Source organism: Eschscholzia californica, unplaced genomic scaffold, assembly GCF_041429995.1.
Source record: "Eschscholzia californica isolate CP2 unplaced genomic scaffold, dmEscCali1.0.p SCAF_1, whole genome shotgun sequence".
In the NCBI taxonomy this organism is placed as follows: Eukaryota; Viridiplantae; Streptophyta; class Magnoliopsida; order Ranunculales; family Papaveraceae; genus Eschscholzia; species Eschscholzia californica.
The window spans coordinates 8,191,798-8,475,619 of NW_028238198.1; the positions used below are offsets into that span (position 1 = coordinate 8,191,798).

At 37.3% G+C, this 283,822-nt stretch overlaps 27 protein-coding genes, 3 long non-coding RNA genes and 1 other non-coding gene across 43 annotated transcripts in view; 18 read left to right on the forward strand and 13 right to left on the reverse strand.

Moving 5' to 3' along the window:
• LOC147563806 (Stu1, putative (DUF789)) overlaps positions 1-824 on the forward strand; it is a 4,631-nt gene extending 3,807 nt beyond the window's left edge. Inside the window, exon 6 of the mRNA XM_086640809.1 lies at positions 92-824. Coding sequence (XP_086496935.1) covers positions 92-357 — 266 coding nt within the window. The 3' untranslated portion in view covers positions 358-824. The remainder of the gene's footprint in view (positions 1-91) is intronic.
• A 3,476-nt stretch (positions 825-4,300) lies between these two features.
• On the forward strand, positions 4,301-12,574 carry LOC147563807 (uncharacterized). The gene is made up of 7 exons (XM_086640820.1): positions 4,301-5,169; positions 6,808-7,031; positions 7,703-8,369; positions 8,877-9,243; positions 9,792-9,886; positions 10,568-10,762; positions 11,785-12,574. The coding sequence occupies exons 1-7, from the start codon at positions 4,993-4,995 to the stop codon at positions 12,400-12,402; spliced, it is 2,343 nt and encodes a 780-aa protein (XP_086496946.1). The 5' UTR covers positions 4,301-4,992; the 3' UTR covers positions 12,403-12,574.
• Positions 12,575-18,053: 5,479 nt separating this feature from the next.
• LOC147563808 (MADS-box transcription factor 23-like) lies at positions 18,054-18,718 on the forward strand. The gene has a single exon (XM_086665109.1). The coding sequence runs from the start codon at positions 18,081-18,083 to the stop codon at positions 18,642-18,644; it is 564 nt and encodes a 187-aa protein (XP_086521235.1). The 5' UTR covers positions 18,054-18,080; the 3' UTR covers positions 18,645-18,718.
• Positions 18,719-30,087: 11,369 nt separating this feature from the next.
• Positions 30,088-82,105, reverse strand: LOC147563809 (structural maintenance of chromosomes-like protein, putative (DUF3531)). Of its 2 annotated transcripts, none has more exons than XM_086640860.1 (6): positions 80,971-82,105; positions 80,783-80,861; positions 80,605-80,664; positions 31,058-31,179; positions 30,880-30,951; positions 30,088-30,272 (listed from the first exon to the last, which is right to left on the reverse strand). In XM_086640860.1, exons 1-6 carry the CDS (start codon positions 81,585-81,587, stop codon positions 30,170-30,172), a joined length of 1,053 nt encoding a protein of 350 aa, XP_086496986.1. In that variant the 5' UTR covers positions 81,588-82,105; the 3' UTR covers positions 30,088-30,169. The 2 variants fall into 2 exon arrangements, with proteins under 2 accessions (XP_086496986.1, XP_086496978.1); XM_086640852.1 differs by lacking the exons at positions 30,088-30,272; positions 30,880-30,951; positions 31,058-31,179 and adding exons at positions 78,859-79,305; positions 79,914-79,985; positions 80,093-80,214.
• LOC147563810 (F-box protein At1g20360-like) lies at positions 71,577-73,369 on the forward strand. Its single transcript, XM_086640842.1, has 2 exons — positions 71,577-71,745; positions 72,125-73,369. The coding sequence occupies exons 1-2, from the start codon at positions 71,658-71,660 to the stop codon at positions 73,264-73,266; spliced, it is 1,230 nt and encodes a 409-aa protein (XP_086496968.1). The 5' UTR covers positions 71,577-71,657; the 3' UTR covers positions 73,267-73,369.
• Positions 75,601-78,917, forward strand: LOC147563811 (MADS-box transcription factor 23-like). Its single transcript, XM_086640872.1, has 2 exons — positions 75,601-75,827; positions 78,180-78,917. The coding sequence occupies exon 2, from the start codon at positions 78,213-78,215 to the stop codon at positions 78,774-78,776; it is 564 nt and encodes a 187-aa protein (XP_086496998.1). The 5' UTR covers positions 75,601-75,827; positions 78,180-78,212; the 3' UTR covers positions 78,777-78,917.
• A 2-nt stretch (positions 82,106-82,107) lies between the features above and the next one.
• On the reverse strand, positions 82,108-85,764 carry LOC147563812 (nodulin MtN21 /EamA-like transporter family protein). The gene is made up of 7 exons (XM_086640834.1): positions 84,954-85,764; positions 84,769-84,816; positions 83,997-84,119; positions 83,698-83,847; positions 83,170-83,341; positions 82,641-82,701; positions 82,108-82,448 (listed from the first exon to the last, which is right to left on the reverse strand). Exons 1-7 carry the CDS (start codon positions 85,572-85,574, stop codon positions 82,340-82,342), a joined length of 1,284 nt encoding a protein of 427 aa, XP_086496960.1. The 5' UTR covers positions 85,575-85,764; the 3' UTR covers positions 82,108-82,339.
• A 1,990-nt stretch (positions 85,765-87,754) lies between these two features.
• AGAL2 (alpha-galactosidase 2) lies at positions 87,755-91,599 on the reverse strand. Its single transcript, XM_086640917.1, has 14 exons — positions 91,211-91,599; positions 90,840-90,898; positions 90,709-90,765; positions 90,383-90,417; positions 90,136-90,239; positions 89,960-90,035; positions 89,613-89,737; positions 89,430-89,513; positions 89,266-89,330; positions 89,061-89,143; positions 88,887-88,977; positions 88,450-88,499; positions 88,162-88,302; positions 87,755-88,047 (listed from the first exon to the last, which is right to left on the reverse strand). The coding sequence occupies exons 1-14, from the start codon at positions 91,432-91,434 to the stop codon at positions 87,961-87,963; spliced, it is 1,281 nt and encodes a 426-aa protein (XP_086497043.1). The 5' UTR covers positions 91,435-91,599; the 3' UTR covers positions 87,755-87,960.
• Positions 91,600-93,452: 1,853 nt separating this feature from the next.
• On the reverse strand, positions 93,453-97,778 carry LOC147563814 (Tetratricopeptide repeat (TPR)-like superfamily protein). The gene is made up of 2 exons (XM_086640880.1): positions 97,272-97,778; positions 93,453-97,182 (listed from the first exon to the last, which is right to left on the reverse strand). Exon 2 carries the CDS (start codon positions 96,935-96,937, stop codon positions 94,391-94,393), a length of 2,547 nt encoding a protein of 848 aa, XP_086497006.1. The 5' UTR covers positions 96,938-97,182; positions 97,272-97,778; the 3' UTR covers positions 93,453-94,390.
• A 463-nt stretch (positions 97,779-98,241) lies between these two features.
• On the forward strand, positions 98,242-103,203 carry RHL1 (root hair initiation protein root hairless 1 (RHL1)). Of its 2 annotated transcripts, none has more exons than XM_086640901.1 (12): positions 98,242-98,739; positions 98,848-98,958; positions 99,736-99,822; positions 99,901-100,130; positions 100,384-100,511; positions 100,689-100,873; positions 101,417-101,456; positions 101,550-101,605; positions 101,777-101,822; positions 101,902-101,936; positions 102,399-102,443; positions 102,744-103,203. In XM_086640901.1, the coding sequence occupies exons 1-12, from the start codon at positions 98,413-98,415 to the stop codon at positions 102,771-102,773; spliced, it is 1,320 nt and encodes a 439-aa protein (XP_086497027.1). In that variant the 5' UTR covers positions 98,242-98,412; the 3' UTR covers positions 102,774-103,203. The 2 variants fall into 2 exon arrangements, with proteins under 2 accessions (XP_086497027.1, XP_086497033.1); XM_086640907.1 differs by having other exon boundaries at positions 101,556-101,605.
• A 333-nt stretch (positions 103,204-103,536) lies between these two features.
• Positions 103,537-107,806, reverse strand: LOC147563816 (pentatricopeptide repeat-containing protein At5g66520-like). Of its 2 annotated transcripts, XR_015225347.1 has the most exons (4): positions 106,547-107,806; positions 105,382-105,924; positions 103,988-104,879; positions 103,537-103,886 (listed from the first exon to the last, which is right to left on the reverse strand). XR_015225347.1 is itself a non-coding variant. In XM_086640888.1 (3 exons), the coding sequence occupies exons 1-3, from the start codon at positions 107,554-107,556 to the stop codon at positions 104,372-104,374; spliced, it is 2,061 nt and encodes a 686-aa protein (XP_086497014.1). In that variant the 5' UTR covers positions 107,557-107,806; the 3' UTR covers positions 103,537-104,371. The 2 variants fall into 2 exon arrangements, 1 of the variants encoding a protein (XP_086497014.1); XM_086640888.1 differs by having other exon boundaries at positions 103,537-104,879.
• Positions 107,807-114,268: 6,462 nt separating this feature from the next.
• On the forward strand, positions 114,269-118,552 carry LOC147563817 (pentatricopeptide repeat-containing protein At1g50270-like). 2 transcript variants are annotated; one of them, XM_086640937.1, is made up of 4 exons: positions 114,382-114,783; positions 115,133-116,265; positions 116,321-116,798; positions 118,505-118,552. In XM_086640937.1, exons 1-2 carry the CDS (start codon positions 114,701-114,703, stop codon positions 116,214-116,216), a joined length of 1,167 nt encoding a protein of 388 aa, XP_086497063.1. In that variant the 5' UTR covers positions 114,382-114,700; the 3' UTR covers positions 116,217-116,265; positions 116,321-116,798; positions 118,505-118,552. The 2 variants fall into 2 exon arrangements, with proteins under 2 accessions (XP_086497055.1, XP_086497063.1); XM_086640929.1 differs by having other exon boundaries at positions 114,269-116,265.
• A 1,769-nt stretch (positions 118,553-120,321) lies between these two features.
• On the reverse strand, positions 120,322-125,361 carry LOC147563818 (thioredoxin X, chloroplastic-like). Its single transcript, XM_086640949.1, has 2 exons — positions 124,850-125,361; positions 120,322-120,713 (listed from the first exon to the last, which is right to left on the reverse strand). Exons 1-2 carry the CDS (start codon positions 125,201-125,203, stop codon positions 120,507-120,509), a joined length of 561 nt encoding a protein of 186 aa, XP_086497075.1. The 5' UTR covers positions 125,204-125,361; the 3' UTR covers positions 120,322-120,506.
• A 1,441-nt stretch (positions 125,362-126,802) lies between these two features.
• On the forward strand, positions 126,803-127,727 carry LOC147563819 (E3 ubiquitin-protein ligase RING1-like). Its single transcript, XM_086659030.1, has one exon. It carries the CDS (start codon positions 126,858-126,860, stop codon positions 127,725-127,727), a length of 870 nt encoding a protein of 289 aa, XP_086515156.1. The 5' UTR covers positions 126,803-126,857.
• A 5,783-nt stretch (positions 127,728-133,510) lies between these two features.
• On the forward strand, positions 133,511-142,930 carry LOC147563820 (E3 ubiquitin-protein ligase RING1-like). Of its 2 annotated transcripts, XM_086640964.1 has the most exons (3): positions 133,511-134,394; positions 140,047-141,401; positions 142,693-142,930. In XM_086640964.1, exon 2 carries the CDS (start codon positions 140,262-140,264, stop codon positions 141,387-141,389), a length of 1,128 nt encoding a protein of 375 aa, XP_086497090.1. In that variant the 5' UTR covers positions 133,511-134,394; positions 140,047-140,261; the 3' UTR covers positions 141,390-141,401; positions 142,693-142,930. The 2 variants fall into 2 exon arrangements, with proteins under 2 accessions (XP_086497090.1, XP_086497101.1); XM_086640975.1 differs by lacking the exon at positions 133,511-134,394 and having other exon boundaries at positions 140,151-141,390.
• Positions 142,931-147,230: 4,300 nt separating this feature from the next.
• Positions 147,231-157,457, reverse strand: LOC147563821 (RNA polymerase III subunit RPC82 family protein). Its single transcript, XM_086641028.1, has 15 exons — positions 157,046-157,457; positions 156,233-156,351; positions 155,983-156,130; positions 155,774-155,892; positions 155,593-155,689; positions 154,933-155,084; positions 153,922-154,074; positions 152,807-152,917; positions 151,101-151,212; positions 150,142-150,285; positions 149,810-149,851; positions 149,623-149,711; positions 148,606-148,689; positions 148,230-148,376; positions 147,231-147,606 (listed from the first exon to the last, which is right to left on the reverse strand). The coding sequence occupies exons 2-15, from the start codon at positions 156,299-156,301 to the stop codon at positions 147,472-147,474; spliced, it is 1,602 nt and encodes a 533-aa protein (XP_086497154.1). The 5' UTR covers positions 156,302-156,351; positions 157,046-157,457; the 3' UTR covers positions 147,231-147,471.
• Positions 157,458-158,205: 748 nt separating this feature from the next.
• LOC147563822 (F-box protein At5g07610-like) lies at positions 158,206-160,905 on the reverse strand. 4 transcript variants are annotated; one of them, XM_086641058.1, is made up of 3 exons: positions 160,636-160,855; positions 158,840-159,668; positions 158,206-158,759 (listed from the first exon to the last, which is right to left on the reverse strand). In XM_086641058.1, exons 1-3 carry the CDS (start codon positions 160,645-160,647, stop codon positions 158,734-158,736), a joined length of 867 nt encoding a protein of 288 aa, XP_086497184.1. In that variant the 5' UTR covers positions 160,648-160,855; the 3' UTR covers positions 158,206-158,733. The 4 variants fall into 4 exon arrangements, with proteins under 4 accessions (XP_086497184.1, XP_086497172.1, XP_086497165.1 ...); XM_086641046.1 differs by having other exon boundaries at positions 158,206-159,668; positions 160,205-160,905; XM_086641039.1 differs by having other exon boundaries at positions 158,206-159,668.
• A 773-nt stretch (positions 160,906-161,678) lies between these two features.
• On the forward strand, positions 161,679-162,642 carry LOC147563823 (BEL1-like homeodomain protein 1). Its single transcript, XM_086659091.1, has one exon. It carries the CDS (start codon positions 161,842-161,844, stop codon positions 162,640-162,642), a length of 801 nt encoding a protein of 266 aa, XP_086515217.1. The 5' UTR covers positions 161,679-161,841.
• A 1,288-nt stretch (positions 162,643-163,930) lies between these two features.
• Positions 163,931-164,003, forward strand: TRNAF-GAA (transfer RNA phenylalanine (anticodon GAA)). The gene has a single exon. It is a non-coding gene; the product is annotated as a tRNA-Phe (tRNA).
• On the forward strand, positions 163,944-165,321 carry LOC147563825 (uncharacterized). The gene is made up of 2 exons (XR_015225353.1): positions 163,944-164,115; positions 164,787-165,321. It is a non-coding gene; the product is annotated as an uncharacterized LOC147563825 (long non-coding RNA).
• An 8,765-nt stretch (positions 165,322-174,086) lies between these two features.
• On the reverse strand, positions 174,087-176,649 carry LOC147563826 (uncharacterized). 3 transcript variants are annotated; one of them, XR_015225357.1, is made up of 5 exons: positions 176,460-176,649; positions 175,440-175,621; positions 175,084-175,355; positions 174,549-174,705; positions 174,087-174,346 (listed from the first exon to the last, which is right to left on the reverse strand). XR_015225357.1 is itself a non-coding variant. In XM_086640993.1 (3 exons), the coding sequence occupies exons 1-3, from the start codon at positions 175,788-175,790 to the stop codon at positions 174,252-174,254; spliced, it is 603 nt and encodes a 200-aa protein (XP_086497119.1). In that variant the 5' UTR covers positions 175,791-175,824; the 3' UTR covers positions 174,087-174,251. The 3 variants fall into 3 exon arrangements, 1 of the variants encoding a protein (XP_086497119.1); XR_015225355.1 differs by having other exon boundaries at positions 176,274-176,618; XM_086640993.1 differs by lacking the exons at positions 175,084-175,355; positions 176,460-176,649 and having other exon boundaries at positions 175,440-175,824.
• A 412-nt stretch (positions 176,650-177,061) lies between these two features.
• Positions 177,062-183,441, forward strand: LOC147563827 (uncharacterized). Its single transcript, XR_015225361.1, has 3 exons — positions 177,062-182,302; positions 182,802-183,020; positions 183,100-183,441. It is a non-coding gene; the product is annotated as an uncharacterized LOC147563827 (long non-coding RNA).
• Positions 183,442-188,034: 4,593 nt separating this feature from the next.
• LOC147563828 (uncharacterized) lies at positions 188,035-188,862 on the forward strand. The gene has a single exon (XM_086659185.1). It carries the CDS (start codon positions 188,035-188,037, stop codon positions 188,860-188,862), a length of 828 nt encoding a protein of 275 aa, XP_086515311.1.
• An 18,518-nt stretch (positions 188,863-207,380) lies between these two features.
• LOC147563829 (uncharacterized) lies at positions 207,381-209,630 on the forward strand. The gene is made up of 2 exons (XR_015225362.1): positions 207,381-209,226; positions 209,357-209,630. It is a non-coding gene; the product is annotated as an uncharacterized LOC147563829 (long non-coding RNA).
• A 1,138-nt stretch (positions 209,631-210,768) lies between these two features.
• LOC147563830 (dihydroorotate dehydrogenase (quinone), mitochondrial-like) lies at positions 210,769-217,843 on the forward strand. Its single transcript, XM_086641069.1, has 11 exons — positions 210,769-211,598; positions 212,377-212,459; positions 213,222-213,545; positions 213,840-214,095; positions 215,478-215,558; positions 215,666-215,773; positions 215,868-215,897; positions 216,072-216,209; positions 216,635-216,672; positions 216,779-216,878; positions 217,430-217,843. The coding sequence occupies exons 1-11, from the start codon at positions 211,473-211,475 to the stop codon at positions 217,502-217,504; spliced, it is 1,359 nt and encodes a 452-aa protein (XP_086497195.1). The 5' UTR covers positions 210,769-211,472; the 3' UTR covers positions 217,505-217,843.
• A 69-nt stretch (positions 217,844-217,912) lies between these two features.
• LOC147563831 (subtilisin-like protease SBT3.3) lies at positions 217,913-218,863 on the reverse strand. Its single transcript, XM_086641081.1, has 4 exons — positions 218,734-218,863; positions 218,470-218,567; positions 218,260-218,357; positions 217,913-218,177 (listed from the first exon to the last, which is right to left on the reverse strand). The coding sequence occupies exons 1-4, from the start codon at positions 218,860-218,862 to the stop codon at positions 218,104-218,106; spliced, it is 399 nt and encodes a 132-aa protein (XP_086497207.1). The 5' UTR covers position 218,863; the 3' UTR covers positions 217,913-218,103.
• A 2,453-nt stretch (positions 218,864-221,316) lies between these two features.
• On the reverse strand, positions 221,317-232,069 carry LOC147563832 (transducin family protein / WD-40 repeat family protein). 2 transcript variants are annotated; one of them, XR_015225392.1, is made up of 19 exons: positions 231,651-231,943; positions 231,398-231,425; positions 230,182-230,282; positions 229,808-230,011; positions 229,455-229,698; positions 228,544-228,719; positions 227,703-227,785; positions 226,968-227,040; positions 226,612-226,677; positions 226,052-226,094; positions 225,234-225,373; positions 224,866-225,078; positions 224,287-224,371; positions 223,900-224,194; positions 223,465-223,723; positions 222,953-223,172; positions 222,356-222,570; positions 221,507-221,772; positions 221,317-221,458 (listed from the first exon to the last, which is right to left on the reverse strand). XR_015225392.1 is itself a non-coding variant. In XM_086641090.1 (19 exons), exons 1-18 carry the CDS (start codon positions 231,774-231,776, stop codon positions 221,623-221,625), a joined length of 2,721 nt encoding a protein of 906 aa, XP_086497216.1. In that variant the 5' UTR covers positions 231,777-232,069; the 3' UTR covers positions 221,317-221,506; positions 221,612-221,622. The 2 variants fall into 2 exon arrangements, 1 of the variants encoding a protein (XP_086497216.1); XM_086641090.1 differs by having other exon boundaries at positions 221,317-221,506; positions 221,612-221,772; positions 231,651-232,069.
• An 11,015-nt stretch (positions 232,070-243,084) lies between these two features.
• Positions 243,085-245,190, forward strand: LOC147563833 (uncharacterized). The gene has a single exon (XM_086641106.1). The coding sequence runs from the start codon at positions 243,771-243,773 to the stop codon at positions 244,794-244,796; it is 1,026 nt and encodes a 341-aa protein (XP_086497232.1). The 5' UTR covers positions 243,085-243,770; the 3' UTR covers positions 244,797-245,190.
• Positions 245,191-254,453: 9,263 nt separating this feature from the next.
• LOC147563834 (myosin-1-like) lies at positions 254,454-268,811 on the forward strand. Of its 2 annotated transcripts, XM_086641130.1 has the most exons (23): positions 255,007-256,502; positions 257,462-257,563; positions 257,665-257,808; positions 257,906-258,056; positions 258,172-258,199; positions 258,361-258,526; positions 258,670-258,733; positions 258,843-258,856; positions 258,937-259,021; positions 259,709-259,812; positions 259,942-260,080; positions 260,933-261,051; positions 261,431-261,583; positions 261,661-261,750; positions 262,101-262,178; positions 264,557-264,715; positions 265,348-265,554; positions 265,705-265,910; positions 266,036-266,171; positions 266,403-266,532; positions 266,641-266,787; positions 266,935-267,014; positions 267,864-268,811. In XM_086641130.1, exons 1-23 carry the CDS (start codon positions 256,101-256,103, stop codon positions 268,548-268,550), a joined length of 3,591 nt encoding a protein of 1,196 aa, XP_086497256.1. In that variant the 5' UTR covers positions 255,007-256,100; the 3' UTR covers positions 268,551-268,811. The 2 variants fall into 2 exon arrangements, with proteins under 2 accessions (XP_086497247.1, XP_086497256.1); XM_086641121.1 differs by lacking the exon at positions 258,843-258,856 and having other exon boundaries at positions 254,454-256,502; positions 258,920-259,021.
• Positions 268,812-269,526: 715 nt separating this feature from the next.
• Positions 269,527-271,223, reverse strand: NRPB12 (DNA directed RNA polymerase, 7 kDa subunit). Its single transcript, XM_086641112.1, has 4 exons — positions 271,146-271,223; positions 270,949-271,015; positions 270,773-270,865; positions 269,527-269,736 (listed from the first exon to the last, which is right to left on the reverse strand). The coding sequence occupies exons 2-4, from the start codon at positions 270,986-270,988 to the stop codon at positions 269,714-269,716; spliced, it is 156 nt and encodes a 51-aa protein (XP_086497238.1). The 5' UTR covers positions 270,989-271,015; positions 271,146-271,223; the 3' UTR covers positions 269,527-269,713.
• A 2,943-nt stretch (positions 271,224-274,166) lies between these two features.
• LOC147563836 (uncharacterized) lies at positions 274,167-279,362 on the reverse strand. The gene is made up of 8 exons (XM_086641142.1): positions 278,499-279,362; positions 276,588-276,818; positions 275,811-276,250; positions 275,620-275,709; positions 275,411-275,511; positions 274,939-274,985; positions 274,755-274,831; positions 274,167-274,657 (listed from the first exon to the last, which is right to left on the reverse strand). Exons 1-8 carry the CDS (start codon positions 278,884-278,886, stop codon positions 274,421-274,423), a joined length of 1,611 nt encoding a protein of 536 aa, XP_086497268.1. The 5' UTR covers positions 278,887-279,362; the 3' UTR covers positions 274,167-274,420.
• Between the last annotated feature and the right edge of the window lie 4,460 nt (positions 279,363-283,822).

Here is a 283,822-nt window from a genome sequence, read left to right on the forward strand (position 1 = left end):
TTCCCGGTTGTCAGTATTCTTTCAGTACACATTTATCTGTGTACCCATGTTTCTGAGTTACCATCTTTGGTGTTATTGTGTAATCTCACAGATGATGTACTTCTGGAGGACAAAGAAGTACATTCCGTAGATGGGTTAGAAGGAAAAACCCCGAAATCTGGTGTCCCTCTTCCTCCGTTCGGGCTATCTACTTACAAGATGGATGGAGAAGTGTGGGCCGATCCAAAGACGGAAGATTTGGGCAGTATCAGCATTCTCAAGAGTGCAGCAGATTCCTGGTTGAAGCAGCTAGGAGTAAATCAGTTTCATGACTTCACCTATTTTCTCCGTCACCCTTCTACTACTAATTTCATGTAGATAGTGTCCGAGTCGTTTTAGAGCCTCTGCAACCGCCACCACAGCCTGAAATGGTACATCATATCGTCAGCCCAGTTTAAAATTGGAAAAAAGAAAAAAAAAATGGAAAAAAATTTGAAAAACAAAGAAAGCTTAAAACTTCCATGCAACCAGAGTTAGTACTGATCTGAGATGCCTCCATGAAGCAGCAGATTTGTAGGAAAGGTTGGATCTTGAAGGAGACTTGTGGGGAGTTTTTCTTTTTGTGGATAGAGTTGTCTGTTTGTCTACCTTGATGTAGGAAGAGAGATGAAGAGAGAAAGAGAACTTGTTGATAGGTGCTTTTGGATAATTGAATGATGTTGTTTTTGTGTTTATGAATAGTTTCTCTGATGATAACCTTCTTGTGAAGGGGAAGAGTAGACTGTAGAGAGAAAAACTTTTAGGGTACTGGGCGTATATATAAGGGTGGTTTTACTTTTGTCTAATCTGTCTATCCTTTCGTGTATAACTTGCTTTTTTGTTGTTTGTATTCTGCTTGTGGGAGATGATTTTCAGGTGAAGGTAAATTGGACCTTTGGGTTTACATTTCAATGGTAAGTTACGGAGTCGATGGAAAATCTGCATGTACAAGTGCAAGTGTGGACGATGAGCTAGACTTGTTCTACCTCTCACATGAGAGTACTGCCTATGGTCTGACCTTTCGCAAGAGGGTGTTGTCTGCAGGTTGAACTCGTGGGCATCTTGCTGACCTTTTAGCAAGAGGGTGTCGTCTGCAGGTTGAACTCGTGGGCATCTTTCTGCCAGTGTAATGTTGTGAAGGTGGAGAAGAAGCTTCTCTTGTTCCTAAACATGGTCAATGTAGTTGTGATGAGTTTACTCTGATAGGCCATCTTCACTTGGAATTGGTTCTTCTGTTGAGCTCGTTGGCGCAGCCTGTTACGACCTGTATATTGGACATGGGCTAGCCTGGGACAATGATATGATGTCAAGATGTTTGTAACTCAGTAATCGATGAGGGAAACATAACTTTATATATCACCCAATGGTGTTTCTAAGATGATTGGATGTCAGGATGTTTGTAACTCATCACCAGATCGCGTTTCTAAGATGATTGGATGTTAAGATGTTTCTAACAAAGAAATCGGCAGGGAAACATAACGTTATATGTCGATCATCAACCCAACCGGGTCGACATAGTGGATACCAATTACAAACTTTGGATTGTAGCATCATACAATTGGAGCAAATGTTATTCAAATGTTTATTAGTTCCCAATAATGGAAGTAAGAGGTTTTTGGGGATGGTTAGTTGCTTCATTTCACCTATATTGTTTTATTTTATTTCTTTCTACGTTTTTTTTGTCTATTTGACGTGTTAATTTGAACTTGATTGCTCTTTAAATTTGGAATGGTCAACTTAGACGAATAGAATGAGTGAATCCGCTTTCTCTGCAAAACAAAACCGCCTTCTCCAGAGAGTAGAAGAAAAAAAATCAAAGAAAATGTTGGCATGGCTACAAGTTTCTTCTCTCATTAAAAATCATCTCGATCTTCATGAACAAATGAGACTATCTTCAAGTAGTGTTGGATTTCCTGTATCTCTTCTAGGGTTACTAAATCTGACAGAAGACAAGTAGTTTGTTCAAATTATCAACCCTTTCTAAGGTTCACTTCACAATAATCATCACTTCAGATTTCAACATCGAGAAGAAAATACTACATGAAGAAGAAAATTCGACGTCAAGTAAAGATGAACAAATGATTCTGCAACAAACTATGAAGAGAAGACATCAAGAAGACAAAATTTTATTCGATCAACAACCTTCTTCCACAAACTCATCAAATCTCAAAATTTTCCACTAATTGTTGTGTTAGATGTATAATAACGTTCACGACCTTTAAGGTCTCTTTCGTGATCTTTAGGATCTTTAATGGGTTATTTCTCAAATGACCCCCAACTTTGTGACCAGCTTCCTGCCTAGCCCCCTAGATTAGCAAAAATACCCGCATGACCTCCTTTTTCAGATTCCGTTATAACACCGTTAACTAGTCATATTTTCTCTCTCCTCCATCTCATCTCTTCTCTCTGCCACCTCATCTTCTTGTCACTTCATCATCTTCAACGGCAAATCATCTCCTCTCTCTAAACTCCGGCGAAGGGGGTTTCCCTTCACCAGAGGTCGGCAGACCTTGAAGGTCTGCTCGGACAGACCTTGAAGGTCTGCTCGAGCAGATACAGAAGGTCTGTTTCGGCAGATCTGGAAGGTCTGCCTCTGTTCCAGCAGACCTTCAAGGTCTGCCGACCTCCGGCGAAGGGAAACCCCCTTCGTCGGAGTTTAGAGAGAGGAGATGAAAAAAATAATAATTTTTTTAGAGAGAGAGAGGAGAGATTAAATAAAAATAAAAACTTCTTTTTTATTTTTTTATGTTTGTAGGTCGCCGGTGAAGATGATGAAGTGGCAAGAAGATGAGGTGACAGAAAGAAGAGATGAGATGGAGGAGAGAGAGAATATGACTAGTTAACGCTGTTATAACGGAATCTGAAAAAGGAGGTCATGCGGGTATTTTTGCTAATCTAGGGAGCTAGGCAGGAAGCTGGTCACAAAGTTGGGGGCCATTTGGGAAATAACCCATCTTTAATTTATGACTTTTAGTGTCTTTTTATTTTGTTTTTGCAATATTTGATTCATTTCTCTTCATGTTGTCTTTACTTATGTAAGTTTCATGTTTGTTATTTACTTTACTTAATCCATGTTGTATTCAAAGGAGTCAAAAGACTCAAAACCATGTAATGTGTTAGATTGTAATCTTTCGTATGAATGAAATTCTGGTTTAACTCAAAAAAAACTTAGATGAATAGATATTAATTAAAATTGTGCAATTGATGGTTTAGAAGAAAATAAAGAACTTTGAAATTTAAATACGAAATTTTAATTATTTTGTTAATACGATAGAGACAAATACTATTTGTCTGTTAAAAATGTTACTATTCTACTCAACTCATAGGCCGACAAAATGCCAATTGACTTAGATAGACGAGCAAAATTTAAAGAAAAGTGAAATATAGACCTCTCTTTAAATCATATCCGCCCATCTAAACTAATTGAGATTCTTGTACAGAGTGGTAGTTGGAGAGTGGTTGTTGGAGTATGGCAGATGCATATGTATACTCAATCAAATGGACTTTTCTAGTCTCTTGTCAACTGTGGGGACGCACTTCACATGGTTCTGCAATTCCATATATGGAGCCTGCCAAAATCCTGAACGTGCCATAAGTATTTGGGTTGTGCTTCTAAATTTTTTATTGACTCCACATGGGTTCTTTTATAGGCTTTAACTCAAGAACCCTGTCTCTATTGCAAATGAGATTGAGATGAAGGTGTTTTTATCTCAGCCCTAAGCAAATGTGGCCTATATTTAAGCACAGATATCTATATGTGAATGAGAAATATATTTTTGTCACATGAAAGTCATTTAATTTCGATAATAGGTTACATATTCTTACTTAGAGCATCTCCAATGGGACACTCAATCTCTAACACTTAGAGTGCCACATATGACTTTTTGAAATTTTTGTTAAAAAATCATCTCCAATGGAACACTTTGTTAGACACTCTATTATGAGTGGACACATTTATTATAGAGTGTCTAGAGAGAGAAACTCTAAAATGAGAGTGTCTACTTGAGACTCTCTAAGTGTTACTTTATAATTCTAACCAATAGAAAACTTTGCTTTTCAACTACTTTTTATCTATTGAATTGAAAAAAGACATGTGTATTAAGTAAGAGATTTTAGAGATTTTAGAGATCTCCATTGGAGACCAAACAAATGTAGAGTGTCTCTATATTGACACTAGGAAAGAGAATCTTTATTTGACACTTGACAACTAGATTTTTAGAGTGTTTACTAGAGTGTCCCATTGGAGATGCTCTTATATGTACTTTTAAAATGCATCGCTCTTGTATACAAGTTTTTATTTTTGACAGTTTTGTCCTATCGACATAGGTTATGCATTTTGACGTAACTTTGTAATATGATAACTTCATACAAATATTTGACAAAAGTGTATTGTTTTACATGGTTATAACTTATACCTAGTAATTCACATGAAATCACATCCCTTGAGATAAAGCATCAAAATAGTATAAATAATTGGAACTATGTGAATAAGATAGAGACACATTTTTTGTTTCAGGCGTCCGACTTGAATCATCTGACTTCAGTCATTTTAATTTGACTAATTATAAATGGAAGAAGAAGAAGTCAAGGGGTGCTCATTTTCAAAATAAACCCCTAGAGAATGGGGGGGATGTGGAGTAAGAATACGGGGCGCTTATAGAATCTTACCATTTCCATACCATTCACGTGTCAGAACTCAAATTAAATACCGTTAGATTTTTACTAACAAACAAAATCAAGATTTACATCGAGATACGCGCGAATAATCACTGAACCTTCTTAACCACACTCTATATATGAGGGTGCGAATCTCTCTCTCTCTCTCTCTCTAAAACTTTCTCTCTCTAAAAACTTTCATTTACTCAATTCCCTAAAATTGATCGATCATCGGTTTCATGATCTTACCAGAACAAAAACACACACGCACTTTCTCTCTCTATAATTCCTTCTTTGAACTCTTATAATCAAAACCCAATGTTATCTCTTATTCTGGGGTTTCTTTTCGGAGCTTTGACGATCATCGTCGCCGAAGTTTTATTACTTCGTCACTTCCTTAATCGATTAACCAAAAACCCTAAAAAGAGTTCGAAGGATTCTTCTCATCACGACCTCGATCCCCAACAATCTCTTTCTTTTTCTTACAACAAGCAGGCAAGCTTCTTTTTTTGGTTCTATTTTTCTGTAATTATGTTAATTTTTTTGGTTTGAAATTAGGAATTTGAGTTAAATTTGATTATTCTTCTTGATTTTTTTTAATTGATTACTAGCTAAATAGTAGAATTGCTTAAGAACTACTCCGACTATTGAGATGCTTTCGGTGGGTAAAGAACTAGGAAGAACATTTATTTATGATGGTGAATTGATTATTGTTAGTTAATGTTGATTTCCGTACAGATATATCTAGACTATTAGTGACTTTTTACAATTGAATTCTGTCGAAATTCGATAAGGCCATGTGCCCCCTTAATAGTTGGAACTGGAACAATTTAGGGTATGCATAATTTTAGGCATGTTACTGTATAGTTTAAAATAAAGAACACTGGGTTGCTTCATTTTGTATCAAAATGGTTGAAACTCTTTGTTTGTTATTAAACTCACTAAGATGTTTGAAGTTGTGGGTAATTTAAACTGTCTTTTGTGGTAGTTAATGATATAACACGTGATTTTCATATGGAATGGAAGGCGATTTCGGTAGGTAGTATAATTGGAAAAAGGGATTTCTTTGTAGTTGTTTTAGTTGTATTCATCGACATAAGGACAAGGATGTAGTTGAGTCAATGAGACAATGAGACAATGAGTAATTGAAACAACTTCTTAGTCATATCTTGATAATAGAAATAGGAAGGGAGCGATGGGAGCGATTCAACCGAAAGTTTCAAATAAAAGTAGAGCTGCTCATCACCTCAGACTCAACCTTTGGAATTTCCCTTATGTACATGTGAAACTTTATAATGTGTATATGTTATACTTTAAACTACCAGCTACTTCATTTTTTCTCCACCCTAAATTAAACTTCCTACTTGCATGGATGTGATTGACTACAAGATGCCATCGTTGTGGTCCTTGAGAAGCACTTACCGACCTTCGTACATTTTCAATCCTTACTTATAATACATGTTCTATGGCCATAAGATAATATGTTTGTGTGAAAACTACGGTGCTTGGAAGACCTTTATATGAAATTCCCTGTGTAATAGGCCCCGGATAAAACTTAAGGTCCTTTTAAATAATGTTTTACGAGTCAATTCCTTCACTTTTTAATCAAAATGATTACTTGAAACGTGTGCTGTCAAGGACACGATAAAGCAATCTTCAACACCCAAGGCCATCGATTTGGGATGGTCCAACCTCACCTGTCTGAACACCCTAGGTTTCCATGGTCCTTCCTTCTTCGCACCTAATCGAGATCCTCAGATCCCCCAAATTAGGTGCTAGCCAACCAACTGAAAAAGGCATCAGTTGGCTGTAAAGCTTAACATACAAAAGCCTTATAAGACAATAGTAGCCCAACCCGTGAGCTTGTAAACATGCCTTTTTGACTTTCTATATTATTTTTTCTGGAAGACGGAAAGAAGCAACATGCTTAGTTTTTTAAAGGAGGTCCACCCCCCTCGCCGGACCTGGTACTCCCAGCAACATAGCTTGAAACTTAACTGAGGATGACTTGATTACCTCTTTTTGCAGCAAATTGAAAGATGTGTTTTATGTTTTAAATTGATCAGAGTTTGTCATCGTCACCTTCACCCGAGCCTATCAACGTTGATTTGTTAATGATATTTTCAACTGTAGGGGGCGATATGGATAATGGAAGTGGAAAAGGTTCCAAAGGACATATTACCGAAGGAGCAGAAGACCAAAAAGGAAATCACAGAGGTTTCTCCTGTCAAAAAGTATGGAAAGATTAAAGATCAGTTGCTTATTCTAACAGACTCAGATGGTTCTCAGGCGACGATTAGTCTTGCAGATTGCACTATAGTATCTGTTTCAGCATCAAATCTTTCTACAAGAAAGTGGTAAGTTACCTGAGAATTTATATGCCTATATACTGTTTTCTTTTTTCCTTTTTTCCTTGTGCTGTTATTGTGTCTGCTAGATCTTACTCTTTGAGATGACGCAAGAAATATTCACATGATTTTAATTCGTAACTGAATTGGATTTTATTTATATACAAGATAGCAACATATAGATACCTAGTAGAGGATGGTCTTCCTGTGATGAACATTGGAAAATACTTGTGTGTTTCCTTCCACTTTTGCGGTCCTCATGAAGTTGGCACTTGACTTAGTCGGGTTATTATTTGTGGCCCAAAATATATAAAATCAGGTTGAAATTAAAGATGTTTAATCACTATGCTTTTTTCTATTGATAAATTAAGGTGTTAGCCTGTTAGGAACATCCGAACAAGTCAAGTCCAAGGGTCCCCTTTGCTAGTGCTTATTTATGGTAGATGCCTATGCGTTAGATTACTTGATTTTATCATGTCAGACTGCACAAGTGTAACTACTGTGTGGAATTGACACGATTCAGTGTTAATCAAGGTCTCAATATTGGGTTTCTTGTATTGTATGGTATAGACGTCATTTACCCACGTAATTATATAGTTCTTTCAGTCTCCTCATTTTTCTTGTGTAGTTCGTGTCTTCGTGAATTACAAAAAATAATATTGCTTTGTATGGGGATGCAGGGCAAAAAGATATCCAGTTAAGCTGGAAGGTAGAAACACAACTGTGTATAATGGAAGTAAGATTCTCTACATATATCTGGACACTTCCTGGGAGAAGGAATCATGGTGCAAGGCCCTTCGTTTAGCTTCAGGCGATGACAAGGAAAGAGTAAACTGGTATGCCAAATTAAACAAGGAGTTCCAGACTTACCTTACATCTTTAAATGCAGGGTACCCTTCACTTAAGAAAACTTCTGTTGCGGTTTCTGGTGAGCCTACAGATAGAACTAGTAAGTTTGATGGTTCATCTTCAAAGGTTCGTGTCTTTCTGAAAAAGCTTGCAAAAAAAGCTTCTAAGAGTGGATATGAACATAAAGGACTAGAATCTTCAGCATCAGTTCGTGAAGACAGAAAGATGGGCGATAAATCACGTTCCATCCACGATCTGTTGTCAGCTACTAGCTCTGGAAAGTTTCCTTATATAGAAAATGTTTCTAACAGATTATCAGACGAAGACAGTGTATCTTCGCAGGCAAGAGACCATAGTCATGTCAACCTAGATACAAATTTTGATGAGAAGTTTGGTGTTGATGAGGGAACACTTTGCTGCAATTTGCTAATTTCGCGTTTATTTTTTGATGCCAAAAGGAATATAAATTTGAAGAGTGCCATACAAGAACGCAGTCAGGTACCCTACTCATTTCTGTGGGCAAACACAGAGGCACATGCAAACACAAACACAGTAAAAGAAAAACTGAAGCACTTATATTTCCCATGAGTTTATAATATTCTTATGAGGATCCATTTTTTTGCAAAAAAAAGGTATCTGGGTACTATGATGACATTTTTGTTGTGTGCGAGCACACAATAAAATTATGTTGGTACACAAGTCTCACTCTCTTATTGTCATCAGTATGAAGGATCAATCTTTTCAAAATTTTCAGATCTTCCATCTTTTTAGAAGCATCCTCTATGGTCCATCACTTTGTAATATCTGAGATTTTCGTTGTCTTTCACGAAACAGTATCAGTTATGTTCAATATGTATTACCTAAGGCTTCCTATAATTTCCTAAAAGCTACAATTTTGTTTTCTCTTAGTTTTACTACTAATAAATCTAAAAAGTGTTGATGTTTAATGTTTAGTACTATTTTGTTGCTGTTGCTGATAGTTGCTTTTATTTTGTACGGGGACAGAGAACATTGGCCAATATGAGGACTCCTAGTTACATTGGTGCAGTAACTTGTACAGGCTTAGATCTTGGGAGTCTGCCGCCCAACATCCATGCCATGAGGGTTCTTCCCATGGACATGAATGAGGTTTGGGCCATTGAAATGGACTTCGAATATTCTGGAGGTGCAATATTAGATGTTGAAACAAGACTTGAAGTTCGTGAACCAGACTTCCAGAAAGATATCGTCGATAGAGGGTTGGAGTCAAGTTCGGCTGGGGAAGCCACCTCAGATCTTCTAGAAGGTTTTGGGTACTTGGAAAACCAATTGAGCGTTTCTGCAGAAATTGTTGATGGGGCAGAGAAGAGGCATGAAGAGGATAATAAGCTTGGTAAGCATGAACGTGAACTTCGTACCTTTTATAGACAACCTTTTAATTATATCAGGTCCACTGCTCTTTTGTTCTCTGGAGTTAAACCCATTATAAGAGCAACCTCTGCTAATTGGGATTATGGTTCTTCTTTGGAAAAGGGTTTTTTTATTCTGAATTTTAACTGGGTAATACTTTGCCTTTACTCTATCTTTTTGATTTGTCACTTTTAGTTTGGAAAGGAAACTGTGGAATTCCATGTGATTGAAAGTCTAGAATACTGACATTAAAGATAATCATCTAAAAATTCGAGTGACGAAAAGAGATAATCTTGATGATGTATAGAACAAATGTATGAACTTAGACCAACTGCAGCATGTGAAACAACCGTCTGGCACGTTTATACATAAATGACTAGGAAACAAGTAACCTTGATAACCTTGAGGATAGCTTGTCCAAAAATCCATTTCCTTCAATGAAGATGAAAGTGTTTGAAGATCATATATTAAAAGATACATCAAATAATGAGATTGGTTTAGTTTCATTTGATGTTTATTGTTTTTTTGTAGACGGGTCAAAACTTTCGAAAAGCACGAGTTGGAAGTCAGCTTCCATATCGAGGTGGAAGGCAATTGTAAATTCTGTTGCAAACCAAGTTTCGCAGGTTATGAAATCTACTCTTCCTATTACATATGTTTATGTTTAGTCTAATTGAAGAAGTTGTAAATAGGGTTTGAGTTAGAGTTATTAGGCTCAGAGCTGAGTAATCAGGCGCACTAATTCTTGCAGGCCTCCGTTTGTGTTATCGGATTTCTCAATGTGATCTTTAGGCCAATGGAACACTTGAAACTTATTGAGACCACAATATTTTTTACATAATGAGATATTTAGGATGAATCTCGTGTTTGGTTAGAGAGTTTTAGACAGCTGGCTTTTTATGACCTATGCCTTTATCCTATTCACATAATCTCCTTGCCTTGCTTGGCGTCAAACTTTCTTTTTCTTTTACACCAAAGTCCGACCCGTAAGCGCATGAACATTAAGTATATAGTTTCTACCATATAACTTGTTACTGACTTGCTGCATAAGTAAAATGTGTTGGATTATTGTGATATCTTATTTGTGCTTCCTTTTTCTTGAAAGAAGAAATCAGTACAATTCTGCTTCGTACATACATGATACATTGTATGATTGTTAGTCAAATTTCTTGTTGATGACTAAGTTCCTCTTTTATAAATACTGACTATTCAGATCTTGTGACTTGTGAGTTTCCTTTTTGTTATTCGATTTGTCAACACTTCTACAAGTTGTAACTATCCACTTTGCTGAATCCTTTGAGTTGCAGGTGCCCATCTCCCTGGGTATAAGGATAGCATCAGTTCGAGGAACTTTGAGATTGCATATAAAACCACCTCCTTCTGATCAGCTATGGTTTGCATTTACATCAATGCCTGACATTGATTTCCACCTTGAGTCTTCTTTTGGAGACCACAAAATTACTAGTGGACATGTTGCTAGTCTCCTGGCGAATAGGTTTAAGGTCAGCTAATCGTTCTTACAGTTTTGCAATTTTAGAGCTATTATCTCATTATACATGTTTGTCTTGATCAAGATAAAGTTGTAAGTCATTTCCATGAAAAATCGTACCTTTGACGTTCCCAAAAAGTAAAACGTAAGAATCTCTCGGCAAAATTCAGTAAGAGGTCAGGAGGCCCTGAAGACCGCTATCCGACCCGTTCGATCGAGATAAAAAGTGTTCATGGACACCCGACGGTCATAACGGTCAGTGTCTGACCGACCCGAAAGAATTGGCGGACGGTCACGGTCAAAATTCTATGTCGAAGGACCGACCGCTAACCGACCGACCAATATAGACCGTCCAAATAACCGACAGGTACGAGTGACCGACCGAATAGGTTGACCGACTAAACTATCCTCATTTTTAGAAGTTGACCGTTGAATTTTATAGACATATGAATATATGATGGTTGTTGGGTATAGTCATATAGTCCTCTAGAAGACCAAACATGAGTACATGGCTTAATTATATCTTGTCAAATGATGATCAACTGTTTTTTTTTTTTTTTTTTTTTTTTTTTTTTTTTATATTTACTTTTGATTTCTTGGTTAAACATCTTTATTTGTAAGTAATTTTGTTTGTGGTAATAAAAATAAAGTTCTGACTTTAAGTAAATTTTATTGGAAAGTCCAGACCGAGACAGTCCGGTGTCCGACTGGCCCGGTAAAATAAACGGTCTTGGGCGGTCAATGGACAAAGAATTCTTGAGAGCGACCGTCCGAGTCCGCCCGAGTAAATAGGTGGTCACCAACAGTTTATGTCCGAGTCGACCGGTTCGATGAAGTTAGAGTCCGGTACCGACCGGTCCGGACCGATTAGGTCAGGGTGTTCAAACATTCGGATTGCGAAAAAAAAACGAAATCGAGTCTTATGTCTTCTTTCCCTATTCCAGTTCTTTTGTGGTGTTTTGGAGTTGGTATTTGCACGTCTTATAGGTCAGATGGTTGAAAATGTTAGGTTGACAACTGCATCTCTTTTTGCAGGCATCAATCCGTGATACTTTAGTACTTCCAAATTGTGAAAGTGTATGCGTTCCATGGATGTTAGCGGAAAAGAATGACTGGGTACCCCGAAAAACTGCACCATTTATATGGGTTAAACAAGAAGTGGCTAGTGATTCTTCAGCTCTTGATGTGCCAAACTCTCAAAGGGAGGAAGCTCCACCAAGGGGTGAAGTTAGTAACACTTTAGAAAATATTCAAGAAAGAACGAACATTCAAGAGCCAAGAAACGAACAGATCGAAAATTTGGAATCTTCATCAAAACGTAGGCTATCCGAAGCAAATTCATTCAGTAGCCAGTCGACAAGCAACAGTTCGACACATGATTTGAGGACTCCTCTGCTGAAGAAAGACGAATCACTCGACACTGACAGTGCTAGCAGCAGATTGGACAGCCCAGAAGGGAATCAGTCATTATCAGAGTCAATGACTAGGGAAAGACAATTTGGTTCTTTTGCAGAAGACGTAAATCATAAGAAAACAGGGAGAAGAGCAAGGATGATGGATTTGGGGAAGAAGATGAGTGAGAAACTTGAAGAAAAGAGACGGCATATTGAAGAAAAGAGCAGAAATATTGTTGAAAAGATGCGAGGACCGTGATACTATTCTTTTTTTCTTTTGCTTAGCAAATTGGGTTTTGCCTAGATATGGTACCCAGGATTGTAATGCTCCAGAAATAATAGATTAGGTTTTCAATACAACATTCGCCTGACAGTGGCATTGTGTAAAAACCTGCAAAATTTATACTAAATGAAACAGTGATATTTTTTTACATTCTTAACGTAAGTCCACCATAACATTACTATAATCTCTTCTCCAAAAAACAATAAAATTCATCTTTTCCCTCTCTTCTATCGATCTACCATTGCAGCTGTCACCATCGTCTCCTTCTCTCTCACTTTCTCACCATCGACCAGAGTTAGAAACCCTTGCCGAGGGTTCTGGCATGGAACCCCCAAAAGAAAGGTGAAGTGAAAGAGGAGAGAGAGGAGAAGGTGGTGGTGAAGAAGATGGAGCAAGAAAAAAATGTGTTTAAAGATAAAAGGAGAGTTTTAATTTATAATGTGTCATAAATATTGTGTTTCCATAAAACATCAAAAAATTCGTCGTGTTCTTTTAAAAGATTTGCCATTACGACCATTTCCTGTGTTCCCAGAGCACCACCGTTATTCTTTTGTTCAAGAATAAAATTAACTCTGTTCAAAATTTTGTTAAATATATAGAAATACCACGGAAATGTCAAATTACGAAAAGACCTTTTCTTTTCGTAAAAGAAATCGTTTGAGATGTTTAATTAAATGAGTTTATTTGGATTATAATTCTACTCAACCCATCTCGACTCCTCTAATTATATAGACAACATGTTTCTCTGGTTGCTAACAAAATTTAAAATGTAAATCTCAAAATTATTTCGTTAAAAACCATGATTCTTAGTGGCGAAGTCAGGATTTTTTCGATGTGGGGAACATTGAAGTCAAAAGAAATAACAATTTTATATGCTATAAGAAAATGATTTTTATTGATTCATAATAATTTTACCTATTAACATATTTATAGTTGTCTTCGACGAGTTTTCATCTTCTGAAATCGTTGCATAATAATCGTTGCACAATAGCTTCATTACCAATAGTATGAAATACACCTTTCTCAATGTATGCAAGTAAATTATCATTCATCCATTCGCCTCCCATTCGATTCCGTAATCTGTTTTTCACAATACTCATACCAGAGAATACTCTTTCTACTGTAGCATTTGCAACTTGAAGTGTTAATGTCAATAGTAAGTAAACAAGCGGGTACACTTTATTTTTTCTTTTGTCTTCCATTTTTTTTTGCAAGATCCGATCTCTTTCAAACCTATGAACTCGTCTCTAGACTTGAAAAAAAGCGGGTAAGAAGACCTGAGTACCGGAATTTATAACTTCTATATCTTTGTTTGTTTCTTATTTGAATAGAATTAGAATTAGTATGTGATGGTATATTGGAAACTTAATTTTAATTAGAATAGAAAACAATCTAGGATTTAAGTAAAATAGAAATAGCTAACTCTAAAGAATTATAAGAATTTTTCCCAAAAAGAAAGAAACTAGGTCTTAAGAAAAACATTCTATTTGATATTTAATGGTTACGGAATAAGTGGGGTTATTAGTGCAAATACAACAGTACACGGTCACTGACTCAGTGGGGTTATAATGTATAAGTTCTTTTTAATTAACTTTTCATTCATCAAAGAATAGAGTCCACAAAATAGTTAAATTACATCAAGGACTACACAAATTAATTTGTACTTGAAAGAGGCAATAACATAAGTTGCCGATAATTTGGACTTAAAGTGAATGCATTAAGTCAAAACGCGTCACTGGTGCTTGCTCTTCTCGTGAATTGAATGTAGCTTGTAAGGCCTAAAGTCTCCCGCGTACGTCTGGTTTCATTCCCTAATCTCCGAGAGATTTTGTAAAAGTCGTCCGAGGAGGAAGATATCAATACTTTGGAATCAGTCTCTACTATGTAAGTTTTTTTTTTGTTAGAACCTCTACTATGTAAATTGCCACGTTAAAAAGTGGTGATTTTTTAATGGAAGTAAATGTTAGTGGTGGGCCATTGACTTTTTTACTAGAAGAAAATTGGGGGGTAGTGGATTGAGACTTTCATAGACAAAATGTCCCGTAGATATTTCAGATGACTTATTATAGACAACATGTCTTCATAGATATTTTTAAGACATTGAGTTTGTAGACAAAATGACTTTATAGACATTTCAAGACATTTGATCCACAGACAAAATGTCCTGGGGACATTGCAAGATCTTGAGTCCATTGACAAACTGTCCTGGGGACATGAAGTCTACCAAAGTCCGCGGACATTTTGTCTATAATTGAATGCCACAGACATTCGAAGATTTGTAAATGTCTAGATTTGAATGCCTCAGACTTTTTGGGACTTTCAAATGTCTGGATTTGAATGCCTCAGACGTTTCAGGATTCTTAAATGTCTGGATTTGAATGCCCAGACATTTGAGAATCCTCAAATGTCTACCAATGTCCCAATGTTTACTTTTTTTTGTTGAAGAGTAATCAATCTTTACTTGGTTGTAAATTGATAATAGAGGCACCTTTGTCCTATAACTATTACAGGAGGAGCTCACATTTGAGTGTTCCACCCATTGTGGTGAAACCAATAGTTTTACCCTAGTTTTTTTTAGGGAGATTTTGACACTGCCCCCCGCTATTATATTGATATTTGGATTACACCCCCGTTTTTTCAAAACTTTTGATTTACACCCCCAAGTGGACGGAAACCGTTAAAACACTGTTATATTTGGAGTGTGTGAATGACACATGCGAATCTGGACGAGATTACCCTTCTCTATAATAAAATTTCCAACTCAAGTACATCTTCCTCATCATCTTCTCCTTCATCATCAATCACCTCCATCACAAGCACAAAAAAAACCCACCATCGCCACTCCACCTTCACTTATCGCCATATCTTCATCGACCACCACATTCACCAATTACTACCACCATCATCACTAAGAGCTTAATCTTCTCCTTCACAAGCACCAACTTAGTGATTAAGAATGAAGAAATTGTAGTAAGATGAACTACTAAGCAGCTTATTCTTCCAATTCAATGATTTAAACATATAAACGACCAACTCCTAGTGATTACTCTAATGGTGAAATTCACCGAGTCTGGCGCCATTTTCTAATTTCTCACCTTCCACTTTCAACTGCCCCGACAACAACCAAAATTTTCCTTCCCAAAACTAAATTTCATAAACTATCCAGACCATCCAAGAAGAAGATGATTGGACATGATTATCATAAGTTAATTCTGTAATTGCACTAGAGAGATGTAAAAGTACCAATTTCATCAACACATACCTTTTGATAAGCTAAAACCCATGATTCTAATATTTGAAGATGTGTTATTAATTTCGTTAGGATTTTATCTCATAGCTGAGCACACTACAACTCCATCTTCTTTCATCGTGGTGGATGGATCATCTCGTCTTTGCATCGAGAAGGTTGATGAGAAATTAAACAAAATCAATTCCATATCATCTAGGATTTAGTTTGTTTGTAAGTTCAGAAAAAGCTGGTGATTTAGGTTCTGTGATTAAGTACAATTTCATGTCAAATTGAGAAGAATTCAGAAAAGGATACCGTGGAAATACATCACGTTCCGTTGATTTCCCAAAGTTGAAATTACACTAGAAGTAGATGAAGAAGATGGTGGATGAGTTCTTAAATTTTGTTTGAAACCCTAGAAATCTATATAAACTCTTGAAGAAGAGAAGAGGGTTCGGCAATTCCAAAAATTTGGTGAAAAGTTTTGATGCAACTATATTAAATATTAGGTTTTTTGTTTCAACCGTTAGATTTTAAGAGACGCAGAGATCCACCCGATTAGAAAGGGCAAAATTGTCCTGGTTCACGCCTGTGTATTGCACACGCTCAAGTTGACTTAGAGTTGACCGTTTCCGTCCAAGTGGGGGTGTAAATTAAAAATTTTAAAAAAACGGAGGTGTAGTCCAAATATTGATATAAAAAAAAAGCCATTGAGTTTAAGATGATCTTCCGCCATTATTCAAACCGTAACTTTCTAAATTTTAATCCTGCATTTTGAAACAACAGTAGAATTGGTTTATCTTGCCTATCTTAGAGCATCTCCAATGCAACACTCAATCTTAGAAACTCTGAGTGCCACCTAAGACTTTTAGAGTTTTTTCTTAAAAATCCTCTCTAATGCAACACTCTATTTGGATCTCTAAGACGACGTATCAAGGGTGGAAAAGAGATATCTCAAGAGGACATTCTAGTTTTAGAGTGTCCTCTTGAGATATCTCTAATTGTCCAACTCATCAATATTTGATTTTCAACCAATAGAAATCGAGTCTTTTATATTTTCTAGAATAACTAATTATTTATTGACAAAAATAACTATGTCACATAAGTAAATAAGATAAGTTTAGAGTTTTGCATTGGAGACAAAAAAATTGAGGATCTCTATTAAGGCCACCTAGGAGTGAGAATCTCAATTGGAACTTGACACATAGGATGAATAGAGATTTATGTGAGTTTTGCAAATGCAACACTCAATCTTAGAAACTTTGAGTGCCACCTAGGTTTTTTAGAATTTTTTTCTTAAAACTTCTCTCTAATGCGACACTCTATTTGGATCTCTAAGATGACGTGTCGAGGGTGGAATAAAGATATCTCAAGAGGACACTCTAGAAAGTGTCATCTTGAGATATCTCTAGTTGTCCAACTCATCAATATTTGATTTTCAACCAATAGAAATCGAGTCTTCTATATTTTTTAAAATAACTAATTATTTATTGACAAAAATAACTATGCCACATAAGTAAATAAGATAAGTTTAGAGTTTTACATTGGAGACAAAAAAAATTGAGGATCTCTATTAAGGCCACCTAGGAATGAGAATCTCAATTGAAACTTGACACATAGGATGAATAGAGATTTTTATGAATTTTGCATTGGAGATGCTCTTAAGATCTAGTTATTTCAATACTGGTATTAACCCAATCTTTCTTTTTTCCTGTTCTGATTTTTTATTTTTGTTTTAGGGTTTTAGTATTTCTTTATCATCTTCATGTTTTACATAGTTTCAAGGATCGGTGTATTTCTATGTGGAGTTTAGTTTAAAAATAGAATTAACCTGCATGGAGATGTTCAGAAGATATTACAATTATCTTGGATATCTGAAGATCTATTTATTTTTAGTAGTATAATATTTTTTTAGTAGAGAATTATTAATTTTAGCAGTTTTATATTTTTATGATACTCTATTCTAATATTTCATTTATTTAGAAGTTATTAGATTAGGTTTAGGAAACTAGTATTTTATTTGTTAGAAGTTCTTAATTAGAGTTTGTTTAGATTTAGGAAACTCTAATGCTATATAAAGGGGCTTTAGTAGTTGTTTAGTTCATTGAGTTTTAATCAATAAAGTTGAGTATTTTAGTTAATTCTTCTTAGTTTTGGTTCAACAAGTCTTAAGACGAAGATCTGAAGACTTTTTCTGAGTTTTAAAAGTTTTAGACGAAGATCTAATTCTTTTCAGAATTTTCGGCTGCATCATAACCATCGTTAGAGGAAACACTATTGGAAATATCTAATTCTTGAAAGTAGAAATTAACCATCTTTGGATGAAACATTATTAGAAATATCCAAATCTTGCTAACATCCTGTGTTTCTTGATTATATTTTGGTGCCGGAGTGAAACATTCAATCACAAACAAGAAACTAAAAGATGGGGAAGAAGAAGATAGAGATAAAAAAGATTGAAGATGAAACGAAGAGAAAAGTCACTTTTACAAAGAGACGTCAAGGTCTCTTCAAAAAAGCTGCAGATATTTGTATTGAATGCGATGCTAAAATCGCCGTGATTGCTTTCTCGGGTGTTGGTAATGTCTTCTCGTTCGGTCATCCATCTGCCGATTCTGTTATTGATCGTTACGTTAATGAAGTTGAAGAAGAAGAGAAAGAGATGAGAATTGAATATGATCACAAGAGGAGGAAGGTTAGTGATGGTGGGTTTTGGTGGGATAATATTGACATAAACAAACTCGATTCCTACGAGAAATTATCATACGTGCATAATGCAGTGATAGGTTTAAAGCAGAATGTCAGGAAGAGGATTGAGCACCTCACCTCGTCATCTTGGATCATAGCAGCAGAACCTATTACAAGTGTCCCCCCTCCTACTGTTGCTGCTGCTGCTTCTTCTGCAATTGCTGCTACTAGTTACGAAATTCATGTTGATTCTTCTCCTACAACTGCTATTAAACTGGAGGAAGATCATTTACAGTTTTAGCGAAAAGAAGATTGTTTCATTATTAGTGAATGAAGATGATTGAGACGAACCAACATTGTTCATTGCTATGTAATAAGGGATATTTTGATACATATATATATCTATTATATATAGCACAATGGTGTTTTTTGAGGTGAGCCGTAGATTTATGTCTTGGATATTCGTACCCGTCGGATTTTCATCTAAGGTTTTGTAATCTAACGACTCAAATTGAGTCTGAAAACCACTAAATCAGAGCCTCCTTAATTCTCTCCCACTTTTTTGATAACCAACCACAAAAAACCACGGTTTCTCACTGCTAAAAAAATAACCACTCACCCACTATTCTCTCCCTCCCACTTTTTCAGAAAATTAGTTACAAACCACCCACTAAATTCTTTTCCTCCCCACTTCCTACTTATTTTCACACGAAATTGTGCCGTGACGGAGACACGGGCTATACCCTAGTATATATATATATATACTGTGAAAATATAAATACCTCGATAATTGTCACTCTCGGATGAAGCCGAGAGAGAGACTTGATGGGTGTTCGGTTATAACCGAGTAGACACTCGAAGATGTCGAGTGGGAAGAAGATGATGATCACACTCGGTGAAGCCGAGTGGGAGAAGAAGAAGATGGATGTTCTTGGTTTGATCCAAGAGAGAGAGAGAAGTTATTAGTGGTTTTGGTAAAATACCTTTTATTATTCACAATAACTTAATTGTACAATTATGTATGGCTATGTATATATAGGATACAAAAGAGGAAATTGAAAAGAACTAAACTTCTATGATAGTTATCTAAATATAATCCTAACTACTAAGGAATCCTAGTTGTAATAGGATTCCTATGGGACCAAGTCCACTCGGTTTGGCCGAGTGGAGTGGACCTTCCAGCACTCCCCCTCAAGTTAGAGCGGGAATGGAAGTAACGCCTAACTTGCCAATTATGTTCTTGAACGGTTCTGCACCAAGTGGTTTTGTGAAGATATCCGCTAACTGATTTTCTGTACTGGTGAAGCGTGTGGCAATGACGTTGTCTTTGATCTTTTCACGAACGACGTGGCAATCTATCTCGATGTGTTTTGTTCGTTCGTGGAAGACGGGATTATCAGCAATGTGAAGAGCGGCCCGATTGTCACAGTAAACTGTCATCGGGTCGGAGTGGTCGATTCCAAAATCAAGTAGTAAATACTTGAGCCATTGTAGTTCGCATGTAAGAATGGCTAAAGCTCGATATTCTGCTTCAGCTGAAGATTTGGCAACTGTGGGTTGCTTCTTTGATTTCCAAGAGAGAGGGCTGGACCCTAACATTGTGAAGTATCCAGTAGTTGATCTACGGGTTGAAGGGCAGCCAGCCCAATCCGAATCATAGTATCCTATAATATGGAGGGAGCTGTCTGCAGATAAGAAAACTCCTTTATCAAGGGTACCTTTCAAGTATAGTAGTACGCGGTGAGCAGCGTCTAAGTGTACTTGGCTAGGTGTTTGCATGAATTGAATGAGGTTATTTACGGCATAGGTGATATCTGGCCGTGTAACCGTTAGGTAAAGTAATCAGCCGATTAGGCGGGGGTAAACCGACGGGTCTGGCAAAGGTGTGCCGTCGGTGGGACTGAGACGGAGTTTCTGTTCCATGGGAAACTCAGAAGGACGTGCAGCGGTGAGTCCAGAATCTTTTAAAATATCAAGGGCATATTTCCGTTGACATAGGAGGATGCCTTGTGATGAGCGAGATACTTCGATACCAAGGAAGTATTGTAAACGGCCTAGATCTTTCAGTGAGAAAGCAGTATTTAAGAATAATTTTAACTGGGAAATAGCTTTATCATTATTTCCTGTAATAATTATGTCGTCTACATAGACGAGAACGTAAATTTGAGTGGAGTGAGAACGAAAAGTAAAGAGAGAGTAGTCGCTTTTAGATTGCGAGAAACCCCGTTCGATGAGAACGGAGGAACATTTTGAGAACCATTGACGGGAGGCTTGTTTAAGGCCGTACAGAGATTTATGAAGCCGACAGACTTTAGACTCCCCCTGAGATGAAAAACCGGGGGGAAGTTTCATGTAAACTTCTTCATTCAGATCACCTTGAAGGAATGCGTTGTTAACGTCCAATTGGTGGAGTGTCCAGCCTTTAATGGCGGCAAGAGAGAGGAGAACACGAACAGTTACCAGTTTTGCAACTGGTGCAAAAGTGTCACTGTAATCTATTCCCTCGATTTGGGTGTAGCCCTTGGCCACTAAACGGGCTTTGTAACGTTCGATTGAACCGTCAGATTTGAACTTGACTTTGTACACCCATTTGCAACCAATAGGTCTTTTGCCGGGTGGTAGGCTGGTGATAGTCCAGGTTTGATTTTCTTCCAAGGCGGAGATTTCTTTAGCCATAGCGTCTCTCCAATGTGAAGATTTCATTGCTTGAGTGAAAGAGCTAGGTTCGGTAGTAGATAGTACCGATGACAAAAATTGTTGATGAGATGTAGAAAACGAGTTTATAGAAAAGTAGTTTTCAAGTGGATACTTGACTATATTCGTGTTAGAACACACGTAATCGTTAAGATAGGATGGTGGGCGTCGCGACCGGGAAGGACGGCCGGAATCCGAAGCCCCATCGTCTGTCGACGAAACGGTTTGAGAAGAACTGTCATGGTCGGTCGGGTCGGCAACAGCCGAAGAAGCCCCGGAATTAGGGCTGACAGGAGTGTCATCGGGGGTGTCTGAAGGCACCCCTGTATCGGTTAGTGGATCAGGGACTGATCGAGCAAAGGTGTCTGAAGGCACCTCTGCATCGGCATATCGGTCAGGAACCGATTCAACAGGGGTGTCTGAAGGCACCCCTGTATCGGTATCACTGACCGGGATTGCAGGAACAGCAGGCACTTCTGTGTCATCGTTGTTGTTAGACGGGGAATTAATTCTTGCCGGAAAGGCAATGTCGTCGTCGTCGATTGATAGGGATTGTGTCGGACGAGGAGAAGAGATTGTCGCCGAAGGTGAGGAGTCGGACATAGGGAATTGATTTTCAAAGAATGTGACGTCTCTAGAGACGAATATTCTTTTTGTCGAGATATCGTAAATACGATATCCTTTTTGTCCACTTGGATAGCCAAGGAAGATGCCGGCGGAAGAACGAGCATCCATCTTTGTTTTGACCAAAGGAATACGAGCAAAACAAAGGCATCCGAACACACGTAAGTGGGAAAGATTCGGAGGAGTACCCATGAGGACTTCATGTGGTGATTTCCCAAGAAGGATAGGTGTTGGTAATTTGTTTATGAGATAAACGGCGGTTAAAACGCATTCACCCCAAAAGGATAGAGGGAGGTGAGCTTGAAGACGCAAAGAACGAGCCACCTCAAGAATGTGGCGATGTTTGCGTTCGACAACCCCGTTTTGTTGGGGTGTGTGGGTGCAACTACGTTGGTGGGTAATCCCTTTTTCAAGAAACCAACTTTGTAGTGAATTATTCATGAATTCGGTTCCATTATCGGATCGAATTGTTTTTATTTTGCAATCGAATTGCGTATGAACGTAATTAAAAAAATTCTTAATTAACGTATTTGAGTCCGATTTGGAACTCATGAGAAATATCCAAGTACAACAAGAAAAATCGTCGACAAGGGTTAAGAAATAACGACACCCGGAGGTGGAGGGAACCGGAAAGGGACCCCATAAATCTACATGTACTAACTCAAATATATGAGAGGAGGAAGTAGTACTAGTAGGAAAAGGTAATCGACATTGTTTTGAAAGTGGACATACTTCGCATGATACTTTATTTGATAAAAAACTAAAATTCATACATGGAAGCTTAGAATTAAAGTATTGAAAACGTGAAAAAGAAGGATGGCCTAAACGTTTATGCCATAAAACAAAAGACTCATGACTAGAACTATCTCAAACTAAACTTGAAACCGAAAGGATGGGATGCTCCGTGCGAAGGAAGTAAAGGTCGTCATGAAGACTACCATGCCCAATCTTTGTCCTCGTTGTTCGGTCCTGAAAAAGACATAAGTCATTATCAAACAAGACGGTACAACCAAGAGATTTAGAAACTTGAGATATAGATATGAGATTAAATTGAAAAGATGGAATATGAAGCACATCTTGTAAATAAAATCTATTGGAAAAATAGACAGAACCAATATGGTGCACCTTAACCCGTGAACCGTCGGGTAACCGAACGTATAGGTCTGGAGGTGCAAGAGAATATGAAGAAAAACGAGAGAGAGCCGAACATATATGTTTAGCGGCTCCGGAATCAATAACCCAAGGAGGATGAAAAGATGAAGTATACTTACCGGTGAGGTTAACGAGTGGATCTTTGATGAGACGGAGAGAGGTTGTGGGCTGTTTGTGTTGATCTAATAATGCCAAAACCGATTGGTATTGTTCCGGGGTGAGAGATGTTGCTGTAGGCACCCCCGGTCCAGCTTGGTCCGTGACCGAAGCAGCCAACGGCTCTTGTCGAGCTCGGGTCCGGTTTCTTTGACCGTAATTAGGCGGGTATCCATGGATTTTGAAACATGTGGAAACGTCATGTCCATGGATCCTGCAGTTGTCACAATATGGTCGTGGTCGCTTGTTTCTTTGTTTATCCGATCCATCAACACGATTGTGATTATATGAGTTTGAACCAACGGCAAGGGCAGCAGTATTTGAGTCAATATTCATCGGAGTAACAAGGTTTTGTTGAACTTCTTCCTGTTTGATAAGTGAATGGATACGAAGAATAGATGGGAAGGGTTCGATCAACAAAATTTGACTCCGAATAGAGGAGAATCTATCGTTGAGACCTTGAAGAAATTCCATAGCTCTATCTTGGTTGGTTCTCTCAATCAAGGAACGAGCATGGCCACATATACAAGGTTCAGTTATTAACAAGGAATTGAGTTCATCTTGAAGAGCCTTGAGATTTGTGAAATATGTAGAAACATCCGAATTCTCTTGTTTGAGACAAGAAATAGCTCTCTTTAATTGAAAGATTTTAGGAGCATTGGTTTGATGGAATCGATCAAAAAGATTTTTCCAAATATCGAAGGCGGTTTCATCATATAAGATGGATGATCGAAGAGGTGGATCAACCGAATTGATTAGCCAACTAGAAACGAGATCGTTACATCGTCCCCATTGAACTAGTTCATTAGGATCGGTGGGTGGTTCGATACTTCCATCAACGAATCCTAATTTGCCTTTAGCTCGTAAGGCTTTTGTCATTCCTCGTGACCATGAGGAGTAGTTATCACCGGTTAGAAGTGGTGTGATGACAATGGTGGTTGGAGAATCCGAATGATGAACATCAAACGGGCCACCATTAGAAGTATAATGAACTTGAGTAGTTTCCGAAGTTGTTTCGGGAGTAGTCATGGTTTTAAAAAAAAATTGGCTCTTATACCATGTGAAAATATAAATACCTCGATAATTGTCACTCTCGGATGAAGCCGAGAGAGAGACTTGATGGGTGTTCGGTTATAACCGAGTAGACACTCGAAGATGTCGAGTGGGAAGAAGATGATGATCACACTCGGTGAAGCCGAGTGGGAGAAGAAGAAGATGGATGTTCTCGGTTTGATCCAAGAGAGAGAGAGAAGTTATTAGTGGTTTTGGTAAAATACCTTTTGTGAGAGGCAGTTTCTAATTTCAAATTGGAGGCGGTTTTACAATTCAGTTTCCAAATTTGTTATAGGCGGTTTGCTTTGGTTGGCTATAGGCGGTTTGCTTTGGTTTCATGGATAGAGGCGGTTTTAGCTTGAGAATTGGTTTCTAAATTTTGGCTTATAATAATATATAAATAGGGGGTTGATCAACACAACCAATCACCAACACAAGCAACAACAACTCTTCTTTAGAGAGCTAGAGAGAGAGAGAGCAAGAGTGAGAGAAATTTTTCATAGTTTTTTAGCGGTGTTAAATTTCTCGGTCGTCGAAGATTTAGTATAGAAGTTAAATTCTATACGGTACCATCTTGGGACGAACTTGCGGGTTGTGTGAGTCGTCTTCATCTATCCTTCAATAAAGATTTCTTGTTCGCCCGAGGACGTAGGCTTTAGGCCGAACCTCGTTAATTTCTGTTCGCATATTTGATTTTGACTTAGCTTTTCGATTAATCTTCATAATCGGATCAATTTCTAGGATAGGTTCGATAGCTTCCGCGACTTTTAGTTATAACAATTGGTACCAGAGCCTTGTTGAGATTGAACGAAGAAGAAGATGGGATCGAGAAGTGGTACGGTCAAAGCAGGGAAATATGAGATAGAGAAGTTCAATGGGAAAAACGATTTTTCTTATTGGCGGATGCAGATGAAGAATCTGTTAATCTCGCAGAAATTACACAAGACGTTGACGGGAAAGAAACCAGGAGATATGTCAGATGAGGATTGGGAAGAGTTAGATCTCGAAGCACGAGCTACCATTATGTTGTGTCTTGAGAGGGACGTGGCGTTCCTAGTAGACGAAGAAACAACGGCGGCGGGTGTGTGGTTAAAGCTAGAAAGCAGTTTCATGACGAAAACTTTAACGAATCGGGTCTACTTAAAATCCAAATTATTCACATGTAGAATGGAAGAGGGTTCTTCTATTCAGGAATATGTGAATAGGTTTGACAGGATTATCTCAGATTTGAAGGATATTGATGTTAAGGTTGAGGATGAGGACCAAGCCCTCATATTGTTACTTTCATTACCTAAATCCTATGAGAACCTTGTTCAAACTTTGATGCTTGTTGGTGATAGTCTAAGCATGGAAGAGACGAGAAATTCGCTATTAGCAGATGACCTTCGTAAGGTTGCTACTAGCAGTATGGCGTCAGGTGGAGTAGACAAGGATCAAGCACAAGGGTTGTTTGTAACGAGGGGGAGGAGTAATGAAAGAGGAAAGGGAAAGGGCGGGAAATCTAGATCCAAATCTAGAGGCTCTTTCAAGAAAACGTGCTTTAGTTGTGGTGAGCTTGGCCACTTTAAAGCGGCTTGTCCAAAGAGAAAGTTGAAGCAAAAGAACGAAGGCTACAAGGAGAAACAAGAGATGCAAGAGGCGGGATATGTGTCAGAAGAGGCGGACGAATGTTTCTCGGTGACAGAGGTGTCTGAGAAGATCTTCGATAAGTGGATGCTTGATTCAGGGGCGTCACACCATATGTGCCCAAATAGGGAGTGGTTCACAACCTATAGGAGTATAGATGGTGGTACAGTTATACTGGGTGATGATAGTATATGTAAAACTGTGGGACTCGGAACAATACGGATCAAGATGCACGATGGAGTGGTGAGAACATTGACGAACGTAAGACACATACCCGATTTGCGGAAAAATCTAATTTCCCTTGGTGTGGTGGAGCGGAACGGCTGTAAGATAATTATAGAGAATGGCTCCATAAAAGTCGTTAAGGGTTCTTTGGTGGTAATGAGAGGTACTCGTTACGGAAATTTATACAAACTTTTGGGGACAACAATTACGGGAGATGTAGCAGTAGGAATCAGTGGAAGGGATCCAACGGCTAGTACGAGGCTTTGGCATATGCGCCTTGGGCATATGTCAGAAAAGGGTCTATCTTTGATGTGCGGGAAAGGCTTGTTGAAGGACATGAAGAAGCCTTGCATGGAGTTTTGTGAGCATTGTGTGTTCGGAAAGGCACACAGGGTGACGTTCTCTACAAGCAAGCACAGGAGCAAAGAGGTGTTAGACTACGTACACACCGATGTCTGGGGACCGGCAAAGTTACCTTCCAAGGGTGGTTCCAGGTATTTTGTTACATTCGTTGATGATCATTCGAGATTTGTCTGACTTTATTTTCTGAAGCATAAGAATGAGGTATTCAACACATTCCTGGTGTGGAAAGCAATGGTTGAGAACAAAACTGGTCGAAAGCTGAAGACGTTAAGATCGGATAATGGGACCGAGTACACGGATGGGGCATTCAAGGAGTTTTGTAATCAGGAAGGCATTGTGACGCACTGGACAGTAGTAAACACACCTCAGCAGAATGGAGTCGCAGAGAGATTGAACCGTACACTACTTGAGAAGGCTAGATGTATGCGCTCTAATTCGGGATTAGGCGTAGAATGGTGGGCAGAATCTGTTGCTACAGCTTGTTATATTGTGAACAGGTCTCCACATTCTTCTTTAGATGGCGGCATACCTTACGAGGTGTGGTCAGGTGAACATGCAGATTACGGGAGACTTAAGGTTTTCGGTTGTACGGCTTATTACCATGTTAAAGGTAACAAACTTGACAATAGAGCAAAGAAGACAATTTTCTTAGGATATGCTACAGGAGTCAAGGGTTATCGGTTATGGTGTACGGAAGACAAGAAGTTTGTAATCAGCAGAGATGTGGTGTTTGATGAGTCATCTATTGTAGCTATGGCGAAAGCTACGGTGCCTAGTTGTGGTGATGTTGGGTCTACTAAAGCTCAAGTAGTGGAAGTAGAAACCGAAGACCAACGGGTTTCTAGGAATCATGATCAGGTGGAGCATCAGGATAATACTCAGGATGAGGAAATTGATGAACCCGATCATGAGGAGGTTCAAGGGGAAGGTACACAAGTTTTACAACAACAGCAGTAGGATGTTTCGGTACACACTAGGCCGAAACGGTTATATAAGCCGGTACAGAGGTTAGGGTCAGACAAACCTCTTAGGCATTATGGGCAGGCAAATCTGGTTGAATATGCACTCTCGGTGGAAGACGACGAGCCGGTCACTTTCAAACAAGCTATTACCGCGGCGGAAAGAGAGAGTTGGTTGGTTGCTATGCAAGAAGAGATGGAGTCTCTTCACAAGAACCAGACATGGGAGGTTGTCCCATTGCCCGAAGGTAAGTCTGTTATTGGTTGTAAATGGGTGTACAAGAAGAAAGAGGATTCTTCCGAAATCAAGGGTACAAGGTATAAGGCAAGACTAGTGGCCAAGGGTTATGCACAGAAAGAAGGGGTCGACTACAATGAGATTTTCTCACCGGTCGTGAAACATACTTCTATTCGGGTGCTATTGAGTATTGTTGCTCACAGGGATCTTGAGCTGGAACAACTCGATGTTAAAACCGCCTTCTTGCACGGAGATTTGGAAGAAGAAATTTATATGGCTCAACCTGAGGGATACAAGGATGAGGGCAAAGAAAATCAAGTATGTCGTTTGAGGAAATCTCTTTACGGATTGAAACAATCCCCTCGCCAATGGTACAAACGATTTGATTTTTTCATGCTAAAGCATGGTTTTCGCAGAAGTGACTATGATTGTTGTGTATACATCAAGAAGCTTCGCGAAGGTGACTTTATTTATCTCCTTTTGTATGTGGATGACATGCTTATTGCTTCTCGAAGCATGGTGGAGATAAATAAGTTGAAATCTCAACTCACTCAAGAGTTTGAGATGAAAGACATGGGCGCTGCAAAGAAGATACTGGGAATGGAGATTAAGAGAGAGCGATCAAGTAAGAAACTGTACTTGAATCAGAAAGGTTACATCGAACGAGTAGTTTCTCGATTTGGGATGCAGAATGCGAAGGCGGTGTCAACACCTTTGGCACCACACTTCAGGCTCTCGGGAAAACAATCTCCCACTACTACGGTGGAGAAGGATCATATGGATCGTGTACCGTATGCTAGTGCAGTTGGCAGTTTGATGTACGCTATGGTGTGTACTCGTCCGGATATTTCACAGGCGGTCAGTGTGGTTAGTAGGTTTATGGCAAACCCGGGAAAGACACATTGGGAAGCTGTGAAGTGGGTCTTGAGGTACTTGAAGGGTACTGTTGATACGGGTTTGTGCTTTGGTGGAGACACATGTCAGGTAAGCGGTTATGTTGACTCGGATTATGCTGGCGATCTAGATAGAAGACGATCTACTACTGGTTATGTATTTAGGGTACATGGTGCTCCAGTTAGTTGGCGATCGATGTTACAATCTACAGTTGCGTTATCTACTACGGAGGCCGAGTATATGGCTATGGCCGAGGGTGTGAAGGAAGCATTGTGGTTGTGGGGTCTTCTGGACGATCTGGGGATTAAGCAGGAGTGCGTAGATGTATGGTGTGATAGTCAAAGTGCAATCCACTTGGCGAAGAATCAGGTTCATCATGCTCGCACTAAGCATATCGATGTCAGCTATCACTTTGTACGAGATGTCATAGAGGAAGGTGATGTTTCTCTCATGAAGGTACACACAGATGAGAATCCCGCGGACATGTTGACTAAAGTGGTGACATGTAGCAAGTTTCAGCATTGTCTGGAATTGCTACAAATCGGCTCGTGTTAAGTTGCCCGAAAGGGCGTAATGGCGACAAGGTTATCTTTATGTGAAGGGTTGGTAGAACTACGATAGACTTGATCCTGTAAAAGGGTACGTAGGCAGCCATGGTCATATGGCGCAGTCAGATGAAGTTACATGAAGCAAATATATCTTACAAGGAGTATCCTGGTGTTCGTCCAAAATTTGAAGTATATCAAATTGTGTACGAGGTGGAGAATTGTGAGAGGCAGTTTCTAATTTCAAATTGGAGGCGGTTTTACAATTCAGTTTCCAAATTTGTTATAGGCGGTTTGCTTTGGTTGGCTATAGGCGGTTTGCTTTGGTTTCATGGATAGAGGCGGTTTTGGCTTGAGAATTGGTTTCTAAATTTCGGCTTATAATAATATATAAATAGGGGGTTGATCAACACAACCAATCACCAACACAAGCAACAACAACTCTTCTTTAGAGAGCTAGAGAGAGAGAGCAAGAGTGAGAGAAATTTTTCATAGTTTTTTAGCGGTGTTAAATTTCTCGGTCGTCGAAGATTTAGTATAGAAGTTAAATTCTATACGGTACCATCTTGGGACGAACTTGCGGGTTGTGTGAGTCGTCTTCATCTATCCTTCAATAAAGATTTCTTGTTCGCCCGAGGACGTAGGCTTTAGGCCGAACCTCGTTAATTTCTGTTCGCATATTTGATTTTGACTTAGCTTTTCGATTAATCTTCATAATCGGATCAATTTCTAGGATAGGTTCGATAGCTTCCGCGACTTTTAGTTATAACACCTTTTATTATTCACAATAACTTAATTGTACAATTACGTATGGCTATGTATATATAAGATACAAAAGAGGAAATTGAAAAGAACTAAACTTCTATGATAGTTATCTAAATATAATCCTAACTACTAAGGAATCCTAGTTGTAATAGGATTCCTATGGGACCAAGTCCACTCGGTTTGGCCGAGTGGAGTGGACGTGGAGTGGACCTTCCAACATATACTAAATCAAACAGTGATATTTTTACATTCTTAATTTCAATTCCACTATAACATTACTGTATTCTATTCTCCAAAAACAACAAAACTGTTATTTTCTATGCTGTCTACACTAAGGCAATCAAACGAACTTAAGAAGATAATGTAAAAGAAAAACAGAGGATTCGCCTTTTGCCACATCTATCAGATTAGTCATGTCACGGTGTTCCATGTCAATTTTGCGAAAATTGCAGACTTCATCCATGTTTTATAGAAGGTTGTACTTTTCAGCTAAGTGGACATTGGAAAGAATAAACCCGTCTCTTATTTCACTTCATATTTTGAAGTACTTGTATCCATCTTCAGGACTTGTCATCCCTTCTTCCCAATCACCCATTCGACGTCCACCAAAAACTACCTGTTGAATGCCTAAATATCTGCCAGGAAATCAGACTATCAGTAGAGGTAATGATTTGACGACCCAAAGGAATCAGTAATTGCTTCCATTAAAGGTGAAAAGGTTATAGTTCCTCATAATGGTTTACTATAGCTTACTGCAACTGTCTTTAGCTTGAAGAGTTTCACAAGAAGGTGTGTTGGTCTATTTCCGGTCCATAACCTGTTTGATGGTCACGGTAGCTCGACATGTCAGGTTCCTAATGGGTCATGTCCAGACAGGCTGAGACCAGTTCGTGGCCGCACACGACCTATTTAATGGTCGGTGTAGCCCGATATGTCCGGTTCCTAAATTTGGCCATGTCCAGACAGGTGGCGCCATGACATTTTGTGTCTCGGCATAGGACATGACAGAGCACGATTTGTTTACAGGTTGTGCCTGGCGTGCTAGTGGTGCAGCCTACAAGCCACGGGTAACAGACCATGCTGCCATGCCACGGCCCTTTGTCAAACACTAGTGACATGTACTGATATAGTTCCAAGAATATGTTTATGCCAACCTTGTTTTCCTTTTTCTCCCACCAGATAATATGTTTGAAACAAATAAAAAAAGTAAAAGTGAAATAGTCTGGGAGGTTAGATTCGTACTCGGAGCTCAATACAGTTAAGCAGTTGAGGAGCACATCAATGGCAAAGATATCACTAGTTCCAATATCTACCCTGTTTGATGAATAGCAATAGTTAGCTAGTCTCATAAATGAATGGAAATTAGACTATAGCAATGACATAATTGCAGTAGTTCTAACTTAATAAAAGGAATTCATACCAAACTCGTCCCCAGTTATCCTGAAATTCGACATCACCGATATCATGGAATGACGAAGGCATAACATTAAAACCCTTGTCTGCATCGTAAAGGGGATCATGCTCCATGGATGAATTTGCCAACTGCAACCCATAAAGTATGCAAGTTCCGATTTCACTTTCTCTTTATATACAATTCTGAAACCAATTATGTGTTGATTATACTTTTTAACAAGCAGAGAGTAATGAACCGACCGAAATATTCAAACTAATTTACATCTTGTATCACATTTCATACTTTTTCTTTACTTCAAAATCCAATACGGTTTCATCAAAACAACATTTTCTTCGTTCGTCTAATAAAATCTTATATGCATTCTTAAGGTAGTATTAGATACTACCCAAATCCCAAAATGTAGATTACTATGAAACAAACAAGTTTTCTTTTCATGAAACCTAAAGTTAAGTCACTAATTCAATTGGAGGAAAAACATAAACTTCAAATTTAAGGGCCCGGGACCGCTCTCCATTGGAGCTGATTTTGAGGGTCCGAGCCCGGGCCCTTAAATTTGAATGAAAAGGTGAATTAAGGGTTCTGGGACCGCTCCCCATTGGACTTGCTCTAAGAGAAAGTCCAATGGGGACCGATCCCGGGCCCTTAATTCAAATTAAGGGCCCGGAACACCCCATCCTCCCCATTGGACTGCAACCGGTCCCGGGCGGAGGACTGAGCGAAATAAGGGGCGGCCCCTTGCTACCCAAGTGACCGTTGGGGCTCCCCAACGGTCACATTGGGGAGCAAATCTCTCCAACGGTCACGTTGGGGCTCCCAAGGGTCACGTTGGGGCTCCAACGGCCAGATTTTGGGTTCAACCCCTTTATAGGGGTTGAACCCAAATCATTCTTCATCTCTCTCTCATTTCACTCTATTTCAACTCTTTCTCATTCATTTTATCTCTCCAACTCTCTTACTAATTTCTTCAATCTTTTTCAATGGATTCCTTCAATGATAATGAGTTATTTATGAGTCTCCTTCAAAATCCCGGTTATCAATCTAGCCAATTTGAAAGTGATGAAATTTTTAATGATTCTTCACGCGTTCTCTCGGCGGTAGATGAAACTTTAGATGATTCTTGCGAGTTTGAAGGAACGACTTCAACCAAGAAATCTAATAAACGGCTTGCGTATACTACCAATGAAGATATAGTACTTACTAATTCTTATTTGAAATTCACATTTGATGCGGTTGTCGGAAATTGCCAAAAATCTACTATGTTTTTGGCAAAAAGTAACCGATGAATTTAAACTCTCAACGCACGAAAAAGGGTCGTAAATCTCGTTTCAGTGACATAAATACCGAGTGTCAAAGTTTCATCTCTACTTTGAGGATAGTAAATAAAGTTCCAAAAAGCGGAGAGAACGACTATGACCGGGTAATTTTTCTTACTTGTAATCTATATATTTTTATCTTTTGATTTCATAATATCCTTTTAAATCAATTTTTATCTTTTTCAGATTCAAAGAGCACTTGATATTTATAAAAACAATCACAAAGGAATAATGTTTAAATTCCAACATGTTTACAAAGTTTTGATGTCGCATAACAAGTGGATGCCAGACATGCCAGGAGAGTCAACATCCGGGAAAAGAGATTCTAATACCAATCCATTGGAGGAAAGACCAATAGGTCGTAAACAAGCCAAAGCAAATGCAAGAGTCGGAGAAAATTCGACAAATTCTACCGCTAAAGACAAAGTAGTAGCCGGTGATGCTCCGCCGGAATATTGGCAAAATAGAATGGAGGAAGGGAAAGAAAAAATGGTACACATGAAAGAATCTTTAGAAATTCAAAAAAGGTTCCTTGAAAGCGATAAAAAAGCAAAGGACCGACAATATGGAATAGACTTAATGAAGATTGATGTTAATTATCTTGACGAACATGGTGCACGGTTGCTTATGGAGGCGCGTAAAGCTTGGTTTGGCAGTAATCCACACCCCTTCTAGCTATTTTTAACTTTTTTTTTATTGTTGTTTAGTCGTATTGTCGTAGATTTAAATTTCTAATCAAATGTTAAGTCTGTAATCGATATTGTTGAATCGAATTATTTAAGTAAATTAAGAAATTAAAACTTCAAATTTAGGGGTTTCTCCCCATTGGAGTCGATTTTGAGGGTCTGAACCCGGACCCTTAAATTTGAATGAAAAGGTGAATTAAGGGCCCTGGGACCGGGACTCATTGGACTTGCTCTAAGGCCACCAACTCTTTGCGTCTTATATTGAGTATCTTTTGGGTCAAGATTATAGATGACAGTGGCTTTCCACCGTACGATTTGTTACACGAGTCAAGAAAGTATTTGGTGAACGGTCTTTGTTGACCTTATTGTAAACCATCTCTAAAGAGAAATCAAAGCTTATAACTCAGTTATTGTCTTTTAGTGATCAACAAAGCAATAGAAGACATTTCGGTTATGTAATTAAATAAATTAGTGATAGAATCTTACATATTTTTGTTTCTTACACAATTGTTTATACAACCCTAATTTCAAAATATTATTAAAAATTAAAATCCCCAATCAACTTCTTCACTTCTTAGGTTTCTACCCATCATTATTAGTCATAAGGAATAACATCTCATACTTAAGGATTTAGATGCACCAATTTGACGAACAATTTCTTTATATATGTTTGGACAAAAGAAGGTATATTAAAGGCTACCAAGATCCAAGACCCCTTTAATTTGCCAATGATTATACGGGCAGCCTCCTACCCCATAACACTCACATCATTATTAGTGAAGTTGTAGTAAAGACATGTGATTGTAATAATGTTCAATTTTTATTAAACATCTAAATGAAGTTAAGATTTGGGAAACAATATCTAAATAAAGTATTAAACTATTTCTAATTTAATAGTTTGCAATATGCTTCCAATATTTAATTGCACCTTCCTAATGTTCTCACTATTTCTAACTTATATCAAATATTGGTAAGAAAAAAAACAATAATGTTGTTTTTTTTTTTTTTTTGTTGTTGTTGGATAATTAGTATGGAAACTGTCTTTGTATAGCATTAGAAGTTTCTAATTCTATTATACAACTGTCTAAATCTTTTTTGGATAACTAAAAGGCCGTTAACTCATATGACACATACAAAATATGACGTATAAAATCAAGTCAATATTAACCATTGGATAAATAAAAGGCCGTTTGATTCTTGGTAGAATAATCTAGAAAGAGTAAAAAACCCTAAAAGAGATGACCTTATCCGTATTTCTTGGGGAGAAAGCAAATGGAATTGACCATTTCACCCTCAGTTTGTTTACTATAAACAGATTCATTTCTCTAACAACCCCACTCACAGTCTTCCTCAAAAAAAAACCCACCCGTAGTAGTTATGGCCGAGGCTCCTCCGCCTCCTCCTCCTCATCCTCCACAACAAGAACAACGAGCACACTACGATGTACCGTTTAGAGAAGTTGTCCGTGAAATTCTTTTCTTAGGCAACCATGGTCACGCCATTATTTTTGTTGCAAGACAAGTGATTCGAGTCAATCGAAATGAATTCAGTGTTGCATTTGCTCATCACCCATATCCACGGGTGAATACTTTCGAGTCTTTCTCCAAGTTCCTTACCAATATAGTAAGTAGAATGTAATAAATTCTTGTTTTAATTACTACTTTATAAACGATTTTTGTATTAATTTTTTTTTCTTCTTCTTCATCTTGCAGGGATTTACTCCAAATCCCGTCGATCCCAATCTCCGTTTTGTTAGGCGTGATACTTACTATTTCTATCATCCCTTCTTCAAAAGCGATGATATTCAGCAAGAGCATCTAATCAAGGTTAAGAGGACCTTCAAGGAAGATTTTCCTGAAAATCTTTTGCGACAACTTGGTGTGGACGGGTAGAAAGTCACACGGTTAGAGAGATCGTTAGGTGGGCACCAGCAACTAGGCTTCGGGCCTCCAAATAGACAGGTTGACGGGCAGAAGGTCGGGTCTGGTAGTCGGGTGGATGGGTAGACGAACGTCCGAGTAGAGAACGGCTACTGATAGACCAACGTCTGGGTAGGGAGCGGGTACTAGAGACCTGTTGACCTGCTCAAGAGAAACAAAACCGTGAAGTCCAAGGGGGCACCGGAGATGGTGTCGGCCAAGGACCCTCCGGCGGTCAAGTCAGCAACTTAGTTCGATAATGTAAATGAATAAATCGAAAGTAGTTACTAATGATATTGGAATCGTTGTAGTATCGGAGGTGGCGCGACTCGTAGAGTGGCCGGAGCTCGGTTCTACGGAAAGATGAGTCGGATAGCTTCTGGTCTACTCGGGCGGTAGAGTAGACTTTTGGTTAGGCAGAGTAGACTTCTGATCACGGCAGAGTAGGCTTCTGATGATGGTAGAACAGACTTCTGGTGATGGAAGAGTAGACTTCTAATCACGGCAGAGTAGACTTCTGAGGACGGTAGAGTAGACTATAAAGGTAGAAGAGGAATAGAGAGTCTCCAATAAGATCTGGTGAAGTATCGTAGACACTTTTGGGCGGAACCTCCTTCTTTGTATAGCATTAGAAGTTTCTAATTCTATTATACAACTGTCTAAATCTTTTTTGGATAACTAAAAGGCCGTTAACTCATATGACACATACAAAGAAAGGCTTTTTTTTTGGACTGACAAAATATGGCGTATAAAATCAAGTCAATATTAACCGTTGGATAAATAAAAGGCCGTTTGATTCTTGGTAGAATAATCTAGAAAGAGTAAAAAACCCTAAAAGAGATGACCTTATCCGTATTTCTTGGGGAGAAAGAAAATGGAATTGACCATTTCACCCTCAGTTTGTTTACTATAAACAGATTCATTTCTCTAACAACCCCACTCACTGTCTTCTGATGGGTCATGAAAATGTCCCATCAGAGTCGTTTAATTTAGTCGAGTTAGTTCGTTTCGAGTCTTTATTATAATAAAATGGTTGGTTTTCTTGATTAGGTGTCTTTTGGAGAGTTAGGTGTGAAAAACGGTAAAAAACGAGGAAAAGATGCATGAAGGGTATTTTGGTCATTTGGAGTCAAGGACAATCTGGTAATTTGGCCAAGGTTAGTGCGTGGTTGAAAAGTAGAGGTCGAGACGAGTCCGTAGGAGAAAACGGAAGTCAAATCGGAGTCCGGACGAAGGAATAAACCAAGGTCAAAGTCAGGTCAACATTTGGTCAGCATTCGGTACAAGTTCGGGCAAGTTTTTGGCCCGCGGTATGCTTAGGGACACGTGTCGATAGGCCGAGATTGCTAGATGCGGTTCCCGTGTTAGCGCTCAGCAGCGAAGTGGCCCTTATGAGCTTGATCCAGTGTATCCGAAGCAACTTAATACCATATACCCGGAAGCAGCGTTATAATCTGGACCGTAGCCTTCCGCGTGTCCTAGATCGTGCGGCTGCTGTGCGTCCCTTCTTTATCATTATCCCGTGCAACCGAAGTCATTTAGCTCCCATGATCCTGAGCCCACATTTTAATCTTGGTCGTCCGCTACCGCGTTCTTCAGATCGTGCGGCTCCTGTGCATCCCGTGTTTATACTTATTCCGTGCAGCCGAAGCAGCTTAACCTCTATGCTCCCGGACGCGTGTATTGCTCCTGTCCGTCCAGATCCCGCGTCCTTTAATCCGACGGATTCTGGGTAACCCGCAACTTATGCTCCATGGATCCTGTCACACAGCAGCTGCCGAGTTTCCAGCAGGTTCAGACGCCGACACGTGTCCACCCGCTTCTCAAACCCTAACCGGCCAGATCCTTCACCTTCCCTCCTTGCGACAAGTGTCCATCATTTCAAAACCCAGCCGCCGACAACATGTGGTTGTGATTTAGGGTTTTATATTTTAAGCCCTTATAAATTCCAAATGTGACCCTATCTTTTCATTCTTTTTACCATTTAACCCAAACAAAACCCTAACCCTATAAATAAATTCCTTTCTCCTCCATTAGAACCTAGACTTGCAAACCCTCTCAATATCCCTCTTCTCTATATCCCTCTTCTCTAGATCCCTCTTCTCTAGATCCCTCTTCTCTATTCCCCTATCCCTCTTCTCACCTATTTCTTTCTCTCTTTTCTACTACTAAATCTATCTTCTCCATTATTTTTCCATCTTTCTCTACTACTACTTCTTCTATACCACTATTCTTTCTTCCATTAATAGTCTTCTCCTTCTTTATTCCATATTTTTCTATCATCTTTATCCCCTTTCATCTCTTCTTTCCAACTTCTTTCTACATCTAATTTCTTCCTTTTCTTTCTTTTTCTTATTTGGGTTGCAATAAAATAGCTATTACTTGGATTTCTTGGAGTACAATTCTTGAACACAAATGGAGCAAATCTTGGATAAAATGGAGATACATGGGAATATGGATTTTGAACATTCTTGGTGATTTCTTTCCATTAATTTCTTAGTATTTTCATTTATTTTACAATGTCATTGAATGTCACTCTAGATTCCATGTATAGTTAATTTAGCAATCTAAGGATGTGAATGAAACCCATTTTGGATCTTTTTAACACTTGTTCTTGATTAATTAAATCCCTTGATGTGCTTTAATGTCTATTGATTGTTTATCTATATGGATTGGATTTTCTTTCCATTACTCATGCATCATAATTAGATATTTCATACTTTCGTTAAGTTCTTAGATGAAGTATGCTTTTTAGATGATGAACAATAGTTAAGTGATCCGAATCTTTATAAGGAAGACAATTAAAATTAGTGATTATAAAATTGTTTCATCTAGAATATCATCCGGAATCCAAATAGTTCATTATATTGGATCCCGAGTAAATACAAAAGAGATTTAAGTAATTAAGTGCTTGTTTTATAAAGTAAAATTATGTGGTGGATTTTATAACCTTAGATATCTTCTCCTCTCTCTTAGATAGTTTAGTTAGTTTCATTTATTTTCTTATTTCTTATATATCAATCATCAATTTTATGAGGGGTGTGTGTGTGTTTTAGTCTAAGTTAGATATTGACATTTTGATTATTGGGTTAAACCCGCATTCAATATCCGAAGTTACCTACCTATCTCTTGGGACGATACTCGATCTTATTTTCAATACTATAACTTGACCCCGCATACTTGCGGGAATAGACCTATTTTGGGCCTATCAAGTTTTTGGATTATTATAATATCTAATAGTATTTATAATATTTTATTAGATATTTATAACTATTTATAATATTTATAAATAGTATTTATAAATATTATAACTATTTAGATATTTTTAACTATTTATAACTATTTATAATATTTATAAATAGTATTTATAAATACTATTTATAAATATTTTATTATAATATTTATAACTATTTATAATATTTATAATATTATAAAATATTTATAAATATTTTATTATAATATTTATAATAGTTATAAATAATATTTATAACTATTTATGATATTTTATTATAATAGTATTCATAATAGTATTTTATAAATACTATTATAAAATTGTTTATCATCATCTTCCTCAAAAAAAAAACCCACCCGTAGTAGTTATGGCCGAGGCTCCTCCGCCTCCTCCTCCTCCACAACAACAACAACGAGCACACTACGATGTACCGTTTAGAGAAGTTGTCCGTGAAATTCTTTTCTTAGGCAACCATGGCCACGCCATTAGTTTTGTTGCAAGACAAGTGATTCGAGTCAATCGAAATGAATTCAGTGTTGCATTTGCTCATCACCCATATCCACGGGTGAATACTTTCGAGTCTTTCTCCAAGTTCCTTACCAATATAGTAAGTAGAATGTAATAAATTCTTGTTTTAATTACTACTTTATAAACGATTTTTGTATTAATTTTTTTTTCTTCTTCTTCATCTTGTAGGGATTTACTCCAAATCCCGTCGATCCCAATCTCCGTTTTGTTAGGCATGATACTTACTATTTCTATCATCCCTTCTTCAAAAGCGATGATATTCAGCAAGAGCATCTAATCAAGGTTAAGAGGACCTTCAAGGAAGATTTTCCTGAAAATCTTTTGCGACAACTTGGTGTGGACGGGTAGAAAGTCACACGGTTAGAGAGATCGTTAGGTGGGCACCAGCACCTAGGCTTCGGGCCTCCAAATAGACAGGTTGACGGGCAGAAGGTCGGGTCTGGTAGTCGGGTGGATGGGTAGACGAACGTCCGAGTAGAGAACGGCTACTGATAGACCAACGTCTGGGTAGGGAGCGGGTACTAGAGACCTGTTGACCTGCACAAGAAAAACAAAACCGTGAAGTCCAAGGGGGCACCGGAGATGGTGTCGGCCAAGGACCCTCCGGCGGTCAAGTCAGCAACTTAGTTCGATAATGTAAATGAATAAATCGAAAGTAGTTACTAATGATATTGGAATCGTTGTAGTATCGGAGGTGGCGCGACTCGTAGAGTGGCCGGAGCTCGGTTCTACGGAAAGATGAGTCGGATAGCTTCTGGTCTACTCGGGCGGTAGAGTAGACTTCTGGTTAGGCAGAGTAGACTTCTGATCACGGCAGAGTAGGCTTCTGATGATGGTAGAGCAGACTTCTGGTGATGGCAGAGTAGACTTCTGATCACGGCAGAGTAGACTTTTGAGGACGGTAGAGTAGACTAGAAAGGTAGAAGAGGAATAGAGAGTCTCCAATAAGATCTGGTGAAGTATCGTAGACACTTTTGGGCGGAACCTCCTTCTTTGTATAGCATTAGAAGTTTCTAATTCTATTATACAACTGTCTAAATCTTTTTTGGATAACTAAAAGGCCGTTAACTCATATGACATATATAAAGAAAGGCTTTTTTTTTTGGATTGACAAAATATGGCGTATAAAATGAAGTCAATATTAACCGTTGGATAAATAAAAGGCCGTTTGATTCTTGGTAGAATAATCTAGAAAGAGTAAAAAACCCTAAAAGAGATGACCTTATCCGTATTTCTTGGGGAGAAAGCAAATGGAATTGACCGTTTCACCCTCAGTTTATTTACTATAAACAGATTCATTTCTCTAACAACCCCACTCACTGTCTTCCCAAAAAAAAAACCCACCCGTAGTAGTTATGGCCGAGGCTCCTCCGCCTCCTCCTTCTCCTCCTCCACAACAACAACAACGAGCACACTACGATGTACCGTTTAGAGAAGTTGTCCGTGAAATTCTTTTCTTAGGCAACCATGGCCACACCATTAGCTTTGTTGCAAGAAAAGTGATTCGAGTCAATCGAAATGAATTCAGTGTTGCATTTGCTCATCACCCATATCCACGGGTGAATACTTTCGAGTCTTTCTCCAAGTTCCTTACCAATATAGTAAGTAGAATGTAATAAATTCTTGTTTTAATTACTACTTTATAAACGATTTTTGTATTAATTTTTTTTTCTTCTTCTTCATCTTGCAGGGATTTACTCCAAATCCCGTCGATCCCAATCACCGTTTTGTTAGGCGTGATACTTACTATTTCTATCATTCCTTCTTCAAAAGCGATGATATTCAGCAAGAGCATCTAATCAAGGTTAAGAGGACCTTCAAGGAAGATTTTCCTGAAAATCTTTTGCGACAACTTGGTGTGGACGGGTAGAAAGTCACACGGTTAGAGAGATCGTTAGGTGGGCACCAGCAACTAGGCTTCGGGCCTCCAAATAGACAGGTTGACGGGCAGAAGGTCGGGTCTGGTAGTCGGGTTGATGGGTAGACGAACGTCCGAGTAGAGAACGACTACTGATAGACCAACGTCTGGGTAGGGAGCGGGTACTAGAGACCTGTTGACCTGCACAAGAGAAACAAAACCGTGAAGTCCAAGGGGCACCGGAGATGGTGTCGGCCAAGGATCCTCCGGCGGTCAAGTCAGCAACTTAGTTCGATAATGTAAATGAATAAATCGAAAGTAGTTACTAATGATATTGGAATCGTTGTAGTATCGGAGGTGGCGCGACTCGTAGAGTGGCCGGAGCTCGGTTCTACGGAAAGATGAGTCGGATAGCTTCTGGTCTACTCGGGCGGTAGAGTAGACTTCTAGTTAGGCAGAGTAGACTTCTGATCACGGCAGAGTAGGCTTCTGATGATGGTAGAGCAGACTTCTGGTGATGGCAGAGTAGACTTCTGATCACGGCAGAGTAGACTTTTGAGGACGGTAGAGTAGACTAGAAAGGTAGAAGAGGAATAGAGAGTCTCCAATAAGATCTGGTGAAGTATCCTAGACACTTCTGGGCGAAACCTCCTTCTTTGACTAACTTAGATAAGATGTCACCGGAGTAGACGGAATCTAGTTGGAGCTTTAGTGGTGATTGATGTGATCGGAACAAAAGGGTTTCTGGAACGCCAAGTTGAGAGTAAGTAATTTCGAGTGAGAGCGAGATGATCCCCTCTGAGAATGAGGCCTCCTCTATTTATAGAACTTAGAGAAGGATAACCGCCCATGGACGCGGGTTAGTTAGATCCGGAATAGTGGGATCTCATTAGAGTGTCTTCGTAGCCGTTGATCTCTGGATGGGGCGTCGTAGCCCTACGATGCCTGTTGTCTTAGTCCGCTTGTTACCGGTAGAAGAGGTCTACTACTCCCTTAAAGTAGCGCAAGACTCGGTCTTCTACCATGACCCCAATGTATAGCGAAATGTTAGGGATTGAGGTGACTTGTTCTTTAACTGCTAGCCACGTGGTGGCGTGACCCTACGAAGTCATAGTGAGTTGACAAGTCAGACTAGGGTTGTCACGCTAGAAGAGTGGGCTAGGGCGAGCATGCCAGAATGATTGGGCCTACTAAGCGTGTTGGCCTTGCTAGTGAGGAACTCTCGACGGGCTTCCATGCCAGGCTCGTTGGGTTGCTAGAGGCGCACGCTCCATGTTGCATGAAGGCGGGCGCATGAGGGAGGCCCAACACGAATTCCGTCTCCTTTGAGCCCAGATGCCGTTTTTGGCCAATACACTTGGTCTCTACATTCCACCCCCACCACCACAAAAACCACCCCCACCACCACCACAAAAACCACCCCCACCACCACCACAACAACCACCACCACCACCACTGGATTTACAAATTGGACCAGAAAACCCCACTCCTGAAGTTCAACCAGTAAAGCCGAATGAATCTAAAATCTTGTCAAAGGGGGGGGGGGGGGGGTTCACTCGATCTGGACCTTAATAAGGTCTCTAGACGGTTGTGTCTTGATAAGCTGACTAGGGTTACAGAGATACTTCAGGCAATTAACGTTCCTATAAAAATGAGGCAGGAAATTGAGGAAGCAGATAAGCGAGTCAAAGAAGTGCAAGAAGAAATGGAGAATTTCTGGGTCTGAATTTGTTTTGAATACGATTGATTCAGTGATTAGTAGGTAATTAGAAGTGTTGGGAAAGGTCGGCTCGGGAGCTCGCCCAGATGCCGTTTTTGGCCAATACAGTTTGTCCCCCATTCTCTGAGTTAGCATGTTGCTTGCTTAGAGAGTAGTGATTCGAGGTGGAAAAGGTCGGCTCGGGAGCTCGCCCTGTCGCCTTGGGCGGTATGTCGATATTGAAATTCGAACGACCACGAGAGGTTCTTTATTTCCATGCCTTGTACGTACGTCGCAGGGACGTCTGATCGGTGTTTTACCCCGTTGAGCGAGGGTTGCCCTCTGATGGGTCATGAAACATATCTCATCTGAGTCGTTTAATTTGGTCGAGTTAGTCTGTTTTGAGTCTTTATTATAATAAAATGGTTGGTTTTCTTGATTAGGTGTGTTTTGCAGAGTTAGGTGCGAAAATGGTTAAAAATGAGAAAAAAGATGCATGAAGGGTATTTTAGTCATTGGGAGTCAAGGATATTCTGGTAAATTTGGCCAAGTTCAGTTTATGGGTGAAAAGTAGAGTCCGAGACGAACCCGTAGGAGAAAACGGAAGTTAAATCGGAGTCCGGACGAAGGAATTATGCGGAGTCAAAGTTGGGGTCAAATTCGGGACAAAGTCGGTACACTGTTGGGCACAAGGGACATCTTTAGACACGTGGCGACATCTGAGACGGGCTGCATTTAATATCTTGCTCCCTGGTACATCATAGTAATATTTTACAGCCACTTTTAGTACCCCTCTCATAGGCCGACACGTGGCATCTTTATCAACTCCCTTATTTACCCAGCCGCCAGAGAACATTATTAGTTTAGGGTTTTTTGTATTTTAACCCTTTAATTCCTAAAATGACCCTTCCTTTACTTTTTTCTACCATTTAACCCTACACAAACCCTAACCCTATAAATAAATCCCTTTCTCCTCCATTAGAACCTTGACTTGCAAACCCTCTCAAAGGCTTCCTTATCTAATTTCTAAGCCACTTCTTATCCTCTCTTAGCCTCCTTTTCTCTCTACCTCTTCTCAACTAAAAACCCTAGCCACCATTCTTTTCTTCTATTTTCTCTACCACCTTCATCTTTTCTCTAGATTTACTTTCTCCTTCTAATTTCTACTTCTAACCTTCTAATTTCTCCATACCTTCTTCTCTAAAATCTCTTCTTCTTCTATCTCTCTTCTAAATTTCTCTTCTTTTATCTTCTAATAAGCTATTATTTGGAGTTTTGGGCAATATTCTTTGAATACTTGGAGCTTAAATTGGACATCAAAATGGAGATACATGGGAATATGGATTGGGAACATTCTTGGTGATTTCTTTCCATTAATCTTTTGTAATTCCATTTATTTTATGAATTCAATGAATATTATTCTAGATTCCATGAGTAGCTAAATTTTGTATCTAGGGTGTAGAGGAAACCCATATTTGGGCTTATTTTGAGATATGTTATAAATCAATGAATCCTTATTTTGAGCTTCAATGCCTATTGATTGTCATTTCATGTTGATTCTATAACCTTATTATCATTCATGTATTATAATTAGATATTTCATGCTTTTATTGATTTATTAGATGAGATATGCCTTTTAGATCTTGAATGATAGTGTAGGAAATTAGTTTTATATGGTAGTCAATCATACATTCTTGATTTTGAATTGTGCTATTAAAGAATATTATCCGAAACCTAATTAGTTCATTAAGCTAGGTTTTGAGTTATAAACAAATAGTGATTTGTTGATTGAATGCTTGTCTTAAGTAGTCCATTTATGTGGTGAAATCGAAAACCCTAGATTCTTTCTCATCTTGATTTCATTCTTATTAGTCTTTTAGTATTGCTTTCTTTTTAAAATAGTTTCTTAAAAACAAATCAAAATTAATGAAAGGGGGTTTTAATTCGAGATTTAGATAAAATAGCTTATCCTTGGGACGATACTCGATCTTATTTTCAATACTATAACTTGACCCCGTATACTTGCGGGAATAGACCCTATTTTTGGGCCCATCAAGTTTTTGGCGCCGCTGCCGGGGATAAGTTTAATTTTATTTTCAATCTTGAATTGGTTTTTATTTTTAGTTTTGTCTATTTTGATTACTTTGACTTGTTTTTCCTTTCTTTTTGTAGATTCATAAAGGAGGGAGCATCAAGGAAGAGGACATCAAGAAGACCCTTTTTAGTTATTTTTACTTTATTTTTATTTTGGTGAGAGAGTGTTATAATCTTTTTTTGTATTTCTTTATTTTTGTTGTTTTGTAATAAGGCCTTTATTGTTTTGACCCTAAATTAGAGGGCATTTAATTTGTAACTGAAACTAAGAAGCCTCGGGTTCGCGCACTTGCGGGAAGAGTGGCCCGGGTCGTCTACAAAGGTCATCGCCCGTCTTGAACGGGAGGTAACTTCTAGATCACCCACGAATCTCCTGTAAGTGGGTACTTGTGATGTTTTTGCTTGCATAATTGATTGTCGAACTGTTAGTTTAATTATCATATTAGTAAGGGCATTAACCCATTACAAGATAGGAGTCGGATTTCATCACCGGTCTCTTGCCCATCTAGGTAACAACATCGCCGATCCCAAGCCTCACCTAAAATTAAAAATCGATTTAGACATTGGCCAAAGGGTAACGAGCTTATAGGGCATTCTTGACAAATCTCGAACTTGATTAGTATTTGGAGTTTTCCCAGGAAGAGGGAACGATCCAAGAACACAATTCTTGATCGTTGTACTGTGACGGAGTAACTCCTCATAAGAATCATAGTTCAAGTTTTGGTAAGAAGTAGAAGCTGTCTAGATCAATTTTTAGGTGAAAAAGACTACCCAGTCGTCTAGATTGTGTCTAGGTTGCTTGGTTGAGTCAGCTTGCTTGTGTGTGTGTTTTCCTTAGGATCTTCGTAGTTTCGTTACTCTTTTAAAAAAAAAAAACCAAAAAAATGGAAGGATTCTTCTATGAGGACGAATTGGAAGAGAGACGGAAGGAACAATCATTGTTAAGAACACAAGAGATACTTTTACGGAGCATGTTTAGACTTGAGGCGACTAACGCTACTCTAGATAATTTTGACCAGTCCCGTAATGATGGTGATAACGTCGATAACTATTGGAATCATCATCAACCTCAACAAGGTTGTGTCCCTCAGTTACAAAATACCAATAATTATCAACGTTTTAACTATCAAAATTATTTTGAAAATCCGAGGGCTAATGTCTATGGTGATAATTATAGGGAGTATTGTCAACCTCAAGGAGGTTATGAGTCACACTATGCACATGTCAATAGTTCATCCTACAGTCAATATAATGAAGAGTTTTATGATCCAAACATGTCCCAACCACCTCAATGGGATAACATTCAAACTAATGACTCTTCATCATCTTCATTAGACGAACTTTATAGTCGTCTTGTAAGGTTAAATATAGAGCTTGAGCAGAAAGGTCAAGAGCTACGAGCTGAAAGATTAGCTCTAAATGAAAGAATTGATAGAAATCTAGAGTTGCCCCTTAATAAGAAACCCAACATCATAGAAGATGAGTCCTTTGATAAGATGGTTTACAATACACAATATCATGAGTCTTATGATGATGAGGATGGTAGTATAAATGAGGCGAATACTTTGTTTGATCCTAATCCATTTTTAGTTTCTGAGCGTAGTATTTTGCCAACTATTGAGTCGCCGCTATCATCATATGAGTCCATTGCTGAGGAAACTCTTGAACCACCTTCAGAGAAACCAAAAGCTGAGTCTGTTTTGTCTCCCGAGTCTAAACCTTCTACTCATCTTAATGATAATCTTTTGGATCAAACTAGATGTCTTACTAAAGATGAAGCTGATGAACTTTGGCTAGTTGAAATGTCCAAAGAGAGTGATGACTCACTCGACTTAGGTGAAGTTCTAAACACTAATGAGATCATAATGAAAGATAGTTTGTCTGAGTCTTTACCGAAGGAGATTAGACCTAACTTGGAGGTAATTTCAATACAACGAGCCAATGAGGCTATTTTAGAACCTCCGAGTTTGAGTGTTGATCTAGGTGAGTCAAACCTCTTAAATAGTCATGCACCATGTCCCTCGGAAGTCCAAGTAACCTCGTGTCAATCACTTGTGTATTCTTCCACAGTCTCTCAATCAATTTGTCATGTTTATGAGGATCCATTTTATCCAATGTCTTTCAACTTTACTTTATCGCCAAACTTAATGATTGTTGCTTCATCTAAGTTTGGGGATAAATCATTCACATTGGAAGTCTCACTTAAACTGCCATATCATTCCATGGACGTGAGACTGAACCTTCCTGGATACTTCATCTTTTGGGTTGACCCTCAAATCTTCCGATTACTATTGTATGGGGAGTCATCAACCCTTAATCCAGTAGGTTTACAGTAACTTTTCTTTCCTTTTTCTTTCATCATCGTCTGGCTGAAGACGATAAACTTAGCGCTTCTTGGGAGACAACCCATGCTTCTGATATAGGACAGTGGAGTATGGTAATATCTTCCCTCTCATCTTTTTATTTTTGGCATAGTCTTCAGAACATTGAGGACAATGTTCGGTTTAAGTTTGGGGATAGGGAAGTACTTTTGCTAAGTCCTTCATTTCGAAAATTCAAGAGGGTTCAAAAATTTTTCAATTTTGGACCGAAAATGTGAGTCTAATGGTTGTTTTTGGCTTGTTAATAGTTATAGAGTCGAGTTGACCGTACTATCCGGTTGCTAAAGGTTTCTTCATGAATTTCGAGTCTTGAGGTCGTCTGTGTGCTAGCCATGTGAGTATTATGGAAGTGAAGGGTAGACGGTTCTGAGAGAACTAGATTAATCATTAGTGGAGATTTAACCCTTGTGAGATTTCTGAGCCTTTCTATTACCTTTGAGTGTACTCTTCTGCGCTGATTCCGAGTAGAGTGAAGAGCTACTCAACCTCGTAAATTTGTAAAAAGAGCTCATTTGATCTCGTGTGCTCAACTTCCATAGCCACTAGGAGTGACATCAGGATAGCGAATAAACCTTACTCTTGTAGTCCATGAAACCCGATAATAGTGTCAACTTTAGGAAGACGGATACTCCACCATCCATTCATCATATGACTCCCGAGAATGAAGGCATGAAAAGTAAAGAAAGAAGAATGTGAAAGCAAAGTGCGAAAAATAGAAAAGTTGATTGTTGAGAATACTAGTGTTGGTATTGCATTGTTTGTATTGTTTATAATTTTAGATTCTAAAAAAAAAAAAAAAAAAAAAAAAAAAAAAAAAAAAAAAAAAAAAAAAAAAAAAAAAAAAAAAATCCTTGAAAAACAGAAAGTGTGTGTAAAAGTTCATGTGAACTTTAGTTTGTTATGTAAAATAAGTGTTCGAAGCAAAAAAGCTAAGTATGGAAGTTGCTTGAAGTTCTCTAGCATTGAAGGCGTCGACATTCTCGGGATCTCATCACCATCCATCTCATCACTTGTATTCGTTGACCTTTAGGAAGCATTATTAGAGGGTAGAGTGGGTGAGAAGGGTAAGTGAGCTTCCCCATTCCATTTAGTGGTTATATTTCTTTTCGTAGATCATTCGTTCTAAAATATTGTCCTCACCCCTTTTTATGTGTTGAGTCTATAGTCGTGATCACACTCACACATACGAGCGAACCATTTCTGAGTGATTTCATCTTTTAGAGCGTATGTCTGTGAGGCCAAAGTCGAGGCGAAATGTATTAAGATAGGGATCAAGGGTCTGCCTGCTTGGAACTGAAATGATTCTCATTGTGGCTAGTCACGTACACTTTGAGTCTAGATTACTAGTGAAGAGATCTTTAACGTCTGTATAGTGTTGTTAACTTTGACTGATTCCTATTAGCTTGCTAAAATTTTCTAGGAGATAAACATTTTTTGTCTATCTTAGTTGACTTTGAGTGTTTTTGGACCCTATTGTATTTTAGAAATGTTTTTGAATTTTGTGGGTACATTCTCTGGAAACCCTCACGAGACAAAACTCGTCCACTAGGGCAACCTAGGGGTTTAACGGCTTGTTGCATATGCTAAATGCAACCGGGATTCCTCCGAAAGTGAGTTAGGTTTTTCTTTTATTTTGTTTTGCTCGGGGACTAGCAAAATCTAAGTTTGGGGATGTTTGATGGGTCATGAAACATATCTCATCTGAGTCGTTTAATTTGGTCGAGTTAGTCTGTTTTGAGTCTTTATTATAATAAAATGGTTGGTTTTCTTGATTAGGTGTGTTTTGCAGAGTTAGGTGCGAAAATGGTTAAAAATGAGAAAAAAGATGCATGAAGGGTATTTTAGTCATTGGGAGTCAAGGATATTCTGGTAAATTTGGCCAAGTTCAGTTTATGGGTGAAAAGTAGAGTCCGAGACGAACCCGTAGGAGAAAACGGAAGTTAAATCGGAGTCCGGACGAAGGAATTATGCGGAGTCAAAGTTGGGGTCAAATTCGGGACAAAGTCGGTACACTGTTGGGCACAAGGGACATCTTTAGACACGTGGCGACATCTGAGACGGGCTGCATTTAATATCTTGCTCCCTGGTACATCATAGTAATATTTTACAGCCACTTTTAGTACCCCTCTCATAGGCCGACACGTGGCATCTTTATCAACTCCCTTATTTACCCAGCCGCCAGAGAACATTATTAGTTTAGGGTTTTTTGTATTTTAACCCTTTAATTCCTAAAATGACCCTTCCTTTACTTTTTTCTACCATTTAACCCTACACAAACCCTAACCCTATAAATAAATCCCTTTCTCCTCCATTAGAACCTTGACTTGCAAACCCTCTCAAAGGCTTCTTTATCTAATTTCTAAGCCACTTCTTATCCTCTCTTAGCCTCCTTTTCTCTCTACCTCTTCTCAACTAAAAACCCTAGCCACCATTCTTTTCTTCTATTTTCTCTACCACCTTCATCTTTTCTCTAGATTTACTTTCTCCTTCTAATTTCTACTTCTAACCTTCTAATTTCTCCATACCTTCTTCTCTAAAATCTCTTCTTCTTCTATCTCTCTTCTAAATTTCTCTTCTTTTATCTTCTAATAAGCTATTATTTGGAGTTTTGGGCAATATTCTTTGAATACTTGGAGCTTAAATTGGACATCAAAATGGAGATACATGGGAATATGGATTGGGAACATTCTTGGTGATTTCTTTCCATTAATCTTTTGTAATTCCATTTATTTTATGAATTCAATGAATATTATTCTAGATTCCATGAGTAGCTAAATTTTGTATCTAGGGTGTAGAGGAAACCCATATTTGGGCTTATTTTGAGATATGTTATAAATCAATGAATCCTTATTTTGAGCTTCAATGCCTATTGATTGTCATTTCATGTTGATTCTATAACCTTATTATCATTCATGTATTATAATTAGATATTTCATGCTTTTATTGATTTATTAGATGAGATATGCCTTTTAGATCTTGAATGATAGTGTAGGAAATTAGTTTTATATGGTAGTCAATCATACATTCTTGATTTTGAATTGTGCTATTAAAGAATATTATCCGAAACCTAATTAGTTCATTAAGCTAGGTTTTGAGTTATAAACAAATAGTGATTTGTTGATTGAATGCTTGTCTTAAGTAGTCCATTTATGTGGTGAAATCGAAAACCCTAGATTCTTTCTCATCTTGATTTCATTCTTATTAGTCTTTTAGTATTGCTTTCTTTTTAAAATAGTTTCTTAAAAACAAATCAAAATTAATGAAAGGGGGTTTTAATTCGAGATTTAGATAAAATAGCTTATCCTTGGGACGATACTCGATCTTATTTTCAATACTATAACTTGACCCCGTATACTTGCGGGAATAGACCCTATTTTTGGGCCCATCACCCTCGAATCAAGGGGAAACGTACTTCAGAAGAAGCGACAGACATTAGGGTACCGAGGCGTGCACGTGGCTTGCCGCGAAAAGGGAGATGCTTCCGTTCGACCGAGGTGAGGGGGGACACGCGTAGGCGTGGATGTCTGCGCAGGGCGCGGCGTCCTCCCCTGCACAGGCAGGGCAGGGCAGAACGGTCTGCCCTGCCTAGGGCACGGTAGGGCAGAATGGTCTGCCCTGCCTAGGTAGCGGCAGGGCAGGAACGCTCTGCCTTGCCTGGGGCGCGGCAGGGCAGAACGTTCTGCCCTGCCTGGGACGCGGCAGGCAGAACGTTCTGCCCTGCCTGGGACGCGGCAGGGCAGAACGTTCTGCCCTGCCTGGGACGCGGCAGGGCAGAAACGTTCTGCCCTGCCTGGGACGTGGCAGGCAGAACGTTCTGCCCTGCCTGGGACGCGGCAGGGCAGAACGTTCTGCCCTGCCTGGGACGCGGTAGGGCAGGGCAGGAACGCTCTGCCCTGTCTTGGCGCGGCAGAGCAGAACTTTCTGCTCTACCATGCCGCAGCAGGGTAGGGGCGTTCTGCCTTGCCCAGACCCGATGGCGCCCTTTTTTTTTATTTTTTTTATTTTATATATATATATATATGTATGGATACGTTTTTGTACTAAAAATACATGTATATATATGTATGCGTTCGTATGTCCGTGTATGTAGTGATTTCCGAGGTTACCTTGGCGAAAGATCGATTCTTAGTTTCTTCTCCCGGATCGTTTGGATGAACGAACTCAAGTAGTGTTGTGAATTAAGTCCACCTTGATTTCCTCTGCAATAATCAACAATAAACCATTTTGTAGGGATGTGGACGCGCCACGTGGCGATGTGATGGGTCGGACGATGTGGTCCGTTCTTTCAGCTTCACTACCCCTGTATAAGGGGGTAAGGGGTCTTGGACCCTCATTACTTGGGAGTGGATTTTGGAGCACACATTGGAAGGAAGAGTTGGAGAGAGAAATTTAGAGCTTTCAAAAGGTAAGTTTCGAATTTTCTCATCTGTTTTTCGCGTTCTTCGTTCGTTCTTCGTAGTTTTCTTAAATTTCAATCTTTCATTGCAAGAATCGAAGTGAATTTATATGTTTCTGTGTTTTGATCTTGTTGTAGTAGTAGGGTTCCACCGAATTATGCCTGCCTTACTTGCCATGTCAGCGTAGTGAGCCTTATAATTGCTTCGTAGGATTTCTAGTTTGCCTGTTTTGCCATGTTAGCGTAGTGAACTTTTACACTTGCTTCGTAGAAATTCTAGTATGCCTTAGTTGTAGTGAACCTTAACATTTGCATCGTAGAAATTCTAGCATGCCCTAATTGTAACTAACCTTAGCATTTGCATCGTAGAAATTCTAGCATGCTTCAGTTGTAGCTAACTTTAGCGTTTGCATCGTAGAACTTCTAGCATGCTTCGGTTGTAGCTAACTTTAGAGGTTTGCATCGTAGAAACTCTAGCATGCCTTAGTTGTAGTGAACCTTGGCATTTGCATCGTAGAAATTCTAGCATGTCTTAGTCGTAGTGAACCTTGGCATTTGCATCGTAGAAATTCTAGCAATGCCTTAGTGGGCCGATAACCTCGTGTGGTTGCGCTTGATGTGCAAGCCTAGAGTGACCGAGCATGGTAGGATTTGGCGTCGTACCAGACTAAGGTTGGTCGTGTACGACAGGCTAGGTTCAGGTCCCTTCTAACCCGGGAATGTCAATTGTAGGATGAGTGACCAGATGTACCCGGTGGCCTTTGTTGATAGCGTCCCATCGGAGCGAAGCGACGGTAGTTCGAGTGTTCCCGGAGCGCGGCCAGAGTTACCTAAAAACCCTTCGTCCACTTTAAGCGATCATTATTTGAATGGAGTGTTTAGGGAGAAGTATGACATACCAGATGATGTAGAGCTTCGGGCGCCTGGTCCGTTAGAGTTCGTAGACAACGACGTGCCGGGTTGGGTGGCTTTTTACGAGCATCACTTTGAGAGCGGCCTAGAGTTCCCTATTCCGTTCACAGTCTACGATGTCCTTAAGGAGTTTGGGATAGTACCGTCGCAACTGACCCCCAATGCTTGGAGACTTCTACTTTGTGTTCAAAGGTTGGGGGATGATGGCCGAGTTAACCGAGTATTTCACTGCAATGACGTAGCTGCTCACTACTCTCTGAAGTTAGACAAGGGGCGCTACCAATACCGCCTTCGTAGGGATAAGACAGCTGTGGTTTTGGGTCTGCCCGTCTCCGAGAAGAAGTGGTAGCGTCGTTATTTCTTTGCTAGGGGCCCTAGTTTGTTTGGCCATCGCGATATCTCGTGGTTGCCTTCGGGTTGGAGGAACGCTAGTAAGTTGCCTTTCGGCTTGGCCTCGTCTCAGTTGTACAGTTTTGTTGTTGTATGTTCATTACCCCCTTTGTTTGTTTTTGCAGATTGTGCTTGCGGTAACCGTCGCAGCCTTTCTGAGCGCCAAGCCAATTTTCCGCTTGCTAGTTGTTTGTTGATTCCTAAAGAGAAGAGGACTTGGGAGAGTTTTCTTATCCCTAACAAACCTATTGGTAAGCCTTTTGACATTTTCCCCTTACGCCTCGGGTTGGTCTGACAGTTCCTACTGTGCTTTGTTGATCGGAAGTGTATGCATTGCAGAACCTACGGTTTCGGCGAAGAGGCAGAAGAGGGCTTTAGTCATACATCCACTCCCTCCGCGCGGAGCGGGGTCGGTACAGGGGGTTGGATCTTCTTCACGTCGAAGTTCGCCTGCTGCTACCGTTCTTCCTGACGCTCTTGTTACTCCTACTGTATCAGTGCCTGGGTCTGCGGCGCCTTCGACGGGTAGCACAAATGTTGTGCACTTTGAGATGCCTTCGTCGTCGTCAATATTCGGGGACGACTCATATGTGCCCCAAGTGCTCTCCCGCATAGCAGGGAGCGGGGACGACACTCGTGTTTTCGAGATGGGAGCTGTCCGGGCGTTGGATTGGGTCGAGGCTCGCGCATACCAGGTTGGCGTTTGTACTTTCGTTTTACATGGTACTACCCAATTTTTTTTTACACTAATGAATTGTACGAATGACAGGCGGCTATGTGTGCCAACCTCACCAAGGGCTTGATAACCGAGAAGGATAGACAACTTGCAGAGTGGGCGGAGAAACACGCGGCTCTGCAGTCTTCCTACGATGCAATGGCCGGGAAGATGGCGGAGTTGGATTTGGAACATAGTAAATGTCCCGCCGAAGCTGAATCGTATGCGGAGCGGTCGGCGACGTTGGCACGGGGCCAGGTCATCAACGAGGTAGCTCAAGGGAGGCACCACACATGGGATATGGCTGGAGAGCTTGCTCGTTGGGAGAAGTTCAAGAAGGATGAGGGGATAGTCGATGAAGAGGAACCTGGCGATGCCGCTTGAGTTTGCATAGGCTAGCTAAAGGAGTGTGAGTTGCCTAATTTTGTTCGCCTACCAGGCTTGGCGGGAACTCTCTTTGCATTTGACTCCTTAGTACTTGTTTAATTCTGGTTTATAAGACATATGTGTGCTTTGGTTGCCCTAGGGGCGTGTTAGACTTTTGGCGGAGTGAATCCCGCAGCACTTGAACTGCTTTGGTTTTGTTGAAACTGACAACTCAGTGATTGCTCTTTATTTGCTAATTTGGTATTTGTTAGTTCTTTGAGAACTTAGTACATAACATGCTCATATAAAATGTAATAAGTGCTTGGTAGATTAAACTGAGGAAAGGCGTGCCAGGGTAGCCCAGGGGTGCCAAAATTACAATATCATGTCTAGTGCCCCGTTGTTTTAGGGGCAAAGAGAGTGGTACGTCAGAATAACCCGAGTCGCTGGGACTGTCCTTGGTCTTCTTCGTAGCTTATCTTGTGTCTCGTTGAGTGGAGGGTGAGTAAAATGAGATTGCGCCGTCTGTTCGTCTTGGCTTGGGCAGAAGTGTGCCCCGTCTGTTCGTCTTGCTTGGGCAGAAGTGTGCCCCGTCTGTTCGTCTCGGCTTGGGCAGAGGTGTACGAGTTAGGAAGGAGGAAGCGTTTCCAAGGCGGAGGTGTCTCGTCGCCAGCTTGAGCTGTCTCTGCGGAGGCGTCGTCTGGGCAGAGGTGTCGATTTGCCAATGCTAGTTGTCCTTTGTCCCCCCAGCCAAAGTGCAGAGTTAGTTCACTCTGGACTTAGGTTGTTGTTTTGGTCGGCGTCGTAGGATGTGAGAAACGTGTCTTTCTCCAGCTTGTCCAAGTCCGCCATTAGGTGGTTGATCCTGCACACTGAGATGTAGGTGGTCGATGGCATCGCCATCGACCTTCCGATGCCCGAGTTTAGTGAGAGTTCAGAGATGACAATGAAGAACAGACGAAGGAGGTAATGGTATGCGTTACTCTCCCTTATTTGAAGAGTCGAACTAGGACTTATCTGCAATTAGGTGTTATTCTGGTTGACATCGTAGAATGGGAGAAGGGTGTCTTCTCTTCTGCTTGTCTGTGTCTGGCATTAGATAGCTGGTCCTGCACGCCAAAAAGATAGGTGGTCGATGGCATAGCCATCGACCCTCCGACGCCCAAGTCAGTAAGTCTTTTAGACAACAAAGAAGTTTCATGAAAGAGGTGAGATCATGTGTTACTCCTTTTCAGACTAAGTGCTGAGGTAGGTGATGAGACATGAAAATGTCCCATCTGAATCTCTTAATTTAGACGAGTTAGTCTCTCTAGAGCAGTTACTCTCACGAATTACTCTCTTTTATGTTCAGGTACCTTTTTACAGAGTTACGCGTGCAAAACGGATAAAGTCGGAAAGAATACAAACTAGGGGCATTTTGGTCATTTGTTGATTCTGGTATTTTGACCAACATTGATGATCAGATGAGAAGTGGGGTCCATAACGAGTCCGTGGGTGAAGACGGAAGTCGAATCGGAGTCCGGTTGTGCAAAATATTCAAGGTCAAAGTTTGGGTCAAAGACAGTTGACCAGATCAAATAGGACACGCGGCATTGATCTAGTTGGGTGGTGTGGTTCAATCTGACGGCAATGGTGAAATTTTCGGTACACTGTTGGGCCAAATAGGACTCCATCTAGTATTTTCCAGCTGCTGCCTCCATGTGACAAGATGCAGGATAAAACAGTAGGCCACATAGATCCAACGATCCTTTCTCGGACACGCGCCCGAACAGCTCCATCGAACGGCCATTCCACTTTGGACGCACACTAACCCGAGGCTCCATGTTTTACGGTATCGTCCCAACTCTTGACAACTAGCAGGTCACGTTCAAATCCTATCTTTCCACTTTTCTCTCACCCAATTTTATTCTAAATGTATCAGTAGTTAGAGAGAGATTAAAGGAAAGAAAGAGAGATTGTGGGAATGAGATAAAATCTCTTAAGAGATAGAGAGAGATAACCGAGAGATATAGAACCGGATAGAATGGGATAGCTGTAGAGAGAGAGGAATCATGGTGATGGAGAAGATATATTCAAAGATTATAGAGAGATAGCTGGAACCAGTTTCTCTTATAAATACAGATGCAGAGAACATCATAGGACATCTCGGCTGGAGCATCATCCTCCTCTTGAGCTCAACTACAAACAGAAATCAGAGAGAGAGTGAGAAGAAATCAGTTTTGAGAACAAAAAAAACAGAGAAGAAAATAGCTCACAGGTTAGAGAGAGAGAGAGATCATCATCTCGGTTTTATTATTTGATTCTTCTTTTCCTTTTTTATTTTCTATTTCTTAGTGAGAAAGAGGTTGAAAACAGAGAGAGATAGAGACAGAGATTGTAGAGAGAGAGAGAGAGAGAGATAGAACCTCCATTAATGAATATTGGAGTTTAAAGAAATTTGTTTTCGATTTGTTTCTTTTGATTCTTGTATTATCTTTCCTTGTGAGAGAGAAGGATTATACAGAGAGATTAAGAATAGAGAGAGAAAGAGAGTTAAGGAAGGTGAGAAAATAATTTTCTCAGAGAGGAAAATATTTTCGGGAAGACGAGAAAATCGTTTTCCCTAGGGGTGCGTTTGGCAGAATTCTCTGAAAATCAGAAGGAAATCACTTCCTTAGGCTCTGTTTGGTGGGAAAATCGCAGAAAAGTTAAGTTTCTTTCTTCTTTCTCTTATATTAATTCAAATGTTTATCATTTCTAGCATGAGTAGCTAAATCTTTTCTATCTAGGGTTTTAGATGAAGTCATAATAATTATTTTCTCGATAAGTTTATTAAAGTTTTTACTATTTTAACGATAATATCTTCCGGGTTTTTAGACCGTTCATGGACTAAAACCTGAGTTATATAAAGAACTATCTAATTAGATCAAAATTAAATTGTCGTTAGAATTGTTAGGAAGACGGATTCAAAAACCCTAGGTTCCCTTTTTCTGAACACCGACTTATTTCTTTATTTATTTTTGAGTTTTATATTTTATTTTTACTTTACCACCATCAAACCAACTTTAAATCTCAATAGTTTTAAGGTTAGAATTTAGTTTAACTTAGTCTCTGAGGAACGAACCGGTCTTACCGGAACTATCACTTGACGCCCGTATACTTGCGGGTGGAGACCTTTTAGAGTAACCTTTTAGGCCCATCAGTAGGCTTGTCCCAGCCTTAGATCGTTATCTTGGTTGACATCGTAGGACAGAAGATGGTGTCTTGTTCCCAGCTTGTCCGAGTCTACCGTCTGATAGCCCGCCTGTTTGCAAAAAAGGAGAGATGGTCAATGGCTTGGCCATCGACCCTCCGACCCCCAAGTTAGTAATGATCAAGGGAGAAAAAATTAAAATGGATAAAGGAGTTAAGAGTTCGTGATACTTCCTGTTTCCCTTCGAGGGGTCAGATTTTGGCATGTTGTGTGCTGCCAAGTGGCTCGGATGGCAGACTTTAGTATACTGAGGTTGTTTCTGCCCTTCTTCATTGGTTTGGGGCGTGTCTCATTTTATTTGTTAAGTGGCCTGTCAGAGAATGAATAAGAGGGCCAGTCGGTGGCCTAGCCACCGACTCTTCGATGCCTAAGTCAGTATAAGCGTTAGTGAGAAGAATAAGTAAAGTAAGAAGTAGGGTCTAGAAATGGTACAACTTTAGATGAGTGGCATTCCAACTGTTGTTGATGTTGAGCCCATCTTTTGCTTGGAGTTTGTATGCTCCCTGACCTACCACCTTGGTTATTAGGTAGGGACCTTCCCAGTTGGGTGCTAGCTTGCCTGCCCCAGCTTCTCTGATATTCTGAAAAACCTTGCGGAGCACCCAGTCACCTACTTTGAAGGCTCGAGCTCTGATGTTCCTGTTGTAGTGACGGGCTACCTTTTGTTGGTATGCCGCGTTTCTGATTACCGCCATGTCTCGGAGTTCGTCAACAGTATCGAGATTATGGTTGAGTTGCTCCCAGTTTGACTCTTCGGTTGTCCATTGACAGCGTACCGATGGTATCCCAGCTTCTGCCGGTAAGACCGCTTCAGAACCGTAGGCTAGGGAGAAAGGAGTCTCACCAGTTGGCGTTCTAGCAGTAGTGCGATATGACCAGAGAACTCCTGGTAGCTCGTCAGCCCAAGCCCCTTTAGCCTTTTTGAGCCTTTTCTTCATGGTTTTTATGATGGTTTTATTGGAAGATTCTGCTTGGCCGTTGGATTGGGGGTAGCGTGGGGTAGAAAAGCTAAGCTTGATCCTCCAATCCTTGTAGAAGTCCTGGAAATCGAAGCTAATGAACTGGGAACCGTTGTCGGTAACGATCTCCTTGGGTACTGATGGGTCATGAAACTGCCCCATCTGAGTCGTTTAATTTAGCCAAGTTAGTCGGTTTCGAGTCTTTATTATAATAAAATGGTTGGTTTTCTTGATTAGGCGTCTTTTGGAGAATTAGGTGTGAAAAACGGTTAAAAAATGAGAAAAAGATGCATAAAGGGTATTTTGGTCATTTGGAGTCAAGGACATTCTGGAAATTTGGCCAAAGTCAGTGCGTGGTTAAAAAGTAGAGGTCGAGACGAGTCCGTAGGAGAAAACGGAAGTCAATTCGGAGCCCGGACGAGTGAAAAATGCAAAGTCAAAGTCAGGTCAACATTTGGTGCACATTTGGTCACGTTTCGGGACACTGTCGGGAAGAATTATGTCGCCCGGTTTACCGACAGACACGTGTCTTGGTACGAAGATAGGAGCATCCAGTTACCGTATTCGCGCTGAGCAGCGAAGTTGGGCCATCGAGATCATCCAGTGTAGCGCGTTTCAGCGAGCTTCGGTAGTCCCGTGCCCACGTTCTAATCCTGTCCACACGCTTCCGCGTTTTCAAGATCTGACGGCTTCGGATCATCTGTCCTTTTTGTTGTAATCCTGTGTGGCCTGAAGCTTCGTATTAAGTTAGTCCCGGACGCGTGTCAACTTCCCGGCCGCCCAAGATCCGCGCGTCTTCTAATCCGACGGCTCCTGTGCGCGCCACAGATTAATTCCATACACCTGGGAGTATCTTAGCATCCGAAACCCAGTATAAACCCTAGCCGCCGACCAGATTGTGCTTTTAACCCCTAGAATTCCAATTTTGACCCTCAACTTTCCACTTTTTACCAATTTAACCCACCAAAAACCCTAACCCACCTATAAATAAGTCTCTTTCTCCTCCATTAAAACCTAGACTTGCAAACCCTCTCAATACCTCTTCTTACCTAATATCCCTCTTCTCTATATCCTTCTTCTCTATTCCCTTACCTTCTCTTCTCTACTTTTCTTTCTCTAACCTATAATCTATTTTCCCAACCTAATCCATCTTTTCCATTATTTTTCCATCTTTCTCTACTACTACTTCTTCTCTACCACTATTCTTTCTTCCATTAATAGTCTTCTTCTTCTTCCTTCCATATTCTTCTATCATCTTTACCCTCTTCATCTCTTCTTTCCAACTTCTTTCTAGATCTAATTTCTTCCTTCTCTTTCTTTTTCTTATTTGGGTGGCAATAAAATAACTATTACTTAGATTTCTTGGAGTAAAATTCTTGAGCACAAATGGAGCAAATCTTGGATAAAATGGAGATACATGGGAATATGGATTTTGAACATTCTTGGTGATTTCTTTCCATTAATTTCTTAGTATTTTCATTTACTTTATAAATTCAATGAATGTTACTCTAGATTTCATGTATAGTTAACTTAGCAATCTAAGGTTGTGAATGAAACCCATTTTGGATCTTTATAATACTTGTTCTTGATTAATTAAATCCTTTGATGTGCTTTAATGTCTATTGATTGTTTATCTATATGGATTGGATTTTCTTTCCATTACTCATGCCTCATAATTAGATATTTCATACTTTCGTTAAGTTGTTAGATGGAGTATGCCTTTTAGATGATGAATAATAGTTAAGCAATCCGAATCTCTATAAGGTAGATAATTAGAATTAGTAATTATAAAATTGTTTTATCTAGAACATCATCCGGAATCCAAATAGTTCATTATATTGGATCCCGAGTAAATACAAAAGAGATTTAAGTAATTGAGTGCTTGTTTATAAAGTGAAAATTATGCGGTGGATTTTATAACCTTAGATATCTTCTCACCTCTTTCTTAGATAGGTTTAGTTAGTTTTATTTATTTTCTTATTTCTTTACAAATCAATCATCAAGTTTATGAGTGGTGTGTGTGTGTGTTTTAGTCTAAGTAGTTATTGACATCTTGATTATTGGGTTAAACCCGCATTCAATATCTGAAGTTACCTACCTATCTCTTGGGACGATACTCGATCTTATTTTCAATACTATAACTTGACCCCGTATACTTGCGGGAATAGACCTGTTTTGGGCCTATCAGGTACTCCGAACCTGCAAATGAAATTTTTCCAAATAAATTTTTTTACCTCGCGATCTCTGATTTGGTGGAATGCCTCAGCCTCGATCCACTTGGTGAAGTAATCTGTTACGGCTAGCATATAGACTCGCTGCCCTGGAGCAGTGGGCAACTTTCCTACGATGTCCATACCCCACTTCATGAACGACCATGGTGAGAGTATGGAGTTGAGTTTCTCTGGAGGTAAATGAGAAGAGTTGGCGAACCTCTGGCAACTGTCGCAACTTCTGACATGACTTATGCAATCAGCTCGCATGGTAGGCCAGTAGTAGCCAGCTGTGAGGACTCGACTAGCCAGACTACGACCCCCTGAGTGATTTCCACACTCCCCTTCATGAGGCCCAGCTAACACGTATTTGGCTTCTTCTGGAGTGACACATTTGAGATACGGTCCAGAGTAGGACCTTTTGAGTAACTGACCTTCCAACATAGTGAACCTGGCTGCCTTTGCCCTTAGTCTGCGAGCCTCATTCTTGTCTTCTGGTAGTTGGTCGGTTGTCAGGTAGCTTATTATGGGTGTCATCCAGTTATCGGTGGAGTCAATAGTTGTTACTTCTAATGTGGAGTTCTTCCACGTAGCTGGCCATTGGAGGATGACAAGTGGAATTGTCTGCTCTGCCTTGGCCTAGATTGACGAGCCTAGGTTGGCCAAGGCGTCAACGTGCCCGTTCTCTAGTCTGGGTACCTGCGTTATATCAGCTTCTTCGAAGTCAGCTAGCATTTCCTTTACCTTGGTCAAATAAGCGGTCATCCTGGCACCTCTGGCTTGGTATGCTCCTTGCGTCTGGTTGACTATCAGTTGGGAGTCAGACTTTATTTCTATCTTTCAGACGCCCATGTCTTTGGCAAGAGCTAGTCCAGCGATTAGGGATTCGTATTCTGCTTCGTTATTCGTAGCTTTGAATTCACATCTGATGGCACGCTGGATTTTGTCTCCCTCGGGGGATTGGAGGACTATGCCTAGTCCAACTCCATTCATGTTACTGGACCCGTCAACCGACAACGTCCATTTCAACTTCTTCTGTTCTGCAAGGCACAACAACTCCTTCTCGGCTTGAATTAGAGTACCAGGTGTAAAATCGACTATGAAGTCAGCCAACACTTGAGACTTAATTGCAGTACGAGGTTGGTAGGATATATCATGCTCACTAAGTTCGACTGCCCACTTGGTTAGTCTACCTGATAGTTCTGGTTTGTGAAGTACATTCTTTAATGGAAATGTGGTAACTACAACCATCGGGTGGCACTAGAAGTAAGGTCTTAGCTTCCTGGCAGCCATTACTAAGGCCAGGGCAAGCTTTTCTAGTTGGCTATAATGTGTCTCTGCATCGAGTAGAGACTTGCTAACATAATAGACGGGTAGTTGCTTACCTTGTTCTTCCCGTACTAGTACTGCACTTACTGCCGTTTCAGAGACTGCTAGATAAACATACAAGTTTTCGCCTTCTTGAGGCTTAGACAGTAAGGGTGGAGAGGTTAGGTACTCTTTCAGCTGCTGGAGTGCCTCTTCACATGCTGGAGTCCACGCAAATTCTTTGGCCTTCCGCAGAGTAGAGAAGAAATGGTGGCACTTCTCATAGGAGCGTGAGATGAAACGGCTAAGGGCTGCTACCCGACCAGCTAACTTCTGCACATCTTTGATGCATGTGGGAGAAGGGATGTTTATCACTGATTGGATCTGGTCTGGGTTGGCTTCCACTCCTCTGTGAGTCACCATGTAGCCCAAGAACTTCCCTGAAGAGACACCGAAGGAACACTTAGTAGGATTGAGTTTCATATTGTACCTTTCTAGCACGTCAAATGCTTGTTCGAGATGTTTTAGATGCTCGTCGGCCACTAGAGACTTGACCAGCATGTCGTCGATGTAGACTTCCATGGTGTCTCCCAGCATACCAGCGAACATTTTGTTTACCAATCTCTGGTAAGTTGCTCCAGCGTTCTTCAGCCCGAACGACATAACCTTGTAGCAGAAGATGCCTCTTTCTGTGACGAAGGCAGTCTTCTCCTGGTCTGTCGGGTGCATTAGTATCTGGTTGTATCCAGAGAATGCGTCCATAAAACTGAGTAGTTGGTGGCCTGCAGTGGCATCGACTAGCATGTCGATGTGGGGCAGCGGGAATGAATCCTTGGGGCAAGCCTTATTCAGGTCGGTGAAGTCGATACAGACTCTCCATTTTCCGTTCTTCTTCTTCACCACGACAACGTTAGCTAACCAGTCGGGGTAGTTGACTTCTCGGACAGACCCTGCTTCAATCAGCTTCTGGACTTCCTCATTTATCACTCTGTTGCGTTCTGGAGCAAACTTTCTACGCTTCTGTCTTACTGGAGGATGGCTAGGATCTACCTGTAATTTGTGTACCATTACCTCGGGGTCGATTCCTGTCATGTCAGCATGGGACCAGGCGAAGCAATCATGATGGGCAGTAAGGAATTCGACCAATTTGCTCCGCAACATAGGACTAAGCTTAGAGCCAATCTGCACTTTATGATCTGGGAAGTTTGGGTGGATCTGTATTTCATCTAATTCTTCTATGCTTGGATGGTCTGGATCGGTGCTACCGAGCATTTCCTTCTGTAATTGCTATAAGGTTGACTTTGGCGCTTTCATCGCATTTTTGTAGCAATTTCTTGAGGAGCTCTGCTCCCCTCTGACCTCTCGTACGCCCCATGGAGTTGGAAATCTGAGCACTTGATGGAAAGTAGATGGTACTGCCCTCATGCTATGAATCCATGGCCTACCAAGTATGATATTATAGGCAGAAGGGCAGTCTAGCACAACGAACACAGTACTAAGGTTGACTCCTCCTGCGAAGACGGGAAGGGTAACTTCCCCTAATGTGTGCTTTTGCTCTCCACTGAACCCTACCAGGACAGTAGACCGTCGGCAGATGCAAGATTCGTCTAAACCCATACCTTGCAATGCATTCAAGAAAAGAACGTTAGTAGACGAACCATTATCGATTAAAATACGCTTAACTAAAACATTTGCGATATTAAGAGAGATGACAAGAGCGTCATGATGAGGGTTGACGAGCCCTGTTGCTTCATTGTCTAAATTGTCTGGTTGGTGTAAGCATGAGGAGTGGCTTCTGTAGAGTGGGCTAGAGGGTTTGCTGCAATTCTAGCACTCCTCTTGGCGGCAGAGTGGCTGACTCCACTCACTTCAGAACCTCCTGAGATTATTAGACATGTCTTCGTAGGAATCGGCTGCTCTGGTTCCTTGACTTGGGTGTCTTGACGTGCCAAGGTATTCTCCCCTTTGTCTGTCAACAAGTCAGTAAGGTGACCTCTTTTCAACAACTCTGCAACTTCTAGTCTAAGGGCTATGCAATCTGCAGTGTTGTGGCCGTGATCTCCATGGAACTCGCACCACTTGGTAGTGTCCCTCTTCTCGCTAGGAGTCTTCGTCTTTCCTGGCCATCTTACTGTGCTTCCCATGCCCTTCATAACTGCTACTAGTTCCACTGGTTCAATGCTTAGGTTGTAATCCGGAATTCTGGTGCGAATGGGTCCTTGAGGCTTCTCTGTTGGGCGACCCGATGGAGGGTCAAGTGGCCTTCTGTTCTCCCTAGGGGGGCCACGTCTGGAAGTTGGGTAGGTCTCCTGCCACAGTCTGCTCTAGAGGAATACCTGTAAGAGACAAGTTCAGAATGTCAGCTTGTGAATTAAGGGTTGTCCCCCCTGCCACAGTGTGGGAGGAGGGAATGGTAAACATTGAAGAGGAAAAAAGAGGAGCAGTAGTAGAATGTAGGGGAAGAGTAGAGTGTAGGGGCAGAGCAGAGCTCTGGAATGAAGGTAGAGTCGTTATGAAAGGTGTTGCAGAGACAGCTTGAGTAGCAGGTAGTGTCGTAGAACCGCTGACGGTGGTCGATTGCATGATAGGTTGGCAGGAAGAACTTCCTGGCTCCGGAGTTGAGAAAAGCTGCATTGAAGTAACTGGAGCTCGGAACCTTGTTCCTGTTGTTCTTGGTACAGAGAGCTCAGTGATCTTCTCTTGAAGCAGTTGGTTTTCTGCTCTCATCGGAGAATTCTCTTCTTCCAGAGCTTTGAACTTTTGGGCATTCTCTTATACTTGGGCTGTGAGAGCGGCTATCTGGGCTGAAATATCGATCGGAGTGGCTACCATGTCATCTGCCATTGCAAAGGTCGTCTTTGATAGTTGTTGCTGAGGCCCCACGGTGGGCGCCAAACTGTGGACGGGTAGAAAGTCACACGGTTAGAAAGATCGTTAGGTGGGCACCAGCAACTAGGCTTCGGGCCTCCAAATAGACAGGTTGACGGGCAGAAGGTCGGGTCTGGTAGTCGGGTGGATGGGTAGACGAACGTCCAAGTAGAGAACGGCTACTGATAGACCAACGTCTGGGTAGGGAGCGAGTACTAGAGACCTGTTGACCTGCACAAGAGAAACAAAACCGTGAAGTCCAAGGGGGCACCGGAGATGGTGTCGGCCAAGGACCCTCTGACGGTCAAGTCAGCAACTTAGTTCGATAATGTAAATGAAGAAATCGAAAGTAGTTACTAATGATATTGGAATCGTTGTAGTATCGGAGGTGGCGCGACTCGTAGAGTGGCCGGAGCTCGGTTCTACGGAAAGATGAGTCGGATAGCTTATGGTCTACTCGGGCGGTAGAGTAGACTTCTGGTTAGGCAGAGTAGACTTCTGGTTAGGCAGAGTAGACTTCTGATCACGGCAGAGTAGGCTTCTGATGATGGTAGAGCAGACTTCTGGTGATGGCAGAGTAGACTTCTGATCACGGCAGAGTAGACTTCTGAGGACGGTAGAGTAGACTAGAAAGGTAGAAGAGGAATAGAGAGCCTCCAATAAGATCTGGTGAAGTATCGTAGACACTTCTGGGCGGAACCTCCTTCTTTGACTAACTTAGATAAGATGTCACCGGAGTAGACGGAATCTAGTTGGAGCTTTAGTGATGATTGATGTGATCGGAGCAAAAGGGTTTCTGGAACGCCAAGTTGAGAGTAAGTAATTTCGAGTGAGAGCGAGATGATCCCCTCTGAGAATGAGGCCTCCTCTATTTATAGAACTTAGAGAAGGATAACCGCCCATGGACGCGGGTTAGTTAGATCCGGAATAGTGGGATCTCATTAGAGTGTCTTCGTAGCCGTTGATCTCTGGATGGGGCGTCGTAGCCCTACGATGCCTGTTGTCTTAGTCCGCTTGTTACCGGTAGAAGAGGTCTACTACTCCCTCAAAGTAGCGCAAGACTCGGTCTTCTACCATGGCCTCAATGTATAGCGAAATGTTAGGGATTGAGGTGACTTGTTCTTTAACTGCTAGCCACGTGGTGGCGTGACCCTACGAAGTCTGAGTGAGTTGACAAGTCAGACTAGGGTTGTCACGCTAGAAGAGTGGGCTAGGGCGAGCATGCCAGAATGATTGGGCCTACTAAGCGTGTTGGGCTTGCTAATGAGGAACTCTCGACGGGCTTCCATGCCAGGCTCGTTGGGTTGCTAGAGGCGCACGCTCCATGTTGCATGAAGGCGGGCGCATGAGGGAGGCCCAACACGAATTCCGTCTCCTTTGAGCCCAGATGCCGTTTTTGGCCAATACACTTGGTCTCTACATTCCACCCCCACCACCACAAAAACCACCCCCACCACCACCACAACAACCACCCCCACCACCACCACAACAACCACCACCACCACCACTGGATTTACAAATTGGACCAGAAAACCCCACTCCTGAAGTTCAACCAGTAAAGCCGAATGAATCTAAAATCTTGTCAAAGGGGGGGGGGGGGGGGGGGGGGGGGTTCACTCGATCTGGACCTTAATAAGGTCTCTAGACGGTTGTGTCTTGATAAGCTGACTAGGGTTACAGAGATACTTCAGGCAATTAACGTTCCTATAGAAATGAGGCAGGAAATTGAGGAAGCAGATAAGCTAGTCAAAGAAGTGCAAGAGGAAATGGAGAATTTCTGGGTCTGAATTTGTTTTGAATACGATTGATTCAGTGATTAGTAGGTAATTAGAAGTGTTGGATTTTATGGGTTTTGATGTTATTAATTCGGTGAACAGAAGTAACAGAAGAAATGGTGAACAGCTGGGTGGTTTAGTTGTGTTTTGGTTGGATGTGATTAATTCGGTGATTAGGTAATTCAGAAGTCTCAGTTTAGGATGTAATTATGGTTTTGTTTCTTTTTAATTCAGTGATTTAGGGTCAGTAATTTGAAGGGGTATGTTAACACGTGGGTGAAAACTCTGTTATGAAAGCTTGAAAACTTTATGTTCATTTGAGGTTACGTAATTCCTTTTTGTAATAGCAAATTTGAGCTTATGAACCGTGCTAATTTGTTGGAGATCCATGTGACAAACTTTAGACTCGTATAGAGTAGAAGTTCAATTGATCAAATGTTATGTTCATGTTCAAATTTCATATACATCTTGAAGTTCAATTTCTGACTATAACCCTTTGATTATTTGATATTCTCTACTTCTTCTTTTGTTGAAATCTTGATTCTCTACATAGAACTACTATCAATGAAAGATCAGAGCCCAATGTTATAAAGCTCAATATAAAATAATATCATATTCAGTGAACAACAAGATCTAAATTTGGACTTTTGTTTTTTTTTTTTTGCACTAAAAAGTATGTTCGTCTTTTTGCGAAGATGGAAACTAATTAATGCATTTGGGCAATTCCTCTTAAAGTCAGGTTCCTAAACTACTACTTCAATTTTCTCTTTTCTCTACTACATGTTTATAGTAGTATTGGATGCTATTAACTTTCGTGAGGTGAGTTGATGAAGCTAGTACAGAATGATTGAGTCTTCTTCTCTTTAATTATCTAAATTATTAGCATTTTGACCTTAACATAGTTCATCTATCTATTTCTTTTCCATTTTTAATTACTACCTCATTCTCTCTTTCTTCCCAATCACTTCTCTCATGGTTTTCCTTCTTCAATTCTAACCTATTCATGCCAACTGTTGATTGTATGTTCAGAAAGTGTTTGATGAATGTCAGCAAAGAGATTTAGTTTCTTGGACTACTTTGATTCAAGGTTAAGCTAAGATGGGATTTGAAAAGAAGCTATTTGTGTGTTTTAGCTTTGGCTGAAACCGTGTGAGAGAAGAGTGGAGCGGAGTTTCTTTAGGATTTTGGTGGCGCCACCCTTCACGGTGTCCCAAAAGTAGTTATGAGCAGTATCATAGCAGTTTTAGGTAGTTTTAGACATGTTCTCAGCAGTCTTATAGCAGTTTTAGGTAGGTTAGACATGTTCTCAGCAGTTAAGGTCAGTTCCGAGCGGTTCTAAGCTAGTTTTTTTCTATTTAATTAAGGTTTTTTTGTGAGATTTAGTCTCCTTTCATCTTAATCCTTCCCTTCTTTCTTCTCCTTCTCTCTGATAGCTATGGAGATACCATCCAACCAATTCATACAACGATTTGCAGCATTAACCACGGAAGAGAGACCCATTCAAACTGTCGAAGGGGACGATCTTCAGAATTTAGACGGAGGTATCAACAAATCTGGTGTGATTAAATTCATGAGTGTGAAACGTATTGAGATAGGGTTGGCCATGAACAGGCTCTCAAGGGTGCTACAGGGTCCTAATAAATTCACCCTGACCGAAATTAAGGAGAACTTATTCCTGATCAGATTCGCAACAGCAACTGAGTTAGGAATGGCTATGGACAGACAACCGTGGGTCGTAGTAGAAGAACTGATAATCCTCCAAGAATGTGACGGTCAAAGAGCTCCGGCAGATCACATATTCGATACATCATGGTTCTGGGTCCAATTTCACGGAATTCCTATCAATCATTTAACGTCTACTAATGTTAACCGTCTTGTAGGGTCATTAGGGAACTTCCAACAAACCACAAGGGAAGAAGCAGCAAAATGGTCTCTGTACGGACACGCCAAAATTGAGTTCAAGATATCTGACCCTTTCCCCCCTAGGGTCAATTTAAAATTGTCCTACACTCAATTAATCCCTGTTGAGTTAAGAGTAGAGCGTCTTCCCCGATTTTGTACCTCGTGTGGTCGTATAAGGCACTCCATTAACTTCTGTCCCATCATAATGCAGTTTGGAGATCTCCTAAAACTACCTTTGACGGAGGAACAGAAAACTCTCGTTAACATGGCCATAGAACCGAAATATCTTGAGCATTATAAGATCCCTTTTACTAACCGTAACGGTGGTAGAGAACTAGGTTCTTTTTCAGGCCTTGACTACAACAATCCTGCTAGTATTTTGGGTAACAATCCACACTTGGATGAAAACCCAGGAGAACAACACCCAGGCAAACAATCATTAAAAGATAACTTTGGTCTGATTTTGAACGATTTGCTACAGGTAAAACGAACCAGACTAACACAATCGCAGGCTTCACCAACCGAAGACCAGACATTCCTAACCATCTCAAGGAGTGGCGAGTCTACAATAGGACCAGATCAGGACCAGTTGGAACGACAAGAGACATCCCTAAAGGAAGTACAAGTGATGGGAGAGGATCGACTACGACGACAATTGAAGCGCTCGGCAAGGCAGATTACACACACCCCATCGAATGCATCGGTTTCGGCTACCGCAAAGCCGATGGAGGAATGAGTGTCTTAGCATGGAATTGTCGTGGGATTGGGAACGACACGACAAAAAATGCCTTGTATCAGTTCCTTAAGGCCACTAGGCCGAGTATTGTATTTATTTCTGAATCTAAACTTCTTAATATGTCTAATTTTCCTAAGTATGATAATGTAGATCTGCCTAATAGATATCAGGTCCCCTCTATCGGTAGAGGAGGTGGTATGATTCTCTTATGGTCGGATTCTTTAGATATTAATATTAATTTCTCGTCTATTAATCTCATTCACATTACTGTCTTAGGTTCCTCACTCCAACCATCGTGGGATTTATTTTGTGTGTATGGTCCCCCGAGGCTACAAGACAAAGCGGCTTTCTGGGACGACCTCTTAATCCGAATTGCAGGTATCAATGGTCCGTACTGTTGCATTGGGGACATGAACGCTTTGGGATCTCCAACAGATAAATGGGGGGGCTCTAACCGCATCCCGTTTCTAGAAAATTTTCAGGACTTCATGCAAAAAGGTAATCTTATTGACCTGGGTTTTAATGGCCCCGCTTATACATGGACAAACAACAAATCAAGAAACCATCTTACAAGGAAACGATTAGACAGAGCTTTATGCAACGCAGATTGGTTAGTGCAGTTCCCAGATTCGGGTCTATTCCATCTTCCACGTTATGCAAGTGATCGTGCACCTATTCTTATGAAAACTAAGGCTGAGACTCCAATAGTTAACAAGATCAATAGGTTCGAAGTATACTGGACCAAACACAGAGACTACAAAGAGAAATTTCAGCAAAATTGGGAGGCAAGTAGTGGTCCATTTTACGATCGAATCCTCCAGGTCAAGAAGCAAACGAAAAGATGGAGTAAAAGAGCTTTTAATCTCATGAAAGACAGGAAAGAATTACTGAAAAACAGACTCCTCCACATCCAAACGCTAACCCCAACGGAAGAAGTGTTAATCATAGAAAGTGGACTGCAAGAAGAAATTTTGTACTTAGAAGAGTTCGAAAGATCAAAACTTGAGCAAAATCAAATTGGGTGGTAAATGGAGATAGAAACACGAAAGCGTTCCACGTGGCAATATCCCAAAGGCGACAGAAAAATGGAATCCATCAGCTGAAGCTTCAATCAGGTACGGTTTCAAACAACGTCATAGAAATAGCAGATGATATAACAGATTATTTTCAGAATTTGTTTGCAGAGGAACAAGTTAATACCCCCCCCCCCCCAATAGAGATATTACAAGCATATAAGGTGTTATCGGACGAAGACCTGGAGCACATCTCAAGGATCCCGACGTCAGAGGAGATTAAAGCAGTCGTGAAGGAAATGGGTTCCCTCAAAAGCCCTGGACCAGACGGTCTACCGTGTATATTTTACCAACATAATTGGGACGTAATAGGGGAGGAACTCACTCGATATATACAGGCAACCTTCCGATCAGGTTCTATCAATCACACTCTTAACTTTACGACTATTGCTTTAATCCCTAAGGTCAGGAGTCCGAGTACGGCCTCAGACTTTCGACCAATATCCTTATGCAACTCTATTTACAAATTCATCACAAAACTAATTGCCAATAGGATTAGACCGTCTCTTGAAGACAACATCATGTGGACCCAAAACGCCTTTGTCCCAGATAGACAAATCCTGGACAATATTGTGGTGAGTCATGAACTTATTCACTCAATGCAAAGGTCAAAAGCCAAGAAAGGAGGTTTTTCCCTCAAAATGGATATGGGTAAAGCATATGATAGGGTTAACTGGAATTTCTTGACCCACGTTCTTAAAGCTATTGGTCTAAAAGGTCAGATGTTGGACCTCATTTTGTCATGTGTCACTACCACCCAATTCAATATATAGATTAACGGGGGTCTTTACGGAGCATTTAAACTGTCGAGAGGTCTTAGGCAAGGGTGCCCACTATTGTAACGACTAACGTAGATCCTAGCCAGTTTCTCAAAAAAAAAAAAACAAGAAGGCCCACTCAATGGCAGGTGCCTATAAAATTCTTGCCAAAGGATGGAAAAGCTGACTGGGAGGAAACCAGTTTCTTTCTTTTTCTTTTTTTGTGGCAAATTGAACCCTAAATTGCTATCAAACACAGCCTTAGTTGTTTTAGGGTTGGAAACAAATTGGGTTTAAATAGGGGCAGGGGATCACGGACTAAAAAAAAAATGGTTAATTTCGTTTTGGCCCCCGATTTGTGACCAACTGGCCGTTTTGGCCCCTAATTATGTCCGGCAGTTCGTTTTGGCCCCAAAAAATTCTTAGATGGCCCCAAATTTTTTCAACCTCCCAATTCTACCCCCATGGCATTTCTGTAATTATTATTTTTTTCTTTTTCTTTATCCACCTCACCTAACAATTGTCACATCACTCTGTCCACCTCACCCTTCTTCTCCGGCAAAAGATTGCCGGCCGGAATAAAAAATTCCGGCCGGCCACCTTTACCAAAATAATTTTTTTTTTCATTTCTCTCTCTTCTTCATCTCCTTCTTTCTCTCTCTTCTTCTTCTTTCTCTCTTCTTCTTTCTTTACCTCTCTATCTCTCTCTAACCCCTCTCTCTATAACTCCGGCGAAGGAGCTCCGCCCCTTCGCCGGAGAACCAGACCTTGAAGGTCTGGTTGGAAACCAGATTCGGTCTGGTTTCGCACCAGACCTTGAAGGTGTGGTTCTCCGGCGAAGGGGCAGAGAGAGGTAAAGAAAGAAGAAGAAGAGAGAGAAAGAAAAAGATGAAGAAGAGAGAGAAATGAAAAAAAAATATTTTGGTAAAGGTGGCCGGCCGGAATTTTTTATTCCGGCCGGCAACCTTTCGTCGGAGAAGAAGGGTGAGGTGGACAGAGTGATGTGACAATTGTTAGATGAGGTGGACAAAGAAAAAGAAAAAAAAATAATTACAGAAATGCCATGGGGGTAGAATTGGGAGGTTGAAAAAATTTGGGGCCATTTAGGAATTTTTTGTGGCCAAAACGAACTGCCGGACACAATTAGGGGCCAAAACAGCCAGTTGGTCACAAATCGGGGGCCAAAACGGAATTAACCCAAAAAAAATTATCACTACCACCGCCAGTTTCTTTCTCCGGTGGGTTGTTAATTGCAGAGATCTCCACCAGTCACCCACCACCTTGGTTAACGGCAGAATGACCTTGACGCGCCACAACAAGACTAGTACTAGTAGTAACCACATCTGGAGTAGGAACGTGAGAAGGAGGATAGTAGGAGGAACAGGTAACTTACTCATCATTCTCTCTTCTAGGTCTCTGTGATGCATGGGGTTCTAGGGAGGAGATTGATTCTCTTTCAATTGGATCCAATGGGTTATCTTTTCTTTCAATTAGGGTAGTTTTTTTTTTTATAAAATAGTGTTCCTGATTTTGTATAATAGACTTAGTAATTGATTTTGAATAAGATGGATTGGAGATGTGATTTATATTCAATTGGTGTTGAAGATTTGTGATTTCAATCCATTGTTTTACAGATGTTAAAAACGTAATCTTTTGAAACCCTAAAACTATAGAAATAGTGTTGATTAAACATTTAATGGTTCCAATTAACACCCATTACTTACTACTGAGATTGCTAAGTTGTTTCTTCTCTTTCTGTGCAGATGATGACTGTATTACGCCAACTACCCTCGACAACCTTGACAACAATCTTCTTGGTGATCTTCTAACACGAGTGCCTGCAAAAACCTTAGTTGGATTGAAGGTTATCAACACAAGATGGTATGGCATGATCTCTGATCCTTTCTTTATAAACAAACATACTACTAGTAGTCTCCAAACCACTCCATATGATACTTTTGATTTCTTTTCCGAATATTTACCATCTCCTGGAAGTCTCATTCAGCTGTCTTATGATCGCTCTTCACCCAATCTCCTTAGTGAAACCATCATTCCTATAGGCTTACCTGATGAGTTTCATTCAGCATTCATTGAAGCTAGTTGTAATGGCCTTCTTTTGCTTAGTCTCAAAATCTATACATCAAAAAGGTATGCGTGCGAAACATCATTGTGCATTTTCAACCCTGTAACCAAGAAAAGAAAAATTATTCCATCTCCTTACAAACGAACGATCTGCAATTTCGGGTTAGTCTTTGGAGTTCCAACTTCCTCCCCATATTACTATAGTCGCTACACTGTGGTTTGCTTGGTATTAGCAAATACAGGTTTTGAATTTAAGATTTTCGTGCCGGAGAAAGGGCGTTGGAGAGATTGCAACAAGTCTACGAGGATAAGCTGCGCTGGTGACTTCCTAGAGAAATACGCAGTTGGTAATCCTGTTTACTTTCGAGGGATTGTACATTGGTTAACAAAAAATGGATATATTATTTCGTACAACTTGGATAAAGAAGAGAGTAGGATGTTTCCAATACCAACGAGTATATTCCAAATGGTGGGAGGTGCAGCCAGGTTCTGGTGGTCTTGTACTTGGCTTGGACTCGTACAAGATGAAATTAGTCTTGTTGTGGTTACCCCAGAATATGAAATAGTAACTTGGGTACTCTATGATTATGATAACAACAAGTGGGAAATTAAGAGAAGGGATACGATAGTAACCGAGAGGAATCCTGACGTTTATATTCAACCTACCTTCTTTAATGGGGAGAGTTTTTTTCTAAATTTCCAAAGTCTTGATGTTAAAAGTATTTGGAAAGAACACAATGTTGTAACCGGTGTTACAAGATCTCTATGTTCTAGAGGTCCAAAATATTGCTTTCCTAACATAAGCACTCTCATTGAGGTTTAGAGCACCAACCAAAGTTTGATTAGAGTATTTATTTTTGGTTGTAAAATAATTATACTTACTTAATTCTGTTAACTTAGTAAATTGAACCTGTTTGTGTTTTTTATTTCCCTGAGTTGTATCGTTTTGACAATCCTTTGATGCAAGTATAGTAGAAACAGTTCATGCCCTGAATACACAGTTGATTTGGTTTGAAATGTGAAGTCCAAACTGTTCAAACTCTGTTGGGAGAATAATCGATATAACACTTTTATATAATCAACATAGATCTCTCACTCTTAATCTCTTTTTTCTCGATATATCTACTCGCATTCTGTCGCGCTTGCAAATGATGTATGCCAGAATATACAATAGTAGAGTAGTAGTAGAGGGTACAAAATCGATATTTACCTGATAAGTCCACAAACTCTCTTTTTCTCTTCTCTCTTGATTTCATTTATGTAATTAAGAGATGAGAGAACCCAAGTAATAAAAGGACTTCACTTCTTCAATCCCATCTCCTACTCATAAGGCTGCTTGTGGGAAGTTTTATAACAAATGAACCTTTTTTTTTTTTTTTTTGTGTTGAAAGCAATCCTGCCCACATGCCGTTTTGGTTAGAACCAATACAAGCATTAGAGATCAATCTCTCAGCTCAGTTTGACCCAACGACACAATTCACTTGGTTGGGTCAATGGTTAAGGCAAAACTTTGCCCGATCAAATGGGTGTTTCTAAAGGCACCTGGCCAAAAGGCTGTTAGCACCCGGAAATTTTATTGTCTCGGATCAATGGACCATGGTCATTGACCCGAGTTTTCTATAAGCACCAGTTTTTAATGGACATTGCATCATAATTAAGTCAATGGTAGTTATCGTCATGAATTGTGTGATCTAGTTTATGGGGTTTGAGTAATTTTACTTGTATCTTTAGATTTCATCTTCTTTTGAGTTGTTTTAGATTGAAATTTTTTATGTATAGATTTTGTTTCTGATAGAAATTTAGAATCTGTAGTTCATGTGTTTGATGAATTGACTCAGATAAAAAGTAAAAGATAAGTTTTGTAAGGATCCACAAGCTCTCTTTCTTAGCTCAATCAGATTAAAAGTCTTTTAGGAGTATATACTTTGTTTATGGTGTCTTGTTCATAAATTCTTGTTCCCTAGGATTTATTTAGATTCATTTTGATCATCTAGAACTCATGACCTTATGATGACCTTATGTGTAGTGATTCCTATTTCAATAAGATGGAACTTTTTCCATGATATGGGTGTTGATGTTTTTTTTCTTTGATCAATCCACACGTACAGTTAGCACCTCAATTTGAACTATTTCAATAAGATGACCTTATGTGTAGTGGTGCCTACATAGTTGGTTGGTGCCAATAGAAAAAAGAGCGGTTGGGTCTGGTGCTAACAGAAATGGATGCTAACAGCTTTTTGGTCCGGTGCCTTTAGAAGCACCCCGATCAAATTCGTTTCGGTCCTTGTGTCCATCAAAATGGTAAGACAAAAAAAATACTTAGACGTCCTAGATTTCGAGTCTATGTTTCTTTTTCCAAAATCTTGTACCCACGCTTGATTTTTCTGTTTGGAGAAGTCTAGGAAGTTAATTGAAGCCTTTCTACTGGCTTATTTAGTTCATCCAATATTAAAAAAGGGAAAAAATCTCAATTTCGTATATCTTAAAATCACTTTTACAATGTAGCAGTAGCTAGGGTATTTTACCGCCTCTCTAAGCACGACGTACCATTCAATATCGTATGAACTCTTCCAATTTCTTTTCTCCATTCAAACACACGATATATTGTTTCGAATGCTTTTTGTGTTTGAGATCATTTGTCGCGAGCTGATTCTTGAATCAGTACGCAACCAACGATTAATATGAATTAAAAGTCATATATTTCAAATATTTCATTTTATTTTTATCAACCAAAGAGTGATCTCGACAGACTTAATATACCAATAATGTATTATATATAACTTAAAGAGTTGTTCATTTGTAAATAATTACTGCTAGGGCAAAAAAAGAAATCAAGGAAAATACTCAAAATAGTCCTAATGTCCTGACTCCATATTTTAGCTTTTCTTAATATGACACCTTTTGGGCAATGTCTAATTAATGTATGGAAGAATGAGTCAAAGATCCATAAAACCATCCTTTAATTGGCCAACCATCCAAGCCAAGAAAAAAATAAGGCGTAGGTCCAAATTACCCAGATTTGTTGGGCCCAAGAAAAAAATGACAGTCCATTTTTCCTAATACCATAAACACTCTTTAAGCTTATTTATCTACCCTCTTCTCTCTTTTAATTTTTGTTTCTCTCTCTACGCTTTTATCTCTCATTAATTATATCTTTTTTATCTCTCTACTCTAACTTTACAAATTCGAGTAAACAAATCTTCAGATCTAGATTTTTGGGTGTTTGATTTTTCTTTAAGAACGCAGCTGCTCCCATCAAGATTTCACGGCATAAAGTTTAGATTACATTTTTTTTTTATGAAGATTGATAACCAACAAGTTTAATTTTTTTTCTCTGGGTGAAGATTAAAGAGGTTTGGATTTGGGGAAGAAACACATAGAATTGTAAGTATCCAGTTAGATCTTAAACATCTTCTTTTTGTTTTTCTTCATAAATGAAAAAAAAATTTGCTGATTAGTTGAAGAAACTTTTGAGATGGGGTTTTGAGTTTGTTAAAAATCGTTTTTCCTTCTCTCTCGTCAACATAACCTAAATCATAGTCTCAAGTAGACACTCTCATTTTAGAGTTTCTCTCTCTAGACACTATAATAAATGTGTCCACCTCATATTAGAGTGTCTAATAAAGTGTTTCATTGGAGATGATTTTTGAGTTAATTCCTATATGGCCCCCTACTTTGTGACCAGCTTCCTTTATGGCCCCCTTTTTTTCGTAAATTCAAATATGACCCCCTATTTTCAAGTAAATGTCATTACTACCCTTCTTAATTTTAAATTTAAAACATTTAAAAAACATTATTTCCACCTCACCCCTCTCTCTCTCTCTCCACCTCATCTCTCTCTACAACTCACCCATCTCTCTCTACAACTCACCCATCTCTCTCTCTCTAATTCACCTCTCTATCTTTCCAACTCACCTCTCTCTCTTCCAACTCACCTCTCTCTCTTCCAACTCACCTCTCTCTCTCTATCCAACTCACCTTCATCTTCCTCGAATAAGGTCGCCGGCCGGAAAATTTTCCGGCCGGCGACCTAAAAAAAAAAAAAAAAAAAAAATTCCTCTCATCTCTCTCTCTCTCTAAAAGCTCCGGCGAAGGGGGTTTCCCTTCGCCGGAGCTTTTAGAGAGATGAGAGGAATTTTTTTTTTTTTTTTTTTTTTTTTTAGGTCGCCGGCCGGAAAATTTTCCGGCCGGCGACCTTATTCGGGGAAGATGAAGGTGAGTTGGATAGAGAGAGAGAGGTGAGTTGGAAGAGAGAGAGGTGAGTTGGAAAGATAGAGAGGTGAATTGGAGAGAGAGATGGGTGAGTTGTAGAGAGAGATGAGGTGGAGAGAGAGAGAAGGGTGAGGTGGAAATAATGTTTTTTAAATGTTTTAAATTTAAAATTAAGAAGGGCAGTAATGACATTTACTTGAAAATAGGGGGCCATATTTGAATTTACGAAAAAAAGGGGGCCATAAAGGAAGCTGGTCACAAAGTAGAGGGCCATATAGGAATTAACTCATGATTTTTTAACAAAAACTCCAAAGAGTCTATGTGGCACTCTAAGTGTTAGAGATTGAGTGTCTCATTGAGCATCTCCAATGAGACACTCAATCTTAGAAACTCTGAGTGCCACCTAGGTTTTTTAGAATTTTTTCTTAAAACTTCTCTCCAATGCAACACTCTATCTGGATCTCTAAGATGACGTGTCGAGGGTGGAATAGAGATATCTCAAGAGGACACTCTATTTCTAGAGTGTCCTCTTGAGATATCTCTAGTTGTCCAACTCATTAATATTTGATTTTCAACCAATAGAAATCGAGTCTTCTATATTTTCTAAAATAACTAATTATTTATTGACAAAAATAACTATGCCACATAAGTAAATAAGATAAGTTTAGAGTTTTGCATTAGAGACAAAAAAATTGAGGATCTCTATTAAGGCCACCTAGGAGTGAGAATCTCAATTGAAACTTGACACATAGGATGAATAGAGATTTTTATGAGTTTTGCATTGGAGATGCTCTTAAGATCTAGTTATTTCAATACTGGTATTAACCCAATCTTTCTTTTTTTCCTATTGTGATTTTTTATTTTTGTTTTAGGGTTTTAGTATTTCTTTATCATCTTCATGTTTTACATAGTTTCAAGGATCGGTGTATTTCTTTGTGGAGTTTAGTTTAAAAATAGAATTAACCTGCATGGAGATGTTCAGAAGATATTCCAATTATCTTGGATATCTTAAGATCTATTTATTTTTAGTAGTATAATATTTTTTAGTAGAGAATTATTAATTTTAGCAGTTTTATATTTTTATGATACTTTATTCTAATATTTTATTTATTTAGAAGTTATTAGATTAGGTTTAGGAAACTAGTATTTTATTTGTTAGAAGTTCTTAATTAGAGTTTGTTTAGATTTAAGAAACTCTAATGCTATATAAAGGGGCTTTAGTAGTTGTTTAGTTCATTCAGTTTTAATCAATAAAGTTGAGTATTTTAGTTAATTCTTCTTAGTTTTGGTTCAACAAGTCTTAAGACGAAGATCTGAAGACTTTTTCTGAGTTTTAAAAGTTTTAGATGAAGATCTAATTCTTTTCAGAATTTTCGGCTGCATCATAACCATCGTTAGAGGAAACACTATTCGAAATATCTAATTCTTGAAAGTAGAAATTAACCATCTTTGGATGAAACATTATTAGAAATATCCAAATCTTGCTAACATCCTGTGTTTCTTGATTATATTTTGGTGCCGGAGTGAAACATTCAATCACAAACAAGAAACTAAAAGATGGGGAAGAAGAAGATAGAGATAAAAAAGATTGAAGATGAAACGAAGAGAAAAATCACTTTTACAAAGAGACGTCAAGGTCTCTTCAAAAAAGCTGCATATATTTGTATTGAATGCGATGCTAAAATCGCCGTGATTGCTTTCTCGGGTGTTGGTAATGTCTTCTCGTTCGGTCATCCATCTGTCGATTCTGTTATTGATCGTTACGTTAATGAAGTTGAAGAAGAAGAGAAAGAGATGAGAATTGAATATGATCACAAGAGGAGGAAGGTTAGTGATGGTGGGTTTTGGTGGGATAATATTGACATAAACAAACTCGATTCCTACGAGAAATTATCATACGTGCATAATGCAGTGATAGGTTTAAAGCAGAATGTCAGGAAGAGGATTGAGCACCTCACCTCGTCATCTTGGTTCATAGCAGCAGAACCTATTACAAGTGTCCCCCCTCCTACTGTTGCTGCTGCTGCTTCTTCTGCCATTGCTGCTACTAGTTACGAAATTCATGTTGATTCTTCTCCTACAACTGCTATTAAACTGGAGGAAGATCATTTACAGTTTTAGCCAAAAGAAGATTGTTTCATTATTAGTGAATGAAGATGATTGAGACGAACCAACATTGTTCATTGCTATGTAATAAGGGATATTTTGATACATATATATATATATATACTAAATCAAACAGTGATATTTTTACATTCTTAATTTCAATTCCACTATAACATTACTGTATTCTATTCTCCAAAAACAACAAAACTGTTATTTTCTAATGCTGTCTACACTAAGGCAATCAAACGAACTTAAGAAGATAATGTAAAAGAAAAACAGAGGATTCGCCTTTTGCCACATCTATCAGATTAGTCATGTCACGGTGCTCCATGTCAATTTTGCGAAAATTGCAGAATAGCAGACTTCATCCATGTTTTATAGAAGGTTGTACTTTTCAGCTAAGTGGACATTGGAAAGAATAAACCCGTCTCTTATTTCACTTCATATTTTGAAGTACTTGTATCCATCTTCAGGACTTGTCATCCCTTCTTCCCAATCACCCATTCGACGTCCACCAAAAACTACCTGTTGAATGCCTAAATATCTGCCAGGAAATCAGACTATCAGTAGAGGTAATGATTTGACGACCCAAAGGAATCAGTAATTGCTTCCATTATAAGGTGAAAAGGTTATAGTTCCTCATAATGGTTTACTATAGCTTACTGCAACTGTCTTTAGCTTGAAGAGTTTCACAAGAAGGTGTGTTGGTCTATTTCCGGTCCATAACCTGTTTGATGGTCACGGTAGCTCGACATGTCAGGTTCCTAATGGGTCATGTCCAGACAGGCTGAGACCAGTTCGTGGCCGCACACGACCTATTTAATGGTCGGTGTAGCCCGATATGTCCGGTTCCTAAATTTGGCCATGTCCAGACAGGTGGCGCCATGACATTTTGTGTCTCGGCATAGGACATGACAGAGCACGATTTGTTTACAGGTTGTGCCTGGCGTGCTAGTGGTGCAGCCTACAAGCCACGGGTAACAGACCATGCTGCCATGCCACGGCCCTTTGTCAAACACTAGTGACATGTACTGATATAGTTCCAAGAATATGTTTATGCCAACCTTGTTTTCCTTTTTCTCCCACCAGATAATATGTTTGAAACAAATAAAAAAAGTAAAAGTGAAATAGTCTGGGAGGTTAGATTCGTACTCGGAGCTCAATACAGTTAAGCAGTTGAGGAGCACATCAATGGCAAAGATATCACTAGTTCCAATATCTACCCTGTTTGATGAATAACAATTGTTAGCTATTCTCGTAAATGAATGGAAATTAGGTTATAGTGAATGACATAATTGCAGTAGTTCTAACTTAATAAAAGGAATTCATACCAAACTCGTCCCCAATTATCCTGAAATTCGACATCACCGATATCATGGAAGGACGAAGGCATAACATTAAAACCTTTGTCTGCATCGTAAAGGGGATCATGGTCCATGGATGAATTCGCCAACTGCAACCAATAAAGTATGCAAGTTCTGATTTCATTTTCTCTTTATATACAATTCTAAAACCAATTATGCGTTGATTATATATTTTAAGAAGCCAAGACTAATGAACCGACCGAAAAATTTATTCGAACTAATTTATGTCTAAACTAATCTACATCTTTTATCACATTTTGTACTTTTTCTTTGCTTCAAAATCCAATACGGTTTCGTCAAAACAACATTTTCTTTGTTCGTCTAATAAAATCTTATATGTATTCTCAAGATAGTATTAGATACTACCCAAATCCAAAAATGTATGTTACTATGAACCATACAAGTTTTCTTTTCATGAAACCTAAAGTTAAGACACTAATTCAATGGAGGAAGAACATAAAATTGTAATGAGAAAAAACCTGCAGATTTGAAGTGTTAAAAGCTCCCAAACGTCCCATCACATACCATGATTGAATAACCTGCAAAAATAAATTGAACACCATTGATAAAAAAAGTTGCTAACTTTAACAAATTTGACTAGAGTAGTGAGAGAAAACACAAAGAGTAGAGAGAGAGAGAGAAGGGAAGTTTACTTACACTACCAATTAGGTCAACATCTTTATCAGATGGAGAACCATATAATTCAAACCATATATGAGAATCCACAGGATTAAAGCTGCATAAATTCAGACACAAACAGAAAGGGTATTAGAAATTTCACTTCTTATGGAAAATCTTTCTCTCTCTCTCTCTAGGTTAATACAAGATGAATATACTATACTTACTCTCTGAAGCTAACTTTGAAGGCAAGAACAGAACCAGTTTTAGATTTACGAAAGTTAGGACCTTTTTGACGAACTCTCTGTTCAATCCTTTCCTTCATTAAATTAGGGTTTCCTATACTATCCCCAAGTACTGCCCTGAGTTCAGTATCATCTTTACAAGCATCTTCAAGAACTTTAGCCCAACTTGGGTAATTATGAATTCGATCATATTCTCTCTTTCTTTTCTCTTCTCTTACTTTGAGTAATCTTCTTCCCCTTGCTGTTGTTCCTGACCCTTTTGGTTCTACTACTGTTGTTGAATTTTCCCCATTAATACCAATTTCTCTTCCTCTTCCTGAATCATCATTATCTTCACCATTTATACTTGTTCTTCTTCTTGTTGTTGCTGTGACAAGAGATGGGTTTTTGTGTTTGTGAGGATTGAAGAGACATGGGTGAGAAGGAATATGGGTTGTGAAGAGATGGGTATTCTGAAAATGAAGGTGGTGAGATTGTTTGATTGAAGAATAATGAGTGGGTAGTGATGGTTTAAGATGGTTGATAAGAAGCCCTAATGATGTTGATGATGATGAAGATGGAGAAGATAATGAACAAGAGTTGATGAAGCAGCAATTCATTTTCTCCCACTGAGTGAGTGAGTGAGTGAGGGGGATGGATTGAAGAGCAAATGATGTTAATAGAAACCAAAATCAGACCTGAATCAGTCATCCAGACTTGTTACTAAATATCTATTAACTACCACCATTTCGCAAACAACTCGTGGTTAGAGTAGTAAGAGGTTTAATCTTCTACGGGGTCAAGGGTTTCGAGACACGCTGACCGCCTTTGTTTTTCTATTAGAGTCAGCTTGCTAGTACAAGAGGTTGGAGAGTTACGGATTACATGAGCATGAACAAATTGTACATAAGTCCTTTCTTACAAGGAAAAAGAAATACGATAATACTACAAATCAACCCGTCTGACTCAAATGAACTACAAATCAGTTCAAATCAGTCATTCAAGAGTGCAAGGAAAACAAATAAAATTGTAAAAAATTTAAATACAATCTTTGATACTACAAATTGCCAAGGAAAGAAAACATTCCTATTTCTGAGGAGAATTAAATGACCAAGAAGGAAGGGCTGAGAGACTAAAAACAAAATGAAGGGGGAGAGAGATACATTTCCATATCAGGTATTGTGTTTGGGACAAACATCCTCTCTAAGTAAATTTACATTTCTTTCTATATACTGTGAATGTGTGTATTGATGTATGTTACAAATAGTATATACAACTTCCCTACACCGAAAGCCTCAGCCGAACACTTTGGGCAGCGGAGAGGCACGAAATCCAGCAGTCTTCTTAAACTAGCTGCTCCGGTGTTTTCTCTCTATGCTGCATCAGTACTAGTTCGATAATTCACCATGTAAATAGCAACGACAGTTACCAACGCCCCAAAGAGTTGCACGTCCGAGAATGTTTCACCAAGATACAAAAACCTGGAATATAAATGTAATATACTACTTATAACGATTATAAAATCATCACAAAAACTTGTATAATACTTAATCGAGCCTTATTTAGATTATCATTTTTGTTGTATTCATGTATGTGTTTGATAGTTCCGAAATAAAAAGGGACAGGGAAGAAGAAAGTTATACAAAAACAAGAATAGCTTCTGACATCCTTACCCGAATATAGATGCGAACATTGGTGTTAGAAACGTGAGAGAGCTAAGCTTCGTCAAACTACCTGTAAATACATCACAATTCACAAATGTACAGTTAGTACTAAAATACGAGTTCGAATATTTAGCAAATTAAAAGGGAAAATTACATTGTGTTGGAAACGGTAAGGTCCGCCTCGATTTCCGACGGTTTAAGGAAACCAAGTTTGTTTAGAAGACCGAGCGTCTAGAGTATTAACAATGGGGTCAGAACGGAAGATGCAAAGAGGACAAGGTTTTAAACTCATTACTAGTTCGAAGACAACAGGGGGAAGAAAACCCACATTTACACACAAATGAACAGGGAACAAAAACTACATCTTCATAAAAACAAAATATAAACTCTACCTCTCTAAAAGTTCTATCTTTTGGATAACAACGTATTTCATTAACAAGAAAAATACGTATGTTAAAGACAGAGAGGGAGCTATTAACATCACTAAACAAGATAATGCAAATAGATCTATAGCATAGATAAGAGAGAAAAAACTGACCTTTTGTTGCATTGTAAAAGAACACACCATAGCTGATGGCACTTCCAAAGATCGATGTATAAAGGAGTGCCAAAATATCACTAGAAGTTAGCTCTTTCAGACTCCCACTGATGGCAGGATCATGATTGAGTACGGAAATCACCAAGAGTGGGATCCCACCAATAATCAAGTGCTGTTGGTAAATATGTAAACAAACTAGTTATTCCATATGTTGCCTCATAGGCATAAACATTTTCACTTTTCTAATAACCAACAAAATTACGATATGGAATTTGAACCTAACCCATCCTATCAATGACCTTAAACAAGAAATGATAGACAGAATGGTTACTTCATTACCATTAAAAGCCGAACATAAATTTTGAGATTGAAATACTACAACATTAATATCAAATACGGTTATCACAACAATGCAAATTAATGTGATGGAATCATCAAGAGCCTTTTGCATACACACAAACTAAAACATATCCCACGGAAGAAAGTGGGAGGAAATTATATATCAAAAAGGAAGCTGATATAACTTACCCATCCAGTTGCCATGACAGGGTCAGAGTATTTAGACACCCAACGGACCATAACTGTGCCAACTGCCATGCTTTGAGCAGCAAGAAGCATCCACCACTCTCCACTCCCCCAAAGTGAAGAATTGCTGCCTTCATTGGAAAGTGCAGGTACCTGGAAATTATTGCTTTCCTATTATTAATGCATGAGCGTAACCTAAAGATATATGACATATTTGGCGGAGGATACAAAGTGAACAGAAAAGAATAAGAAAAAAAGTCTTACGAAACAAAAGAGTGGTACTTGAATCATACAAAACTTACCTCAAGTAGTAGAAGACCTACGACACCAAGCACAAGTCCTGCAGCTCCAACCACCCCAATAGACTCACCAAACAGTAGAGATGCAAGTACAGCCACAGTTAAAGGCTGTGAATCTATTATCACCTGTAAATTTTAACAAAATAAATCAAAAAAGGCCTTGTACAAACTGAACTAGGAAAAACCACAAAAATGTAATATACCAGAAAGATAGATGAGTTAAATCTAGGAGCAAGAAGACATTTATAGACTCAAGTAAGGTCATTCTTGAAAACTTAAACAAAAAAAACTGAACACAACGATAGAAGACAATTAAGTTTAGATTATTATAATATGAACTAGAAGAGAAAAAACGGTAACAGGACAAGTGTACGTGACAACTAATCACCTTCTACTCTATTCTTTGATGGATTACATACAATTCCTTTTTACTAGCTCACGACATGGGGTAAGTGTTCGTGGGTAAGATCACAGGTAACTCTAACCCCGGGTTAACAAAATGGGTACAATCAAGGCACTACAGGGCAAGACCACTCACTAACTATACTGAGCATTATACTTCGATAAAAGTGTTGAAAAATAGAGGTGTTACTAACCTAAAAATATGCCCAAACATATGATAAAAACATACTAAAGAGAACAACAGAGTAAAAAGTAACAACATTGAGAATTGAAGTTTCCAGAAAGCCAGAGTTAAGCAAATTATACTGTATAAAGATTTTGATAGAGGTAACGATAAACCCTAGCTACCAGAATAATGAGGTATTGAACATACACTACCCAACCCAGCTGATGTTCTCTGCAAACCTTCAGCAAGAAATCCCTGCCAAAGTGTTAACACAAAAATGTCCCAATCAAATTCAAATAACTAATCAAGAACCAAAATTTTCAACTAGTAAAGAATGAATATCAGTAAGCTACTTAAAATACCAATTAAATGCAAATGTGAAAAGTTTTCACCTGAAAACAAGCAGCATCAACAAGTCCAAATAAAATGATTGAAACCCATGCCATTGTTCCAGAAGGTTGCTTTCTCCCTTTAGATAATGCAAACCCTACCAGCATCATTCCGGCAGGGATGAGCCTAAATGCTGAAACAAAGAAAGGTCCAGCCTTTGGAAAAACTTCCTTCATTGCCACCATTGCTGTACCCCAAAAGAAGAACGGAGAGATTAAAAGTGCCCATTCTAGAACCCCACCAGCAAAACCCATATCAAATTTCCCATTTTTATCCTCAATTTCAAAAGTTAACCCCTTTGTCTGGTTCAACAACTGATCAGTTTCAGATGTTTCCGATGAAGAAACAACGCATTCAACGTCGAGACCAGTTCCGACGCAATCAAGTGGAATTGAATCCTTTTCCATTTCGGAATTTGTCTTTCTGCAAGTAACAACGGTTCTTGGTATTCTAGTTGAAACCCTAGGTCTAACCCAGGAATTTGAGTTAGCTGAAAACGTAGAAAGTCTAGGGTTTTGGTAGGAAGGAACATTGTGAGTTCGTGGGTTGAATAATAGAGGATTTGGCGGGGGAAATAAGTAAGATTTGGGGTGAAAGAGGGAGGAAGTCGTTGTTATTGACATTTTTTTTTATTGAATAAAAAATAGAGAAAGAGAAGAATTTGGGTATGGTTGTTGGAGGATGGAGAAAGAGAGAGAGTTTTAGAGAGAGAAACTATTGTAATACTTCAAAGACCTGAGTAGAGCTACTCTGGCAGTTGGTTTGGGGGTTGATGCTTGGAAATTTGGGGGTTAACCAGCACCACATTTATTTAATTTTTGAGTTAATTCCAATTTGACCCCTAATTTGTTACCAACTAAAACATTTGGTCTGCATATTCGTATAGCATCCCAAAATGGTCTTCAAGATCATACTATTGTTAGTCAATTTTAACCGTTGAAATTTCTTTCCGGTTTTGCTCTTATGTCGAAAGTGTTTTCCCTCCCTTTTTTTTCTTCCCTGAATGGGAGTATAATAGTTGGGCGTTGACCTTCAAAATAACTTTTTTTCTCAATTTCACTTTTCTTCCGCTCAACACCACCACTTGTTTCGCATTCCCCTTTCCTCACCCTCCATCTCTCTCTAAAAGTATACACGGGATTCAACCCTCGTATGGGTTTTACAACCCACATACGAGATTTTGTCAACCCCGTTGTATGAGATTTTTCAACCATCGTTTAGGATTTCAACCTAGCAAATTCAATTTCATCTTGTGATTCTTCGTGATCAGAAACAATAAATTTGGTATCTGTAATGCAAGAGACAAACGAGTTTAAATAGATTTTGGATCAAAATGATCACGATTTTCAATGGTTGGATCTTCAATAATAATAAAAAAATTGCGTAGCTCTCTATAAATTTCAAATTAAATATAAAAAAAAAAAAACCGTCTAATTTTAGAGAAAGGGAGATAGAAAATTCAGTAATGGTGGGGGATGGTGAAGGCGAGAGGAAGAAAGAGATAGAGAGAGACTGGAATTTATTTTGAAGATCACCGGAAATGGTCGATCGGATGTTGTTGTTGATTTTTTTCAGTGACCTACTTTAGTGAAGAAATAGAGAAGACGGTGAGGAACATACTTTTGAATATAGATTATTAAGGAAAAATAATAATTGTTAAAGTTGATTAACGGTCTTGGAATGTTAAAAAGAAAAACAAAGGGTCACTTTGGAGTGCTAGAAAAGGATGGGGGGCTAAAATCCTCATTCGGGGGCCAAATTAGAATTAACCTATATTTTTCATTATTTCTAGTGTTTAATTGCAGGTTCTTCTTCCCCGGCGTTTAAATTTCCCTCCACAATTTCACAGCTTCAAAATTCTTGAAGATAGTCTCACCCATTAAATCATTAATCGCCCAACAGGCTTTATTCTAGAGAAATCGAGGATTGGAGCTTTAATTAATAATGGGTTCTTTTCGGAATCTCAAAAGATGTATTCCACCATTCTTAAACCTGGTATTCATGGCAAAAAATTCACCCTTCCTCTGGTTTTGAAGTGTTTTGCCAATCTGGGTTCTGTAAGGTCTGGAACATGGATTCACACCCATGTTTACTATGATCTTTCCAAGATCATCTCTTGTAATGAATCATGAATTTGTATACGTATTCTTGAATTTGTCCAAGTTCACACTTAACTTGTTTGATGAAATGCCTGAGAAAGCTTTTCTTGGAATGTAATTCAATATGAAACTTCATCAATGATAAATGGGTAGACTTATTTTGGGTATTCTAGATGAAGCATCAAGTCTAGTTAAAAAATTGTTAGACTTATTTCAGATTGTTCTGATCTGTGTTGGCTGAGTTTGGGATGAGAGTTTGAAAATTATAGGCTCAATGGGTTCAACTCAAATTTTCAGATTTCTGAAGTTAAAACCTCATTGCTGTACAAATGTGGAAGCATAAGAAGCGCGAAAAAAAGTTTTCAATCATTTCAGAACAGATTTTATCATGTGGAGTTCCACTATAAAGGCATAAATGTGTAGAAAACATCAAGATGTTGAATTAAGAGAATTTTCGGAGAAGAGGTTCCTCAACCTAGAGTCAAGCATAGTTGCCATAAGTGAAATGAAGCAGCAAGCTTGAGTAGTTGACATATCAATGTTCTTGGGTGAGGCCAGATAGGGGTCATGGTTGTTCTATCCATGTTTTTCTTGTTGGAGATTGATCTGGTGATCGATCACATTAGATCTTTTGATAGTTAGAAAACATAATGCTAAGTCCAAGAGAACCCCGAAATTTATCTCGAAGATAATCAACTTAAAGCTTTGAAGAAGCAAGTAAGTAGAAGTATTATTTCGAAGTATGGTTCAAATATAATGGCAAGAAAAATCTAATTATAATTTCATATGGACTTGATTATTGAAATGTTTTATATAGTCGAAACCTTTCCTTTATTTGCTTTCGAACAACAAATTTAACTTCCTTGATGACATGTTCATACTGACTTGTGATTCATCTTTTGGCACTGGGTTATTTTGGTATCAGGATGTACATTCTACAAGCATGAGACTCCAATAGACTTGAGATATGTCCCTTGACCGAAGCTTTTGTCGAATGCTGTGAATGTTTGGACAATTTAAACATACAACAATAAGTTATACTAGTCAATAGCAATTTAGCGTAGCAACGAAGTGAAGGGTTGTTTGGGTGCTGCTAGACTAGTAAGTGTACCTTCCATACATCTCGAACATCGACGACAGTTGATGGTTCAAGACCAATATCTGCCCAATGAGCAATAACACGGGATGTGGTAGAACCTCTGTTCCATAAAACCACAGCCACTCTTCCACCACTAAGTGGGCCGGCCCAAACCTGCACATTTGTTATCTTGAAAAATAAAATGTGTAGATAAAAATGTTGGTAGTTATACCTAGGATTTTAGTCTAAAATTAGAAATACTCGAGTTTACAAACTTGAATACAAATTTTACTTTCATTTGTTGATAGAGAGTAATAGTACCTCCAAGTCCCCATCTTTTTTAACCTTTTTCCCTTGAACTCCAAGTTTATCTGATCATAAAAACATAAACGAAGTTATACCTTAGAACTTATTGTAAATGTATGGGTAACGGGTAATCGGGTATTGGTATCTGACACTAGTTTATTTGTTTCTCGACTTTGCACTATATATTTCACCAAAAAAAAAAAGGGCGGCACTATATAAAACAGCATTAACAGAAGTAATAGTTTCAAGTCCAAACACGATTTGTGCTTGTATACCCAAGATGTACATATTAAAGCTCATATTTTACTCGTTGGAGTGACTTCAAGTATCCGTCTCTGACATGTCAAAAATACTAATCACTCAATCTTATTATGTGTTTTTCTCTTCTTTCATTAGTATATCTAAACTATGCAAATGCTTGACAATTTGAACTTGTTCATATAAATCCATACCTTGATTAACGGCAATTACCTCCTTGTTGCTAAGCAATTCAAAGGTCACATTGTTCATCGATCGAATATCACATCCGATCAATAATGGAGCCTGCACATGTATAAAGACACTTGTTTGTCACTATTGTAAGCACCAAAACCACAACAAAACTTATATAAAATCTTGAAGTAAACCTTCGCTAATGCCCATATACTGAAATGCGAGCGATATTCCTCTGTTGTCATGCCACCATTTCCGACTTCAAGCATATCCGGATCTAAGAGAAGTAAACCATGTATATTGAACATGTAAAGAAATATTTCTTATTTTGTTCATAATAGACTTGCACAATGTTCTACTCCTAATCAATTTATGTTCAATGCTTCAGTGAAATAATACCGTTCCATCCACCAGGTCCAGCATAAGAAGCCCATTTGTCATTTAAATCCGCACGAGATGTCATACTAGCATCAAGAGTAAGATCATTGAAAATCTTTCACAATGGGATATACTTACACTTGAATGGTGTTTTGATGTGTTTTGCAGCGGTTTAGGGTTTTTACCTGGCCCAAGTATCTTCAATATCTCCGGTTGTTCTCCAACTATTTCCTAAACCTGGAGCCCAAGTTGCTGGATCTTCAGCACCCCTGAAATTAGGTAAAACTTTTATGGAACTTTGAATTAAAAAAATTTGCAGATTACTTTTGTTCTTTGATATGAAAAAAGTTAAGAATAAACTAGCTTACCATTCACATAAAGAGAAAAAAATGTTTCTTCCAGAGTTCAATAAAGCTTTGCTCATTTTAGGGTATCTGTCCTTGGGGCTAGTTCCGTTGTCGTAACAGTTATCATACTTCAAATAATCAACCTCCTAAACAGAAAAATGGAACAAATATTAGTTATCGTTATAACCAGTGTTTAAATAACATTAGAACATGTAAATAACAATCACACGTGTTTACCGTTATAACGAAAACATGGTTGTTGTTACGGTTTTTTCATGCATATGATGTATAATAGAACGACGAAAAAAATGACTGTCAAAAAAGAGTTATAGGATTTGGCCCCTTTTTCGAAAATAAACAAAACATACCCATGAAGCGAATGTTTTTGCATCTTGTTCTTCATGACCTAGTGAACCAGGCATTCTCTTACTACAAGTGTATATCCTAAAATAAAAAACAAAGTCATCCCATTAACTCGAGTACTCTCTGACAGAAAAGAAAACGAAAAATAATCGTGAAGTTAAGTTATGAGCATCAAATATACCCAGCATCTGAATATATTCCAAGCTTCAGCCCCTTGCCATGAACATAATCTGCTAAATCCTTTATTCCAGATGGAAATGTTGTAGCTTTAGGAACCAAATTACCCTAATAAAACCGAAAAAGAACTTGAAGTTTAATCACATGGATTTCTAAAGAAGTCATTCATTTACAAGTACTAAGGCTTAAAGTTTATATATATATATATATATATATATATATATATATATATATATAGCTTAGGGACCTACCTGAGAGTCTCTATTTAGTTCAGCCCAACAATCATCTGATAGAAAGAAAACGAAAAAACGATTTAGAAAACCACTAGAACAGTAGAGAAAGGTAGGATATTACTTAGGTGGTGGTTTTGTTTCTTTTCCTCATTGTCATAATATCTGAATCGTCTGACTCACATGGACTCAAAATCAACCCAAAATGGTAATTTAGACAAGCCAGACATCACAAATATTACGAAATCCGACTGAGTCAATCAGATCTTGGGTCAGATTTAAGATCTGACGCAGGAAAAGAACGAACACTACCTTAATGTGGTGTAAGAATATTGGTAAATTCTTACCTAAATTTATGTATTCATATCCTACTGCTGCAAGACCAGTTGATACCATTGCATCAGCTGTAAAAACATTAATCTCAATTATATATATACACACGCGCGCACAGACGAATTAAAGCAAGAAAGAAGCTCACCTGTTTCTTTAATCAACTTCTCCTCAATATCACACTGAAAATGATTCCAACTATTCCATCTGATCAAATTAGCCACGAAAATTTTAGTACAACCATAAAAAATTATTTAGAGTATCAGAATAGTCCCACGTGGACCAAGTGAAGTCACATTGCCATAGTACAATATTAAGGGGTCTATAACCATGAGAAAGATTTACATGTTATAAGTATAAATATCTAATGTATCTTAATGATAGATTATCCTTTAAGATTATTTTTTCGATTAAAATATCCTTACGATTTTTTATTTTGTAAAAAAAAAAAACTAACTTGAAAAGTAGTCAATTAATTTAATAATGTACAGAGAAGTTAATGTGATCAAAATCAATTACCCCATCTGAGGGGTTCTACCAAGACCATTTTCTAACAAGTTCTTCCTCTTTACAATCCTATTCTCCTTCTTCAATCCTTCAAAGCTCCTTATTCTTGCAGAAGAAGCACCATTAATGGAGGTAATGAGAAAGAAAAGAAAGAAGAATAACAGGGAGAAGATGGGTTGTTTATGACTCTGTAAACTTTTACAACTCCAAGAAGAAGAAGATGAAGCAGAAGACATTCTTGTTTATTAGAACTGCTCAATCTTTGAATTGATGATAAAGAAATAAACTTGAATGTGCTTCTTTATTTATGTAAATGAGATGAACTACTTGAACCCTTTTTTTGACCCCCACACTTGGTTAAGTTGGTATATTATGTTTAGGTCTTTTAGGACCTATGGTTTAAAGAGATGTAGAGTACTTTTGGTGGGTGCATTAAATTGCAGCTAGAAGGCACTATCAAGTGGTCTTAACATGTGATTTTACTTGATTCATACCAATATTCTTATTTTCAAATTCAAGTGTCTGACTTCCTTAATTGATTTTACCGATTTTAGTATCTGTAACTCAAATATTAATGAATTTGAAATCGTAACAGATTACTTACCTTTTTAGTATATTTGGCTACAAAAAAAAAAACAAATTTTGGTTGTAATTATGTCAAATTAGAGGGAAATGCTCTTTATAAGGGATTATGATTCTTTTCTAGCTTCTGTGTTCTAGGGGCGTGAGATGTTAGAGTCAAAACAGACGGTATCACTGACAATTCAAAAAGTATCTTTCGAAAAACAAAATCCTAAAAATTGATTTGCACATACCTATAATAAATATTACAACTTCTAAGATTTTTTTGTTGATTATGATAATAAAAGATTAATAAAAATAATAATTAAATAACGAGTTTTGGTGGAGGTGGTCAGGTGGTATATTGGTGGTGTAGGTTTGACTACGGTGATGGTCGTAGTTCGATTTAGGGTTCAGGATATAGCGTCAGTACCAAGTAATGTCTCACGAGATTTGTTTCGACATAACATTATTAGTAGAAATATTGTGACAGACAGTTACAACCTTTAAAGAGAAATCAGATCACCCACACTTCACAGTGACAGAAATGTGTGAAACAAAAGTTGAAATATGTCTGTGTTTTGGGTGTGAGCACCTAAAAAGAACAAAAGGAAGAGTTAGAAAAAAAAATTGTGCATGATTTTTACTTGGCATAGAGTGACTGTCACCACGAAGATGAGCTCATTGCTCTGTACAATTTTAATATAATAATAATGGTTTAACAGAATACTGCCGTATATAGCCGAAAATAAAAATAATAACATTAACTTCGATTAGGTTTATGTCCAAGTATATTAATATGAAAATCGAAAAAAAAAAAATCATTTAACAACAAAAAGTAGTTCTGTAGAAAAGTACAACCATATGTATCAAAGAATATTAATGATAAGTGTCATTTACTAGAGAATCATTAATAGATGGATAAAATTTAAAGAAAATGCTATTTGATCGGACAAAAAAGGTCCGATTAACTTAAACAATGCAAATTGCTGACGTCGTATGCAGGATTTGCATTATCGGATCATTGGGGCTGTTTTTTGTTGGGCCAAGTAGCATTGTTGTAAATTTAAAGATACTAGATTAAGGGGTTAAATTTTGAGTGAATTAAGGAATATAAGGGTTCATCTTTCCTCCAAAGAATTAGTTAAAGATATGATGATGAAAATGTGGTGCCAATCTTGTCTAAAATGGAGTGAAAAGTGAAAAGTGGTATATTATTATCACATTACTTGGGAAGAAAGTGTTAATCCTCACTCGTATAGAAATATGTAGACACTATTAAGTGGGGCGGCTAAAGGCTGACATTGACATATAAGCGGTAATCATTCGACTTTTATCCATAGGTCATCTATGTCGCACTTATGTTGAAAGACTCTTATCAACACTAGTGCCCCACCTTATTGCTCTTGGCCAGCCCCCCTCTTGGCACTTCCTGTGGGTCTCGGATTGGATCTAATCCGTGTTGTTCAAACCCAACACAGATAGTGTCCTCGGACTGTCCCAATCCGTCGGGGCGCTAAGAGTGAGGGTGGGTCGAGAGTAAAATAAGAGGGACACCTATAGACGCTCCCTTCCAAGAATAACTCTCAGACTCTTATCCGAGACGAAGTCATTCAATTGGAGAATATCAAAAAGTACTCAAAGAATGCAAGAAAATTCATAAGGGAAGTCGTAAAGAGTACAATATCGAAGATGACCAATGAATGATCCAATATATTATACTATATCAAACAATTTCTGATATGAAAGGATGGGTTTTCAAATGTAGCTAGTGATATAGTTTACTCCGTACCGAAAAAGAAAAAGAAAACGAAAGAATGCCTTGAGTTTCTGCCAAAGAAACCATTTGAGGAGAAAGTTTTTGAGTTCATATCTGAAAAGAAATCGACTGAGTTCAAAGAACGGCAGGACCTTCTTCAGTGTTGGAGCTCTCTAGTGCACGTATTCGTGACGATGAGTGATTAGCTCGAACTCCAGCCTTGGATCTCAAACTGGAACGTTGCTGATTAACCGTTACCACAATTTCCAGCTTCTTGCCTTCTGATCAGATAGAACCTGCAGCTTCAAAATCTGCCAAAATGATGATTCTACCTTCTGATTGCACCAACCCAAAATCTTTTTATGAATCTTGAACTTGATTCAGAGAAAAAAACATAGGAATTCAAGTTGAAGTTCTGATTCTGAAGATTAACAGACAATCATTAAACATAAGGTGATGTTGTTATAATTGGAGTCTTTGAATTAGAAAATTGAGCTTATCGGAAACTTCACCGTTGAAGATAATCCTCCGAAAAATCAGTGCTTGGATCCATTACTCGGTTAATATGTATTTCTACCAAGTTAAGGTAACACCAACGAAACGGAGTACATCCAAAATCTAAACTTCCCCCAAGAAAGCATACCTTGTTTGTAGCACTAGACTCTCATACCGATGAAGATAAGTTGGTCAAGAACCTTCGAATACACTAAAAGGGTTCTCTCGCCACCCCATGATTCACGAACTCTGACAAATTTATGATATGATGTCCTAAAGCTCGAACCCATGATCTCGATGAGTTTGGGACACATAGAATGGTGACAACATTTACGAACTTTCATCTATTCTGTCATATTGTCTGTAACACGACACAATTATGGAATGAAGCTACTCGCAATGAGAAATTTTACTTCTAAAGAAGTATCGGTATTTTCAGACAACTTGTCTATCGCCTCTATCAGAACCGGATAGTTCTTATCTGATTTTCCAGGAAACATTTCCTTTTGAACCATCTCTTTCAAAATCTTTAAAGCCATGAGAAATTCGTTATTTGAAACTAACCCACTTATAAGTCCAATGTATACAAATACGTCCGGTGTCATTTCTTTATCTTCCATCTCACGGAAATAGACCAATGCAGTATCTGCCTTATTGCATTTGCACAAACCATTAATTAAAGCCATATAGGTAATCTTATTAGGAACACAGCCTTTCTTCTTCATTTCGCCCCAATGATGAAGAGCTTCATCGTGTTTTCCTGTATTGCACAAGCCATCTATTAAAGTTGTGTAGGTGATCACATTGGGTTCGATCTCATAATCCACCATTCCTTTAAGAAAAATTAGAGCTTCATCGATTTGGTTTGTTTTACACAACCCGTCTATCATCAAGTTGTAGGTAATAATAGAGGGCAAGAGACCCTTCTTTAAAAGGTCGTTTAGAAACTCTCTCGCCTCTGATACTCGTCCGGCCTTACAAAGTCCACGTATCATAATGTTATAAGCAATAACATCTGGTTGATAGCCACGTGAAGAAATGTTCGTGAATAGCTCCATAGCTCGATCAACTTTGTGGATCTTGAATAACCCATCAATGGCTGCAGAATATGCAATGATATCTGGAAGGAAATTTACTCGAACCATCTCATTTAAAAAATTACAAGCTTCGATTGCCTTCCCATTATTGCAGAGTTGCTTTACTAGTGTGGAAGAGTGTTTGATCCATGGCTCGTGCCCGAAAGAGCGCATTTCCCTCAACAAATCGGTAGCTTCCGAGACATTTTCTCTTCTACATAAGCACCCAAATATGCAATTGTGAGTGAATTGTGTAGGGTTAAAACCCGACTCTTTCATTTCTCTCAGAAGCTTCATTCCTTCTTCCAATCGATTTGAAATGCATAGCTCGTTGATTAAATTATTATAGAGAAGGATATCCTTTTTACAACCGACTCGAGCCATATCTTTAAAGAGTTCTAGGGCTAAATCTAATTTCTTATTCTTACATAAACCATCAATCACAATTTTGAAAGAACTAGTCGTCGGAATTACTTTTTCCTTAACGTTAAAAAGATTATCAGTGACAATTTCCCCGTCACATTCAACTCCAATCATAGTCTTGATTAAGGAAAAAGCTTTCTCTACCAAACTACAACGAATAAGCCCATCTAAAACCGCATTATAAAGTGAAACCCTAGATTGCAATTCCAACCCCTCCACACCTTCCTCGAGTAATTGATTTGCAGTAATTAAGTCACCTTCTGCACAAAACGAGAAAATTAACTTCGAAACTACGTCAACATCAGGAGTAATACCAGTATCCTTCATCTCTTTGTAAAAATCCAAAGCTTTCTTAAGCTCGTTCTTCTTGCACAACCCTTTAATTAATACACTATAAATTGCAAGGTCTGGACTAAAACCTAACTTACGCATTTTATCGAACAGTTGAAGGGCTTTATCAACTCTTGAGTTTTTCGTAAAATCATGAATCAACAATACCAGAGTTTTCTCATTCAAACTCTTATTCAATTCTTCCATTCTTTCAATCAATTCAAAAGCTTTATCAATCTCACCCCATTTACTAAATGAACCCACCAAAATCGTTAAAATATGTTCATCAACCCAATCTTTATCAAGAATTTGATTAAACACATTCAAAGCCTCTTCGAATTTTCCTGAATTACAATATGCTTGTAAAACTGGGGTTAGGGTAAATTTATCAGGAACCCAACCTAAATCAATCAACTCATTCAATCTCAATTCAACCAATTCAACTTTACTTGATTTAGCAAGAACTTCTAATAAACAATTATAACTATAAATATTCAAAACAGTAAGACCCAAAATCTTAGATTGATCAAATATGTAAACAGCTTCATCAACTAAACCCTGATTACCCAAACATCTAATCAAAAACCCTAAAGCACCTGCCGTCATTGAACATCTAGAATTCACTATATCTTTAACTAGAACTTTCATATGAGAAGTTTGTTTTGCTAAAGAGAGAATCGATACCATTGTGTTATATGTATAACAATTGTGATTATACCCATCTTGTTCATTTGCCCATTTGAAAAATTCATAAGCAATTTTCCAACTTTTGAAATTTTTCAAAACAATTTCAACTGTTTCAGGGTTTAATCTATCTCCATAAGTTCTTAATTCTTCACTATTTTGTATCAATTCTCTCTTTATAAAGATTGTAATCAGTCTATTTACAATCTCATTTCGATCTGAAGCAATGGGTATACTTGAATATGAATAATGGGTTTTAGTAGACTGTGGATTAGGGTTTGTATCAATAATTGGATTGAAGCAATGGGTATACTTGAAAAATGTGATTAGATGAGTATTTCTCTGGTTTATAGGTTTTGGTGGGAAGAAGAAGAAAGGAATGATTTTTGTTGGTTTTCGTAGTAAAGCCATTAACTTAGAAGTCTTGAAGTTAAGGGTACCTGTGTTTGAGGTTTCCCTGAGAGGGGTGTTGCTAATTTACGCCATTAATGGAGCGTTTGAAGCTTCTTCTTTTGTGAATACAGAAGTGCTGCCGGCGTTAATGGTGAAGTAAGTGGAGCTCCCAACTTTCTGCTACATCAATAATAACTGTGGCTAAACGAGTAGCTGTAATTGATTTTTGCACCCATTTTGGAACCGAGAATCAAAATTGTTGACTAACATAACAAGAAAACCAAGAGAGTGTCAACAAATGGTACCCCATCTGCTCCGTAATGCGAAGGTCTAAGGTTCGATTAGCGATTACTTGGAACTATGGAAGTGTAAATCTAGAAACATTGAATTTGGGTATAAATAAACTTTAGGCCATTCTATTTCGTCATATCGTATTTATCACATCGTATCGATATATCAACTTATTTGTAATGACTATTGTAATCAATATTCAAAAAAAAAAAAAATCTAAGAGAATTGATGTGAAAATAACGATACTTGTAGTTTTCCTATCATTACTTGTATGTATAGGGCAGCTTACCTTATAATTCATATATTTTCAAACTTAAATTTGAAAATATTCTCATATATTTTGCAAAAAAAAAAAATGAATTTATCCATTTTTTTTTATGGAGCGAGTCAAACCATTATCTTCATCTATAATCGTATTCTAACTATTTATGTTTTGCATCAATGTTTACTGGTGAAAAGATAAAAAATAAATAAATGAGAAAGTTCGAATTCTTATTTGATCGAAACATCCCATGACCCACCCTCCAAAATGACACACAAAATTAAAAACTTCCGCAAATTTTCGTTTTTAAGTATTTCTTCAAAGAAAATGGTGTTATTATTGAAAACTAAAACACTTTATGAGGGTAACTTATCAGAGATGAGAGATGTACAATAAGTTGCATTATAAGTTGTCACAAAGCTACCAATGTATAGGGGAACATAACGGTACGCACCACACCATTATAAGATGTTATTAGTCGGTAAAGATGTCCTTAAGACATTTGCTGAGGGCATATCAATGGCATCTTTTCAATAAGTAGAGTACACTATCGGTCTTATCGACCAAAAACTTTTCATAATTGCAAACAAATGATGTTCTTTGTTATCATCCAGTAAGACATTTACTAGAGGGCATATCTTTAGACATCGGTGATATCTATTCGAACCTAAATGTAATCGACCAAAACCTTTATTTATAGAGACATGTTTGGATGCCCTAAAGCTGCCTTCGTGACAAAAACAGTCAATCCCTAAGCTCCCGTTAGTCTGTTAACGTTTGAGAAACGTCAAGGGCTTAGACTTGAGTTTTCATTAACTTAAGGAGATTTCAGGAATTAGATACAAATGTAAGCCCTAACAACTGAGAGAGCGCCAAAACCCAAATACTCACATCTTAATACTCAAATTCGTCAAACATTTTCAAAGCTTGAGAAAAAATAATGGTTCGAGCTTCAAAGAAGAACGATAATGGCGAGAAATCAACAAATCAACCACCAAATCCAGAAGCAGAAGAACGCAAAAGACTTAAAAAACTCGCATTCACTCAAAATCTTCTTACTCAAACACCAGCAAAATCTTCTACTCATCTCAATCCATCAAAAATTGTAATCAAACATCACGGAACAGACATACTGAAGAAATCACAACGAAAGAATAGATTTCTCTTCTCATTTCCTGGTCTTATTGCTCCTATTAATGGTGGTAAGATTGGTGAATTAAAGAATTTAGGAACAAAGAATCCTATACTTTACCTTGATTTTCCTCAAGTAAGGGTTTAAACTCACTCATTTTAATTGTTTTTGTAAAAACCTAATAGATTATATGTTGTTAGTTTAGGGTTTTGATTTTGTTTGTTATATTGTGATGGTGTTTAGGGTCAAGTGAAGTTATTTGGTACAATTGTTTATCCGAAGAATAGGTATTTAACACTTCAGTTCTCTAAAGGAGGGAAGAGTGTGATCTGCGAGGATAACTTCGATAATATGGTTCGTTGTTTTTCTCTGCTTATGCTTTGATTCAAAGTTGAATTCTTGTAGAAATTTGATTGTCTTTGAATTTATTATAATGAAGAATTGGATTTACTTGAGTTTTGTGAGGATGGTAGTAATTAAGTGAATATGAAGGGAACTAAGCCTCATGATTAGTAAGAGGCAAATAGAAGACTCAGGGTACTTCAAATCCTCATTAATAATTTTGAGGTTGTGTACATCATGTCGCTTTTCGGTAAAGGAATTTGGTGCTATGATAAACTAAACCAACCAATTTGGACCTTCAGTCATGTTTTCGACACACATTGTACCATAGTGATTTTCTGTTGACTTGGGGAGACGTCTCTGTGGCACGATTCTAAGTAAATGTCCCGATGCCGTAAAATGTTGGTCCAATTCAACACCATCCACTAATGAATAAATGGGAAGCACCTTGTGTTTTCTTTGTTGTGATTTTTCTTATTGTCTTTCAGTACTTTTACTTTTCCGGCAGAACCTCACAGTCACATACCCACACACGACATGTATATGAGCAGTGGCATACTTTTTGTTAGTTTAAGAAACACAATTAGTTTCATCTGTCTATATATCGTAGTATGTGATCTTATGGTATGTGTCAAAGATATAGGTCTTTCGTTTTGATTTTTGCATCTTTTCATCTTTCTATCCTACTCTTTTATCATCAATAGCATCATTCATTTGTCACGAAAAAATATCTCATGGAATGTGCATCTACTTATTTAGTTCTCATCACCTGAAACCATTTTTTGATAGATTGTATTTTCTGAAGCATGGTGGATTGGGATAAAAGATGAGAATCCGGAAGAGCTCCGACTAGAGTTCCCTAAGGAACTTGTAGAGGTTAGCTTTTGTTCGAGTTAGCTTATTGAGTTGTAGCACTCGAAAATCTTCATAATTTTTTTTTTCTCTTTTTTCAAGGAAAAACATGCGAACTGTGATTTTAAAGGTGGTGCTGGTGCTAGTGCAATAGGTGAAGAAAAGTCAGTTAATAAACCTAGAGGGCAAAAGACTGAACCTCTGTCTTCCAGTGTTACCCCGGATGATGATATTTCGGAGGATTCTTGTCCTTCAATTGAAAAAAATGTGGTAAATTTGACGGAATTGACACCAGTTAGACAGTCGGCGAGAACAGCAGGGAGAAAATTCAAGTGAGAGCCTTGCCTAATCTTTCAATAATATTTATTATCTCTTTTGGTTTAGATGGAAAACAGACTTAAAGTTGGAGGGGCTCTGAAAATGCCAATATCTTTTACTATTGTAAATAATAACTCAGTCGATAGGCTGATTATTCATTGTGTATAAATTACCTGTCAATTGCCCCTGACTAAACTGTTTAAGTATTTTTCTTCTCCTATTATAATATTTAGATATTTGAAGTTGTTCCCTTTTTTCGTTGGTTAGTTTTGCAGATTCCTCATCTGGAGATGATTCTGACGGAAGCGACGAACGACGTTCTGAGGTACCCATAACTAAGGAAAAGGGAATTTGTGAGAAAACTGAAGAGGCTACGCCTAATGCTTGTCCTGAAAATATCCAATTTATAATACTAGTAGTTTCTTCTGATAGCTATGACTCTGTGCTCTCAGACATCTTAGCATATTTGAACTTATTTCTTTTCTAGAAATTGTTATTTTGAGTATTTTCATAGACAAGCATAGATGTCTGTTTTACATCCAAACAACTATTGATTCCTTAAGTAGCAGCACAGACTGAAGGTTCCGATTTGGTGGTTGATGCTACTTATAGTGTGAATAGTGCAGCAAAGAAAGATTTGTCAGGAAAAGATCAAAATTGCTTGTCATTGAACAAATCCAAAGAGATATCTTCAAGTAAGCGTGGTCCACTTGTTCAAGCTACTATTGCTACACTGTTTCAGAAGGTGGTTGTAAAGGTAAGTGCTTAAGCTTCAATTGATTACTTGATTTGTAATAGATGCAGTTTTCTTCATGTTTCATGTGTAAGAAAGCAGGTTTTAAAAGTTATACTTGTATATTAATGACCTATTCGCCACTGAGAAGCGAGAAGAAAAAGGAGCATGTGCGCTCTATAATGTTTTCTCATGTTATAAACTTATGTCTTATCTGATAAGTCATGCAAGTTTTGGCATAAAACGTGAAGCACAGAAAGATATCTGCCTGGTTGGCTGGTTGTTATGCTATCATAAGTTCATGTACCTTGGGGGTTGGGAAGATCATAGGGTATCTTAGATTAGAACTTTGCTTTTAAAGACAAGTAGGACAGAGGTGGTATGGATAATGCAACTGTATTTAGTGATGCCGTTCACAAAATTATCCGAGTTTTCCTGTGATCGCGTGGCCAACAAAGTAAAGAATTACTAAAATGGAATGCCAATCTCACATGCCTAAAAGTTTAAAAGTTAGTATTTTTGTTCTTGTAATGCCATCATCTTTCTCATACAGTTTTGGTATTTCAGAAATCAGCCGAAAGTGTGAAGAAATCTTCAACAACAAAAGGTTGCTACTTAAACTGATTGCTTGCGTTTGTAGTTGTATAGTCTTAATATGGGAAAATGTAATTTAAAGCAACGAGTTGTTGATTCTTTCTAGCTTCAGGGCAGAAGTTGAGCAATATTGGTTTGAAACGGAAGCTTGACCTAGCTGAAGTAAGTAGCTATCGTTTTCTTGTCCTTTGATTTCCTTGGGTATGAATTGATTTTCCTAGTAAAATATACTGACGAGTAGGTCAATTGTGAGAAAACCCACTCTCATTAACTATTTCTTATTAGTTTAGTTGCAATGTTTCATAGCTCAACGCTGAAGTGTTACTTTTACAGGATGAAGGGCCCAGCACGAAACGGACAGCAACAAAGAAGAAGGCTGGTCAGTGTTATCTTTCATGTTAGCATATGCTTTATGTATTGCTAGTTTTGTAACTGATTTGTTAGTTAACTGATTGCAGAAAAAAGAACTGTGACAAAGCAAAAGCAGTCTCAGGTACTTTTATGATGAACTTAAATGCGTCTTCATTTTTGGTTCCTTCCGGGTTTTAGTTTTAGTGATCGATTCCTGCTTTTGTTGCTTAGACGCTTTTTCAAATTTAAATATTTTCTGTCTGTGAAATGTAATAATAATAATATCCCGTTACTGCTCTTTTGTCACTAGTCTTCTATACTTTGCCACCGAGATATCTTGTAAACTTGTATAACTAATTAACTACACTGGAATCAAATTTTGTGCCGTCGTCGTGAATCACTAATGACAAGTGAGAGATTGAACATAAAAACAACTTTCACAAAAAAACTGTTAAAAGAAGTTCTGATATTGAAAACAACGGACTTCATGAAACTCATTTGCTTTTAAATTATGTCATTCATGACTATTCGGGAATAGGTTTGGACGCTCTCCTCTTTTTTCTCGTTTCTCGATTATCAACTGACACTATCATAATCATTGTAGGTTACAGATGATTCCATAGAAGACATCTCAAGTGAATCATCAGAGGTTTGTCTGTTTTTCCTCTCGTCCTCTTTTATGTCCATTTAGCCATGAAACGGTAGAACTTAAAATCCCAAATATAAGAACCTGTTATAGCAGAAGTATCAAAACTTCCAGTTCTTTAGGCATATCTTCATTTTAATCCGCTTTCAGATTGCTTTCACAATCTCATTGAATTTTATTTAAACATTTCCTACATAACCTTCAATCTGTTATCAATCTTATTTCACCTCTGAGTGAAATTGAGATACGCAATTAACATGTAAGATCGCGGAATTAATTTTTATTTTTTGATATACTTTTCAGGGTATCGGCGATGAGGATTGGGATGCTTGATACTATGTGTCTGTAATGGGTATGGCCCAAATTAATTTCTCGGGTAACCTGCGTGCTTTTATTACTGTTTAAAGCAATGCAATGTCATAGGAAATGAGATAAATTCCTTCTTAGTAAAATCCATATAGCGAAACATAAAATTTGTGGGCTTCTGACTCCAGATGGATCGACTATATTTCATTGGTGGTACTGTACTCTATTTTCCGGTTCTAAACAGGTCTTTGTGTAAAAGTGTGTACTTTTGGCGGCCGTGAATACGGTTTAGGTTGGGGGAATACAAAGATTTGGGTGGAAACAATGTGAGGGGACGTGTAAAGTCCCACATGGGAAAAGGGGTACTCATATAGTATCATTATATTCTTACACGTAATTTGGATTTTTACCTGTCCTTAATGCAATGTTCAATAATGGATGATTATATTATCTTTTATGTATTGTTTGAATTCGATTACTTGGTCCATAATGATAAGTAGTAAATCACTGGATTCTCAAAAACTATTACAATTCAAGTTTGTGAATTCTTAGTAGTTTCTACATTGTTTAAAAAATATTTTAAATCTGGTCTATCTCCAAATTTTTTCATAGTTTAGATTTATTCTATGAACATAAAAATGCTTCATCTTAAACACTTTAAAAGAGTTTGATTCAGAGGTTAATGTTGCATTTTTCTGGCCACATATTTTTGGTGTATATTTTTTTTGAAGATGTCAATGATTTAAAATCAGAGGTACAAACACGGTAGCATCAATACCTTGGGCATGGGTTTGAGTCGAACTCAACATAATTTCAGCATTTGCAAAAAAGAAAAGAAAAATATTCTAAAATCTGATTCTTGTCAATTCTAATATACACTCGTATTTAAATATCTATTGTTCAACCATTTTTGACATTCTCCAAAGCGAAAATACTAACTGCATTGAACTTATGAAGTCCTAGGATTTGAAAACCAGAACCTCTGCATCGATGGAATCCGTCGGGATGCCTAGGCTTTCCATAAAATAAGATTGCTACTCCATCTCGCCCTTCACCAAGTTAGTGATGTCTACGAAGTCCTTACTCAGTCCGAAGAAGGGAAATTTTGAAGGGCTCAAATTGTTCTCGGCATACTCATACCTGCACATATAACTCATGTGATAGAACGAAAAGAAAAAAGACGAAGTCGAAAGGATTACTTTCTTTTCTGACGACTTAGTCGTAGTGATTTAGACTCTCACCTCTTTTGAGTTCTCGTTTTCTCCTAACACTAGTCTAATGATTCTGGTTAGGTATCTCTGCAAACGTAAAGAAGATACGGCTAGGTCGAACAACAGTCTTGGTTTATTTCCGGTAAGCCGTAGAATCTGGTTTGAGCTCCATACCATCAACCAGTTCAGACTCGCAATGCTTGAGAATCTTGAATTGAAGTTGTCCACAAAAGAGCCAGAGTTGTTCTCAAAACTGTGATATTATTTCTCAAACTCGTATCTGATAGACTTTCTTCTTTTGTGCTCTTCTGGCTTCATGGCTGTTTCGAAAGCTGAATCTTCTCACTGTTCTACTCTGATCTTTCAGCTTCTGTGATTCTGCTGTTCTTTCTTCCTACAATATATTCCACATTTCTACCAATAGTCCAGACAAGAACATTTTCCTTCTTTAAAATGGTGGAATCGGTTTCGATCCCTCACTATTATCTCCCTCTGATAAACTTTTGAAATCAATTTAGTGGCATCGTGACAATCTGTGCAAAAACGAAGGTTCTTCACAACTCGGATAATATCATCTGGACCAGAATGTAACAAACCATAAGCTATTGCCAGTTTTTCACTGTGAATGGTCAAAGCATGTTCTTTTTCCTCTTCTTCAATATCGAACAAAACTTGGTTTGTATCAGCCAAGTACCCAACAACAGTTTTCAGACGTGAAGAAATCTCGGACAGTTTCTCATAAATGAAATCTGACTCGGGGTGTGTTCTGTCGCTTGACACAAACCGGTGTACAATTCCTTTTAACTCTATCGTGCTCACACCTGGAATTTTGGCAACCTTTTTGTTTTTCATCAGTTTTCTAACCTTTCTTGCGTCTTCCCATCTTTTTGCAGATGCATATATGTTGGATAGGAGCACATACCTAGTGAAGGCCCACAAAGAGAAAGAAAAGAAAGTAAAAAATACATCAAAAAGGGTATAAAAAGTTAAAAGTTACGGTTTCTTAACAATTTTGATTGTTTTGGGGCCAAACAGTTTATTGGTCAAAATATGAGGCTAAATGGGCGACTTAGTCAAATATTGGAGCCCAAATGGGACTCCACCCTAATTATTTTCTCAAAATTAAGGGTGTCACAATTAGTTTAAAAAGGACTGTGATGAAGTAATAATCAAAATCAATGACCTATTAGCGGAAGTTACAATTTCGTTAATTCTTACTGGTCAAGACTCTGTCCAGTGACTTGAATCTAGATATAACGTAGATTATGAACTAATAAGAAGGTAAAGAAATGATCAGAACTGAACAAATCGAACACAAATAAGGTAGTATGAAACTAGAAGGTCAGCTCCTGCATAGAGATTATAATGAGAGAGACCGCGAGACACATCAAGCCTTGTGAAAATTGGAAAATGGGGAAACTTACCGGCCACTGTGATGAGGCTGAAGATTGAGAAGTCGTTTCCCTACATTTTCACCCACTTCGATGTTACCATGAATCCTGCAACCACCAAGTAATGCCCCCCATGCATTTGAGTTAGGCTCCACAGGCATGTTTTCTATTAGTTCCGCCGCTTCCTCAAGAAAACCAGCTCGAGAAAGGAGATCAATAACACAACCATAATGCTCAACCTTTGGGTCAACTCCGTAAGTTTTACTCATACATGCCAGTAAATCCTTCCCTTCCTCAACCATACCGGCATGACTAAATGCACTAAGCATAGCTACAAAAGTTATATCGTCAGGATGAAAACCTCCTTCTTGCATCTCCTTAAAAAACCGATGAGCTTCCTTTGCATGCCCATGCATCGCCATCCCCGCTATTATGGTGTTCCAAGCAAGCACATCTCTATGTTCTATAGAATAAAATACTTGGGTAGCCATGGAAATGCTCCCACATTTTGCATACATGTCTACAAGTGCAGTCCCCAGGACAGTATTTATAGAGATCTTATGGTCATTGATGTACCTGTTGGGAAGTCATATATTAGCTTAATATGAAGTTGAAATGTTGTTGTTTATGACCAATATACTATTGTTTGTTATCGACGCTAAGGATACCTAAAAACTGTGAAAATGTGCTTTGCTTATCCAAGTAGTTGGGATTGACCGACCCACCCAACTTGTTGAACAAGATCAGGGTAGCCCGAGCCAATCGGGTACCGAACCCCTGATTAACTATTGTATATGAAACTTTGAGTTGTTGGAATTTATTTTGAGTCGTTATAGTAAAGTTTGTGGCTATGTAAAAAGAAAAATATGTCTATACAGTGAAAACTCAGCCGAGTTTCGGCGAAGTTATTCAGCTCGGGTCTGCGGGCATCGAGGATTGACCCTTGCCCGAACCCGCCGCAAACTGCTTAGGCTTATTAGTACTCTTCAGCTTCCATATGCAAAGCTGCTAGTATAACCTAGCCCAGAAACAAAATGAAGTATTCTTGATTTGGAAAAGGTTTGACACGATTTAATACCAAATCTTGTTCCAGGTACGGGGATTACTAAGATCCAGACTTGTTTCGTGGTACCAAATACTTGTTTCTGGACCATATATCATACGCGAATGTGGAAATAGAATGCATTCTAAATTATACCTGCGTAGGCGTTCCCCCTGATCCAAAGCCCCTAAATGAGCACAAGCCGACAACAGACTAACAACGGTAGCCTCTGTTGGTTTTATATCAAAACTCTGCATGTCATCAAATAGGACCAGAGCTTCATTTGATAACCCACTCTGTGCATAACAAGCTAACATTGCATTCCACGAAACTACATTTTTTCGAGGCATCTCACGAAAAATTCTCCGAGCTCCTTCAACATCTCCACATTTAACATACCCTGCCAACATAGAATTCCAAGAAATAATACTTCTTTGAGGCATTTCATCAAACAATTTTTTTGCCTCTTCAATATCCCCTAACATTGCATACCCATTGATCATTGTGTTCCAAGAAACCACATCTTTGCAGATCATTCGATCGAATACAGATTGAGCAAGCTCCATTGATCCAGATTTGACATACCCATCAATCATAGAGTTCCAAGAAACAACATCTTGCTCAGAACAATCATCAAACATCTGTTGTGCTGAATCCAAATCTTTCCCATTTGAGTACATATGAATCAATGAACTCTGAATATATGAATCAGATTCTAACCCGCATTTTATAACATGGGTATGAACTAAAATTCCAACCTGGGTCAATGAAGAATCAGTACAGGCTTTAATTACAAATGGGAAGGTAAAATTATTGGGTTGGAACCCTTTTTGTAACATAGTTTGGTACATTGAGATAGCTTCATGAGGGGTTTTACTTAGAGATAAACCTCTAATGAGTGAATTCCAAGTATAAATTGTTGGGTCATGGAGCTGATTGAAGAGGGTTTTGGCATAATTTAAGCATCCATTAGGTGATATTGCACAAAATGAAATTAACTTATTAAGTGAAAAGGAAGATTCATATTGAGATGGGTTTTCTTCAATAACAAGTTGGGCATGGATTTGTTTGAGTTCTCTCAAGCTCTTGCATGATTCCAAGAAGGAAATCACAGGATTTTGGAATACAATCTTTTTTGTTGTAGAACATAAAGTGCCATTGGTCATGGAACAGGAATTTGATGGGGGAAGGAAATCACACGACTTTATAAATTGCCCTAAATTTGAAATATTTTGGTGAACAGAGCTAAATAGACCGCATGGTGAATGGGGTGTGAAGTATTTTCTTTGGAAAAAGAGTAGATTTTTTAGGCAGCTAATATGTGGGGGGAGAAAATTGGCACAATGAGGACCGTCTAAATGGTAGATGGGAAGTTTTACAGAGAGCCTTCCATAATTTAATTTAAAATTTTCTTTTAGAGAAATCGACTACGTTGCAAGGCGTTGATATATAAAAAGGTACGGACAAATTTATTACATTATTTATACTAATAATAACCCAAGTTCAATATTCTTCAAATTTACACTTCTATTGGATCGAATGTGGAACATCTGCATTGCAGAATAATGCATTAACCAACTGAGCTACCAGTTGTTGGCTCCATAATTTAATTGTTAAAGGTGCATCTTTCTTTCACGAATAGAGGCTGCCTCTAATACTTAAAAGTGATATTTTTTTTTCTTCGTCTTAACCTTCACTTTCGCCGATGAGTGTCACCTTCGTCGGTCGTTGGCCACCACATACCGTCATCGTTTCTTTTGTCTTCTTTATAGGCCTTCTTCTCATCTTCACTATCACCAACCTTCAATTTTTATTTATCTTTGAGAAAGTTCTCCCCTTCTTTTCCTCTAGTGGGAGGAGGGGGGTTGGAGACTCTTCCATCAAAGAAAGGTTTTCCACCACCAAGAGAAGGGGACCCGTCTCTAATTGGAGGTTGTTTCTTCGTTTTTAGCTAAAGACTGAGGGTTGGTAGTATTGAGAAAAATAACCACTCCAGATTAGTTATAAGTCTAGTTAGAGTTTTTCTGTAATGCGAAAAACCAAGATCTTAAGATGCAATGGTGAATAAATAGACATAACCACAAAGTAAATAAAGAATAATGACATGTAAGATTTATAGAGGTTCGGAGCAAGTCCCTACGGCCTCTTTCAGTCACACCAAGCTAATTTACTATGAACTTGGAGATAAAAAATACTCTGGGTTAAGTCAACACTTGGTTGCCTAAGTGGTCGATATGTTGACATAAACTCCAAAATCTTGGAGGTCTCAGGTTCGATTTTTAGAGGAGGGGGGGGGGGGGGGGGGGGGTGTACATGATTATTGAATTTGGATTATCAAAGGTATAAAAAAAAGTTTGTCAGGCTTTAGGCCTCTTTAGTATGTCATTGGGCTTTAAGCCTCTTTCATCCGTAGTTTAACTTCGGTGGTTATCGTGCCTCTCACGACTTGATGAGGTATCAATGTCATGTAATGACTAACGTAGATCGTAATACATATTAAAAAAGAATGCACACTCGAGTTAAATAGAGTTTTGACAGAGAGTGTTGAAATATTGAGAAAGAGTAAGATGACATGTTTAGCAATAAAAACTGAAGTAATTAGATTTATTAAGAGATGAAGAGGGGGAGGTAATGAAGGAGGGTTAGATAGAAGGATGAATGATTCATTCATTGCTAATGATACACATGTGATCCTACTCATATCCTGGTCATCATATTTATGCATTAAATTTGTCTTACCTATATCGTTGTGTTTTATATAATAGGTTTATCCGTGAATGCAAGAAACTTAAATTCTATTTGTTTTGGAAAAGAAGATGAAGAGAGATGTAGATTAATAATTTATTTGTTGATGAAATAAGAGTCATTTTCCATCCAAATAGCCCCTAACCAGCTTCCTGCCTAGCCCCTAACTTTATGAAAATTGTCAGAGAAGACGATGAGGTGGCAAGAAGATGAGGTGGCACAGAGATGTTATGAGATGTAGGAGAGAGAATGATGACTGGTTAACAGTGTTTTAACGGTAACTGAAAAAAGGGGCCATCTTGAAATTTTTGATAAAGTTAAGGGCTGGGCAGGAAGCTGGTACAAAATTAGGGGCTATTTGACAAATAATTACAAAGATGAATAGCAAGAAATTAATTGGAGAAAGGATACGATGAAAAATTGAGCAATTAGATTTATTAAGAGATGAAGAGGTAGAGATAATGAAGGAGGGCTAGAGCATCCCCAAGACTCAATATGAAAAATTCTAAGTGTCACCTAAGAGTTTTTGAGTTTTTTGCGAAACTCAATTTGAATCTCAAAATGATTTGCTCATTTAATGTTGAGATGTCTCAAGAAGAAACTCGGTATTTGAGTTTTCTTTTGAGTATCTCAATTGTCTTAATCAGACCACGTTATATATTAAATCAGTATGAAACTTTTCTTTAAACGTACTTACATAAAAAGTTTACAGAAATTCAATTTAGCCACATAAGAAAAAAAATTCAATTGAAACTTGACATATAAGATCAGTTTAATTTTTTGTTTTTAGTTTCACACTGGAGATTACTTTGAGTTTTTAACAAAAAATATTCTCCAATGATGTGGCAACAATAAATGTTTATATACTTAAAAGAAAACTCAATTGACTTACATCATCATTTTATACATTAAAATAAAAATAAGAGTAAATTTAAAGTAAAAGTTGAGTTTTTTAAGTGTTGCAGTGGAGAAATATTTTGAATTGAGGATCTCAATAGGGTTGCCTAGGAAAGAGAATCTCAGTTCATACTTGACACAATTGATTAGTTGAGTTTTTGTTGAGTGTTGCATTAGAAATGCTTTTAGAGGGAAGAACGAATAATTCAGTCGTTGCTAATTGAAAACATGTGATCCTACTCATATCTTAGTCATCATATTTATACATTAAATTTGTCCTAGTCATATTCATGTGTTCTCTACAATAAATTGAAAAGAACCAAACCTCTACTTGTTTAGAAGTGGAAAACTTTTATGAAAATATCTGTTAACAAAAGCCTAAGTAACCGGCAAAGCCAGTGAATCAGTTCAGAAACCATTAGTGAAGAGATTAGGGCCATACCTATGTTATTCATGTCATCAACTATATAAAACATTAATTAGAAGAATAATAAGTTTACGGAAATATTTATCAAACGAAATCCTGAGACCCGACAAAGCCAGTATCTCAATTTAGGTGAAAAGATTAGGGTCATACTTATGTTATTCATGTCATCAAATATATATTCCACTAATTAGGCCATATTTATGTCATCATTTTTAAGATATATGAGAATTGGTACGGAACACAATTTAATACTTACTTGTTAAAAGTATAAAGAAACATTATGAAAATATTTGTTAAATGAAATCTTAAGTAACCAAAAAAAAAGCCCCTATATCAATTTAGGTACTATAAATGAAAAGATTAGGGCCATATTTATATCATCATTTTTTAGATATTGGGATTACTACAATCATTGAAGAGAATCCAACATTCAATTGTTAGAAGTATAAAGAATTTATAAAAACATTTGTCCGATCACAAAATCTTTTTTGACCGAAGAAGCCACGGAAGTCAATTTAGGTACCATCATTGAAAATATTTTGTGAAGGATATTCTTACACAAAGTATCTCTATAGATTTTTCTCAAAATCTTCTCACTTATCTTATTCTTCTTTCCACTACACCAAACCTTGTATTTTGTCCTATAAATAGCCCAAGTCTTAGGTTACATCTTACATAGTACTACTAGCTAGAGATCTAAACTTTGTAATTCCAAAAAAAAAAAAATTGCAATGGCTATGAATGTTGGTGTTGTCTCTTCAACAAGGTTCATTTTGAAGGTTATGGTTTTCTTGCTTTTGAGTGTGATGGCCATGGGAGGAGGAGGAGTTAGAGAAAACAGAATATATGGATGCCCTTGTCCTCTATCCCCACCATGCTGTCGACCAGCAGACCCAATGGAATTCATGGGTGCTTTGGAACCAAACCATCATGAAGCTGATCCACCTAAGCTCAACTAAATTGCTAACTTATCTTGCTCCTTTGAGTTTTCAATAATACATTATGTGTGATATGAGTTTGGTGTGAACTAAATCTATGTCTACAAATTATGAATAAAAAAATTTTATGGTTATGTTTGTTGATGTGTGAATGATAAATTTTCAAGTTGTTTACTTCAATAGTTGAACTATAACTACTTGCAACAAATATTTTTTTAATGTCATATTTATTTTTATTAAATTGATTTGTAGCATCGAAAAGCAAAGTAGATATCCTGTATTTGTCGTGATCATAGCCCGGTAGCAAGAGAAAAATCTATGAAACGATACAAATGCATAAACCACGTTTGACATTTCGATTAATACTCCTTAGAGAAAAAAAAAAAAACAAGATATACCCAAAAGGATAATGCTACTTCAGTTTTTTTTTTTTTTTTTTTTTTGTTGAACAATAATGCTACTTCAGTTTTAGATATCAACATCTGATATCTTCTTTCTTTCAGTATAATTTCAAAGGTGAACACTGTATTTACACGTTGGAGCGTTTGATTCTTAGAGCATCTCCATAAAATCTAATTAATAAAACATTAATGATGTTACATGTGAAGCTTTAATAGGGGATCTCTAAGTCAACAGTTGGTAGCTCAAGTGGTTCCAAGGTGTTGACATAAACTCCAGAAAGCCCTGGAGGTCCCAGGTTCGAATCACCAGAGAAGGTGGAATCTTTGGTTATTTGAATTGGGATTATTAGGGTGTAAATAATGTTGTTGGGCTTTAGGCCATGTCTAGTTGGGCTATAGGCCCGGTCTTGTGAGTGTTTGAGTGGGCGGTTATCGAGCTTATCACATCTATGATGTATCAAGTGCCAAATGTAACGACATACGTTGATCGTAGTCGACTTCCAAAAAAAAAAAAAAAAAAAATAGGGGATCTCTAATGATTTCATCTTAGGTTGCAAAACAAAGATTCACTACTTACTTTGCCTCTCCAGCAAAAATCTTTGAAGTTCTTTTGTTTCTTTATGTGACAAAAAAATATATTGTAATAGATTATAAACTAGCTTTTTTTTTTTTTTGATGAAGAAGATTATAAACTAGTTGATGAAAAAGTTATGAAAGAAAGATTTTTCTTCCTCTCTACTCAATATTTGATGACGGAGAGATATCATCCTCAAGGATGCACTATCTATTTTAGGAGGGGAAAATGTTCTAACCATCGAAAAATTAAAACTGATTTAGGAGAGAAATTCAAATCAAGGACTCACGATAAAAGGTCAAATTTCTTTGGATTTCACTCTCAAATGAAGAGAAAGTCGGATCCCTAGTTTAGATTTCCCTCTCAAATAGGCTTTCGGTGGCTCTAACATGATTGAATTTGAGATTACTAGGTCATAAATAATGTAAATGAACTTTAGCCATAGTTTAATTAGACTTTAGGCATGTTCTTGTTTAATCTGACAGTTTCTGTGCTTATCACATCTTTGATGTATCTCGCCATTGTATTGAGTATCGTGTATCGAAGTCAAATTCAAATTAAAAAAGGTCAGCGCTTTGGGGAAAGCAAAATAGTTTCCGGGGTGTGAAGACTTGGTCAAAAGTTAGTCAATTTGTTTGACAATTTTATTTTGTAAGTTGTTAGAGGGAAAAATAAAAAAGGCCAGCGCTTTGGGAAAGCTAAATAGTTTCCGGGGTGTGAAATTTTATAGGGAATATGTAAAATTTTAGAAATTTTCTAGGGAAATAAAAAAAAACACTCCACCTCACCTCACTCTCTCTCCACCTAACCTCTCTATCTGTCTTCTCCGACACGTTCGCCGGCCGAAAAAAATTTCCGGCCGGCGACCTTCAACGTAAAAAAAAAAAAAAAGATTTTTTTTTTAATCTCTCTCTGTAAATTTTCTTTTTAATATCTCTCTCCTCTCTCTCTCTAGATCTGGTTCGCCAGATCTGGTCTGCGAACAGACCTAGATCTGGTTCACCAGATCTAGAGAGAGAGAGAGGAGAGATTTTTGTTTTTTTTTTAGAGGGAGAGATAAAAAAAAATATTATGTTTGAAGGTCGCCGGCCGGAAAATTTTCCGGCCGCCGACCTTCGACGGAGAAAACGATGAGGTGGAGAGAGAGAAATGAGGTGGAGAGAGAGAGGTGAGGTGGAGAAGCTATTTTGCTTTCCCCCTAAATAAAATTGTCTAACAAATTTGACCAAGTCTTCACACCCCGGAAACTATTTAGCTTTCCCCAAAGCGCTAGCCATAAAAAACCCCCACCTCACCTCTCTCTCTCTCTCTCTTCACCTCATCTTCTCTCTCCACCTCATCTTCTCTCTCCACCTCATCTTCTCTCTCCACCTCATCTTCTCTCTCCTACCATTCTCTCTCTCTCTCCAATTAGGTCGCCGGCCGGAAAAATTTCCGGCCTGCGACCTAATCGGAGAAGAGAGAGAGAATGGTAGGGAGAGAGAAGATGAGGTGGAGAGAGAGAGAGAAGATGAGGTGGAGAGAGAGAGAGGTGAGGTGGAGGGAGGTGAGGTGGAGAGTTTTTTTTATTTTGAACTATATTCCCCATAAAATATGTTGTCCCGGAAACTTTTCAAATTTTTGCATATTCCCTTTAAAATTTCAAACCCTGGAAACTTTTTTGCTTTCCCCAAAGCGCTGGCCATAAAAGAATCGGGAGTGCTACATGTACAAAGTCCTTGACAAAATTCTTGACTTAATGACTCATTTTCACTAAAAGACAAAAGTAGATCAAAGTTTTTCAAAGTTTGACTTTGATCGGGACCGTTCACTTAGCATTTTGTCAAGAATCTTGTCAAAGATTCTTTGTACATTTAGCATTTCCCTAAAAGAATAACTATAAAATGAGGGGGCAATGTTAGAAAGGGGTGTCCCTCTACCAATTAGAGGTCCATGTACACCAAATAGGGGTCCCTTTACTAGGCACAATTCTTCTTGAAATAAAACACAGAGAGGGAGGTAAAATGATTGTTTCATGGAGGAAGAAGTAATATGATAGAAACGAAATTAGGTCAAAATAAAGTATGAACTCTACAAAGAAATGTTCCGTTCAATCTTTTTTCGAGAACCCAAATTCCTTTCTATTTGCAGAACATTTCAAACATTTGTTAAACCCTCAAAAATCTCAGAAAATTTGGCCATGGAAGAAGAGAAACTCTCACATTTCCTGAAGAAATGTGCTGAAACTTCAGATATAGATCATGGAAAAGCAATTCATGCTAAAATTATCAAAGAACCCTCAATTTCCTCACTTTTCCTTCACAACCATCTTCTTAATATGTATTCAAAATGTGGAGATGGAGTTTTAGCTTTCCAACTATTCGACGAAATGCCTCACAGAAATGTTGTTTCTTGGTCTGCCATTATTTCAGGTCTTGTTCAACATGGGTTTCATAATAAAGCTCTTTCACTTTTTGGGTTGATGAATAAAATGGGTTTTAAGCCTAATGAGTTTACTTTTGTTAGTGTACTTAATGCTTGTTCGTTTACCCATAATTCAATTCAAATGTATCAGATTTATGGTTTGATTATTAGGTTAGGTTTTGAATCGAATGTGTTCTTGACAAATGCATTTCTTACTGCTTTAATTCGGCATGGGAACTTACTTGAAGCAACTGAACTATTTGAGAAATGCCCACAGAGAGATATAGTTTCTTGGAATTCTATGATTTCTGGGTACTTACAATATGCTTATGTAGAAGTCCCTATATTTTGGTGCAGGATGAATAAAGAAGGGGTAATACCCGATAACTTCACATTTGCGACGATTCTTACAGGTTTGGCAGCACTTTCTGATCTTAAAATGGGTTTACAAGTTCATGCTCAACTTGTTAAGTATGGTCATTTAGATGAAATTTGTGTCGGGAATTCTTTAGTCGATATGTACTTAAAGAATCGGAGCTTTGTTGATGGTTTAAAAGCTTTCAGAGAAATGCCTGATAAAGATGTTATTACTTGGACAGAAATGGCTTCTGGGTGTTTAATGGGTGGAGAATCAAGTGAAGCATTGAATCTTATTGAAGAGATGAGGAAATCGGGTATTAAACCGAATAAATTCACACTAGCAACTGCATTTAATGTGTGCGCGAGTTTATCTTCATTAGAAGAAGGTAAGAAGGTTCATGGATTGAGGATTAAGCTTGGGGATGAAGCCGATGTTTGCGCGGATAATGCTCTTCTTGATATGTACGCAAAATGTGGGTTTATGGAAGGTGCATCTGGGGTATTTCGATCAATGAAAGATCGATCAGTAGTTTCTTGGACTACAATGATCATGGGTTTCGCCCAAAATGGTTTTGCTAGAGAAGCTCTTGAGATCTTCGAAAAAATGATAGAAGAGCAAGTCCGTCCCAATTATATAACCTTAATCTGTGTTCTATATGCATGTGGACAAGGAGGGTTTATCAATGAAGGTTGGAAATATTTTTCATTAATGGAAACCGATCACGGGGTTTCTCCTGGTGAAGATCATTACGCATGCATGGTGCTTCTTCTCGGAAGAGCAGGAATGATTAAAGAAGCTGAGGCTTTAATAGAAGGTATGCCATTTAGACCTGGTTTACTAGTTTGGCAGACATTGCTTGGTGCTTGTAGAGTTCATGGAGATCTTGAGACTGGAAAAAGAGCAGCAGATGCTGCTCTTGCATTGAACAAAGAAGATCCTTCAACTTATGTTTTGTTATCGAACATTTTTGCCGATTCAAGTAATTGGGATAGTGTTGGGAAATTGAGAAAAATGATGGAAACTACAGATGTGAAGAAGGTACCTGGATGTAGTTGGATTGAATTGACTGGGAATCTCTAATTTTCTCTGTACTCATAAGATCAGTTCAAGCCCTGTGATCAACCGATAAGCTCTCTAATAGGCTAATGCCTTTTTTTAGATTATCTGATAAAGCCACTTATTAGCTTCTTGGTTGGGGAAAAGTTTATGTGGTGACCTTGTCCTTAGGGTTGTTTCATTTTTCATGGAAACAGTAAGATTCGGACACTGGCATCTCCCAATACGAACGTACATGTTACCACTCGACCAAATTGCACTTCATTTATTGTTCGGACACGGGTATCTCCAGTAGAGACACACATGTTACCACTCAACCAAATTGAGCTTCATTTCTTGTCCGTTATCTTAAGCTTTTGCTCAATGATATTGTTCACAGGAGAAATTTCATATCCTTTTTGCTCATGGGACTTCATACAACCAACAGATTACTTGGGGAACCACCAAACTGAAAATTGTTGTTTCACATGTGATTAGAGGAGATGTCTTATTTCTTTCTAGGGGTATTTTTGGAATTTTGATGCCAGTGAGCGGCCCATCTCCGGGAGGACTTTTTTGGTGTAATTCTTCCCTGTATCATGTTAAATCTATGTCTTTGGGCTTTAGGCCCGTTTAATTATTGGTTTCTTCCCTGTATCGTGTTAAATCTAGGATTTTTGAGGGAGAGGCCCAAAAAATGGAGGGTAAATAAGCATTACCCCCAGCCCACAAAAAAAATTAGAACCCAGTCCAAATTGTCAGGACAGCTCACAGTTTCCTGGTTTTTATTTTATTTATCCCTCTTTTACCCCTCCACGGGAAATTTCTGTGTTTTCTGACAATCTGACGGACGACAGCGAATCAATTAATTCCCCGTACATGACGTCATGTCAGAGAAACATTCAGATTTTCTGAAAATTCAAAAATGGCGCCATTTTTTGACGAAATTTCAGCCAATTTTTTTGGATCCCTCCCATTATATTTTGTTTCAACTCCTTCTTTCTTCTTATTTATACATCCAAAAATCTTCTTTTCATCATTCTTATTTTGTTTTTCACATTTTATCTTCTTCATCTCTTTCAATCTCTAAAAACATAAATTTTCTTTTCTTTCTCTCTCTAAAAGTTTTATTTTCTTATTTTTGAATGTCCATCATTCTTTTTTCTTTCACATTTTATTTTCTTCATCTCTTTCAATCTCTAAAAACATCAATTTTCTGTTCTTACTCTCTCTAAAAGTTTTATGTTCTCATTTTTGGGTATTCATCATTCTTATTTTGTTTCACATTTTATCTTCTTCATCTCTTTCAATCTCTATAAACATCAAAGTTTTCTGTCTCTCTCTCTAAAAGTTTTATGTTCTTATTTTTCTTCTTCATCACTCTTATTTGTTTCACATTTTATCTTCTTCATCTCTAAAAACATCAAAGTACATAACCAAATGTCCAGTGCACAGAACCATTTCCGGTACAGGAGAAAATTCCCAGTTCAAAAGTGTCCAGTACTAAACCAAATGACCAGTACATAGAACAATTCCCGGTGCACAAGAAAATTCCCCAGTACAAAAATGTCTAGTGCATAACCAAATGACGAGTACACAGAACAATTCCCGGTACACAAGAAAATTCCCACTACAAAAATTTCTAGTACATAACCAAATGGCTTGTACACAGAACAATTCCCGGTACACAAGAAAATTCCCAGTACAAAAATGTGTAGTACATATCTAAAAAATGACCAGTACACTAAATAGTTCCCGGTACACAAGAAAATTTCTTTATACAAATCAATGAAATACTACCAAAAATGAAGAAATTTGTTGAGATTGGAAAGAGATCAGAAATAAATCTGGAAAAAAAGAACGAAATTTGTTGAGATTGGAGAGAGAAATATGTGTGGGAGAAAATAAAAAAGAAATAAGAAATAAATCTGGAAAAAAGAACGAAAATGGCAAGTTGGTAAATTTTGTAATGGCAATTCTGTAAATTCATGGAAAGTACAAGGTTTAATGTCAGGTGCGTCAGACTATTTTCCAAAAAAATTCGAATTTCCCGGGAATTTTTCGATGGCAATTTTGTGAATTTATGGCAAGTACACAGTCTGATGGGAGGCGTGTCAGATTACTTGTCAGAAATTTTCGAGTTTCCCGGGAATTTTTCGATGGTCGTTTCGTAAATTTCAAAAAGAAGAAGGGTGTTTCGGAAATTCCACCCCTAGCCTGACTTTTTTGGACCTGCCCCTCATTCTTTATCTGCAGTGGGCCTGATACATATTGTTGGGCTGATTTTGGGCCTTTTGCCCAACCCCTCTTAAATCTATGTCTTTGGGCTTTAGGCCCGTTTAATTATTGGTTTAATTTAGACGGTTGTCGTGCTTATCACATCTTGATGATGTATCAATGTCTTGTAACGACTAACGTTGATGATAGGCGATTTCTCAAAAAAATAACTTGTTTTGATTCTTAGTTTCCCCTCAAAAGGTCTCTATATGCTAAATTATCTCTTTTAAAAAGAAAAAGTGTTCTTAGGAACAAAAAATAATTCAACTGGATGCGTGGTATAAAAACGGAAGTTCATCATCTAAATCCTTCACAAATAAAAACTGTTTCATGTTGGATTTTACCCAAAGAGCAGTGAGAAAAAAATACTTATTTCTCTACTAAATTTTCACAAAGAGGAAATATTAGACTATGTAATTACATTGAATAACATACGATGATAAACCATACCCCTAAGGTATTTCTACGATCTCTTGGCTTTTGGAGGATATATACAACTATCGAAATACGAATCTAGATAAGACGATCCACATCAAAAAGGAAAGATGGAGAAAAAGATGAGTATGTTCTCTAACTACTTACAAAAACACAAAATTCTTCCCGAGGTGATGGTGGACCTATAACTCAAGTTTGCCAGCTGATGCAGGTGAAGAATCAGAATCCGGCAACTGGGTCTTACTAACACATACCTGTACAAAACCAACTGCACTCACACACACCTCGTACTTGTACCGCGGTGGTGGAGATTTAAGCTGCTCCCATCGTCGTGGGGATTGGGTGAGTGATGGTGATGATGGTGGCAGTGAGAGTGGTCGTGGTGGTGGCCGTGGCGGCGTTGATCTGTGCCTAGAGCGAGGTTGTCGTCGACGAAAAATACTAAAAGCATTAGTATTATCTGTTAACAAACTCACAGACAACATTACAACTAAAAATAAAACAACCAACTTAGCAGTCTTAGCCATCAAATAAAACTCAGATATCCTCCCTATTTCTGCTACCCAAGAACACAACGTTTAAGTATAAAGGATTAAAGGAATACATAGAAATATGGAAAGTTCGTCACGGACTGATTCTCGCCTATTTGACTTTGTTTTATTTCTTATGTTCAAACGCGGTAACTTCAACGAATGAATTTTATACATCAGCATCTAGATAAATCCCCCCACAAGGTACTATTTAACTCTGTTTTACGCTTACTATTGAAATAATTGTCTCAATAGTGATAAGAATTACGAGTAGATGTTTACAAATATCCAGCAAACAACCTATTCAAATATTATTTATTCTTTATCTTGTTTGGCATTGGATAGAATTATTTAATGGTTGATGAACCGATTAACTGGAATGTAGTTATGTGGTAATGGTATAAAATAATTTGATATAATTCTTTGTCATTATTATAGTAACACTTTATTATAATGAAATATATGCATTTGAATTGTTGATAAGTATAATATTATAAATATGTATGAGTTGTGGGGCAGTTTCAACTAGTTCTCGACTGGTCCCTCCTAGTTGCTAGTCCTTAGTCGACCTACAACTAATAGGGTCGGTTTTAAAGTGTCAAAGAACAAACAAGTATCATGTATTCTCTAAATTCGATTTCTAGTCCTTGGTTTTCGCTATCCTAATTCATGAATTTGTTCTTTAAGGTAAATGTTCTCGGAAGTTCAAAAACTGATAGATATAATGGTTTGGAATTACTGACCTGGGAAGTATCTCCTCTATTCTTCAATCGATTGGGCTTTAGATACACCTGACTGACCTGAAACACTGACTTTGGTCTGTGTTAGTTTTCACATCCCGTCAGAGAAGTGCCACTTCAAACAACAAGAACGAATCATATATGTGCAGTCTCGAACGTATCTTATGTTCATAAAACTTAGCTCTAATACTATAAGAACTTTCGATATAATATCCGAGGATAAACAAATTGGATAGTACAATCACAGATTTCATTGCCACGTTTACTCGAAAGAAGATTAGGTTAGAAGAGAATATGAAGAAACAACTTCCATCAATTTTTGAAACCTATTTTACATTATCTTACATACAAGATTAAATGACTGCCATTGACTCCAAGAAAGTATCGATGTACTCTTTAAGCTTTGCTTTTGTCATTGCACCTTCCCTTCGGCTTTCTGGGACTTCCTTCCCATTCTTGAAGAACATCAAAGCCGGCAATCCATAAACCTTGTATTCTTCAATCAGTTGGGGGTTTAAGTCATGATTAATCTTCACAATCTTTAATCTGTTTTCATACTCCTGAGAATACCAAATAATGGGCCATACTGTGAGAAACGTAAATCAGAAAAACTACCAAAACGTCTAGGCAACCTGTTTTGCAGAGAAGATCGTTATTAATTATAACTAATTTAACATGAATCCAGGTACTGATACTAATATCCGAACACTGGTACTAGTCCAAAACAGCCAGTGTAAAATGCTAGTACAGGAAGGCATTCATAGACACATATTTTCTGGTCGTAGGTATGAAGTTCATTTTACTAATCATTTCGTACTTTTGGGTCAATCATTTTCACATTATTCACAAAAGACCTAAACCTAGAATGGTACTTAATGGTGCTAACATGATAGGAAGCAAGTTCACACAAGACAAACATGCAAAATCTCATATGATACCTACTACTCCACTAATGTGCTAGAGTTTCCAATAGAAGTAATGGAATGACCAAATTGAGTACCCCAGTGTATTACTCGACACAGATATTAAAAGGAGCATTAATGTTAAATAGAGAACTGTACATGCTAAGTTTCTTTATAATTTACAAAAATGGATGTGTGATTAAATGTCAGACCACTTACACATTTGAATCCGACTGATACATCTAAAATGATCCTGACATAACAATTATTGAAGAATTAATTAATCAAGCAATGACCTTCTAACGTTGTAGTCATTATATATCTCTGTGACTTGAAAGTTCATGGAAATGAATTACTAGTTTTCGGTTTGTGATAATTAAGTTTAGAGGGTGAAGGTAACTAAAACTCATCTATAACATGAAAAACAACCCAACCCAACATCTTGTGATTTCGCCCAATCCCTAAGCTTGGACCTAGTGAGAACTAAAACTCTAAGCAAAACTAATTGCTCTAGGAATTTATTAAGATACGTGAATAATATTAGACGATCAAGAAGAGTCCAAGATATCTGAAGATCGGAAGATATAATTTCATATATTTAGGTTATCTCTTGTAATTAACTAATATTATTATTAGATAGATATATCTATTTTCCTAAATTAGGTAGGAAACTAGGAAATCCTAATTCACTATAACTATACGTTGGGTTGTAGGGACTAGGGTTTTGTTCATTATTTAGTGATTGTCAATAAATCCATTATTCGTTTCTCTGCGAAGGTAAGTCGAGATCTATGGGGGAAAATCTTCTACGGAACCACGTTAAGTATTGATGTTCATTATTTTCTGTTCATTTATCTGATTATCACATAATCGTGAACTTAACAAAATAGGTAGGTGACAATACGAAAAACATATTTCTATATTTTCTTCTGGCAAACTATTCTACTTCATTTACATTGTTTTTCCTACATATAGACCACAAACAAAGTACATAGTTTTGCAGGATGACCCAAATCTCAACAATGCAAGGAAGTTTTTAGAATCCCAGACCTCAACCAATGACTAAGATTTAGAGATGATTGTTTGATTCTAAGATGAACAAATCCACTTTGTCAAGATTGAATACTTGTATACATCATGTTTTCTACTTCACTAGGCGTAAAATCGATTTCACACTTAGAATAGAATCATAATAATCCCTTGGTTATACCAGTTCTAAAGACACATTGGTGACCATCTCAATATAATGATGAAAATTCCATATACCCAATCTTTAGAAAAAATTGCATTGGAAATTTGAAATTACTAAGAAGCATTATTTCTAACTAATGGAGTAATGGTTATTCTTATTGTACTTGAATGAATACCAGTAATGTGTTTTTCATAGTAATTAATGTTCATCTATATAATGTGAAATTTTGACAGGTGCACTCGAGTCAGTCTGTTGACTTCTTGACTGGTCAAAGTTGACCAATATTTGGCTTAGCAGAACCCATGAACCGTTTAAGAAAATTCGAAGTTATATAATCAACACCAGAGCATGGATAGTATGAGGCAACAATGATGCAACTCCATAAAACGTGGGATTACAATCATGTGATAAATGTATAATCAACACCTAAACGTGCATACTGAGAGGCAATACTAATGCCACTCCTTTAAAAGTGGGATTACAATCTTGTGAGAACGTACAATCAACACCAAAACGTGCAAAGTAAGAGGCAATACTAATGCAACTCCATAAAATGTAGGATTACAATCTTGTGAGAAATGTATAATCACCAAAATGTGCATACTGAGAGGAAATACTAATGTGACTCCAAAAAATGTGGGATTACAATCTTGTCAGAAATGTATAAGGTCAACTCTATAAAAGAAATTATGCCCACCTGAATTTAGCAAATGATAACAAAGTGAGGCTTATGTGATATCCTAAATAAATGTGGGATTACAATCTTGTGTGAATTTTATATTTTCCAACTTGTGCCTTTACGGTGTAGTTTTTCAACAGTCGTGCTAACTGCCATTCTTTTGATTCTTTTGGCTATTAATTTTTTATCTTTTCTCTTTTTTTATCTTCCTCTCTCATTTTCCTTTACTAGCATGTAATTTTAAGGGTTGAAATTCAAGCATGTTGAGTTTCGTATTTTTCACATCTTTCAATTAGGTCTTTTTAAATTTAATTTAGTTATCTTTTTCCTTTGGAACAAAAGGACTTGAGTAGGCTATTATTTATACTACCATAACAAAGCAGATGGTTCTGCTGGATTTCCAAATTTAACCAATGCAATGGAGTTTTAGGAGATCTAAACCTAATTCAATGGTCATGAGAGTTAAAGAATATTGTTCCACTTTTTCAAGCTATTAATACAATGATGCATTTTTTAGCTAAAAGCTCTAAAAGACTGATGGATGGCTGTGGGCGTCTCCTACCCCAAAAGGTAGCTCAAAAGATGAAGCTATCCCTCACACTTATGAACCAACCAACTTCCCTTTTCACAACCAATGTGGGATCATCCCAACAATCTCGTACACGTTGGCTTTAACTTCAATAGATTAATGGGTTGAGACTTGTTTTTTACCCGGGTGTTTGATATCAGTGTGGGTTGTCTGGGGTTTCAAGTTTTACCCTAAAAGCTAGCTCACACTTATGAACCTCGGATTACCCCTTCCACAACCAATGTGAGTTTATCCAACAAAGACCACTGCAGTAATGCACTTTGACCGACATCACGCTTCAACCGAAAAAACAAATTATTTACTGATTTGAAGATTTCAATACAGAAAGAGTCACAGAGAAAGGAATTCCCAGCACAAAGTGTCCAACTGAACCACGTTATATTTGTGTTCACTATTTTCTATTCATCTCTATGATCATAATCGTAAATTTAACCTTGACTATATCAAGATTCAAACAAAAACAAATACTTTCTCTAATAAAAAGTGTTTAGATTCTCAATTATGGTGTCAATCAAGGTACCCTGGTACGCGGATCGCTCCGATACGTGGTACGAGTACGCGGAACGCTACCATGTGAGTATCGGGTACGCTAAGGGTATACTTCTCCGATACGCCATTTTCGATTTCAGTACGTTTTGGACTATTTTCATAGACAACAATTACTCTTTATGATGCATTTATAATAGATACACCTACTCTTAGACGTCATTTCTCCATAAAACTTACAATCTAACAAGCCAATTCAAACAATTCTTGTAGTTTAACTACCGAACTAGTCGAATTTATAGTCTTCTACAAAGATTTTAGGTTAATTAAGACTAAAAGTTCTGGTAGACTAGTTGTGGGGTACTGGATCGCGAACCCACCAAAAAGGGTACGGTGAATCGGGCACGCGGTAAGCAGGGTGGAGGAGAGTATCTGGTTCAATGCAAGGAAGTTTTTAGAGTCCCAAACTTCAACCAATGACCATAAGAATTAGAGAAGATTGTTCAATTCCAATAATTAAAAATCCACTTTGTCAAGATTGAATACTTTATTCAATATACATCCTGTTTTCTATTTCACTAGGCGTAAAATCGGATATTACTTAGAATAGAAAATCATAATTAATCCCTTTGTCATACTAATTCTGAAGACACATTAGTGACCATCTCAATACAATGATGAAAATAGATCCAAGTTCAAAGCTTTATACTATAAAGACTACTGGAATTTCAACTAATTCAAGATTCAAACAAAAACAAGTAATTTCCTCAACAAAAGAGTTTAGAAAAGCACAAAATTTGCATTGAAATTACTAATAAAGAAAGAAAAGGGGGGAAAAGATTTGATACCTTAGAAGCCCAATCAATAGCAGGAGAGATCAATCGACATGGACCACACCAATCAGCAACGAACTCAACGAGAACAGGAAGTTCAGATTTCAAAACAGTATCAGTGAACAAAGTCTGATCAATCTCTGTAACACCGCAACTTACATCAAGTTTTCTAAATCGAATAAGCCCTAATTTTGACTGTTTCTTAGTCCGTAACAAAATCAACCTTGTAGAAGAAGAAGAAGAAGGGATAAAGGAAGCTTTAATGTTCAAGTTAGATGATGAAGAAGAAGAGATTGTGGAGGAGATAATAGTTGGGATTGACAGTCGAATAGAACTTGCTGTTGGAGTCGAGATTACCGTCACCATCATCAAACTACTATTCTGCAACAACAGAGTAAGATAATTTAGAGAGAGAAAGAATTACTCCTTATTACTACAGTGATACAGTCTAGAGAGAGAGAGAGAAACTATATTTATACTCTCGGAGGAGGCTCATATTAGAGTGAAGGAACAATATCTATGGCTATAATATGTGGCTTTCGTTTGAGCTCATATTAATTCTGTATACAATTATGTTTGAGAAATGATATGGCCAAAATGGGAGCGGATTTTAGCTTGAAAGTTGATGTGGTCGACTCCTATTGGTCAAGGCAATGCTTCAAACTAAAATTGACATTCGTGTTTGGGCCAAATAGCAATTTTGGTTTTGTTTCGTCCATTATTTTTCTCGCCTTATAGTGATGACACGTGTCATTATACTGTCACCCTCTATTCGTGCGAGTTATCTTGAAAAATAGACACGGATCACGTGGTCAAGTGAGAAGAAAAATGAGATTTTGATCGGCCTAGATGAATTTGGTCTCGAATATATAGTTGGAGACGATTTGCAGAGAAAAATATTGTTCTCTCTAAATTATGTCTGACCACATACTCCAACTAGAATTCAGTCGGATACTGATCGGACAGACTATTGCTTTGAAAACGAAAAATGAGTGAAATTTTGTTAGGTCGTCTTTGTTAGAGAGACAAATACAGGAGAAGAGAACAAAAAGAAAACTACGAGCTAAGGGGTCGAAAACAGAAGAATCTTGAAATCTTACTGAACAATAAAAGAGAAAAGAAAATATTATCGAGCTCATTCTAGTCTTACTTACAAATCACTCCAAAATCAACTTAAAACTAATGGTGAACATATTATAAGACTTCCACCATATCAAGAACCATTGAAACAATAGATTTAAAGACAAAATAATAAAAATACTTGGGTGTTTAGAACCAATCTTTAACAAAAAAAAAAGTGACCTCACCCTTGATGTCAAATGAGTTGCAACTGACTTTGACTCTACTAAACGCGTACATGTGGGATTCTGTTGCTACTCTTCTTCTTTTCACGAATGGTTGGACTGCTGCTAGATTTAAGACAGTTAGGCCGACGGCTTTTCATGTGGCCATGAGAGTTACAATTAGGAGGATTAATTTTATGTTGAGCTTTACGGTTTCTAGCTCCTTTGTTGTAACTTTAGTTTTCCATCTGTAAACTCCTGGTTTTATAAATAATACGATGTTTACGGCTGTCTCAAAAAAAAAAAAGTGAAGGTCTTTTGAAGTTTTCCTTCATTTGGTTTCTTCAAAAAGTGAGTAACATACAGTAGCCTTACTAAAACACGAAAAAACCCTAGGAGTTCGAAGAATATTTTAGAGAAGAATACGAACCAGAAACGAATGGATAAAAAAGTGAAGAGACCTAGGTCCTTGGACCACTGGCTTGCGCCGCTTTGCCAATGTGCTAATAGAGCCACCTGCTTATAATATTTCAGTTGGGTGCCCAGAAGAGCGCCTTAAATACTAGAGGTTATATAAATACCGAGGTTAGAATTGGTCACAAATGTAATTTTGAGTGGGGTACGGTTATTCTTTCCTTGCCTTTAGAAACATAAGTTGGAACGATTTCTCCGTCTCTCTGAATTCCAATCCTCTTCTCTACAAGCAGTCAATCCTTCGTCATCTTGTCTCCGATCTTGAAATGTCATTCTCCGGCCAAACTGGCGCCGCTAGTGGTGGCGCCGCCGATCCTCAATTCTTTTACTGCCATCAATGTAACCATACTGTATCCATAACACCTTCTCCTTCATCCGACCTTATTTGCCCTAACTGCAATGGCGAGTTCCTTGAAGAATGCGAAAGTCCAAACCCTAATCCCATTTCAAATCACGATCCATTCTTCGGTTTACCCGGTAATCCTCATCATGAACCTGGAATTCCTGCTTCTTTAGCATCTAGTTTGGCTGCGATGCCTCTTCTTTTTCTTTCAAGCTCAAATGATTTTCGAAACCCTAATCCAGAAAGCCAGAACCGATCTCTATTCTCAACTGGGTTTAATGATCCGCCTGAAGCTTTTAATCCTTTCATGTTTCTTCAAAATTATATCAATGATTTAAGAGCTGATGGTGCAAATATTCAGTTTGTGATTGAGAATGGTCCTTTAGGTACTGATAATACCGGTGGTGGTGGTGGTTTTGGACTTCCGGCGAATCTTGGTGATTATTTGATTGGTCCTGGACTTGAGCAATTGATTCAACAATTGACTGAGAATGATCCAAATAGGTATGGTCCACCACCGGCTTCAAAATCGGCGGTGGAATCGCTTCCTGATATTAAAATCTCTGATGAAATGTTATCTTCTGATTTAGGTCAATGTGCTGTTTGTAAAGATATGTTTGAATTAGGGAATATTGCTAAACAAATGCCTTGTAAACATATTTACCATCCTGATTGTATTCTTCCATGGCTTGAATTGCATAATTCTTGCCCTGTTTGTCGTTATGAATTGCCCACCGATGACCCTGATTACGAGAGGCGTAATCCAGGTGGAGTAGAAAACTGTACATGCTAAGTTTCTTTATAATTTTCAAAAATGGATGTGTGATTAAATGTCAGACCACTTACACATTTGAATCCGACTGATACATCTAAGATGATCCTGACATAACAAATATTGAAGAATCAATTCATCAAGCAATGACCTTCTAATGTTGTAGTCATTAAATATTTCTGTGACTTGAAAGTTCATGGAAATGAATTACTAGTTTTCGGTTTGTGATAATTAAGTTTAGAGGGTGAAGGTAACTAGAACTCATCTATAACACGAAAAACAACCCAACACAGCATCTTGTGATTTCGCCCAATCCCTAAGCTTGGACCTAGTGAGAACTAAAACTCTAAGCTTGGACCTAGTGGGATTACAATCTTGTGAGAATGTATAATCAACACCAAAACGTGCATAGTAAGAGGCAATACTAATGCAACTCCATAAAATGTAGGATTACAAAATGTGCATACTGGGAGGAAATAGGTCAACTCTATAAAAGAAAATTATGCCCACCTGAATTTAGCAAATAATAACAAAGTGAGGCTTATGCGATATCCTAAATAAATGTGGGATTACAATCTTGTGTGAATTTTATATTTTCCAACTTGTGCCTTTACGGTGCAGTTTTTCAACAGTCGTGCAAACTGCCATTCTTTTGATTCTTTTGGCTATTAATTATTTATCTTTTCTTTCTTTCTTTTTCTATCTTTCTCTCTCATTTTCTTTTACTAGCATGTAATTTTAAGGGTTGAAATTCAAGCATGTTGAGTTTTGTATTTTTCACATCTTTCAATTAGGTGTTTTTAAATTTAATTTAGATATCTTTTTTCTTTGGAACAAAAGGACTTGAGTAGGCTATTATTTATAGTACCATAACAAAGAAGATGGTTCTGCAGGATTTCCAAATTTAACCAATGCAATGGAGTTTTAGGAGATCTAAACCTAATTCAATGGTCATGAGAGTTAAAGAATATTGTTCCACTTTTTCAAGCTATTAATACAATGATGCATATTTTAGCTAAAAGCTCAAAGCTCAAGAGAGATACTAAAAGACTGATGGATGGCCGTGGGCGTCTCCTACCCCAAAAGGTAGCTCAAGAGATGAAGCTTTCCCTCACACTTATGAACCGACCATCTGCCCTTTTCACAACCAATATGGGATCATCCCAACAATCTCATACACGTTGGCTTTAACTTCAATAGATTAGTGGGTTGAGACTTGTTTTTACCCGGGTGTTTGATATCAGTGTGGGTTGTTTGGGGTTTCAAGTTTTACCCTAAAAGCTAGCTCACACTTATGAACCTCGGACTACCCCTTCCACAACCAATGTGAGTTTATCCAACAAAGACCACTGCAGTAATGCACTTTGACCGACATCGCGCTTCAACCGAAAAATGATGTAATTTTTGCATTCCCTATGACTGAAAAAACAAATTATTTACTGATTTGAAGATTTCAATACAGAAAGAGTCACAGAGAAAGGAATTCCCAGCACAAAGTGTCCAACTGAACCACGTTAAATATTGGTGTTCACTATTTTCTATTCATCTCTATGATCATAATCGTAAATTTAACCTTGACTATATCAAGATTCAAACAAAAACAAATACTTTCTCTAATAAAAAGTGTTTAGAAAGAATTCCCAATTATGGTTTCAATCAAGGTTACCTGGTACGCGGATCGCTCCGGTACGTGGTACGTGGTACGGGTACGCGGAACGCTACCATGTGAGTATCGGGTACGCTAAGGGTATACTTTTCCGCTACGCCATTTTCGATTTCAGTACGTTTTGGACTATTTTCATAGACAACAAATACTCTCTATGATGCATTTATAATAGATACACCTACTCTTAGACGTCATTTCTCCATAAAACTTACAATCTAACAAGCCAATTCAAACAATTCTTGTAGTTTAACTACCGAACTAGTCAAATTTATAGTTTTCTACAAAGATTTTAGGTTGATTAAGACTAAAAATTCTGGTACACTAATTGTGGGGTACTGGATCGCGAACCCACCCAAAAAGGGTACGGTGAATCGGGTACGGTGAATCGGGCACGCGGTAAGCAGGGTGGAGGAGAGTATGTGGTTCAATGCAAGGAAGTTTTTAGAGTCCCAAACTTCAACCGATGACCATGAGAATTAGAGAAGATTGTTCAATTCTAAGAATTAAAAATCCACTTTGTCAAGATTGAATACTTGTGTACATCCTGTTTTCTATTTCGCTAGGCGTAAAATCAATCCCACTTAGAGGAGTCAATCATAATTAATCCCTTTGTTATACCAATTCTAAAGACACATGTGACCATCTGAATACACTGATGAAAATAGATCCAAGTTTAAAGCTTTATACTTGAACTATATCTAATTTCAAACAAAAACAAGTAATTTCAACAACACAAAGTGTTTAGAAATAATTCCCAATTATGAATTCCAAATTACTTTTTTGAGCATATTTACAGATTCTTAATATTTAGAAAAGCACAAAATTTGCATTGAAATTACTAATAAAGAAAGAAAGTTGGGGAAAAGATTTGATACCTTAGAAGCCCATTCAATAGCTGGAGAGATCAATCATAATTAATCCCTTCTAATGTTGTAGTCATTAAATATTTCTGTGACTTGAAAGTTCATGGAAATGAATTACTAGTTTTCGGTTTGTGATAATTAAGTTTAGAGGGTGAAGGTAACTAAAACTCATCTATAACACGAAAAACAACCCAACACAGCATCTTGTGATTTCGCCCAATCCCTAAGCTTGGACCTAGTGAGAACTAAAACTCTAAGCTTGGACCTAGTGGGATTACAATCTTGTGAGAATGTATAATCAACACCAAAACGTGCATAGTAAGAGGCAATACTAATGCAACTCCATAAAATGTAGGATTACAAAATGTGCATACTGGGAGGAAATAGGTCAACTCTATAAAAGAAAATTATGCCCACCTCAATTTAGCAAATAATAACAAAGTGAGGCTTATGCGATATCCTAAATAAATGTGGGATTACAATCTTGTGTGAATTTTATATTTTCCAACTTGTGCCTTTACGGTGCAGTTTTTCAACAGTCGTGCTAACTGCCATTCTTTTGATTCTTTTGGCTATTAATTATTTATCTTTTCTTTCTTTCTTTTTCTATCTTTCTCTCTCATTTTCTTTTACTAGCATGTAATTTTAAGGGTTGAAATTCAAGCATGTTGAGTTTTGTATTTTTCACATCTTTCAATTAGGTGTTTTTAAATTTAATTTAGATATCTTTTTTCTTTGGAACAAAAGGACTTGAGTAGGCTACTATTTATAGTACCATAACAAAGAAGATGGTTCTGCAGGATTTCCAAATTTAACCAATGCAATGGAGTTTTAGGAGATCTAAACCTAATTCAATGGTCATGAGAGTTAAAGAATATTGTTCCACTTTTTCAAGCTATTAATACAATGATGCATATTTTAGCTAAAAGCTCAAAGCTCAAGAGAGATACTAAAAGACTGATGGATGGCCGTGGGCGTCTCCTACCCCAAAAGGTAGCTCAAGAGATGAAGCTTTCCCTCACACTTATGAACCGACCATCTGCCCTTTTCACAACCAATATGGGATCATCCCAACAATCTCATACACGTTGGCTTTAACTTCAATAGATTAGTGGGTTGAGACTTGTTTTTACCCGGGTGTTTGATATCAGTGTGGGTTGTCTGGGGTTTCAAGTTTTACCCTAAAAGCTAGCTCACACTTATGAACCTCGGACTACCCCTTCCACAACCAATGTGAGTTTATCCAACAAAGACCACTGCAGTAATGCACTTTGACCGATATCGCGCTTCAACCGAAAAATGATGTAATTTTTGCATTCCCTATGACTGAAAAAACAAATTATTTACTGATTTGAAGATTTCAATACAGAAAGAGTCACAGAGAAAGGAATTCCCAGCACAAAGTGTCCAACTGAACCACGTTAAATATTGGTGTTCACTATTTTCTATTCATCTCTATGATCATAATCGTAAATTTAACCTTGACTATATCAAGATTCAAACAAAAACAAATACTTTCTCTAATAAAAAGTGTTTAGAAAGAATTCCCAATTATGGTTTCAATCAAGGTTACCTGGTACGCGGATCGCTCCGGTACGTGGTACGTGGTACGGGTACGCGGAACGCTACCATGTGAGTATCGGGTACGCTAAGGGTATACTTTTCCGCTACGCCATTTTCGATTTCAGTACGTTTTGGACTATTTTCATAGACAACAAATACTCTCTATGATGCATTTATAATAGATACACCTACTCTTAGACGTCATTTCTCCATAAAACTTACAATCTAACAAGCCAATTCAAACAATTCTTGTAGTTTAACTACCGAACTAGTCAAATTTATAGTTTTCTACAAAGATTTTAGGTTGATTAAGACTAAAAATTCTGGTACACTAATTGTGGGGTACTGGATCGCGAACCCACCCAAAAAGGGTACGGTGAATCGGGTACGGTGAATCGGGCACGCGGTAAGCAGGGTGGAGGAGAGTATGTGGTTCAATGCAAGGAAGTTTTTAGAGTCCCAAACTTCAACCGATGACCATGAGAATTAGAGAAGATTGTTCAATTCTAAGAATTAAAAATCCACTTTGTCAAGATTGAATACTTGTGTACATCCTGTTATCTATTTCGCTAGGCGTAAAATCAATCCCACTTAGAGGAGTCAATCATAATTAATCCCTTTGTTATACCAATTCTAAAGACACATGTGACCATCTGAATACACTGATGAAAATAGATCCAAGTTTAAAGCTTTATACTTGAACTATATCTAATTTCAAACAAAAACAAGTAATTTCAACAACACAAAGTGTTTAGAAATAATTCCCAATTATGAATTCCAAATTACTTTTTTGAGCATAATTCCAGATTCTTAATATTTAGAAATGCACAAAATTTGCATTGAAATTACTAATAAAGAAAGAAAAGGGGGGAAAAGATTTGATACCTTAGAAGCCCAATCAATAGCAGGAGAGATCAATCGACATGGACCACACCAATCAGCAACGAACTCAACGAGAACAGGAAGTTCAGATTTCAAAACAGTATCAGTGAACAAAGTCTGATCAATCTCTGTAACACCACAACTTACATGAAGTTTTCTGAAACGAATAAGCCCTAATTTTGACTGTTTCTTAGACCGTAACAAAATCAGCCTTGTAGAAGAAGAAGGGATAAAGGAAGCTTTAATGTTCAAGTTAGATGATGAAGAAGAAGAGATTGTGGAGGAGATAATAGTTGGGATTGACAGTCGAATAGAACTTGCTGTTGGAGTCGAGATTACCGTCACCATCATCAAACTACTATTCTGCAACAACAGAGTAAGATAATTTAGAGAGAGAAAGAATTACTCCTTATTACTACAGTCTAGAGAGAGAGAGAGAGAAACTATATTTATACTCTCGGAGGAGGCTCATATTAGAGTGAAGGAACGATATCTATGGCTATAATATGTGGCTTTCGTTTGAGCTCATATTAATTCTGTATACAATTATGTTTGAGAAATGATATGGCCAAAATGGGAGTTGATTTTAGCGTGAAAGTTGATGTGGTCGACTCTTGTTGATCAGGGCAATGCTTCGAACTAAAATTGGCATTCTTGTTTGGGCCAAATAGCAATTTTGGTTTTGTTTCGTCTATTATTTTTCTCGCCTTGGCTTAAAGTGATGACACGTGTCATTATACTATCACCCTCTATTCGTGCGACTTATCTTGAAAAATGGACACATATCACGTGGTCAAATGTGAAGAAAAACGAGATTCTGATCGGTCCAGATGAATTCGGTCGCGAATATATAATTGGAGACGATTTGCAGAGAAAAAAAATATTGTTCTCTCTAAATTATGTCTGACCGCATACTCCAACTAGAATTCAGTCGGAATACTAGATCGAACAGACTATTGCTTTGAAAACGAAAAATGAGTGAAATTTTGTTAGGTCGTCTTTGTTAGAGAGAGAAATACAGGAGAAGAGAACAAAAAGAAAACTACGAGCTAAGGGGTCGAAAACAGAAGAATCTTGAAATCTTACTGAATATTAAAAGAGTACAGAAAATATTATCAGGGGTTCATTCTAGTCTTACTTACAAATCACTCCAAAATCAACTTAAAACTAATCGTGAACATATTATAAGACTTCCACCATATCAAGAACCATTGAAACAATAAATTTAAAGACAAAATATTAAAAATACTCGAGTGTTTAGAACCAATCTTTAACAAACAAAAAAGTGAAGGTCTTTTGAAGTTTTCCTTCATTTGGTTTCTTCAAAAAATGAGTTACATATAGCAGCCTTACTAAAACACGAAAAGACCTAGGAGTTCGAAGAATATTTTAGAGAAGAACACGAACCAGAAACAAAGGGATAAAAAAGTGAAGAGACACTAGGTCCTTGGACCACTGGCTTGCACCACTTTGTCAAGGTGCTAATAGAGCCGCCCGCTTATAATATTTTGGTTGAGTGCACAGAAGAGCGCCTTAAATAATAGGGGTTATATAAATACCAAAGTTAGAACTGTAATATTCGGTTGGGTGCTCAGAAGATCCACCCGCTTATAATATTTCCGACCGGGCGACCTTCGTCGGAGAAGAGGGGGGTGAGCTGGAGAGAGAGGTGAGGTGAGGAGATATGTGAGGTGGAGGTGGAAGTGGAAGTGAGGTAGAATTCATGTTCTCTATTTAATTTTAGAGTTAATTCCTATATGGCCCCCTACTTTGTGACCAGCTTCCTTTATGGCCCCCTTTTTTTTCGTAAATTCAAATATGGCCCCCTTTTTTTATGTAATTGTCCTAACTACCCTTCCTTAAAATCTTTTTTCAAAATTAAAAATAAAAATAAACTTATAATTCCACCTCATTTCCTCTCCACCACACATCTCTCTCCATGTCAACTCTCTCTCTCTCCACATCACCTCTCTTTCCAACTCACCTCTCTCTCTCTCTCTCTCTCTCCAACTCACCCCTCTCTCTCTCTCCAACTCACCTTCATCTTCTCCGATTGAAGTCGCCGGCCGGAGATTTTTTCGGCCGGCAAATTCCAAAAAAAAAAAAAATTTCTCTCATCTCTCTCTCTCTAAAAATCCGGCGAAGGGGGTTTCCCTTCGCCGGTCTGGCCGTGAACAGACCAGATAGAGAGAGAGAGGTGAGTTGGAGAGAGAGAGAGAGGTGAGTTGGAAGAGAGAGAGGTGAGTTGGAGTTGGAAGAGAGAGAGGTGAGTTGGAAAGATAGAGAGGTGAATTGGAGAGAGAGAGATGGGTGAGTTGTAGAGAGAGATGAGGTGGAGAGAGAGAGAGAGGGGTGAGGTGGAAATAATGTTGTTTAAATGTTTTAAATTTAAAATTAAGAAGGGTAATAATGACATTTACTTGAAAATAGGGGGTCATATTTGAATTTACGAAAAAAAGGGGGCCATAAAGGAAGCTGGTCACAAAGTAGGGGGCCATATAGGAATTAACTCAAATTTTTATAAGAGATATCCAACCAGGAATGGAGAGAGAACAAACAGTGAAGAGACAATAGGTCCTTGTGTCACGGCCTTTTTGTCCCGTTAGGTCGACCCGGCATATTATGCTCAAAGACACGGGTCGATAGTGCGGAATATCAAATCCTAACGTACCGTGCGGCGCTATGTGTTCCCTCCTAACACATAGCCAGCCTTCCCGAACATATTCGGAGCATCTCGACTATCAAGTCATCTTGGTTCCCAACCAATAATGCGGCATGACACCAACGTGTCCCAACCTACGAGCATAGCTCGAGCCGTCCCGTATAACGCTTCCTTGAGTCATAGACTCTCGCCCACTATAAAGGATACCAACATATATGCGGAGCACACCAAGCCGCATCGGCGGATCTTGCCATCTAGTCTCAAGCATCCGGCACCTTATCATCTCGGCTACCATCCGGACATTGGGCATAGGAGCATCCATCTCTACTAAGCTACCTCATGCCCAACATAGCACATCAAGGCTTGGCCCCTTGAATAGCTCAATCCTCCTTATGGAATATGCTAGCACGACGCACGCCTCGCCATGGCATGAGAACATGCAACACCTTTTCCAAAGGAACCCGCAGTAACCTATCTCCAGGTACTGTCCCGAGCCATTTCCTATGACAAGGGAACCCGTGCAATATGCTTCTCTCGCATACGCTAGGCCGGCCTCATGGGTTGCGCCACGAGGATGCTCACTTTCGTGCATACCATGCTAAGGATGGGCGAGCTCCCATCCACGAGGTCTTGACATATGCTGGATGCACATGAGGAAGGGAGACCACCCCCTCCTAAGGTGCAAACTTCTTGTTTTGCCTATTTCCACAAGGAAACATCAATCCTTTTAACCAGGCATACTCTCGTCCAAATGACCCTTCGTATCCTTAACAAAGTCTTGAATGCCACGGACGTCCCGTGCATGGCCTAAGGAAGCTTGCTGGCACTCTTGCCCTATCTCGACCTCGTATTCGGCCCTACGGCCTATATGCTCGTGCGTGCTCCTAGCACTCGTCACGTCATATGCATGCTCAACAATATGCACGTGACATACTCCCCCACTTGTAATGTCGACGTCCTCGTCGACTAAGTTTGGAGTACTTCAATCCTCTGCCCCACTCCGATGCTACCACTGCACCTTCATGTCTTCGGCATACCGCACCTCCGTGCGAACTCAACTACGCAGTCTCGTCGCGCAGGTTCCCCCTCCGGGTTAACTCAATCCTCTGCAATGCATCCTCCGATACGTTAGGATAATGGTATTCTCTACCATTCATCCATGCTCAATGTCGCTTCTCTGTTGCAGCCTCCGCCGCTCCTCGAACTCAAGTACCTCACCTCCTCGGCTTCACCTCGAGTTAGCATCTCGACGCCACTGCGTCTTGCCATGTGCTTGCAATGTTGCCATCGCAAAACAACTCGTCTTCAATGTCACTCACCTCTGGATCAGACCCAACGTACCCATGTACTCCACGTTCTGACTCCTTGGTTTGCTTGTTCATTAAGACCCTCATTACGCCCTCCGGCTTCTCACAGCAAGTGCATTCTAGTACCTACGTATCCACTACTTGTACCCTTGAGTGTATGTCACCTGAACTCTTCGCAATGTCGCCCCTCTCTCGACGACCCTTGCATCGATTGTGCCTCTGCACCTGCACCTCTGTGCAACTCAAACAAGCCTCTGCTTGTGCGCCTCCGCGCTTGCGCCTCGTGCGCTCGGCATCCTCCATGCCATCCCTTCCTCGGGAAATTGTCGTGTTGCCTTCGATGTCCACTAAACGAGCAAGGTAGCTTCTCTCCACGAGAACTACATGGTACCAAACCATCCACCATTGGCATACTCTTGGGAACGTCCTCTCTGACTACATCCAGACACACACTTGCCATTTAATCATTGGCGATGCTCCTTAACCCGAGCATCTTGGTAGGCTCGTGTCCCTCTTGAACACATCCGAACGTACCACCGCACAAGTTCCAACACATCTCATGCAGCACCATACGGCTTACTACACACTGTCACACTCGACGTTGTCATATATCTCTGACGATCTGAACTTGGTTCCAACTATCACCAGAATTGGACGATGCTTAATGTCACCACGACACACCATCCTGAAATCCCAAACGTGAGCTGATCTCTTCTCAGTCACCACGTACTCATTGCACACTGTAGGCTTGAACTCGGTTCCAACTTACCTCCAATGCATAACTCAAACATGGGCCGATCCACTTCAGATACAACGACCCTCATATTACTTGACGGCTTGAACTCGGTTCCAACTACCATCAGCACTCTACTTGGTCTCGTGAATCTGTCATCTAGACTTCACACCAATATGTCCATAAGCTTCAATGTTGGTTTCGGCTTATAGCACTCATGCGACATACCTCACACAACTGTGTTAGCATATCCATGTCTCATCTCAAGTGAGTCCATTCTCTTTGGAACTCAAATGTACTTATACCACATAAGCACAACTTGATCTAGCACCAACTTGCCCAACGATGTACTCTGTCCATCTATCTTACTCTTGACCCTGTCTTCTGTAAGTAGCTTGAACTCACAACATCACAAGTCACTCGATGCTACCTTCGGCTTAAGCATAAGAGAATATCCTTCAACACCTTGTTGCCATACCCTGCTCTAACGCTCAAGTATCACTTGGATCAACATAGCTCCACTCTTGGATGCCAATCCAACAAGCTTACTCAGACTAGCTTACCACAAGCTCTCAGCCTGACTCTACTTGCCCTCTTGGTACACTTCATACCAAGCTTGTTGTCCACTTCAAAGGACTTTAACATATGATGTACCCAATGCGCACCAAATCGTACTGAGCATTACTGCACTAAGCTCGCACATGACTCACCGTGCCATTCTCGGTTCATCTAATCTCTGCACTTGTCCTTACCTCCAAAGGACTCAAGTATATATGGTACCTTCTTGCCAACCAAGTCACACTGAACTCTTACAGCTTGCACATGACTCCTTGTGCCAATACGGTTCCATCTCATATCTAGCGTATGTCCTTCCTGCTCAAAGGAACATAGACCCAAGTATAGCTACCACCGTAGCATCCGTGCACACGGCCTATTCCTTCCGTCGGAACTCTCGTCGCCTTATGCACTATGCATCCCTTAACAAGGTCCCCTCTTAGCACCATAGCTTCAGAGACCATATCATCTTGAATGCATCTCACTCTGAAAGCTTTCTTTCGGAATCATGCTCTCAACGCAGCTCTTCATACACACTCCAGTATACCACATACCATAGTGGGAGAATCACTAAGCTCTTCGTCAACTCTTCGAGCATAGATACCATCTCTTTGAACCTGCCGTCCAGGCTCTGGAAGTATGCTTCCAAACATACCACATGTTCTTATGCATATCTTCGTGCTTGTATTCTCAAGCTCCCAAAACACATCCAGTTGCCACTATAACTAGGCTCTTGGAACATATCTCGTAAGCTATCGAGCTCTTAATCCACCTATCACTAGGACCAGAGCAATATACTCTTTTGCCTATCCACTAGGCTATACCAATTGTTAAATGGTTATCAGGATGCAATACATCTTCATCCTTTAGCTCAGGCTCTGACATCCATTTCTCATCTAGGATCAGAGCTCCATACTCTTAAGCTTGACCAATCAAGCTCTGATACCAATTGTCAAATAGGTATCAGAGGGTAATATATCTTTAGCCTTTCGTCTAGGCTCTGATACCAATTGTCAAATAGGTATCAGAGTGTAGTATATTTCTAGCCTGCGCGTCTTCAGGCTCTGATACCAATTGTCACGGCCTTTTTGTCCCGTTAGGTCGACCCGGCATATTATGCTCAAAGACACGGGTCGATAGTGCGGAATATCAAATCCTAACGTACCGTGCGGCGCTATGTGTTCCCTCCTAACACATAGCCAGCCTTCCCGAACATATTCGGAGCATCTCGACTATCAAGTCATCTTGGTTCCCAACCAATAATGCGGCATGACACCAACGTGTCCCAACCTACGAGCATAGCTCGAGCCGTCCCGTATAACGCTTCCTTGAGTCATAGACTCTCGCCCACTATAAAGGATACCAACATATATGCGGAGCACACCAAGCCGCATCGGCGGATCTTGCCATCTAGTCTCAAGCATCCGGCACCTTATCATCTCGGCTACCATCCGGACATTGGGCATAGGAGCATCCATCTCTAATAAGCTACCTCATGCCCAACATAGCACATCAAGGCTTGGCCCCTTGAATAGCTCAATCCTCCTTATGGAATATGCTAGCACGACGCACGCCTCGCCATGGCATGAGAACATGCAACACCTTTTCCAAAGGAACCCGCAGTACCTATCTCCAGGTACTGTCCCGAGCCATTTCCTATGACAAGGGAACCCGTGCAATATGCTTCTCTCGCATACGCTAGGCCGGCCTCATGGGTTGCGCCACGAGGATGCTCACTTTCGTGCATACCATGCTAAGGATGGGCGAGCTCCCATCCACGAGGTCTTGACACCAGCACATGAGGAAGGGAGACCACCCCCTCCTAAGGTGCAAACTTCTTGTTTTGCCTATTTCCACAAGGAAACATCAATCCTTTTAACCAGGCATACTCTCGTCCAAATGACCCTTCGTATCCTTAACAAAGTCTTGAATGCCACGGACGTCCCGTGCATGGCCTAAGGAAGCTTGCTGGCACTCTTGCCCTATCTCGACCTCGTATTCGGCCCTACGGCCTATATGCTCGTACGTGCTCCTAGCACTCGTCACGTCATATGCATGCTCAACAATATGCACGTGACACTTGGACCATCGGCTCGCAGATCTGGCTAGGTGCTAATAGTGCCGCCCGCTGTAATATCCTGGTAGAGTAGAGATAAGAGCGCCTTAAATACTAGAGGGGTAGAAGTGTAATTTTGGGTGGGGGTACGGTTATTCTTTCCTTGCCTTTAGAAACATAAGTTAGGAACGATTTCTTCATCTCTTCAAATTCCAATCCTCTTCTCTACAAGCAGTCAATCCTTCGTCATCTTGTCTCCGATCTTGAAATGTCATTCTCCGGCCAAACTGGCGCCGCTAGTGGTGGCGCCGCCGATCCTCAATTCTTTTACTGCCATCAATGTAACCATACTGTATCCATAACACCTTCTCCTTCATCCGACCTTATTTGCCCTAACTGCAATGGCGAGTTCCTTGAAGAATGCGAAAGTCCAAACCCTAATCCCATTTCAAATCACGATCCATTCTTCGGTTTACCCGGTAATCCTCATCATGAACCTGGAATTCCTGCTTCTTTAGCATCTAGTTTGGCTGCGATGCCTCTTCTTTTTCTTTCAAGCTCAAATGATTTTCGAAACCCTAATCCAGAAAGCCAGAACCGATCTCTATTCTCAACTGGGTTTAATGATCCGCCTGAAGCTTTTAATCCTTTCATGTTTCTTCAAAATTATATCAATGATTTAAGAGCTGATGGTGCAAATATTCAGTTTGTGATTGAGAATGGTCCTTTAGGTACTGATAATACCGGTGGTGGTGGTGGTTTTGGACTTCCGGCGAATCTTGGTGATTATTTGATTGGTCCTGGACTTGAGCAATTGATTCAACAATTGACTGAGAATGATCCAAATAGGTATGGTCCACCACCGGCTTCAAAATCGGCGGTGGAATCGCTTCCTGATATTAAAATCTCTGATGAAATGTTATCTTCTGATTTAGGTCAATGTGCTGTTTGTAAAGATATGTTTGAATTAGGGAATATTGCTAAACAAATGCCTTGTAAACATATTTACCATCCTGATTGTATTCTTCCATGGCTTGAATTGCATAATTCTTGCCCTGTTTGTCGTTATGAATTGCCCACCGATGACCCTGATTACGAGAGGCGTAATCCAGGTGGAGTAGAAAACCAGACTAGGGTTGGTGGTGGTTCTGGTAGTGGTGGGTCAACTCAGCCTGTTTCTCAGACACCAAGAGGAGGGGAGAGGAGGAGGTTTAGAGTCTCACTTGGTTGGCCATTCAGGGCATTTGGTTCATCTGCAGAAACAAGCGGTAGTGGGGCTGGTAACAACAACAACAACAACAACAACAACAACAACAACAACAACAACAGTGGTGAAGGATCAAACTCGAGGAATCGTGACTTTGGATCGGAACCCAGACAAGAAGATTTGGATTGAGGTATTATATAGGTATTACCCTCGGAATTACTTGTCTTTACTTCCTACTTGCCACCTTCTGTTATGCTTCCTGCTTTTGTAGTAAATAAAAAAAAGATATCGAATGGCGATGTTAGAATTGATCTACATTGAAGTTCTTTTAGTACTAGGCAAAACAAGTTTAGTGCGTCGAGTTTTACCGACTTTTATGGGACATATCATATGGATAAAGTATGATTCAATCTGAATACGTAATTATGTATTCGCATTTTATAGGAACCCCAGGTTATATAGGATCAGGTATGTCTGATTTTCTCTTCCTCAATTACCATACATTTGTGAGAGCCAAATTTTGTTGTATCAGAATTTAAACAAGTATGCAAACTTAGGGTTGATAGTGAGGATAATAGGTACCATCTAGATTTTGAAAAATTGAATCGAGTGATTTAAGGACTAATTACTAGGTCATAATCACTTGATAGGTTATGCATTTGAGTTTTGAGCTTTGACCAATAAGTACTCTGGTTTCAAAAAGCTTGGTCAACAATGATTCAAGATTTGTTTATACAGCAGCCTTCTTGCCATTGGGGGACTTGTTTTTTGCCAAAGTTTTAGCTCCTTAATCAATAGGCACATATTGGTTTATCGGATCTTCATAAGCTGCTGATGTTGTTCAACTGTTTCAGTATTTAGTCCAAGGATTGGATATGTATATACGACTTAGTTTGTACTGAATCAATAATTTGTTATCGAAATTGGCTCCTTATGATTGCATCCATTTTCCATCCTAACTTTTTATCAATTTAGAGTATTGCATTCAGTCTTCCTGTAAGTATCTACCACTGTTGTCCAGAGTTAGATTACGATTTAGCTTTTTAATGACGGTTGATTTACCACATCAAATTACTAATTTTGAGGACAGACTACGAAATAACATGTAATCATGCATCAAAATTATCGCATACTTTTGCATGTAACTTCTGTTTGTGTTGGTCATGAACACAAAACCTCATGGACAATACTGTGGCATGGTAAACTTTTGAGTGGTGCTGCTCACACATGCACTATATGTACACTTGTTTGAGTAGATCTTGAATCTTGTATATAAAATTCTTCCAGTAGTGAATTAGTTAGTCCTTGTTAGTTGAACAACAACCTTCATCTAAATTCCTTAGATACATGAAAAAACCTCAAACCTGTTTTTTTTTCCGCTTTCGTGTTAGCCGATTTCATCTGTTGCTTATATGATGAAATGTTTTCTCATGTATACAAAAAATTCTCAATCTTTTGTTCCTTAATCTAATTGCTTTTAATGTATTTGCAGGGGAAGCACAAAGTTTATGTGGTTGAAGTCAAATATGGCATGGTAGTCGCGACTTTTTGATGCAGTCAGTGTTTTTGAGGAAACATTCTTGTCATGGTACACACATTATATCTCCGTTTTTTTTAGTCAGGGCATCAAACATATGTTGTTACCCTGAATATAGACATATAAACAAAGTAAATACATATATCACAGAATGAGATTTTGAGGTTAGTTCATAATACCGGTTTTTGTTTTATTCTCCTTCGTTATATATGGTGCCCGCTTTTTTATTATTTATACGTTTATGTAAGTGGTTTTGCGATTTAAGCTGGTTAAATTGTGTCAAATTGAGGTCATTTCGGCCGTTCTAGCCCCTCAATATTAACAGAAATAGTGGCATCCGTAGTCCCTTGAGTTTTGGGTGTTCTTTTCTGTTCTGGCTCACCATCACTACTTCCCAATGTTTCATCTCTCTCGTTAACAAGCTTTTGATATCCTCATGTAGGAGAGCTTCACTTTTCCTCGGTTTCTAACTATACCTTCGTAGAAGAGAGGGGAGTCGGGTAGACCCCTTTGCCGAAAGAGGGAACCCGACCCTTCTCGAGTCTATCTCAAGTCTAGATTGTCATGGCAACTGCTCACAGAAAGTTGTAATTTGTGGTTTTGTTGAAAACAGAAGGGGAGAAAAAGCAATTAGATATGAGAGGTAGTAGATTTGAGGTTGTGACTTTGGTGAGTTTCACAAAATTATCTTTAATTTGTGGCTACTGATATCCAAACCAAATTTGAGAATACATCAGATTAAAATCATTCAGAAGGCTCTTCACTACTAGTTCAGTTTCGAATATCAAATTCAAAACAGAAAAAGACCTATTTTAACCACCTTCTACAGTTCTACTTGTCTGTAAACCCAGGCCAGGCATATTATCAGGCTTGGACATAATCGAGAAATTTTGTCTCTGGTTCAGAAGTTTGCATACTCATCTTAAGCTCTACAAGTAATAGGTCCAACTCTTGACAAGAAATGTTAGCTTTGGACAAGTAGCTTGCATAGGGACAAAAACTTCTAAAATTTTTTTTAAAAAAAACTTCCAAGGGTTTTTAAAGGTTTATATGATCTGGGTCAAAAAAGAAATTGTGTTTTTTCCAAGCATCTAGGAATTAGATATATTGGTTTTCCAATATTAACATTGCTAACTTTTTTAGTTAAAAAGATGACTTATAATTATTTTTTTTAACCAATCTTTTTTTTTTTTTGTTAGTAATCTAAATATTTGTAATTTGTTTAGTTAAAAACCTAATATGTTTTGTAAAGGTGTAGCAAGTTGTTATAATGTGTTGCAAGTTCTTGTTATGTGTTGCAAGGTGCTCCAAAACGAGTTGTAAATTTGTTGCAAGGCACTCTAAAACTGTGGCTTAGCGTTGCAAAGTTGTTGCAAGGCGTTGCAAAGTTGCCGCAAGGTGTTGCAAAGTTGCCGCAAGGTGTTGCAAAGCTGTCGCAAGGTGTTACAAATTAAAAAAGTACTCCAGAAGCTGAGAAAATTGATTGATCTTTTTTATCCAAATTCCAAATTTTTCAGAGAGTTTTGGTCAAATTTCCCATATATATATAAATAGTCTGTGCCTCCGACACGAAACTCTTTTAGAACATTTAATGCGTTTCAATATGTATAATCGGTGAAAATAAAAAAGGAAGTTTGGACTTACTTCATAGGAATGACTAAAATATGATAAGCTTTTTTTTTCCTCAGATGGAAAATATTTCTATCGATAAAGAAGATGACATTTGTTGTTCTTTTATTTATTTTCCATATATATAATACTCGACAGTGGGAGCGGAATCGGGTTCCCAAGGAACACATACCCTTAATCTTAATTCTTTGCTAATATAACATCGTTTATGACTTGAAGATGAACAGTGGATTGTTTTGAGAATAAAGAAGAAAGTGAGAAGAGGTTTGCGATTTTATGTGTTAAGTTTGTGGTCATCCGACTCAAAACTAATTGGAAATGAGTAGAGAGGACCTATACATTACATTCTTGGCTGCTAGTTCCCCTTCTCCTATGGGGGACTATTATCACACACCCCCTCACGTGCGTCGTGAATACGTGTTTTTTATTTGTTTCGGGTGACGTAGAGCGCATGTGGCTTTTAAGCCTATCACGTGTGGGCCTAACTCTGATATCATGTTAAGTTTGTGGTCATCCAACTCAAAACCAATTAACAATAAGCAGAAAAGACCAATGCATTATATTCTTCGTTGCTAGTTGTCATTTCTTCTACGTGGGACTATTCTCACATTATGATCATGGTGAATTGATGATAATGAATCAAAGGATCATATTGATTATGAGCATCCAAAACAGAGAAACAAACACTTGGTGCAAAAAGTATACTAATAACAAACGAAATGATAATCAAACTCAATGAACAAATATGAAACAGTTCAAAAAAATAATCCAAAGAAAGAGAAAGCAGTGATGCTAATAGTAGATTAGATTGTTAAAAAACATAAAACCTATAGACTTGAAGTCGATTAAATGTAGAAAAGCAAAGAATCTTATTCCTAAGTTTTACAATGGAGATTGATAGTAAAACACACATGTAATAGTAAAACCAGAAAATCCTAAACTTATCAATGGAGATTAAAATAAACAATTTCTGAAAACAAACTTAAAGAACCAGAAAATAAACAATGGAGATGCTCTACCGTAGAAGTAAAACCAGAAAACCTTAACCTTAACAGTGCAGCTCTATGTGCTTTAGCAGCTGAGTGGAAAAGAGAAGCCTCAATTGAAAGTAACGAAACAAATGGATGAACTGACGGACTATTAGTTATTGTTGTTGATCATTGTTTACGAAAGGAGAGCAAAACTGAGGCAATTTGTGTCCAAGATAGAATTTTAAAAATGGGTATCTTTCTTTGTGGTGACCAATACGCGGACAACCGTTTTTCTTATATGGACAACTATCTTATGTGGACCACGCAAAAAAATTAAATTTTTATATGGACATCAGTTTCTAAGGGGACAACTCTCTATTATTTTCACTCAAGTCCTCTTAGAATAAGATGTATTATTTGATGACCTCCCTCTTTCTCCATAAACCCTAGGTTAGTTAGTCTTCATCTCTTCTATTACTTGTTCTTCATCATCACCCAAATTTCTAGAGAGCGAAATTCTTTGGAGAAGCATTGGTGGTTATGGCATCAAACAAAGACAAGGGAGTTGTTGTAGAATCTTCCCAAAGACAAAGGTTAGAACCCTAAAACTCTAAAACCAACCATGAAGAAGAAGACGGTACTGATGGGAGAGAAAATCAGAGAAGATGTGGAAGACGAAGATGGATCTGTTGGTTCCGACTCTGAAAACGATGGTGAAGAGGAAGATGAATCTGGTAATTGGCGTTGTGCAAATATATGGCATAACAGAACATTACTTGCGACAAAAATCTGGCATAATCAGAAAACTTGCCAGATTTTCGTCGCAACTTAGCTTCTGTTATGCAATATTTTCGTTGATTTTCTACGAAAATATGGCATAACAGAAGCTAAGTTGCTACGAAAATCTGGAAAATTGTCCGATTTTGCCAGATTTTCGTCGCAATTATGTTCTGTTTTACCTCATCAATTTCATTAATGCCTATTATAGAAATGTCCGGAAAAACTTCTTCAGGTGCAGATTGAGGGATTTTGTCTTCTTCATCCATCTAGGGTTTGATAAAAAAAATGGTAGAAACTACGATTTACTTTTAGTAGAAGGGAAGAAAGAAGAATAAGACTAAGAAGAGATTTTGTCTTCTTCATCCATCTAGGGTTTGATAAAAAAAATGGTAGAAACTACAGTTTACTTTTAGTAGAAGTGAAGAAAGAAGAATAAGACTAAGACTAAGAAGAAGGAAGAAGATGAAGAAGAAGACAGTTTAGGTTTTCAATCTTTAACTATTATTTTGTTAGTAGTCCACAAGTTACTAATTATTAGTATTTAAGACTTTATGGAGTTGTCCCCTTATTAAATCAAAGTCAACTAAGTGAAGCATAGTTGACTCGCATCGAGTCCGAAAATAGTTGTCCATATAAGAAAAACAGTTGTCCGCGTATTGGCCACCTTCTTTATTTGGGACGTTTATATCTTGTTATGGAATTTCAGTTGAGATCAATTTAGTGAAATTGAATTCTATTTTTTATTTTTGAAAGGTGAAATTGAATTGATGGGTTTGGGTTTGTATAGGAATTAGATGTAAGATAGCCAATTGTGAGTGGTTGAATGGTAGGTCCAAACAGAGTCATCTTCAAGAAGCAGCTGGTGACATTTTTTTTTTTTTGTTGAAGAGCTGGTGACATTACTTTCAATTAGGGGCCTCTCTTTTCCATCACGGTCAATTGTTTCAAATTAATGAGCCGGTCGATTTCAGGAAAGATTAACCGGGCCTGGATTTGACGAAGGACTATATTGTGAAAGTCTAAGGATCTCTACACAATATCCTTTATTAAAAAAGGCTGTTTGTCCCCGTGATCATTTTTCCTTCTGTTTTATATAATAGATAGAGATAAGAGAGAGAGAGAAATTCCAATTTATAAATACAACCTATTCACAGAGAATTACTCATTACTGTCTTTTGGAACTCAACTGAAAACACTAGGAGGTGGGTTGAAAAATAGGTTACAAGATTCCAAGTTCAAAACTATACTAATCTAATATCAAATCACTCTAATCATCTCCAAAAACTCAGTAAGACCACAAGAAGGCTATTAAGGTAGGTAACCACTTTCACTAAGATAATCGGAATTACTTGATTCAAAAGTCATGGAAAAGCATTATAGCATCGTCTAGCTTCATCAGGGATGACTCCAAGAGTACCTTGACTTTTCTTATGCGTTCAAATCTCTTTCCTGCCACACCCACTCGTTTATGTGATGGTAACTGTATAATCTGCAAGGTCATCAACCACATTCTATTAAAAAAATTATACGAAGAAAATCGGATCTAAGAGACTAGATGAGAACAATTTCAGATAATAAGAGCAGGTAGAGGCATTTCAATAATTTTTCATCAAGAAAATAAGGCAGACTATAAGCTTCAAAAAGATAATGTGAAGCTTGATGATGAACTGATAGTGGTGGGAGTCGAGCTAGGCACCGCCACGGGTAGTTTCCACATTGGGCCGGCTAGGTTGGTAGTATTTTTCAGCTCCCATACAGGAACTAAATTATCAGGCATCTGACGGTAGTTGTAGTCAATATTCTATGTATGAGTCCATGTCTACTCAGTAGGTTGACGAAATCATCCGACTTCTAAAAATCCCTCCAATCTAAGAATTCTAAAATGAGATTCAAGATTATACTATATACCAATATTTAGAGTCAAAAGATACAGCACATCTTATGAGCAGAATTTTGCAAAGATACCGGATAGAACAATAAGTCGGTAACATTATTTAATCAATCCGATATGGTTGCGTAGATAATTGAGATCAGGCAAGAGACATCAGATACAAAAATTACTTCCGAAGTGAAGAAATACACAATGGAGGCAGGTAATTTAGAATTGCAAACCTCTTGTTCTTGTGTAAGCTCATGCGCCACTCGCTCGCTTAAATTTATAGCAGCATGGTGCATCTCATCTAAAACAAGCTTCCATAAAGTATCTCTGTTCACTTTCCACAACAAAAGTTGTGATTGTGCTCCTGCGAAAGTGAGTTTCTGGACATCAATGAAAACATAAACCCTCAGTTAATCACTTACGGATTTGTAACTTACAAATTTAATCAATTCATTACTTGCTGCATTAAAATGTCAAGATCAATGATTTATTTAGTCAACATAGAGAATTAAATATGTTCTTACAGGCAAATCACGGTTTCCTCTCACGAAAAGTTTGAGGTTATGAAATGCGTGTTAAATGTCACGTCAAGACAGGAAGATAATGTACCTCCATAAACACGTAATCGTCCTTCCACATAGTATAAAGGATTTTGAGTGCATCCTTCTTGTCAACAAATGTCGTACCTGAAATCTGAAGGAAAAGAAAACGTATACTTCAGGCGATGGATAGATCATGAGCTTGTTATTTTGGAGAATGTTGAAAAAGAAAAGAAAACCTTTGGCGCAGAAATACTTTCTGACATTTTCTGAAGGAAATATTCAGAAGTAGACAAAACAGAAGAATAGTTCTTAAGTTGAAATAAACAGAAGATTAGGGATAATATCCTTAGTCAACTGAGCAAATACTTGATTTGCTTCTTGACCATTACATGATGTAGGTAGCTGCCCATTCATCTAATTACAAGGCACTGCCATCTAGTGATCCTTGAACATTAGGTGGTACTCTGACTAATTATCCATGATCCAGATTTGGCAAGTGTATATGCGTCCTATATCAGGATATTACAAGTTGACGATAGGTCCAACTATGCTGCTGGTTAATAAGATATTCCCCACAATATCTGGGAAATGTTATGCATTCATTTACACTCAGAAGATAACTCAGGAACATGGAGTCCCAAAATACTTGAGAATTGATTGGCGGTGTTGGCGTTAAGCTGAGTCTTTCGGATCAACAAGCGAAAGCAAAAAAAAAAAAAAGATTGACCTATAAGCCAAACTAGGTTCTTCCATTACCAAAAGTATACAAGAGACAATGTTCTCTCCTAAATAATCAATTAAAAAAGATTCTAATATTTCAGTACTATGACCCCCTCCTATGGATAACTCCCCTCTAAGAAGCACCCGACCTATTGAAACTTCCTAATTTGATAGCCTTCAAATTTAGGGTAGCTTGTTGTGTAATCAAACGACTTGGTAAGATTACTTGCTTGGAAAACATACTAGTGATCTTTACCAGGTCCCATTTCCACGTAACAACATTAATAGATCCCATACAAATGACTATATCTGCATTTGCCTCCAGCAGGAAACTCCCAAAGTAAACCAGAAACAGAAAAATTACCTTATCTGTCTCAGTCAGGTTACCAGTCTTTGATAGCAACCTATATATCCTATATGCATCCATCCCATACCTCTTCAGCACAATAGATTCTACCTGCCAAAAAAAAGATGTTACTTGCATTTTGTGACTAAAAGGAACTTGGTAAAGAAATTCAAAACAAAGTACGATCAAACAGATGCAAAATTACCTACCTCATTACTTCGAGCTATGTCAATAATGTTCTTCAAATCTAAATTATAAAAATAAATTCACCAAATTAGTTGCAATGTATAATGGAATACAAGGAAAGGATTAACAGTTCGATCTTACAGGCAGCTATCTTTGTTTTAAGTTTAGTCCTATGCCAATAAAGTAGGAACAGAATGCTAGTCGGTCGAATGGGAAGTTGAGACTAGTACGGAGTAGCCAATTAGCCGAGGACCAGTTGGCACTAATTGAATTATATAAATTATAATAGACTATACCGATTAAGTTCTGATAACAGCCCATATACGATATTATAAGTAGGAAAAACATTACCAACACTATATGATTCGTCCAATTCTCTTGTGGTCGTATCACACCCCAATTGGGCAAGGGCAGCTCTAACATCTGGCAGCATCATACTACGACCTTCATTACTATTCATCACCTCTTCCGAAATAGCATCCAGCGACATAGGAACTGATTTACAAAATGATCTCAGAATTAAGGACACCCAGCAGAGAACAATTGCATAGGAATTGAGATAAAATTGTAAAGAACAAAGAAGGGATATGTGAATGAAATTTAAGCCTGGTGTGCCGATCGATACCTATTGCAATAGCCATCTTACATACAACACATACACTAACTTAACTAAAAGATCATTTGCCTGTTGCTGTTGTTTACTTGCTATGTGGTGACTGCTTATGTTTCTAGACCGATGATAGTAGTAAATCGGTTTCTGTATATGGTTTCCAGTCTCATGTTATTCAGAATCATTTAAATCAGGATCTGCTTTCACCAGCGCTCATGGTAGAGTCTTGTTATGCAGAGGTCTAACTCCCCCCAAGGCCTTGGCAAAATGAAAAGTCCAAGATGGACCAAAAAGACCAAACCTTTTGTCTCCTCCAGGAATGTCAGCTATTACTCTGAAGGATTAACCAGGAATTTCACGGAGGATCAACGATGCATGTGTTACCACTCAAAATGCGGATAAAAGCTTATGATTTGTACCAATTAGCATTAGTTGGTTCGAAAGGTTATAATGAGGTAACATTGTAATTCTCGAGTTCTGTATTTTGGCAAAACTTCTCATTAGTTTGAACAGAGTAAAAGGTTTTTTATACACTATCTCACTTTTGAACTTAATCATTAAGTTAGCACATCATAGAATGCTATAGACACTACATAGGTCTGCTCCATAACAAGCTTTGAATTTTATAATGTGAGCGTGTAAGCATTTGAACTAAGTCCTCCATTAAAAGTCGAAAACTTACAACATAATCAAGAATTACCTGATTTTTCTATTTTAACTTTTCTGTCTGCTCTTCTGGTTGCATCCAACATTGCCTTAAAAACGATTTCCGCCCCACCATCTAGTTGCGACCTCACGTTTGCTACACAGGCCTAGGATGAACATGGACAACGTCGTCGACAAAATTATTTCAAGTTGCACAAAGCAGAGAACTGTACTCGGAAAAAAATTGAATACCAAAATATAGGTTTAAGCTAGACAATTCAGAAGAACCTAAAATAACAGATAAATCATAGGACATATAGAATATATAGAGAGAGAGATATATAAAAAGACAAGCAAAGGTGACACTTAAAATTCAAATAGAAAACTACAAAGAAAAGAACAATGCCTTATTTCCATAAACTAAGCTCTCCAAAAATGAGTGATCACGAAACAATTCCCTGAAATAATAATACCCACTCAAGTCCTAATGTGTTATTTGCTCGTCATCAAGTCATACTCAAAGTCCAGAAACAATTAAGATTGGACAAAAGAAGAAGCAGATAATTAGTTGGATTAAGCACTCACTCCCAACTCGGCCAGAGGGGCACTACCGAAGACAGTCATTTCAACACTACTTGGGAGTCATTTCTTGAAGAACTCAGCTATAGTTTATAAATATTAAATATCTCTACAGTAAGACAAAACTAATGATGGAAGACTTATGCCTTGGCCAACCCACGCATTCTCGTGTAACAGCTCATATGAATGAATACAATAGAACAAGGTCATGTTTCGGCATAACTAGGTTATCCAAGGGTATGAATCGCATGATACAACTAGGTAATATTTCGTTCGAACCACGGCAGACTCATAATACGATAGCACACTGTCCTGTGCTTGACAGAGCCCCAAGCTCCGGCATGAAGCATTTATACCTAGTTCTTATACACGTTACCTTATTATTTTTCGAAATAAAAATATAAATTACGTAAGCATATGAATTTACAACATACACTGTCCGCATGATCTAATGACAGAACAGAACTCACAACACACGCTCTGACAAGAATAATGAGGTAATATTCCAAGCTTCAGACCTTATCAAAGACCACGTAAAGGTTCTCCTTACTTTGAAGATATATAGAACTATAAATACATATATAGTTTATTATTACAGGCTCATTTTGACCATAATAACACTGTAATCTTCTTCAAGTAAAGATGATCAGGTGACTACTTTTTTTGTGAGGAGTGAGTACTTTTCCTTCACATTATCCTCACGAAATTCTCATTGAGAAACTTCTAACGTCACCATGGTTGGTTGAATATGTACTACACCATTAGTTTCAATCATGTCTAGATACAATTAAATCACACAACAACCTAATTTTACGAGGAATAAGGATATGCATGGTAAAACAATTACATATTTACTTATTTTATGTCGCAGGTTATTGCATTCTGCAAATCTTGTTCTTGGTGATATAATGTACAACATATACCGTCTAACCCAATCCCAAAGGTTCTGAAGCTTGAAAGGGAAAATGAGAAAGATAAATATATAGAAGTTCAAATACCTCCTGAAACTGTGGTTTCCAAAGAATCAAAAGTACAAACACAAAAAAACGAAGTATAATGCAAGCATCTAGAGAAGGAGCAAATTAAATTTAGAATCCTGTGTTAGATAGGTGAAAAGAGACACAGACAAACATTTTACAGCACACAGAAACACAAGAAAGTTGCCATAAGATGAAACCAAACCTTGTACCTAAGACGACCAACAAACTCTTCAAAATTGGCACGCCAAAGAACTTCCTTCTCACAAACTGCAGCCATGTTTTCCCTATCCAGCTCCAACTCCTCAAGCTTGCGCTATTGCATCGAAGGAAAAAAATAATATAATTCTCCACACTTAGCATTATTAACTTAGGTAGTTTAGTTAAGGATATTTTCAATATATGTTAAATTGAAGCTTACCACACACACATTTGAAATTAGTTACCTCCATATTTCGATTTTTTCCCTTGAGGGTAACTGGTAAGCATCGCTCGGTTGCTTACCTTTTTGGCTCAACCGAAACGAAATGTTGAACTAATTCAAACTTTGGCTGATTAGACTCGGTCTAGTTCGGTTGGGCTCGGGTTGATCAGTCAAACCAACTTAATAATGAGTTTTAAAACACTCACCACCATCGCCAGAAACCATCATTTACTTTGATATTTTTGCATTTCACTCTCTACAATCACATGCAACACTAACACATCTACGGATTATGATCCAACATTTCCAATACATTAAACGATCAGAAGTTGTCTGAACCACATTGTGTTCCGTTTAAGTCTTGAATGTGGTGCTGAATACTGTTTTGTTGAGGTATAATTACAATCTACATATGAAAGTAAATATCATGCATATTTACGAGACATAGTATGTTGTTTCGTGAGAGACTCATTGCATCCCGGGGTCCCTCCAACAACATAGAACTGGATGAATATGAATACGACGCAAGAATTTAATTGACTTGTTTTACGTTAACTTGTTATTTAGATTCAAGTTCTAGCTTCTACTTTAACGAGTTACAGAGGGAAGAAAATGAGATTATGCAGGAGAATCCTTAGTTACAAGGGGAAAATATTCTCTCGAAAACACTTTGGAGTTTATTTATGTAAAGTAAAATACTTTTTAACGATTAATGTGTGCATGCGATAATAGGCAACTTTAACAAAGGAATGTTAAGCTTCAAATGTGCTCAAAGAGATTGAAATTGGCAAGTTAAATTTTGTAGTTTATAAGCGTGATTTTGGGAGGTGATTAATGTCGAATTAGTTTCGAAATGCCAGTACAAAAAAAATTGAATTGATAATGTCCAAAACTACCTTTTCCCCTACGCCCTTGGAAGGATTCTCCTTGGTTTGAGCTTCAACTGTAACATCAGTTCCAATATCTAACGGAATTGCAAATCTTTCCCCATCAGAACAAATTGCAGCAGCAATAGCTCGTTTTTCTATTGTCTGTACTGTAACGGCCAACTACAACAAATAACCCATACGAAATGAAATTATAAAACCGTAATGAAAATTTCAATTCATACTTTTACCTAAATAAAGTAAACATATAAAAAAAAAAGGACCAGGTTTAGGGTTTTGACTTGGTACACTGCAGCTAAGTAGCAAACTATGTCAAGTTTTCTTTTCTATATGGATGTTGTGTTGCTTTCTTTTCCAAATGGATGACCACCTTCAAGCAGAAAACTTTTTTGCGAACATTGTGAATGAAAACCTTACATGCTAAATTATAATTTTTATGTTTTTTATACATCATTTAACGACTTTGTTAGCTTTAGTTACTAGTTAATTTTAAGTTGTTTGCAAGTTCTACAGTATGTTGACATCCAAACGATTTCATACTTGGAAGTTGAAATTCTTCTAGAAATTCATGAGCATTCAAAAACCTTTTTATTCGAAAGGAATGAATATTTAGTTTCTATACTGCCAAACGACAAATGAAGAATGAAACCTGAAGAAATTCATATGATATAACAACATAAATGAGAATGAACCTACGCAATTATCACAAAACTGAAAACGGTGGATAACGTAATAGACATAAAGATGTTGTTCATCTAATGATTACATGTGCTACTTGGAGTTCCCATCCTAATCATTCGTAACTTTGTTTAACACAAATTGTATGGAAAGAAAAAAAAAAGACATCGGTAGTGACAACATCGGTATGGTACGACTCTCTACACTACTCACTTGAATAAAAGAGAAAAAAATTTAAAGAGTTAATCATGAATTTCCGTACATTATGAATGTATTGGTAAGTTAATGAAAATGTGCTGAAATAAATCAATTAGCAAACAAAAAGTTATCTCTTGAAATTACCTTAGCAGACTTCGGACCTCGCTTCGCAGTTGAGGGAGTTTCTTCTTCAGATGCTGCAAGGAAAGGCTCAGATGCTGGACAACGTTCCACAAAATGTGCACTAACAAGTTTAACAAAGCTTGCGCGTATATCATTCTCCGAAATAGACTTCCCTGAAGAAAGCAGAAAAGCCTTAATAATAATATAAAATTAGTTCCTGCAAACTGAAGTGAAGGTGAGTTGTCTTGATGTAAATATATTTGCAAAAGCCATGATTTTGTAATGATGAACAAGCTGCTTTCCTTGTTTCTGAATTGATATTAACGGGGTGGCTTAAGCCTTTCTTAACATATAACGTATAGATTATAAGCTAACTAATCCTACACCAATTAATTAAGCAAAAAGAAACGATTAGGGTTAGATTATTTTTATGGTGTATCTGAAAAATGATATATGCGAGTTACTTCATAACTAACGAGTTATGTTGCTCGGCCAAGTCGGCCTCCTATTAGGTGATCTACGCAATTCCATACCTTTTTGGGCGGGTTTACCGCATGCCCACGAGTGACTATCATTGAATCATCGCGACTAAATTCCGACTTCAATAGCTCAAGCAAGATACAGTGAAAAAAAAATACCATACATTTTCTTAAAACAAAGGTAAATAGAAAGAATTCAAACCCTCGCTTGACTTGGACGGCTTGGACTTGGCTCGTGATATAATTTGTTCCAAAGTAAGCCTGCCATGTTGAAGTAAACCTTCAAAAATTTCTTTACCCTGTTGAAAATGATACACTATCAACATGAACTACCAGATAACTCAATTTATACAAGTACATAAAATAATATATGAAAAAGTTACCTCATTGTTGTGCTCCTCAGAAACAATTGCTAAGAATTTGGAAAACCTAATGCGATGGATGATGTTTTCGAAGATTGTTGTGTATAAAGTGACAACTTTAGGCGCCACCCCGAACCCAACTAAAAGATCATACCATAAATTCTGTATGTAAATATTATTTAAGCGTATAGTTTTAGTGAAGAAGTGAAAGGGAACTAAGAATAGTGTACCGTCTTTCTCAGTAGTAAATGCTTGAACACAATTATGTTGAATTAAGACCAAAAGACAGTTCTTTACTTGCTTAGTTGGTAGTTCAGTATACCGAGACACCTCGGGCAGGGTTAGGCTTCCCTTACGCAATAGACAATCACATACTTTCTATGAACATAAGAAGTTTCAAATTAGTAAGAAGGAAACATTTAGTGATTTAGATCCAATAATACAAAATTAACAACGCCATGGGGAGAAGAAATGCATTACAGCGACAAGAACACCAAAGTGAGCGGAAATGAGATTGGAGGCAAGCTTTAATCCGTGTAGCATCACCATTTCTTTTTCTTTTAAATTGCTCTTCTTCAGTTTCTTTTCTAATCCAAAACCTGATAAAGGACGCCCCAAACCAAACAGAAATTTAGATGACAACTCAAAAGATTTTCTTTCTCTTACGTAGTTTCTCTAAATCACTCAAAAATGAGAAGTTGATACTAGAATTTGTGGGTTCATATCAATTCTACCAAATTTTAATCTTTAATAAGATATACGACCAAAGACATTCTCTATGTAATTCTTCAATGCGCGGGGTTATTCGATTCTTAGTTCAAATTCGGTTGGTAAAAATGTTTTATTTTGGACTAAAAATTTGAAAAGTTCTGTAATCCAAACGAACTTAGTCCAAACTCCAACTTCCTGTCAAGAATCAGAAACTCACAAACCGCCATCGCCAAAACCTCAAAACCCATGAAAAAATGCAGAAAGATCATAAATTTTCTACAAAATACTATTTGATTTACCATGAAAAGGGTTATAAACGCATATTATTCGTCACCGAGGGTAAAAATTAGAACTTGAAAAAAAAAACCTACATCTAGGACGATTGAAAACTAAAATACTTAATCAATTAGATGAAGCAAATATGTTTACACTAAAGTTATGTTAATGTCTTACTTGGAACTATAGACCGATAAACCCTAAACCAAAAGAAACGTTTCACCGTAACCCTAACTATTTATATATATATATAGAGAGAGAGAGAGAGAGAGAGAGAGAGAGGGAGAGAGAAACTGTGTGTGTTACCTGAAGAAGAAAGCAGAGAGAGAGAGAGAGTGGAAGTTGGGAGAGAAAACGAGGGAGAGGAGAGAGATAGGCGGGAGTTGATTTTCTGAGACGGGAGTGTCAGAAGAAAAACTCAAGAGATCTAATCTCAACCGTCAAAGACAAATTAGAGAGAGTTTGTTAATCTAGGCCATTGGATAACGGTTTCTATTAGGGTTACTTGCTTTCCATTCAGACCGAGAGAGCTGCCTAATGGTAAGACGGAGTTTTGTCTTCTAAGAGGTCACTAGTTCGAACCGCCGTTTAAACAATATCTGAACTAGTTTTTCCTATTTTACAACCACCACCTTATTCTTTTTGTTAATCTCTTATATATAACAAACGCCTCTCAAGTCTCAGGCTGCCTGAATTGCTCTTATGCCCGAGCTGACATGGGACTGCCTATGTAATAGCCCATACGATCTTGTCTCGCCTCGTGGGCCTATAGACCTGGCCACACGTAAAGGCTTAAGAAACCCTTCCCGTTTTCTATACCTACCGGGGATGGGGGAGGAGGAGATAGAGGGACTAGGAAGGAGAGAGAAAAATGATGATGGTGGTCGGAGATGATGGCCAGAGGTCAGAAGAAGATGGGGAACTTTTGTCGTCTCGAAAATTCGACAAAACCACAACTTCCGTTCAAAAAATTTTATTCAGAAAATTTTTCATGTATCCCGTAGCGTCAACCATATTCAGTTATGAATTGTCTTGGTTTGAATTCCTTCAAGCAAATCTGTTTACTCTAAAACACAAAATAATATGTTCGTACAAACGGGTAACCTATCACATGAATGGGTTGGCCACGGGTGCCAGTCGTTGACAAGACCCGCAACCCATGACTAATCAGCTTACAAGCGGAACATTGTTTGAATTTCAGTTTCTTGTCATAAAATGTAAATAGACAAAGATTAAACTGAAACAGCATTACATAGACAGATTTTCGAGTTAGATATAAATGACGATACTAATATGATAAAAAAAATCATGACAAGTTATTCTGGTTTCTCTCTCTGGCTCTCTGGAATCTGAATGATGGTATTTCTCATATGAATTGCAAGTATCAACAAATACTGAACTTGTAAGATCCACTCTAAAAATCGCGAACAGAAAACTTCTAAAGATTAAACATAACAGAAAGAAACTTCATAAACTGCTTATAATTAATCAACCACTATTCGTCAAGAACAACATATATCAAGCATTCGACTGTTAATAACCTCATAATATAAGGAAAACTACAACAGCAAAAAGTTCAGAATACTTTAGAGTACCATGTCGTTCAGTATAAGTAGTGTTTCATGTAGTATATATATAACATCTTTGTAAGTACTGTGACCATCAAAACCAGTGAAAACCCTAAAGTTTAAGTACATACCACATTCAAAAGGATAGATGTATAGCTCAAAATAACGGTAAAACCCGCGTGTAGCTGCTAAACAGTTGACGAGCTCTGGAAATGAACCAAGCTCAAATTGTAGGGGAGAACTATCGGATAATTGAGAGAGTTAGGTCCCAACATAGTAAGAGTGCAGAGTTCCTTAATCTGCATAGTCTCCAAAGGATACAAGTATATCTTCGAACATAACCTAAATAACAGAAGTCCTTCATAGAAAGCCAAAGGCTCCATCCATGGCATCATTCCTATTTGATTCCCCATTTTCCTCTCGATATTATAGAGAATTTGTGGGTTCTCTTTCTGCATTGATGTTAGAGGGATAAAATTTGTGAGCTCCCATCTCATTTCGTTATAGTTTTCCAAAACATAAACTTGGATACCTGCGCTAGAAAGATGAACGTAATGGAGCTGCCCACTCCACTCTCCTATGCACTTTGAAGCTAATCCTTCGAACGGAATCTGAGTAGCCGGGGTGCTGACTGATCGAGAGCTCTGAGCTTCTAGGTCAAATACAATGATTTCTTCACCATCAGTTAACCAGTGAATGACTCCGTTACAGTAAACTCCTACTGTCCTAAACAAGCTATGTTTGGAGTAGCAAATATCTTGTGATTTTGTCCATTTCCCGGTAATCGAATGGTAGGTTTCAAATGAGAAACAAAATAACCTAGATTCATCATCATCGCTATCATCATCTCCAAGTGTTTCGTTACATTCAGCTTCCGTATGATGTACATGAACTAGTTTAAAATCTCCTGAGATACCCATGGGAGCTATTGCAATGGTTTTTCCTATAGCATCAGGCCCTTCTAGCGAGATCCATTTCTTGTTAGAGGGATTACAAATATAGATGAGAGGGTGAGAAGACTTGTTGCAACTTCTACAACACACGAGCCCATTGGTTGATGCCATAAGGACAACTTTTTCAGGCAGAAAATCGAACACCGATTTATGCACAGTTATTTGTTCGCTATCAACAGGGATGTAGTTGACAGTTTCAATATCATCCTTGCACCATAGGAACTTTTCTTGCAAGAAAAAACCAGAGAGGACGGGTTTTGATCTTTCTGACTGAACCAGAATGAAAGTCTTATCAGTAATTATTTGACGCCATCTTTTCGATACTTGCTTTGATTGGAGCAAAAGCTTTGTTGGCAGCCGAGATAAGATTTCAATGCGTATGTCGTCATCTGGGAATCCATCATCCATCTGTAAAAATTGAAGATATCAGTCTTAGAATTCCTTTGAGAAGAGGCCAAGAGAAAGGATAATGATTTTCATTTACAAAATCAATGCTCTTGATGTTCTTAAAGCAATAAGAACTATACAGATCAATCAGAACTCTATGCCGCGCTTAGCAATTCAGACTCAATGCAATAGTTAAGCATGGACAAGGTAACAAACAAACAGACCGAGAAATACGAAAAAGAAACAAAACCCTCATAATAATTTTGAGATCATTTTTAACCAATAATCTTCTTATTTGAGGAACCAATGAAAGAGTTAACAAGGTTCTACATCATTTGTCTAGGGTCCTTCCACGTATTGGTGTTATCATATATCTAAGTTTGGCATCGTGAACGTCTTCAATCGCTTCGATTCCATAAAATACATATATCTACTAATCACAACAACATCTAGAGAGTCTCCTACGTTTTTACATCCATTCAGGTGATTTTCATATTGAACCCCAAGAAAAGTAATAGCTAGACGAAATGGTGTTCAATCGAGACTCCATTCTTTACCTGTAATTTAGTGTAGTCGACTACTTGTTTGTGGGTATTTTACTATCTTATCTTCTAAACAACATGTAGTTATTTTCTGTTCTTGCTTCTTTCTAGATTCTCTGTTTATCTTCTCCCCCAAACATATCTACCTTTCAAATAGAAATATAAAGAAGTAATAGCCCTAGACAGAACTAATTAGGTCAAAAACTGATTATACCATAGAAATCTACTCTTTAAGAACTACATAATAACTTCAGCATATGACAACTTGTAAATAAAACTCTTCAAATCAGAGTTTTATTAACTAAATTTCAAGTTCTTGAGCAAAAAAAAAAAAACAGAAGTGCATTTTCTAGTCAACTACTCTAAAATGAAAATCTTCAACTAAATCATTATATAAAATACACAATCTTCTCAAAAAAACAAAATCAGTAAAACTCACTTCATACCAGTTCAAGCATAAAACCCTAACTCCAAAAAAATTCAAATAAAGCCAAATCAAACAACAATGAAGATTAAAAGAGCTTCACTTTGAAGATTATTAACAAACAGATAAAAGGAATTGAAAGATGGAGATTAAGAAATGAAGAAATCAATAATGGTGGTGGGATGAGAGGGAGTTACTAACCCTAGGGCTAGACGTGCAGTTGCCTATAGAAATTCGTCTGTGATTACGTCTGTCTGTCTGTGTTTTGTGTTCCTTTAAAGTTGTCGTTTTCAAGTGAGTGGTGGTGGAGTCTGGTATAAATTACTAATCAGATAAAGAAGGTACCTATGGTTAGTACGTAATTAGTGAGACACCCCTCTGTTTTTTCAACTTAACCAAGACCTCCCTTTGACCATGTTCGGCCACGGTCAACGCTTGACTAAAAAGTTTTTGAGTTAATTCCTATATGGCCCCCTACTTTGTGACCAGCTTCCTTTATGGCCCCTTTTTTTCGTAAATTCAAATATGACCCCTATTTTCATGGAAATGTCCTAACTACCCTTCCTTTAAATCTTTTTTCAAAATAAAATTAAAAAAACAAACATAATTCCACCTCACTTCCCTCTCCACCACTTATCTCTCTCCACCTCACCTCTCTTCCCAAATCATCTTTCTCTCTCTCCAACTCACCTTTTTCTCTCTCCACCTCACCTCTCTCTCTCTCCACCTCACTCTATCTTCTCCGATGAAGGTCGCCGGCCGGAAAATTTTCCGGCCGACGACCTTCAACCTAAAAAAAAAAAAAAAAATTTTTTTTACTCTCATCTCTCTTTCTAAAAACTCCGGCGAAGGGGGTTCCCTTCGCCGGAGTACGGGTCTGTTGAAGAACAGACCCGATCTAGTCTGTTGAAGAACAGACCCGATCTAGTCTGTTGAAGAACAGACCAGATCGGTCTGTTTAGAGTAAGAAATTTGATTTCTTTCAGGAATTTTCTGCAACTCAGATCTGTTTAGAGTAAGAAATTTGATGAATTTCAACTAGAAAATTGAGCTGCAGATGGGTTGAATTAAGATTCAATAAAACTACTGTAATCAGAAAGAAAAGAACATAATATTAACGGAGTCTAGATACAGAGAGTAATCTAGAGATACAAGTAATCCATCCAAGATCGAAACTTTGGCCTAGTCTCCTCTTTTCAGGGTTCGATTTTGATCTTTAAGGGAATCAATGGCGACTTACTTTGAAGGAAATTCAGAAATCCAAGCTGATGGGTTGCAAACACTTAATCTGATGAACCCTAGTTACATTGGATATCCTGACACACCTCAGCCACCAATACCAACCAATATGGTTTTCTTGAGTTCCACCGGAAATACATTAAATCCGGCGAATTTATCTCAATCCGGCCAAACCCACAATCAACAATTGGTCGGAATTCCACTTCAACCAACTCATCTATCTTCACAACAATATCCTATTCGTCCAACAATAAACCAGCAAGAAATCCCAGTTTTACATGGTTTCAGTCCTGTTCAGTATAAATTATGGTCGTCCATGGATCAACAAATACCTTCACCTTCTGTAACAGGAAACAGTTCCGTTGGTGCTACCGACTATACATCTCAATTGGGTCTTAGAAGATCCTCGGAATCAATTACAGCTCCAGCAAGTGGAAATGAGATGAGGGTATCAGGTGGTTCATCTTCTTCCGCAGTTTCTATTGGAACTTCAAATATACAGAGTGCTCTGTTGGGTTCTAAGTATTTGAAAGTAACACAACAACTTCTTGATGAAGTTGTTAATGTTGGTAATGGAATCAAGACTGAATTATCAAAGGGTATTGATAATAATAAAGGACAGATTTTAATGAACAAAGATCAATCGAATTCTTTGACTGGTGAAGGCTCTTCAATTGGTGGTGGTGGTGATGCTAGTGTTGGAAAAGAAACAGAGCTTTCAACTGGTGAAAGACAGGAGCTTCAGATGAAGAAGGCTAAACTTGTTACCATGCTTGATGAGGTCTGTTGAAGAACAGACCAGATCGGGTCTGTTCTTCAACAGACCCGTACTCCGGCGAAGGGAACCCCCTTCGCCGGAGTTTTTAGAGAGAGAGAGGAGAGTAAAAAAAATAAATTTTTTTTTTTTTAGGTTGAAGGTCGCCGGCCGGAAAATTTTCCGGTCGGCGACCTTCATCGGAGAAGATAGAGTGAGGTGGAGAGAGAGAGAGGTGAGTTGGAGAGAGAGAAAGATGATTTGGGAAGAGAGGTGAGGTGGAGAGAGATAAGTGGTGGAGAGGGAAGTGAGGTGGAATTATGTTTGTATTTTTTATTTTATTTTGAAAAAAGATTTAAAGGAAGGGTAGTTAGGACATTTCTATGAAAATAGGGGGCCATATTTGAATTTACGAAAAAAATGAGGTCATAAAGGAAGCTGGTCACAAAGTAGGGGGCCATATAGGAATTAACTCAAAGTTTTTTTACAAAAAAATTCCATATGGGAAGTTTAATTAGCAACGTCCAAACATGATAGAGACAATGTGTGTTTTATACAAGATTTCGATCATTCTATTGATAATTACATAGATTCAAAATTCATTGTGATTGAATGAATTGCCTACATTGTCATCATTGGATACAGATCGTCACACAATAAAATCTCGTGAGATATTTATTTCTACGTACAGAATATAATGCAACGAGGTTTTAATGTGATAACAAATTTGTTGAGATACGCGTATACTTTCGAGTGTTGTTGTGTTATAGTTGTTACATTAATCTGGTTGACAAGTTTTGCAAAATATGACAATATAGATTTGAGATAAATCTCATCATGAGGTAGGATACCGGGGTATCATCATTAAAATAAATGCCTTACACAAGTTATACTTCATCATTTTTCAAGAAAAATGTCTGTTATATTTTGTTGAAAAAAAAAACACAACCAACCACAATAATAAGACTTCAACAAAAAAACACAATAATCAGAGAAACATACTAGACCAATATCTTCTCATTCCTTTCACATTCCTGCCAAAAAAAAAGAACACTTTTATAACATAAGTTGGTGAATCGGGAATATTAACTTTCACCGTGTTTCGAAATTTGTACGGTAGTGGAAGACTATGATGCTCCAACATATATAACCGTACCACCATAATCTTAAGCAACTAATTTGTAACTCTCTGGGTCCTTATTGGAACTACCATAACTTTTTTTTTTTTTGTTAAAAGGTGGAACTACCATAACTTAAAAACAATATTCTTTTGTTTACCATTAATCCTAGTCAATTAAAGAACAATGTTAAATATAGAACACAAGCGGGGATAGCTCAGTTGGGAGAGCGTCAGACTGAAGATCTGAAGGTCGCGTGTTCGATCCACGCTCACCGCAATTTTCATCCTTTTATTTAACTTCAAAAAAAAAAAAAAACGTATTTTATCTTTTGTACTCCTTCAAAATCGACCCCAATTCGCTGAAACCCTAGAACGCTGCTTCATCCTCTGTAAGTACTCCATTTGTGTTCTTCAATCTTTTAGTTCTAATTCCATCTTGAAGAGATTTTAGTTTGAAGTAATTAGGGTTTCCAATTTCACTGTAATTCTATCAACCTTGCACATAGAATCTTAAACTAGCTAATTTCTAATTGTAGAACTTTTATTTTTCTTCTTATTCCCTTTTCAATAACCCTCATACACATCGATTTCAGACCTAAAAAGAATCATATAACTGTCTAATTGATAGAAATCAAGATACCCATTTCTGTTTAGAGTATGTATTCACCATTAGAATGGGTTATTAGGGTTTCTTTTCAAATCTTATCTAAATGTTCATACCATTTGTTGATTGGTTCTTAGTAATATATTTGAGATATACAGGATAGGACTTTAACTGTGTGATTTAAATGGTCAAGAACTTAGCTTTTCAAATTGACAGATTATATTGTCAAATTACATTCTGTCATGGCCTAAGTAGTTGCTATCAGATATTTTGCATCAACTACGATATATGTGAGCGATATATCAGCAATTTTTGCATATCGGCTTTGAGGTGTAAACGATAAATTGGTTATATATATCAGATTCTAACTAGATAATTGTTGTTTGTCAAATTTGGTACTGTTATATATAAATAACCTCGTTTCTAAATGCGAATCAATTAATATGTGAATTTTAGGGAGCTTAAAGGAACAACGGATAAAAAACTGTCATGAATTCACGAGGGGCTAATATTTTGCTATCAAGAGCGAGTAGAATCAAGCAGAAGTTAGAATCTGCACTAGAAGCGAGTATTTTAGAAGTCGAGGATGTATCTTACCAGCATGCTGGTCATGCAGCTGTCAAGGATAATGCGAACGAGACCCATTTTAATGTGAAGATTGTTTCATCTAAATTTGACGGACAAAGTCTTGTGAAACGACATCGAATGGTATATGATTTGTTGAACGAAGAACTTCAATCTGGGTTGCATGCACTCTCCATTGTCGCAAAAACTCCACAGGAGGCTACTAAAGGTTGAATTATGACACCTTCGTTGACGAAATCAAGAATCACAGTTAAGATTAACTCGTCTTTTATCTGTTATTTGTACTTAGACTATCATATCTTCTTTCATGTTATTACTTGGGCAAGCATTCTTTTGATAGACTTATTTCATGCATTGTGTTGGTTCTTTGACTTCTTTCTTAATCAATCTTAAGGTTTCCTGTTAAGGTACTCTGTGAGACGATACACCTGTGTTAATTTTCTAATCCAAGTAGTTGGGATGTGGAGTGGCTCGGTGAGGCATGGGTCGATCCCCAGTCGACGGTAGCGGATTGACTCTGTTGTAAATCAGCGGAGTTATGATATTTCTTTATACAGAAGTCACAAACTCTACTCATAGTTTCATGCATAAGCCGATTGACTCTGTTTTGTGATCCACGAATTACTCGAGTAGATCGGTATATCCCAACTACTTATTTAGCTTATAATATCATATCATGCTCGAGTTAGGCCTAAAGCCTGATATTTCTTTGTCTCTAATATTCTTTTATTGATGTTGTTCGATTCTGTTTACAACGTATCAAGCTAACCTACCAAACCTGAAATTCTTTTTTTGCTTAAGAGTTGATTAATTTTTGTTTTTCTTCTAGGAGATGACCATTCAGAGATAGCTAATGAAAGTTTTGTTTATTGTTTTTTGGGTTAGAAGTGAACACATTTGGTACCTAGTGACTCTCGGCACATTTTGAAGGATACATTTTCAATATAGGACATATATAGTCTGTGCAACGATTTCATGTATAAGCGTCAAATTTTCACAAGTGAACTCACATTTTTGTCACTGAAGAACTAATTTGTACACCCATTTAATGCATGACGTTAGATGCATAATGCTGTTAGATGCATAATGCTTCTAACAAATGTGATTCAGAATGAGAAATATGTTACATACACCAAGAACAAACTTTGGACCCATCGACTCTATGATTTTTCACTTTACTTGGACACCATTTCACTCAAGGCCGTATCAACTTGTCGTTTATCTCATCCACTATACAGATTGCCGACTCGTTTAATACCACCTCATCCACTATACAGATTGCCGACTCGTTTAATACCACGTCGTGAGTTTGAAGGAGTTAGGAGGGTATCAGAACTAATGAAACTCTACCCTCTAATGAAGATTTCTCTCTTCCCCTTTTGCATGTTGCTATTGATTTCTATAGATTTAGGGTTTTGAGAGAGTTGTTTTATTATTGATTAAAATCGAGACCCTATAAATGACAAAAGCATAGCTCTTTCTAGATAGCTTCTAAATAGCTCTGTAAATACCAGCGGCCAAAAAAATCAAACACCCTCTAAGGTTTCCTCCCATCTATATATGAGGGCATGAGGCTCCACCGTGATTGTGGAGATCTACCGCCGGAGAGATGTGGGTGTTTTTTTCCGAGGGGTTGTTGCCCCTCTCCGGTGATCTCCATGGTTTTCTTTACTTGAGAACCAGAGCCGATGATTTCTCTTCAATTTCTAAACGAAACAATCACGGTGGAGATCACCGGAGAAAGAGAGGGCTCTTTCTCTATCTAAACTTGTCGTTGCTGCTGTTCTTGTCGTTGATGATGATGATGATGATAATGATAATAATAATAATTTTTCTCTCTTTTCTGTTTGCTTTATAAATGAGGCTGTGATGATAAAATCTAAAAACCTAATTAGGGTTTTCAGACATGAATTGAAAGATCTCTTTCTACTATTATAAATCATGGATGGCGAGGTATCTTGGATGGTCATTTGAAGATGGGGAAGGAAGATGGACACATCTATCTGTGTTTTTAACCCCTTTTCTTCTTCATTTTGGCAACCATTGATGCAGCCATGCAAGGAAATAGAAAGAGAGAGAAACACATTCGTATTGTCTGAATAAAGGCGAATCTGAGCTTCCATTTTTTTACTTTTAAAATCCAGTTAGGGCAAAAACTTACTATCATTTGTTCTCTTTGTAAGCATAAACTCTTTACCTTTGGTGATTTCTTCATCATTTTCACAGGGAAGAAAGATTGGGATATCTCTTTCGCTCTAATTAATGAGTAAGAACTGAATTTAATCCGTTTTCAAACCTGATTCGTCTAATCTAAATGGACTGTCTGTTTCTCTCTGTCATCCCCATCAAAAAATGAGATAATTATTTATCTGTTGTATTTATTTTTTTGAGTCAATGGACTACGATAAAAACGAAAAGTGATTATCGGACCCTCAATAACTATGGATTTATTTCCACCTCCTCTAGTTATCAAATCTCGACTCCAAAAATTTTGGAGTTTATGTTGACCACTATTAATACTATAAAAATGAAAAGTGATTATCGAAAATTGCATTCAGAAATAATGTACATTGACTCACATATACAAGCCTTAACCTTGTAGATTAAGGTGGAGTCCTCGTGAACTATATTTTCTTTTGTTGCAAAAATTATGGTGAATAACATGATAAGTTGTTTTGTGATAATGACGAACCTTTTCCACTCGCCAAAAGATCGTCTGAAGTCATGTTTCTTTCTTGAAAAAATAATGCTTGGCTTGACAAAGGGGCACTTTCTTGTTAATTAGATGTTTTTGTGGTTGCTTAAGTGGGACTGTGGGAGGAATGAATGGAGAGGTCTTAGCAGCTGCTATTGGATCTTGTACTTGTGAGTCTGGCATCAATCATATAAAGCTAGGATTTAAGATAGGGATAAGGTTGACTGTGGCAGCAAAGCTTGAGTTTAAGAAGATTAGTGATCTTTTGAGTGCCAATAAGAAACTACCTAGTGAGCAGAGGGTTGTGGAGAATTACAATATAAAGCCTTATCGAACTCCTTTTCTGGATATTACAATATAAAGCACGTCGTGCGAAAATTGAATCAGACTGTTGATTTCTTATTTAAAAGAAACCTCTCGCGAAGTACTTGGAGTTTGATGTGAAGAACTTGCATTCTTGTTGAAAAGTATTGTCTTGGAAGGTTTGATTGACAATTAGACTTAAACTCAAGGTTACATTGTACACAGAGTTAAGCCTGTCAATGGATATCCGAATATTTGACATCCGATCCGCATCCGTATTCGAATTTTAAAAAAATATCCGATATTCTTATCGGATATCTGCTTATCGGATATCGGATACACTCATATGTGATCCGATAAATATCCGATATCCGATTAATAAAAATTTAAATTTATTCATAATAATATATAAAAATGTGTGGCTGAGATTTATTATTTAGGTCTAATGGTTAAAAATTTGCTGCAAGGCCGAGATGGTTTATGTCCTTTCTGTGTTAAAGAAAAAAATTTGAAATTTTGTTAAAGTTTCGGATATCGGAAAATGTCCGATATTCGTTAATATTATCGGATTCGGATATTGATTTCTGATATCCGTCGGATAATTATCGGATTCTAATATTCGGATAACTTATCGGATTCGGATACAGATATGTCTATATTAGATCCGATAAGCTACCGTTTACATGTCTACACAGAGTTTCTTAGCATTGGAAATAGAGTATCTTGTCTTCCTTCGTTATTTGTTTCGTTTGTTGTTTTTAGTTGTATTGCTCTTTGATGGGCGTAGTCTTTCAACCTGCTAAATCTCGCAAAAAAGAAAAAGAAAAATACTTAACTGTGTTGTTGTTTAGTTTAGTTTGGACAATCTTGACTATTAGGGATAACAACCTTTAATGTGATTCTTCGTAATCGCGTTACATAATTCTATTGTTTAATTTGGATAAAGATATGATTGGTATAGATAAATTTTACCCATGACCGCGACTTTGGGGCACAATAAAAACCTTGGGGACATCCAAAACTTCACCCCATCTTATTACATTAGATTCACACTGTTTCTAACGAATTTTCATTAGATTGCGACAAATGTTTTTTTATACGTCAATAGATTCATAATCTAGAAGGTGAAGAATGTTCTTTATACATCAATATATTCATGGACTGAGAATGGTGGTGGTGATAGAGGGAGATATAATGTTGGAGATGGTTGATGCGACAATAAACTGGTGGTGGTTGACAGTGGAAGATGGAGAAGAAGGATGAAAAAAAATGTCTTTTTCCTAACTGGAAACTAGTCGCCGTCAATTGGTTTTCTACTATGCGAAAGATGAAAAGCACAACATGGTAGTACTTTAAAAAAAGTCGTGTTGTATGGGCTAAAATCCGTGCTTAGGAGTGCCCCTGACATTTTACGCCAATTGGTCCAACAACCACCACCACTTCTTTTCTTCACGCTTACAAGGGTCAACGCGAAACTTCCATCTCCGACGATCTCTCAAAACAAATGTTTAAAGCTTTTTCTTCCTCCTCCTACCACCACCACCATTTCCTTAATCTCTCTCGATCTTTAATTCTTCCCTTAACTCACTATCTCTCTCTCTCTCAGAGAAAAAAATGAGATGTGTTATTTTTCTAAGAGTCGTCGTACCGTGTGATGGGGAGGGGGTTTAGCCTTTGCCCTCGCACTGACCCCCACCAAAGGGGCCCTATTTCTTTTACAAAGTTGCCCACTTAATGGTTACGAAGTATATAATCTACAGACAAATTAATTTAATAAGATAAGGTGCTCCACTTCCTCTGTCTCTCCTTAAAGCCCATTTGTTATGTCATCCACTTCTGTTTTGCTGGAGTATGAGGTCAGAAGAGTCGACCTCGTAAAATACCTAGAAAAGGTAAAAGCCATAATCAAGCAGTTTGATAAATTTACAAATACCGGAATACCTAGAGTAAAGGACACACTAGCAAATGTCTTGTCAAAATGATAGAACACCAAACAACCTTGTCGGGAGTTCTATTCAAATCACTATCTCACAGGAGCTTTGAGAAGGAAAGGGAAGTGTTCTACACATATTTGGAAGTACAACATGTGTGGATAACCCCTGTAGTCATCATCTAAGATATAGCGAGATGCCGGTTACTGTCGATGAATTTAGAGTAGTTTATTTTTAATATAAGTTCAACATGAGAAACAAGATGTGAGGATGAAGTTAGAGTAGTTTATTTTTAATATAAGTTTAACATTTGGAAGAGTTATTAGTCTATTATCTTATTTTAGTTTGACCTTTTTTTTCGTCTAGGCTTGTGTGTTTTTTCAGGGGACTTATTAAAACTTGTTAATGTGAATATGTGATTCTTAAATTTTTTTGAGGAAAATTTTCTCTTCTCTGTATGCTAACAATTGTGTGCAGAACTCTTAACCCAATTTGTAGGGACCAATATTAACTGTATCAGGTATAGGTAGTAGAAAATCACCTCCGATCTTATAGGGACGATTATTATTTGTCCCAAATGCTAACGAAGAAGAAATTCCCGCCGAACTTTGGGGACAGATATTAGTTGTCCCAAATGCTATTGAGAGAAATTTATGCCAAACTTTAGGGACAGATATTAATTGTCCCAAATGCTAACGAGATAAAATTCCCGCCAATTTTTTTAGGGACAGATATTAATTGTCCCAAATGCTAAAGAGAGGAAATTCCCGCCAAATTTTTAGGGACAGAAATATGTCGTCCCTAATAATCGTTGATACAGGGACAGATACAAACCGTCCCAAAAATAACTTTGGGACAGATGCTATCCGTCCCCATATCTGTCCCAAATAGTATTTGGGACGCCGCTTTTGGGGACAGATGAAAACCGTCCCCAATACTCTATTAGGGACGGTTTTCCTATTTTTGGGACGGTTTTTGGCCGTCCCTAATGGCCCTTTTTTTTGTAGTGGAAGTTCGCAAAATTAGAAGAAATAGTGTAATGGATACTTTGATCGATGATCGTTTGTGCACTTACTACGAAGGTGTTTGCCAGAAAATGAGCAAGAGTACGCGATAAGAGATATATAAGAAGGCTCTCTCGGAAACCACATTGAACCCAAAGTGTTGGTCAGACAACTACTGACTACATGGTATTATTGGCCCCAAATGTTAAATTTTGCACGGAATTGGTGAAGTACTGCATATCGTGCCAGATACATTTGAATATACCCACACAACGTCGTAATGCGTTGCCTTTAATGATGAGACATGAAAATGGCTCATTTGAATCTCTTAACTCAGGTTAGTTAGTCCAGTTCGAGCAGTTACTCTCATGAATTATGTGTTTCTCTTGTCCAGGTGACTTTTAAGGAATTGAGCACAGAAAATGGTTAAAAACGAGAAAAAGACGCACGAAAGGGTAATTTGGTCATTTGGATATTCTGGTAATTTGGTCAATATTGATGGTCGGGTGAAAGTAGAGTCCAAGACGAGCCCGTGGGTGAAAACGGAAGCCAAATCGGAGTCCGGATGAGGAAGTTAGAGAAGGTCAAAGATGTTGGCAAAAATAAGCTATTTGATGACACGTGGCAGGCATCGGATGGAGTGAGGGCTGTTTTCCGTTGCACACTGTTGTACGTGAGGGATTTCAGGAATTCTTAATTCCATGCAACTGAGCTCAATATATTATAGTGGGTCCAAAGGAATCTAACGGCTGAAACTCGCTCTTATTTGATCCCGTGTCTATGAGTTGTTTTGGCACATATTTAGCTATTTTGAGAAGGACCATATCAACTTTTATTTCCAGCAAAAGAGGCAGCACATGGTGAGCTTTTTGGTAGCTACTTTTATGGAATTCTTTTTGAATTCTTTGAATCTGTTGTAACTAAAGAAGGACATGAACGTGGAATTTATGGAAATGGTAAAGAGGGCGTTGGCTGGAGTTACAAGACAGAGAAGGAAAGATGAGATTTTTATTCATCTCTCTCTCCTAAATCTAAACATCTTATAAAAACCTAGAGATTGATTGAAGGAAAAATAATTTTATTTCTAGAGAATTGAAATAAAGATTGCCTGGAAGAATATATTAGCAGTGAAGAAACAGAGAAGGATATTTCATTGAATCATAGAAAGAGAAGGAAATTTATCTCTTTATCTTGTTACCAAATATAGGGATTGGATTGAGAAAGAGCTTAATGGAAAGAAAACAGAGATATTGATAGAGAAGGAAAGAGGACAGCGGGGAAGGAAAGAATGAAAGATTAGAAACCGAGAGAGATCGAGTGGTTTGTCTCGGTTATAAGAGAAGACAGGAAGAGAGATGAATATCATCTCGGTTTGGGGGTCGAAAACAATCACCATCTCGACTGGAGAGTCTTCCTCTGGTAGCTCAACCAAAACCGACTATATTAGAGAGAGAGAGAGTGATGTAAAGAGCTTTAGAGAGAGAGAGAGAGAAGGAATTTGAGTTTACTGTTTTCTTTTTCTTCTTCTTCTTCATTCTTCTCTTAGTGACAGAGAGAGGTTTATATTGAAATAAGAGAGAGAGAAAGCTATTGTTTGTAGAGAGAGAAAGATGAAAACTACATTAAAATCATTTCATCTTCTTCTCCCTTTACTGTTCCTGTTAGAGAAAGGAAGAGAGAATTATATTTTTGTTTAGAGAGAGAAAGAGAAAGTTTAGAGTGAGAAACAAAGAGAAAACCGAGAGAGAGAAAAAACCAGAGAAGGAAAATTATTTTCTCACTTGGAAATCGTTTCCGGGAAGATGAGAAAATAATTTTCCCTAAGGTTCTGTTTGGCTGCGCAGAAGGAAAAAAAGGCGAAAAAAGGTGTTTTCTCTCCGATTCTTTACTTTATTTTCCAATTCTTTTTACATAATGCCTATGAGTAACTAATCTTACCTATCTAGGGTCTTAGATGAAGTCATAATAATTATATTCTCGATAAATTTATTAAAGTTTTTATTATTTTAACGATAAAATCTTCCGGGTTTTTAGACCGTTCATGGACTAAAAATCTGAGTTATATAAAGAACTCTCTAATTAGATCAAAATTAAATTGTCGTTAGAATTGATTATATGGATGGATTCAAAAGACCCTAGGCTCTCCCCCATTTGAGTTCCTTGTATCATTTGTAATTATTTTCTTTTCATCTTTTTATTTGTTTTAATATTTTATATATTTTATTTTATTACCAAAACCTCATCAAAACCAAAAACCGAGTTACTTCCAAGTCTTAGAATAGGTTTCACTTAGTCTCTGAGGAACGAACCGGTCTTACCGGAATTATTACTTGACGCTTGTATACTTGCGGGTCGGAGAAGACAGAGAGGTGAGGTGGAGGTTTTTTTTTTAGAGGTAATTTCTAGAAAGGTCAAAATAATATTGAAAATTATTAGAAAAACACAAAACATTTGAAAATTATTATTCAGGTCAAAAAGTGTGCAAATACTAAAATACCCATTTTTGTCATTTTGTGTAACAATATTCTTTTATTTTTCTTTAAAATTTAAATCGATATAACTTTTGTTTGAGATGTCGGATTTCTATAAAAATTATATATTTAGAAATGATTTTTCATTAGCTTTCTAACAAGATCCACTTTCAATACTTTTTTTTCCAAAAAAAAAAACCCAGAAAATAATGGCGTTTTTTTCCTTTACGATTTTCTGCAAACGTGTTTGCAACAATCTGTTATGCAAACGTGTTTGCAACAATCTGTTAATGCAAACGTGTTTGCAACAATCTGATCTGCAAACGTGTTTGCAACAATTGTTAATGCAAACGTGTTTGCAACAATCTGATCTGCAAACGTGTTTGCAACAATCTGTTATGCAAACGTGTTTGCAACAATCTGATCTGCAAACGTGTTTGCAACAATCTGATCTGCAAACGTGTTTGCAACAATCTGTTATGCAAACGTGTTTGCAACAATCTGATCTGCAAACATATGTTTGCAAAATATGGATTGCAAACATGATTTGCAAGCTTTCCAGAATATAATCTTGAGTTGCATATTTTGGAAACTCGATTTGCAAATCGAGAATATAAACTAAAATTAAGTGTCTACGAAATCTTGAGTTTGAAATTGATTTCATCATTCATCATATAAAATCGAGATCTGAATCCTTTTTGAAAAAAGAACTAGAGATAAGAAAAAAAATGATTGACCAACAACTCATTTCTTTCTTGGATCGAGAGAAAAATAAAAAAAGGACAACCATTCAAATGATTAATCGTTAACAATCCCACCAAGACAATAACAATAGTTGTTTATATAACATCTCTAATCCAACATTTATAGTAAAATAGCTAAAACAATAGTTCCAACCTCTCTATGCATTGCTTAGCAATGTTGTTGGAGAGTCAGTCAAGTCCTTCACACAATCCTTGTCTTGAAGTAGCACAAGATACCATTTTCACCATATTGAATATCTTTTTTTGTTCAGAGAAGCTGGAACCTGAATTGGACATGCAATAAACAATCAAATAAATATACACATGCAGGAAGGTAATATCAAAACATGAACTTAAGGACATCTAAAATATTTCTGTTTACTATTAACTTAAGAACATTAACTTGATTAAAAAAGACATCTAAAAATTAAAATATTTCTGTTTACTATCCTATCATTAATTCATTATGGTATTGTATTGACTTACTGTTATCCGGGGAACTTGAATCAGCTTCCTTCTTCGACTTCTTACGCTTCTTCACTTGTTTAGATTTGACATGTGAGTTGCTTTCAGATTCAGTTGCAGAGAATAGCTTCTTTGTACAACCGAATACATCATTCAGCGAGTTGTCTACTCTCATCGGCTGACAAACGACAAAATTGGGAATAAGCTCCTGGTTTGTCTACCTCTAACTCATATAAAGAACCAATAGTGATAAAAAATAAAAAACAAGAGTAATTTTTTCCTGAAAAAGGAGAGGAAGAGAAGTTAATTGGGAAAAGCATTTAGTTCCTTCATTCGTGATAAGCATTTTCAAAACTTGCCCTCTAACTCTTACCTAACCAAACATGTAATTACAATGAGCTTGAGTTGAATCTAAAAACCAAGCTCAAGCTATTGGGGGTTCGGTCAGGACTTGAGCCACCAAGTTACAACATTTTCTCTTAATTTGTCCAATCAACCATACAAAAGGAACTAACACAGAAGTAGAATAGAAACTGAAGTCCAAAGATATACTTACATCGGATGATAGGCCAGTAGAATTCAACTCATCATTACAACTTGGACCATTTTTACCACTTAACTCAAACTTCTAAAGATTCTTATGCAAAACAAGAGCTGTGTAAGCTAATAACGGGGATGTCTCCAAGTATTCACATGACATGCAATGTTTAACACAAACCTCATAAATGACCTTTAAATAAGAAAATGCCAATTCTAATGTAGGAGACTTCGACAAAGCGTCCCGAGTATTAGCAGCTGCTAACATATCTTTTCTCTGCCATGTTGCTCCTGAGCAACATAATCATTTTCAGGCATTCTTGAAACTAAATTACCAACAATAGTTTGAACACTCATAGATGAATCATTTAGTACCTGAACAATAATGAGTACTCCAAGATCAACGACAATTTGATGCCAATCTCGATTAGTAGCTAAATTAGATAAAGCAGTAGCAGCAGCAAGTTGAGAATCAGGGGAAGCTCCTTCTTTCAACAATTTCAGTAGTGGTGGAATTCCACCTTCTGCAACTACAATTTTCTTGTTTCTATCATTATCTAGGGCAAGAGAAACAAGTGAATTAGCAACTTCAATATGATCAGGAAGAGAACCCATTAAAATAGCAGCAAGATAAGACCAAACCCAAGCTAGAATTGGATCATTACTAGCAATTGAAGGTAATGAAAGAGTAATACCAGTTGAATCAAATGAAGAATAATAAAACATTAAGTAACCATTTTAGGTCACCAACTGATGATTCAAGAAGATTAATAATCTTACGAAAATCAGTAACAGAAGTAATAGTAATAGTAACAACTAACAACACGATTAAAAACCCATTTCTTTTACATTTACGAACTAGGGTTAGGGCACGATCAAGATTTCTAGTAAGTTCAGAGATTATACGACGAATAGGTGGTTCATAAAGAGAATTAGTGGAAGAATAAAGTTTAAAGAGTGAAAGAAGCATTTGGTAAATACGATCAACAAGTTAAAAAACTAGGCAATGAACTTCGATTATGGAATTCCGTCGAAACCCTAAGTACTTAAACACTAAGAAAGCATCTCTACAACACCCATCTTGTGATAACTCAGAAATTACAGCATTAATAGAAGCAACATTTCTTTCAGGCATTTTCTCAAACAACTTGAGACCATTCTTTAAAAGATTAACTTTGACCATTCTTTAAAAGATTAACTTTCACATACATATCTATAAGAGTTGTAGCTGTATAAACTTCATCATCTAAACTAGTTTTCACAGTCTGAGCATGGATTTGAACACCAAAAGAAGCTAAATTTAGCTTCCCGCAAGCTTTCATGTACGCCCTTGTTCGTCACCAAAATTTGGGCTTCGTTTTTCTAGGGTTTGTATCATCAACATCAGAAACGAACCTGAACTTAAGTTTTGTCGAATCTAGAAGAAGAAGTCGAAGAACAAGATGCATCGAAGAAGAAGAACCGCAGAAGAATCGGAGAAAGAGGAAGAAGATACCAAATTTCTGATTTTTTTTAGAGAGAGAATTATTTTAGAGGGTGGGGTTATTTTGGGAAAAAAAATAAAAGAAAGTGACCTTATAGATAATTACCAATATTATTTCAAACTTTACCTCTTATTACACATAAAAATTTGGTAACTTCTATCTAATAGAAAACAATCTAGGCTTTTTTGGTTATTTTGATAATATAATATTTTCACCCCAACAAGCCATTTTCTCTTTTTTTTATTTCCCCAGAATTTTTTTAAAATTTTACATATTCTCTTTAAAATTTCTCACCGGGGAAAATATTTAGCTTTCCCTAGAGTGCTGTCCTTTTTTTTTTCTTGAAATTCCAAGCAAAAGCAGTTATACATTCGTTCCTATTTTAACCCTTCTTTACTCTTTAGTATTTCTATAGGGGTAGTTTAGTGATTTACTTTAAATGACCTCCTATAGGCGTGCCGCGTGCGTGATCAGACAACGAATAAAATCAGTTTCCGCGTTTTTCTCTGGCGGGTGTGGTTTAGCGGGAAAGGTTCTTGGTCGATGGCGAACCGATCTACTACGATCTTTACCAAATTACAATTCTTGCCCTAATCTTCGTTGTCTTATCTTTCTGATCACGAACAAGTCATTGACGATCTTTCCTAAACCATAATTGTTCTTCTTCTTCTTTGATTTTAGGGTTTAATTCATCGGTCTTCACTCTTCGATTAACCCTAAATCTCTTCGGGTTAGCGCTCGATTTTGGTAACCGATCGTCGTCAGATTCTTTCAAGAAGTGCTATTACTGTTCGTTTACCATATTTCTTGAACCCTAGATTGTTATTCCCTACGTGTCTTATTTCATTCAAGAAGAACTCTTATTCTTTTATCAAACCCTAACTTTCATTCTTGATTTATATGGAGCCAACGGGAGCCTACGTTGTGGATTAACCGATCAAGGATCACATACGGAAACGATCTTGAAGCAGGAATTAGGGTTTATCCTCTTCTATCTTCTTAAAGTTTAGCTTACTGATATATTTTTGAATCTCAAGTTTGTTTCAAATTAGCCTGCTATATATGCACGATCTGAACCCTAATTAGTTGACTGTGTATATACTCTGATCCTAACCCATTTCAGCTGATTGTGTATATGCTGTTTAAAATGTATTTTCCATCAAAGTTTATTGGTGGCTTCACGATTTGGAGCTGGAAGCCTACTTTTATGTATTCGGATGAAGTAAAAAAGCTTACTAGAATTTTCGAGAAATGCTATTCAGATGATCTGCATCCTCCCATTGTCCATTTTTGGTCAGATGGTTGGAGTTGTTAATGTATTCGGTCTGGTTGCCGCGTCTCAAAATCCGTATGTTTCACATGTTACTGTGTGCTGCTTTATTTCATTTTCTCAAACTCTGTAAGTTTCACATCGCCAATACTTTCAATTTCTGCAAGGAACTTAAGCTTGTGAAGGATGGGTTAGGAAATAAATAAATGCAATCTTAAGTCAGTGAGTCAGTCCCACAAAACTTTTCGGAGGATACTTTGGGAACATAGCATGTGGCTAAGGGATATTAGCTACTAGGGTTAGCTTTCTCCTTACTACCTTACATTAAGAAGAGATACTTCTGTAGCATATTTATTTTTCATGGGTATGGGTTTCCCATAGACTTGTACTATTCTACCCTTGAAGGGAAAACAGCTGGACGATTTGCGACTCTGTTTTATTAACGATGTATGTGATGTATTAGAAATGTCTTCATCGTCATGTTTATTGCAAGTTTTGCTTGCCTCTGATGCCACTTGCTTTTGTAATCTCAACCTGTTGAAGGACGTAATTAGGACCACTTATACAACTTGTTACTTTTTATGGTGACTAGATGTCCATTTTCTTGTTTTCTGAAATTCAGGATGGTTATACTTCTCATGTGAGACAGTTGAGACTGTACTAAACATCATTCAGTAAGGTTGCCATCGCATTTTAATCCGCTCTAACGACGAGAACCCTTAGAGGTCTACTGTTCGCGTTTACCAAATTGATCTTTCTTATTTTTGTCTTGGAAGGGCTTCTGATCTGTCCAGATTCAGGATAACGCAGACTTGTTGGGATTGTCATCTGGGGATCTGACTCTATGTTCCTAAGATTCTAGGTTGGAGACACTATTTAATGATGTTATTGACTGTTTTGGTTCATCAAAGCTCGTCTAGGTTGGTCGAAGCTCATGTTAAATGAGTTAATTAGACGCACGCCATGCGGTGGTTATTGGAGAATGATCCCAGGTTTCTTACGTTTTGGTATTAGTATCTCAATAGACTAAGCATTAGTTCCTACGCATCTTATGTGTACTGTATTGCTTCTGGCTTACAAATGCTTATGTGATTAACAGTGCTACTCTCTTTGCCTTCGCTTTAGTTTAGGGGGTTTTCATTGGTGACTATATAAATCACTGAAATTGTAAGGAATTTGTCGTGATTTGGGGAAGTCTGAGCATATAAGATATATATTTTTATGATGGGCAGGAAGTCACTTGCATCCAGTATTAAGAACCTAAATATGAGTAGTGTGGCATCTACTCTGAAATAACTCCTTCGTTACTTAGCCATAGCTTATGTGGCTTGTACATGGATGATGGATTCCAAGTGTCTGCAACATTAGGTGAAACTATCTCCTTTGATATGTCGTTTCTGGTCGTGATACTTTTCATGTTCTAATCAGAACACCTTTGCTTGTTTATATACTGTATATGTTTTGTGAGTTGACAGCCACATGCACAAATCAAACGAAGCAAAAGTTAAACCTTTCTGTTTCGTATTTCTTGTCTTTAGCCCTTTCTGTTGGGTCCTTGGGTTATGATTTGGTCTAGATATATAGTATACTGACAGTGACCGATAGATTCATTATGACTATCTGATAATGCATATTTTCTCTGGCATATCCTTGTCTTTCAGCGTATTGTTTTGTTCAAAGAAGAGACGTGATGGTTTCTGTATCTCACTTTTTGGAACATTTGACTTGATCAATTCTGTTGAATTTTGTTCATAAACAACAAACAAGACTCAATCATGTGGCGTGGAACTGTTGGAGCTCTTTTGTCACCTTGACTTGACCAATTGTTGAACTGTCAAAGTGCATATTGGTTGTCAACAGAGGGCTGAGTCTGCAAGTGTAATATACATATATGTGTCTGCCATAATAATTGTAGAAGCCAAAGTCTTCCATTTGGTAGTGGAGTGCAGATTTTCTTGTCTAATATGATTTAAAATTAATACCTTTTTTTGTTCTCAAAATTTACATCCTAATACAGATTCTTCATTCCTGTTGGATCTGTTACCTAGAAACAAAATATTCGCATGAGGCTGTAGTGGTTTTCAGAGTGTATCAGTTGTAGAATTTACATAATAACTCAAAAGTCCTTGTGAAATGGTTGTATATGTATGGGCATGAATACAGCCAATTGTTTTCAGGGATTGGTCGGGATTGGCTTAGGTTGCTCATATGCAACTGATAGCAAGCAGGAACTTCAGATTGTTAGGGGACCTCTAAAGGTGAATCTAGTATTGGCAAAATACTTTTTAAAACACCATCTGCTAGGAACATACACTTCACTGTTACTGAGAAATCTCTGGTGAAATTGGAAATAGTTTGTACCTTCAAATGCTCATTATAGTTGGTCTGCGCGTGTACGCCTTACGTGGTAATCTGACTAGTTTCTATACTTTCTTGGTGGGTTTTGTACGACGATAGTTGCTTCTTCAATGGGGTTGTACTTTTGTGTCACCAAAGGTATTACTCTCTTCGTACTTACTCAAATATCACGTAAGTAGTTCAGATATTTCTCAAAGATAGCGACTACATAAATTACTCAAATAATAAGAACTTTGCATTTTTTGGAACAACTGACTTAATCGATTCTGTTGAATTTTGTTCATAGACAACGTACAAGACTCAGTCATGTGTTGTGAGACTGTTGGAACTCTTTTGTCACTTTGTACTGATATTGACTCTTGAGAAGTGCTTTCAGTGGGATGTAGCCCATTGTTGAACTGTCAAAGTGTATATTGGTTGTCCACAGAAAACTGAGTCTGCATGCCCTTCTTGTCCTTATTTTTTCCTCAAGAAGGTAAAATTATATTACTTAGATACTTTCTACTCGTTGGAGAAGTATTTTAGTGGGGAGCTGTTAAAGTGTCGAAGTCAATATCGTGTGTCTAAAGATAGCTGGTCTGCAAGTCCTTGAGCTATCAATGTTTGGAACAATGTAAAAAAAAAAATTACAGTAGTTTTGAAGGCAAGTGTCTTGCAACCGTTGGGAACTTCTCTGGCACTTTGCTAGTACTTTATTGAGTAGGTTTGCAATTTTTACCTGGACTGTTATTAGTTCTTTTGGAGAAGGCAAAATGTTATTATGTTAGTCCAGACGAGTACAATTATGTACTTTAGACAAATACAATTGAACTGGATTATCCTTCATTTTTTCTCTGGACAATTTGAATCTTCGTGACTGCGATTTTTGGATTTTCAAAACCTTTTTGTGGGGTCCCAGCTATCGAACAACGGAACAAGAGGTTTGTGCGTCAATTCTTAACTTAAATCCACAGATATCTATTGGTTCAGGAATATTTGGATTATCTGGAAATTTTTTGAAACTTCGAATGACTATATAGAAAAATAATATAGAAAGCAAAAGCAGAGTAAACTTGGGAAACTATGTTATATCATCATAGCTTCCCTAAGAATCGGGATTTTGTGACGAGCAACTTATATACTAGAAGTTTGAGGACCCAAAAGTGTAATTCTAATCGGGATTTTGTGGTAAGAGTTCTCAGCTGTTATGTATCTAAGTTTGATTCTTCACTTAGCTATCTTTCTTCAATCTTGTTTCGAGGAGGGGGCTTCAATTTCTTATTCTCCGAATATATTTTTATGTTACACCTTACATTAGGTACATCACGACCAAGAGTCATCAATGTCTCAACTTAAAGCATACAGTTTCATGCTGGTTCATGGACACAAATTTCGAGAAAATCTTGTTAGGTTGAAACTGCAATAGGATCACCTTATATTTATAGAGCATTTCGAACAAGTTAAATGAGATCTGGTTTGCTCTGTTGTTGCAAACATTCCATGCTTGCTCATATAGTGTATTTTCCGTCTTGGTCATGCACCGTTCGCAGGGAAGATGCGTTGTAGGTTCTTCCGGCTTTCGCAGCTATTGGCCTCACAGTCCTGAACTGGGTCTTCCCAGGTTGCTTTCAAGAACAAAATATTTTTCAGTGGTAGTTATAGTTGCTTCCGTAACAACGCATTGTTCCAACTATATTTCTTGTTGTTCAGATTATTGGGTTTTCTTTCTTCTGTGCTTTAAGGAATTCTGCAACGAAAGCCCTTTCAGTAACTCGTACATGAGAAAACATGTGGACAAGTATGGATGTTTTCATTGGCCATGTTTGATGTAGGGTAAGATTTGAATATTGTTTCCTATCTGAGTTTGGTAGTACCTTTGTTACGCCATCATTTAGTAATATACATGTTATTTTGTTGGATCTGGTTAAGGTGAACTTTAATATATCTTGTTATGTCGTGCTGGAGTGCTTTCACTGTTTCAGCTTATGTGGTTTCTGGTTTCTTGATCGACATCTAGTTGTCAATACTGAAGATGGGGTTCACTGAATATGGAAGCACATTCTGAAGCTTCAAAGAGTATATTGCAGAAATTCGCCTCCATATTTCCTTCTGTTTAGAAGGTTTCCTGAGTGGTGCAAATCCGGAAGGTAGCCTTCGACTCTTTGACCCAATATGAGGTAGATATGTTGCTTAGTTTGTCACCAGGTTTCCCTGGTTACTTTGTTCTTTGCGGATATATTCATAAATAATGTTTTCTCCTACCATTAACATCTTTTGCGGAAATTTTCCTTAAATTCTTCTTGGAAGTGTTAACCTGTAACATATTTTGCGGGAACTCCTGCCAGTGTCTCCATCCACATTCTGCTACCATAACGTTTATTGTCTAGATTATTAGGGTTTTCTTTGTTCTGTGCTTTAAGGAATTCTGCAACCAAAGCCCTTTCAGGAATATGTACATGAGAACACATATGTACATATTCAAGTATGACTGCTTCCATTGGCCATGATTGCTTTAGGGTAAGATTTGAATGTTGTTTTTCAAGTGGTAAAGGCGACCTATATGCCTATAACAACCTTGTTATGTCATGCTCGAGTGATCCCGCAGTTTAAGCTTATATGGTTGCTGGTTTCCTGGTCTTTAACTAGGTTGTCGGTAAGCTTGTGGTTACGTCATATGTTTGGGAGTCTCTCAACTATTTGAGTCAAATGATGAGGGATGCACTGGATACCGAAGCATATTCTGAAATTCGGAGAGTATATTTCAGAAATTCTTCATACTTCCTTTTGTTTAGAAGGTCTCACGAGTGGTGCAAATCAGGAAGGTTCTTTGACCCTATATGAGGTGGATCAGTTGCTTACTGAAGCGTACGTGTCCTGCTTACTTTCTTCTTTGCGAATGTTTCTTATAAATAATGGTTTCTCCTACCATTAACATCTTTTGCAGGAATTCTTCATATTTCCTTCTCTTGAGAAGGTCTCGAGACGATGCTAGTTTATACTTCTAAGTTCTAGCACATATTATACATAGGCACTGCTGGTTATATAGGATTTTTCAGAAACTTTAAGGAGATGCGTAACTGGAAAAACAAGGTGACAGTTGAAAGTTGAATGTGCTTTACTTATATTTTTCAAATGATTTTCTTACGTACCAAAACTAAATGGTATGAAAATTCTGTCAAAAAATTGCTGCTGATATTGTCAAGGTTTGGAGTCCCTGTATATTTGTACATAGCACATTTCAAGCTAGGTCATTCTCAATAAAAGTTTCTAAAAGTTGTGGCTCTAAGTATTTGTCTGGTTACGTGTATTACTGAGAGGCCTCTTCCTCGCTCTGCTGAGAATGTAGAGTTTGGTGTTTTTTGTGCAGTAAGATATACACGTATATAGTGGTGAGCATAACATGTAATGATTTGAGAAATACACGCATGCAAGTACTTCTTATTTTCATTTTTACAGAAAAGACGTACAGGTATATGTATCTATGTCCTAATAATTGCAGAAACTACGAAATAGTTATCTTCTATATCGAGTTGGCTTCAATCGGCGTTCAAGAACGTATATCACACATTTGCTGTCGTAGAATTTACATAATTACTCAAAATTCCTAGTGAAATGGTTGTATATGTATGAGCATGAATCAGTTGTAAATCTAGTATTGGCATAATACCTTAAGAAACATCATCTGTCAGGAACCTAGCTCTACTCTTACTGAGAAATCTCACGCGATGACTGGTTAAATATCATGAAGGATTTCTTATGGAATTCAATGCCAGCAAAGAAGAGGAAGGCACGATGCGTTATGTGAAAATAGGTGTGCCCCAAAGTGAAAAGGTGGGGCACGGGACACCTTCAAGTGCTCATTGTAATTGGTTTGGGGCGTGCCCGCCTTACTTTGGTAATCTGACTACGTTCTATAATTTGTGGTTGATCTATTCATTTAGTTTCTTGGTGGGTTTGCACGTTGATAGTTGCTTCTTTCTACGGGGTTGTACTATTGCATCACCAAAGGTATTTCTCTCTTGCACTTCGCTTAAATATCACATAAATAGTTCAGATATGTGTCAAAGATGAGGTTTCTCACTAGTGATGCTTCATAAATCACTCAAATTATAAGAATTTTGCTGGTCACTTAATTTGGAGTAGCCTGAGCGTATAAGATAATGTGTTTTTATGAAAGGATAAGACTTTCTTACGTATATGTACTAGGAAGAACCTAGACATGAATAGCGGCGCGGAAACTCTGAAAGGGGTCAATAACTACTTCATTATTGAGTCGTAAGTGGCATGAATGGCCTGCTACACAAGATAAGCTGCATTTCGTTGTCCGTTAACAAGGGCATGCTTTTGGCCACATGTGAAAATAAATTTCGTTAAGACCATATTATCTACTTGGCTTCTTAAAGGAAGAGCGGCTTCACAAATTTGTAATCTCAACCTGTAGGAAGACATAATAAGGACCACTTTATGAACTTGTTACTTTTACTTTTTATGCATATCATAGCTGATAGGCGACACTGATTGGACGTCGATTTCCTGTTTTCTGATATTTGGGAAGGGTTCTGTGGCATATTCTAATAAAGTTGACACTATACTAAGGTCCTTTAGAATTCAGATACCAGGTTTCTTAAGTTTTGGTACGTCTGCTGTAATGCTTCTGAATTCGTAAAAGTGCATTATTAAGATCTTTGAAACATGGCTCATAAATCATGTGTGTCGCTTAGAAATCTCAGTGATAAGAACATTTTATCGATGAGATAAGGAAGCGAGTAGAATTTGTGGATATAGATGTCCCGCACTCAGATTTTATCCATCATCCAGTTTATCATATCGATCTTTTTCAAAAATGAAGTATCCCGTCTTTTTCATTTCTTAGTTTGCTTGTTGTTGGTTACTAGAGTAAGTAGATCGTTGAACTTCAGAGTTTCAGTTCATGTAATTAGGCCAATTTCGGGAAAGCTGACAGAATATAAATGTTCTCTGGATTGGGTAATCACTCGATGTATCTGGTTCTCATCTGGTAATTATTTTAGATGGTTTAAACCTATGCTTGATGAGGTGTGTTCTTGTTTCCACTTACGACAACTATATCATTTGATTTTGTGTAGAATAGTATCAAGTACTTCTGTTCATATTCCTACTTGTTATGCGGTTACATCATCCCATTTTTTTGAATGGTACATGAATTCTAACTTGGTGCTGATTATTGGTTTTTAGATGATATTGTAGTAATATTCTATGGGTATATAGAAATCCATTGCAGGAGACCGCAGGGGAATTCTAACTTATAACTTCTCACCCACTTTCTTGAGCCTATAAGCATCTTTCACTCTCTCTCTATATATATATATAAAAGTGATAAATGGCTTGAACAAAAGGATGAGCGTGGCCCGAAGCTTATGTGGCGGGCCCTCATCCGACCGTGCCCCTTGATGTGGTTAGCACTCAAAGGTAGGGACGTGACATTTTAGATGTAGCAACAAAGATGTATGTGTTGTATCAGATTCCCCATCGCCGTCCTCCTTGGGTGAATATGGTAGAAAGACCTGAATGACAATAAAATCAAACATATAAGTTTGATTGTAAACAAAAGAAAAACAATAATACAGCCAAATTACAACAACTTCATACGAGGGTCCTTCCGCCTCATTTGTATTTTTTGATTCTGTAATTTCAAACTTGGTGGAAACACTAACCACAAAAACTGAATCTATTGTATAACTGTAGACTGTAGTAACATTACTCGGCCAATAGAATTACTCAATTCCAACACAAGATTGAGTAATTATTGATTGAAGATAACACAAGATTTGAGAAATGTACCTCCGGAAAAATGAGTGCTTCTAGTTTGGGCTGAGTTTTGGAACAAGTTGAGTAGTTCCTTATTAGTAGGACTAAGTAAATTTGGATTGACAGTCCAAAACAGTCAATTTGGAAAATGTAGGTAGACTGGTCGCCTCATGTCGGACAATTGCAGTCCGACATATGTGAGCTAGACAAGAAGGAGGAGCAACAGTCTTTGTCTGAATCAGAGTTTGTGGAAAGGAAGAAAATGAAAAGAGAGATGGAGAGATTGATGTCCCAGGAGGAGGTTAGTTTGCGTCAAAAATCCAGAGCATTATGGCTCAAAGAGGGAGACAAAAACACAACTTACTTTCACAAAATCATGAAATGCAGGGCAAGGCAAAACAGAATCAACATCATTATTCAGGATAATGGCAACATCACAAAAGAAGAAGAAATCATGAAAGAGGCAGTAGACTACTTTAGTAAGCTCTACTGTGAGCCTACTTTTTGGAGACCCGGTATCGAAGGTATGAATCTCCCTCATATTTCGCCCAACGAGGCAGACGGGTTGGAAAGAAAATTATCAGAGGAGGAAGTGAGGAAGGCTATAGCCGATTTGGCCAAAGACAAGGCACCGGGCCCAGATGGGTTTCCTATCTCTTTCTACAGTAGATGCTGGGATATCATCAAGGAAGAATTCATGGCAATGGTAGAGGCCTTCTCGAGCTCGGCGGATCTTGATTGGAGACTCAATCAGACTTTTATTGTTCTGATTCCCAAGAAAAAACAGAGTTCCTCCTTCACGGACTTCAGACCAATCAGCCTGGTGGGAGGGGCTTATAAGATCATATCAAAGGTTCTAGCTTGTAGATTGGCATCGGTTATAGATAAAGTGGTGTCCCCTTTTCAAAGAGCATTTATAGGTGGAAGACAAAGCCTAGATGGTGTCATGATAGCCAACGAGTTGGTTGATTCAAGAAGAAAAGAAGGTCGTAGAGGTATCATAATCAAGGCGGATTTAGAGAAAGCATATGATCGTATTAACTGGGATTTCCTTTACCAAATCATGAACCGTATGGGCTTCAGCTATAAATGGCGGGCCTGGATTTACGTATGCATTTCGTCGGTTACTTTCTCGGTATTGATCAATGGGCAACCCTCTATAGTGTTCCAGAGCTCGCGAGGGATCAGACAAGGGGACCTTATATCCCCCCTAATGTTCCTCTTGGTTGGCGAGGTCTTGAGTCAGTGTATGCAACAAGCGGAAGATGGAGACTGGATCTAGGGTTATCAAGTCGCAGCCTCGAGTAGTAAGATTAATCATCTTCAGTTCGCGGATGACACTTTGTTTTTCCTAGACGAAGACTTGGATCAGATAAATAAACTGCGTGACATCTTGGTTTGGTATGAGTTATGTTCAGGATTGAAAGTGAATCTAAAGAAGTCTTTTATATATGAGGCTATTGAGGTAGAGGAAAGTAATAGGAATATTGAGGTGTTGAAGGGATTTGGGTGCCCTATAGGTACTCTTCCCACTTCATACCTGGGTCTACCTCTTGGTCATAGATACAAGGCTAAGTCACTTTGGGACCCGGTCATGGAGAGGGTGAGTAGCAAGCTGGCCTCTTGGAAAGGGCATGTTCTTTCGAAAGGAGGGAAGATAACTCTTTTAAAATCGGTGATTCAGGCGCTCCCTACTTACTACATATCCCTGTTCTCCATCCCCATGGGTGTTCTAAAGGAGATTGACTCTAAAATGTGTAACTTTTTGTGGAATGGAAAGTCAGAGTCCAAGAGGATCCATTGGGCAGCCTGGAGCAAAGTAAAGACAACCCGGTCTAAGGGAGGACTGGGCATTAAGAATCTCAAGATAATGAACCAGGTTCTTCTAACCAAGTGGCTATGGAGGTTCGAGCAGGAAGATGGTAAGCTTTGGAAGGAAGTCATTGGGGAGAAGTACGGCTTCGAGTCGGATGCTTGGGCTTAGAAGGTTAAAAACTCATCTTATGGATGTGGGGTTTGGAAAGGAATTCAAAACAACCTGTTCGATTTCAGAAGAATTACCAAGTGGAAAGTGGGTAATGGTCATAAGATTATGTTTTGGGAGGATATTTGGCTAGGAAACTCAGCTCTAAAAGAACGCTTCCCTAGCATATTCTCTGTCGCGGTGCAGAAGAAGGCGAAAGTGTGCAAGATGATCGATTTAGAGTCCGGTGTTCGGATCATCAAAACTCGGAGAAGCCTGAATGACTGGGAGGTAATAGACTATGTGGAGCTTCTTGAGGCTCTCCAGGAGGTTAGGCTAAACAGTAACCATGACTCTAGGGTTTGGAAAAGGGAGGAGGAAGAGAAGATGTCAGTCAAGCAGTGCTACTCATTGATGGAAACAGGAGACCAAATCATGCATCCAACACTAGTGAATATTCTCAAGAGGAAGGGCATCCCTCCGAGAGTTGGATTTATGCTTTGGGCGACCTTCATCAATAGAGTCCCGACGGTGGACGCCCTCAGACGTAGGGGTCTTATGATCGTCAATCGGTGCATCATGTGCAAGGATAGTGAGGAGTCTAGTGATCACTTATTTATCCATTGTAAGGTGGCGCAAGGCCTGTGGACATACTTCCTCAATTCAGCAGGCATCAATTGGTGTCTTCCATCGTCGGTTGCTAACCTATTCGAACAATGGGAGAATACCCCTAAGCCACGAGGAAAGAAGGAGATCTGGGATTTAATCCCAGCAGCTATAGTGTGGAGTATCTGGAAAGATCGCAATAACAAGACTTTAAAGGATGAGAATGTAAATTCGAGCCTTGATGTGGAGGACATTAAGTCTGTTATCTTTGGCTGGGCTAAAAACCTAACTTGTATTGGACCTGTTTCTTTCAATGATGTTGTTTTCAATTGGGAGGCGTGGATTGGCTAATACTTCCACCGCCTCCCCCCCCCCCCCCCCCCCCTTGTATAGTTCTTCTTGTTTAATATTAATTCAAAGTTTCAAAAAAAAATAAAATAATAAGCTCTAAAGAGTTAGATAAAACAAACATAAATTGGGCACCCGGTTCGAAATTAAATGTAGAACCTAAAACCACATACCTTGTGTTAGTAGCTATCGCCTTGGAATGATAGATGTTTTACACTACAAATGGTTAGTGAAGTGTATAATACACGTTTGCATTTATTTCCTGGGAAACTCCGTTCTAGATGGCCAGGACCTTTCACGGTCAAGTTTGTTTATCCTTATGGTGCGGTCGACCTTGAGACAAAAATGGTAGTGTGTTCAAAGTGAATGGAGAACAGTTAAAACCATTTTTAGAGATGTCAACCGACATAGAGGATGTTTCTATTGAAGATCCTGTCTATCCAGACTGATCCGCTATGATCAGTTTCGTCTGGCTGAAGACGTTAAACTTAGCGCTTCATGGGAGGCAACCCATGCATAGGACTTCTACAGACGGTAACATCTTTCCTTGCATCCTATTATTTTTTGCATAGTCTTCAGAACATTGAGGACAATGTTCGGTTTAAGTTTGGGGATAGGGGATTGAATTTTTAGTCCTTATTTCAAAAATTCAAAAGGGTTTAAAATTTTTCAAATTTTTAAATTTTAGACTGAAAAAGTGAGTCTAGTTGTTTTTGTTTGTTAATGGTTATAGAGTCTAGTCGGTTGTACTATGCTTTTACTAAAGGTTTTTTTCACGAATTTCGAGTCTTGAAGTTGTCTGTGCACTAGCCATGTGAGTGTTAGATAGGTGAAGAGTTGACTTTTCTGAGAGAACTTAATCGATCATTAGTGGAGACTTAACCTATGTGAGATTCTGAGTCTTTCTTGTTGTTTTGAGTGATCTCTTCTGAGCTAATTCCGAGTAGAGTAAAGAGCTACTCAACCTCGCAATATTGAAAGAAGAACTCCTTTGATCTCTTGAGTTCAAATTTTACAACCACTAGGGATGTCATCAGGAAGTAAACCTTTCTCTTGTAGTTTGAGAAACTTGAAAACAATGTCAACTAGAGGAAGATAGAAATCCATTTGTTAGAACCCTGAGAATAAGGCATGAAGCGAAATGAAGAGAATTATACCCAAGGAAAGAATAATGTCAAGAAAGTTTATTGTGTATTTGAGTTTGATTACCAGAAAAGTACTATGAAAAAAAATAGAAATAGAAAAAGAAAGGACAAAAAAAAGGTTTGTTGTGTTTAAGTGTTTATTCCCTGAAGTGGTTCTTGGAGATTTGAAGACGTCGAGTTTTCAGGAGTTCTAGTTCGTCCTTAATATCTATTGACCTCTAGGAAGCATTGTTAGAAAGTGGATCAGGTGAGAAGAGTTGGTTAGCTTCCTCATTCCGTGTTAGTGGTTGTTTCCTTTCTATGAGATCAGTCGTTTACCAAAAATTTAGTCCGTCTTTTGTAATGTGTTGAGTTTCCTTCATGTTCATACTGACACATTGAGTGAACCAATTCCGAGTGACTTGAATTTTTGAGTGTATGACCGTGAGGCAACAGTCGAGGCGAAATGCATTGAGAAAGTAATCAAGGTTTTGACTTTTCGGAACCGAAATACTCATATTGGCTGGTCACGTGCACTTCGAGTCTTAATTACTAGTGAAGGAAGTTTTAGCATTTATATGGTTTGGTCGACTTGGATTTCATTTCTATTAACCTTCAAAAATCTACCAGATAAACATTTTTAGTCCATATCATATTTAGACCCTTTTGTTTTTTTTTGAGATACTGAATTTTGTGGGTATATTCACTGCAAACCCTCACAAGACAAAACTCGTCCTCTAGGGTAACCTAGAGGTTTAACGGCTTGTTGCACATGCTAAGTGCAATCGATTGCACTACGAAAGTGATGAACTGGGCTTGGTTTTATTTTTCTGTTTTGCTCGAGGACTAGGAAAATCTAAGTTTGGGGATGTTTGATGAGAATGTCTCATGTGAATCTCCTAACTCAGGCGAGTTAATCCAATTCGAGCAGTTACTCTGATGAATTGCCTGTTTTTTCTGTTTCAGGTGTCTTAACAGGACTTAGTGTGAAAATAGATGAAATCTGGATAAATAATTGATAGGGGTACTACGGTCATTTGTAGATTCTGGTATTCATGACCAACACTGGTGCTCGAGTGAGAAACGGGGTCAAGTACGAACCCAACGGCGAAAACAGAAGTTAAATCGGAGTCCGGACGAGTAATTTAGGCGAAGTTAAAGTTCGAGTCAAAATTACTCGTCCGGTTAGAAGTCTCACTAGCCCATGCAGAAAAAACAAAGCTAGAAGTCCCGTTACGCTCGAGTGAACACGACCCCCCTCTACCAAGCAACAACGGTTTTTTTTTGCCAGCGCTTTGGGGAAAGCTAAATAGTTTCCGGGGTGTGAAGACTAGGTCAAAATTTGGTCAATTTAGTTTGACAAATTTATTTTGTAAAATGTTAGAGGGAAATAGAAAACCCTCCACCTCAACTCCCTCCACCTAGGGATGGGATTTTGGCGCGGAAACCCGGAACCCGCCCACGACCGTCCGAGTCCGAAGGGTCCGTGACCGTCCGATGCCCGAATCGGTTCGTACCCGCCCGACCGAAAGATCTTAAGCGGACGGACGCGGGCATCGGTCTTTACCCGGTGGTCCGACCGAGTCCGCCCACTTATATCGTCCGCCCGACCGAACCCGTCCACACCCGTCCGTTTATCCTACCCGTTATACCCGCCCGCCTATATGATTGATTTTAAACCTTTAGATTTGTAGAGTTAGCTACAACCAATATATTTCAAGAGTAAAAATAAATAACCCTATAAATTACTTTTCTTAATCTTGTCTTCGTCGTTTTACTTCTCTAGTCTCTATCTCCTCCAAAATCTCAGTATCTCATCAATAACCCGAGAATCCACAATAAACCGATCGTAATCCATGAGAAGAAGCATAGAAACCGATCGTAATCCATGAGAAATCTCAATGCTTATCTTGCGATTTTGAATTCATTTACTTTTTAGAATTGTAAAGTGGGAGTTTTAGAAAGTTGTATTTAGCGACTAAACATTTTTAATTTCGAATAAAAGTTTCTTTATTTGTTCATTAGTGACCGGTGTCCGCCCGACCGATACCCGGTTTGCCCGACTATCAAAACGATCACGGACGGGCACTTTGTTGGAGAAAAATCCGAAATGTCCGCCCGTTTTGTCCGGATGTCCGAGTGGACACTTAGGACTCGTGTCCTTTCCGCCCGGACCGGTTGAGTTAGTGTCCGTTTCCCGCCCGTCCGGACCGATTCCCACCCCTACCTCCACCTCACCTCCCTCCACCTCTCTCTCTCTCCACCTCACCTCTCTGTCTTCTCCGACAGGTCACTGGAGTTTCTAGAGAGAGAGTGAAATTTTTTTTTTCATGGTCGGAGAAGACAGAGAGGTGAGGTGGAGGTTTTTTTTTTTTATTTCCCCGAAATTTTTTTAAAATTTTACATATTCCCTTTAAAATTTCACACCCGGAAAAATATTTAGATTTCCCTAAAGCGTTGTCCTTTTTTTTTCTTGAAATTCCAAGCAAAAGCAGTTATACATTCGTTCCTATTTTAACCCTTCTTTAGTCTTTAGTATTTCCATAGGGGTAGTTTAGTGATTTATTTTAAATGACCTCCTATAGGCAACGAATAAAATCAGTTTCCGCGTTTTTCTCTGGCGGGTGTGGTTTAGCGGGAAAGGTTCTTGGTCGATGGCGAACCGATCTACTACGATCTTTACCAAATTACAATTCTTGCCCTAATCTTCGTTGTCTTATCTTTCTGATCACGAACAAGTCATTGACGATCTTTCCTAAACCATAATTGTTCTTCTTCTTCTTTGATTTTAGGGTTTAATTCATCGGTCTTCACTCTTCGATTAACCCTAAATCTCTTCGGGTTAGCGCTCGATTTTGGTAACCGATCGTCGTCAGATTCTTTCAAGAAGTGCTATTACTGTTCGTTTACCATATTTCTTGAACCCTAGATTGTTATTCCCTACGTGTCTTATTTCATTCAAGAAGAACTCTTATTCTTTTATCAAACCCTAACTTTCATTCTTGATTTATATGGAGCCAACGGGAGCCTACGTTGTGGATTAACCGATCAAGGATCACATACGGAAACGATCTTGAAGCAGGAATTAGGGTTTATCCTCTTCTATCTTCTTAAAGTTTAGCTTACTGATATATTTTTGAATCTCAAGTTTGTTTCAAATTAGCCTGCTATATATGCACGATCTGAACCCTAATTAGTTGACTGTGTATATACTCTGATCCTAACCCATTTCAGCTGATTGTGTATATGCTGTTTAAAATGTTTTCGTTTTATCGTTTATTATATACATGAATACGGAATTTGGCATCTTAAGTGTCTCATGTCTCGATAACTAGTTTTCCATCTCTATTGAAGTGTTTGTTTTCCATTTAGGATTGTGATGGTGATAACTACTAGGAAATGTACTAGTCTTTCAAGGACATAATGAATCAAAATAAATTCCTTGGGGGCTGAAATGATTTATGTCTTGAAAGTAAGTTTTCCATCACGATTCAATTTCGAACTTTTTAAACCAAAACCCATGAATGCATATGTTTTTCTTACTCTTAATGTTTTAAAAGCCATTTGCTAAACCCGGATTTGGACTACATGACATCATGTTTAGAATTGTGACGATGATGGCGACTACTAGGTAATGTACTAGTCTTTCAACGACGTAATGAATCAAAATAAATAACTTGGCGGCTTAAATGATTCATGTCTTGGAAACTAGTTTTCGTCATGGTTCTTTGACAATGCTTGTCTGAATGTTTTTTTTTTGTGTATGTGTGTTCGGGATTCCTTAAACATTAGCATTCTTTTTTCCAACTGTTTTTTATTCTATAATTTCAAACTACTACGAAGTTTCATTTATAACCTGTGAATTGTGATGATAATGGTGACTGCTCGGAAATGTACCGGTTTCTATCAAGAACATAACGAATCGATATAAATAACTTGGCGGCTTAAACGATTCGTTTCTTGAAAGCTGGTTTGTCATCACAATTCATTTTCAACCTTTTTAACCCAAAACCCTTAAGTGCATCTGTTTTTTGTAATCTTTATGTTTCAAAATGATTTTTCCAACTTTTTTTATTCTATAATTTCAAACTACTGCGAAGTTTCATTTATAACTTTGAATTGTGATGATAATGGTGACTGCTCGGAAATGTACCGGTTTTTCAAGAACATAACGAATCGATATAAATAACTTGACGGCTTAAATGTTTCGTTTCTTGAAAGCTGGTTTGTCATCACAATTCATTTTCGAACTTTTTAACCCAAAACCCTTAGATGCATCTGTTTTTTGTAATCTTTATGTTTTAAAATGATTTTGCATTGACCATATTCGAGTGACCCACGTAATCTGCAAATGTCAAATCTGCTCTTATTTGTTGTTAAACGTGGATTTTGAACTGCATGACATCATGTCGAGAACTTTGACGGCGAATACTAGGAAATGTACTAGTCTTTCAACGACGTAATGAATCAAAATAAATAACTTGGCGGCTTAAATGATTCATGTCTTGGAAACTAGTTTTCGTCATGGTTCTTTGACAATGCTTGTCTGAATGTTTTGTTTTTGTGTATGTGTGTTCGAGATTCCTTAAACATTAACATTCTTTTTTTCAACTGTTTTATATTCTATAATTTCAAACTACTACGAAGTTTCATTTATAATTGTGAATTGTGATGATAATGGTGACTGCTTGGAAATGTACCGGTTTTTCAAGAACATAACGAATCAATATAAATAACTTGGCGGCTTAAACCATTCATTTCTTGAAAGCTGGTTTGTCATCACAATTCATTTTCAAACTTTTTAACCCAAAACCCTTAAATGCATCTGTTTTTCGTAATTTTTATGTGTTAAAACGATTTGTTAAACCTTGTATTGACCATATTCGAGTGACCCACGTAATCTGCAAACGTGAAATCTGCTATTATTTGTTGTTAGACGTGGATTTTGAACTGCATGACATCATGTTTAGAATTGTGACGATGATGGCGACTACCAGGAAATGTACTAGTCCTTCAAAGACGTAATGAATCAAAATAAATAACTTGGTGGCTTAAATGATTCATGTCTATTGAAACTAGTTTTCGTCATGGTTCTTTGTCAATGCTTGTCAAAATGTTTCTTTTTTGTTTTCTTCTTGTATGTGTGTGTTCGGGAGTCCTCAACCCAACAGTTCTATGATGTCAAACTACTATCGAGTTTCATTGATTTTTATTAATTGTGATGATAACGGTGACTTCCGGAAATGTACCTGTTTTTCAAGAACGTAACGAATCAATATAAATAACTTGGCGGCTTAAATGATACATTTCTTGGAAGCTGGTTTGTCATCTCGATTCATTTCAAACGTTCTAACCAAAACCCTTAAATTCATCTGTTTTTCATACTCTGTATGTTCTCAAAACGATTTGTTAAATCTGGTATGGACCAATTCAAGTGACCCACTCTATCTGCAAACGTCAGTTCTGCCCTTACTTGTTGTTAAACGTGGATTTGAACTATATGACATCATGTTTCAAATTGTGATGATGATGGTGACTACTAGGAAATGTACTAGTCTTCCAACGACGTAACGAATCAAAATAAATAACTTGACAGCTTGAATGATTCATGTCTTGGAAACTAGTTTTCGTCATGGTTTTTTGACATTGCTTGTGTAATTATTTTTCTTTTGTTTTGTTTTTTTTATGTGTTCGGGATTTCGTAAACATTTACATTCTTTTTCCCAACTGTTTTTTATTTCAAACTACTACGAAGTTTCATTTATAACTGTGAATTGTGATGATAATGGTGACTGCTCGGAAATGTACCGGTTTTTCAAGAACATAACGAATCAATATAAATAACTTGGCGGCTTAAACGATTCGTTTTTTGAAAGCTGGTTTGTCATCGCGATTAGTTTTCGAACTTTTAAACCCAAAACCCTTGTATACATCTGTTTTTCGTAATCTTTATGTTTTAAAACGATTTGTTAAACCTTGTATTGACCCATATTCGAGTGACCCACTTTATTTTCAAACGTCAAATCTGCTCTTATTTGTTGTCAAACGTGGATTTTGAACTGAATGACATCATGTTTAGAATTGTGATGATGATGGCGACTACTAGGGATTGTACTAGTCATCCAACGACGTAATGAATCAAAATAAATAACTTGTCGGCTTAAATGATTCATGTCTTGGAAACTAGTTTCCGTCATGGTTCTTTGGCAATGATTGTCAAAACGTTTCTTTTCTTTTTTGTTTTTGTTTTTTTTTTTGTACGTGTGCGTTCGGGAGTCCTCAGTCATTTACATTCTTTTTACAAATGTTTCAGTTTTATGATTTCAAACTGTTATAAAGTTTCATTTATAACTGTGAATTGTGATGATAATGGTGACTTCTCGGAAATGTACCGGTTTTTCAAGAACATAATGAATCAATATATATATATATATATATATATATATATATAATTTGGCGGCTTAAATGATTCGATTCCTGAAAGCTGGGTTGTCATCACTATTCATTTTCAAACTTTTTGACCAAAAACTTTTAAATTCATTTGTTTCTTTGACTCCTTTGTTTTCAAAACTATTTGTTAAACATTGTATTGACCAGATTCCCTTGGTCCACTTTACCTGCAACATCTTTTGTGCTCTTATTTGTTGTTAAAGCTGGAGTTTTGATGGCAGGACATCGTCTGAGAATTGTGACGCTGAGGGTGACCACTAGGCAATGTACCCTGGTTTATCAATAGGTCATGTGATATGGAGAAGTCCACACATTTATTTTTATGATCGATTAGACTGTTATCAAGTTGCATTTATCCAGTACCAGGAACCTAGAAAAGGCTTCTATATGGATGCCTATTGGCTTCAACATTAGATTGGAATGTAGGCTTGTCCAACCAATTTTGCTTGCACAATGGAAAGGATTATCTCTTGATATATAGTTTGGCTTGTGATACTTTCCATGTTTGAATCAAAACATTTTTGCTGGTGTCATTATATACATGTAGATGTATATATTTCGTTGTTTAAGGACCATAATAACAGAATTTAAATGGCACAAAGGTTTAACCTTTCCCTTTATACTTGTGTTTCGCCTTTCTTGTTATATCCTTTTCTTTTGACGCATCTTTCAGCCCCGCTGTTTTACATTTGTTTGGAACAATCCATTTGATGAATTTGTTCAAATTTGTTGACATTGAACTGTTGGAAACTCTTTTACACTCTGTACGGATCTTCAGAATTACTTGAGAGGGAAGAAACCGATTGTTTTTCTTCTATATATGTAGCCCCAACAAAATGTTGAATTTGTTTTCAGTAATCGATGAAAATCAAAGATGCTAAGTTCTCTATATCTGGAACCCATTGTGGACTATGAAAGCATATTGGTTGTCTAGAGAGAGATGGGTCTAAATTTCTTGTATGGGCTATTATCACTTTTGATACCCTTATTTTCATTCTCAGTGAGGCTTAGATTGGACAATGGTGAAATAATCTCTCTGGTTAAAGTTCATGGGGAACTCATTTCTGAACTTTTATTTGTAAAGTACTCTGGTATTTTCCATCAAAGTTTATTGGTGGCTTCACGATTTGGAGCTGGAAGCCTACTTTTATGTATTCGGATGAAGTAAAAAGCTTACTAGAATTTTCGAGAAATGCTATTCAGATGATCTGCATCCTCCCATTGTCCATTTTTGGTCAGATGGTTGGAGTTGTTAATGTATTCGGTCTGGTTGCCGCGTCTCAAACTCCGTATGTTTCACATGTTACTGTGTGCTGCTTTATTTCAGTTTCTCAAACTCTGTAAGTTTCACATCGCCAATACTTTCAATTTCTGCAAGGAACTTAAGCTTGTGAAGGGTGGGTTAGGAAATAAATAAATGCAATCTTAAGTCAGTCCCACAAAACTTTTCGGAGGATACTCTGGGAACATATCATGTGGCTAAGGGATATTAGCTACTAGGGTTAGCTTTCTCCTTACTACCTTACATTAAGAAGAGATACTTCTGTAGCATATTTATTTTTCATGGGTATGGGTTTCCCATAGACTTGTACTATTCTACCCTTGAAGGGAAAACAGCTGGACGATTTGCGACTCTGTTTTATTAACGATGTATGTGATGTATTAGAAATGTCTTCATCGTCATGTTTATTGCAAGTTTTGCTCGCCTCTGATGCCACTTGCTTTTGTAATCTCAACTTGTTGAAGGACGTAATTAGGACCACTTATACAACTTGTTACTTTTTATGGTGATTAGATGTCCATTCTCATGTTTTCTGAAATTCAGGATGGTTACTCGTCTCATGTGAGTACAGTTGAGACTGTACTAAACATCATTCAGTAAGGTTGCCATCACATTTAATCCGCTCTTACGACGAGAACCCTTAGAGGGCACTGTTCGCGTTTACCAAATTGATCTTTCTTATTTTTGTCTTGGAAGGGCTTCTGATCTGTCCAGATTCAGGATAACGCAGACTTGTTGGCATTGTCATCTGGGGATCTGACTCTATGTTCCTAAGATTCTAGCTTAGAGACACCATTTAATGATGTTATTGACTGTTTCGGTTCATCAAGCTCGTCTAGGTTGGTGAAAGCTCATGTTAAATGAGATAATTAGAAGCACGCCATGCGGTGGTTGTTGGAGAATGATCCCAGGTTTCTTACGTTTTGGTATTAATATCTCAATAGACTAAGCATTAGTTCCTATGCATCTTATGTGTACTTTATTGCTTTTGAATTACAATTGCTTATGTGATAAACGGTGCTACTCTCGTTGCCTTTGCTTTAGTTTATATAGTTGTCAAAGATGGGGGTTTTCATTGGTGACTATATAAATCACTGAAATTATAATGAATTTGTCGTGATTTGGGGAAGTTTGAGCATATAAGATATATATTTTTATGATGGGCAGGAAGTCACTTGCATCCAGTATTAAGAACCTAAATATGAGTAGTGTGGCATCTACTCTGAAATAACTCCTTTACTTAGCCATAGCTTATGTGGCTTGTACATGGATGATGGATTCCAAGTGGCTGCAACATTAGGTGAAACTATCTCCTTTGATATGTCGTTTCCGGTGTGATACTTTTCATGTTCTAATCAGAACACCTTTGCTTGTTTATATACTGTATATGTTTTGTGACTTGTGAGTTGACGGCCACATGCACAAACCAAACGAAGCAAAAGTTAAACCTTTCTGTTTCGTATTTCTTGTCTTTGGCCCTTTCTGTTCGGTCCTTGGGTTATGATTTGGTCTAGCTATATAGTATACTGATAGTGACCGACAGATTCATTATGACTGTCTGATAATGCATATTTTCTCTGGCATATCCTTGTCTTTCAGCGTATTATTTTGTTCAAAAAGGAGACATGATGGTTTCTGTATCTCACTTTTTGGAACAATTGACTTGATCAATTCTGTTGAATTTTGTTCATAAACAACAAACAAGACTCAATCATGTGGCGTGGAACTGTTGGAACTTTTTTTTCACCTTGACTTGACCAATTGTTGAACTGTCAAAGTTCATATTGGTTGTCAACAGAGGGCTGAGTCTGCAAGTGTAATATACATATATGTGTCTATGCCATTATAATTGTAGAAACTACTAAATAGTTATCTTCTATATTGAGTTAGCTTCAATGGGGGTTCAAGGACGTATACCATACATTTGTTGTTTAAGTGCTGTTACTCCATTTTCAGTTACTGCTTTAGAAGCCAAAGTCTTCTATTTGGTAGTAGAGTGCAGATTTTCTTGTCTCAAAATTAATACCTGTTTTTTGTTCTCAAAATTTACATCCTAATACAAATTCTTCATTCCTGTTGGATCTGTTACCTAGAAACAAAATATTCATATGAGGCTGTAGTGGTTTTCAGAGTGTATCAGTTGTAGAATTTACATAATAACTCAAAAATCCTTGTGAAATGGTTGTATATGTATGGCCAATTGTCTTCAGGGATTGGCTTAAGTTGCTCATATGCAACTAATTGCAAGCAGAAAATTCAGATTGTTAGGGGAGCTCTAAAGGTGAATCTAGTATTGGCAAAATACTTTTTAAAACACCATCTGCTAGGAACATACACTTCACAGTTAATGAGAAATCTCCGGTGAAACTGGAAATAGTTTGTACCTCAAAGGAAAAAGGTGGGGCATGTGACACCTTCAAATGCTCATTATAGTTGGTCTGCGCGTGTACGCCTTACGTGGTAATCTGACTAGTTTCTATACTTTCTTGGTGGGTTTTGTACGACAATAGTTGCTTCTTCAATGGGGTTGTAGTTTTTGTGTCACCAAAGGTATTACTCTCTTCGTACTTACTCAAATATCACGTAAGTAGTTCAGATATTTCTCAAAGATAGTGACTACATAAATTACTCAAATAATAAGAACTTTGCATTTTTTGGAACAACTGACTTAATCGATTCTGTTGAATTTTGCTCATAGACAACGTACAAGACTCAATTATGTGTTGTGGAACTGTCGGAACACTTTTGTCACTTTGTACTGATATGGACTCTTGAGAAGTGCTTTCAGTGGGATGTAGCCCATTGTTGAACTGTCAAAGTTTATATTGGTTGTCCACAGAAAGCTGAGTCTGCATGCCCTTCTTGTCCTTATTTTTTCCTCAAGAAGGTAAAATTATATTACTTGGATACTTTCTACTCGTTGGAGAAGTATTTTAGTGGGGAGCTGTTAAAGTGTCGAAGTGAATATCGTGTGTCTAAAGATAGCTGGTCAGCAAGTCCTTGAGCTATCAATGTTTGGAACAATGCAAATATTTACATTAGTTTTGAAGGCGAAGTGTCTTGCAACCATTGGGAACTTCTCTGTCACTGTGCAAGTACTTTAGTGGGAAGGAACTGTCGAAGTGTTGCAGAGAGCTGGGTTTGCAATTTTTACCTGGACTGTTATTAGTTCTTTTGAAGAAGGCAAAATGTTATGATGTTAGTCCAGACGAGTACAATTATGTCTTTAGACAAAGAAAATTGAACTGGATTATCCTTCGTTTTTTCTTTGGACAATTTGAATCTTCGTGACTGCGATTTTTAGAGTTTCAAAACCTTTTTGTGGGGTCCCGGCTATCGAACAACGGAACAAGAGGTTTGTGCGTCAATTCTTAACTTAAATCCACAGATATCTATTGGTTCAGGAATATTTGAACTATCTGCAAATTTTTTGAAACTTCGAATGACTATATAGAAAAATAGAAAGCAAAAGCAAAGTAAACTTGGGAAACTATGTTATATCATCACAGCTTCCCTAAGAATCGGGATTTTGTGGTGAGCAACTTATATACTAGAAGTTTGAGGACCCAAAAGTGTAATTCTAATTGGGATTTTGTGGTAAGAGTTCTCAGCTGTTATGTATCTAAGTTTGATTCTTCACTTAGCTATCTTTCTTCAATCTCGTTTCGAGGAGGGGGCTTCAATTTCTTATTCTCCGAATATATATTTATTGTTACACCTGACGTTAGGTACATCACGACCGAGAGTCATCAATGTCTCAACTTAAAGCATACAGTTTCATGGACACAAATTGCGAGAAAATCTTGTTAGGTTGAAACTGCAACAGGATCACCTTATATTTATAGAAGTTAAATGAGATCTGGTTTCCTCTGTTGTTGCAAACATTTCATGCTTGCTCATATAATGTATTTCCCGTCTTGGTCATGCACCGTTCGCAGGGAAGATGCGTTGTAGGTTCTTCCGGCTTTCGCAGCTATTGGTCTCATAATCCTGAACTGGGTCTTCCCAGGTTGCTTTCATCAAGAACAAAATATTTTTCAGTTTTGCTTCCGTAACAACGGATTGTTCCAACTATATTTCTTGTTGTTCAGATTATTGGGTTTTCTTTCTTCTGTGCTTTAAGGAATTCTGCAACCAAAGCCCTTTCAGTAACTCGTACATGAGAAAACATGTGGACAAGTATGGATGTTTTTATTGCCCATGTTTGCTGTAGGGTAAGATTTGAGTATTGTTTCCTATCTGAGTTTGGTAGTACCTTTGTTACGCCATCATTTAGTTATATAAATGTTATTTTGTTGGATCTGGTTAAGGTGAACTTTAATATATCTTGTTATGTCATGCTGGAGTCCTTTCGCTGTTTCAGCTTATGTGGTTTCTGGTTGCTTGATCGAAATCTAGTTGTCAGTACTGAAGATGGGGTGCACTGAATACTGAGGCACATTATGATGCTTCAAAGAGTATATTGCAGAAATTCTCCTCCATATTTCCTTCTGTTTAGAAGGTCTCGTGACTCGTGAGTGGTGCAAATCAGGTTGGCGGCCTTCGACTTTAACCCAATATGAGGTAGATATGTTGCTTAGTTTGTCACCAGGTTTCCCTGGTTACGTTCTTCTTGCGGATATTTTCATAAATAATGTTTTCTCCTACCATTAACATCTTTTGCGGGAATTCTCCTTATATTCTTCTTGGAAGTGTTAACCTGTAACATATTTTGCTGGAACTCCTGCCAGTGTCTCCATCACTGGCTTCACATTCTGCTATGATAACGTTTATTGCCTAGATTATTAGGGTTTTCTTTGTTCTGTGCTTTAAGGAATTCTGCAACCAAAGGCCTTTCAGTAATATGTACATAAGAACACATATGTACAAGTATGACTGTTTCCATTGGCCATGTTTGCTTTAGGGTAAGATTTGAATATTGTTTTTCAAGTGGTACAGGCGACCTATAACAACCTTGTTATGTCATGCTCGAGTGATCCCGCAGTTTAAGCTTATATGGTTGCTGGTTTCCTGGTCTTTAACTAGGTTGTCCGTAAGCTTGTGGTTACGTCATATGTTTGGGAGTCTCTCAACTATTTGAGTCAAATGACGAGGGATGCACTGGATACCGAAGCATATTCTGAAATTCGGAGAGTATATTTCAGAAATTCTCCATACTTCCTTTTGTTTAGAAGGTCTCACGAGTGGTGCAAATCAGGAAGGTTCTTTGACCCAATATGAGGTGGATCAGTTGCTTACTGAAGCATACGTGCCCTGCTTACTTTCTTCTTTGCGAATGTTTCTTATAAATAATGGTTTCTCCTACCATTAACATCTTTTGCAGGAATTCTTCATATTTCATTCTCTTGAGAACGTCTCGAGACGATGCTAGTTTATACTTCTAAGTTCTAGCACATATTATACCTAGGCACTGCTGGTTATATAGGATTTTTCAGAAACTTTAAGGAGATGCGTAACTGGAAAAACAAGGTGACAGTTGAAAGTTGAATGTGCTTTACTTATATTTTTCAAATGATTTTCTTACGTACCAAAACTAAATGGTATGAAAATTCTGTCAAAAAATTGCTGCTGATATTGTCAAGGTTTGGAATCCCTGTATATTTGTACATAGCACATTTCAAGCTAGGTCATTTTCAATAAAAGTTTCTAAAAGTTTTGGCTCTAAGTATTTGTCTGGTTACGTGTATTACTGTGGTCACAATTAGTTCAAAATTCTAACTTATATAACTGAGAAGAACTATTGCTGAGAGGCCTCTTCCTCGCTCTGCTGAGAATGTAGAGTTTGGTGTTTTTTGTGCAGTAAGATATACACGTATATAGTGGTGAGCATAACATGTAATATCAATCGGAGTTCAAGAACGTATATCACACATTTGCTGTCGTAGAATTACTCAAAATTCCTAGTGAAATGGTTGTATATGTATGAGCATGAATCAGTTGTAAATCTAGTATTGGCATAATACCTTAAGAAACATCATCTGTCAGGAACCTAGCTCTACTCTTACTGAGAAATCTCACGCGATGACTGGTTAAATATCATGAAGGATTTCTTATGGAATTCAATGCCAGCAAAGAAGAGGAAGGCACGATGCGTAATGTGAAAATAGGTGTGCCCCAAAGTGAAAAGGTGGGGCACGGGACACCTTCAAGTGCTCATTGTAATTGGTTTGGGGCGTGCCCGCCTTACTTTGGTAATCTGACTACGTTCTATAATTTGTGGTTGATCTATTCATTTAGTTTCTTGGTGGGTTTGCACGTTGATAGTTGCTTCTTTCTACGGGGTTGTACTATTGCATCACCAAAGGTATTTCTCTCTTGCACTTTGCTTAAATATCACATAAATAGTTCATATATTTGTCAAAGATGAGGTTTCTCACTAGTGATGCTTCATAAATCACTCAAATTATAAGAATTTTGCTGGTCACTTAATTTGGAGTAGCCTGAGCGTATAAGATAATGTGTTTTTATGAAAGGATAAGACTTTCTTACGTATATGTACTAGGAAGAACCTAGACATGAATAGCGGCGCGGAAACTCTGAAAGGGTTCAATAACTACTTCATTATTGAGTCGTAAGTGGCATGAATGGCCTGCTACACAAGATAAGCTGCATTTCGTTGTCCGTTAACAAGGGTATGCTTTTGCCCACATGTGAAAATAAATTTCGTTAAGACCATATTATCTACTTGGCTTCTTAAAGGAAGAGCGGCTTCACAAATTTGTAATCTCAACCTGTAGGAAGACATAATAAGGACCACTTTATGAACTTGTTACTTTTACTTTTTATGCATATCATAGCTGATAGGCGACACTGATTGGACGTCGATTTCCTGTTTTCTGATATTTGGGAAGGGTTCTGTGGCATATTCTAATAAAGTTGACACTATACTAAGGTCCTTTAGAATTCAGATACCAGGTTTCTTAAGTTTTGGTACGTCTGCTGTAATGCTTCTGAATTCGTAAAAGTGCATTATTAAGATCTTTGAAACATGGCTCATAAATCATGTGTGTCGCTTAGAAATCTCAGTGATAAGAACATTTTATCGATGAGATAAGGAAGCGAGTAGAATTTGTGGATATAGATGTCCCGCACTCAGATTTTATCCATCATCCAGTTTATCATATCGATCTTTTTCAAAATGAAGTATCCCGTCTTTTACATTTCTTAGTTTCTTGTTGTTGGTTACTAGAGTAAGTAGTTCGTTAAACTTAAGAGTTTCAGTTCATGTAATTAGGCCAATTTCGGGAAAGCTGACAGAATATAAATGTTCTCTGGATTGGGTAATCACTCGATGTATCTGGTTCTCATCTGGTAATTATTTTAGATGGTTTAAACCTATGCTTGATGAGGTGTGTTCTTGTTTCCACTTACGACAACTATATCATTTGATTTTGTGTAGAATAGTATCAAGTACTTGTGTTCATATTTCTACTTGTTATGCGGTTACATCATCGCATTTTTTTGAATGGTACATGAATTCTAACTTGGTGCTGATTATTAGTTTCTAGATGATATTGTAGTAATATTCTATGGGTATATAGAAATTCATTGCAGGAGACCGCAGGGGAATTCTTTAAGGTATGACAAACCCTTTTTCGTCAACTGTGTTTGATGATATTACAATTTTCCAATTAAAGATTATTTATATCAATTTTCCAATTAAAGATTATTTATATCAATTTTGCTCGTGTACACATATGTTTCGTGGGGTGAAGGACCACAAAAACACAAAATAAACAGCACCACGGTTTTAAAATTTGAATCCCTTTATTTTTGTCTTCCACCCATTTTTGTTTGATCCGTGGTTAATTTGGTCTTGATGTGCCTGACAATAACGGATAGGCTCATTATAATTATAATGCATGTTTTCCTCTTGCTCTGCGGATCTTTCAACATGGTTGATGTGTCTTCTCATTTGGAACAATTGAATTAATTAATTTTGTTGAAACTTGTCAACAGACTGCAAATGAAACTCAATTATGTGCCGTTCATCTGTTGGAAAGTCTTCTGTCAGCTCTACTTATTTTGAGAAACACTTCATGTGTTTCTCAACTTTTGATGAGCCGGCAGGCGAAAATACAATTATACTGGAAGGAGAGAGGAAACAAAATTTCAACCTTTGATGTTAAGTAATCTGGTATGGCTTCATGTGTTGGAGTTGAAGCCTACTTCCATGCATCTTTTACAAAGAGGTGCATTGGACGAAATTGATAAGCTTACGAGAACTATTCTAGAAATGCTACTCAAATCCATACCCTCCTACTTTCCATTCCGATGAGATGGTAAAAGTGTAAAACAGTTTCCTGTTTCACCTTGTTTCAAATTCGGTAAGTTACACATCTAATTGTGTGCTGCTTTGTTGACAAGAAGCATCTTAGAGGGCCAAATACTTTGAAATCCTGTCATGAAACTGAAGTTAGATCATTTTTTGTGTTTGGTTGAGTTGCGCAATAGAGTTACTGGTTTATTAGGGTTAGTTCTAGAAGCAGCAGATTGTTGAATAGAGCTAGAGAAGATCAGATTGTGATTGTTCGGTTGAGTTGCTCAGCTAATGTGCAGTTCCAGTGTCGAATAGAGCTAGAGAAGGTCAGATTGTTTATTCTAGAATCAGCAAACCAGTTAAATCGGGATGGAAACAAGAAAGGCCGGGGATCATGAAATCAAAGAGTCAATTCTACAAGAACTCTTAAAATGCATTTTCTTTTGCCGATTAGCTGAGCAAGTAGGAGATCTAAATTTAGGGATAGTAGTAGACACGGCAATTCAAGTTCACGGTGGATATCATGTGTTGGAGTTAGTTTAGCTCTTTCTGACTACAGCAGGGACATTAATAAAGGTAGTGCGCTGTATGTAGAGACCCATGATGTGTCTTCTTATGTGAGAGGTTTGTACGTACAAAAAAGCTGGCCATGTGTATTTTTCTTTCCTTCTGCACAACTTAGTCTTCAACTTTAAACTGTGTTTTGTAATTAGTTGCAGGTCATCAGACAGGTAGACTGACTCTTGAAGGTGACTAAGAATCCTCCAACTAACACCAGTTAGGGTACAAAAATGGAAGGATTTCATCCCATTTGAGTATATTTTCTCTCATGTTAGGTCTCCTCCATCTTTTCTCTTCTCTCCAACTTTGGGGTTGTTGTCGAGCGGCTTCAGCCTATCTACTTCAGGTAAGAGTAATGGCTTCAATCTCTCTTGCACTTCTAACTTCTCACCCACTTTCCTGACCCTATAAGTATCTTTCTAGTAACAAAATTGCGTTTCAAGGCTAATTACCAAATTGTCAAAAATAATGAAACCCATATAAGAAAAAAAAAAAAAAAAAAAGTAAAGATCAATGTGGATGTGGTTCTACAAACTTAATTACACAACTTGATGAAGCTCTTGGAAGCCCAACTATTTCTTCAGCTACCATTAGTTTCTCCTCTTTAATTTCCAATGAGGACTCCAAAATTTTCAGTTTGTTCTCCATTAATTCAAATTGAGATATATTTTTTGTTTGAGAAGGACTTAAATACGTAGGTTTGATACGTAGCGTTTTTCAAAAAAAAAAAAGTTTACCACACACATCTCCCTTGTGTTTCTGTTGAAAGGTAGGAATGTGACGGATTTCAGATTTAGCGACAAAGGTAGGAATGTGACGGATTCACATGAGCATACTTCTATAGGTGCGTGCACACTTAAGTGAAGAAAATCCAGGAAGAACATGAATATCTGTGAGCGAACCTTTGTGCAAGAGGGCCAGCAGATTCGGTGCCCAAATCTTGACTGGTTGGGGAGTATAAACACATGCAAACCGTATTAGCATAGGCCTGAAATGTGTGCAATCTTCTCATTCTTCCAGCGGCAGATTAATATATCCAACTTTTCTAGCACTGCGCAGTTATAAAAGAGTTGATTGATAGAATCATTAAACCAAACATGCACAAACTTAAGGATCGTGAGTCTCCGAAAAAAGATGGATCGTGGAAGACTGACATAACGGATTTTGTTTAGCTCTAACTTAGTGTCTCACTAGTAAAAAGACAGGAAGATAGATAAATCTTCCAATAAATCTAGTATAGTGAGCTCTTCAACTTTACGCCTTAATATAGAAGATATCCAGGCATTCATCCTAGAGTAATTACTTAGTCGATTACAGTGTAGACTAAACTTTTTAATATTCGACATATCATGAAGATGCAACGTTCTATACACAAAATCCATGAATCTATCAATTGATGTGTAAAGAACATTCTTCACCTGCTAGAATAAGATTAGGTTTATACCAACAAATAGATGCATTCTCAAAAAAAAAAAAAAAACAAGTAGATGCACAATGTTTCTAACGAATGTGCTTTAAAATAAGAAATTTGTTACTTATAAGGATATTTTTGGAATATTTGCCCAACCCGTTAATTTGATGATTTAGGGTTTATGAGGAGGAGTTGTCTTATTATACTACTAGTACTGATTAAAATTGGGGAGACCCTATAAATGAATGACAAAACTATGACTAGCTCTTTCTAGATATGAGGCTCCTCCATGAATATGGAGAGAGATCTACCACCGGAGAGATGTGGGTGTTTTTTTCCGAGGGGTTGTTGCCCCTCTCCGGTGATCTCCATGGGTTTCTTTACTTGAGAACCAGAGCCAATGATTTCTCTTCCATTTCTAAACCAAACAACCCTCTCTCTTTCTTTCTCTATCTAAACTTGTCGCTTCTGCTGATCTTGTTGTTGATGATGATGATGATAATAATAATAATAATCCTTCTTTCTTTCTCTCTTTCTTTTTGTTTTATAAATGAGGCTGTGATGATAAAATCTAAAAACCTAATTAGGGTTTTCAGACATGAATTGAAAGATCTCTTTCTACTATTATAAATCATGGATGGCGAGGTATCTTGGATGGTCATTTGAAGATGGGGAAGGAAGATAGACACATCTATCTGTGTTTTTAACCCCCTTTTCTTCTTCATTTTGGCAACCATTGAAGCAGCCATGCAAAGAGATAGAAAGAGAGAGAGAGAAACACATTCGTATTGTCTGAATAAAGGCGAATCTGAGCTTCCATTTTTTTACTTTTAAAATCCAGTTAGGGCAAAAACTTACTATCATTTGTTCTCTTTGTAAGCATAAACTCTTTACCTTTGGTGATTTCTTCATCATTCTAAATTGCCTGAATCTGATTAGTTTTAGTCATCTGAATCAAAATGAGACAGTTATTATTAATGCCATGTTTAAATGCATAAAAATGTGATTATAAAGAATTGCATTTCGAGTAATATAGATTGACTCACATATGCAAACCTTAACCTAGGAGATTAGGGTGGTTTCTAATTGTGAATAACATGATAAGGATTGTTGCCAACAACCCTTGGTTGGAGTAGTAAGAGGTTTGGTATGTGAAAAAAAAAAAATGATTGGCTTAATGAAGGGGTACTTTCTTCTTAACTTTGATGTTTTTGTGGTTGCTAGGAATGAATGGTGTGGTCTTAGCAGCAGCTGCTATTGGATCTTGTACTTGTGACTTGTGAGTCTCTCATCATTCATTTAAAACAAAGAGTTAAGATAGGGTTGACTGTGGCCTCAAAGCTTTGAGTTCAAGAAGGTTGTGATTGCTCTCATTCTTGTATAGTGTGTGATCTTTTGAGTGCCAACAGGAAGCTATGTGTCTGAATGTGGTGGTTGTGGAGAAGAATTAAAAGCCTTTTTTCGAAATCCTTCTCTGAAGATTACAAGATTAAGCATATTGTGCGAGTATTGAATCAGACAATTGATTTCTTATCTAAAATGAAACCTCCCATGAAGTACTTGGAGTTTGATGTAAAGAACTTGCCTGTCCAGTTGAAAATGATTGTCTTGGAAGGTTTGATTGGCAATTAGACTTAGAAACCAAAAGTTATACATTGGAAATAAAGTATCTTATCTTGCTTTGCTTGTTTGTTTCCTTGGTTGCTTTTAGTTGTATTGCTCTTTGATGGTCATAGACTCAGTAGTCTTTTAACCTGCTTAATCTGGTAAAAGAAGAAGAAAAATATCTAACAGTATTGTTTGGTGCAGTATGGACGATCCTCTAATGTGACTTCAAATTGTAATACCTAACTCTATTGTTTAGTTTGGATAAAGATATTGGTAGAGATTAATTTTGTCCATGACCACGACTTTGGGGCATAATAAAAAAATCTCGAGTGGTAAATTTTGGATGACTTCAAAACCTCACCCATCATATTGCGCGACCCCAAGGGGGTTGTTGGCAAACTGGCCACCAAGTCCACCAGTCTTTGGTGTAGTTGTTGGGCACCCCTTTAAAGCCCACGAGGTCGTGGGATTGAGTACAGTTTGTCATCAAGATTTATTCTATGTAATTAAACTATAAATAAAGTACATAATGTAATAAATTTGTCGGGCTTTAGGTTTCTTTCATGTTGTTGGACTTTAGGCCTCTGTCATTCATGGTTTAAATTAGGCGGTTCTCGTGCTTATCACATCTTCATGATGTATCGATGCCTTATAACAACTAACTTAGATCGTAGTCTAATTCTAAAAAAAAACTGGCCACCAGTGTTATTTCTCTTTCCCTTTTTTTCCTTTATCTGTTGTCTCTCCCCCTTTTCTTCCTCTCACTACTTGTGCGAAGGGAAACGTTCTCTTCATCGAAACCCTTCTTTCGCCAGAGATGAAGGGGAAGGGCAAACTAAATTGGAATTTCTAAACCTTTAATCTAGAGTTTTAGATCGATAGCACCGGTTCCACGCCGTCCAAGGAAGTTAGCGCAGTTTACTCAATGCCTAGTCTTCCTTTTCGTAGGCTAAGCTTCCCGCCTTCCTTCATACCGGTCCCTTAGAGCCTATCCTCGAGGAACTTACGCTAGAATGAGGAGCAGACTCAATCGCTTCCTTCTTTCTTCGCCCCAAAGGTCTGCTTTCTATTCTATATAGACTTTTTTAAAATGCTTTACTGTACTTTATGTCAAATAGCCGTTAGCCTTACTTCATGCGCTGCAATAAGACTTGGAAAAGGAACTTCCCCGAGCCTTGGATTATTCCGGCTGGAACAGGCGGGCTCTCATTAACTCAATCGACAATTTCATAGTCAGATGATTGACCACATAACCTTTGAAGAGGATTTCACTGGAAACCCTCCTCGAAGGTTTTAAGATCTCAGATGAAGGTGATTCCGGCACATGAAATTTTTTTCCTTCACCAGAACAAGGAAAAGGAAACAAGGAGAGAAAAAAAGAGATGAGAGAGAAAGAATGGGAGATAGCTGGGCAAGGGAGATATCAAAGATTACAAAGAGATATAAAGACTAGAGAGAGTTACAACGATGGTGGTGGTGGAAAGAAAAGAGGAAGCAGAAAAGAATTTCGTTTTAAAGGTTTGTCGAGGATGTTAGTCTGGCCACACTACCTTTGCGACCAGCATGAAAGTAGAGTGGTGGTGTCATCCAAGATTTTTCCAACTAATTTTCGGTCGGATGCTCTAGAGACTTTTGAGGATGCCCAAAGCCCCCCGACCTTGCTCATAGACTTTCGACACAAACAGACCCTAAAAGAGTTTTTAAATTAACTACCAAACCAAAGGTTCCCAAAAGGCCATAGCTAAAAAAAACTCACACTTCTTCATCCCCATATTTTGCCAGCTTCCAAAAAGAATCCGATTTGAAAGTGACTATCTTTCTTCAATCAAATAATTTCTCTACCCGTTTTTCTAATCGCATTTGTTTGAAAAGCAAGAAAGAAGTAGAAAAAAGTTCTGGATTTAGGGTTTAGGTTTCATGGCGGGAAGGGCTTCTAGGAATTTTATTAAAGAACTTTTATATAGGAATACGAAAGTTGTAGGTTTAAGACATTCAAGTTCTGTTTCTGGGAATGTTCCAAAAATTCCTCAGTCATCGAAGAAAGTAAGATACTCAATTCTTCTTTTCATTGATAAAGTTTGTTCCTTTTATTAGATACTGAAGATTGGGAGTATACTTATTGAGATTTTACCTGTTTTTCGATTAATTACAAACATCAGTTGATTAATTTGATCCTTATAAGGGTTTGATTCCCACTGGTTTTGAGAATTATGGGGTTTATGTTTGATGATGGTTATGAATTAAGTTGTTATAAACTGAAGAAATAGGTCTAATAAGGAATGTTAGTTACAAAATACTATAGAAATGAAGTACTTACTTTTAAGTTCTTTGATTCACTGTGTACTACTTTGGTCCAAGTTTGAAGTCTTTGAAGCAATTTAATTTGAATTGATTGTGGCTAATAATTAATTTTCGGGTCGGAAGACTACTAGATAACCCTTCTTTTCTCTTACTTTTTGCTACCCAGATGTTGAATTTGGATAAATTTAAGTATATCTTGTTATATGATTCCTTGAACTTCAAACTTTTCAAAAAAAGAAAATGATTCCTTGAACTTTCGGGTTGGAAGATTACCTTTTAAGTTTTGGTTACTGATAAGCTTATGATTCCTTGACTTTTTGGTCGAGGTGAGGGCGTGATAATGTGAGATCAAAGCACTGAAATTCTATATGTAGTTTCACGTAGTAGGGGAAAATCATAAACAATCTACTGATGTTAAATATGAAAACCACTCTTCTCTTGCTTATACTTTTCTCCTTGCTCGTAAGAACTTTCCTAGTCATGCTTCGTTAAATTTGTTGTGATTATGTTTGCACTGTAGGGAAGATTACTGACTGGAGCCACGTTAGGTCTAGTCATTGCTGGAGGAGCTTATGCGAGTACTGTGGATGAGGCCACTTTCTGGTATTTTTTACTTGCCCAATCGCTGCACATCTTTTTCTTATTCTGCAAACCTTTTTCTAGCAGCACAGGGTCGGGAGAAAAGATATTAACATCGGGCCTTCAGGCATGACCTATGTAGTTGGTCTCAGCCCTCTCACGAGACGAGACTCGGCCGAGACACCGAGGTAGGGTTTGGCCGAGAATCTCGGGTGTCTCGGCCGAGAATCTCGGGTGTCTCGGCCGAGACAGACCGATACCTAGACCGAAAATGAGAACGAGACAACATCTTTTAATTTCTTGGAACTTTTTTTTGAAAACTTTAAATTCTAATGGTATACTATTATTTATTACATTCTTTACTGCTTATTATATTCTCAATCAACCTAAGACCGTATCGCTTCTACTGTGGTTGAAGCACATGTTCTAATTGGTCTTCGACTCTCAACTTCAAATTTTGTTTCTCGTCGCTAGATGCTTAACAATTTCGTTCTGAAGTTTTTTTCTCTATATGTTTTTGCTCATGGTAGCATTAGCAATCCATTTATATTCTTAGTAACAGTATCAACACATGTTGAACCATGTGAAGTTTTTTCCTCATACAGCTAGGTCTGACATCTTTCTTATACAACTCCAATGATCACTAATCAGACTTTGCTACTAGCTCTTCAGAAAAGACCAAACTGAATGATCAAAAGACAAAAACACCATTTACTATTGCCATGTATTTGTTTCTGTAATGTTCTATCTAATGTATAGACATCTTCTGCTTGTAACTTGGTACAGTGGATGGCTATTTTCAGCAACAAAGCTTGTCAATCCGTTCTTTGCATATTTGGACCCTGAGGTTGCTCACAGATTAGCTGTATCTGCAGCAGCCCGTGGTCTAGTTCCCAGAGAAAAGAGGCAAGACTCTGTGATACTGGGGTTGGAAGTATGGGGCCGAAAATTTTCAAACCCAATAGGTCTTTCTGCCGGCTTTGACAAAAATGCTGAGGCTGTTGAAGGATTATTGGGGATTGGCTTTGGCTTCGTAGAGGTCGGCTCTGTTACCCCTGTTCCACAGGAGGGCAACCCAAAGCCTCGGATTTTCAGATTGCCAAAGGAAGGGTAAGAACACATGCAGTTAAGTTTTGGGTCTCTGAGTTTAACTTTTTGTAAGCCGAAAATTTATTAGTATGGCTGGCAGATATATGTTGAAAGGGAAAAGCATAAGTTGAATCGCAAATTATGAAACTTGTTTGCATAACAATGTCTACCCCCAAGTATAGCATATGACCTCTTATCATTATAAGTGATTCTGAATAGAGTAGTTTTCCATCTAACGTGCCCAGTCTTCTAAGAGAGTCCTTAAACGTGTTCCAACTGTTTCTGTCTTACATCAAAATGCTTGGTTTTTTTTAGGGCTATCATAAATAGGTGCGGGTTTAATAGTGAAGGCATTGTCTCTGTAGCAAAGCGGTTGGGTGCTCAGCATGGTAAGAGAAAACTGGCTGAAACTTCTAGCACTTCACCTTCCCCTAGTGAGGAAGGCAAGCAGGGAGGAAAAGCAGGTCCAGGCATTCTTGGAGTCAATCTTGGCAAGAACAAAACTAGTGAAGATGCTACAGCTGACTATGTCCAAGGAGTCCACACTTTGTCCCAGTATGCTGATTACTTGGTTAGTCCTCTTTTTTCAATCTTAAGTTCACAATCTGAAAACACATGCAAATGCTTGGGTTTAGTCCTTGTGGAGCCGAATATGCTAAAACTGGAGAATATGGGTCTTTGCCTCTTTGGTCTTTTCTTAAACTTATTTACTTGTAAGTTAACTCGAAAATATACTGTTAGTGATGCAATGTGATCTACAAGAAGTCAAGAATTATATTATTCCAATTTGATCTTCCATTAGTTCTTGTGCTTTATTATTAGCTTATGAGGTGAACCGGTGTAATTATTTATAAAAGAATGCAACAGGCTTTAGCGTCATAATTTAGGTCATAAGTTTTAATAGATTTTAGTTAGGTTTCTAAGGAGTCCTTGGGTTAGTAGGTATCTTGAATGGTTCGTAACCAGTTTGAGAGTTTTAGTACGATTTACTAGTATGTGGAGGTTTTTTGACAGGAGTTATCAAGGTATCTGCGTACGGAGTTCCTAGCACGAAAGTTAGGATTTCGATGATAAGAGAGTTTCTTTGTGCTTCTGGGTGCAGGAAAATCCTTATATTGTTCAATTGAGCAAAGATTGATTATTTGCTTCATCTGAAAGATTAGAGTAATATTTTAATGTGTTAAAAGAGAATGAAGTTCACCCTAAAGTTTGTAGAGGAGCGACAGGAGGAGGAAGTGAGAGGTAAAGGGGCGTCCAAGTAGTTGTGGGGTTACCTAGATGAGCAAGTGGACGGTGTACCCTCACGTGCTGTTAGAGGAAGATACAACTTAACCATATATAACAAGAGCGTTCAGGTCATACAAAGAGTTATACATGCATACCAACATATTATAAATACCATAGTACAATTTCAAGAAGTTGATGCTATGTTGCCGAATTTATGCCAAAAATCAAAGTTGTTCCTTTATACCCTATGTAGATATACAAATTATAAATGAGTATGTGACATTCCTTCAGAGCCTCACTATTTTTTGGAACTGTGGACATTTTATGACATTTCCCGAATCTTTCATCTCTTTCATTGAAGTTCATTGGCTAACATCTAGTTTCTCTTATCACAACTCAAATATTCTTTGTACTAAAAAGCCTCAATTTCCGTATGACCAATAGTCTCCGTACTAATTTTAAACCCTTGTAAGTATGATATTATGATATAGCGTCACAATGTCTCACATACCAATAAGAGGAAACCTTTAACTTCATCCTATTCGTATATTTTCTCCTGATAATGTTTCTTCTTAACGCACAAGATAACTGTTTTACAAGCAAATCTGCTCTGCAGTCAGTCTGTACGTTTTTGTGATTCATGATTATCTATTTTACGCGTTGCAATACAGTAAATCTTCAACAGACAATAGTGTTAATATGAGAATACTGTGTATACATATACAGGTTATAAATATTTCATCACCAAATACTCCTGGATTGCGGAAGTTGCAGGGAAGAAAACAATTAAAGGATCTCGTTAAGAAGGTAGGACCTCCAAACATAGCTTTAGCCATTCTTCTGGCCATCCAATTGTTAGACTCTCCAGTATTGGTATTTTTGTTGCTCTTTATAACTGTTTCATTTACAAACAGGTACAAGCTGCTCGTGACGAAATGCAATGGGGTGAGGAGGGACCCCCTCCACTGCTTGTAAAAATTGCTCCAGATTTGTCCAAACAGGACCTTGAAGATATCGCAGCAGTATGCATACAGCAACCTTAAATGCTTGCCTTTTCATCATGTTGTTTATTTACTCGTCCAGTGTTTCAACGTGACTTCTTTCTTATCGTTATAGGTTGCTCTTACACTCCGCTTGGATGGATTGGTAAGTTTTCTTTGTTCACAAGCTTTGATCTTGTTAGCCATTTAAATCTTCTAGGCTGAATTTTTTTCGTTACTCATTATGTCTGTGTGCATTATGTCATGCTTAATGCCGTAATTACTGGTGATGGATTAGCACATTGCCATGTAAGTTAATGTTCATTATCTTCCGATTCAGATCATATCAAATACTACCATTTCAAGGCCCGATCCTGTAAGTGCAAATCCTGTTGCTCAAGAAACAGGTGGTTTAAGCGGGAAGCCTCTATTTGACATGTCAACCACTGTTCTCAAGGACATGTTTCTCTTGACAAGGGTAAGTTGATTGAACTTAAAAGTTAAAATGAAATCAATGATCATGTTGATTTATGAATGCGTGACATTAGACTCGTTCGTCTCTCCATCCGTAAAAATATAATGAAGTAACAGAGGAGAACTCAAAACCTCGAAACGGACATGAGTAACGATCTTGGGTCCAAGATCTCGTTTAAAGAAAGTTTCTGGTGATATCTAGAATGAGAATCGACTCATTGAGTTGATGAAAATTGAAAAGATGAAACATGTAACTTCCTCACTCATCAAGTACTCCACGCAGTTTATATATAGCAGCTAACTTTGTAGGTTGAAAAGTAAACACGTTGTTAAGGTTCTTGACATGTTTAATTTTCCACATTTAATTTCACTCTCTAGTTGCATTCATTTCTCTCCGGAACTGACTGCTGCTTTACTAATCTTTCTCAGGGAAAGATTCCTCTGATTGGTTGTGGAGGAATTAGCAAGTAAGTTTCAGGAGTTCAGGAAATAAGTTTAGTTAATCTTTGCGACACGCCGACACCTATATTTAAAAAATACTAATGAAACTTGTTCTTTCTGTATCTGATTCAGTGGTGAAGATGCATACAAGAAGATACGTGCTGGAGCAACTCTTGTTCAACTTTATACAGCCTTCGCCTACGAGGGACCTGCTCTCATTCCACGGATAAAGGTGTTTTTTTAACTGCTCAATATTGCATACAAAATGTTGCGGTGTCCCTCTTTTTTAGCAAATGATTATAATTATGTGAAAACCGGATTTGAGGGAATGATATAACGTCATTCAAGAAAAATGGATATAAGAAGGTTCTATAGCTTCAAGTGATGGGCAAACTAAGTTTGTATCAATTCGACTTAATTGTTTGCTATTCATGCAATTTACTTGGTAAGATGTTAGATGCAGACGTTGTAAATAAACAAAAAGTTAGAAAACACATTTGCATTCTCTGTTTCTTATTTTTATCGGTTGAAAACATAGCTATTTTCAGCAGATAGCAAAACCCAGAATTAGACCATAAAAACAACCCAAACAGGGACAACCAACGGAAACAGGAACCTAACCTACTTATTCCTTCGTGCCTACAGCCTACATTAGTACATATATGTTCTCTTTTTTTTTTTTTTGGAAGTTGTCGATGTATGCGTATATTGTTGTGTTCTTATGCTAATATCAGTGTGTACTCTGTTAACTAATTTGTACGTCAAAATATTTGATGTATACAGGCTGAATTGGCAGAGTGCTTAGAGAGAGATGGTTTCAAGTCGATCTATGAAGCTATTGGTGCAGATTACAGGTAGCAAATGTAGTTCTCTTTTATGGAGTAGAAAGAAATTTCTCCTCCGCAAAAGTCATAACCTCGTACACGGAGATCTTCACAGACACCGAAATACGTTACTTTTCAAGTCTAAATTTTTATTGATCAACATAGCACACTCATCAACTATATGTTTTCTTGTTTTGCATAAAGTTTAGTTTATATATGTTTCATTCTCAATGATAAGTTGTCGATGAAATTTTGTATTATTTATTAATCTCTGGAAAGATGAGATTACAACAGTGCATTCAGGTGGTTGTAGAAATTAACAACTACCATTCTTGGCTTATATTTCCCATTTTAAGATCAAAGTTGTTAATAATAGTATTACTTTAACAGAATGAAAGTAACTTGAAATAACATGCACAAAATGAAGTCCGAGTGTCTGGGATTCTCTTCAAATTCTGATCTGACCTAGAGACGATGGGCAGAAACCAGATGAGTTTATTATAGACGGTCATACATATCGATATGACAGTTAATTGATTTGATCTACTAATATTCGTTTCTACACACATACATATATGCATACAACACTGTTGAAGACCTTGTGTTTTACACGATCAAAGGAATTGCAGAGTTTCATGGAGTCGTTGATGTTGAGACATCACCTGTATGAATATCGTCAGGGAGTATCTTCAATACAGCAGGTTGCTCTGCAAAGTTTCAAGTTCCATTTAGTGGGTTGCTTTAATAACAACTTACTACTAAGCATAACTAAAGGCAAGAAGCTGTTACTTAGAAGAGCTGAAATCTGATCAGTAGTGAGTTTAGCTGCAAAACTATTCATGGTTCTTGTATATTCATATATGATGGCTTTCTTAGCTGCTACTTCACTGCACAGTTTAAACTATATGTTAGTTTTCTTCGACAAAATTGATTTCATGTTCGTATTATGTTGAAGTCCTATATATAAATATATAATCATGTTGTGTTTCGATCTTTGACCTCCCAAGAACCGAGGCCAGTGTTGAGACATGGCTGGCTGTTGATTCCTTTGATCTTGCCATGTAAACTATTTGAATTGAAGCTTGATCATTTTGACTCTGTAACAAACAACAAGAAACAAAATAACTATTATTGAGATTTGATTTATAAATTACCCAATATGAATCAAAAAGTTGTACTAAGTAAACAACTAGAAAGACATTTGATATATCTCTCCCTTTCTCTCTCTCTCTCTCTCTAGTGAGGAGGAATTGAAGAGTTTACATTAGCATTAAGGAAGGATAGGAAGGAAAAGAGCATGAGAAGGATCTGAAAACATTGAGAAATAGGAGCCATGCTTTTGGATTTGTTTGTAACCCTAGTTGTAGATGAAAGAGTGCTTAATGCATGCATATTTAAGGATGAGATTTCAGCTTAATGAGTCCTCCATTAATGATTTTGTTCCTATAATTTGGAACCCACTTAGTGTTTGCCATGTGGCGGTTACCCGCTTTCCATACAAGGAAACACAAGTGGTAGCGCAATGAATTAGTTTTTGTTCTTTAAGATGGTCGGAAATCCAGTTAATGTATAAAATTGGTGTGAAAACGAGTAGAATTGTCCCGTGGTGTGACGATACTTGAATTGTTGTTTGGATGAAATGTTTGTTTCGTCATGTTTCTTGGTTCGAATGTGGAAGAATCGGATTTTTTTTTTTTGTTTGAATTGGTAAGCGTGTGCCTCGAACCCTTCTTGACCTTTAAGTTGGAAGACTTACCTCTTACCACTTGAGTCAAGGGTTGTTGGCAGAATCAGAATCAGATATTTAATCACAACAAAATTTCACGTTTTATCACGTTTCTAAATGGCTTTTGGTATAGGAAGAGCACTATTTAGTAACGACAGTGCGTTACAAAGGTCAATTTATGTATTTGTTCTTCCTTTACCAAATTAGTATAAGGATGGCCTTATAAGGATCATTCACTAAATAGTGCCAATAATTAGAAGGATTTAGATAAAAAATAATAATAAATTTAATATTTTATTCACTTGTAGTTTCTCTCACATAAACAACCAAAAACCTAATATCGTACTACTATCAACATCACCATTACTATTAAAAAAACTTGCAAAGTTTACCATCACTATAGTCTTAGTTTCGAGTTTTTAATGATGTCTCAAGATCTCATGGATGAGGAACCACCGTTAATGAAGGAGGCAACCTACATCAAGAAAGAAGATTCGTTTGACTTAAACGTAGACATCGACTTAAACGAAACCATCAACTTAAACAAGGACATCAACTTAAACGAAGTTATCGACTTAAACAAAGACATTTCTAAATGAAGATAATATGCATCAGGTAAAGAAATATCATTTTCTTGTCTTCCTCTATGGTTGAACAAACGTTTTAGGGTTTTAGGCCTTTTTTTCGTAAAGAATTTTCGGTTGGATCGACTGAAAAAGACAACAAATTTCGGTAGGGTCGAGTGAAAAAGACAATAAATTTCGGTCGTAACGGCTGAAGATGACAAATTTCGGTTGGGTCGATTGAAAAAGATAACAAATTTCAGCCGGCCCCGCTAAAATAGTAACAAATTTCGGCTGAAGTGGTTGACATTAGTTTGTTTTTTCAACTGCTCTTGCCGAATTTTTTTTTAAAATTTTCAGTTGGTATTCATGAATTTTTATTTATACTAAGCAAAATTTATTTTATGTAAATGTCGCTTATATATTGTTCGAGTTACATCCTTGTTTGTATTCCTCATTGCAATATTGATACTTGAAATCTTCAAAAATTACTTTAACTAGTGTTAAAATCCTAAAAATCTATGGAGAAATCAAGCAATAACAAGAATTACAAACTCTCTATGAAGATGAGTGTTGTGTTAGTCATCTAGGGTTTAGGTTTCTATCTCTATATCTCTTTTTTTTTTATAGAATCAAACAGATTTAGGACTTTTCTCCTTTTCAAGATGTTTATCTCTCTTTTCTTTCTTTGATTTGATCGAAGATTTTAGGTCGAACATAATTCTCTCTTCTCTCTCGAAGGTTTTTAGTCGAACAGGAGGATACTCTCTTCTCTCTTTTTTGGTCCAAAATAGTTTGATGGGAGGGACCAAAGTATAAATTTGAGATATTTTTAAAAAAATGTTTATCCCTCTATGCTCTCCCTATCTAATGCACTACCTTTGCTAAAAAAATGTTCTTCCTATACCAAAACCCTTCTAAATCTTACAGAAGTTTTATAGTTTTTTTTGTTGAAAACAGAAGGTTTCTAGTTGAATCGACATTTGAATGATATGAAAAAGTTGTTACAGTATGGTCATTTAGCGCTATAAAATGATGATTTTCATGAATGTCCATATTTTGCAAAAAAATTACTATAATGTAGAAACATTATCTCGTTAAAACTATTATAATGTTGAATCGACTCAAGGGCTTGCTTGTAGTAGTAGTAGTAATATAAAACCCATTCATCAAAAAAAAAAATATACAACCCATTCATTCTTTGGCAGATTGGAATCTAGTGGATTAACATTATCTTATCATGTGATGTATTGTCAAGGAATCACAACCTTCTCCTTGTTATTATTAAAGATCATTTACAAGTGTAATAGTTTACATTATTGACTTTGGTGCCATCTATGCTCCACCATGATATGCCCTAATTCAAAATTTTGATGATGAAAAGCTAATCATTTAGATGATAATACCCAGATTTCTGATTGGACAATTAGGCATGCTTGCAAAATGCAAATACTAATAATTAGGTATATCCTTTATAAAACAAAAGTTTCATAACTTTTCATCTTGTGTTTTGATTCTTCATTTTTGTTCAAAGAAAAGATTGGCACAAAGAAGTTATACTATCAAAATTGGTATTTCATTCAAATAAAATATTACAAAAGTTTGTTATACTATTCACCCCAAGAAAAATCCTACAAAATTGCAATTGCGTAAACTAAAAGAGTACAAATTTTCGAATAACACTTACCACCCTCTTCACCTGTTATACAAACCCCACTTAAACAGAGATTTGATTTGGTTCGTGAACCTGAAAAAATAACCCATTTTTAAACAAACTAATAAAGTTTTCACTAATTCGATATTTATAATCTAGGGCAGCACATGTAGAAAGAAAAAACATATGATATTTTACCTGTTGTGCATTTAGAATTGTGAATTGCTGAGGAAAGTGATCATGCATCTAGTACTTTGGAACATTTTATCAACTTTCTGCCATACTGAAGCTTGAATTTCTAAAAGTTCTCTTGCCCTATCTTGTAGTTGTGAATGGCGTCGAATTGTTTCACCGTGTATCTGGCAGAATTGGGATATTAGAACATTCATAACACAATATTTCTCAAATACTTCAATAAAACTGAACAAGAACCAAGAAAAAGAGCAGTGTTAATTCTCCTGAAACTTGAATTAATGTTTAGGAGGCCCATAAAATGAAAAAATAGGCAAAGCTAGTGGTTCGGGTGGGATTTGGTCCCGATCTCAGCTCACTACGGCTCGAGCACGACCCGAAGTGAGTGTGTCACAAGCGAGAGACCTTGCCCACCACTTATAAATATTATACATGTTCATACATGTAAGCTTCTCCTTATTTTGTTCCTCCCATCTTTTTCTCTCTCTCTAATCTCCTAAACCACAACTTGAGCCAAGTTCACGAATTTTCACTCGGTCTTGGCTGTAGCCGAATCCAAAGTAACTCTTGTGTTTACTCGAAAGTCCGGGTAGGCGGCAATACAGTCAACGATATCACTGTCACGACTTCTTGGCGACTTAGAAAAGAATGCAATAGAAGTTCATATTCGGCTGTAACACTACGAAAATAAATATGTACCTGGAAAAAGAAAACATGTTGGACAATCTAAAATATTAGTTGGTAGTTTACCTTGAGGAACAATCTAATGACAGCTTGGATGAACTCGAAGTTGTTTCTGCAGGACATCTCATGAATAAAGTAATCCAATAGAAGTTCAATTGAGTGCATCTCCGGTCTATTCTCGGGTTCCTGTTCATCATCGTCATCAATAATCTGAAGAATCCGCAGTTCCATATCTAGGTCTGAAGGAGATAATCCCTTGATGTGATCTGTGAATGATGTAACTGCATTGTAGAGAATAAAAGAAATCAATAACACAATATGATTTTACACGAGTCTAAGGTAAAATCGAGAAAGACTGAAAAAGTAAGGTAAACTGGCAAGTCCCAACAATGATATCAACACCAGAGACAGTGTGACAGGCCCAAAAAGTAATAGTTGATAATCATCTCTAATAGAATTATAACTACTTTGCATCAAATGCTAAGTTGGAACTAGAAAGTGAAATACACAAAAAAATGCCGTGGACTAGATGGTCACGAATGACGATCATCTGATGGGATTTGCTCTCTGGGAAGAACTTCAAGCTGAGGACTGGTGAATTGACAAACAGTATTCACAAATATCTTCATTAACTTCGAAACAAACGTAAGAAAGAACACTTACAGTTCTTGTTATCTGCCGATGTCTGAAGAAGTTGCAAGAAGATGGAGGATTGTAGATCAGGTTTTCTTTTGCTATGCTCCAATTCATCACTTTTTTCCTTCTCTTCCGAAGACATGTCACTTGGTTTGAACAATATTTCACCTGAAACAGTTGGAACTATAGGCAGGAAGAATGGTGTTTTCTCTGGCTTTTTTGGCGGCTCAATTGGCTTATTGCGAACCTGCGAATTGCGTATAAAATTATTTTCAATGTTAAAGAAAAGATAAATGATTAGCCTAGAACGGCAAAATATTCAGGCATAGATGAATGTCCCCAGCTGACCCTGATCCAGACTGCTTAGGTTGCCATTACAACCCAAGTAAAATACAAAGTACCAACATATCTGCACCTAGGAAGTACCCTTTAAAATGATAAATGTGGTCTACATGTAAACGAAACAAAAGGACAGTACAAAATACAAGATACATTTTTCGGTAACAATTCAGTTGATAAATTTAGAAGACCATACCAACCTTTATGATGTCTAAGTTGATTAGACTATGCCACTGACTCTTGGGCAACAAAGATAAGGTAACAAGATCCGGAATCTGGTAATTCGATAGTGGAGCACCAACAATGTCCATGTTTTCGGAGTGTTTCAGGTTAGAGACTTCTGAATCTTCATCCACGTGTTCTTTTGAAGCTATACCTGGCAATTTAACGCTCACGATATCTTTCCCGCTTGCATATAGATTCAAATTAGAGCCTCCAGAGAACATTGACTGATTAACCCTGATACATTACCAGGACGCAATTGAAAGTAAGAAACTGGACTAGAACATTTTGAAAAGGCCGCAGGCTCGTAAGTAATATTCTCATTTCTCGCAAGTGTCTCAAATCAAGAAAGGTCGTGCACAAACCAGAAGTGAACTACAAGTAAGATGATTAGATGACTAGCTTTAACTCACCACAAGTAGACACCATTTTGCTCAACATGGGAAGTTGCTAAGACATCCATATTGGGTGAGAGAGATAAAGCTGTTATAGATACATCAACCTGTATAGCATCTAGCTGTCTTGCCAAGATAACATCCCAAATTCTAAGAGTCCCGTCCATGCTAGATGATAGAAGCCACTTTCCATCTTCACTGAAACAAGCATCTGTAATTCGGTCTGAATGACCTTCAAATTTACGGACCATTCTAAGAGCCACAACGTCAAATAAACGTATGACCATATCATCTGCTACAGTAGCTAAAAGACCTGCAATTTTCAACCACCACAAGAATGATGTTGTTTGCAGAATTAAAATACAAAAGTGAAAACGGCGAGAAAAAACACAAGTGAAACATTACCATTCGACCGATGATAAACAATTTTGGCCACAGAGGAACCAACATCCCATTTAGATTTCAGTTCACGCCCCTTGAAATCCCATACCTGCAAAGAGATCAGAAAAGCTTAAGGGAAAAAACAAAATGACACATTATGTTGTTGGTAGATCATGGGCACATCCATTCTAATGGATTAGCCAGGATACTACAAATGACTATAAAGGAGAAATTATTCAGTAGGTAAAGCATCATACATACTATACAATTGCCTGATCACCTGATTCAATAACCACAGACACCAACTTTCATACCACTTAACCATCAAATTATATATATTCACAGTCTACTTCTTTTATATGAGTGACACCATCTATAACATTTCGAAAACAAAGTATATATTTGTCAAGGGAACAGAAGAAATACGAGATTGCAGAGAACTTATATATCAAACCAATTGAATGGTTGATTAGTTTCCCTTTGTGTATTTACGTAGTATATATGGACTGCTGTTTGAGGTATGTCCTTGTTTTCAAAAACTCTTTTAAACAAAATATCAAGTGAAGGGCTTGAGTTAAAAAAGAAAACCACGAGGTATCAGACCTTTATATCTCCATGATATCCCGCACTTATCATAAGAGTGTTTGTAGCATCACAAGCAACTCCAACCACCTCCCCATCATGAGCATGGTTTCCTTTTTCAGATCTGTCCAGGTAGTTACCTCTGCTCTGTCCGGATTGCAGATTAAACCGCTCAATCCATCCACCTTCTGTCCCAAGAATAGCAAAATTGCCACATGCACTGATAGTGCAAGCCTGTCAAAAGATCTCTCAAGAATATCACTCTCATGTATGACTTCATAGAAAACAGGTGAACAAGTCTCTATTACTCATCTTTTTTTACCAATTAATAAACCAACTCCGGGAACAGAGAGACATAATGTGAATTGTGTAACACTTCGAAAGCATACCTTAATAGGTGTCTGGTTTTCAACTGACGGTGTCAGGATATGCTCACCGAGAACAAAGTTTTGTAGTCTCCATACATATGCTCGTGCCGTATCCATATGACAGGTAACAACATTGCACCAGTCACGTTCACGAATTTCAGCTATATTTCGTTGCACACAAAAGAAAAGGCAAATCAGGTTAATCATATTAACCTAAAGAACCCAGACATGAAATATGCAAAATACCTTTTACTTGTACCAATGTAATTATTCTCATCCTTATTTCTTTGCTTCCAACATATTTTGAATTTTGTTAATTCGTTACTAAGGTAATTGTTTAAGTTGTATTTTGACTTCCTATTTCATGGTACTTCAAGGAATTTTACTTCCTTTCTTTTTTATTTTAGCACTACAGACCAAGACTACAGATTAACCCGGGAAAGAAACATTATTTTATTAAGTAGTAAAATGATGAAACTAGAAGAATATTAATAGACTTCAGGGCAGTCTGCATCAGCTCTGGCCTCAGTTTCAAACTACGTCAGGAACCCAACTTCTATATAGAGACAACTCTAGGTCAAGATAAAGTAAAAGGAAAGATGCTCTCAACAAAAGATATCTTATCAACCTCAACATAAACTGACTAGTGACTACAAATGAAGGCCATCTCAGCCAGCGTTCGATTTCCTTCCATTGAGGCCAGGGAGCTGTAGTTACTTCCTACGTGGAGTTGCCTACGATGATTGCAATTAAGATACCATGATGATATTTATCAACAAGAGACACCATGGAGACATTATATATGTTGTAACTTATCGCCATATATAGAGAGAACTTACCAACATCAAATGATATAACAGGCTTCAATTTAATCTCTTCTTCCTGAAATAAGTAACAACTTGATCAAATATTTAAATATTAGAATCAGCTCATCCACTCTATCAGGTAACCGTAAATGTTGCATGTACGAGCAAAGGGATAGAACCTCTCTCCCATGGGTCTAACTGGAAAAAAAATGAACTTACATACTAACAGAATCTACAACAATGACCACCCGAACTCCAGTTACTTAATACTATCTACAAGACTATAATGTTCATTGTTCTTTAACTGGAGCAAGGAAGACTTTGGCAGTATTATTGAATATGGACCTTGTTCTTCTTGTACACTTTCCCTATTTCTATTAGATTGTGACATTCGTGTCAAATTGATTTTGTAGCCTCATAGGGTATTCTGTATAGAAAGTAAATGGTAAACCATCTAGCAAGCATGTATAGAGTAAATTTGCTTAACTATCTGAACTTGCATATCAAGCGCAAATTATCAAGATTCATGTTTCCACACCTAATAAAGCTACATATATTATATTAAAAAGCACAAGGCATTGCTCCTAATATACCTTCATCTTCAGTTTCTTGGCTTTTTTGGATATATGACGCTGGGAAAGCTCTCTACTTTGTTGATCCTGGTCATAAAAGGTTATATTCAATAAGCACAACTTATGGACATCAATAAAAGAGAATAACATGCGTAAAACACCACACATGGACTAAAGGAGCAAAAAACTAGTAGAAGGCAAAGAAAATTTCAGCAAATTATATTAATTCAGAAGCAATAAAATTTAACCGACTAAATAATTATTTCCCCAAAAAATCAAATTTCAGCCTCAAGGTTTCAACCGAGCACACTGCACAAACATCTATTAGACAAATGAGAAAAAACAAATTCACCACAAAACTATTAATATTGACAAACCTGGATGACAGAGAAAAGCCGGAAAGCACGATCTTGACCAGCAGATAAAATATGTCTCCCGTTCGCATAGAACCTTAGTAAGAGCACACAAACGTCTTAGGAAAGATAAGGCTTGATTACATATGTAGCAAACAATACGATAAAGTTGTAAACTGTGTCTAAGGGAGTTGTCGTCTACTTGAGGCCTCTATGAAAGAATAAGTTTAGAGGGCCTCAGAAACGGTGGTTTGCCCTGTGGCGGATGTCAGCGGCCCAAGCCCAACAGAGTTGCGTGTGGGACCTAGCTGAGTGAAAAAATAAGTAGAAGTGATGAAAAATGCATGTATTATCGTGATGGACCACTTCTATCTACGAACGCCACGTGGACATGAATACATCAGGAGCAAGATTGATAACAAAAACAGTGTTCTAGTATCATTATCATGAAACTATTAATATTGGCAATCATAGTATTTCATTAATATCATTAATAACGGTTATAATAAATAGTTATTGATCTAGTTAATCATTATTATTACTAAACTGCTGATGACCAATCAAACCTATTATCATAATTGTTATAGTAAGTATTGCTTTTCAGAATATTTGGACTCCAAAAGTTCGATAAGATCCACTGGTGAACTTTCATCCACTTCCTCTGTATTCTCCATTATGTGATCAATTACATAGACACCCTTAAACAGAAAAGAAATAATATAATATATCAGAAGGGCAACATACAAAAGAAGTGCTCACCTTATGCAAAGTGGTGGAGCACTGTGCCCGCTTCTGAAGCGTAATAGACGAGGATCACCATCGCTTGTATCAAAGATCCACATCTGCATAAAGTTAAAGTGAAGATGCAAATATTTAATCGAAGAGAATAGAAATCATAAAAGGAAATGTGTATATAATTTTGAAGGCACAAAAGGCCAGTGCATGTATACTACTTATTTTAGTTTTTAACACAATTTTGTAATGCTCCAAGTATGAGCCTAGTCTGAGGTGGATGATATCTGGTCAAAATGTTCTTTATGCACCTGACAAAAAATCCCCCAGGGCTGTCTGAGTCTATCTACAGAGAAGACCAGTGCTAGTTAACTCCTAGTAATATGCCAAGTCAAGACCAGCTCAACCGAGTCTCTAGTCAAGTTATATAACGAGTTACTCAATAGCTAGCCCAGAAAAGAAGAGTGATTCAATAAGAGAGAGAAGCAGCATCAGCAGCTGCTCTGAGTTCATAAGAAACCCTCAAACAGATACAAAGCTCGAGTTCTCGAATTACTTTAATCAGTTGTAAGCATATAGATCAGCACAGCTCAACATTCTAGGAGCAGACAAGTGCATAAACTACAAAAATCAATAAATATATATTACGGGGTCAAACCTTAGGCATTAACATGAGAAAGCATGCCGGCATATTTATATTACGCTATCAAGCTAACAGATTTTTTAGATAGATAGTAGTAAGCAAAATCATAGTCACATTGCTAAAATAGTTACCTGCATATTTTTCCGCAAAATTTTATCAAAGTCTCAACTCAACCACATAAAACAATCAGGTAGCAAGACAAGTGGAAAGAAAATATATAATCACCTTTATTGAATTATCAGCTGCAGAACTCATAAGCACAGGTTCATTAGCAAAGAAATGCAGAGATACTATTGAACTGTCATGAGCATCTTTTATAACTGATTGTAGCCTTCTTTTCTCAAGATTCCATATGCTTATAACACCTGATGAACCTCCTGATGCTAGAAGAGGCTGTCCATCTTGAAGGAAAGACAAGAAGATGATGAGTACAAATTCAAAGTTATCCGACTAGCTGAATCCTTATTAGAATAGAAGTTCAAATTTAGTTCCTAATTTCGTAAAGGAGTTTGATTTCCTTCGGACTAAGGTTTGTAGTAGTTATATTAGTATGTGAATTCTATTGATATATGGACTGGATATGTTTCAATTTTAATTGGAAAACCGATAAGCAGAGGATTTTGTTTGTCTCACATAGAAAGGGTTGATTCCCACAAATAGATGGTTCACAGTCAATAATTTATATTATTGAAGAGTTGATAGTTCAGCTAACAACTATTGTAGGAAAATCCTTATACGATGCTCTTGATCAATGGTGAAATGTATATAGAAGCTCCCACCTACACATTTTCATCAAAATTCTCAAAGCAAGGTATGATGTAATGTGTGTATCATCGTCTCACATATCTCTAAACCAAATTCAAATCTTAATGCTCAAATGATTTATTGATTTGCAACGAATGAATTTTTAAATCCACACAAACTGTCACAAAGACCTAAAACGTTATTAAAAACATGGCATCTCACATAATAATGTTTCATCTTGACAAGCTCGCAGTTTCTCTTGTCTTGTCTCTATGCTTGTTCAAAATAAAAATTCTTAAGCTGGAACAATTAACCAATGTTTAAAACCTATTACGCCAATTAAATAATTCCTCAGAAATACAGCACAGAATCATAGTACAGCCTGAAGTTACCTGTTCTGAAAGATAAGGCAGTCACAGCACCTCGAGTAGAATGTGTAAATGTAAATAACTCTTCGTCATATTTAACGTTATGAACGTGAACGTTACCATCAGCACAGCCAACAGCAACCACATCTAGTGCGGGTGAGGAAACACAACAACTGATAGATGAATTCCACCCCTTAAAATCATATATTTTCTTTTGTGTGCTGATGTTCCAAAGCTGCAGCGATCCTTCTTGGCTTCCAATTATAACCTAAGATGCAAAACTTTTAGAAGGAGTTTCCTGTGACTGGAGCTGTTGCTCGATTGAAGACCAAAAAATGTATAAATACTTTAAACGTAAGAGCAGAGAAGTGCAATACTTTATTTAAGTAAGTCTCAGGGTGCATTATGCAGGTAGGAGTGAACCCATCTCCAAGCAGAATGTGACTAATTGGAGCAAGATTCTCATCAATCCCTTTAAATGCCCATATGAATAGGTTACCTTTAACATCAACACTTAGGATGTGATCTCCAAACAAAAGTAACTTATTGACCTTTTCACTGTGCCTGTTCCATATTGCTACCTGTTCAGAATACATCGGTGTCAGACACTGAAGAACATAAAACCGGGCAAGCATTAAAAGGGAGGATGCTTGCTTCATGCATGCCCATCACTTTATTGTTCATGTAAGCAAAGAAATTTCATCTTTGGCCAGGTAGACCACTTCGAAAAGAAAAAATTTCAATTAACAACCTGGTGAGCGCGCTTGAAAACAGCAATCTCATTCCCATATGCAGCAAATGTATAATCACGGTAAGTTGCAAGCGCTCGAATCTTCTTTGGCAATTGAGGTCCTTCGTAAAGAAAAAAAACATGAACTGTAAGTATGTAATTAAACACTATAATCTACACAAAAAACTTAGAAAACAAAATGTAATATTTCATATCGGATAATTTTAACCTAATCTACATTTGGTTGACTACAAAAACTAGTACCTCCGCGATTACGACGTACTAGTTATCTAAACAAAAGCCACTCAATGTTTATCAGGATCTGATAAACTTACATATTATGATGCTTCAAGTTAGGAGAAGAAAAAAGATTTACACGACCTATTGGCATTTGACAAATCTAGAAAGACATTCGTTTTCAACTGTTCTCCATCACATTTTATGTGCAAGGACAACTCAACAAATGAAATGTGGTATTGTAAGTACTCTCTGTTCTTTTTCAGTAAATTCATTAAACTTCCAAAAAATGTAGGCCATATACTTATCTCTCTTGAGTAAACCAAAAAATCACCCAAGAAGAGATGGAAGGTATCACACTTTTCAGATCACTCAGCAATAACTAAACAAACACTGCAGAGTTTCCCTTCATTTTTTGACAGATTTATTACCTGGCTACCAACTTCTGTGCAAGTCTACCAAGAGTACAAATATATATCAGACCCGAAGAAGGGCAAATGCGAAGGATGAGTCAGATCTTTACAACAATTTTTTTATTTTAAACAAATTCTTAATGGTAACTGGGATTGCTACGCAAACCACCTATACATGCCAGAGAGATCTACCAAGACATTGACGAAAAAAGATAGAACTGAAGTGGACGGAACCGACTATTTTCTTTGTTTATATTGGACAGAGTGGGTATTAAGATAGAAGTCCACCAAGCATTTAAATTAGAGCACAAGAGTGAATAGTTGCCTATATGTGTAAATATTACAAGACCACATAGCAAAATGCAGTAGATGCAACGTTTAGCTCGAACAAAAGATTTGTGATATACCAAATTCAAACCCCATTGTATCATTTGTACAAGAAACAAAACGGAAACGAACAAATGCCTCGCTAACAAGCATCAATATAATTAAATCATAATCATCAGGTTAATTATACGAAACAAGTAAACAATTCATACACGTTAACATAACGAAAAAAAATAAAAGCTTCGAGTAACGAAACTTACCTACAAGAACCAATGTCAATTTAGCACACTGAAATGGATGAAACAATTCAAATTAGTTTCCGATTACCACTGAAAGTATACTTGTAGTATTAAGGGAATCATATAAAAGCAGACATTAAGTAAATCAAGACAGCAAAATAATTGTTAGGGTTAACACCTATTTAACCACTAAGAAGTCGAGCTAGAACTTATAGTTGAACTTCAAACTACCAATTCTAGAGAGAGAAGGAGAGAGGTTGGAGTTAAAACATACGTTATAAATTTGCCAAGCTTTACCAACACTGACGGTGACGAAGGTTTCAGTACCCAATCTCTGAACAGAGAAAGGAACACTGCTCGTAATATAACCGATAGCCCTAAATGGTTCAAAAATTCCCATCGTTTTGTTGTTTCTTTTGCTCCCTGGTAAGAGCTGACAAGAAATTAGGGTTTATGAAGAAGAAGAAGAAAGAAGAAGAAGAAGGTTTGAAGGGTTTATGATGGAAGGAATTAGGTTTCCTCACACTAATAAAATTGATAGGGGCCCGACAGGCCAGATCTAAGGGCAGCTCTATTTATGTTAAAAGCGCTTTTATTGTAACCCCCCCCCCAATCAAATTTGTGAAATTGCTATAAGCTCCCATCTTTCAAACGAGGCACCCCTAGAGTGTATAGGCACTAACAACGTTCTTCGGTTCCGTTAGCGTCTCCTTAGGCTTCATATGGATACGGATAGGTCTCTGTAACGATGGTTTGCTATGCAGTATATGACACGGATACGGAGGCCTCTCTTTGTCTTCTTATCTCTCTCTCTAGGGCTTCCTTCGTGTCACTCTTTTGGGCTTCGTAACCAGAGAGCTCTATTGTGATAAATCACACGATGACACTGATTTATATTAAACGTAGTTTGAAATTTGATTTATGTTAAATTATTTGTAGCAGGATAGTCTATAGGGAAATAGTGTCACTAACTATTGCGGTGCCTATAAAATTTTACAAAAATCCATCCTACATAATGGATAGTCTTAACGGAAAATTTTAATTGCACTCACCATTTTTGTTATATATACGCATCTAAGGTAATTTTGTTGAAGTCCAAGGAGATCTGAGTGTGCGGGTAGAAATGATAAGTGTATATAACCTTTCTCGTCTAACTTTGACTTCATTCTTCGTCATGGGGACTCTGAGTGAGTCTCATTGAGGCAGACTCGGAGACTCAAGGCAGTAGCTTGGTTAGAGATAACCACCTGAACCCTAACGAAACCAAGTTGGGGACTAGCGTGGAACAACAAGCCTAGCCTTAGACTTGGATAAATACTGGTCAAACTTGTACAAAAACTTACAACTAATGTTATCTTTTCGTATCTACTTTCACGTTCACGTATATAATAATCCAACTATATGTATATAGTTATTCTAGTTAGAAAATTTTGGTGTGAATATTCCTATCTTTGATCCTTTAGACAAGGGTCCGATGCCTATGTAACAAAATATAAAAAATGGAAATTGAGATTTTATTTATGTCGGTTACCCGGAACAAGTGACAAGTCCAATGTACCATGTTATAGTTTTGTGATACACTGAACCCATATGGTTATGAGTATTACATCACCAAATCTCTTTGCCATTGATAAACCACACAATATCAACATTAAAATAAACTTCTATTATGTGAAATATTTTCTCACAAGACTTATTTTTTTTTTTTTTGGAAACCGATTACATTGTCGTACAATTGGCATTGAATATATCAAAGATATGATTAGCTTGCTACCCGCCCACTCAAACTCTAACATGACCTGGCCTATAGCCCACTCAAACATAACCTGGCCTATAGCCCAACTAGATAATGGCCTAAAGCCCAACTACACTACCTTATTTACACCCTAATAATCTCAATTCAAATAACCAAAGATTCCACCTTCTCTGGGATTCGAACCTGGGACCTCCAGGGATTTCTGGAGTTTATGTCAACACCTTGGAACCACTTGGGCTACCAACTGTTGACCTCACAAGACTTATTGTACCATAATAATAATAGATTATTGTACCATAATAATTATACATCATCGTGATAATAACAAAAAAAATGATCATATAATAGTGATAACAATGTCAAAGTAGTTCAAGTTTATAATTGTCATTTATTTTTGTTTAGTAGACAGGTCGGCCATCGGCCGGTCAATCAGTGTGTATTGTTGAAGTTTGAATTCAAGATCTCGGGGAGCAATGTCTCACTTTATTTTCCACACCGAATTTACATCATTTTGTAGATTCTCAAAAGAATTTATCAAAAAAATAGACGTTTTAACTAGGTAATGCCCCCGATTTACAGATCATCCTCATAATAGTTTACATCATTCTAGAATGATAGGAAAACAATTGATCAATTCATGTCTCGTCTATTCAACTAACATTGGTGATTTTTGATACATAATCGTTAAATAACATGTTACAAGTTTTAGAATGAAATAATCCTCTACAAGAACAACAAGATTGGAGAAACCAAAAATTAGATATAAAGATCATTTTGATGTGAAATCTACAAACCATCATATAAAAGTGATTTTGAAGATTTTCCACATTATAAAAGACTTAAATAGAATGAGGTGAGGCATCAACAAAATTATGGAATACCCATTAGCAAACTCTTTAATACAAAGTTGCAACTAGATTATTCCCTTAATACAAGGAGATTTGAACCAAATTTTATTATTTTTATAGAGCACCTTCTTCCTTTTCCATACCTTTTCCCATTTTCTCTCCCATTCTCTCTAGGCTTATCCTTCCTCTTGCTTTTGACTCTTTCACATAAGCAAAAAAAAACTTTTTTTATTAAATAAAATATTATAAATCCAAGAGGTACCCACTATAGCCAACATTAGTTGGATTTTTCTACTAGGACCCAAAAGAAATTATATTTTTAAGAAAAAGAAAAAGATAATTGTTATTAACTTATAGTGTTTTATCCTTGTAGATGTTATCAATTTGATTATTCTATATAATTCAAATTAAAATTATGGTTCAAATAGGTTAAATCAAACCCTTTTTTAATAAATAAAATTAGTTGTGTTGACCCATTTGCTTCTAAATAACAAGGCAAGAGGTTCAAATGGTTCAACCTACTAATTCAAATTCATGAGAAGACATCTCACCAGCTTGTCTTCCCAACTATATTTCTTCAATTCATTATACATAAAAATTGTTGCCTATTGATCATTTATAGATTAGTACCTCGCCCTTTTATCGAAGTAAATCAGTTGTCTACTTATCACGTTCACAGCCGTGTCCCTTTTGTACTTGTAATTTTATAACAACTAAATGAACTATCAACAAAAGAATTATAGTTCAACAAAAAAAAATCTATGAATAAAGTGATTAATCAAGCTAGTTGTGGCTTGTGGCCTTGTGGGTATGTGATGTATGATGTATGAAGTATCGCACTCAATATTCTAGGGTTTATAAGAGTCTACTATCTGCCTCTACCCTCCAACATATCACATGCAGATGAGAATTTTATTAAGCTCGAAATCATTGTTAATATATACATCCATATCTCATAAGTTATCTTGAGGTGGGGATGATTGTTAATTATCAAATTGAAAAAGAACTATATAGATAGGTATAGATACAATAAAAGGTCTATCACCTAACCCTCTAATTGGATTTTATTATGTACTTTCCCTTTCATTTCTTGCTTTTTTTAGGGGCTCCACTTCTCATCTTCCTCCCTATTACACACTTGGATTCGATCTCTAAACCATTTAAAATTCTATTCTATTACAAGGGATCCTTATTATAAACCTTTAATATTTTAACTTTTCGTGTTGAAATACGACAAATTGTATGCGCTCTTTCACATAATTCATTAGTTGTGAATATAATATATAATACTAACATTTCTTCGTGTTGTATATCCAAGAACACACATACGTTAAATGGATTGTTCATGGTTTTTAAGTTAATTAGTTAGTTGGGGTTCTCAATATGTAGGTATTCTCTCTTCTATGGTTAAGGTTGTAAGGTCAAGTTCTAATGACAATTGATATAATCTTTACGCCTACGAAAAAAAAGTAACTAACTTTGCAGTCATACATAAACTAGCATAAGAATGATGATGAGGTGGGGCGTATCCGTACCCCTTCCATGGCTCCAATGAGAGGCGGTAGCTTCCCGTACAACACAAGATTGATCTTAGTGCATGTATGTATTAGTCGCATTCGAATAATGAGGAATCAAATATAATATGATTACTCTATATATATTCTACAAAATATTGACAATCATGTACTCAACTGAAAGTATGGTGAATGGGCCCGGTTGGTAGAAGAAATAGTATTTAGACTTTTGAATGGTAGGGGGAGTAAGGTGATAGATGAGAACCTTCGTTCAATTACAAGCATTCAACACAAAAAAATAGTATTCTTACCCCTGCATGCAGCCCTACACGGTTAGAATCTCGACTAGCTTAGGTAGATGAACACGATTTAACCAATGGAGAAGTGAAGGTAAATGAACAGATTTGGTTGTCTACCTAGGTTGTTCGAGATTTCGTTGAATTATGAGTGTCCGTACAAAAATCACCCAACTGTTAGACGACCAAAAATACATTACATTAATCGAGAAAGAAAATTGTATTTGTTTTGTGGAATCCAACTCATAACCAATTGACTATCTGTACGCGTGGCGAACTTAAACATTATATATTCTTAGTTGCTAAAATATCCATTTCGAATGTGAAACTGTTCTAAGTCTCCTCTCACAAAACTCACACCCAATTATTTGAGGACTAATGGACCAAATATATATGTTAGGAACTTTCCCATGAACCAAAAGATAAAGGAAACCAAAAACAAAAGTTAACAAGTGGAGCCTGCCGTTCTCCACTATCATATATACCTCTTAGGCTCACTAGTACTCTAGTAGTGGTACTAGCAATTTTCAAAGTTCTAGACACCCTACCCTAGAGCACTATTATTTGATTTGGTAGGTATTTGGCTTTCTTTTTTCTTTTTTTTTTTGTTAAAGGAGGTATTTGGCTTTCTACTTGACCATCTTCGTAAATTCATATCGCAAATCCAACTAGACTTTATTATATTTTCGAGTAATAAAGACTACACAGTTTTTCGCCAAAATTATATTTATGTGTATTAAGGACAACAAACTTATAAATACAAATTATTGTCGTTGAAGAAATTAGTTTGATCATGTCTGACCTTATTGATGGCGATTTTTCATATTTCGTGGTGATTTTTTCTTATTCCGACTCAGTGATAAAATTCTAATAAAATTACATTTTGAAGAGACGCCCATATATAATTTTTTTTTTTGAGAGTCCCATATATAATCAAGGGATTTTTTAGTCAACAGTCCAAAATCTGGGGGGTAAACTCAAAAAAAATCCACTCTTGCCCAAAAATAAGTTGCAGGTCCAAATGTCAGTTTTTTTTTTATTCCCCTCTTGCCCTTGGACGGGACATGCTGACGTTTTCCTGAAAAAAAATGTCTGGTAAATAAAATAATTTACCAGTACACGAAAAATTCAAAGTTTCAAAATTCAAACGAAAATTCAAATTCCCGCCCAGCAAACCATCTCTTCCCAGTAAATAAAATAATTTCCCGTACACAAAAATTTCAATTTTCAAATTTTTTTGAAATTTTCAAACGAAATCTTTTTTTCGAAATTTTCAAACGAAATTTCAAATTCCCAGCCAAATTTTTTTGAAAATTTAAAATTCTCGCCCAGCAAAAGTGTCTAGTACAGAAAAAAATTTCCAGTAAATAAAATAATTTCCCGGTCACAAAATCTTTTTTTCGAAGTTTTGAAATTTTCAAACGAAATTTCAAATTCCCGCCCAAATTTTCAAATTTTTTTACGAAATTTCAAATTCCCGCCCAGCAAAAATGTCTAGTACAGAAAAAAAATTCCTAGAAAACTTTCGTTTTCTGGGAATTTTTCGGTGGCAGTTCCGTAAATTTCTGAACAGTACACATTCTGATGGACGGGTTGTCAGATTCTTTTTCAGAAAAAAAAATCGTTTCCCGAGAAATTTCGATGGCAATTTTGTAATTTTCAATGACAATTTTGTAATTTTCGATGGCATGAACGGTAAATACTTTATTTTTTAAGGGCCCTTTATGTAATTTTGACCTCCAAACTGACACATTGGACCTCCCTTTCATTTTCATGCAACTTTGAGTGAGATTTTCATTTTGGTCCCCTTTTCGGACCAATGGCCCAATCCCTCTATAATCAAGTGCCACCTCAATAAGTCAATGTTAATATAGTGAAGCATTTCATAAGATCTTTCTTGATTTATGATGTGTTACACGAAAATTAGGCTAATAATTATTAACCTAGGTTTAGGCATTATCAATCATTTTATTTCTTTATGTCTTATCGTTTTTGCTATATCTGTTACAGATTGGAAACACATATTTGGTAGATGGGATGGTTTATATATAGAGAGCTAGGGTTTCTTTCAATCAGTCAATCCATCAACTTTTGTGGCCCATTTTCCTTCTTCTACCAATCAAATAGTAGGTCCGGTCTCCTTCGATCTTGCCTGTACTAGTAACCAAATCCTTTTACCACTTTAGGTGGAAGTGATTTTATTCACCCCATTGTGTATTTGTGTTATCTTCTGAGGGTAGTTTCGTCATTTTGGGAAAACAAAGTATACTCTTTTCCGACGTTCTGGTATAAATTTACAAGATTTGTTTTGGCCAACATCAGATATACAATTTGAATGTGTATCTACTCCCAAAATTAAGAGGTGATAGGTTTTATGACATTTAAGTATCAAGATGTCTTTCATGATGATAGTTTTAGATTTATACAATTTGTGTATTTATTAGTGATATATCGCACCTTATTAAGTGTTTATATCACAAAATAAAAAAATTATTATGAAAAGCTTATTCGTATTGGAAGTTAGAGAGAATGACGATGGTAAATTTCACTTTTACTTTGAAATATCTATTCATGTAATTGAAAAGGGTCGTACAGACGGTGCACGATTGATGTTTAAACAAGACATTCAGACCACGACAAAAAGACCCGAATTACTATGAATGTGTATTTCTAGAGAAATACAATTTTTAGTTTGAATTCAACTTTTGTTTATAGACTGTGAAGATGAGAGGTTCTTAAGTCTGTATCGAATATAAATTACCATTTGCAATTTCTAAACATTTTATCGACCTATCTAACTACATGTGCATAATCTAAAAAGTTTGTAACATCTAAAAGATAAGTCTCACTAACGCAGAAATCAGCCATAAATCCCCACACAAAAGGTGAAAGCTCATGATATGAAATGGAAAGAAACTATTACTTTTTTTTGAATCACAAGTTAAGAAGAGAAAAAGTAATTTAGAACGCCGACTAGTGGAGCCCGCCCTCCTCCACTATCACTATTTCACTAATTCAACTCCACTACTCAAAAGATCTAAAGCTTTCAATCCACCATTTAGGTGTTTCACTCCCCCTTAAACCAATTTTCCTGCAATTTTGGTTTGATTGGGTTTGGTTCTGTTTCTATCAAGTGCCCAATTCAATTTCAGGCTTTCTCTTTATCACTGTCTGCATTTACTTTAATTTTCTTGGTACTATTTTTCTTCATTGATTCAGGTTAATTCAACAATTACAAACAAAGTATTTTATTGCGAAGGGTAATAAGGTGTCAGTAACATGTTGGAACTCGATTGTCATAAAGATGTTTAAACTTTATTAAGATTTTATATCGATTTGTTGGCGTACTTAATCGATTTGATTGTATCACTTCAGTATTAAATATAAGTGCTTGGAATATAAATGATAAAACCGATCTACATGACCATGTTAAATATTATATATGAACAAGTGAGATATTGATGTGTTGTAATTCTATAAGAGTCAGAAAAAATCCAACATTTCATTATTTATATGATTAATAATATAGTTCCAACTAATTGTTGATTTCTACTTGCAATTAGAGTTAATATGAGACATCCAAATTTCGAGAATAGTGTCAACTTGTGCACATATAGATGTCACACAATGCAAATTTTGAACTTTTTTGGACCACCAAGGGCTGCTTTTTACCCTATTCAATTATGTTGCTATGTCTGTACCACTTTAGTGTTCAATAAAAATCTCTTAGATGGGATGGTTTCTTATGGTTTCTTTCTATTTATCAATCAATCCCTTCCACTTGTTGGCCCCAGTTTAGAGCCAGACCATCAACCAACCAATCAAAATAGTGGGTCATATCTTCCAACTTTTTTCTAATACAAATATCTTCCCAAACTATCCTTGGAATTAAATACTAAGAGAGGGGTAAGTTGGATATTTGGATGTGTACTTTATGGATAGGATAAACAGCGCATGTTAGCTTTAAACCATGAATAGGAGCGGCTGCTCCCCCAAAGTTAACAAGAGTCCCGCGTGCCAGCGTGTCAATATTCAAACGACTATTTGATTTCGAAATTTTCAAAAAATCTGACACGTCCTTTTCTTTAACCGGCATATTCTCCCATGTTGTGGACGACATTAGTACGGAAATACGTATCCCATACACAAACGATTCTTTGATTCTCTTCTCCTTCCCTCTTCATGTTGAGAGGTTCTCCTTTGTCCCATGCCAATGTTTTTGTGATATTGGTTTTGTGTACTGCGAAATAGATACACTACCAAATGAGATTGTTAGCGGTGGATAGTAGTTGGACATTTTTTATCTGTAACATGGCTCGCGAGGGTGTTCAAAGATTGACTACAGGTGTACGCTCAATTTTAGTAACTACCGATCTCTTACAAAGGGATTGTGCAACCTTTTACAAACAACCAATCCCGTACCTCGGTACCTGTGTGAAGTGATAGTAAAAGCACAAAAAATATCGACAACTGCTAAGGTTGTGACGTTACATTATTCAACCCATTTAATTTTGACATTCATTCTCGATGAAAACAATTGATCACCAAGATTTAGTCAATCTATATAATAAAACAGAAGGGAAAAGGTTGATTAGGACAAACATATTTTTTTTTTATTAAAGGATATTGTCTATAAGACCTTCCCAAAATTTAAATCTAGTCCTTCTTAGAAATAAAATAACTAATTTAAGAAAGAAAAAAAAAGATATTGTAAGGATTAAAAAAATTCGTCAACACCTGGTTGCCCTAGTGGCTTGAAGTGTTGACATATACTCCAAAAGTCCCTAGAGGTCCTGGGTTCGATCCCCAGAGGAAGTGAAATCTTGGGGTTATTGATTTTGGGATTATTATTATAAATAATGTATTTGGGTTTTAGGCCATAGTTAGTTGGACTTTAAGTCATAGTTTAGTTGGGTTTTAGGACTGTTCTTGTTAAAAATTAGGTTTGTTCTAGTTAATTTTCAAATAAAGAAAGCAAAATCTCTTTCTCTCGATAAAATTGTGCCATTCCTAGAAATAAAATAACCATGGGAAGTTTTATAAGGCCTCCCTAATTTTGTTAAAAGGCCTCCCCATGAACCATTTTACTTGCTAAATTATCACTGAGGGGAGGCCTTTTAACAAAAATGAGGAGGCCCTATAAAATCTCCCAATAACCAATTTAAGAAAAAAAAAACAAAAGAAATTGTAAGGATTAAAAAAAGGAAATTGAAATTTCTCTTTCTTTCAATAAAATAACTATTTAAGAAAAAATAATTTGTCAAATTTGATTGATATTGTTCGTGTCGTAGGGCAATAATATACCCTAGTATAATTAAATAATAAATAAAGTAAAAGTAGAAACAAACATGAAATAATTTCATGTGTAGTTTTTATTAACATTAGGGAAATTTCAAAAATGCCACTAACATGATAGGAATTTCGACCAACTTAATGAAAATGTAGCAAAAAGCGAGAGAAAGAAAACTAAAAACAAATATCCGTCCTTCATCTTCATTTTTTATTTCTAGATTTATGGTAGATATCTCTCGATGTTCTCAGCATTAATTGATCTTGATCTCAGTTAAACTTCTAATATGGTTGTGTAATTGAAAATACTTAGAAACTCTAAGTTTGTGGTAATTCAATTCAAAATCGATTAACAATGCATGGAGAAGATCTAGACATTATATTCTTGGTTGCTAGATATCTCTTCTTACATGTGGGGCTATTTTCACACGCCCCTTCACGTGGGTCGTTGTTTGAGCCAACACGTGTGTTTTTGTTTTATTCGGGTGACGTTGAACACATGTGTTTTTTTAAGCCTATCACGTGTGAGTCTAGCTCTGATAGCATGTTAAGTTCGTGGTCATCCAACTCAAAACCAATTAAAAATGAGTAGAGAATATCTAGACATTATATGTTTGACTGCTGGATATCACTTTTTCCATGCGAGACTATTCTTATACATTCTTGTAAATAGTAATGTTTGGTATTAAATATTATCATTGTGAATGTTATCTTTTGTGTATTATTGTTAAGAAGTAAAAAAGAAAGCCCAACATTTTGATTGAATTGATGAAAGCAGTAGAATTTGCAAGGACCGTAAGGACAATATTGCAGTTATTCAATTTACGCAAGACGTATTGTTAATGCCCTTAAACTAATAGATCGAATTGGTCCGTTATATACAACATTATTCAGACGACCCTAACCTAAGGGTCTTGTACGTCTTTTAAGGTCAAAAATGTTTTAATTGACTGTTACAATGTCCATTCAAATTCATGACGTATTGTATATTATAGTCACGTTGTGTCAAATGTCATTCAAATATAATCCCTCTTTAGAGTCCAATTTAACAATTTTTTTTAATTATATAAAATTTTATCGTATTTCAATTATGATCTAGTTGATACGGAATATTTTCTATTTAATTATAGGATGGTGCGGATTAACCTTCTGGGCTGCTAGTGATACTGTTCGCTTTGACACACTGGGACCTCACGGTTTTAAAAAATCTCATTAGCGAAGGGTGCTTAACCTCTTAAGAGGAGCATCACACTCTATCTCACTACTAATGTGAGATTGCTTTACAACACACCTTCCCAAGCCCACATCGCAGTAGAGGAAATTTTGCTGATAACGTGTTATAGGATGGTGTGGACCAGCCTTCTGGGCTGGTAGTGATACTGTCTGCTTGAATAACTTACGTGGGATTGCTTTACAACATATTTCTGACTATACAAATTTTTGTCGCAATTTTTATTTGTCGAAATAATTTCAATAGACAGCGAACCCTACTAACCAATTGAATTACATATGTACCCCTTATCCTAATTGTAAGTTAGTTGGTTCAATCATGATAAACGTGTACACATCTGGTCGTTTGTTTAGGTTTTAACATCGAATCACCTTGGGTACGACAAACATAATGAAAACGAGTAGGTGTCCTTTCTTGTCCTAACGAACCCTAATCAAGGGTATTTTCGTACTTTCCACAAACAGACTGTCGATAATCCTACTCTTGTTTTCATTAAATACAGATATTTAATGTCGTTTAGTGGTCCCATTGACGACAAAACTAACTTCTGGAACAAAGTAAAGAAATCTCTCTACCCCCTCGGAAACTCAATTATCTTTTCTTCCTTTTTCTATGATAAGTGGCAAATTCGTAATTAACCAATTTTTAAAAAGCTTAGATAAATATCGAACAACTTCTTTTGATCCAACGGTGGATATTCAACATTAGAGAAAAAAAGTAGTTAGATGTTTAATATTGTCTCCTACAAAAGCGCCGAGGTTTATTATGTATGTACAAAAATAAATCTCTGTTGTGCCGGTACAGAGAGAAACACATAAACAAAAAAAGAAAGTTTTGCTATAAAATCTTCAAAGCTCCGACAATGGCGTCTCTGAAAACCTGCAAGTTTTTTTTTTACAATGTCAGAGAATCTGAAAATCTTTGTTTCTTGTTTCTCTCTCTAAAACAGTGATTTGCTGTACTTTGATTACGATTTCTCTGATTTCTTCTTCTTTTATTACACTAAAAAGAAAAGAAAAACTATTGATTACCCCTGTGTTTTTTTTTAGGGTTTGATATCAAATAGTTGTAGTAGTGAAGTTACTTTCTCTCTCTAAAACTCTTTTTTAAATGAAGAGAAAGTTTGAATTGAATATGATATTACTGTTGTAGATCCGCTTATTTTGATGAAATTTCAGAAGTTCTGTACTTATTTTTTGGATCAGAGCTTTTTAAGATGGTGATGAGCTGTGAGCATTAGTTTTTTTTTTTTTTTGTGATATAAGCATGCTCTTGGAGAGATAAAGGAGATAGATTTCTAGAGAGAGAAAGTGAAAGTGAAAGAGTAGTCTTTTGAAACTACTACTTCGTTTGATTTCTTGGATATTTTAGGGGTTTTAGGTTTTCTCTAGTAACCTGTTTAAATGCTGGTTCAGATTTGTGAAGTAATCGCTTAAAGTTTTCAGTATAGAAGAAAATCAATGGCGGATCTTTTTCATAACTCTTCATCTTCATCTTCATCAGGAACAAGATTTCAAACTGCGATCTGGTCAGTTAAGCTAGCATTCCTTTTTATTGGAATCATCTCGACTTTTCTTGCTCTTAAACTTGCTATACCTTACTCTTTCTCTCTCTTCCTTTCTTTTTTACCTCGCATTTGGATCTCATTTCGGAGCTGGTTATCTCCTCCTTATCTTTATATTCTTGTAAATTTCATCATCATCGGCATCGCTGCTTCTTCTAGCTTCCAAAAAAAGCATTCTGAAAAGAAGAGTGAAGAAGATGATGAAGTAGAGAGAGAAACAGTTAAACAAGTAGAGAGAGAAACAGTGAAACAAGTAAAGAGAGAAATAGTGAAGCAAGTAGAGAGAGAAGCAGAAACTCCAAGACGGAAGTCTAGACAGACATCGCCGGCGAGCCACTCGAAGTCCGTTAAGTTTGTGTTAGAGTCCGGTAAGAAATCAGCTGAAAAACCGACCGTTTCGTCACCGGATACTTGCTCAGATACTTCTTGTTTAACGGAATCGAATGATACAGCTGTGATTCGCCGGAAATCAACCGAAAAGTCATACCGGCGAGTTGAAAAATCGGTGTCGATGGTGAGGGAAATCGGCGTTGCTGAGTCGAAGGAAGGCGACGATTCAATGGACGCGACTTGGCATTTGATTACTGAAGGACGCGGGAAACCACCGGCGAAGCATCTCACGAAGAGTGATACGTGGAACGTACCGGCCCGAGTGAGTGTACCCGACCCGGATCTAATTTCAACTCGGCGGGAATTCAGAAAATCGGATACGTTCAGCGACACGGCTTCTTCAGTCTCATCCGGGTCGGGTTCGTCACGTGGAAGTGGTGGGTTGAGAAGGGAAAACTCGTTGAGTCATGATGAGTTGAATCAGCGAGTTGAAATGTTTATTAAGAAATTCAAAAATGATATTAGACTTCAAAGACAAGAATCAGATAACCGTTATGTTGAGATGGTTAACCGAGGACGAGGTGTATACTAAACCCTAGAAAGTGAGAGAAATGGTAACAAAAGAACACACTTGTTCTTGAATCTTGAGTAGTTAGAGGTTTAAGATTCAACGGGTATGATCATCTGATGATAATTTGATAACACGTGGCATGAATTTGACGGTACTGATTCAATCCCACGGTTAGTATGAGTGAAATTGTTTCTAATAGTATTATGCTAATTACTACATTTTCTTAAGACACTTTACTGTTTAATTAGTTTATGTGTTTCTTAATTGGGTTTGTTTTGGGGGAGGATTTAGGGTTTGGAGTGATGACTAATTATATTTGTAATGGTTGATGTGTGTAAAGAAAAGAACTTGGAAGTCTAAAACCTTGGGTACATTATGAGAAATGAAAATGAAAGTTTATTTCCTAGGTATTAAATCTAACCCAAAGTCTGAATTAACATATTTGTTTTTGTTTAACTCGTTCGAATGTGTGATTTGGTTTGAATTTGAGTTCATTTGATCCGGACAATTCAGATGAACAGGAGTCACAATCATCACCTTATTGTTGGAATTATTATTATATGGTTGAAGCTCACTCACTTTTGTGGATTAATAACCCTTTACGGGATCGAATTATTCCTTCTTATTCAATGAATTGAGCTTCTTAAAGTTCAATTTCTTTAACCAAGTTGATGTACATAAGCAATTAAAGACTGTTTGATGTTGAGTTTAATTTGCAACTTGTGGGGTGCTTCACTGTTGAGTGGGGGAGTGTCTGCCGGCTTATTCTATCGACAACCTGATCGATCAAATCAACTTTCAGTGTTCTTTTGTTTGTTGACCAAGTGAAATATCCTAACCCCATCTAATCCGAAAACTAGTAGTCTAGTACCAGTGATACTTTTCGGAAAGAATAATCTATTGAACTCCAACAAACAGAAGAATCCAGCAGATTGCACAAGGCAACTCATTTTTATTTCATGTAGATATGACTTCATGTTTTATATTCTTAAAAGCGAACGGAATAGTGAATATCAATATGAATGATACGTTGGCTGGAGAGGCAGGTTTGGGGTTATTTTTTCGGTCATCCTATCACTGTTAGAATAATAAGAGTTTATTCCACAACTATTCCGAAAAACAAAAGATTTTATTCCATCATCCAGTTTCTGCAGCTACTTACTCAAAAACTTCATATTCCTTCTACTCCTAATCACTCTCAAGTCTCGTTATAATGGACGACCTCTTTCTATGTTTTTGAAGATAATTTGTTATGTCTTTTTTAAGATGGTTACAGAAGTCTCTACTATATCATTTGTTGTACATGACTGCACCGGTGTATGCATTGCAGGCAAATCCATCATACCATTCACTCGATCAATAGATGAAGGACGCTTTCGTGGCACTTACAACAGTACTTTGGGTCAAAGCTAATGAAATACTACAAAGGATTATCTTGGAAGGAGATTCCCAGAAAGCGATAGATCAACTAAAACAAGAAGCAATCTTAAGTTCATTGGACTTCCCACATTATATGTCATAGGCATGCCCATTTGGCTATAAGCACGAGCCACTTTCGAGCATCTTTGACTTCCAAAACCGGGCTCTGCATTTTTTTTTTAAATTCTGATATGTCATGGTCCGGTTCACCGTTCACGGAAGTGGGCGGGCGCCCACCTCACTTGGATATCCAGATCGGTCGAAGACGTTCTGTGGTGCCTGTGGCCAAATCAAAGGCGCCTGTGGAATTTCCGTTGGTCCGATCGTCAGCTAGTCTTTTGGCTCTATTTACTAGACTGTAAACTACAAGGGTATTGGGCTTAACAATTCTCGGCGTGCCTAAGAAACTCATATCCCATCCGCCCTCAAACCCTTTCATTAGCGATTTATTACTTCTTTGCTCTTCAACCCTATGGATGAACCTAAGATATTTTCGGAAAAAAAAGTCATCCTGTCTGAAGTATGAAGAAAAAACTTGTAAAGAAAAGGAACTTCGCCCAAACCAAAGTCAAAGGACGATAACGAACTTGCCTTATAGAATCCAAAATGCGGTCCTCATTATAGTTTAGATATAGTGGTACCTTGTTCTATCAAGATTTGTGGTACCAAAAAGAAAAGTATTGGTCTTTTTACCAAGAAAGAATGTGATAAAGAAATTGTTTACGTGGAAAAAATGAAGAGAAACATAAACATTGTTACTCTAATACGTGCATATGCAGATATGCTGTATCATAATCACCAATTAACCACACTTTTGTCGATAGAAAAAGAATAACCAGCACATTTTGCAATTTTATTTTCTTGACATCTTAATTAAAAATTGTGCTGTGACTAGGTTTGATGAGTCGATGACTACCGTAATTGTATTTCTTGTTTATTGTTCTCTTATCCTTATTAAACCACTCTATGGAACTTAACATTCTCTTTTCCCTTCTTTTTTCTTCCTATGCTAATATTTTTTTTTTCTCACTTGGTAGTGCCTATAAAATGTAATCATCTTCTTAGCTCAATATGTTGACCTAATGGGCTTTTGGAGCCCAGTATAGTGAAAACCTTATATAAACCCATTATTGACATGCTGACATATGAATTCCACTGTCTTCTTTTCCCAATGAAAATTTAGGAAGTTTATAAGTACCATATCTAAAGTTAGGGGACCATAAAAGAGTAGTATTTAACATCTTTAGGGCACTATCCAAAATGACTTTTGTATTAACCTATGGAATTATAAGAGTAAGTGATTCATCATAAGAAGAAAGAAATGGATATCATTAGAAGAGTTGATGAGTCTTTCTCAAGAAGTAAGAATTGAAGGAAACCCTCAACCTCAAAAACCCTAAAACACCATTATTGTGTATTTTGAAGTTGGGACCCTAGACACTTTCAACACAACTACTACTACTTTTTTTTCATCCTACTTTTGTTCACTATTATCACTTTTTTTCTTCAATCAATTATAGAATACACATGGGGTCTTTCCTTAGATCTCTATGAACTTAAATATCTATTCACCTTTCTGGTTCTTCACATGTTATGTAAGGTAGTAGGACAGGTACATAAGTTTCTTATTTTTCTTTTTCTCTTTATTTTTTATAATAAAAAATTGGATAAAGGAAAAAGAAAAATAAGAACCAAAAAGGAATAACAAAAAATGGTTATAAACACTATTGGAAATGCTAAATGTAGAATTATTTCACCCTTTGTCTTACATTGTTTACTATACGAGGTAAATACTGATTGACGAGATGCCTTAGTCGTGAGACAATCAAGTCATTTATTATCTGATATAGTAAATAGTGATTTTAATGATGTAATTTCGTGTATTTGTAGTATAAATAAACATTGTTTTCATGATAATGTACTGAAAATTTATTTTTAGATCTCCTATAATTGACTTGTTTTAAAGTATTTTGAGAAGCTCAAAATGGTTTAAGTTGGAAAGTAGTTTTTTTTAGCCAAAATAGTCTCTATCTCCAACCAAACCAAAAGATGAAACTCTTCAATAAAAAGTGAGGAAGGAAAGACTATTTAAAAATAGTATAGAAAAATTAACTTTTGTAAGTTAATGGGACGTCTTATCCGATAATAACGAGACATAAACACTTTTGTCTGCAATGATAAAAAAAACAACTAATTTGCATATAAAAGATGATTAACTATATAAAATTAGGTTGAAATTTCATATAGCGTGGGGGTGAAAACAAGACTTTATTGTTTCAAATATAAGGCCTTCTACATTTAAGCTTCGTGGAGAATATCTACTATTTAGGATTTCAATTATGTATTTCCTTCACCCAGAATTCTCGATGTGCAAATCCTAAGAAAAATAATTCAACAATTTAACACACTAGTTAGACAAATTATACTAAAATTTGATCAAAATGAAGATGATTTTTATTAACGGTTGAGATCTAGACTTGTATAAGTGAACTGAATTGTTTGGTCAAAAACTTGTTCATATAGTTGTTGGTTGGGTAAGTAGGTACCTAGATGGTCTGATTCAAATTGAGTAATGATTTGAATATTACTTTTTTTTTTTTTTTTTTGTTGAACTTTTTTTTTGTTGTTGAACTGATTTGAATATTACTTAATAAAATGAAGTTGGACAATATATGTATCTTTGGGAAATTGATGGAGATGATCTAGAGAAAGATAAGAAATTGTTATTTAAAGCCATGCAAATGTTTGTTAGTTTATCTGTCAATCTATCTTTGTTTAATAGGGTTGTTTGTCTCTCACTAGATTAGGGTTTGGGTGTTTTGATATGGGAATATCAAATATGAAAACTTTAAATTATTAGAGAGAAATATTCCAAATGTCAGAGGGTTTTATGCATATTGCTGATTTTCTAAGTTAACTTACCAATGAAATGTCTTTTTGGTGTGACTTGAGTTTGATGATTTTTTATAGCTTTATTAATTATTATACAACCACATATACAACCACAACAACAGTTTTTTTAGGTTATTTCTCAAATGACTCCCAACTTTGTGACCAGCTTCCTGCTTGGCCCATTAGATTAACAAAAATACTTATATGATATCGTTTTTCAGTTATCTTTAACTTTCCGTTACTCTCTCTCCTCCCTCTCTTTTTCTCTCTCTGCCAAGTCACCCAACATCATCTGTTATGCCACCTCATTATCTTCTCCGGCAGGTGGTCGCAGGTCGGCGACCTTCAAAACAAAAACTTTTTTTTCTCTTCTTCTTCCTCTCTCTCTTCTGTTTTCTCTCTCCTATTTTCTCTCTTCTTCTTCTTCTTCTTCCTCTCTCTCTCTTTCTCTCTTCTTCTTCCTCTCTCTCTCTCTCTTCCCCTCTCTTCTGTTATAGTGCCTTTGTAATGACCATTGTAGTCAGTATTCAAAAAAAGAAATGATACGTGTTGTTTGATACAAAAAGCAAGGTGAGGTGAGGTTGTAGTAATTCGACAGATATAGTGCTCATCACATCATATCAATGTATCAATGCTTTTGTAATGACCATTGTAGTCAGTATTCAAAAAAGAAAAAATGATACGTGTTGTTTGACACAGAAAACAAGGTGAGGTGAGGTTGTAGTAATTCGACCGTTATAGTGTTTATCACATTATATTAATGTATTAATATATTTGTAATGACCATTGTAGTCAGTATTTAAAAAAGAAAATGATTCGTGTTGTTAGGACACAAAAAACAAGGTGAGGTGAGGTTGATTATATTACACGTCTAGCTCTAGGGTTTGGAAGGATGTCATGGGCTCTCATCCATATTACTTGGTGATGCTTGAACCGACCAAAATAAAGACATAATATGGTGTTGTTCAGCTGTCCATCCACCCAATGATTTTCTACTTTCACAAACGTCAAAATTAAATCTCAACCGTCTATTTGTTGACTATTTCTTTAACCCCGTGCCCTCTTTTATGGACCCACAAAATCTGGTTAGGTCGACCACACACATGTGCTTGGCTGTGACTTCCTTGGCCGGATAAATAGAAAAGTTCATTTTTTTTGTTGAAAGATAAGAAAAGTTCATATACTAATGTTATTTTATTCATTGGTGAGTCATCCTATAGAAATTCTTAACAAATTATATATTATTAAAATTTCTAAAAAAGAATGATTTTTGGTTATTGTGATACATATAGAGCTAGAGCTTGGAAAAGTGAGAGAATCCTAAATTAGTTATGGAAATTCGAAATCTTTTCGTTATAGTCTACCGACACTCGAAATTCTGAGAAATAAGTTCAATTTGACCGATCCGATTAAACAAACGGGTCGAACTATGGTATTTTCATCCTGTCTTGACTCTTGATTAGTTAGATTGATGTGGTGCTATGTGTTTGCTAATTAGAAAAAACTTTATGATGCACTTTTTATGCAATTAATGAGAAAAGTTGTATTCTAAGTCAATAAGTGAGAAAGTAATTTTTAGATTTGAACTTAAAATTAAGTCGAAAGTCAAACAAAATCCTAAACTGTGTGTATTTTGGGTTAAACATAGTTAAATTTGAGTCAGATTTAGTCAAAGTAACCTACTAAAAAATCATAGTCACGCACTTAATTTATCACATTGAAAAAACCACAACATCTTTTGCGTTTTTCGTAAATTGGACTTTGTTTCTTTATAAATTCCTAACCCCCACGGTACATATTTCTATACTGTCTAATCGGCTTCCAGAGACCCCATTGTGGGTGACAAAAGGATGGGTCTTGAGCTTTGTTGGTAAATCAGACCGTATGAAATCCCCCCCCCCCTCCCCCCCCCCCCCCCCCCACAAGTAGTCTAGTACGCCCAATAACCTTAGTGGTCACTAAATCTTATGGTCCGCCAAATCCGATCCAGTGAGAGTAAATTTGCAGTCACCCAGTCCAACCCGATTCCCACCCTTTACTGACAGAAAAATCTTGAGGAGAAAACTTAGCGGATTTGTTTTTCAGTAATCCTAATAGAAGCTCAAAAGGCTCTTAGTAGATGTACTCAATTTCAGAGAGATCTCGATCTTTGAGTAATCTTTGATGATCATAGTATATATTGAAAACTTACATGTATAATTTATATAAGTGATCTAATACTAATGTATCAAGTAACCCCACATGATCACATGAAGATCTTTCAAATTAGTAGTGAGAAGCTACATCTATATAAAGATACTTGATTGTTCACTTCATCATATATACCCACATAATTATGATTGATCATAGATACTGGAAGCATATAAAGTGAAACCAAAGTTATAATCATTTGGTCCACATTAATTAAACATAATTATGAACATAAAATGAACTTGATTAATGATGGATATATGGTTTATGGGATGGTTTATTAATTCTGCATGTTAGCCATCAAACATTCAACCCAAGGATCACAAAAAAGTTGTACACTTAAAAAGGACTACAAGTCAACTCCCATAGGAAATCTTTATTAAATTAAGTACAAACAAATAGATAATATTAAGGTTAAGGGCTTAAGGCCCGCCCCTACTTATCATTTACATTAAATCTTATTAAGGAAATAATTTGTTTAGGTCCCCCCAAGTCTTTGTAATAATAGAACCATAATAGAAAAAATGAGTGAAAAACCCAAAAATCTAGACCCTAATAAGAAAAAACCCACTCAAAAATAATAATGTCAAAAAAACCCATTTTTTTAACATTTTTCAAAATGTTCACAACATATGTAATTATGTTGTTAACAAGGCAACATATTTTTTTCATAATTCCATTTTTACCCTTATATGTTGACAACATATATCATTGTGTTGTTATAAAATGTTGACAATATCTATAATAATGTCCCGACTTATTATAAAATGTTGGCGTCATATATAATTATGTTCTTAACAACATATATAATGTATTAGTCAAAATATTATTTGTTCGTTAACGGATTTGTTAAATACAAAGGATAATATGCATAACATTTTAATTTTTGTAGAGTACAAATAAAAAATGCTTTAGTCTTTATATTTATGTCGAAAGCAAAACAGAAAATGCGAAAACCATTTATTTTTTCACAAGACAAATCGAAAAATGTTGTAGCCAAAATGTTTGTGTTTGTTTGTCTATGTAAAATGCAAAAGAAAAAAATGCGAAATATTTTGGCAAAACAATGTCTAAGCAAAAACGAATTTGTTCAAAAATTTACAAATTGTTGAGACAAACTAAGATTTGTTCAGAAATTTACAAAATTGTCGAGAGCAAACCAAGAATTGTTCAGAAATGTTCAGAACGCTGATTTGGGCGGAAATTTTCATTTTGGAGGGTAAAATTGTATTTTTACTTACTGGGTTTTTTCCTCATTATTATTTAGTATTGGGCCTGATTCTCTTTAACTTCCCCATTTTGGGCCTTATAATTACCAGCCCTAACTAATAACCAAGTACTCTATAAATTAAAGGATCTAAAAGGTCATTCACTTTGAATGGCTTTTGGGTGAATGGTTGATTGGCATATCACACCATATCGGACCTAATGTGTTCCAATATGACCGTTTTTTCCTTTTTTTTATCTTTGATTTAGACTCATGGATATCAGACAAGGTCTTAGATACGATTTGTAAAGTCTGAGTCACGATCTAGATTTTGACATAGTTCAATCTAGGTAAGCTTTGTATCGACAATATGATGTCCCCTAATCTCAACCTCTTTACAACCACTGCTATCCAACCCCAAATATCTACTTGCTATTACATATGAATTTTTAGCCAAAAAGATACTATATTCTTTTAAAATTCTACCTTATATTTTATATGGGAGAATGAAAATCTCCACTAGATAAGTGCATTATATATACCTCAATTGCTACATTTGGAATAGTCAAAGAATCATATTATCGATGTTCTTAGTTTATTCCTATATAGAAGTGACAACATTATTTTAGGGACTATACATTTGAGATTATTCTCTTTAAAATCTAATGCTCTAACTTTCTCGCCAAAGAATCATATTTTATATTCAATCGATATCATAGTAGAGAATAGTCAAAACACTTGTCACCAGGACACCTGAAGCTTTGTTACCTTTAACTTTCAAATTAACAAGCAAATTACTTTAAATTTGGAGTTGATTTCGATAATAACATAAGAGTTAACTGAACATATTGTTGTTACCTTAACGTATGTCCCTGCGACACATGTAATGAAACCCTGAAAACAAGTGTGAAAACAAATAAAGATATTTGTGACACCACCTTAATTAACTCTATCGGACAAATGATCTTACATATTATAGATTTACTTACAAAAAGTTTGAACATTTAGATATAATATTGACTAGGATTCCATTTGATTTTAGACATAACTCAAATTAACTGCCTTAAATTGTATTGGTTTTTTACTTTTCTGCCTTCTTTTGTCTCTACTATACTAAATCAGATTTTGGATGTAGGGGTGTGAACTTGGCCGTTGTACTCAAATCAGAACCAGACTGATTTTACGATATCAAGTTGGACTTGTCTTAAGGGCTTAATTCAAATATGGTTGGAGACGCACATTATACCAAAATGGGTTGCTCTGCACATACCATTGACATATGCCTATTCAAAGTCCCTGATCTGTGTAAAGGAATGTCGGGCCAGTGTGGTCAACTAGGCCAATCCAAGACACATGACTCTAAATATAACTAAACTAACCCTCGAAACAAACCTAATGGCCGCAACAGTCGATCTGTGTAAAGGAATGTCGGGCCATGACTGAGCCTACCTAAGAGTCGATTAGCCCCAACTACCTAGCAGATCGACCCACCCTGCCCTACAACTTGCATCAGCTTCTGGTTGACCCGGTCCGATTGACACCACTAACAAAGTATATGTCATTTGACAACTCATCAATGGTACTGATACCATTATTAGAATTTCTCAATGGACTTTTACATAAATAGGAGGTTTGGCGGAGTCCTTTTTGCCGGCTTTTAAACGAGAAGCGTGTAACGTGGCGTAATTGAGTCAATGCGTTTTCCTTAATCCAACGGCTACCGTTTGAAACGGGTCTTGCCTAATCTTTTCCCCTCCATTTTCTCCCGTTTTCACGTCTAATCTTTCTTTTTTTCTACTCCATTGAAAATTCAAATTTCTATTACAAATACTAAAAGTCATTTTCACTTTCAAAATTACTTAAATACCCCTTCATTGTCAATCACCCATTTTCTCTTTTATAATGCAAAAATTCAACACAAATATTCTGAAACTATTCCAATTTAATACCCCTTTACTTTTACTTCCATTGTTGTCAACTTCATATTTTCTTTGTTGATTTTTAATTTTTTTGTTTTATTAAAGTAAATTGTAGAGATTAGTTTGTAGTTTACAAAGATGATCGAAGAATTTCAGTATAATAATTTTGCTAAATCAAGATGCGGTAATACCTTTTCAAAGTATGCATATCTCCATTTGGAATCACGTGTCTATCAATTATTTGATCATGTATTTATCAATTATTTAAGATAATTATTATTTGTCTAAATATTGGGTAATTGATAATTCTAATCATTAGATATAACAAAAATAACATCAATAATTCTCTACCATTATAAAACACGACGGATGCACCTCAAATTTTGGTTTATACATTTTCTTATGCTCAAAAACATATTTATGTTTTATATACTATGTCTTATAGAAGAACATGACGAATGACATTAGTAAATAAATACAAACAAAGGGGTAGTTTAGTATTTTCAAAATATTGTCTGAATTTGTAATCTTTTTTTTGAATTTGTTTGGTGGAGTAATTTTCTCATTTAATACCCTAGAATTTTGATGACAAAATACTTTTTTTATCCGTTCAGAAAAAAATAAAAAATAAAAAAGAAAGTGGGAAAAAAAGCTGCTCATTTTACAGTCTCCACACACATTGGATTTTATTTCAATTTTCTCTGTTCATTCTAGAGAGAGAAACTAGAAAGAGAGAAACTAGAGAGAGAAACTAGAGAGAGAAACTAGAGGAAAGGAAGAAGATCCAGAGATTCAACAAGTATTTTAGGTATTAAGATCGATTTACACGAGTTTGAAGTTTGATCTTCAAAGTTTCTGAAGAACTTTTACTTTTCTTTCGATTCTGAATCTTTTTAGTATATTTTTGGAAGTAGAAGAGTATTTTACTTGGGAGTTTTGAAATCAAATGGGAGAAATGAAGTGATTGAAGTTTTTCTTTTAGTAGCTTTACTTCAAAGGTTGTTTAGATTGATATTTAAGTTGAATAATCAGTGGATCGGTTTACGATTAGAAGATTGAAGACCTCTTTTTTTCGGATTTTTTAAGTTAAGGATCGAAGATTAAACTGAAGGATCTTGAAGAAATGACAATCTTGACTTAAAATTGTTATTAGTAAACGATTATTTGGTGAAGCTATTTGAGAAGTTTGAAGAAACTTTACTTATTCATAGATCCATTTCAGCAGACCTAAAGAATTTAAGCTTGTTCTTCTTGTTTTGGAATCAAGAAGAAGAAAAGGCAAAGATTTAAACATTTTCCAAGTTTTGATCTTTGTGATTTTTTTTGGGGGTTTTGAGGTTTCATTACTGTTTATTTTCCATTTTTGTTCTTCATCATCCAAGTAAATCTCAGGAAAACAAGTAGAAGAAGAAGGAAATTAGTTAAGTGAAGGTAAATTTGGTATATTTGAAGTTAATTTTTGTTTTCCATAAGAGGGCCATTGTTTCTTTTGAATTGGTACAATTTTTGTCTGGAAGTAAATTTTTTCAGTGATTGAACAATGAAAATCAATGAATTATGTGTTTCAATTTATGATGGTCCCCTCCATTAAGCTGAGAGGATTGTTAAAGTGAGTGGGGACTAATTGTTCAAAAGTTAGACAGCTTCTTTGGAAAACAATATTAAAGGTGTTTGTTTGGTTCTTGATCTTTATATCTAATGGCATCTGCTCAAACCCATTCTTCAGGACCTTCTAAGAAAATGCCTCGAAAACCATCTCCAAAACCCAAGGTTCCACCTTCCTTACAGTCAATTAAATCATTGCCTGGTGATTTTAGGTTTATTGGTACACCACCTACTTCTCATTCCACTAAAATGTCTAGTGTTATTCCTGAAAATGATGAATTAATCGATGGGATTAGTGATAATGGTGAAGATATTGTTAGAAATGAGGAAGCAAACAATGATGAATCGCCTTATAGTAATAAATCGATTTCTGTTGAGGAAATAACTTCAGAAGGGAATGGGTACTTGGATTCAGCAGCCTCCTCTTTGCCGGCTCTATCGTCTCCTCATAGTGAAGGCAGGTGGAGTGATACTAGCGCATTTGCAAGGAAGAAGGTATATCTTTTAGTAGTTGTTTCTTGCTTCATCTACCAGTTTCAAAGCAATTATAACATTAGGTAGTGTTAGATGATGGTAAATTATTGGCAATTGTTGTTACTTACTCAAGAGACGTGTAGTTTTCTCTTGGAAAAAGAATCACATTTGTATTAGTCTTTGTAGCTTCTGTGTCATTCCACTTACTAATTTTGTAGTCACTACGTTTCAATTAGTCATTGTAGCTTCAGTGTTCTCGTTTTTATGTGGACTTCTTCTTTTGTCTCTCACACTCTTTTAAACCATACAAATAATCAATTTTGTTTCACCTACAGGTTTTGCCAATAAATGTAAAAGTAGTGGTATAAGTTTAACCATCTATTAGTGAAGGATTACACGGAGAATGTTCTACGAGTAGTATAATGGTGTCCACGTTGCAGACGTGACACATTGTGTAATGGCTGTGATTTCTTAGGGTCTATTCTATTAGGCTGCTCTTGGATAAGTTTTATAGAGCCCGTTTTAGCTACCTTATTTAGACATTTATTTACATCCTGGCACTTATGGACGCATATGAGTTTCTCCTAATAGGTAAAGCAGCTGAGGACCAGCTATTGCTTAGAATTTGGGTTCAACCAGTATTGTACTTTATTATACTTTTCGAAACTCAAACTTTTAATTGGGTAACTCCGTAAATGAAGAATCAAACTTGTAATTACGTTATATTCAAATAATTAATGAAGAAAGGTAACAAATGTAGAAGTTGTTTCGAAATTTTGACTAAGTTTATGATTGAACACCTACTCTACAAGAAACTATAAAAACTGGATTCTGCTTATCAAGAAGTACAGTTCTTGAGTTCTTACGTTTGCATTTAGTAGGTTTTCAGTTATGCTGAAACAAAAATGACTATTAGAGTTGACATAATGCATCCTGTCTATTGATTGAGATACCTACATGTTGAAGTTCATATGTTTCAGAAGCTCCAACATTGGTGTCAACTTCCAAATGGCAACTGGGCGTTGGGGAGGATATTGTCAACTTCAGGGCCAGAATCTGTTATTTTACTTACTGAGGGAGAGGTAAGCGTACTATTTCTGAGGGAAGATGTCCTTTGCTGTTAGATGTCAAATTCCCGCTCAAGTTTAGTTTGTGTCACTAACACTCTGTTGTCCTTTTTTAGGTTGTAAAGGCAAATAGTGAAAGTCTATTACCTGCAAATCCTGATATCCTTGATGGTGTAGACAATCTTATGCAGCTAAGTTACTTACATGAACCATCCGTACTGTACAATCTCCAATACAGATACAATCAAGATATGATCTATGTGAGTCTTGGGTTTGAGTTAGATTTCATTTTAAATCTATGAAACAGGTTTCTTAATTTTGAATATGTTTTGTAAATGTTACTTATCTTCCATCCAGACTAAAGCTGGACCTGTATTGGTTGCAATCAACCCCTTCAAGAAAGTACCTCTGTATGGAAATGATTATATTGAGTTGTATCGGCGTAAATCAACGGACAGTCCGCATGTTTATGCTATCACTGATACAGCGATAAGGGAAATGAGGCGAGGTGGATAAACATAGTATTGTTTTCTGAAATTTGATTTTGGTACCTATATAGATTAGGAGCTGTTCTAAACCTAATATGCCTTTTCTTCTAACTTAACGTTTGGTAAGTTTTGCAGATGAAGTGAACCAGTCTATCATTATAAGGTTGGTCTAATCTCTAATATCACTAAACATTTAAGGTTTTATGTTCTTGTGCATTTATTTCACAATATAAAAGTAAGTTCTGTAGTAACGTGATAAAGATTTGCGTGCGGAGCTCAATATGTGCATGACTTATGCTATATAATTATACTTTGTTTTTGTAGCGGTGAAAGTGGTGCTGGGAAAACCGAGACAGCAAAGATTGCAATGCAATATTTGGCTGCACTTGGAGGGGGTAGTGGAATTGAGTATGAAATACTTAAGACTAATCCCATCTTGGAGGCGTTTGGTAATGCAAAAACATCAAGAAATGACAACTCCAGTCGTTTTGTAAGCTACTTATTTCTTTGCATATGAAATCCTTGAAACCTTATTTAAACTGGCCTCCACATTGTATTTTAATTATTCTTTAGAACTAGTTTTGAAGTCTTAGATCCTTCTTGGCAAATGAATATTTGAATAACTACTTGCAGGGAAAGTTAATTGAAATTCATTTCAGCGAAACGGGAAAAATTTCTGGTGCCAAGATTCAAACTTGTAAGATCACTTGTCTCGATGTAAGTTTAAAATCATTTTTTTTCTCTTGTCAAACTGAAACTGACTTTTTTGTGCATGTGCTCCGCTTCATCTGTTTTGTTCTTCAAAGTTCTACTTGAAAAGGTATTTTTTTTTTCTCTTCTTGACTTGAGATGTCACACATCCATGTACAACATATTAATTGAGTTTTGTCCCATGAGCAGTCAAGGGTCGTCCAATGTGCGGATGGAGAAAGATCGTATCATATATTTTATCAGCTGTGCGCCGGGGCTACCTCGGCTCTTAGAGGTTTACACCACCCATTTACTGTGTGATCTTATATTCTACAAAAATTGGTTATTTCGTTTTCAATTTTCTTTTACCAGATTTCAAATCTGGAAGTGTCAGTGTGTTATATGCTATTCAATTTTCTTTTTTGTTGAACAAGTAGGTTGTACTATTTTATTTCACATTAATAGTGAATTCTTGATGTATCCTCATAAAATATTCAGGACATAACTTAATAAAGCTAAGCCAATTCCCCAAAAATAAAACTAAACCAGAAAAAGCTGATGCTCTTTCTATATATAGTTTCGTATTATTACCTTATCTGATACTCTCGTGTGTTACGTACTTTGATATGTCTGCCAGTATATACCACACTTGTCGTTGCTATGAAAATTGAGTTAGATTGTGTAGAAGCTACAAACTTCGTTAATCTCAATTTATTACTATAGCTCTTGCATAATAAGGTGATAGCTTTTGCTTTCTCTTCTTTACTGATCTTTAATATCATTGGGAAGTTCTAAATCATTAAATACTTATCTGAAGTCTGAACAGAGTGTGTATCCCCCGTAAAAACCATTTGTTATAGGCAACTTTTGAACTATAATATATTAGACGTTCTACATTACCTTCATCCATTATGTTATAAGTACTATATATGACAGTAGGTATTTCTTCTCTTTTCATTGAACCATTTCTTTAATGAAACAGAGAAATTGAATTTGAAGAATGCAAATGAATATTTATATTTGAAGCAGAGCAGTTGCTATTCTATTGCCGGAGTAGATGATGCTGACCAGTTTCACAATGTTTTGGTACTGTAACCCATTCTCTATCCGTTTTCGGTGGAAAGAATTTTCAAAATCAGCAAGTATATGCTTTTATGATTCCCTTAATGATAAAAAAAATGAATCTTCACATTAACTCATTTGTGCTCTTTCCAGGAAGCTCTAAATATTGTCCATGTCAACAAACATGATCAGGAGAGTGTTTTTGCTATGCTGTCTGCAGTTCTTTGGCTGGGCAACATCTCCTTCACCGTGGTTGATAATGAAAATCACGTTGAACCCATAGAAGACGAAGGTAAAATTCCTCCGGTAGCCAGCTTCCAAAAAGTGAAGATTCTTTTGTCAAAAATAGCAAGTTGAAAGGATTTGTAGCTCACTTATATCGTGAGATGATGTGAAATGTGTAATTGGTCAATACTGTGTTGGCGGAAGCCAAAACCTGTATGTGATCGAAAACATACTAGACCATCATTATTCTGGATTAAAAATATTTTTCTAATTGAGATCTGAGCATCTAGGAATTCGACCTGCTGTGTACCAGGTATCGGTTCTGGTAGACATGAACTAAATGAAATTTGCGTTGCAGTTTCTCTCAACGTGAGGGAACCATTTCCCTGATAGACGACTTGAACCTAAACCCTTTAACTTGGTGAATCCACATATTTGAAAACTGTAAAGAGAACCTATTTATGTGGAAGTCAGAAACATGCTCATTTACACACTGATATGTTTTGAAACCATTTCCAGTTCTCTCTATTGCATAGAAACAGTTAGGAGTAGCAAAAGAACAAATATGGTATTCGAGAAGCAAAAGACGACATAGTTTAATTGAACGACAACTTGATAGAGCTGCAAAAGCTGGACTTTTTAAGTTTGTACTAGTAATGAACAGCAGACAAACTTGGTGTGCCGGAGTGATTTGAGTCACCTGATGTCCAAGATCTACATCATAAACCCATGTTGGTCTCAGTAATGCTATATTTTTTGTTCCGTACCATGCTATATTCTTTCTTTAACTGTACTGTTCCTCTTAAACTACTGGGTGAATGTAAGGCTTCGTATTTCTGCGTGCAGTAATTATTTAGTAATTAATTCCACCCTTGTGTTACTAGTCCCTTCTTAAACGTTTTATGCAATTTATTTTCAGGTCTAAATACTGTTGCCAATTTGATAGGGTGTGGTGTTGATAAATTAAAGCTAGCTTTATCAACTCGCACAATGATCGTTGGCAACGATAATATTGTCCAGAAACTTACACTGCCGCAGGTAACAAGGGTTCTAACTTCTAACGGTAAATATCAGATACATATCCTGTATACACCTCAGACCATCCTACCAATTTGGCGATTCCGTAATGGTATTCGTGAACCATTTGCAACGGATATGAATTACTTCATGCCAAATTCATATTGCATTGTTACAATCACTTAATCCTGGCATCAGGTTATTTCATGACTAGCCAAACAAGGTAGAACGAATTGCACATCTGTTAGACGAATTTTAGTAGGAGAAAGGGTCATCTAGCCATGTATGAAGGCCTACCTTTTGAACCTGCAATACAGGCCGACAAGAGAAACAGTTTCCTTTCCTACTATTAACCATTCGCTTGAGATACAGAGTTCTTCATTTGTATACCTTGTTTCAGGCAATGGACACAAGGGATGCATTGGCAAAATCACTTTATGCTTGTTTGTTTGAGTGGCTGGTGGATCAAATCAATAAATCACTGGAAGTAGGCAAGCGTCGTACAGGCAGATCAATCAGTATTCTTGATATCTACGGGTTTGAATCTTTTAATGTATGTGGCTGTTATGTTGATTGTGTTTATTTTGTTTGATTTATGAAATATTTATGATATAGATTTTGTTTCTGCAGAGAAATAGTTTTGAGCAATTCTGCATAAACTACGCTAACGAGAGATTACAACAACACTTCAATCGGCATTTATTTAAGTTGGAACAGGAGGTACTTGTCTTAGTCTGTTTTATTTTTATCACATAATTCCATATTTGGAGTCTAAAGATCTTTAACCATTTGGCAATAAATTTAGGAAGCTGTTGCTTTTACATGGCACCCCTTTCTACTATTTATGAAGTTTTAATGCTTTTAAGTTCTAATATTATTGCTATTTGCGTCAAACTTTCCGATTCTATACGGGAAGTTGAAGAATTAAGATCAGACTTCTGCTAAATAATAAAACTGTCTTAAATCTGATAATTCTCCTTTTGGATTTTCACAAGTTCCATATTTTTAACTTGGTTTTCTTCCTTTCAGAATAGCTAAATATGGTGCACTATTTATATTCTTTTTTCCAGGAATATATCCAGGACGGAATAGATTGGGCAAAGGTGGACTTTGACGACAACCAAGATTGTCTAAATCTTTTCGAGAAGGTATTTATATACTACTTTTTTAGAAGCTGTAGTTAACATTTTGTTGTAATGCACTCCCTTATTTATTCATACATTTTTGAGTAAATATTTGAAGTTTGTAAATGAGATAAATGTTCAAAAAGCATAAACGATTAATAGTCCATGATCGTCACAGTTATGCCAGGTAATCAAACATTATAATGATTCGCTCTTTACACACACACACACATATGTATATATGCATACACACACGCATATATATATATATATATATATATATATATATATACATGTATATATATATATATATATATATACATGTATATATATATATATATATATATATACATGTATATATATATATACATGTGCGAAACTACATGTGGACCAGCCTGGGCTATGGTCTACTGTAATTTAGTATCTAACTCCAAGTATCATAGGTGCCAAGTTCTAGTCACACCTTTTGGTTTTTTTTTGAAAACTTGATTGAATTAAAAAGAAAACTATACAAGGGAAACAGGGAAGGACAAAGGGTTGCTCGGGTTATGTTACAATCACATAACCCATGCCTCCCAATTCCTAACTACATCCAGAAAAGAAGCAAATTTAAACTTTGGAGAACCACTAATCCAGTAATGAATCGTTCCTTTTACATCTTCCACATCTGTCACTGAAAACGAGTTCGATTCCTTGAAACTTTATCATTTCGGTCCTTACAAAGATTCCATACTATTGCCACCGGTATCAGGTCCCAAATCTCCTTTTTGGAATTCGGTTTCTTAATACCTTTTGGTTTTGTCTAGCAATAAGTTTTTGCCACTTTCTACAAGTTCTCTACCTACGGACCTTGCACTAGATCCCTGGTTCAACCACTACTTTAACATTTTCTATGTAAATGCTGTTTGGAGTGACGTTGAAAAGCGAACCAATCGGAGTACGACACCTGGCGAAAGGAGTTGAAATCACGTTCCTTTTTTAATGTTGGCAGAGGCCAAGGGTTTCTATTTAATCGAGAAATAATCTGGACCGTTGGCCTCCTCAACGGTTCAGATCAGATTTTAGACGGGGGACTACAGCTGAACACGGTGAAGTTGAGGACCTAACTGTAAATTCTTTATAATTTCAGAATTGCACGTGATTTTAACTCCTTTGCCCAGGTGTCGTACTCTGATTGGTTCGCTTTTCAAAGTCCCTCCAAACAACATATCTCTTTCTTTTATCCAATTCTTGTAGAGTCTACAACCCTTCTCAACTCGTATAACAATATTCTTTTTCTATTTATTACTATCACCATCTATTCCTAAGAAGCCTCATTTGCATTCCTATTTTCAAGGATCTCTGCAAGCTACTTGTTTCTTAAGTTTATGTCTATCAATAGTTATTCTAAGATCCATATTATCTGAACATGAATTAGAGTCTGAATTCAAGCGTCAAATGTAATGTAGCTCATACAAGTCAATTGCAGTTTAGACTTCAGAGTCACAAGGTTGATTTCTCGCATCTTTGTCTTTTATTTTAAGTAATTTTACCATACAACTTTTCACAAAACATTTTAGTGGCTTGAGAGATGAGGTTGATTAGCATTTTAGATGAACGTAGCACGTTTATACATAAGATACTATATTGATAAAATTGCCTTCAAACCATAGTTCGCAAGTACTACATGGTTCTAAGTAGAAATTTAGTTTCTAGTAATTTTAGGCTAGCCCCGGCTCAACTAAAATCCTGGTTCTGCTCCTGCATATATATTGAAAACAACTTTCGCTAGAACAGCTATACAGTTAGGCGGCAAAAGGAAAAGGGATTTTTTTTTCACATTACATAAAAGCTAACAGTACAATCTCGTATCCTAACCCGAAAAACTCCCCCATCAGTTGTAATGCCTGCTTTTTAAATACGAGTGGACACTGTTACATACTCTACCGCGTGAATGATGGATGGATGAAGAGCAGTATCATGCTACGTTTAGGACAGCATAAGATTCTCTTACTATGTAAATTCAACCAACTAGGAACTCTAATTTTGGTTATGGATGACAAAAGCTCATAACAATAATTACGTGTCTTAGATTTCGGAAGTTCATCTCTTAATGGTAGTTCATAGTTTATAAAGGGTAGTTGCTGTATGAGTCCAGGTAAAAACTTACAAATGTTTCTCCTTGTAAAATTTACAATATCAGCTAGTTAAAAAGCGCAACACAATTTACTTGGTCCCTCTTTTTAACTCTTGAAGTTGGAACCAAGTGCGACAATAGTCGAAGTTATTGAACTTGCAATCACTAATGTTTTTTCTTTCTGGAATATTACCAAATCTTTTGTCCTATAAAAGCAAGTGGTTACTTTAATTTGGATCATACAGGCGTATGTACACAACAATTTGATTCTTATCTATTTCTGCAGAAGCCATTAGGACTATTGTCTCTGCTGGATGAAGAGTCTACTTTTCCTAATGGAACTGACGTGACATTTGCTAACAAGCTAAAGCAGCACTTGAATTCTAATTCTTGCTTCAGAGGAGAGCGAGGAAAAGCTTTCAATGTTTCCCATTATGCAGGAGAGGTAGGTTGCTGCTCTATCTTTTAGCTACCATCTTTCATTAAACGGGATCAAAATAGTAATCTGCCACAAGTAAAAAACGAACTCTAGGTACCATGAACACCAATACATTTATCACCGACACATTTATCACCATCCAATATGGGTTCGAGGTATCGGGGAGTGAAATCAAAGATTCAAAAGTGGGGGTATGGTCCAACACATATATTTATATTCATACAATACGTTAACATAGAGTTGTTTAATTACTGGTCATAAATGATCGGTCACATGCTAGTACACTGAAAACGCAGTTAACAAATCTTACGTTATACCTATTAAAGTTAATCTGAGTTCCAGCAACAATCCCTAAGTCCGAGACTGGTAACCAAGTATCCAACACTAGAAAAGAGTGAAAAGGAGTACCCATGTTAGATCGGTAAAAATACATATTAGTTCATAGGTACCTCCTGATGTTAGATCTTCTACGATTCTTCCGAGATATTATGTTCACCCACCCAATGGATGTTCTTGCCCGGAAAGTAGAAAAACTTGGATTTCATCTGCTGATGGATATCTTATGGTGACTCTATGGAGGGCTGTATCCTGCATGTTATCCACCTAGAAGTTATAGAATTCCTTTGCCTCCTTTGCAGGTAACGTATGACACTTCAGGTTTTCTGGAGAAGAACAGGGATCTGTTGCATTTAGATTCTATTCAACTTTTGTCATCTTGCACGCGCCAACTTCCTCAGATATTTGCATCCACTTTGCTTACTCAATCTGAGAAGCCAGGAGTAGGTCCTTTACATAGATCAGGTGGAGCAGAGTCTCAAAAGCTAAGTGTTGCGACAAAATTCAAGGTAAAGCGGTTAGCGGTGCTCAAATTTTATGAAAATGCAAGTTCTTTGAAGTTTGTAAATAGAAATCATTAAGAAATTGGCTTAGGAAGACTTCAATTAAAACTATCTTCTTTTGAGACACTGCTCTTATATTTTGGCACTTGTGTTCAGGGTCAACTCTTCCAGTTAATGCAGCGACTGGAGAGCACAACACCACATTTTATACGTTGTATCAAGCCAAACAGCTTGCAACGTCCTGGAACTTATGAACAAGGGCTTGTGTTACAGCAGCTAAGGTGTTGTGGAGTTCTAGAGGTGGTTCGGATATCCAGGTCTGGTTATCCTACCAGGATGTCTCACCAGAAGTTCGCTAGAAGGTGAAGGAATTCAATCTGATTTTTTTTTTTGTTCTTTGTGGATATAGCTTCCATGTATTCTATCTGTTTCGCACACTTGACAGTCTTTGCTATCCTTTATTAACCTTTGTTTCTATCTATACCAGGTATGGTTTTCTTCTTCTGGAGAGTGTTGCCTCTCAAGATCCACTTAGTGTTTCAGTTGCAATTCTTAACCAGTTCAATATTCTTCCCGAAATGTATCAAGTTGGCTACACCAAATTGTTTTTCCGTACTGGACAGGTAAGAGCAATTTTCCTTCCCAGTTGAATCTAGGTAAATGTAATAAACATGAAGAGGACTTAACCTAACGTAGGGAGTGGGTAGGAAGTGGAAGATGGAAATTATAGAACTATTTTGGTGTTGAATATTCTCTTCTCGAGCTAGTTATGGTTAAATATTTATTTGCTTTGCCCTGTTTCAGTCTCTTAATTGTCTCCTCTTTTTTACTTTTTGAACTGCGAAATTTTTTAGATTGGTGTGCTTGAAGATACAAGAAACCATACCCTCCATGGTATTTTACGGGTGCAGAGTTGTTTCAGAGGCCACCAGGCTCGGTCCTACGTGAAAGAGCTAAAGAAAGGAATTTCGACACTACAGTCGTGTAATGTGTTTCCCTTACTTGCTTTTTCGTTATCAGGAAACGTTCAGTCCAGTTCAGACTCGGTCAATTTTTGTGTCACTAGTACTTACTTAGTTGATCTGCTTGCAGTTATTCGAGGTGAGAAATTCAGAAGAGAATATGCAATTTTAGTACAAAAACGTAGAGCTGCCATGGTCATACAACGGCACATTAAAAGCAGGGTTGCAAGGAAAAGCTTTTTGGACATTCGTGGTGCCTCAATAGTGATACAATCTGGTAAACTCTTATTTGTTGTTCTTTGTTTGTCTGTTAGCTCTTGTTGCTTTTCTGGTCAACATCTGATCCTTTTTCTGTGCTTCAAGAGATTGCTCCACTATTACTTAAATTCTGAGTTAACTAATTATGTTATCTTTTCTCTTTTAGTTATTCGTGGCTGGTCAGTCAGAAGGTGTTCCGGAGATATAAGCTTGCTGACCTTGAACAAGAACTACGAAGGCACCGAGGTATCTTTCACAATTTTATTGCAATAGAAAGGAGTCAAACTGTACTTTTTCTATAAATTTGATAATTAGGTTGACTTTTTTAATTTGTTATTACCTATTCAGACTAGCTCACCCACTCAGTTCGTAAATATCGTCATTTTGGTATGAGTGTATGATTCATGAGCTTCACTTAAACCTCTACCTACCCCCTAGAATGAAACCCACATCTTGGTTTTTGGAGGACATGCTGAACCATTGAGCTAAAGGCCCGTGTGCTTGGTATTTGCCGTAAAGGGCCGAAGGCCATAAAAAGAACCATGCCATCGAGCAAACTACTTTATTAAGATGGTGTAAGATGGTGTTTTTTTTGTTCATTGTCTGAATCTGACTCTTCTGAATCAAATGGATCCATAATCAACTTAAATCATCTAGTCCGATGAGTCAAACATCACGAGTCAAGCAGAAAACAGACATTCTGAAATCTGACTCGAGCCAATGCAGAGCTCCAGTCAGATTTCAAACCCGACTTTGAAAAACAGACAAACACGGCACCTGTAAATAATCCCCTAGAATGTATCTATCCCAACTTTCTCTATGATTGATTATGTCAAGGAAATATTTTCAATAGCTCCTCCAACTTTCTCTATGATAGATTATGTCAAGGAAAGATTTTCTCATAATCAGTCTCATTCTAGAATGTATCTATCCCATACTGTCCGGCAAACCAGGTCTTGTGAGCCTTAAATCACTCATCAGTAAGAGAAAAAACAGTGAACTTGAATGACCAAATTACTGTTCCCCAATACTTATATTTACCTTCCTTAATAATTGCTTGTATTGATTATGAACTAATTCGGAATTCTGTTGTAGAACTGTGGATCAGATGAGGTACTGGTAAAAGCATCAGTTCTCGCTGAACTGAAGCGAAGAGTCTTGAAGGCAGAAGCTGCACTGAGAGAGAAAGAAGATGAAAACGACATTCTCCAACAACGACTTCAACAGTACGAGAGTAGATGGTCCGAGTATGAAGTGAAAATGAAATCTATGGAAGAGTTATGGCAAAAACAAATGAAATCCTTACAATCAAGTCTTTGTGTTGCAAAGAACAGTCTCGCCATTGATGATGCAGAAAGAATGTCAGATGCTTCAACAAACATAATCGACAACAGCGAATTCAGTTGGGATCTTGGAAGTAAAAATAAAACTACTTCTATTAGTAACGGCACAAGATCTGCCCCACGGATGACAAATAGGGAGATGAGTACTGGTCTGAGTGTTATAAGTCGATTAGCCGAGGAATTTGAGCAACGAACTCAAGTTTTTGGCGACGATGCCAAATTCTTAGTAGAGGTGAAATCTGGTCAGACAGAAGCAAGTTTAGATCCAGATCGAGAACTAAGAAGGTTGAAGCAGATTTTTGAAACTTGGAAGAAAGATTACGCGAGTAGACTTCGTGAAACAAAGGTGATTCTGCACAAGATTGGAAATGATGAAGGAAGTGCTAACAAAGCAAAGAAAAAATGGTGGGGAAGAATGAATAGTTCAAGACTAAATTAGGTATTACGGTATAATAATCCGATCTGTTTGTTTGTTTTATGATTGTTTCTTGAGCTTCTTTTTTTTTCAGGAGAAATGGGTATAGAATCTATTTGATGTGGAAACTTGAAGGGTGTTTTTGGGGTGCATTTTTAGCATACCCAAGTAGTAATTGAAATGTATATATAATGTTAAAGATCTATTCGTAGTAACTTCAAATACTTATTGCCTTTTTGAAGTGTTGAAAAATAGTGCACTCAATGGAATCCTAGTTTTACTTCAGCATTTGAATTAGGTAAGCGCGAAAAGTTCAAATTGCTAATCTTAATGTAGTTAGATGTATAGGTCTGGAAGGTTGTCCGATATCATCGAGTCAGCAGGGTTACTCTTATAAAATGCAGAGAAGATAGATTAACGGAGAGAACAATTTAGGCATCGTTTGATATGTGTGAAAACATGTTTTTCTCTTTAAAACTTCATCTTTTAGGGTTGATAAAATAAATGTGAAGTTCTATGAACACCCTGACCTTTCTAAAGAGTGCCCTTTCTTTGCTTCTAGGGGTCGGGCCTACTCTTAGAAGGGCTGGGATGCGCCAACATAATCTTCCGTCCTATATTTGTGTAAGGCGGAAGCGGCGGCCGAGGGCCTTGGTCTGTGTTCCCAAGCAGCACCACCTCGAACTTGAGTTCGTTTTGCACTACCATCGGTGCGTTTACAACATCCAAGATTTCTCCATCCACAATCTTCGCCCATTTTGGATGAAAGGTTTTGTTCCAATAACATTTTTGTTAATAAAGACATTTGTGAATTAGATGATCCGATTCACATATGGTGTTCCAATTTACTCATCAATTTAGTGTTTGGATAGATCAATTTAGGATTTGAAAGAAGTGAAGGTTCGAAAGAAATGGATTCAGAGAGAAGATTATCTATGCTATGGTTGAAGATACTAGCTGTAATAATGAAAAATCAGACACTCTTGATGACAAATTTGATAAAACACTCACAAGCTTACATAGTAATAAGTATCATTTCAATTTACATATAAGTTTTCTCAGACAATTTACTTGTTTGATGGTTTAAGGAGTAGGGCGAAATACCATAAGTAGCACACTTCAAACATTCATAATGCAACAAGTATCATACTTTAATTTCCATGACCAATTTCAATAGCTTCCCTTCTTCAACGTGCTTCATACTGAACAACTGCCACAAACACAAACGTCACAATTAGGTCGAAATCCAAGAGGTGTACATGACAATGATATAAATCGAAAGATAAAGAGAGGCGAATCAAGGCATGTAAAAACAAAACCAACTAAGTTCTGCTTTTTGACAACTACGGAACTTGAAACAGTGATCTATCTGACCAGACCCTTAGATCATTTGGTTAATCATACAAGTATTTAGTGATTCTTTATGGCAATGAAGTAGCATGAACAACATTTCCCCACATGTCCTTTTGTTTCAAACGTTAAACCATCTCGAAGGTCTGCATAAGATGATGCCGGCCCTTGGTTCCTAACTACCTTACATTTAAACTTCCCTAGATTGATAAAACTTCTTTTAGAAAAAAACAGAAAGGGAAAAGATAAATGGTACCCCAGGGAAATCAGAAGTGCAAGTGGTACAATCAATTGAGTTTACATATAAGCGGAGGAGAAAAAACTTCCAAGGATCCCCAGTAACGGCGAGCGAACCGGGAGCACCCCAGCTTGAGAGTGGGACGGCGAGGCCGTCCTAGTTGTGATTTATAGAAGCGTTCTCTGCGGTGGAGCAGGCCCTAGTTCTCTAGAAGAGGGCGCCAGAGAGGGTGAGAGCACCATCGTGCCCATACCCTGCTGCACCACGAGGCACTGTTGGCAAGTCGGGATGTTTGGGATAAGCCCAAAGCGGGTAGCAAATTCCATCCAAGGCTAAATACCGGCAAGAGACCGATAGCGAACAAATTGATCTTATTACATGCTTGAATACATAGTTTTCCCCCATTTTTCTGAATGAAGTTCAAAAACAGCCCAAATCCATAAAAATAGAGAAATTGTTATTTTAGGGTTTTCAATGGAACTACCATTCCTTGACAGTTTAAGCAGTCAAAACCAAATTATATACAAGTTCCCTATCCTAAACAGAAACCCTAATCCACCAAGAGTTGAAATTTAAACTAGGGAATCCTAAAGATCAAAACTTGCAAGTAAAGGGCAAGATTGGTATGAGAAAATATGAAAAAAAGAAGAAGACTTACTTCGACGGGTTCGCTTCTTGTACAAGATGCGATAACCACACTCCCGGCATTGAATTACATCCCCTTGTTTCAGTGTATTCTCCATCCCACAATCTACAGCAACAACAACAAAAACCTAACTTTTAGAGAGAGAGAGAGTCTTGGGGATCAAAACCATAGATAGGCAAATAAATTACCTCCACAGATGTAGCTTACTGGTTCCGGCTGCGGATCCATGTATGGCAAATTTGCTGTTAAGGGTTTCTGATCAAACGAAGAAAGTAATACAAATCAGTTAGGTTTTTCAAGCAGAAACAAGAAAAGGGTAGGGAAATTCAAACTAAAAAGAAACATTAATCAAGAAGAGAGAGAGAGAGAGAGAGAGAGAGGAGACCTGTGTGTTTGAAGGAAGAAGAGAAGTGTCGTAGGAAGGTGAATTTTAGGGCTTTAGGGTTTTAGTATGTAAAGTAAGCCGTCGTTGACGAGGGAGGAGAATTGACTCAATTTTGGACCCTTGGATCCACCCGGTAAATAGGTGGGTCTTGAGTTTGTATGATATAATAATGTAATAAATGGCCAGCCCTTCGTGGAAATCAAAATAGTTTTCCGTGTGGAAAATTTTAAATGGAAGATGTGAAATTTTGGAGATTTTCTTGAGAAATAACTTTTAAGGAGAAACAAAACATTTCTTCTTCTTCTTCTTCATCATCTTGTGTAGCCTTAGTGCTTTGTTTTGTTTACTTGTAACTTCGTGTTTGTTCTCAATCATTATCAATGAAGTTATCAGTTCCAAAAAAAAACTCCGACCACCATCTTTGACCACCACCTCCTGCCCACCACCATTTTCCTCTTTTTGTTTCTTCTTCCTCTCCTCACTCTATCTCTTTCTCTCCATCTCTCTCTCTTTCAGTCTTTCTCTCTCACACACAATTCCGACGAAAGAAAGCTTTTCCTTCGCCAGAACAAGACCGCGAGAAGGGTTTCGCCAAACCCTCCTCGAGGGTTGCATAGGTCGGTCGACCACGAAATGATTCGTGGTCAACCGACCACAAACTTTTCGTGGACAGTCGGCCCACTAAATGTTTCGTGGTCGATAGACTCACGAGATCTCGTGGGTCGGTCGGTCACGAAACATTTCGTGGGCTGACGAATATCCATGAATTCTGAAACTGTAAGAGAGAGAGTTTAGGGAGAGTGAGAGTAAGACCGAGTGTTAGGGTTTGGTGATCGGAGAAACCGAGATATAATGAGAGAGAAAACGAGATATAGTGAGAGAGAGGTAGTGAGAATGATAAAGAAAGATGGAGAAAGAGAGAGGGATAAATAGAGGGAGAGAGGGAGAGAGAGAAAGTTGCAAATGATGATGGTGGTGGCCGGATTTTGGTGATGATGGTGGTGGCTGGATTCCGGCGACCCTTGGCAGAATGGAGAAGAAATGGTCAATAAATTTGTTTTCCCCCTAACAATTAGAAAATTTATTGGTCAACTAAAGTAACCGATTTTTGACAAAATCTTACACACGGAAGCTATTTTGATTTCCCCAAAGCGCTGGCCTAATATACTTGTCTGGCTTTATGTTACTTTCATGTTGTTGGATTTTAGGCCTTTCACTATTAGATTAACTTAGGCGGTTATCGTGCTTATAACATCTTCATGAGATATCAATGTCTTGTGACGATTAACGTAGATCATAGTCGATTTTTCAAAAAAAAATTTGTTAGTGCCAAATAAAGATTTTCTTTTTTTAATATTATATGTTGATTAACAACTTAAAAAAAAATGACATCTTTTTCGAACTATTTGACCAAAAGAAAAAAGTATTGCCGAAATGCCGAATAAATAATTACAGATTTGTTTACCATTTTGCATGATTTCTTTACCTCCCCACAACAGTAACGTGTGATTACTAGAAGAAGGAATGAATGAAAAATTCAAAATCTTGATCCTAACAGGAAAAAAACCATTCAAAAATAATAATGTAAAAAAATAATCTATTTTTTAACACTTTTTAAACCGTTGACAACATATCATATTTTTTTTCACAATCCCTTTTTTTACCCTTCTATGTTGACAACATATACAACTATGTTGTTATAAACTGTTGACAACATATACAATTGTATCGTTATAAATGGTTCGCAACATATGCAATAATTTCCTGACTTGTTGTAAAATGTTGACAACATATATAGTTGTTCTGACTTGTTATAAAATGTTGACAACATGCATAATCATGTTGTTAACAACATAATGCATTTCTTTCAGCCCTTCTTCAACTCTCTCTCTCTCTAATAAACCGCCTTTCTCTCTGTAAAAAAAATAAATAAAATAACCGTCTTTCTCTCTCTTCAACCGTACTCAGATCTACGTCTCTTTCTTATGGCGAAATGAGGACCCTTTGCCGGAACCCTTTTATGTTTCTTTTCTAGTTTGTTCTCCATCATTAAATAGTTTCTAGGGTTGTTTTCCTTCTGAAATTGGGTTTCGAGGGATTGTTTTCTGGACTCGGCACACATCGATTCTTTCAATTTGTGAAAGGATTCGAAAGATTTAGTAATAGATTGATGGAGTGAGAGAGGAAGAAATGAAGAGAGATTTGGGATTTCTAGGGTTCAACAAGAATTGAAACAACAACATTTGGCTGTTTGAAGCTTTTGAATCTTTGGATCTATCAAGTAACAAGCCTAAACAGATGGACTCAAAGACTTGTTCGACAGTGATGGTGGTGGTTGGCCTTGCGATTTACACTCATCGGAGGTTGTGGTTCTCTCGGTTGGAGCAATTTTAGTATTAATTCTATATTTTTTGTCGACCTTTAGGGTCTTTTCATTCTCGATCTTCCGGATCTTTTGTCGACCTTTAGGGTCTTTTGTTTGATTTTGTGTCTGGTCAGTTTCTTTCCCTTCGTGTGGCACTTTACATTCGAAAGTTCATTAAACTTGTCGTATGTAACTCTCATGTAGTTCTCAAAGAAATAAAAATATCATCCATGCAACTTGTGCTTGAATCACTTATAAATGAAATATGATTTCACTTGGTTTCAAAAACAACATAATGCATTAGTCAAATATTACTTGTCCGCTAATGGGTTTGTTAAATAAAAAGAATAATATGCATAACATTTTAATTTTTGCATAAAAAATGCACCAGTCTAAATGTTTCTGTCAAAGCAAAACAAAACATGCGAAACCATTTTTTTCCTTTACAAGACAAATCGGATATAAACTTTAGCCTAAAAGTTAATGTCAGTTTGTGTGTTGTCAGATGCAAAAGACAAAATGCAAAACATTTTTGCAAAATAATTTTTGAGTTGAAACGAATTTATTCAGAAATTTACAAAATTGTTGAGAGGATTTGTTCACAAATTTACACAGAGTGAAGTTGGATAAAAAAACATCAGACAGAAAAACATAACTTAAAACTGAAAAATATGCCCAAAATAGCATTTCAGATAATTTATACAGAACTTTTAAATATGTTCAGAATATTTTCATTTAGGGAAGCAACAGACTACTCTGTTTCACCATCTATCCCCATAAACATAACTACAAAAATTCTTTAGGAGTTTAGACAAAAAACTAACAGTTGATGTCTCTTCAACCAGTTTAAGCCAAGGCAACAAAACCAGTGATATTATCGAGCGTCGTCTGGTTGAATACCTGGTGACGCTCATCGAGTGAACTGAAATGGAGAAGGCCCACATGTGTCTGCACCGATATCAAACGATATCCCAGATCTGATGGTACCTTGTTCAGTTCTTACATCCCTGAAAAAATCAACAGGCATGGTGTTTCTTTGTTCTGAACCAAGTTGTCCTATTGCTGTTACTGTTTCTCCTTCTATGGCGTTGTTCCCCACCATATTTCCTATGTACAATGGGTTATTTCCTTTCTTCCCACGAACAACCTTCAGATAAGCGAAAAACGGGGACAACTCAATGGAATCAGATTAGATGTTATTTAGTATCAACAAGTTAGATGTGATGATCATGAGTTCTACTCACATATTTTCCAGAAGTCTTCTCTTTATAAATCATGAATAGATCCCCTGTTTTAAGGTTATGCATTTTAACAAAATCCCCTGGATGAGAAGATTAAAACCCAACCATTAGAAGTATTAGAGAATCGAAGAAATGAAGGGCAAGCTTCAGATATGTATATACATATTTAGTATGAGTTTTTACGTGCCTGTATTTTCCATTACATACATCCTACTTTTGTTGTTTGGCCAAAACCTGCAAACAAGAAGAATCGGTCAAATTCTCGACTGCTATGAGATCCAAACGATAACTTAAGACTGTGAAGGATGGGTCAACTCATGTACCCACCAAATAGAAGTAGAAATAGGTGAAGTTTGTTCTTTTTCTCGTTATCTAAATCTGACTCGGTTGACTTGTCTGAGTCTAAATTGTCTGACTCAAATGGACTCAAAATCAATCAGAATCAGCCATTCAGACGAGTCATAGAACATCAAACGTTCTGAAGTATGACTCGAGTCAATTCAGACCTCGCGTCAGATTTCATAACCGACTTACAAACAAAATTAAAGATTCTTATTTTGAATTACTGGGAACATGGACAAGGTAACTAGGTCATACATTTTAGGCTAAAATCTTACTGGCAAATCTTTAATGCTTAAAAGTACTTAAAATAGACATACCTGTACTTGAATTTCCATTCAACTGAGTAATTTAGGTCATCCATTTGCAAAATAAGTCCATCTTTTGCTTCTAAGGGTGGAAGATTTGTCTCCGCCTCCCTCTATAAAAAGAAGCCTACATATTAGTATTATATAGTACAGCCGAACTAGAAAGACAACTTCTAAAAGTATTAGCCTAGGTTTTCTTAGAAAGTAAGATATTATCATACTTTTGGAATCACAATTCTTCCCAGGTTTCCGACATCTGTTTTCCGCAACTCTTTCTGCACAAGTAACACTAAACCCTTGCCTTCAATTTCCTGAAACAAAGCTAACGTATTTGCTTGAATTTACAGATATCAATGGCGACATAATTTTCAAACAATAATATACCATTGTTTTAGTTTTGGAGAAAACATACCTTGTCATACTCAGGGCTATAAGAACTTGCTGGAGGAAGAGACCTAATGCATGACTCTGTTTCAGTTGGAATCCATACAGGCCTTACGTTTGAAACAACTTCGGATGGAGTATTTTGTGGAGCGAGTGGGTACCCATTCCCGGCCGAAGGTTCTAAATTGGCATATCTGTTCACATCCAATCCTATAGCCATACCATTGTTGATTGAGGATGCTGGATGGGCCATCTTCCCTTGGTGCCTCGGCACTGAAGCATTCCCACCTACGGAATTTCCATCCCAACGACTTTGTGATGTAGCAAAGTTATTGAGTTCTCGATAATCAGATGCTTCATTTTTTATGGGAGGAGTCAGGGAGTAGTTCGAAGGTATACTCCTAGCAGATATAGGAATGAAAGTATTCTGGAAAAGTGTTTGAACAGGTACATAACCAGTATGAAGGACTGCAAAAAGAAAAAGATGACAATTTTAAATACTAAGCTGCTGGAATCTTGAAGATGCAAAGATATTGGTAAAACTATATAGAGATTTGGTAAGAAATATTTGATCGGATCGACAAAACTTCGCATTCACGACATGAAAAGTGGGTAGTTCCATATTCTTGTCCGTGTGCCTAAATCAATTCGGATCAGGGCTTTTGACTAAACCTCCTCTAATCTCATCAGAGGCTTAAGCTAAAAGGTCTTAAGGAATCGACAAACCAGTGAGAATATCCCACCAACAAATACGTTCAGTCAAGAAATGTGATTGGCTCTTCAATATGAAAATTTTAAGTGTTACCTGGATCTTGAGAAGCTCCACCGGGGAGTTGGCCAAATAGGGTTTCCATATGAGTGGGATAGCAAGAGTTGGCGGAAAATTCACTTTTCCGCTTCAAACTTGGTGTTCCTTCACTTGAAACATGATTGTATGGAATATACTGAAATTGGTAAGGATTTTCTACAGGTCGCGGAGCCCAAGAATTAGTCAGCCTAGTAAGGTTTGTAACCTCAGACCTGCTGCCATTGAAACCTGAAAAAGACAAAATTGATGAATTATATTCATTATCAATTTGATGCAAGATGAAGGAAGTTGCAAGTTAAGAAGCAATCTTAGTCATGTTGATCAATCCAGGGTTTTATCTTAAAACTGTCTTTTGTGATCTAAAAGTGTTGCGCATATGTCACCTCTAAGTTCCAATAGAGGGCGAGAGACAAACTCAATGAACTCATCTCTATAATTGCTCTTAGCACTATTCCACATTACCTCGCCATCAAAAATCCTAGATAAGTCTTGAGCAATACCTTACTCGCAAGTCAGTATTCAAGGAGAGTTAGAACAATAGTTTCACATGTTATATGAGCTAGTAATCCAAGGATGGGCCATTAGTTTGTAACCATAACCCTACTTGGTGGGAGAATGCCGAGTGACTCCAGACCTACCGTTGAGGGGAGTTACAAGCATTATCTCACATTGTGGGTGACGCCCCAGACCTTAGCAGTTAAGGATATCGTCCCCACTTTTGCCACCCCAACCCCAATCTCACAGGGTACAGGGTTTAGTTCTCGGCGAAGACTCGACGAGCCCACACAAAAGGCCTCGCCACTTACCAAGCTTAAGCGCACACATACAACCCAGTGTCAAGGAGTAAAATACGAATAGGCACTATCACGTATTACCCATGCGGCTCTAATGCTTCAAGGCTAGTACAGGTCGAGCACAAGTTAGCCTTTCCTCATGTTTGCCAAGTAACCTTGACTATAGGCAAACAATATCCCTTGGTGGCGGAATAACACAAGAGATCCAAGTTTACTTAAAGACTTAAGAGACTAGCAAAAAAGCTCAACTTAGACCACTCTAGCACTTTGGCGGAAGGAATTCTTCTATTGCCAAAGAACTCTCAAGTACAGATGCATACAAGCACGCTTCCCAAGTCACTCACACTTTGGGCTCTCTTGCTTGGATCACTTCTTGGAAGCTTTACAAATGAGGGTGTTAACAGTGGACAGACAAGATTACACGACCCTCACAATGGACAGACAAGATTACACGACCCTCACATGGAAATTTCTAGAAACCTTCTAGTGCTCTTGATGCTCCATGAACCTCTAGATACTTCTTCTCCAAGGCCGCCCATTTATGTGCCAAACCTAGCCCAAGTTCAAAGCTTGGCCCAATATGATGTCCTCTAGCCCAATTCAAAGGCTCCACCAAGGAAGGGGTGTCACCTATGCCCCCTAGCCAAAATTTTATGGGTGTGACAACAAGCTCTGAACACTCTCGCGATATGGGACTATAACATTGTGTGACATTAACATTTGAAAAGTAGATTCCTCTTCCAATCCTTTCCTTGCAAGTCGGTTTTCAAGGAGAGTTAGGCCGAATGGATTCCATCAATGGCAACCATATAGGGTCTCTTAGAAGACTAACACTCCCTCTTCATACCTATGACACTAAGATCGAAATATCGTCCAAAACATCTAGAATTTCTAGCACCAAATAGATTTCGAATGTCGTTTTGTTTCCCTAATAAGTTGTTTATTCATTGAGATCCTATATCAGTAATTTGACTACATAATAGGTCAGTAAGATCATGATGCTCATCTAAGTGATGGGTTTTAAGAATGTCTTTATCATAGTGACTTACACAATTCACATTTACCCAAGTAAGAAAGATTAAGCTGAACTTCTGAGTTTCATATATATATATACCTGATTGTTGTGATTGTATCACCGGATTACTCTGTGCATTGTTCATCATCGGAAAGGCATTTCCGATGGCTGAAGAAACAGAATTTAGACTTGGAATTGGAACTGAAGATCTTAATAACTTCCTTCTATCACCAAATTCATAACCATTAATAACCCTTTCTCCATATTCAACAGTTTTTGGGGTTTCTCCCAAAAAATCATCACTAACAAACCTCGAAAATGGAGGAATTTGATGATTAAAGCGCCAAGGATTAGACCCTGAACCAGAATCAGATGAAGAAGTATTTGAAGAAGATGATGAAGAAGAAGATGGATTTGGAGATGAAGGAGGAGAATTCTTGTTAACCCCAGAAGAAGAAAATTCATTTCCAATAAAACGTCTCGGCATTGAAACCCTAGAAATTTTCAAAACCCCAGATGAAAATTTCTGGGTTTTATCCTTTTCCTCTGTATAAGAAAACACAAAATGAGAAAAGATAAAAACCCAAAATTCTGATAAGAAAGAGATTAGGGTTTGAATGAAATTAGTCAATTAGTACTAAATTGGAAGGAATATTTGAAGACATTGAAATCTGTGTCGACGGTTGTGATATTGAATTGTGAAACGTAAAAAAGAGCGTTTTTGTTTTCTGTATTTGACATTACTTCCATTCTTTTGTTGTTTCATTTAATTTTTATCACTTTTTAGGGTTTCATTTTTGTGACATAAAAGGATAGAATGAATACTTTCTCTCTCTAAAAAATATATTCTCTCTCTCTCTACTCTTCTGTATCTCTACTGGTTTTTCTTTTTCTAGAGGTTTTGAATGAAGGGAAGAAGAAGAAAGGTTTGAACTTTGAAGAGAGAGAGAAGTGAGTGAGAGTGAGATTTAACTGTTGGTTGCTGTGGTTCTGAAACGTGGGTGAAGCTAACAGCATGCAAAAGAGACTGACACGTGTATTTAGACGGCGGAAGTTACTAGGTCCCACTTATTTATTACTTGGCCCATTCCAGTAATGACGATGAGATTGAAATCGACGGTGGTGATTGATAGTAGGAGAAAAAAGGGTCAAAGCAGTTGAAATACACGTGGCGAACATGCAGGTTGTTTCGTGTTAATAAAGTTATATCCGTTGATATGGATTTTGTGGGTCCTGAGGTGATTATCGTAGGGTGCATAACGCTTATCGTCATCAAGACAAAAGTTTCTACTTTATCAGGTCGATAGTGGTCCGGTTGTGCCTAGCCTAGGATTGGATAAATGACCCCCTCGATTGAGCCTGTGAACGCCCGAGGTTTGAAACGGTCACAATTTGACCAACTGGCTAGAATTAATGGACACACATTGATGGCGGCCATCCTCTATTGGGACTCACGGCTAACCCGACAACAGGCCCAACGGCCTAGAGTTTTATTAATATAAGTTTCCAGTTTGTTATTTCCATGTTTAGAGTCTTAGCTATCAAGGAAAGTAATATTAGTATTTATCTTATTTCCCTCTTTGAATCCAACTAGGAAAGTATAATCTCTATATAAGAGAAGTCCCGTCTGTCTTGTAGATCATCCAATTGAATTATAAAACAAAACCCCTTGATTGCATCTTCTTTCTTTACAGTTATTTTAGTTAATCTTTAGTTGTTTATCGTTTCTTCTTAGTTTTGTTAATGAGTTCTACTACTTTTACGCATCCGCAACAATCTACATCAGCTGGTATCATGAACCTCCAAAATCCAGAAATTTTTTAACAAACCACCCGGAAAGGATAAAGTGTTCAAATCACGACTTACAATAAACAAAAAAGTCTGTGATTTCATCATCGATAATGGTAGCGAAGAGAATATGATTTCCCAACGTCTTGTCAATGCTCTTAACCTACCTACAACTGAACACCCAAACCCGTATAATATTGGTTGGATTTCTAATAAAAAAGAATTATCGTTCCAAACCCAATGCACGTTCTCGTTCTCCATTGGTTCTCACTACCGTGATTCAATTTGTTGTGACGTCGTGGATATGGATAATTGTCATCTTATCTTCGGAAGGTCATGGATTTTTGACATTGACGCCACTTATCATTGTCGGGCTAACACGTTCGAGTTTTCTTGGCTCTAACGAAGTCTCAAACTATTACCATTGACGGAGAAACTTACCACTTCGAATGGAGCAACCGGGATAACACCACTACCAAGTTAGCCCCCACCACCACATCGCGACAGCACCTTCACCGACACGCCACCATCAACACCGACCACACAGCACCATCGTTCCAGCAGATCCACTATCACCGAACCTCACCAACCACCGAAACAGCAAACCAATCCAACCACCACCAGCGAAACCAAACCTACACCACCACCGAAGCAGCAAACCGATCAACACACCACCACCGAAACCAAACCCTCATCACCACCGACTCCACTACGTGGTTTCCTACTAGCTACTAAGGATACATCAACCAAAGAATTCACCCCACACCCATCGATTAAACCACTTCTTGATGAATTTAAAGATCTCATACCCTCCATCACCCCACCTTCTCTTCCACCTTTACGTACATCCAACATCAGATTGACCTTATCCCGAGAGCAAATTTGCCAAATTTACCTCACCATAAGATGAGCCCTCAGGAACATCAAATACTCCAAGAACAGGTAGAAGATTTGATGACTAAAGGTTTTATTCGAGAAAGCCTTAGCCCATGTGCGGTACCAACCCTTTTGGTTCCTAAGAAAGACATGACATGGCGTATGTGTGTTGACAGTAGGGCTATCAACAAAATTACAATTAAATATGGATTTCCGATTCCTCGCCTCGCGACATGCTTGATCATCTTACAGGAGCTATCATATTTTCCAAAATAGATCTCAAAGCAGGTTATCACCAAATTCGTATTCGCGAAGGAGATGAATGGAAAACGGCTTTCAAAACAAAGGAAGGCATTTATGAATGGTTAGTCATGCCTTTCGGTCTTTCTAATGCACCTAGCACGCTTATGATGTTCATGAATCAAATTCTCAAACCCTTCTTGAATAAGTTTGTGGTTGTTTACTTCGATGACATCCACATCTTTAGTAAATCCAGAAACGATCACTTAGACCATATTAAAGCGGTTTTTGAAGTCATGCGATGGAACTCTCTATACATGAATGTTCCAAAGAGTTTCTTCTTCTTAGAGGAGGTTTATTTCTTGGGATTCATTATCAGTAAAAACGGCTGACCCCGTTAAAGTCCGTGCTATTTCAGAGTGGCCAACTCCGTCCTCACCATCCGAAGTTCGAAGTTTCAATGGTTTGGCTCCTTTTTACAGGCGTTTCATACGGGACTTCAATACAGTTATGGCACCACTTACCGATTGTTTAAAGAAAGGCAAATTTTCTTGGGGACCCCAACAAGATGAGGGTTTTGCAACAATTAAACAACGACTTTGTTCTGCACCAGTGTTGGCATTCCCAGATTTTTCCAAACTCTTCGAGGTTAAATGTGACGCTTCAGGCCTTGGTATAGGAGCAGTTTTATCTCAACATAAAAGACCTATTGAATTCATGAGTGAAAAACTGGGAGAAGCAAGACGCAAGTGGACTGTATATGAGTCCGAATTCTATGCTCTCTACCGAGCCCTCCGTCATTGGCAGCGCTTTCTCATCGGGGTCGAATTTGTCCTTTATACGCATCATAAGGCTTTACAAACCTTAAACGATCAACGAACCGCCGATCCGATGCATATGAGATGGATTTCATACATCCAACGATTTAACTTCGTTATCAAGCACAAATCCGGGTCCTCTAATACCGTAGTCGACGGCCTTAGTCGCCGCGCTAGCCTCTTAACAACCATGACGGTTCACGTTCCGGGGTTCGACGTCATCTCCGACCAATATAAGGACGATCAAGGTTTTGGTACAATTTGGGATTCTTGCAGTCAAAACCGTTAATCAGGTGAGTTCTTTATCTCTTCCGGTTACTTATTTCACGGAAATCAATTGTGTATTCCTATTTTCTCTCTCCGGGAACATATTATTCGAGAATTACACAATGAAGGACACGTCGGACGTGACAAAACATTCGCTTTGGTGTCTGAACGATTTTATTGGCCTAAGCTCAAACGGGACGTCTCCCGTATTGTTGAACGTTGTTATACGTGCCAGACTAGTAAAGGCAAAACTCAAAATTCGGGCCTTTACATTCCCTTACCAACTCCGGTTACTATTTGGAAAGATTTATCTATGGATTTTGTTCTTGGACTTCCTCGATCTCAAAAGGGACGCGATTCGATTATGGTTGTCGTCGATCGCTTTAGTAAGATGGCTCACTTTATTGCTTGCAAGAAAACTCACAATGCTTCTAATATAGCCAATTATTCTTTTGGGAGAATGTTCGACTTCATGGTTTACCTAAAAGTATAGTTTCGGATCGAGATGTAAAGTTTCAAAGTCACTTTTGGCGTTTTCTATGGAAAAGACTCAATACTAAACTTAACTTTAGTAGTGTCGTGTCATCCTCAAAGTGACGGGCAAACCGAGGCCGTCAACCGTTCTCCTGGTAACTTACTTCGTTGTATTATTAAAGACAAATGTGTCAATTGGGAAACGACCATTCCTCATGCGGAGTTTGTATAATAGCACTATTACTCGCACGACTAAGAAGGCACCATTTGATATTGTATACACCTCTCGGCCGAAGCATGTGGTGGACCTTGTTCCCCTTCCATCGATTGACGATTTCGACTCCACCGCCAAGTCCTTCGCCTCTCGTATTCTCACGTTGCATAATGAGGTCCGCAACAATATTTCCTTGGCTAGTTCCGCTTATAAGGCTTCCGCCCATCGGCGTCGGGTTCATAAGGATTTCAAGGAAGGTGATTCCGTTATGGTTTATATTTCGAAGCAACGAACTCCCGTGGGTTCTTTCAAGAAGCTCGGTCAGAAGAAATTTGGTCCCTTCAAGATTCTTCACAAAATCAACGATAATGCGTTTGTTATTGATCTCCCTTCGGATTTCAATATTTCCAACACTTTCTATGTTTCCGATATTTATCCGTTTCTTCCAGATGAGCCGATTTACGACAACACCAACTTGGGGACAAATTGTTCCACGGAGGGGGAGTATGATGGCGGCCATCCTCTATTGGGCCTCACGGCCAACCCGACAACAGGCCCAACGGCCTAGAGTTTTATTAATATAAGTTTCCAATTTATTATTTCCATGTTTAGAGTCTAGCAATCAAGGAAAGTAATATTAGTAGTTATCTTATTTCCCTCTTTGAGTCCACCTAGGAAAGTATAATCTCTATATAAGAGAAGTCCAGTCTGTCTTGTAGATCATCCAATTGAATTCTAAAACAAAA

Bases quoted from the DNA above. Each gene is read 5' to 3' on its own strand.
- LOC147563834 (XM_086641121.1), top strand. From the start codon at position 256,101: ATGGCATCTGCTCAAACCCATTCTTCAGGACCTTCTAAGAAAATGCCT. The intron at 261,751-262,100 runs GTACTTGTCTTA...TCTTTTTTCCAG, and splicing joins TATTTAAGTTGGAACAGGAG to GAATATATCCAGGACGGAAT. The intron at 265,911-266,035 runs GTGAAGGAATTC...TATCTATACCAG, and splicing joins CACCAGAAGTTCGCTAGAAG to GTATGGTTTTCTTCTTCTGG.
- LOC147563818 (XM_086640949.1), bottom strand. From the start codon at position 125,203: ATGATGGTGACGGTAATCTCGACTCCAACAGCAAGTTCTATTCGACTG. The intron at 120,714-124,849 runs GTATCAAATCTT...TGGTATTCTCAG, and splicing joins CTATTGATTGGGCTTCTAAG to GAGTATGAAAACAGATTAAA.
- LOC147563830 (XM_086641069.1), top strand. From the start codon at position 211,473: ATGGCGGGAAGGGCTTCTAGGAATTTTATTAAAGAACTTTTATATAGG. The intron at 214,096-215,477 runs GTTAGTCCTCTT...ATACATATACAG, and splicing joins CCCAGTATGCTGATTACTTG to GTTATAAATATTTCATCACC. The intron at 216,673-216,778 runs GTAAGTTTCAGG...TATCTGATTCAG, and splicing joins GGTTGTGGAGGAATTAGCAA to TGGTGAAGATGCATACAAGA.
- LOC147563809 (XM_086640860.1), bottom strand. From the start codon at position 81,587: ATGAATTGCTGCTTCATCAACTCTTGTTCATTATCTTCTCCATCTTCA. The intron at 80,862-80,970 runs GTAAGTATAGTA...GAATTTATGCAG, and splicing joins TTCAAAGTTAGCTTCAGAGA to CTTTAATCCTGTGGATTCTC. The intron at 80,665-80,782 runs GTAAGTAAACTT...TTATTTTTGCAG, and splicing joins ATGTTGACCTAATTGGTAGT to GTTATTCAATCATGGTATGT.
- LOC147563828 (XM_086659185.1), top strand. From the start codon at position 188,035: ATGTTTTGGGAGGATATTTGGCTAGGAAACTCAGCTCTAAAAGAACGC.
- LOC147563807 (XM_086640820.1), top strand. From the start codon at position 4,993: ATGTTATCTCTTATTCTGGGGTTTCTTTTCGGAGCTTTGACGATCATC. The intron at 8,370-8,876 runs GTACCCTACTCA...GTACGGGGACAG, and splicing joins CCATACAAGAACGCAGTCAG to AGAACATTGGCCAATATGAG. The intron at 10,763-11,784 runs GTCAGCTAATCG...CTCTTTTTGCAG, and splicing joins TCCTGGCGAATAGGTTTAAG to GCATCAATCCGTGATACTTT.
- LOC147563811 (XM_086640872.1), top strand. From the start codon at position 78,213: ATGGGGAAGAAGAAGATAGAGATAAAAAAGATTGAAGATGAAACGAAG.
- AGAL2 (XM_086640917.1), bottom strand. From the start codon at position 91,434: ATGTCTTCTGCTTCATCTTCTTCTTCTTGGAGTTGTAAAAGTTTACAG. The intron at 89,738-89,959 runs GTATGTTTTGTT...TTTTCTGTTTAG, and splicing joins CAAAAACATTCGCTTCATGG to GAGGTTGATTATTTGAAGTA. The intron at 89,331-89,429 runs GTAAAAACCCTA...TCTTGATGCTAG, and splicing joins ATTGAAGATACTTGGGCCAG to TATGACATCTCGTGCGGATT.
- LOC147563821 (XM_086641028.1), bottom strand. From the start codon at position 156,301: ATGGTGATGCTACACGGATTAAAGCTTGCCTCCAATCTCATTTCCGCT. The intron at 155,893-155,982 runs GTACACTATTCT...ATGATCTTTTAG, and splicing joins ATTTACTACTGAGAAAGACG to TTGGGTTCGGGGTGGCGCCT. The intron at 149,852-150,141 runs GTAATGTTTTTC...TTTATAATTTAG, and splicing joins GGACGAATCATATAGTGTTG to ATTTGAAGAACATTATTGAC.
- LOC147563808 (XM_086665109.1), top strand. From the start codon at position 18,081: ATGGGGAAGAAGAAGATAGAGATAAAAAAGATTGAAGATGAAACGAAG.
- RHL1 (XM_086640901.1), top strand. From the start codon at position 98,413: ATGGTTCGAGCTTCAAAGAAGAACGATAATGGCGAGAAATCAACAAAT. The intron at 100,512-100,688 runs ATATCCAATTTA...AAGTAGCAGCAC, and splicing joins GCCTAATGCTTGTCCTGAAA to AGACTGAAGGTTCCGATTTG. The intron at 101,937-102,398 runs GTACTTTTATGA...TAATCATTGTAG, and splicing joins CAAAGCAAAAGCAGTCTCAG to GTTACAGATGATTCCATAGA.
- LOC147563832 (XM_086641090.1), bottom strand. From the start codon at position 231,776: ATGGGAATTTTTGAACCATTTAGGGCTATCGGTTATATTACGAGCAGT. The intron at 223,724-223,899 runs GTGAGTTAAAGC...GTAATGTATCAG, and splicing joins CAAAATGGTGTCTACTTGTG to GGTTAATCAGTCAATGTTCT. The intron at 223,173-223,464 runs GTTGGTATGGTC...CGCAATTCGCAG, and splicing joins TCAACTTAGACATCATAAAG to GTTCGCAATAAGCCAATTGA.
- LOC147563819 (XM_086659030.1), top strand. From the start codon at position 126,858: ATGTCATTCTCCGGCCAAACTGGCGCCGCTAGTGGTGGCGCCGCCGAT.
- LOC147563814 (XM_086640880.1), bottom strand. From the start codon at position 96,937: ATGGCTTTACTACGAAAACCAACAAAAATCATTCCTTTCTTCTTCTTC.
- LOC147563810 (XM_086640842.1), top strand. From the start codon at position 71,658: ATGACCTTGACGCGCCACAACAAGACTAGTACTAGTAGTAACCACATC. The intron at 71,746-72,124 runs GTAACTTACTCA...CTTTCTGTGCAG, and splicing joins GAGGATAGTAGGAGGAACAG to ATGATGACTGTATTACGCCA.
- NRPB12 (XM_086641112.1), bottom strand. From the start codon at position 270,988: ATGGATCCGCAGCCGGAACCAGTAAGCTACATCTGTGGAG. The intron at 270,866-270,948 runs GTAATTTATTTG...TTGTTGCTGTAG, and splicing joins AGTAAGCTACATCTGTGGAG to ATTGTGGGATGGAGAATACA. The intron at 269,737-270,772 runs GTAAGTCTTCTT...TGTTTGTGGCAG, and splicing joins CAAGAAGCGAACCCGTCGAA to TTGTTCAGTATGAAGCACGT.
- LOC147563836 (XM_086641142.1), bottom strand. From the start codon at position 278,886: ATGCCGAGACGTTTTATTGGAAATGAATTTTCTTCTTCTGGGGTTAAC. The intron at 276,819-278,498 runs GTATATATATAT...TGTCTTTTTCAG, and splicing joins GATACAATCACAACAATCAG to GTTTCAATGGCAGCAGGTCT. The intron at 275,512-275,619 runs GTATGATAATAT...TTCTTTTTATAG, and splicing joins GAAGAATTGTGATTCCAAAA to AGGGAGGCGGAGACAAATCT.
- LOC147563826 (XM_086640993.1), bottom strand. From the start codon at position 175,790: ATGTTTTATTATTCTTCATTTGATTCAACTGGTATTACTCTTTCATTA. The intron at 174,706-175,439 runs GTACTAAATGAT...GTCGTTTGTCAG, and splicing joins GAGTACTCATTATTGTTCAG to CCGATGAGAGTAGACAACTC. The intron at 174,347-174,548 runs GTAAGTCAATAC...TGTCCAATTCAG, and splicing joins TTCAAGTTCCCCGGATAACA to GTTCCAGCTTCTCTGAACAA.
- LOC147563820 (XM_086640964.1), top strand. From the start codon at position 140,262: ATGTCATTCTCCGGCCAAACTGGCGCCGCTAGTGGTGGCGCCGCCGAT.
- LOC147563831 (XM_086641081.1), bottom strand. From the start codon at position 218,862: ATGCATGCATTAAGCACTCTTTCATCTACAACTAGGGTTACAAACAAA. The intron at 218,358-218,469 runs GTCAAAGATCGA...TAAACTGTGCAG, and splicing joins CTGGCCTCGGTTCTTGGGAG to TGAAGTAGCAGCTAAGAAAG. The intron at 218,178-218,259 runs GTAACAGCTTCT...GAAACTTTGCAG, and splicing joins TCAGATTTCAGCTCTTCTAA to AGCAACCTGCTGTATTGAAG.
- LOC147563816 (XM_086640888.1), bottom strand. From the start codon at position 107,556: ATGACCAATGGCACTTTATGTTCTACAACAAAAAAGATTGTATTCCAA. The intron at 105,925-106,546 runs GTATAATTTAGA...ACTTCCCAACAG, and splicing joins CAGGGGGAACGCCTACGCAG to GTACATCAATGACCATAAGA. The intron at 104,880-105,381 runs GTAAGTTTCCCC...GGCCTTCACTAG, and splicing joins CAGCCTCATCACAGTGGCCG to GTATGTGCTCCTATCCAACA.
- LOC147563823 (XM_086659091.1), top strand. From the start codon at position 161,842: ATGGCGACTTACTTTGAAGGAAATTCAGAAATCCAAGCTGATGGGTTG.
- LOC147563817 (XM_086640929.1), top strand. From the start codon at position 114,453: ATGTTCCGTTCAATCTTTTTTCGAGAACCCAAATTCCTTTCTATTTGC.
- LOC147563812 (XM_086640834.1), bottom strand. From the start codon at position 85,574: ATGTCAATAACAACGACTTCCTCCCTCTTTCACCCCAAATCTTACTTA. The intron at 84,817-84,953 runs GTGAAAACTTTT...ACACTTTGGCAG, and splicing joins TTGATGCTGCTTGTTTTCAG to GGATTTCTTGCTGAAGGTTT. The intron at 83,342-83,697 runs GTAAGTTATATC...ATTTACCAACAG, and splicing joins CTGTCATGGCAACTGGATGG to CACTTGATTATTGGTGGGAT.
- LOC147563833 (XM_086641106.1), top strand. From the start codon at position 243,771: ATGGCGGATCTTTTTCATAACTCTTCATCTTCATCTTCATCAGGAACA.